Here is a 288358-nt window from a genome sequence, read left to right as displayed (position 1 = left end):
AAAGTTAAAGCACAAAAAATAGCTAACACACAGATGGCTCTGCAAAATCTGCATGACCAAAGGGTCAGTATAAAAACTAAGGGAATTTTCTTCCTTTTTCTTCAATTCCATGTCCTGCATACAAGCAGGTGATTGTTTCTCCACCCTTCACTCCGTGGTTCCAATTCGTGCGGCCAGAATGAACCCCGCAATATATACAAGAATTCATGCTAATTGTACACTGAAAAAACGTGAAATAAAAAACAGCAATTAAAAACAAGAACAAAAAAAAAAAAACTGGACACTCCGCACACTTATCTCCTTCATGGGTAAGCTTGGTGGCTAACTATTTTTTCTTCCATACTTTTTTGCACACAGCATTTTATGGAAGCTTTTGTACGAATTACCTATGCCCTTTGGCAGTAACCTTAATAGATGGCCAATAGTGAGACTTTGCAGCATGGGCATGGGTTTCCATGTAGGTTTGGGATTATCTATCCTTTTACCATTGTACTCACCATATATGTGCGGCGATTCCATTCCTCTATGTCATCTCTGTTCCCTGATCATATTGATTGTACTTTTTAATGTACTTGTTTTGCACCTGTACTAATAAAGAGCAAATAATTTTGATACTATAATAAAATTTGTTGAATTTTTTGGCGTTATACTCCATTTCTATATAGGTTCATATACTTCTAAAGGAGTTGCCTCCCTATTTAGCCATTTTGAACGTTCTTTTTTCTAGATAGAAAAAGCACTATGTTCATTGATATGTTGGATTATGTAAAATTGTGTATTTTTCTGTGTGTATTCACAGCTTCCTCCAGCAGCATGGATCATAAGGCACGTGAAAAGACGTGGCTTTCTAAGCTTGATCAGGTTTTTGGTGATGACACTAGAGTGGTTTTAAATACAAGAGAAACGGACGAATCAGTATCCAGACTCAAATACCTATGTAATAAGAAATTACGTCTGTGGTGGAATAAGGCATTCCTAGAAAGATATTTAGAAAAGGGCCTGATTCCAAGAGGCCTCCGTGTACAGGTTTTCCCTTCCTTTTCTATTGAAGATGAAGCATTGAAAAAACAGTGGGAGGATGTGTCCTCGACTTGTTCATGGGGATACATGGGGTTACTCATAAAATCCAATACATCATCTCTCCAAGATGTTGAATTGGAGATTAATAATCTTCAGGAATCCCTTAATAGCAAACTATCTTCAGAAGAATCCTCACAATTACAAAAACAACTTGAAAATGATTTTTCAAAGTGGGAAAAGGAGATAGTGGCTTCAAAAACTAAAAAGTATCAGCGGGATCAACTGGATTATAAGAATAACCAGGTATATCGGTGGCGAAAGAAACTAATGAAAACCCAATCCACGCCAAGAACCCATCATAACTCTTTTTCGTCAGCCTCGTCTATTGACGAGGAGCCACAGAGTAGTGGCCATCGTAATAATGTTCATCAGGAGAGATTTGGTATGGGAAGACAAGGGCACTTCAGGGGTAAATCATCTAATTAACGGAAAATGACCCCACCTCAATCAATGGAGAAAAAAAACAAAACTAGGAATGCCTTAGAGGTAATTAACCTTTCCACCCATCTTTTGACTAAAAATCAACTTGAGGTTTTGAGTCTGGGCCTGAATTTTGTTCCTACTAATGATTTTAACTTTTTTTCAGCCATGAAGGACATACAATTGTTCCTAAGAAAAATCTTACTACGTAAACTTCACACGAAACCGGTTGACAGGACTACTTTGTGTTCCTCGGCGGAACAGGAAGCTTTGGGCATATTGGAGGAACTAGAACGGGAGGGATCATCTAATCCTCCAGGTATTTTTCCTACTTCTGTTGTGCCGAGGTCTACCACATTTCCCCCTTTCTCTTTATGTCCATCGATTGAGATATTCAATAAACTTGTGGTGAAAGATATAAAAACATTAACAAGGACACACAAGGGGGATAATTTGACAAGGGCACATAGAATTGCCTTGAAGGAACTAAAATCTTTAAAGGATATCGTGATAAAATCAGCAGACAAAGGGGGGAATGTGGTTATTTGGCCAACATCAAAGTATGAAAAAGAAGCCTTTCGGCAGTTAAGAGATCGTGAATCTTATGCTATCCTCCCACATAATCCAACTAGTTCCTTTGGTGAAGTCATTTATGAAATTTTGGATGTTGCTTTTAACCAAGGCATTATCCCTAAAAAGATTTTCGACGGATTTTTAGTTAAAAGCCCTGTGGTTCCTACCTTCTATCTTCTGCCGAAGATACATAAAGACCCAGTGGATCCTCCCGGACGTCCGATTGTCTCTGGCATAGGAGGGCTTTGCGATCCCATCTGTAAGTTCATTGAACATTATTTGCATCCCTTAGTGGAGACGCTGCCCTCCTATGTCAGGGACACTACGGACGTCCTGAGAAAACTCGATGGTCTCCATCTTGAACCTGGCATGTTGTTTGCTACGATTGATGTAGAGTCCCTATATACATGCATTGGACATAGTGATGGATTGGAAGCAGCGGAGTTTTTTCTTGGCATGAGTAATCTAGATATGGCCTTACGGTCCCTGATCGTGGAATTGCTTGAGTTTATTTTAACTCATAACTATTTTACTTTTAAGGACAAATTCTATCTGCAGCGACGCGGCACTGCAATGGGCGCGGCCTGTGCGCCATCTTACGCAAACCTCTTCCTGGGTTACTGGGAGAGGGAGGTTTTCAGGGATGGTGCATGCGCCGCGTCCCATGTGCAGTGCTGGTATCGCTATATCGACGATGTCTTTATGATTTGGCAGGGTACCGAGCCTGACCTCATCGACTTCATTTGTGGTTTAAATCAAAATTGCCGTAATATCAAACTGACCCACAGGGTGGCGGCGAGTGAGACTGATTTTTTAGACATTAAGATCACGTTATGTGGGGATGGTGCAATTCAAACTGACGTGTTCCGGAAGGAAACGTCTGTCAATTCTTTACTGCATGCATCATCTGCCCACAATGCATCAACCATTCGGGCCATTCCTGTGGGTCAGTTTTTGAGAATGAAGCGAATATGTTCCACCAATGAGGTCTTTGAGGATAGGGCTCGGGATCTTGCCCAGCGGTTCCGTGATCGTGGATACAGTATGAGAAATATTAAATCGGGCTATTCTCGTGCCAGGAGGACTCCTCGCCAACAACTTCTTGACTCTAAACAACATGCCGGTTCTATGAGGGAACAACCACTGAGGTGTATTATGACCTACAATAATCAGTGGAATAAGATAAGAGAGATCATGGGAAAACACTGGTCTGTTTTACAAACAGATATTACATTAAAGGGAATCCTGCCCGATAGACCCCTTCTGACCGCTAGAAGGGGAAGAAATTTGAAAGACTATCTCGTAAGAAGTCACTATGTGGCTAAATCCACTAACCCTTTTTGTGCCAGGCCCCAGAGGTGGGGATGTTACCCATGTGGCACATGTTTGGCCTGCCAAAATATTGTTAGGGCAACCACTTTTAAGGCGGCCGATGGTGGTATGGAATACCATATCACAAATTATATCTCTTGTAGCACCACATATGTGGTATATTACGCCACATGTGCATGTAACTTGATCTATGTGGGACTCACCTCTAGGGAGCTTCGCACTAGGGTTAGGGAACATGTAAGGGACATAAGGGTGGCAAAGGAGATCTCAGATGTCACAATATTAAAGACTATCCCTCGGCACTTTAAGCAAGTCCATAATTGCGATCCACGGACATTTAAAGTTAAAGGGATTGACAAGGTACATCTTGGGACTAGGGGTGGAGATTATAAGAAGGTCTTAGCCCAGCTAGAGTGTCGGTGGATAGTCACTCTAGGGTCCATGACACCTTATGGACTCAATGAGAAGCTATCCTTTGCCCCCTTTTTGTAATGTTAACATGTCCTTCTGGCTTTTTATATGTGTATGTATATATAAGGAAAAAATTTTTGTTCTTGTTTTTAATTGCTGTTTTTTATTTCACGTTTTTTCAGTGTACAATTAGCATGAATTCTTGTATATATTGCGGGGTTCATTCTGGCCGCACGAATTGGAACCGCGGAGTGAAGGGTGGAGAAACAATCACCTGCTTGTATGCAGGACATGGAATTGAAGAAAAAGGAAGAAAATTCCCTTAGTTTTTATACTGACCCTTTGGTCATGCAGATTTTGCAGAGCCATCTGTGTGTTAGCTATTTTTTGTGCTTTAACTTTAATGTTTGGATATATAGCACATTAAATGATACTTTGTATCTTAATTAGATGAGATGACATATTGCACTCTCTTGATATAATGATCAATAATGAAATTGACTATGATTATTTTCTGCGGGGCTATGTCCTGACTGAATGATGTCATATTATATATGAGAAAATGAGTGCTTTGATTATCATCATACTATTTCAATATTTTATATACAATTGAGATATCTGGATATCATTGTATGGTGCCTTTTACATAAATAGTTACAATTGTATATATCTAGACTTTTTTCTTGTTATATGTACATTACTGCTTTTTCTTCTGTAAATCACAATGGCTGTTAAACATACTTTGTGTGGGTTTTGAGAATTACGCTAATTTTGTTTGTGGAAGATTGCGGTTTTATATGGCCATTGGTATCAGTGTTGAACTTCTCTTCCCCCCCTCTTCACTCATTTCGCTTCCTTTTCCTTCCTATTCGTGCCTCTCTGTAGGCCGTGTTATTCCATCGTAACTTGCCCTTCCCTTTGCCAATACCAGAAATGGTCGCTGCGGGGTTGCGCATGCGCGGCTGGTCCCGTCGTGAGCGGGCGTCCTGGAAGGTGTCAGCACTACCTGGGGTGGGACAATGACGTCAGGAGAGTGGCATCTCTCCTTGTCCCTCCCACAGGTTATGACGGCCGGAAGTGACGTTCCGCGACTGGGGCCCACCTCTCATGCGCTCACATCCTCCCGCGGCGATGCTAATTTCAGACACCTGTGTTATACATATTTTATCCCCCGCACATTTAACAGCACCACATACGCCCCCCGATGAAGCCCAGCGCGAAACGTGCGTAGGGGCTCTGGGGACTGGACACTCCGCACACTTATCTCCTTCATGGGTAAGCTTGGTGGCTAACTATTTTTTCTTCCATACTTTTTTTGCACACAGCATTTTATGGAAGCTTTTGTACGAATTCCCTATGCCCTTTGGCAGTAACCTTAATAGATGGCCATATGTGAGACTTTGGAGCATGGGCATGGGTTTCCATGTAGATTTGGGATTATCTATCCTTTTACCATTGTACTCACCATATATGTGCGGCGATTCCATTCCTCTATGTCATCTCTGTTCCCTGATCATATTGATTGTACTTTTTAATGTACTTGTTTTGCACCTGTACTAATAAAGAGCAAATAATTTTGATACTATAATATAATTTGTTGAATTTTTTGGCGTTATACTCCATTTCTATATAGGTTCATATACTTCTAAAGGAGTTGCCTCCCTATTTAGCCATTTTGAACGTTCTTTTTTCTAAATAGAAAAAGTACTATGTTCATTGATATGTTGGATTATGTAAAATTGTGTATTTATCTGTGTGTATTCACAGCTTCCTCCAGCAGCATGGATCATAAGGCACGTGAAAAGACGTGGCTTTCTAAGCTTGATCAGGTTTTTGGTGATGACACTAGTGTGGTTTTAAATACAAGAGAAACGGACGAATCAGTATCCAGACTCAAATACCTATGTAATAAGAAATTACGTCTGTGGTGGAATAAGGCATTCCTAGAAAGATATTTGGAAAAGTGCCTGATTCCAAGAGGCCTCCGTGTACAGGTTTTCCCTTCCTTTTCTATTGAAGATGAAGCATTGAAAAAACAGTGGGAGGATGTGTCCTCGACTTGTTCATGGGGATATATGGGGTTACTCATAAAATCCAATACATCATCTCTCCAAGATGTTGAATTGGAGATTAATAATCTTCAGGAATCCCTTAATAGCAAACTATCTTCAGAAGAATCCTCACAATTACAAAAACAACTTGAAAATGATTTTTCAAAGTGGGAAAAGGAGATAGTGGCTTCAAAAACTAAAAAGTATCAGCGGGATCAACTGGATTATAAGAATAACCAGGTATATCGGTGGCGAAAGAAACTAATGAAAACCCAATCCACGCCAAGAACCCATCATAACTCTTTTTCGTCAGCCTCGTCTATTGACGAGGAGCCACAGAGTAGTGGCCATCGTAATAATGTTCATCAGGAGAGATTTGGTATGGGAAGACAAGGGCACTTCAGGGGTAAATCATCTAATTAATGGAAAATGACCCCACCTCAATCAATGGAGAAAAAAAACAAAACTAGGAATGCCTTAGAGGTAATTAACCTTTCCACCCATCTTTTGACTAAAAATCAACTTGAGGTTTTGAGTCTGGGCCTGAATTTTGTTCCTACTAATGATTTTAACTTTTTTTCAGCCATGAAGGACATACAATTGTTCCTAAGAAAAATCTTACTACGTAAACTTCACACGAAACCGGTTGACAGGACTACTTTGTGTTCCTCGGCGGAACAGGAAGCTTTGGGCATATTGGAGGAACTAGAACGGGAGGGATCATCTAATCCTCCAGGTATTTTTCCTACTTCTGTTGTGCCGAGGTCTACCACATTTCCCCCTTTCTCTTTATGTCCATCGATTGAGATATTCAATAAACTTGTGGTGAAAGATATAAAAACATTAACAAGGACACACAAGGGGGATAATTTGACAAGGGCACATAGAATTGCCTTGAAGGAACTAAAATCTTTAAAGGATATCGTGATAAAATCAGCAGACAAAGGGGGGAATGTGGTTATTTGGCCAACATCAAAGTATGAAAAAGAAGCCTTTCGGCAGTTAAGAGATCGTGAATCTTATGCTATCCTCCCACATAATCCAACTAGTTCCTTTGGTGAAGTCATTTATGAAATTTTGGATGTTGCTTTTAACCAAGGCATTATCCCTAAAAAGATTTTCGACGGATTTTTAGTTAAAAGCCCTGTGGTTCCTACCTTCTATCTTCTGCCGAAGATACATAAAGACCCAGTGGATCCTCCCGGACGTCCGATTGTCTCTGGCATAGGAGGGCTTTGCGATCCCATCTGTAAGTTCATTGAACATTATTTGCATCCCTTAGTGGAGACGCTGCCCTCCTATGTCAGGGACACTACGGACGTCCTGAGAAAACTCGATGGTCTCCATCTTGAACCTGGCATGTTGTTTGCTACGATTGATGTAGAGTCCCTATATACATGCATTGGACATAGTGATGGATTGGAAGCAGCGGAGTTTTTTCTTGGCATGAGTAATCTAGATATGGCCTTACGGTCCCTGATCGTGGAATTGCTTGAGTTTATTTTAACTCATAACTATTTTACTTTTAAGGACAAATTCTATCTGCAGCGACGCGGCACTGCAATGGGCGCGGCCTGTGCGCCATCTTACGCAAACCTCTTCCTGAGTTACTGGGAGAGGGAGGTTTTCAGGGATGGTGCATGCGCCGCGTCCCATGTGCAGTGCTGGTATCGCTATATCGACGATGTCTTTATGATTTGGCAGGGTACCGAGCCTGACCTCATCGACTTCATTTGTGGTTTAAATCAAAATTGCCGTAATATCAAACTGACCCACAGGGTGGCGGCGAGTGAGATTGATTTTTTAGACATTAAGATCATGTTATGTGGGGATGGTGCAATTCAAACTGACGTGTTCCGGAAGGAAACGTCTGTCAATTCTTTACTGCATGCATCATCTGCCCACAATGCATCAACCATTCGGGCCATTCCTGTGGGTCAGTTTTTGAGAATGAAGCGAATATGTTCCACCAATGAGGTCTTTGAGGATAGGGCTCGGGATCTTGCCCAGCGGTTCCGTGATCGTGGATACAGTATGAGAAATATTAAATCGGGCTATTCTCGTGCCAGGAGGGCTCCTCGCCAACAACTTCTTGACTCTAAACAACATGCCGGTTCTGTGAGGGAACAACCACTGAGGTGTATTATGACCTACAATAATCAGTGGAATAAGATAAGAGAGATCATGGGAAAACACTGGTCTGTTTTACAAACAGATATTACATTAAAGGGAATCCTGCCCGATAGACCCCTTCTGACCACTAGAAGGGGAAGAAATTTGAAAGACTATCTCGTAAGAAGTCACTATGTGGCTAAATCCACTAACCCTTTTTGTGCCAGGCCCCAGAGGTGGGGATGTTACCCATGTGGCACATGTTTGGCCTGCCAAAATATTGTTAGGGCAACCACTTTTAAGGCGGCCGATGGTGGTATGGAATACCATATCACAAATTATATCTCTTGTAGCACCACATATGTGGTATATTACGCCACATGTGCATGTAACTTGATCTATGTGGGACTCACCTCTAGGGAGCTTCGCACTAGGGTTAGGGAACATGTAAGGGACATAAGGGTGGCAAAGGAGATCTCAGATGTCACAATATTAAAGACTATCCCTCGGCACTTTAAGCAAGTCCATAATTGCGATCCACGGACATTTAAAGTTAAAGGGATTGACAAGGTACATCTTGGGACTAGGGGTGGAGATTATAAGAAGGTCTTAGCCCAGCTAGAGTGTCGGTGGATAGTCACTCTAGGGTCCATGACACCTTTTGGACTCAATGAGAAGCTATCCTTTGCCCCCTTTTTGTAATGTTAACATGTCCTTCTGGCTTTTTATATGTGTATGTATATATAAGGAAAAATTTTTTGTTCTTGTTTTTAATTGCTGTTTTTTATTTCACGTTTTTTCAGTGTACAATTAGCATGAATTCTTGTATATATTGCGGGGTTCATTCTGGCCGCACGAATTGGAACCGCGGAGTGAAGGGTGGAGAAACAATCACCTGCTTGTATGCAGGACATGGAATTGAAGAAAAAGGAAGAAAATTCCCTTAGTTTTTATACTGACCCTTTGGTCATGCAGATTTTGCAGAGCCATCTGTGTGTTAGCTATTTTTTGTGCTTTAACTTTAATGTTTGGATATATAGCACATTAAATGATAATTTGTATCTTAATTAGATGAGATGACATATTGCACTCTCTTGATATAATGATCAATAATGAAATTGACTATGATTATTTTCTGCGGGGCTATGTCCTGACTGAATGATGTCATATTATATATGAGAAAATGAGTGCTTTGATTATCATCATACTATTTCAATATTTTATATACAATTGAGATATCTGGATATCATTGTATGGTGCCTTTTACATTATTAGTTACAATTGTATATATCTAGACTTTTTTCTTGTTATATGTACATTACTGCTTTTTCTTCTGTAAATCACAATGGCTGTTAAACATACTTTGTGTGGGTTTTGAGAATTACGCTAATTTTGTTTGTGGAAGATTGCGGTTTTATATGGCCATTGGTATCAGTGTTGAACTTCTCTTCCCCCCCTCTTCACTCATTTCGCTTCCTTTTCCTTCCTATTCGTGCCTCTCTGAAGGCCGTGTTATTCCATCGTAACTTGCCCTTCCCTTTGCCAATACCAGAAATGGCCGCCGCGGGGTTGCGCATGCGCGGCTGGTCCCGTCGTGAGCGGGCGTCCCGGAAGGCGTCAGCACTACCTGGGGCGGGACAATGACGTCAGGAGAGTGGCATCTCTCCTTGTCCCTCCCACAGGTTATGACGGCCGGAAGTGACGTTCCGCGACTGGGGCCCACCTCTCATGCGCTCACATCCTCCCGCGGCGATGCTAATTTCAGACACCTGTGTTATACATATTTTATCCCCCGCACATTTAACAGCACCACATATGCCCCCCGATGAAGCCCAGCGCGAAACGTGCGTAGGGGCTCTGGGGACTGGACACTCCGCACACTTATCTCCTTCATCGGTAAGCTTGGTGGCTAACTATTTTTTCTTCCATACTTTTTTGCACACAGCATTTTATGGAAGCTTTTGTACGAATTCCCTATGCCCTTTGGCAGTAACCTTAATAGATGGCCATATGTGAGACTTTGCAGCATGGGCATGGGTTTCCATGTAGATTTGGGATTATCTATCCTTTTACCATTGTACTCACCATATATGTGCGGCGATTCCATTCCTCTATGTCATCTCTGTTCCCTGATCATATTGATTGTACTTTTTAATGTACTTGTTTTGCACCTGTACTAATAAAGAGCAAATAATTTTGATACTATAATATAATTTGTTGAATTTTTTGGCGTTATACTCCATTTCTATATAGGTTCATATACTTCTAAAGGAGTTGCCTCCCTATTTAGCCATTTTGAACGTTCTTTTTTCTAGATAGAAAAAGTACTATGTTCATTGATATGTTGGATTATGTAAAAAAATAACACAGTAATTGCAACCTATCTATACCCTTCCTTTGTACTACACTCTTGACTTCGGTTTCAGTACCCCAGTGCTTGTCACATAACAGGTTTCGGGGATATGCATGTTTATGGCTTCCTCAGAATGCATAGAAAATCCATTGACAAACCAATGTGTTTATGAAGATTTTATAGGATATGATCACATGCTAGATGTAGACGTCAATACATTCTTTGTATTTCATATAAAGAAGCCATTGTGTTGCAATAATATACATGTATCATACATTCATAACAATGTTTTCACTGTGTTATTTGTATGCATTCATAATGGATTTTAACCCAATTCCACAATGATTTCCTGAAGACCCAGTGAATACAATGACAAATGGAGAACATATTTGCTTTACATTCAAAATGTGAATTTAAAGAAATTGCACATGCTATTTGCTAAATGTGTCCGCTTTATGTTTCATCTATATGGACACTCAATCGGGCATAGAGTTGCTGTAGGTTACAAACATTGGGGTATAAGGTCTCTTTCACACATCAGTTTTTTCCAATCAGTTGCAATCCGTCAAAGTGTGATAAAACAGATCCATCCAAATTGGAAAAAACTGATGGATCAGTTTTTTTGACGGATCCGTCGCAGCAGATGTAGCTTGAGGTAACGTTGGTACCTGGTGTTTCTGGAGTTAGAGAGAGAGATTTTATGTGCCAGAATGGAAAACTCAGCTGCAGGGGTTAAATTAAAGGAAGAGAAATTCTCCAGGCACGCTCAGTATTAAAAATCGGAATCCATCGGCGGATTCCATCTTTTGACGCACAGCGACGGATCCTGCGCCCATAGGCTTCCATTATAGCCAATGATGGATCCGTCGCTGTCCAACTTTTTGACGTAGACAAAAAACGTTCCTATGTCCGTTGTCTCCGTCCGACGGACATAGAATTTCCAACAGATCCGTCGAATGACGGATGAAATGTGCGGCCATCCATCGCAATCCGTCGCTAATACAAGTCTATGAGAAAAAAACGAATCCAGCACGAACAAACGCTGGATCCGTTTTTTTCAAAAAAACGACGGATTGTGACTGATGGCAAAAAACTGATGTGTGAAAGAGGCCAAACAGGGTACAAGGAGTTTGTATGTTTTCTCCGTGTTTGCGTGAGTTTCCTCTCACACTCCAAAGACATACTGATGAGGAATTTAGATTGTGAGCCCAATGGGGACAGTGATGATAATGTATGTAAAGTCTGTGGAATTAATGGCACTATATAGGCAAGCAGGATAAATAAATGTTCTCTATGCCAGTGATTCAACCATCAGGAAAACAGAAACAGTAATATTTTACATACTGATTGCTGAGTGGGCAAGAAGAAACCAGTGAAGGCCTGCCTCCTGGACTAGTCATCTCGTCCCCGTCTGCGCTATCAACGATATTTTTCATTATAATGACGGAGAGTAAAAAAATATTTGCATTGCAGGAACTAGTCCCAGATTCACACTGTCCATGGTTCAGGCAGCACAAATCATTTGACAGGGATGACGTGACTAGCCCAATAGGAAGGCCCCTACCAGCGTCTCCTTTTGTCTATGTAAGCATAGGAAAAGACTTGTCAGCCTAGCTAGATAGGCAGAGAGAAGCTGGCATGGACCTGTCTTTTAGACTAGAGTAAGGCTTGTATGTTTGCATGGCAGGAGCCAGTCTCTGATTTGTGATGTCTGTAGGGTTATGCAGGAATGCGGGATGCAGTGACAAAAAGGAGGCAGATCAAGAGTTAACAGGGATTTATTACAGGGTATACTCCTCGCAGGGAGAGAATCAGGGGGAAAATGAGGATTGAGGCTCAGGAAGAGAATAAATGTTCAACAAAAGGGTAAACTTATCAGTCTGATGTTTCCAGAAGATGGAGGTTTGGAGATCCCACGGGGGTGCCGTAGGTGACGCGTGAGGTCTCTGGCTTGATCCTGGAGGAACGTGAGGCACTGTCTCCTGACAGCTGCAATGTATCCTGGTTTTCCTAGGCGTAGCGGTGAAGTCCAGGAACGAGGTCTTTGTAGCGGAGGCGTCTGCGGCGCCGCTGTGGGAGGCACAAGCACAGTGGCGAAGACCGGGGAAGTACTGGACAGCTCGGTGTGATTTCCCTGGTGAGGCGGCAGTGAGCACCGCCTGAAGTCAGCGGAATGGTACGGGATGTCTCCACTGTGTGAGAGGTGATCGGGAGTACAGCCTCGAGCTGCTCCCCGTCCGTCTGTGCGTTGGGTAAACGTAGGCCGTGCAGTCTGGTCTGATGTCGTAGTGCTGCAAAGAATGAGTCAACATTCTACTGATGCGCACTCTGCCTTCCCGCCAAAAAGACACTGTTTTCACGTGCTCCGTCCTTTTTATTCCCGATATGCCCCCTTCAGTCAGGTGTGCAGGCCTGTCCAGGTCAGAAAGTGTTCTCCCTGGTAACGATGGTGACAGTCCCAATAGTTCCTGCCCTGACACAAGAGAGGCTTGTCTGGGTACAGTATAGATTTGTATACATGAGTATGTTGTGTCCTAAAGGCGGGCGTTCAAATTAGATGGAAACTGGCCAAACCTGCAAACTGTGGCAGGAATGGCCAACCATCTAATCTATAGGTACTGTCACACTTAGCGATGTACCAGCGATCCCGACCAGCGATATGACGCGGTCAGGATCGCTGGTACATCGCTAAGTGGTCGCTAGTGAGCTGCCACATAGGCAGATCTCACTAGCGACATCGCTGGGGACGGGGATCGCTACTTACCTGTCACACCAGGCGATCCTGCGTCCTCCCACCCGGCTCCACGCGTCGCTCGTCCTCACAGCAGGAAGCGCCGCAGGAAGCTGACGACGAGAAACAGTCCTGAACGTTCTCGCGCGATCAGCGATAACCAGCGGGGGAGGCGGTCGTAGGTAAGTATCAGACACAGAGATATCGCTAGCAATATCGCTATAACGTCACTAGTTATAGCGATATTGCTAGCAATATCTCTTAGTGTGACAGGCCCTTATGGGGTAATGTATGATGCTATTCTAACACAGATGAGGAGGCTCACAAACACAACACCCAAAACAGCAGAGAATAAAATTGCATGTAGGATAAAATAATGGAAATCTCCATGGAAAACTAAACAACAAAACTATTAACATCTCTTGAAGCAATTGTAAAAGCTGAATAGACATCAGTAAGTTTTCTATATTTACGACTTCCTTTTTTTTTTTTTCTTTTTTTTTTTACTAGAAGACACACAGTGCCTCTAAGCATTGGAAAATTCTCTAAAGGTGTAGTCAAAGGTCTACAGTGCAAATAATAGGGATTTACAGTACAAGAAAACTGTGAATCCTTTGTTGAAATTCTCAAGGTTCCTAAAATACAATATTCTGTCAGTATATATTATGTACTGGAATAACCCCCAGAAAGATGTACCAGTAAGCTTGGGGTATCACTTCTTATTTTTTCATTATGGTATAAGAATTTTTCCCTAATAGTTTCCTGCAGTCTTCGGCAAACAGAAGTTGGATGTTCATAAAAAACAAAGCTATAAAAACTCGCGCTGTAGTGCATAACTAAGGGTTAAATTCCACCAAACCAGTTTTTATATGCCAAGACTAATGTCTCAAACTAGACTGAGATAAAGGATGTGTTACCTTTCAGGCAGGTAACACATCCTTTATCTCAGTCTAGTTTGAGACATTAAGGTACTGTCACACTTAGCGAAGTACCAGCGATCCCGACCAGCAATATGACGCGGTCAGGATCGCTGGTACATCGCTAAGTGGTCGCTAGTGAGCTGCCACATAGGCAGATCTCACTAGCGACATCGCTGGGGACGGGGATCGCTACTTACCTGTCACACCAGGCGATCCTGCGTCCTCCCGCCCGGCTCCACGCGTCGCTCGTCCTCACAGCAGGAAGCCCCACAGGAAGCTGACGACGAGAAACAGTCCTGAACGTTCTCGCGCGATCAGCGATAAGCAGCGGGGGAGCCGGTCGCTGGTAAGTATCAGACACAGAGATATCGCTAGCAATATCGCTATAACGTCACTAGTTATAGCGATATTGCTAGCGATATCTCTTAGTGTGACATGCCCTTTAGTCTTGGCATATAAAAACTGGTTTGGTGGAATTTAACTCTTAGTTATATACTACAGCGCGAGTTTTTATAGCTTTGTTTTTTATGGTTTCTTATATTGGACAAATCGAGTGGTTTTGTTCTTAAAACTTGCTGCTTGTGTGTGATATATGTAAAGTGTAGCGCCGATTGTTTTTACTATTGAGAAGTTAGATGTTCATCTTGAATCATTTTCTAGAAATACATAGCCCAAAGATAATGCTGAGTAAGGAGATCATAGTGGTAATGTGAATACATTCAGAACAATAGTACAAAAGACTCAGAGTAAGCATATTATTAATGACTCATGGAGAAGGATGGATAGATGTAAAATCAGACAACTCTGGTGTTAGACCAACAGGCACATCTGATCATGAATTTATGAACATACTAATTGGTTACATCTTACAGAGTAAAGCCCTGTAACCTAGAGGCCATCATGAGCTGTAGAAAAAAATACCATATCAAAATTTTCACGTAGGTGACTTGAAAATTATTTCAGATGTTTCATGATGTGTGACCCATTATCTTCTGACTGCAGTGTCATGCTTTATTGAACACTAGGGGATCCTCAAGAACCAGATTTTTACAAGTAAAAAAGAACCTGACCTGGGATTCATGTGACCTTACCCTATGTTGGGGGTTTATTAATCAGTGCACACTGCAATTCGAACTCTTAGCTCATCAGTTTGTCTTAGACTGGGCCAAACTTTCATTAAGTCCCATCTCACTGGTGAAGCTCTTGCGTGGCTCAATCCCCTATGGGAGAGAGGAGATCCTCTTGTGTCAAACCTTCCGTAAGGTCTTCGATGAGCCCGGCCGTGTCTCCTCCGCAACATCTTCTCTCCTCAGACTGGGCCAGCAAAACCTCACAGTGGGCCAATACGCTGTTAGTTTCCGTACACTATCGTCCGAACTCGCCTGGAATAATGAGGCTCTGGTGGCTACCTTCTGGGAGGGCCTTTCTGTTCGAATCAAGGACGAGCTGGCCAGTTGTAATATAGCCACCTCACTGGATGACCTGGTATCTCTGGCAACTCAGATCGACATCAGATTTCAAGAGCGATCCAATGACGTGACCTGCATGCCTTGCTCCTACCTTTCAAAGGCCTATGTTACAGCAAGTATCAGCTTCGGCATCCTCCCCAGAGTCCATGCAAATTGACCAGGTGAAGATAGCCAAGCATCGTCAGGAGACACATCGTGCAGAGGGAAGGTGTTTCTATTGTGGCAGTCCTGAGCATGTAATCTGCTTCTGTCCAAAGAAACCAGAAAAAAAACAGTGCCTAAGGTCTGTTGGAGAGGCCATTCTTGGCGAGAGTCACTATTCTCCATTGCTGACTCTAACGGTATCCGTTTCCTGTGACAACATCTGTTTTGTCAAGTCGGCCTACCTGGACTCTGGTTCCACAGATAATCTCATCCAACAGGCCATTTTTGTGCAATGTAAAATTCCGATCCAACGTCTACAGGATCCTTTGGTGGTTTCATCAGTGGATGGAAAACCTCTTTCCGAGACCATGGCTTGAGGAGAGACACATGGAATGAATTGGTAATCTGTAAAGAGGCCATCTTAGAGAACCGATCTACCACAACCCAGATGGTGTTGTAACCCTCGGAGAGAGGCAGGTCCGTGATGAAGTCCATAGCAATATATTGCCAAGGAGCAGAAAAAAATAACAGAGGCTGAAAGAGGCAAGCAGGCTTGTTCCCGGAAGACCTGTTTTTTGTGCACTGTGAACAGGTGATTAAGAAGTCCCGGACATCCTTGACCAGTGAGGACCACCATAAGCGAAGAGTACTCAGCTCAGTGGACTTTGAATGCCCAAATGATCAGCCAACCTGAAGTTATGTCCTCAGGACAGAATTCTCTTCCTTCTAGCAGATGGATCTATCTTTATAAAGGACAGGAGCTGCTTCAATAATCCTTGCCAGGTTAATAACAGGTTAATAACATGCTGAGGCTCCTCCACAGAATCATTCACATTGAAACAGGGCATTTGCTTTGAGATTGTATTTTGCAGGACGGAATTGTAACTTGAAGGTAAAACGATCAAAAAAGAGTGCTCAACTGGATTCATAAGGGTTTAACCACTGGGTGGACTGCCAGAAGGTCAGATTTTTATGGTCTGTGTATATTATTACTGTAGATGTTGCCATTCCTCGAGCACCATCTTGATAGTCAGGAGCTCACAAATCCCAATGGTATAATTATGCTTAACTGGCAAAAGCAGTTTGGAGGAAAGACCGCAAGAAACAGACTTTTCCAAAGAAGTTAGTTACAGGAGCAATGCCCCAGCACCAATAGAAGAGGTCCCTAACTCCAAGAGAAACTGCTTGTTTGGATTGGGGTGATGCAACACCAGAGCACTCATGAAGGCCTCTTTCAGATGCTGGAAGGCTGACACAGCCAATTTAGGCCAGATTCTGCAACCCAGGCTCCCTGTTTACACCTACGGAGTCGGGATTCCACCAGGGCGGCGCCATCAGGATCCACATACACTAGCGCCAAAGCCGCAAAAAACTCGTCCATGGACTCTATTGATGGTGAATCATCCGGTAGGGAGAAGGCCCAGGATTGGGGATCCCTCTTAAGAAGGGACATAATGATTCCTACCCGTTGCTCTTCACTCCCTGATGAACGAGGGCGTAGCCTGAAATATAATTTGCAGGCTTGCTGAAATACCAAGAATTGATCTCTCCCTCCAGAAAACCTGTCAGGGAGGGATATCTTGGGTTCTGGCTGAGCCTGTGTCTGAACCAGACCCCCAAAGCCCACCAACAGCTGAAGCTGCTGCACCAACTCACCGCGCAGCCCCCTAATCTCATCCGTAAAGATTTGCAGCATTTGGGCAAAGGTCTGCCTTGGGTCAATGGCTCAGCAGAAAAAAAATGTTAGTGTTGGTGATAATGTGATGGTAAACATGTGACTGGACACACCGCCTCCAGCAGGGCGAATTTCTATGGCACACGTGACCCTGGATACATCGCCTCCAGCAGGGCGAATTTAAATAATATAACATGCAGCCGGATACACCGCCTCCAGCAGGCGAATTTCAGAATTACACGTGTAACTGGATACACCGCCTCCAGCAGGGCGAATTTAAATAATTAAGGGAAACACCAGGGAAACTGATACAATGGAGGGCCCTGCGATAGGGAACGGGGACGTGGAGACCTCCTGCACTCCCCTGAGTCAGTGTCTCTACACTCCTAATGATCCCTAGGTCGGTTCCGCACCGGGCGCCGATCAGGAACAAAAAAACCCTAGCTTGCCCTGCACCTAGCCCTTTCTAGTGAAATGGACGGTGCAGAAACTAATCCCACCACTGCACTGAAACACACAAAAGGAAAGTTACAAAACAGGGGTAACACCACTTAGCTTTGCTCTGTTGCTCTTGCTCACAGCAACAGAGTCCACCACCGGAATTCAGCTTCCACCTGAAGCTACTACACCAGAGCTCTGCCTGAGCTGCCACGAACTCCTCTCTGTAGTTCCTTCCTCCACCAGACTTGGTTGGAAATGAGCAATATCACCAACAGTGAGTGAGAGAACAAGACACACCTATATAGTTAAACCAGAGCAATCACACCTGTTAGTGATGATCACGTGCACTAAACTAAAGAAACCAGAGTGCAATGACCCTACCGGCCACCGGGGGCAAAACTAGAACTGAAATCACCACAGTGCAATGACCCTAATGGCCACCGGGGGCAAAACTATCTTAAAGCCAAAGGCTTGAAGGAAAAAAAAAGGTTACTAGTGCATTTATCTGTCATAATCCAACCTGGATCATGACACTGCCTTCTTTTCATATAAGATGTCTGCAAAGGCACCATACTGGATGCACAGAGAACCAAGGTTCAAAGGTACAGGACATGGAGTATTGGGCGTGACCTTGGCTAGGCAGTTGGAAGCATGAAGTACATGACTGGAGGAATAGTCAATAACCGGCGCAGGTAGACGCAGTCATGAAAGTCTCAGGAAAACAGAATTCACAGATTTGGGTAGTGTGGCGCCCCTGAGGCTCAGTCGCCAGAGAGGTACTGCACCTTCTCCTAAGGTGTGGTGCCCCACCATCCAGGTGAGTTGGAGGCTCCTGACCACGCTCCGACACTCGCACCCCACACAATAGAGTAGTTCAGCAAAACCACATTGCGGCTCCTTGCTTAGAGAGAAGCAGAGCATCTTTGGTGGTTCCCAGCTTGGAACACTAAACATGCTGGGAGGTGGGTGGAGTTGAGAATACACATAAAAGAGCGGGAAGGTTTTAGGATTAGGAGTCAGTCAGATGGGGAGTCGGAGAGAGGAAGCCACTCGGAGAGGAGTGGGGATCCCTGGAAGAGGGATGGAGGAAGGAGTGCTGCAGCTGCCTCAGTGATCTGAGCCAGCTGGCACGGGAAAGGAAAGGAGAAAGACATTGAACCGAAGCCTGAGCTTCCATAGGAGGGAAAGACAAGTACGGAACATAGGAGTGAAAGGGAACACAGAGGACGTGGGTTAGAGGAAGAACCCTGCCTAGAAGTTCTAAGCGCAAGTCTGGGGCCCGGTCCCCAAGGTTGTATGGACACTAATGGTTCTGCAGCAGACACCGGTGGAGTAGTGGGCTGTAAATGCACTACTCCCATCTAAGGCTTGGGGGCACAACAGCAATTTGAATAGAGAGCCGGGACTCAGAAGTAGAGAGTCCCCGAAGCAGGCTACAGCTGTCTGCCGTACAAGTAGAGTTCTTGGGAACATCTGTCAGGAGGATCTCCAGTGTAACTCAGTACTAGGAGATCTTCACACTTAAAGGCGCTATAGAGGAGACGTTCAGAAAAGGCACATAAGTTGGCGGAGTGTTAGAAGGGAGCATTCCATCTTGCCTGGAGGTTGACTGAGTCCCTGACCCGGAGGACACGGCACAGAAGCGGGCACTACAGACTGTGAGTAAAGCTTTGGAACTACATGCCCTGGTGTCCTCCATTCCTTCCTGCGTCTGTCCGCCTGGCACTGCTACATCCCCTGCGCCAAACACTACACCATCTAAGTGTCTCTTCACCTATCCTGCCCTGGGACAACAGCCCTGCCTGTGGAGGGCTATAACATCATTGCTGCACCACACATCTGTCCCGGAGGATCTCTCTGCAGCGTCGACTTAGCACCTCCCTTGCCGAACCCCACAGGTGGCGTCACAAACTATTCCATTAACTACATTCCATCATTTCTGTTCCCCGCCAATGCTTGGGCGCCAGGGGCCACGGACCGGTTCACCGCTGCTGTGACACATCCCGCTGACACCGGCCCGATACCGAGTACCCCACAGCCCTGGGAGGGCGACCCAGGTAGCACTTAGAAGGAAATTGTTTCAGTGTGCAGGACTCCAATCCACAGCGTGACTGGCAGCATGATTAATTGAATAGGTTCTGCTAGGAGTCATCCGTCAATGGAGGCAATAGTCAGGGGATGATCCAGCTGTTGAGTAGGGAACTGAAGCTGATGTACGAGATCCAGATGATTGAAGTTGCCCGTGGAGCCGGAATTCACCAGGCAGCAGCGGAGAGGGACCATTCCTGCCAGATCACTCAGTTACTTTGGAGAGCAATTACTCTCACCTAGGGTCGTCTCTCAAACCTAGATGCTGGAGTTTCTCACTATCACAAGGCACTGACGAACAAAATGTCCCTTGCCTCCACAGTACATACAAAGGTTCTCCCTGTACCTCTTCTGTCATTCCTGTATAGAAAGTGCTTTGCCTTGGAGGCAACAGAGATGGAGCAGCTGAGGAGAACTGGCCTGGAACCTTGAATACTGCACAAAACATCTCCAGGAACCTCCAAACATTGTGGGTCTAGGGACCTCTACGCTAACAAATGGGGTTTGCCCAGACAGCAGAGAGCCCATAAACACTATCTTGGTCTGGTCCAAAGGAAAGTGGTGAGAGTGGAGTGTGAAATGGATCTGACATTGAATAATGAAGCTGAGGATCTCCTTGGGGTAACCATCATAGAGGGATGTAAGTGGAAGCTGCAGCTTAGCAGTTCCACCAGAAACTGTAGCATAAGGCGGTTCCCTCAGAGAGGCTGACTGTCCAGAGAGGGCTGGTCAGACATGATAGAAGCGGAAGAGAAGGAGGAAATTGCGGTGGACAAATCCTGCAGCTGACTTGCTACCACATCGATGGTCTTACTCAACTAGCCCTGAAGCTCATGCTGAGAGCAGTCCTCCTTGTACAGTACTTGTACACTAGACTTGGAGTCCTTGGATCCCAATTTGGCAGCAGGGTAAGTGGTTTCTGTGGGTGGGAATAGGTTGTGCCTTTGGTAAACCCCAGGTACCACAACAGGACAATCCTCAGGACTGCAGCAGCTGACTGGAGGGTCAGAGATGCGAGTACAAGGTACAGGAGGGTAAGACAGAAGCATAGTCAGACAGTCTAAGGTTGGGGCAGGCAGCACATGTTCACTATTCAAACCCATAGTCAGAAATGGAGATATCAAAATGAAAATCAACTCCTAAAATACTGCCAGTTTTTAGAAGAAACTTTCTTCAAGCAGTAATAGAGGAAAAACTATGCATTTTCAAGAAAATCATGATTTTTATGAATGAAAATCCTCCATCAATCACATGCTTTATTGTACGCCACTTCTTAGCTGGCAAGTAAAGGCCTTAAAGATGAAAAGAATAATGACATAGCCCCCTTCCTCACCTGACCTAAACCCTATTGAGAACTTGCTGGCCCTTATTGAATGGGAGATTTACAGTGAAGGAAAACAGTACATCTCTCTGAACAGTGTCTGTGAGTCTGTGGTTGGTGCTACCCAAAAAGTTGATCATCAACAGATTAAGAAACTGACAGACTCTATGGAGGTAAGGCTTATGATTGCTATTGAAAAGAAGGGAGGCTATATTGGGCATTTATTTTTTTTTATGTCAGAAATGTATTTTGGGCCCTGATTCAAAGCAATTTTTCCAGAATTTTGGTGTAACTTACTTTGAAAAATTGAAAAATGTTATGGCTTTTGCTGTTTTCACACCAATTTTTCCCAGCTACATCAAAATGGTCAAGCTGGGGAGTGACATCACAGTTTGTCTAATTCATCAAGAGCTGTGGAGTTACTTATGGTACTTATAGTACTGATGTAAAATTTCTGTAATTTCTGTCGTGGAGCACAAAGGCACCAGCTGCTCACCAGGTGGTTAAGAAAAGGCCAGTCAACAATTTGGGGGAGATTAAGAAGGAGTGGACAGCTGCTGGAGTCAAGCATCTTTCCTGAGCCAAGGAGAAAAAGAACTGGACTGTTGATCAGTGGTCCAAGGTGTTGTTTTCACATGAAAGTAAATTTTGCATTTCATTTGGAAAAAAGGTCCCAGAGTCTGGAGGAAGAGTGGAGAGGCACACAATTCAAGATGCTTGAGGTCTAATGTGAAGTTTCCACTAGCAATGATGGTTTGAGGAGCCATGTTATCTGCTGATCTAGGTCCACTTTGTTTTATCAAGACCAAAGCCAGCGCAGCTGTCTACCAGGACATTTTAGAGCACTTCATGCTTCCATCTGCCGACAATCTTTTATGGAGACGGAAATTTCATTCTCCAGCAGGACTTGGCACCTGTCCACACTGCCGAAAGTACCAATATCTGGTTTAAAAACAACAGTATCACTGTGCTTGATTGGACAGCAAACTCACCTGACCCTAACCCCATAGTTATATTGTCAAGAGGAAGATGAGACACCAGGCCCAACAATGTATGCTAGCTGAAGGCTGCAACCTATAATTCCATAACCTGGAATACGGTGTCCAGTTTTGGGCACCACATTTTAAAAAAGATATCAACAAACTGGAGAAAGTTCAGAGAAGAGCGACCAGAATGGTGACCGCGGGTGTGCAAACCATGTCCTATGAGGAACGGTTACAGGATTTGGGAATGTTTAGCTTGCAAAAAAGAAGACTGAGAGGAGACTTAATAGCTGTCTACAAATATCTCAAGGGCTGTCACATTGTAGAAGGATCCTCTTTATTGGGCGGCATGGTGACTCAGTGGTTAGCACTGCAGCCTTGCAGCGCTGGGGTCCTGGATTCAAATCCCACCAAGGACAACATCTGCAAGGAGTTTGTATGTTCTCCCCGTGTTTGCGTGGGTTTCCTCCGGGCACTCCGGTTTCCTCCCACATTCCAAAGACATACTGATAGGGATTTAGATTGTGAGCCCCATTGGGGACAGTGATGATAATGTGTGCAAACTGTAAAGCGCTGCGGAATTTGTTAGCGCTATATAAAAATAAAGATTATTATTATTCTCATTTGCACAAGGAAAAACAAGAAGCAATGGGATGAAACTGAATGGTAGGAGACACAGATTAGACATTAGAAAAAACTTTTTGACAGGGTGATCAATGAATGGAACAGGCTGCCACGAGAGGTGGTGAGTTTTCCTTCCATGGACGTCTTCAAACAAAGGCTGGACAGACATCTGTCTGGGATGATTTAGTGAATCCTGCTTTAAGCAGGGGGTTGGACCAGATGACCCAGGAGGTCCCTTCCAACTCTACCATTCTATGATTCTATGAACACGTCACCTCAGCAGTGCCACAGGCTGATCGCCTCTATGCCATGCTGTATTGATGCAAAAGGAGCCAAGACCAAGTATTGAGTGCATTTACTGAACATGCATTTCAGTAGGCCAACATTTTGGATTTTAAAATTTTTCAAGCTGGTGTTATAAAGTATTCTAATTTACTGAGATAATGACTTTTGGGTTGTCATTGGCTGTAAGCCATAATCATCAACATTAAGGCTGGATTCACACTGCCGTATTTCTCGTGCGAGAATCGCATCGCACTGTACAGACTGGCCAGCACCTCTCCTGACCTGAGCATGACCGCGTGATGGATTACTATGCAGCTGTCAAGCTCAGGTCAGAAGAGCTGACAGCCAGTGCGATTCTCGCATGAGAAATACGGCAGTGTGTCTCTGCCCTTACAGAAATAAACACTTGAAATAGACCACTTTGTTTGTAATGACTCTATATATGAATTTCACTTTTTGCATTGAAGAACTGAAATAAATTAACTTTTTACTGATATTCTAATTTTGTGAGAAGCACCTGTATATACAAACAATGTGATGGCAGCATCTTCTCTTTCAATTTAGAACAGTACATCTGTAAATCCATGGTACCCTCAATAAAACATAGCTTCCTGACATAAGCACTCATGCAGCCCCACTAACGGACACTGCCACCTCTTTTCCCTATAGGTGAAACGGAGGCTAAGGGGTAGTCGTGGTTGAGTGTGGCAGCACGGCACACCCTGGCCCTCCGCTTTATTAACACACGATAGTTAACTCACTTGCATGTCAGGGTCTATTTCTTTAACACCACACAATGACAGTCAGAGTCCAGGTACATCTTCAACAAAACAATTTTACTCAGTTCATTCAGTTTAGTCACAGAAAGAGCACAAGATTCTTCGCAGAATATCACCATTCTTTTCCCTGTACTGTCCCTCACTCCTCCAGAAATATCCACCGGATCCGCCCATTCCGCTGCTTCCTCACTGGTCAGACTAACCCACTTCAAGAGTTCCCCGCCCGCTTCCCTTTCCGAAGGTAAAGTCGAGAAATGGCTCTTTCATTCCTTACCACACCGTAAGCCCCGGACGTTTAGGGTTGTTCCCACAAAGTTAGCTGCTACCATTCTTATGCTGCCAAGATATTCCTCCACACTGTGTAACTGGCAGCTCTAAAGGTACTGTCACACTTAGCGATGCACCAGCGATCCCGACCAGCGATATGACGCGGTCAGGATCGCTGGTGCATCGCTAAGTGGTCGCTAGTGAGCTGCCACACAGGCAGATCTCACCAGCGACATCGCTGGGAACGGGGGTCACTACTTACCTGTCAGACGAGGCGATCCTGACGTCCTCCCGCCCGGCAGTCCAGCCTGTTCTCGCGCGATCAGCGATAACCAGCGGGGGAGCGGGTTGTGGGTAAGTATCACACATAGCGATATCGCTAGCAATATCGCTATAACGTCACAAGTTATAGCGATATTGCTAGCGATATCTCTTAGTGTGACATGCCCTTAAGGCCCTGGACTGCTGGGCTCCACTCAGAGGCGAAGCTAGGGTTTTGGTTCAGGGGGGGAGAAACTTCTCAGTGGGCCCCTAACCAGAGAACCTCAGCAGATGACCGCGCTGTTGCCAAAAATAATCCATATATAAAAAGACCAATATTGATATTACCGCCATATGGTCAGTGGTAAATAATACCAGTCCTACAGAACATATAAGAAATTACAGCAAGTTACAGATAATGACTTACCGCTGATGTTCTTTCTGATGGAATCGTTCACTTTTCCCGTCTTTTCCATCTGACCCAGACCAACATGACAACTCCTCCAGCCAGGACTCAGCTGCAGAGAATACAACAAAGACATGTTTCACTTCTCATATTTTCAGCACTGTCACCATTTGGAATATTCTCAACCTGCACAAACTCCTCATCCTGCTGATACCCCAATACTGAGCCGCTGCTACCGTATGTGTCCCTATTACTGCACCTATTGTGTGGTTCTGTGTGACCTCTAAATTCTAAAGCAACCCTCTAGGAAATAGTAATGCCGGGTGCAAGTGCCTTAGAAAGCAGTGCCCACATTCAGGGTCGGACTGGGCCTCCGGTTCTCCGTTGGGCCCAGGCACTGACACCTGCTGGCATATAGGACAAGCTGTCTAGGGCCCCTGCTGCACCAGGGGCCCACAGCCAGTGGTGTGTCACTAATAGCGGCACACCAGCAGCTGCTATGTGGGCCCCCGATGCCAGCAGAGCAACAGCAGTTGACAGGGAGCCAAAGCCTGTTCCCGCTGCTAAAGTGAAATGAATATTCACGCTTCCCCACGCCCCCATGGGCGTGGAGAGGAGTGAATATTTAGCGGGCAGTGTTTGCCGCAGGCTGCAGCTAACACTGCCCACTATAAGGGCCCGCAGACCAGGGCCCCCGCACCCCCCAGCACATGGGGCCGAAAGACAGGGGGACGCGAGAGAAATAAAGAGGGGAAAGAAAGAACAGAGCAAAAGAAAGAACAGAGCGAGAGAAAGGAAGAGGGGAAAGAAAGAAAGAACAGAGAGAAAGAAAGAATGAAGAGAGACAGAAAGAACAGAGAGAAAAAGAAAAAACTTAGAGAAAGAACAGAGAGAGAGAGAAAGAAAGAACAGAGAGAGAAAGAAAGAACAGAGAGAGAGAAAGAAACAGAGAGATAAAGAAAGATTCTATAAAGATACTATAGCTGCCCGGCTCCCATTGTAATGCCCACCTGAGCCTCATGGTGCAGGACATATCATTATCCACTCACATGGCCGACAACCCCGGGTCCAAGGCGACCCCGCTGTCTGCGCTGTCGGAGAACACAGTGATGGATCTGAAGCATTCCCTGAAGCACCTCCATGGTTCCGTCACAATCTCCTCCCGAAATTACCTAATTTCCGGTCAGCTTCTAGCACGTCACTTCCGGTGGAATGTCACGTGCGAATTTTAAAGTGCTCCTCGGGGCTTCACTGTGTACTTCTGAATCCGCGGGGAAAATAAGCTGCCGACCGGGGCATTGGGGAAGACTCTCTCAAAATCGGGACGTTGGGAGGTAGGAGTGCTCCCCACTATACACCTTGTGCACACATGGCTCCGCACACACCTCCGCACACCTCATACACATGGTTCCGCTTTCTATGCCTTGTACACACACGGCTGTTGTGAATTCTTTCTCTGGCTTCCCTCTGGTGATTACTGAAGATAGTGGAGCTGGTCAGATTGAGAGTTCATTTTCTGGGCTCCCTCTGGTGGTTACTGGAGATAGTGGAGCTGATCTGATTGACAGAGGCTTGCCACCTGATAATGAGGAAGACGATTGGAGATCTGGGGTTTCTGACTGGGATTTAAGACAGCTGACTCCCTCTATCCCTGCTGGTGATTTTTTTCCTGTCCCTCCTGAGGTCTGATGTCTCCTGCTCTTTCCCTGCATGTTCAGCTAAGTGGTTCATTTGCTATTGTTTGCATTTGATTTGGCTTTGTTTATCTCTGCTTTGTGCGGGTCAGCTAGCTCCGGCTGGGGCTGTGCTGAATCACCGCCCATATGTTACTGCATATGCCAGTTTGTTTTGTCCCCTTTTATATTGGTCTCTTTTTGCTTTGCTTTCAGAATATACCAGAGTGCTGATATAGTGTGGGGCGAAGTCATGTGACTTCAGTGTTTTTTGCATCAGACGTGTTGGACTTTTGCAGGGTTTTTTGCGTGATTGCAGACAGTGTCTTTCCTTTCCTGTCCTGTCTAGTCAGTATGGGCCCCATCGTTTGCTCAGTCTATTTTTCTGCCTGCGTTTGTATTTTCCTCTTGTCTCACCGACAATATATGTTTGGGGGCTATCTATTCCTTTGGGGTCTGCTCCGGGGCAGTTTAGATTTTCCCTTTCTTGCTTTAGGCTTAGTTAGCTCTCTGGCTGTGTCGAGGCGTCTAGGATCATCGTAGGTATGCTCACGACTACTGCTAGTTGTGTGGACAGGATCAGGGGTCTGCATCCGCTTAATTACCAACCTCTCTGGTTTTCTGTGTCTTAGCCTGGGCCTGCTAACCTCCTCAGTGCGCATTCATAACACACGGCTATGCTCCATAAACCTCTCACACACACATGGCTCCACTCAGTAGACACATGGCTTCACTCTGTAAACCTCATACACATGCGGCTCTGCTCCGTACACCTTTTACATAGGCAGCCACGCTCTGTACTCCTTGTACACATAAGCAAAAGAGAACATTTCAGCTCACTCCTGAGATGTAATTCCAAGCACAAGAAGGAGCACGGCTTCCTCACTGCTGCACAGCATCCAAGGCAATAGGAAAAGTAGAAGTGTGATCCAGCTCACTCACAGGGCTTATTTAAAAATTAGAAAACTTTTATTGGATGATCCTTAAAAAATTCAAAATGACAAAACAGACATCTCAGATGACACAGCAATGACAGGGGGTGGTGTGTAATAAGACCATACGTGTTTCAAGCAACACGTGAATGTACACACGGCTCCGCTCTGTACACCTCGATCATACACACACGGCTTCGCTCCGTAGACCTCGAACACACGCGGCTCCGCTCCGTACACTTCATACACACACGGCTCCACCCCGTACACCTCGCTCTTAAACACATCTCCGCTCCATACACCTCGTACACACACGGCTCCGCTCCGCACACCTAGTACACACACGGCTCCGCTCCGTACACATCTCCGCTCTGGACACCTTGTACACACACACATCTCTGCTCCGTACACACACATCTCCGCTCTGTACACCTCGTACGCACACATCTCAGCTTTGTACACCTCGTACACACACATCTCCACTCTGTACACCTTGTACACCCAGCTCTGCTACATGTACCCTGTAAACCCTTCCTGACCCCACACATAAACTTCCCCTCATCCAGCACCATGACAACCAGTGCAGCAGAGTCCTACATACACCAGGCCCCTGATCATGACCCCTGACTCCTCCCCTCCTGTGATCTCACCACAGGTCCTGTGCACACAGAAGAGAACATAGCGGCAGAGCAGGGAGATGATCGATTCTCCCTGCTCTGCCGCAGATACAGTTACAGTAGCGTAGCTCCGGGTGGGCCCCCTCAGAGCACGGGGCACGGGGTCACCGCCCCCTCTGCCTCCCGGTAGCTACGCTACTGGCTCCACTACTTAAACGTTCCTCCCTGGACACGACTGACCTGTCATTGCTCGCGGCTCACACTCCTTCTGCCTCATTCCAGGAAGCTCCCCGAACTACCATATCTTAGCCCCTCCTAACTATCCTAATTCTATTGGTCTAACTTAACCCTTATCCTATTCTATTGTGCCCCCCTTACTGGTCTAAGGCTCACACTTTCCATATATCTCCTCATCACATTAACATATGTACATTGCATTACACAGTATAAGAGCATGTAGACATGACATATGGAATATACCAGGGACAGATGCAATGAGTGCAGGGCATTTAACTAGCCCCTGCACACCTTACATAGGCAGCAGGCATTTTTCGATGTACTTCTCACCTTTGTGATGACATACAGTTTCGAAGCCATCGGTTCCAAAAACATTTATCTTGGTCTCATCACTCCACAGTCCTAGCAGTCCCATATTTTTCAGCATGGGCCTTGGCAAATTGTAGGTGGGCTTTTTTGTGCATGGGATTAGGAGAGGCTTCTTTTGTGGATGACACCCATGAATGCCATTCCACTGCAGTTAGCGCTGCATTGGGTCACAGGTAACACTTGTCCCAGTTTGGCTTTCCAGTTTTTTAGCAACTGCAATAAATTTGCATGTCAATTTTCTTCTACCCTTCTTATCAGAAAATTAGGTTTAGGTGTTAACTTCTGAGGTTGCCATGCATGTCTCTACGAGATGGTCACAGTTCCATCTTTCTAAAAAAAAAAGTTCCATCACTTTTGCTGCAATATTTGATAGGCTTTGTAGAATTCACCTTTCTTCTGAAAAAGTTTTTCAAAGCAAAATTTATATATATTAGGCTTCATTAAAGGTTGTTTTTATGCACATCTGTATCTAGAAGTTGTTGTAAGGGTCCTTGGTTTACTTTCTTCTGAAAAAGAAATTATTTTATGTCCCAGATCTTGTGACATTTCTTTTCCATGTGGTGCAATTGCCGACACCATGAGATGGGAAGGAGTTTCCTTTGTTAAAAAATGCCCATTTTTATCCAACTGTCAGCTGGACATGTGGCTAATGAATAATTAAACTTACTTGTAATGAATTTTTAGTAATTAAAATTTTGTAGTTTAAACTATAGCTTTGCTTCAAAGGCTGTGTTCGCATGGAGCATTGTTTTTTTCTGCAGCCAATACCTGATCTCCTGGTAATAAAAACACTGCATTCAAAACAGTAGTATTCCAGTGTTGGCTTTTTTGGGGGTCCGGTTAAAAATATGAGCTTTATCTACAGTACACTTTTATTAAAGTTACGCCTCATTCACCAAAACCACTTAAAATGCTGCAAAAAACAACAATGTTGACCTTTTTTTCTGTTTTTTACTTATTGTTACTATGGATGAAAAATGCTGCAAAAACACAGAAAGAATTCATATGCTGCAGATTTAAAACATTCTGCATTGTCCAGTTTAGTCAAGAGAAAAACAAATGTGCACAAAATTTTGAAATCTCATAGCTTTTTCTGGTACTGTAAAAAGCCCGTGTTGTATTTGTCTTCCATGACCATTCTTCAACCCTGTACAATAAAACAAATTACTGTTCCCTGTTAGTATATAGCTGCATCCCTGGGCTCTTTATTGCCTGGACTGCTGCGACCAGAAGAAAGAGAAGGTAATTCTGGGGAAGAGACTGAATCCATCCCAGATTACATGTACAAGGGACCGGGGTGTATACAGACTGTTTAGTGGGTGAGCTCGGTCAGGACTACTACCCCGGTGCCCCTTGTCTTAAATAGGCACTGTGTGCCAACTATTGCATATAATGCCCTGACACTGTGCCACCACCTGTGTATAAAGTCATCGTATAGGGTGCCACCTCCTGTGCACAATTACCTTACCTTGCCACCCCCTGGGTGTAATACCCCTGCTCTTTGTGTCACCTCCTACATTACCCTGTAATTTGTGCTTCCACCCATGCACTGTGTGCCACCACCTGTGTATAATGCCACTGCCCTTTGTGCCACATCCTGTGAATAATGCCCCTGTACAGTCTGCCACCTTCTGTGTATAATGCAACTGTACAGTGTGCCACACCCTGTATGTAATGCACCCACACTATGTGCCATCTCCTACATTACCCTGCAATGTGTGCCTCCACCAGTGAATAATGCCCATGCACAGTGTGCCCCCTCCTTTGTACAGTCTGCCACCTTCTGGGTATATGCACTTGCACTATGTGCCTCATCCTAGACGCAATGCCTCTCCACTGAGCGTGTGTCCCTCGTGTGTAATGCTCTTGCACTGTGTGTGCCAAATTCTATGTGGAATGCCCCTAAACTGTGTGTGCCTCCTCCTGTGTATATAATGTCCACGCACTGTGAGCCAACTCCTATGTATAATGCCCCTGTACAGTGCCACCTCCTGTGTATAATCCCCTGCACTGTGTGCCGCCTCCTGTGTATATTGCCCTGCACAGTGTGCTATCTTCTACTTATAATGCCCCTGCACTGTATACCACCTCCTGTGTGTAATTCCCCCGCATGCGTCGTTTTGACAATGTGGAGACCGCATCCAAATTACAGCATGCTGCATTCGACGCGGGTCGCCACATCGTCAAAACGACGCACGCAGAGGCATCCGCATACATCCACATGGCCTGCGTAGCCAATGTTAGGCTGTGTGCCCACGTAGCGTTTTTTAAGCGTTTCTGCAGCGCTTTTAGACAAGCGATTCTGCTGCAGAAACGCTTAAGAAAAGCATCCAATTGATTTTTAATGAAAAATGCACATGTTGTGCGCAGCATGATCATTAATTTTGCGGAATCGCACGTGATTCCGCATACCATCAATTATATGGGCAAAAACGCTTAGAAAACACATGCAAAAACGCTTGACAAACGCTTACAAAAGCGCATCAAAAGCCGCATGCGTTTTCCCGGGAGCAGGGTGTGCGATTCTGCTCAGGTTTATTCTGCTTCAGAATCGCTACGTGGGCACATAGCCTTAAAGTTAAGTACGCAGGCCGTATGCAGACGTAGGTGGAGTTGACCGGAGGAGGTGCGGCAGTGGGTGGAACTTCACGGAGGAAGTCCGCAGCCCTCCGCAGCTCGGCAATCCGCAAATGTGAACCTAACCTTAAAGGACAGGAGGCAGAGTCCAACGCAACTTTAAACATAACGGATTTATTCTCTTCAGGACACAGCACATCCATAACACTTCCAGCACACTTGTCACAGTACCAGCAATGCATTATTCTTCGTCTTTCCCTAACCTCTTCTACTTCACTGGAATAGGCCACAAAGTTACAATGGGATGATGAGCCCGGTGAAAGCGGCACTTCCATATATCTCCCTGGAACAGACTTCAGACCATACTCGGTGGCCCACTCTACTATTTCACACGTCTTTTGTAGCTTCTTCACTACATTGTTGCGGATACCATGCACTGCATTCTTCTCTTCTTCCTTAATACTTCCACTTCTTTCTGTGGATGGCTGGGTTTCTCTACTTGGGAACGTTGTGCGATAGCTAAGCAGCTCAGGCCCCATGCCACCTGAGCACACCAGGGGGTCTACCCCCATCTGACTATAATCAGGAAAAATGTCTAGCTTAGGCTGGTTTCACATTAGCGCTTTTGTGCGCAGCGCATCGTGCGCACCCATGCGCATGCGCACTGCACACCTATGTTTAACATGGCGTGCGCAGGGTCTTGCGCACGTTTGCGTTTTCGTGTGCATGCTTTTTTTGTCTTTCGCGCCAGGCGCAACATGTTGCATTTTTTGGTCCGCCCTGTCTCGTCAAAAAAACGCATGCGCACGCTTGCGCATGGAATGCGCAAAAACACCACATTGAAGTCTATGGGAACGCATGTGTGAGCATGGTCTTGCGCACGCTTGCGTTTTTGTGGTAAACAAGTCTGGAATGTGGTCTAGACAATGGAAAACCACTCCCAAAAACCAAGGTGATAAAAGATTGTATGGGCACTGGAATTCCCCAATACTCTACAGACTGCTGCAAGACTGAAAACAGCAAAAAACCCAAGCTGTACCAATGTAAATCTCCTTAAATAATTATTTGGAGCGCAAAATTGATCCTAGAGGATTACGTGTCCATTTATTTCCAACCTTTGATATGGATAATGAGGTTTTGACCCAAAGATGGATAGATGCAACCACAACTTGCTCTTTGACGTTTATACAAATAATTGTTGAACATAATGCACATTGTCTCAAGACATTAGACGATGAAATTGATAAAACTTTGGGTCTAATCCAAAAAGAAATTCAGAAAGAGGTTATGGAGAAATGTTTGAAGGATTTAGAAAAGGATCTAGAGAAATGTGAACAAAACATCAGTGATGGAAAAAGGAAAAAATTCTTGAGGGATTTGTCGGATTATGAATCTAAAAAGATTTTTCGGTGGCAAAGTGCTGGGAAAAATAAAACTCCTTCCATCCGTAGTGAATCTTTAAATTCTCTCTCTTCATCTGTGGATGCACATGGATCTGAAAGTGATAGAGAATCTATATATAGATCTGGACCAGTGACAAGATATGCGCAACATAAAAAAACATCGCAATCTTTCAAAAACCAGAGGAGAGAGAGAAATTTTGAATCCGATAAATCCAAGGTAATTAACCTTTCAGCACATATACTTACAGTTTCTCAAATTGAGGTTTTAGAAAAGGGTCTAACTTTTTCACCATCGCGTTCCCTAGATCCGTTTCTAACTATCAAGGATATACCGTACATTTGTTTGCTCGAAAAATCCTCCTGAAAAAATTCCATTATAAAACTTCTGAGGGTCTTGATACTAAAGAGGAGCAGGAAGCTCTTAATATATTGGAGTCCCTGTCAGAGGAAAATACTAATAGTGTTGAGGTAAGCAATTCTCCTAAAAAATTGTTTAATAAGTCAAAGAAGTTCCCTGCATTAAGTGTGTGTCCTGCAGTGGATTTTTTTTACTAAAACTGTTTCCAATGACATTGAAAAACTGGCCTTGACTAAGCACAAAAAATGTAATCTTACCTTTGATCAACAGAAGGCTTTGCAAGAGATGCAAGGTTGGAAAGATGTGATCTTTAAGGCCGCGGACAAAGGGGGCAATCTAGTGATATGGCCTAATGAACTTTATGAACAACAGGCACAAAAATTGTTAAATGATCATAATTGTTATGGTAGATTGCCCTCTAATCCATTACCATCTTATCAGGAGGAATTAATTTCTATTCTTGAAGATGCAGTAACTACAGGCATTATTCCTAAATTAGTGTTGGAGACTGTACAAAAACTGAATCCAAGGCTTCCTACGTTTTATCTGATCCCAAAGATTCACAAAGATCCTCTTAATCCCCCAGGAAGACCTATTGTGGCAGGGAATGAGGGTTTGTGTGAGATTATTTGTGATTTTTTGGATCATTATCTTAGACATTTTGTTGCCAGTCTGCCATCCTATATTAGGGATACCACATCTGCCCTGCAAAGACTTGACAACATGTATCTTACAGATAACATGGTGATGGTCACGGCAGACGTGGAATCCCTTTATACATCCATTAGACATAAAGATGGTTTGGAGTCGGTTTCCTGGTATCTTAGAACTCGCAATTTGGATGTACATTTGGTCGATCTCCTTTTGGTTTTACTAGAATTCATCCTGACCCACAACTGTTTTATTTTTAATAAAAAAGCTTTTTTTACAAAAACAGGGGACTGCGATGGGTGCTTCTTGCGCACCTTCTTACGCAAACTTATTTTTGGGTGCGTGAGAAAGGGAGATCTTTATCAGCAATCCGATCCCCGGCATGGAGAACACACACCATTGGATGAGATGTATCGATGATGTGTGGTTCCTATGGGAGGGATCGAGATCTGAATTGGATTGTCTGATGGCTAAATTAAACCATAATGATAAGAATATTAAGCTAACCTACAATGTAGGTAGAGAACTTGATTTTTTGGACATAAAGATTAAAACGTCTGAGAATGGTATTCTCATGACTGAAGTGTACAGAAAGCCGACTGCGACAAATAGTCTTTTGCATGCTACATCATCTCATCCTTTATCCACGCTCAGGGGAATACCAACTGGGCAATTTTTAAGAATAAGGAGAATTTCCTCTGATGACAATTCCTTTGAACAACAGTCTCGAATTTTAAAAAAAAGGTTTAACGAGAGAGGATACAGTAAAAAAATGATAACAAAGGGTTACCACCGTGCTAGACACACTCCTAGAAATGAATTGCTGTATAAAAATTCGGTTAAAAAGGATGCTGATAATCAAGTTCGCCTTATATCAACATATAGTAGCCAGTGGATTGAGTTTAAAAAGATAGTACAGAATCACTGGCCGATTTTGATGTCGGACCCCATTTTGAAAAAATGTTTGCCTGAATCGCCCCTCATAACTGCACGTAGATCTAAAAATCTAAAGGACCTATTGGTCCATAGCCATTATGAATTATCATCAGTTGTCAAGAATACCTGGCTTGATATGAAGGGATTTTACCCGTGCGGTCATTGTAAGGGGTTTGACAACATGGTTAAAACTAAGGAATTTTCCAATGTATCTGGAACTCGCAAATTTACAATCAGACATTTTATTACCTGCTCCACCAAAGGAGTGGTGTATAGTGCTGAATGTCCGTGTGGGAAACTATACATTGGTTTAACAACTCGGGAATTACGGGTTCGCATCAGAGAGCATGTCAGGGATATTGATAAGGGTCGTACTGTGACTGATTTGGCACTTTTGAAAACTGTACCGAGACATTTTTATCAATATCACAACAGTGATTCTAGTCTGTTTGTGGCTAGAGGCATTGATGTGTTGCAACTTGGTCCTAGAGGTGGGGATTTGGCTAAAAATCTAGCTAAACTGGAATGCAAGTGGATATATAGGTTAGGCTCTTTAGTTCCTGATGGCCTAAATGAGAGTTTTGGTTTCGGTGCGTTCTTACAAAAAATTTAAAATTTTCAGTTTTGCCTTGTATTGCTACATGATTGTTTTATGGGATTGGGCATTGTTTGGGTTTTTAATTATTTTATGTTTTATTTTATTTAGTTAGAAGTTTATTCTCGTGAATTGTGCTTCTCATTCGGGGATGTTCTGAAAACTAATTTTTCTTCAGATTCAACGTTATGATGAAGACTTCCATTAATAAGAAGAAAAACTGTTTTACTGTATACGTTCTTGTGCAAGATTTTGAAATTATTGGGTATATTGATTGGTGTTATGATATATGTCTTTTTCAATGCTTAATTATTGTAAATGAATGTTTTTTGGTTATATATCACATTATTGGATATTAAATTTGTATTTTTGTAAAGTATATTCAAAAAATTTTTATGAAATATAGAGCAATTTATTTGCATCATATTTATATGAATTATTTGTGAAGTAGATTATATATCTGCACAATGTTTGTAGCTTAATTGATTTAGCATTATTGAATTTTTAATAGTGTAATATTATTAGTGTTTTTCACTTTTGTTAGACATTTTTTCATATGATTGAGCACAGTTCACTTTATACAGTTTGTTGCACGGGAACGTCTTTTGTCAGCATTGATTGATTTTCCAAGGAGCGCGCCCGTCCTTTTGTCTGCTGCATGACTCTGAATTCTCCGGCAAGATGGTGAGTGCTGGCATACACGTGTCTATTACTATGGCCACCTGTATGCTTGCGTTTCACAGACCGGGGTTGAAGAGTATTTTGTGTAGGCAGCGGCTTTATGACATTGTGCGCCACAATATGGAGAATCACTCTTGATTGACTTGGGCTGTGTAGCTTAATACCTATTGGTGCTGCACTGTTTAAAAGACCCGATTTTTCCTATCTTTGTTACACGCCCCCTGAGGAAGAGGACGAAACGCGCGTCGGGGAGTGGGACACGCTGCTACTTACATCCATGTAAGCAAGTTGTGCTTTAATTGTTGCTGATCGCGGGTGTAGCATTATCTGCAAACACGGATTTTTATATAGCAGTGCTATTAAGCTATAAATTTAGTTGGGGCACTTATAATTAATTGTGTTGCAAGAATCGCTACCTAGCGGTATCGGACATTTGAAGGGAGAGTGAGTTGTGCTATTTTTGGTATGGTGTCCATGAGGAGCCTTTTCTAATTCAAGAATAACTATGATTGCTATTTTTAGCTGCAGGTTTGGTTTACAATTATTTATTTGGCTTACCTCTTGGTAATATTTTTTCCATAGTATTTTTATCCATTGTTTAGCATTAATGATCTCTCCATTGTCCAATATTATCGATCTTTTGGATTTATACAGCTATTCACGTGTCATATAACAGAGGTTTTCCATGTTTGTTTGTTTTTTAATATTATTCAATAAATAAATGTTTTTATTATGTTTGTGCATAGTGCTGTTTCTGTCTTGGGGTAATTCTTACTACCTATGGGACGGACGGGATTTGGTATTGTTTAAAGGCACTTGATAACTATTGGTTGGATTTCATGTTGATCCAATGTAAGTATAAAACCTAATGTCTGGCTGAATTTTCAATACATTTCTATGTACTTATGTCTCTTTTTTTATTGCAGCATGTCTTCTTCATCTGGTGAAGAATATGTCCCCGGGACAGGGCAAGAGGCACAAGAAGTGAGTACCATGCATCCCTATGGATTGGTAAAAATATACACATGTGGCTAATTTTTTTTGTTTAATTTTCAGACCTCATCCTCCACCACACCACCACCACCGGAGGAACGGCAGGAGCAGCAAGGCCAAGTGCGGGTGGGAAGACGGAATGTAAGTACAGACGGACTGAATTTTTTTTTTTGTTTTCATTCCTTTCTTCTGCCTTTTTTTCATCTTCATTTTTTTTTATTTGTTTCATCTTCTTCTGTATTTTTTTCAAATTTTTTTGGGGTTTTTTTTTTTAGTTGATTTCTATGCTGGTTTATTTATTTATTTTTTTTGGAACTGTATTGAAATAATTTTTTCTGGTGTTTATTTTTTTTATGTTTTTTGGTAATTTTTTATTAGTATTTTTTGGTAATTTTCCTGCTGGTTTTTTTTTGGTTCTTTTTTTGGTTATTATCTTTTTTTATGTTAATTTATGCAAGTTTATTTTCTGTGTTTTTTGCTAATGATTATGTCAAGGTTTTTTTGGTAATTTTCCTGGTTGTTTTTTTGGTTCTTTTTTTGGTACAGATTTTTTTTTAAGTTAATTTCTATGCTGGTTTATTTTCTGTGTTTTTTGGTAATCATTTTTTAATGTATTTTTTTAAAATTTTCATGCTGGTTTTTTTTCTGTTTTTTATTCATGCTTTTATTTTCATTTAAAAAAAAAAATTTCATGGCTTGTTTATTTTCTATATTTTTCATTTTAAAATCTTTCAAAGATTAATGTTTGTCTTTCTTTTCTAGGCTCCACAACGGGAGGAGGACCTCGCCCTGGACAACGACGAGCTCATCCGTCTAGTCCAGGAGCGAGTCCCGTCGTGGGACACCCGTCACCAACTGCACTCGGACAACGTGGTGATCCGGCGGCTCTGGAACGAGGTGGCCGAATCGCTGATGGATGGCTGGGACAACGCCTATCCCCGGGTCCGCAAGGATTTTCGTAAGTATTTAAATGCAGTGTGATGCAGCAGTGATCTTGGCCGGGATCACCCAACTGTGTGTGATGCTAGTAACTCACAGTTTGGTGATCACGGCCTCCAGTGCATAGACGTATTTTTTTTTTTCCCCACAGTGAACAAAGTCAGAACAAGTTGGCGCTCGATGAAGGACCGCTTCAACAGGGATATCCGTCAGGAGAACAAGGTTCGCAGTGGTGCTGTGGCAAGGACCGGCACTAAATACAGATATCATCGTGCCTTGGCATTTTTAAGACCGGTCCTTGCCACCCGAATGTAAGTATATTCTAGTTGTATTGTGTCTTATTCTGTGCTTTTCTATTCCACAGGAGTTGGCGATTGTTAATTTATGGTAGTAATTTCTTTCTTTTCTTTTCACAGCACCTGGAGCAGCTCCCTGCAACCTGGGCCTGAAGCGGTCCTTCATCAAGCTGCCCCGGACCCGTCCCAGCCATCCATCAGCGAGGAAGCACCTTGCAGGTCTGCACCACAGTCATCTGGAGACCAGGAAGCTGGTCGCTCAGGTGTTCCCCTGTCCCAGGGCTCTGCCACTGGTTTTGCGGGCACTTCCCGCCAGCAGCGGCAGAGGACCTCGGACAGGCCTGTCAAGCCCGAGTTCGTTCAATTGAGCTTGGTCTTTCAGAGTAGCCTCAAGGCACTCGCCGATAGACTTGAGAGCGGTTTCCTCCTTTTGGACAAACGCTACAAGTCTATCGAGGGTCGCCTTGAGCGCCTGGAAGTCGACCTCGCCAGACCAGCGCATCATTTCTATACCCAAATAGCTCGGGACACGGCGGAACACCTTACCCCTGACCTCCAGTTGACTGTCAGGCAGGCCTGCAACAATGCTTTTATGCAGGCTATGCAGCAGAGTAGGTATATGCAGCAGTCAGCGGTGGCATTTCCACCGGTGCCACTGCTGACTCGATTCACAGCATTACCTACTTCTGCTGCATATCACTGCACAGCCACCACACTTCCAAGCCACGCCGGACACCAATATACCGCCTCAAGTCTGAGTGCAGCTGGACACTTCCCTGCCAACACCATGCCAAAGCGCTGCTCCTGCCTGGTCCACTACTGCTGCCGCCACCACCACCACCACTGGATGGCCCGTCGTCACCACCCCTGCCTGGAGCGCCACCACCACCATCACCACCCCTGACTGGGGCAACACCGCCACCACCACCAGCTGGAGGACCACCCCGGTATGGACCGCCACCATGCCTGCATGGACCGCCACTACCACCAGCACCACCACCTCGGAGCAGCCTGGGGGACCCGCATTCACTCTTTACGACCCCTGCCAGGACATCAACCACCACCACCAGCATGCCACAGCAGCTACAGGATCTTGGCAGGCGGTCCACAAGCTCCAGGCGGTCCCCCAGCTCCAGACGATACACGGCCTCCAGGCGGTCCACAGGCTCAAGGCGGTCCCCGGGGTCGAGCCAGTCCTCAGGCTCCAGGCGCTCCAGACAGGACAGCAGCACGCCGACGGGCCACCATCATAGAAAAAAAAGAGGAGGACTCTAACCCTCCCTTCTCCCTCACCTCCCACTTCCCAACTTTCCTTGCCTCCGCTCCCTTCCCCCACTTCTTTGGTTCCTCCTTCCCCTAGAATCCCTTCCTCCACCCTCCACACCCCCCAGTTTCCACCATCTGACCCCAACTAAATTTATTTATTTTAAAAAAAATCTTAATTTCTTTTCTGTAAATAAATGTTAAAGTTTGATTTGAAAATAATGTTTGGTTATTGTGTCTTTCGCCGCCTGCACACACTGCGCCGTACACTTTGTGTTTTTGACACCTCATAGCTCCAGTACTGACACGTTTCTTGTGTCAGTCCTGGAGCTATGTGATGTCAAAAACACAAATATATGACTTGTATTTTCATCCACCAGTCTCTTCAGTCTGCTAATATTGGTCAGACTGATGGTGGAGGGTGCAAGGCATATCTATTCTCACCTTGCCAGGTGTCATAAAGAGTGAATTGAGGATGGTGTGTTTTGCCCATCCTCATTTCACTCTTTGTGACACAAGGCCAGGGGATTCTAGATACCTTGTCATGAACCACATCATCTATTCAATCTGTGGCAAATAGACTGAATAGATGATGGAGAAAATACAGGCCATATCTACAAATACCCTGGCCTGGTGTCATAACTATTTAGCACACCTGGCCAGGTGAGTATACCTATGAGTTGTAATCTGCAGCGTCGCTTCAGTCTGCATTATCTATTTCACGCAGACTGGAGAGATGCTGGAGGTTAACTCCTATGTGTATTCACCTGGCCAGGTGTCCAAAATTTCTGAAGTCAGGATGCGTTTTTTTGGGGCATCATCACTTCATCATGACACTAGGCCAGGGGATTGTAGAAGTTGTATAAACCTTTATCATCTCTTCAGTCTGCGTGCAACAGTGGAGATATTACAACTAATATTTTTAATCACATGGTCAGTTATCAGACAGAGTGAAGGATGCTACTGCATCCCAAAATCAATATATTCAGGCCAGGTGATATAAATATTAGTTGTATTATCTCCACCTTCTCTGCAATATGCCTTATGATCACGGACTGGAGAAATGAGGAAGGTCATACTACTTTTATATGTAGGGTCACCTGGTCAGGAGTCCTAGTAAAGTCAGGAAGCACAGCATCCTGATTTCACTGGACACCTGGGCAGGTGAGTAGTGGAGTGTATTAAGACACAGTACACTGGGTACAGGTATAAAAAAACAGGTATTTTATTATTAACAAACAACAAAACTATTACACCATTTGATCCTGCCATGCTACACGACCCACATCGGATAAAAAGAAGTCCGCAAATTGGTCCCTCATTTGGGCAACTTCGACTGATGACCGAAGAGGGTGCTGAGTAAAATCTGGCAAAGGGTTGGCAGCAGGTTTATCCATGTCAAAGTTTGGCCGCTCCTTTGCCATAACAAAATTGTGCAGAACCACGCATGCCTTCACCACCTCATCCACTGTTTCCAGTTTGAGATTGATGGCGGTGCTGAGAATTCGCCATCTGGACACTAGAATGCCAAAGGCGCACTCTACAGTCCTGCGTGCCCTCGTAAGCCTGTAGTTGAATACTTTCTTGGAGTGGTCCGTCACGGCTGGAGTACGGCTTGAGCAGGTTTTGGCACATCTGAAATGCCTCATCCCCAACCACTACAAATGGCAGTGGTGGAGCTTGGGTTTGGGGAAGAGGCCGTGCCAGTGGAAAATTGAAATGGTTGCCATACAAACTCCGGCCCATATCAGAGTTATTAAAAGTCTGGGAATCGTTGCCCCGTCCGAATGCCCCTATGTCCACCGCCACAAACCGGCAGTCTGCATCCGCAATGGCCATGAGTACTGTAGAAAAGTACTTCTTGTAGTTGTAGTACTCAGAGCCACTTCTTGCGGGTTTTGTGATGCGGATGTGCTTCCCGTCCACCGCTCCTAGGCAGTTCAGGAAATTGCAGACTGCCCAGAATTTGTCCGATATTTGAAGCCACTTTTCGGCGGTGGGCAAGGGCAGAAGCTCCGGACACAGAACATCCCACAGAGCCCTGCAGGTGTCGGCAACAATCCCGGAAAAAGTGGAGATTCCCAGCCGGTACTGGAAATGCAGGGATGAAAGACTCTCTCCAGTTGCCAGGAACCTGCAAAACATAAAAAGAAAAACAATTTATATTTCTGTTTAGGGTATTAATAAAAACACTGAAAATAAAAAGTACATGGCATAACTATTTTGCATGTTTTTTTTAATACAACATAGCAGAAAAACATTTTATAAAGGCTTGGGATTAGTACATGACAGAAGAAAAACCATTATGCAAAAAAGCATTTTCCCAAAAATAATGCTAAAATTCATTACCAAAAAACACAGAAATTTTTAAAAAAAGAAATTGAAAAAAAAAATAAAAATTATGCAAACATAAAAACATTACATACCGTAAGGTGACGAGGAGTCTTTCTTCGGGAGGAATGGCACGCCGGAGCTGAGTGTCCCGTCTCCGGATGATAACTTCAACCATACCCAGCAAGTCCAGGAAGCTTTACTGGGACATCCGGGTATAGTCTGCAAATTTCTCCGAGTTTTCCTGGAGCTCGCTGTACAGCGTGTGATACTCTCCACGGCTTTCCCGGAGTTCGATTATTGGATGCCTCCAAAACCAACGCCGCTGCCGTCTCTGCTGTCTCTCCCTTTCTTGCTGGCAACAAAAGGCATACGCCTGAGACAGCGCGATGTCAAGATCCAACTGGAATAGGAAATTATCCAGACGCAGGTCCATCTTGACACCAGAAACAGCAGCAAAATCTGAGGAATTCAGCTGTAACAGGGTCTATATAAAACATTCCAATGACACACGACCACTGGTGTCCTATTGGTGTACTCTGTTTCTATTGCTTTTCAAAGATTTTTCTATTGTGAAATGTCACACCTAAAAACGCATGCGCATAAAAACGCAAACGCATGCAAAAACGCTTGTAAAACTCAAGCAAAGCTGTGTTTTTTGACGCATCAGCGTACGCATGACGCTAAAAAAACGGGGGTTTGTTTTGCGCTTGCATGCGTTTTTCTTTACGCTTTTTATGCGCACGATGCGCTGCGCAAAAAAAACGCTAATGTGAAACTAGCCTTCTTCCCCAGCTACCACTCCTACAATTAACCTCTAAGTGTCCTACGGCAAAACCTATCTATGCAGTGTACTCATTACCCCCATCTAGTGGCCTATTCCCTAACTGCACTGTCCCTAGCTTACATATAATACAAAGAAACATAAATACGGCATAATTAAATATATAGCAATTATATACGTGACTCATAAAAATATGGCAATTATGTACATGTAAACAGTAGCATCAACATTCAAAGGGGCTAAGCCCTGACCCTCTTACATGTAATGCCTCTGCACCGTATACCACCTCCTGTGTGTAATGCCCCTGCATCGTATATCACCTCCTGTGTGTAATGCCCCTGCACTGTATACCACCTCCTGTGTGTAATGCCCCTGAACCATATACCACCTCCTGTGCGTAATGCCCCTGCACTGTATACCACCTCCTGTATGTAATGCTCCTGCCCTGTATACCACCTCCTGTGTGTAATGCTCCTGCCCTGTATACCACCTCCAGGGTGTAATGCTCCTGCCCTGTATACCACCTCCTGGGTGTAATGCTCCTGCCCTGTATACCACCTCCTGTGTGTAATGCTCCTGCCCTGTATACCACCCCGTGTGTAATGTCACTGCACCGTATACCACCTCCTGTGTGTAATGTCCCTGCACCATATACCACCTCCTGTGTGTAATGTACCTGCACCGTATACCACCTCCTGTGTATAATGTCCCTGCACCGTATACCACCTCCTGTGTGTAATGTCCCTGCACCGTTTACCACCTTCTGTGTGTAATGGCCCTGCACCGTATACCACCTCCTGTGTGTAATGCCCCTGCACCGTATACCACCTCCTGTGTGTAATGCCCCTGCACTGTATACCACCTCCTGTGTGTAATGTCCCTGCACTGTATACCACCTCCTGTGTGTAATGGCCACAGCACTGTATACCACCTCCTGTCTGTAATGCCCCTGCCCTGTATACCACCTCCTGTGTGTAATGCCCCTACACCGTATACCACCTCCTGTGTGTAATGCCCCTGCACTGTATACCACCTCCTGTGTGTAATGTCCCTGCACCATTTACCACCTTCTGTGTGTAATGGCCCTGCACCGTATACCACCTCCTGTGTGTAATGCCCCTGCACCGTATACCACCTCCTGTGTGTAATGCCCCTGCACTGTATACCACCTCCTGTGTGTAATGTCCCTGCACTGTATACCACCTCCTGTGTGTAATGGCCACTGCCCTGTATACCACCTCCTGTGTGTAATGCACCTGCACCGTATACCACCTCCTGTGTGTAATGCCACTGCACCGTATACCACCTGCTATGTGTAATGTCCCAGCCCTGTATACCACCTACTGTGTGTAATGTCCCTGCCCTGTATACCACCTCCTGTGTGTAATGTCCCTGCACTGTATACCACCTCCTGTGTGTAATGCCCCTGCACCGTATACCACCTCCTGTATGTAATGCCACTGTACTGTATGCCACCTCCTGTGTGTAATGCACCTGCACCGTATACCACCTCCTGTGTGTAATTCTCCGGCACCGTACACCACCTCCTGTGTGTAATGCCACTGCACTGTATGCCACCTCCTGTGTGTAATGCCCCTGCACCGTACACCATCTCCTGTGTGTAATGCCACTGTACTGTATGCCACCTCCTGTGTGTAATGCCCCTGCACCGTATACCACCTCCTGTGTGTAATGCCCCTGCACCGGATACCACGTCCCATGTGTAATGCCCCTGCCCTGTATACCATCTCCTGTGTGTAATGCCCCTGCACCGTATACCACCTCCTGTGTGTAATGCCCCTGCACTGTATACCACCTCCTGTGTGTAATGCCCCTGCACCGTATACCACCTCCTGTGTGCAATGGCCCTGCACCGTATACCACCTCCTGTGTGTAATACCTCTGCACCGTATACCACCTCCTGTGTGTAATGCCCCTGCCCTGTATACCAACTCTTGTGTGTAATGCCCCTGCCCTGTATACCACCTCCTGTGTGTAATGCCCCTGCACTGTATACCACCTCCTGTGTGTAATGCCCCTGCCCTGTGTACCACCTCCTGTGTGTAATGCCCCTGCACCGTATACCACCTCCTGTGTGTAATGTCCCTGCCCTGTATACCACTTCCTGTGTGTAATGCCCCTGCCCTGTATACCACCTCCTGTGTGTAATGCCCCTGCACTGTATACCACCTCCTGTGTGTAATGTCCCTTCCCTGTATACCACCTCCTGTGTGTAATGCCCCTGCCCTGTATACCACCTCCTGTGTGTAATGCCCCTGCTCTGTATACCAACTCCTGTGTGTAATGCCCCTGCACTGTATACCACCTCCTGTGTGTAATGCCCCTGCCCTGTATACCACCTCCTGCGTGTAATGCCCCTGCCCTGTATACCACCTCCTGTGTGTAATGCCCCTGCTCTGTATACCACCTCCTGTGTGTAATGCCCCTGCACCGTATACCACCTCCTGTGTGTAATGTCCCTGCACCGTATACCACCTCCTGTGTGTAATGCCCCTGCACCGTATACCACCTCCTGTATGTAATGCCACTGTACCGTATGCCACCTCCTGTGTGTAATGCCCCTGCACCGTATACCACCTCCTGTGTGTAATGCCCCTGCACCGTACACCACCTCCTGTGTGTAAAGCCCCTGCACCGTATACCATCTCCTGTGTGCAATGCCCCTGCCCTGTACACAACCACCTGTGTGTAATGCCCCTGCCCTGTACACCACCTCCTGTGTGTAATGCCCCTGCCCTGTATACCACCTCCTGTGTGTAATGCCCCTGCACTGTATACCACCTCCTGTGTGTAATGCCCCTGCCCTGTATACCACCTCCTGTGTGTAATGCCCCTGCACCGTATACCACCTCCTGTGTGTAATGTCCCTGCCCTGTATACCACCTCCTGTGTGTAATGCCCATGCCCTGAATACCACCTCCTGTGTGCAATGCCCCTGCACCATGTACCACCTCCTGTGTGTAATGCCCCTGCACTGTATACCACATCCTGTGTGTAATGCCCCTGCACCGTATACCACCTCCTGTGTGTAATGCTCCTGCACCGTATACCACCTCCTGTGTGTAATGCCCCTGCACTGTATACCACCTCCTGTGTGTAATGTCCCTGCACTGTATACCACCTCCTGTGTGTAATGGCCACAGCACTGTATACCACCTCCTGTCTGTAATGCCCCTGCCCTGTATACCACCTCCTGTGTGTAATGCCCCTACACCGTATACCACCTCCTGTGTGTAATGCCCCTGCACTGTATACCACCTCCTGTGTGTAATGTCCCTGCACCGTTTACCACCTTCTGTGTGTAATGGCCCTGCACCGTATACCACCTCCTGTGTGTAATGCCCCTGCACTGTATACCACCTCCTGTGTGTAATGCCCCTGCACCGTATACCACCTCCTGTATGTAATGCCACTGTACTGTATGCCACCTCCTGTGTGTAATGCACCTGCACCGTATACCACCTCCTGTGTGTAATTGTCCGGCACCGTATACCACCTCCTGTATGTAATGCCACTGTACTGTATGCCACCTCCTGTGTGTAATGTCCCTGCACCGTTTACCACCTCCTGTGTGTAATGCCCCTGCACCGTATACCACCTCCTGTGTGTAATGCCCCTGCACTGTATACCACCTCCTGTGTGTAATGTCCCTGCACTGTATACCACCTCCTGTGTGTAATGGCCACTGCCCTGTATACCACCTCCTGTGTGTAATGCACCTGCACCGTATACCACCTCCTGTGTGTAATGCCCCTGCACCGTATACCACCTGCTATGTGTAATGTCCCAGCCCTGTATACCACCTACTGTGTGTAATGTCCCTGCCCTGTATACCACCTCCTGTGTGTAATGTCCCTGCACTGTATACCACCTCCTGTGTGTAATGCCCCTGCACCGTATACCACCTCCTGTATGTAATGCCACTGTACTGTATGCCACCTCCTGTGTGTAATGCCCCTGCACCGTATACCACCTCCTGTGTGTAATTCTCCGGCACCGTACACCACCTCCTGTGTGTAATGCCACTGCACTGTATGCCACCTCCTGTGTGTAATGCCCCTGCACCGTACACCATCTCCTGTGTGTAATGCCACTGTACTGTATGCCACCTCCTGTGTGTAATGCCACTGCACCGTATACCACCTCCTGTGTGTAATGCCCCTGCACCGGATACCACGTCCCATGTGTAATGCCCCTGCCCTGTATACCACCTCCTGTGTGTAATGCCCCTGCACCGTATACCACCTCCTGTGTGTAATGCCCCTGCACCGTATACCACCTCCTGTGTGTAATGCCCCTGCACAGTATACCACCTCCTGTGTGCAATGGCCCTGCACCGTATACCACCTCCTGTGTGTAATACCTCTGCACCGTATACCACCTCCTGTGTGTAGTGCCCCTGCCCTGTATACCACCTCCTGTGTGTAATGCCCCTGCACTGTATACCACCTCCTGTGTGTAATGCCCCTGCCCTGTGTACCACCTCCTGTGTGTAATGCCCCTGCACCGTATACCACCTCCTGTGTGTAATGTCCCTGCTCTGTATACCACTTCCTGTGTGTAATGCCCCTGCCCTGTATACCACCTCATGTGTGTAATGCCCCTGCACTGTATACCACCTCCTGTGTGTAATGTCCCTTCCCTGTATACCACCTCCTGTGTGTAATGCCCCTGCCCTGTATACCACCTCCTGTGTGTAATGCCCCTGCTCTGTATACCAACTCCTGTGTGTAATGCCCCTGCACTGTATACCACCTCCTGTGTGTAATGCCCCTGCCCTGTATACCACCTCCTGTGTGTAATGCCCCTGCACCGTATACCACCTCCTGTGTGTAATGCCCCTGCCCTGTATACCACCTCCTGTGTGTAATGCCCCCGCCCTGTATACCACCTCTTGTGTGTAATGCCCCTGCCCTGTATACCACCTCCTGTGTGTAATGCCCCTGCACCGTATACCACCTCCTGTGTGTAATGCCTCTGCCCTGTATACCACCTCCTGTGTGTAATGCCCCTGCCCTGTATACCACCTCCTGTGTGTAATGCCCCTGCACCGTATACCACCTCCTGTGTGTAATGCCCCTGCCCTGTATACCACCTCCTGTGTGTAATGCCCCTGCCCTGTATACCACCTCCTGTGTTAAATGCCCCTGCACTGTATACCACCTCCTGTGTGTAATGCCCCTGTACCGTATACCACCTCGTGCGTGTAATGCTCCTGCCCTGTATACCACCTCCTGTGTGTAATGCCCCTGCCCTGTATACCACCTCCTGTGTAATGCCCCTGCACCGTATACCACCTCCTGTGTGTAATGCCCCTGCCCTGTATACCACCTCCTGTGTGTAATGCCCCTGCACTGTATACCACCTCCTGTGTGTAATGCCCCTGCACCGTATACCACCTCCTGTGTGTAATGGCCCTGCGCTGTATACCACCTCCTGTGTGTAATGCCCCTGCCCTGTATACCACCTCCTGTGTGTAATGCCCCTGCACTGTATACCACCTCCTGTGTGTAATGCCCCTGCACCGTATACCACCTCCTGTGTGTAATGCCCCTGCACCGTATACCACCTCCTGTGTGTAATGCCTCTGCCCTGTATACCACCTCCTGTGTGTAATGCCCCCGCCCTGTATACCACCTCCTGTGTGTAATGCCCCCGCCCTGTATACCACCTCCTGTGTGTAATGCACCTGCCCTGTATACCACCTCCTGTGTAATGCCCCTGCACCGTATACCACCTTCTGTGTGTAATGCCCCTGCCCTGTATACCACCTCCTGTGTGTAATGCCCCTGCCCTGTATACCACCTCCTGTGTGTAATGCCCCTGCACCGTATACCACCTCCTGTGTGTAATGCCCCTGCCCTGTATACCACCTCCTGTGTGTAATGCCCCTGCACTGTATACCACCTCCTGTGTGTAATGCCCCTGCCCTGTATACCACCTCCTGTGTGTAATGCCCCTGCCCTGTACACCACCTCCTGTGTGTAATGCCCCTGCCCTGTATACCATGTTCTGTCTTCAAACAGAGGCTGGACAGACATCTGACTGGGTTGATTTAGCGAATCCTGCTTTGAGCAGGGGGTTGGACCAGATGGCCCAGGAGGTCCCTTCCAACTCTACGATTCTATGATTCTACCTCCTGTGTGTAATGCCCCTGCACTGTATACCACCTCCTGTGTGTAATGCCCCTGCACTGTATACCACCTCCTGTGTGTAATGCCCCTGCACTGTATACCACCTCCTTTGTGTAATGCCCCTGCACGGTATACCACCTCCTGTGTGTAATGCCCCTGCCCTGTATACCACCTCCTGTGTGTAATGCCCCTGCCCTGTATACCACCTCCTGTGTGTAATGCCCCTGCACCGTATACCACCTCCTGCGTGTAATGCCCCTGCCCTGTATACCACCTCCTGTGTGTAATGCCCCTGCCCTGTATACCACCTCCTGTGTGTAATGCCCCTGCACCGTATACCACCTCCTGTGTGTAATGCCCCTGCCCTGTATACCACCTCCTGTGTGTAATGCCCCTGCCCTGTATACCACCTCCTGTGTGTAATGCCCCTGCACTGTATACCTCCTCCTGTGTGTAATGCCCCTGCACCATATACCACCTCCTGCGTATAATGCCCCTGCCCTGTATACCACCTCCTGTGTGTAATGCCCCTGCCCTGTATACCACCTCTTGTGTGTAATGCCCCTGCACCGTAGACCACCTCCTGTGTGTAATGCCCCTGCCCTGTATACCACCTCCTGTGTGTAATGCCCCTGCCCTGTATACCAACTCCTGTGTGTAATGTCCCTGCCCTGTATACCACCTCCTGTGTGTAATGGCCCCTGCCCTGTATACCACCTCCTGTGTGTAATGCCCCTGCCCTGTATACCACCTCCTGCGTGTAATGCCCCTGCCCTGTATACCACCTCCTGCGTGTAATGCCCCTGCCCTGTATACCACCTCCTGTGTTTAAAGCCCCTGCCCTGTATACCACCTCCTGTGTGTAATGCCCCTGCACCGTATACCACCTCCTGCGTGTAATGCCCCTGCCCTGTATACCACCTCCTGTGTGAAATGCCCCTGCACCGTATACCACCTCCTGTGTGTAATGCCCCTGCCCTGTATACCACCTCCTGTGTGTAATGCCCCTGCCCTGTATACCAACTCCTGTGTGTAATGTCCCTGCCCTGTATACCACCTCCTGTGTGTAATGGCCCCTGCCCTGTATACCACCTCCTGTGTGTAATTCCCCTGCACCGTATACCACCTCCTGTGTGTAATGCCCCTGCCCTGTATACCACCTCCTGTGTGTAATGCCCCTGCACTGTATACCACCTCCTGTGTGTAATGCCCCTGCACCGTACACCACCTCCTGTGTGTAATGCCCCTGCCTTGTATACCACCTCCTGTGTGTAATGCCCCTGCACCGTATACCACCTCCTGTGTGTAATGCCCCTGCCCTGTATACCACCTCCTGTGTGTAATGCCCCCGCCCTGTATACCACCTCTTGTGTGTAATGCCCCTGCCCTGTATACCACCTCCTGTGTGTAATGCCCCTGCACCGTATACCACCTCCTGTGTGTAATGCCCCTGCCCTGTATACCACCTCCTGTGTGTAATGCCCCTGCCCTGTATACCACCTCCTGTGTGTAATGCCCCTGCACCGTATACCACCTCCTGTGTGTAATGCCCCTGCCCTGTATACCACCTCCTGTGTGTAATGCCCCTGCCCTGTATACCACCTCCTGTGTGTAATGCCCCTGCACTGTATACCACCTCCTGTGTGTAATGCCCCTGTACCGTATACCACCTCCTGCGTGTAATGCTCCTGCCCTGTATACCACCTCCTGTGTGTAATGCCCCTGCCCTGTATACCACCTCCTGTGTAATGCCCCTGCACCGTATACCACCTCCTGTGTGTAATGCCCCTGCCCTGTATACCACCTCCTGTGTGTAATGCCCCTGCACTGTATACCACCTCCTGTGTGTAATGCCCCTGCACCGTATACCACCTCCTGCGTATAATGCCCCTCCCCTGTATACCACCTCCTGTGTGTAATGGCCCTGCACTGTATACCACCTCCTGTGTGTAATACCCCTGCACCGTATACCACCTCCTGTGTGTAATGACCCTGCACTATATACCACCTCCTGTGTGTAATGCCCCTGCACTGTATACCACCTCCTGTGTGTAATGGCCCTGCACTGTATACCACCTCCTGTGTGTAATGCCCCTGCACTGTATACCATCTCCTGTGTGTAATGCCCCTGCACCGTATACCACCTCCTGTGTGTAATGCCCCTGCACCGTATACCACCTCCTGCGTATAATGCCCCTGCCCTGTATACCACCTCCTGTGTGTAATGGCCCTGCACTGTATACCACCTCCTGTGTGTAATACCCCTGCACCGTATACCACCTCCTGTGTGTAATGACCCTGCACTGTATACCACCTCCTGTGTGTAATGTCCCTGCACTGTATACCACCTCCTGTGTGTAATGGCCACTGCACTATATACCACCTCCTGTGTGTAATGCCCCTGCCCTGTATACAACCTCCAGTGTGTAATGCCCCTGCACCGTATACCACCTCCTGTGTGTAATGCCCCTGCACCGTATACCACCTCCTGTGTGTAATGCCCCTGCACCGTATACCACCTGCTATGTGTAATGCCCCTGCCCTGTATACCACCTCCTGTGTGTAATGCCCCTGCCCTGTATACCACCTCCTGTGTGTAATGTCCCTGCTCTATATACACCTCCTGTGTGTAATGCCCCTGCACCGTATACCACCTCCTGTGTGTAATGCCCCTTCCCCGTATACCACCTCCTGTGTGTAATGCCTCTGCACCGTATACCACCTCCTGTATGTAATGCCACTGTACTGTATGCCACCTCCTGTGTGTAATGCCCCTGCACCGTATACCACCTCCTGTGTGTAATGCCCCTGCACCGTACACCACCTCCTGTGTGCAATACTGCACTGTACGCCACCTCCCGTGTGCAATGGCCCCTGCCCTGTATACCAACTCTTGTGTGTAATGCCCCTGCCCTGTATACCACCTCCTGTGTGTAATGCCCCTGCACTGTATACCACCTTCTGTGTGTAATGCCCCTGCCCTGTGTACCACCTCCTGTGTGTAATGCCCCTGCACCGTATACCACCTCCTGTGTGTAATGTCCCTGCCCTGTATACCACCTCCTGTGTGTAATGCCCCTGCCCTGTATACCACCTCCTGTGTGTAATGCCCCTGCACTGTATACCACCTCCTGTGTGTAATGTCCCTTCCCTGTATACCACCTCCTGTGTGTAATGCCCCTGCACCGTATACCACCTCCTGTGTGTAATGCCCCTGCCCTGTATACCACCTCCTGTGTGTAATGCCCCTGCCCTGTATACCACCTCCTGTGTGTAATGCCCCTGCACTGTATACCACCTCCTGTGTGTAATGCCCCTGTACCGTATACCACCTCCTGCGTGTAATGCTCCTGCCCTGTATACCACCTCCTGTGTGTAATGCCCCTGCCCTGTATACCACCTCCTGTGTAATGCCCCTGCACCGTATACCACCTCCTGTGTGTAATGCCCCTGCCCTGTATACCACCTCCTGTGTGTAATGCCCCTGCACTGTATACCACCTCCTGTGTGTAATGCCCCTGCACCGTATACCACCTCCTGCGTATAATGCCCCTCCCCTGTATACCACCTCCTGTGTGTAATGGCCCTGCACTGTATACCACCTCCTGTGTGTAATACCCCTGCACCGTATACCACCTCCTGTGTGTAATGACCCTGCACTGTATACCACCTCCTGTGTGTAATGCCCCTGCACTGTATACCACCTCCTGTGTGTAATGGCCCTGCACTGTATACCACCTCCTGTGTGTAATGCCCCTGCACTGTATACCATCTCCTGTGTGTAATGCCCCTGCACCGTATACCACCTCCTGTGTGTAATGCCCCTGCACCGTATACCACCTCCTGCGTATAATGCCCCTGCCCTGTATACCACCTCCTGTGTGTAATGGCCCTGCACTGTATACCACCTCCTGTGTGTAATACCCCTGCACCGTATACCACCTCCTGTGTGTAATGACCCTGCACTGTATACCACCTCCTGTGTGTAATGTCCCTGCACTGTATACCACCTCCTGTGTGTAATGGCCACTGCACTATATACCACCTCCTGTGTGTAATGCCCCTGCCCTGTATACAACCTCCAGTGTGTAATGCCCCTGCACCGTATACCACCTCCTGTGTGTAATGCCCCTGCACCGTATACCACCTCCTGTGTGTAATGCCCCTGCACCGTATACCACCTGCTATGTGTAATGCCCCTGCCCTGTATACCACCTCCTGTGTGTAATGCCCCTGCCCTGTATACCACCTCCTGTGTGTAATGTCCCTGCTCTATATACACCTCCTGTGTGTAATGCCCCTGCACCGTATACCACCTCCTGTGTGTAATGCCCCTTCCCCGTATACCACCTCCTGTGTGTAATGCCTCTGCACCGTATACCACCTCCTGTATGTAATGCCACTGTACTGTATGCCACCTCCTGTGTGTAATGCCCCTGCACCGTATACCACCTCCTGTGTGTAATGCCCCTGCACCGTACACCACCTCCTGTGTGCAATACTGCACTGTACGCCACCTCCTGTGTGCAATGGCCCCTGCCCTGTATACCAACTCTTGTGTGTAATGCCCCTGCCCTGTATACCACCTCCTGTGTGTAATGCCCCTGCACTGTATACCACCTTCTGTGTGTAATGCCCCTGCCCTGTGTACCACCTCCTGTGTGTAATGCCCCTGCACCGTATACCACCTCCTGTGTGTAATGCCTCTGCCCTGTATACCACCTCCTGTGTGTAATGCCCCTGCCCTGTATACCACCTCCTGTGTGTAATGCCCCTGCACCGTATACCACCTCCTGTGTGTAATGCCCCTGCCCTGTATACAACCTCCTGTGTGTAATGCCCCTGCCCTGTATACCACCTCCTGTGTTAAATGCCCCTGCACTGTATACCACCTCCTGTGTGTAATGCCCCTGTACCGTATACCACCTCCTGCGTGTAATGCTCCTGCCCTGTATACCACCTCCTGTGTGTAATGCCCCTGCCCTGTATACCACCTCCTGTGTAATGCCCCTGCACCGTATACCACCTCCTGTGTGTAATGCCCCTGCCCTGTATACCACCTCCTGTGTGTAATGCACCTGCACTGTATACCACCTCCTGTGTGTAATGCCCCTGCACCGTATACCACCTCCTGCGTATAATGCCCCTGCCCTGTATACCACCTCCTGTGTGTAATGGCCCTGCACTGTATACCACCTCCTGTGTGTAATACCCCTGCACCGTATACCACCTCCTGTGTGTAATGACCCTGCACTGTATACCACCTCCTGTGTGTAATGACCCTGCACTGTATACCACCTCCTGTGTGTAATGGCCCTGCACTGTATACCACCTCCTGTGTGTAATGCCCCTGCACCGTATACCACCTCCTGTGTGTAATGGCCCTGCACCGTATACCACCTCCTGTGTGTAATGGCCCTGCACTGTATACCACCTCCAGTGTGTAATGCCCCTGCACTGTATACCACCTCCTGTGTGTAATGTCCCTGCACCGTATACCACCTCCTGTGTGTAATGCCCCTGCACCGTATACCACCTCCTGTGTGTAATACCCCTGCACCGTATACCACCTCCTGTGTGTAATGGCCCTGCGCTGTATACCACCTCCTGTGTGTAATGCCCCTGCAATGTATACCACCTCCTGTGTGTAATGCCCCTGCACTGTATACCACCTCCTGTGTGTAATGCCCCTGCCCTGTATACCACCTCCTGTGTGTAATGCCCCTGCACTGTATACCACCTCCTGTGTGTAATGTCCCTGCCCTGTATACCACCTCCTGTGTGTAATGCCCCTGCACTGTATACCACCTCCTGTGTGTAATGTCCCTGCCCTGTATACGACCTCCTGTGTGTAATGTCCCTGCACTGTATACCACCTCCTGTGTGTAATGCCCCTGCTCTGTATACCACCTCCTGTGTGTAATGCCCCTGCACCGTATACCACCTCCTGTGTGTAATGTCCCTGCCCTGTATACCACCTCCTGTGTGTAATGTCCCTGCCCTGTACACCACCTCCTGTGTGTAATGCCCCTGCCCTGAATACCACCTCCTTTGTGTAATGCCCCTGCACTGTATACCACCTCCTGTGTGTAATGCCCCTGCCCTGTATACCACCTCTTGTGTGTAATGCCCCTGCACCGTATACCACCTCCTGTGTGTAATGTCACTGCCCTGTACACCACCTCCTGTGTGTAATGCCCCTGCCCTGTATACCACCTCCTGTGTGTAATGCCCCTGCACTGTATACCACCTCCTGTGTGTAATGCCCCTGCACCGTATACCACCTCCTGTGTGTAATGCCCCTGCACCGTATACCACCTCCTGTGTGTAATGCCCCTGCCCTGTATACCACCTCCTGTGTGTAATGCCCCTGCCCTGTATACCAACTCCTGTGTGTAATGTCCCTGCCCTGTATACCACCTCCTGTGTGTAATGCCCCTGCCCTGTATACCACCTCCTGTGTGTAATGGCCCCTGCCCTGTATACCACCTCCTGTGTGTAATGCCCCTGCACCGTATACCACCTCCTGTGTGTAATGTCACTGCCCTGTACACCACCTCCTGTGTGTAATGCCCCTGCCCTGTATACCACCTCCTGTGTGTAATGCCCCTGCACCGTATACCACCTCCTGTGTGTAATGCCCCTGCACCGTATACCACCTCCTGTGTGTAATGCCCCTGCACTGTATACCACCTCCTGTGTGTAATGCCCCTGCACTGTATACCACCTCGTGTGTGTAATGCCCCTGCCCTGTATACCACCTCCTGTGTGTAATGCCCCTGTCCTGTATACCACCTCCTGGGTGTAATGCCCCTGCACTGTATACCACCTCCTGGGTGTAATGCCCCTGCACCGTATACCACCTCCTGCGTGTAATGCCCCTGCCCTGTATACCACCTCCTGTGTGTAATGCCCCTGCCCTGAATACCACCTCCTGTGTGTAATGCCCCTGCACCGTATACCATCTCCTGTGTGTAATGCCCCTGCCCTGTATACCACCTCCTGTGTGTAATGCCCCTGCCCTGTATACCAACTCCTGTGTGTAATGTCCCTGCCCTGTATACCACCTCCTGTGTGTAATGGCACCTGCCCTGTATACCACCTCCTGTGTGTAATGCCCCTGCACCGTATTCCACCTCCTGTAATGCCCCTGCCCTGTATACCACCTCCTGTGTGTAATGCCCCTGCCCTGTATACCACCTCCTGTGTGTAATGCCCCTGCACCGTACACCACCTCCTGTGTGTAATGCCCCTGCCCTGTATACCACCTCCTGTGTGTAATGCCCCTGCACCGTATACCACCTCCTGTGTGTATTGCCCCTGCCCTGTATACCACCTCCTGTGTGTAATGCCCCCGCCCTGTATACCACCTCCTGTGTGTAATGCCCCTGCCCTGTATACCACCTCCTGTGTGTAATGCCCCTGCTATGTATACCACCTCCTGTGTGTAATGCCCCTGCCCTGTATACCACCTCCTGTGTGTAATGCCCCTGCCCTGTATACCACCTCCTGTGTGTAATGCCCCTGCCCTGTATACCACCTCCTGTGTGTAATGCCCCTGCCCTGTATACCACCTCCTGTGTGTAATGCCCCTGAACTGTATACCACCTCCTGTGTGTAATGCCCCTGAACTGTATACCACCTCCTGTGTGTAATGCCCCTGCCCTGTATACCACCTCCTGTGTGTAATGCCCCTGCACTGTATACCACCTCCTGTGTGTAATGTCCCTGCCCTGTACACCACCTCCTGTGTGTAATGCCCCTGCCCTGTATACCATGTTCTGTCTTCAAACAGAGGCTGGACAGACATCTGACTGGGATGATTTAGCGAATCCTGCTTTGAGCAGGGGGTTGGACCAGATGGCCCAGGAGGTCCCTTCCAACTCTACGATTCTATGATTCTACCTCCTGTGTGTAATGCCCCTGCACTGTATACCACCTCCTGTGTGTAATGCCCCTGCACTGTATACCACCTCCTGTGTGTAATGCCCCTGCACGGTATACCACCTCCTGTGTGTAATGCCCCTGCCCTGTATACCACCTCCTGTGTGTAATGCCCCTGCACCGTATACCACCTCCTGCGTGTAATGCCCCTGCCCTGTATACCACCTCCTGTGTGTAATGCCCCTTCCCTGTATACCACCTCCTGTGTGTAATGCCCCTGCACCGTATACCACCTCCTGTGTGTAATGCCCCTGCCCTGTATACCACCTCCTGTGTGTAATGCCCCTGCCCTGTATACCACCACCTGTGTGTAATGCCCCTGCACTGTATACCTCCTCCTGTGTGTAATGCCCCTGCCCTGTATACCACCTCCTGTGTGTAATGCCCCTGCCCTGCATACCACCTCCTGTGTGTAATGCCCCTGCACTGTATACCACCTCCTGTGTGTAATGCCCCTGCACCGTATACCACCTCCTGTGTGTAATGCCCCTGCACCGTATACCACCTCCTGTGTGTAATGCCCCTGCACCGTATACCACCTCCTGTGTGTAATGCCCCTGCACCGTATACCACCTCCTGTATGTAATGCCACTGTACCGTATGCCACCTCATGTGTGTAATGCCCCTGCCCTGTATACCACCTCCTGTGTGTAATGCCCCTGCCCTGTATACCACCTCCTGTGTGTAATGCCCCTGCACCGTATACCACCTCCTGTGTGTAATGCCCATGCACCGTATACCACCTCCTGTGTGTAATGCCCCTGCCCTGTATACCACCTCCTGTGTGTAATGCCCCTGCCCTGCATACCACCTCCTGTGTGTAATGCCCCTGCCCTGTATACCACCTCCTGTGTGTAATGCCCCTGCCCTGTATACCACCTCCTGTGTGTAATGCCCCTGCCCTGCATACCACCTCCTGTGTGTAATGCCCCTTCCCTGTATACCACCTCCTGTGTGTAATGCCCCTGCCCTGTATACCACCTCCTGTGTGTAATGCCCCTGCCCTGTATACCACCTCCTGTGTGTAATGCCCCTGCACCGTATACCACCTCCTGTGTGTAATGCCCCTGCACCGTATACCACCTCCTGTGTGTAATGCCCCTGCACCGTATACCACCTCCTGTGTGTAATGCCCCTGCCCTGTATACCACCTCCTGTGTGTAATGCCCCTGCACTGTATACCACCTCCTGTGTGTAATGCCCCTGCACTGTATACCACCTCCTGTGTGTAATGCCCCTGCACTGTATACCACCTCCTGTGTGTAATGCCCCTGCCCTGCATACCACCTCCTGTGTGTAATGCCCCTTCCTTGTATGCCACCTCCTGTGTGTAATGCCCCTGCCCTGTATACCACCTCCTGTGTGTAATGCCCCTGCCCTGTATACCACCTCCTGTGTGTAATGCCCCTGCACTGTATACCACCTCCTGTGTGTAATGCCCCTGCACCGTATACCACCTCCTGTGTGTAATGCCCCTGCACCGTATACCACCTCCTGTGTGTAATGCCCCTGCCCTGTATACCACCTCCTGTGTGTAATGCCCCTGCACTGTATACCACCTCCTGTGTGTAATGCCCCTGCACCGTATACCACTTCCTGTGTGTAATGCCCCTGCACCGTATACCACCTCCTGTGTGCAATGGCCCTGCACCGTATACCACCTCCTGTGTGTAATGCCCCTGCCCTGTATACCACCTCCTGTGTGTAATGCCCCTGCCCTGTATACCACCTCCTGTGTGTAATGCCCCTGCACTGTATACCACCTCCTGTGTGTAATGCCCCTGCACTGTATACCACCTCCTGTGTGTAATGCCCCTGCACTGTATACCACCTCCTGTGTGTAATGCCCCTGCACTGTATACCACCTCCTGTGTGTAATGTCCCTGCCCTGTATACCACCTCCTGTGTGTAATGCCCCTGCACTGTATACCACCTCCTGTGTGTAATGCCCCTGCCCTGTATACCACCTCCTGTGTGTAATGTCCCTGCCCTGTATACCACCTCCTGTGTGTAATGCCCCTGCACTGTATACCACCTCCTGTGTGTAATGCCCCTGCCCTGTATACCACCTCCTGTGTGTAATGCCCCTGCACTGTATACCACCTCCTGTGTGTAATGCCCCTGCACCGTATACCACCTCCTGTGTGTAATGCCCCTGCCCTGTATACCACCTCCTGTGTGTAATGCCCCTGCACTGTATACCACCTCCTGTGTGTAATGCCCCTGCACCGTATACCACCTCCTGTGTGTAATGTCCCTGCCCTGTATACCACCTCCTGTGTGTAATGCCCCTGCACTGTATACCACCTCCTGTGTGTAATGGCCCTGCACTGTATACCACCTCCTGTGATAGCGCTGGTGCGGAGTCAGTGTGGCGGCTGCCCCCTCCTCCCGGCTGTCATTCAGGGGCGGAGCTCGGCACTTGTCTCCTCCCCTCCGAGTGTCCGTGGCCGGTCGGATGGCTGTCCTACTCCAGGCCGGGGCTTTGGCCGGGTCTCAGCGGCTCGTGTATTCCTCCTCAGCGGCGGCCGGTAAGAGCGGTGTGTGTGGGTGTATGAGGCTGCGGCTCAGCAGGCCCGTAACAGGCCCGGCGGCACAGACATAGCTGTGTGTGCAGGGTGTGACAGTGTGCCCGCAGTGTGTGCCTAGGTGTCAGCCCTGTGTGCCCCCACGGGTCTGTGACGGGTGTGTGGGAATATTCCGGAGTGAGGTGGCCCGGACCCCATTGTACCCTCCGCTATGGTAAGCGGACCCGGGACATAGTGGCCATTGTGGCAGAGGGTGGTAAATTGTCGGATAGTGCCAGGGCTAGAGGTCCAGTGGTGGCACCTGCTCACCTGGCGGGAAAAATGTCTTACAGTATCTGAATACCCAGTACCGGAGCATGTAACACACATCCAACTTTCCCAGGGCCCGGAGTGGAGACTTAGGATTAAAGACAGGAGATTTGTCAGCTGATAGGTAGTCGTGGAGTCAGAGAAAGGTGGGGTCCTGTCCGGGTAACAGATCACTGATAGTGAGTAACCATAGTAATAGTAGATCACTGATAGTAGGTAACCATAGTAACAGTAGATCACTGATAGAGGGGTGACCGTAGTAATAGTAGCTCACTGATAGAGGGGTGACCGTAGTAATAGTAGCTCACTGATAGAGGGGTGACCGTAGTAATAGTAGATCACTGATAGTAGGTAACCATAGTAACAGTAGATCACTGATAGTGGGTGACCGTAGTAATAGTAGATCACTGATAGTAGGTAACCATAGTAACAGTAGATCACTGATAGTGGGTGACCGTAGTAACAGTAGATCACTGAGAGTGAGTGACTGTAGTAATAGATCACTAACAGTGGGTGACCGTAGTAATAGTAGATCACTGATAGTGGGTGACCGTAGTAACAGTAGATCACTGATCGTAGGTAATTATAGTAATAGTAAATCAGTGATAGTGGGTGACTGTAGTAATAGTAGATCACTGATAGTAGGTAACCGTAGCAATAGTAGGTCACTGATGGTGGGTAACTGTAGTATCAGTAGATCACTGACTGTGGGTGACTGTATTGATAGTAGATCACTGATAGTTGGTGATCGTAGCAATAGTAGATCACTGATAGTGGGTGACTGTAGTAATAGTAGATCACTGATAGGTAACCGTAGTAATAATAGATTACTGATAGTGTGTAACCGTAGTAATAGTAGATCACTGGTAGTGGGTGACCGTAGTAATAGTAGATCACTGATAAAAGGGTGACCGTAGTAATAGTAGATCACTGACAGTGGGTGACTGTAGTAATAGTAGATCACTGATAGAAGGGTGACCGTAGTAATAGTAGATCACTGACAGTGGGTGACAGTAGTAATAGTAGATCACTGACAGTGGGTGACCGTAGTAATAGTAGATCACTGACACTGGGTGACCGTAGTAATAGATCACTGACAGTGGGTGACAGTAGTAATAGTAGATCACTGACACTGGGTGACCGTAGTAATAGTAGATCACTGACAGTGGGTGACAGTAGTAATAGTAGATCACTGACAGTGGGTGACAGTAGTAATAGTAGATCACTGACAGTGGGTGACAGTAGTAATAGTAGATCACTGACAGTGGGTGACAGTAGTAATAGTAGATCACTGACAGTGGGTGACAGTAGTAATAGTAGATCACTGACAGTGGGTGACAGTAGTAATAGTAGATCACTGACAGTGGGTGACAGTAGTAATAGTAGATCACTGACAGTGGGTGACAGTAGTAATAGTAGATCACTGATAGAAGGGTGACTGTAGTAATAATATAGGATTACTAATAATAGGTAACTCTAATAGTGGTAGTAATAATTATAATTACAGATTAATAATAGGTCACTAATAATGGTGTTGCAGCTGTTTTGCTCTGACCCAAAGTCAGACTGCCGGCTCACCAGTGATGAGATTAGACCCTCCAAATAACGAGTGCTCAGAGTAAAGAATAAGAATAGATTAATAACAGATAATAATCACAGATCACTAGTATGAGGTATTACCGAGGAGAAGTGGTGCCATAGGGGCTCATGTGCTGAGTGGCCCTCTGGAAACAGCATGCACTATAGCTCCATTGACACGGGGACTCAGATATCCCCTTTTTCTGGACCCCCAATGATCACACATACTGTGGACAGATGATAAATGTTGTTTCTGAGAAAACTTTAATAATGAGCGTCCCGTAAACTGTGCAGGTCCTATAGGATGGGCTCCGGATTGATTGTCATGGCTGACAAAGGTATTTGTTATTTGAAGGGACTCTGTCTCCTGGTTTTATTCCGCTTTCTCCGAGGGAAGTGACAGTATTTGGAGTGATTTTTTTTTCCAGTCGATTTTGGAGCAGAACCTGTTCACGTTAAAAACGATGTGTTATCTTACCCTAAATAAAACCATAGATCACTAGCTGCAATAATGGAGTCCTCCCATGCACACGCTGGGGAGACATGGATGTTTTGGATCTTTAGTTCTGCCCACTATTGGACTTCCTCCCTTAGCACTGTGTAGTTCCCACTCATGAATATAGAGGACTCTGCAGCGTACAACCCAAGTCCGGTAGAAGAAAGACGCGCACTCTTGCTGTGGAGATAGGTGCTGACTGTACGTGGAGGGTCCACAAACAATAGTCAGTAGATAAACAGTCGCACTCAAGTGTGGATTAATCTTGCCAAAAAATCTTGAAGATTTTGTGAAATTTTTGGATTTTTATTTTATTTCAAATACATCAAATAGTGTAACACCGCAGACAAAAGAAGTATCCAAAATGTGGGTATAATATCGTAATCCACGATATGAGTATACTATGGTTACGTTTCGACCTACTAAGAGGCCTTTCTCAAACCATACTGAAGTAGTGTCAAGGAAAAGATTAATTAGAGCATTTTCAGAAGTCCCAAACAGGGGCTGATGGCATGGGAGCATCCTGGACCTGCGGTGACACGTTCCCCCTAGTCCTGGTACAGACAGCCGTCTTTCAGGGTCCATATACTGACCACAATGCCCGGACTGACTGCAGGTCTCCTGATCTGGAGTCACAACGTCTCTATATTCCCACGAGGCTATACGTTTGGGTCAGGAGACCCGTGGTCGGGGTATTGAGGTCCATATAAGGACCAAGACATACAACTGTGTGAACATGGCCTTAATGGTGCTAACAGACCTGCAGAGCTCAGGACTTTCTCTTGTTAACTTTCAAAATCATTGAGAGCAGAGATCAGTGTGATCGGCAAGCCTGCAGTCCTGGTCATGTGGGTATTCCAGCCTATGGCTTGGTGCACATCTGCTTCTTACTTTATATGAGTAGTGATCCTCCTCCTTCAGCATTTTTCATCAGTATTTGAAAGCCAAAACCAGGGGTGGATCAAGAGCCAACCATTGCCCAAATGTCTTGTGGACAAGGCCTTAGGCTATGTTCGCAGATTACTTTTTTTCTTGCAGCGTTTTTGGCGCGGTTCCGGATCCCAAAGTTTAACTTTGCTTTCTCCATACAAGCATGAACAATACAAGGTGTTAGGCCACAAATGCAAGACATATGTGAAATCCTAAAATATTTTTGGAGAAAAAAGGGCAAATTTATCAAATTATTCAGTTGAAAAAGATTTTTATGTCTGAAAGAAAATAGTGACTATTCTGAACAAAAAAGTTCATGAAAAAAATACATAATTACAAATATAACAACAGCAGGGGAGTTGAATTGGTCTGGAATAGAGTAACTGACATTGGCAGGGTGGACAATGTTCAGTTTCACACATTGGTCAGGACCATTGAATTGGTCAGGCATTGTTCAGTTTCACACATTGGTCAGGACCATTGAATTGGTCAGGCATCGTTCAGTTTCACACATTGGTCAGGCAATATTTAGTTTTACACATTGGTGGGCCATTGAATTGTTCTGGTTTTGTGTACTTTAACACATCACTAATGTAATTAAAGGGACAAGGATGGGGTGGAGGAAAGGAGACGAAACACCGCCCATCGGACCGAACACAAGGCATTTAAATAGCCCGCCAAATTGAGGTGACAGATTTACTTTAAATTGTGCTAATCCTGACTGCCATTCTCAGGTGACCAGACCAAAACATTTTGGTTTAAACTCGAGAAAATCACAAAAATAAATGGGTTTCACATCCTGTTGTACATCTTGCGCACATGCCCCTGTGAATCATAAAAATGATGGACTGTCTTCAAGAGCGGAAGAGGAAAGGAATTAAAATGGGTTATGCTATCTAATATGTTAATATTTTATAAGGCCACATGAAAAGACCTATGGGTCGGCCTCATCAAAGACAAATAATTGAGTATTGTTGGTGATAGCCTGCAAGGACCTCTCCTCTCAGAAAAGGAGTAGCTCCGCTTTCTGCCGGCTCATAGACAAGATCCTGAGTAGAGGACCCCTTTATGATGTCAATATCCCCCGACAGACTGGGATTGTATTCATCAAATAATTCTTGTGGCGTGTTACAGATAAAGAGATCATTAGGATAAAAATACCCGTATGAGTGTGTTTAATACATGTGCATATATTTATATAGCGCTGTGCAAAAGTCGAAGGCAGGGGTGGTAAAAATGCACTTTTGCTTGCATCAGTGTTTTATATGCTGCAGATGTAGCAGTTCTCTGAATGCTGAACTCTGCCCTGCCCACACCACTGATTGGCAGCTTTCTGTGTGTACTGTGTGAAGGCAGAGAGCTGGCAATCAGTGGTGGGGTCAGGGTTATAGAGAGCTCATGAATATGGAGGACTACATGGTAGCAGGTGTAATAGTCCTCTAATGATCGGCTAATTTTATCAGTACTACGGTAAACTGCCTGGAAAGTGACACATCATTGGAATTGGTTTATCTACCCCTACATTATACTGCTCTCAGATTATGTGGAAAACAGCTGGTGACTGGTTCCCTTTAAGAACTATCTTCATTGTAAGTCACAATGAGTCTTGGAGGTGATGATATGGCCCCCAGGGAGCATCAGCATAATCAAGCCCCTCTGGAATTACATGAAGTGAAAAAAGAATTTGCAAAAGCCTACATCCATAGAACATCTGTGGTTAGCTCTCCAAGATGTTTGGTACAACCTCCCTTGCCAAGCTGTGGTTGATCACGGGCACTGGCACCCCATTCATTCGTAATGGGACCTCCAGAGTTAGCAGAACGCTGCACTGGACTAGTCATCAGCACTCCCATAAGAATGAATGGAGTAGTAGTGCACATGATCAACATCCACTTCATTTACACAGGGATCTGAAGAGCCCCAGTTTTCAGGATTGGGGCTTCCTTCAACAACTGTGTGCACATGGGCGGTCACACCAAATAGTGATTTGATTTAGATTCCTCTTTTTCTTTGAATTTTCTTAATTGATGAATATAAACTGTTAACACTTCTATTTAGGAAAGCATTCTTTGCAGCATTTTTCCACTCCTGCCTAAAACTTTTGCACAGTACTATATGTATATATTTGTATACCCACACACAAACTTTTGACGCCGCTGATCCATCCTCCAGAGCGAGCACAATACCGTCACTCAGCACCGCCGCGGAGTTGGTTGGAAGTAGTGAAACTGGCTTTGTGGCTTCTAGCCCTCAGACGTGAGACCGTCTCGTAAACCTGTCTCCCATGTGATGTCACTTGTGCACAGTCATCCTTTCAGCATTCTGAGCCTGTTCTTGAGCATGTTAGCTGGCCGATGGGCCGGATCCCAGGAAGGTGCAGTAGGATTTGGATGGACCTTTGTCATGTATGATGCACTGCGGACGGTATTCTGCCACCAGTCATGTCGTTCTTGCGGTCTTCATGGTTAAATACTGTTTATTTTGCTTGCACATATCTTATTACCCAGTGTGTGCACCTTCCTCTGTTGTCTGGTGAAATAATAGGTGTCTGGGGGCTTAAAATGGGTAATTCTAGCTCCAAGCCTGCAGTTATTGTGACACTGGAGAATTCGCAGAGGTTTATGTCTGAGCAGAGCATGGCTTCCTCTAACGTTGGGCTTTGTATGCTGAATCGTAGCATAATGCCCTGTTTACACTCTTGGCATGGCTTCCATATGGAAAATTCTAGAAGGAGATGACTGATCCATTAGGGTATGTGCACACGTTGCGGATTACCCTGCGGATTTGGCTAAATCTGCAGATCAAATGACCTGCGTTTTACCTGCAGACTTTGTGCGGATTTCTCCTGTGTTTTGACACCTGTGGATTCCTATAATGGAGCAGGTGTCAATGCTGTGAATCCGCACAAAGAATTGACATGCTGCGGATTTAAATCCGCGGAAAAATCCGCAGCATGTGCACAGTGTTTTCCATTTCTCATAGACTTTATTGGTACCGTACAACGCAACAGAATCTACTGTGGAGCCGCAGGGCCAAATCCGCAACATGTGCACACACCCTTGGGATCTGCTTTAGCGCACAAGTGTATAGTGGGTCCGTATAGTATGGGGAAAGGTACGCAACCTGTGCCATAAATTAGCCTTCATTTTAGCCCTATAATCCGGGCTGGCGTAGGTTTGCTTTTCTGGCATGCTGATGGGCAAATACATGGTATGGGGGGCACTCTCTATGAATACGCTATGTTAGATGACTTTTTAATGGCTCTGATGTCTAACTTGTTTTTTTCTGGATAAAACATTCCAGCATAGTATATGATATTCTAATAGGTAGCAATGGCCACCTAACAGGAAAGAACGCCCATAAGGGTGAGGCCATGTTCTCACCTGCATCTTTTTCTCTACACCTTCTACTCTGATTTTGGGGCAGATTTGATGCAGCATTTTAGTATAGGAACACTTAGATTTTGCACGTAAAAAATAAATGCGTTTTTCCATGCACCTTTTTGGGCTCCCCATGAAAGTCTATAAGGGCACAATGATCTTAGCGTCCACAGTGTCCTTGAATGCACACAGGGAGCAAGCTTTTATGAAATCATCCACTTTGCTTGAACTTTTTAAATGGCAAGAAAATGGGTACTGTGAAGTTTTACAATGATCACTTATCTGCCTGCTCGGGGTCCTAATTCTGGGACGCGAAGTGTGAAGAACCCCTTGTGTATAGAGCAATGGTCCATCATGCTGCTCCATTCATAGCGGACACAGCGTCTATCTCTGGCGGGCGCACTAAGAATGGAGTGGCAGTGCGCATTTCGACCACGGGGCTCTTCGGATAGAGAATACCTCAAAAACTATGTTCTAATATATGCTAAATGAGAAATCTCTTATTTGTGGCTCTTAGATTGTATTCACACAATACATTTGTGCAGTTTTTTTGCAGTGATTTTCCATAAGCTCATCAGGAACACGTCCTTAATGCTGGATTGACACATCACATTTTGTTACTTCTTCCATTGGCATTTTACCTATGGATAGATGGTAAAATGTATAGGGATGTATTGATACAGGAAAGATGTATATCTTTGTACCGTATTAGCCAGTAGATAGAAAAACATTCAGAATTGAGAGTCCTCAGTGGTTGACACCTTTTAATGGCTAACTGAAAAGATGGTAACACATTGCAAGCTTTCGAGACTACTCAGGTCTCTTCATCAGGCTAGACTAATACAAAAGCCTAATACCAATGAGTATGGTGGAAGATGATACTGACAGAGTGCCAAGTGGAAATAATATATACAGCAACACGTGAAGATAAATAAAAACACCTTTATTGATATATAAATGGGTGTACACTTAAATAAAATAAAAAATAATAAAAAGGCATCCCAAATGAATGCGTAATATTGGATTATAATATCCTACAACATAGGGTAAAATATATACCCATGAGGCACAAGTTCAAAAGGAATATGAAAAAAGAAAATTAAAATAAATATTAATGGAACCTTAATAAAGCCCCCAAAAGGAATTGTGTATACAGTGCACCATATAATGATGAATATCCAAAAATTGTGTAAACACAGTATACAAAAAGTAATAAAGAATAATAATAACAACAACAGCTGTGCAGACAATATGTAAAATAAAAGGTGCAATGAAAAAATTGGTGCAGTGAACAAAAAAGAGACACTACAGGAGTGTCACACAATGTGAGAGGGGAAAGAAATAATGGGAGCTGGAGATAAAATAATACCTAATGAGCCGGAGGATGATGCCTGGGGATGCCTGTGAACGCGCGGGGATGCCTGTGAACGCGCCCCGACGCGCGTTTCGGTATAAAACTTCCCTACCCCCTGACGAAGGAAGTTTTATTCCGAAACGCGCGTCGGGGCGCGTTCACAGGCATCCCCAGGCATCATTCTCCGGCTCATTAGGTATTATTTTATCTCCAGCTCCCATTATTTCTTTCCCCTCTCACATTGTGTGACACTCCTGTAGTGTCTCTGTTTTGTTCACTGCACCAATTTTTTCATTGCACCTTTTATTTTACAGATTGTCTGCACAGCTGTTGTTGTTATTATTATTCTTTATTACTTTTTGTATACTGTGTTTACACAATTTTTGGATATTCATCATTATATTGTGCACTGTATACACAATTCCTTTTGGGGGCTTTATTAAGGTTCCATTAATATTTATTTTAATTTTCTTTTTTTCATATTCCTTTTGAGCTTGTGCCTCATGGGTATATATTTTACCCTATGTTGTAGGATATTATAATCCAATATTACGCATTCATTTGGGATGCCTTTTTATTATTTTTTATTTTATTTAAGTGTACACCCATTTATATATCAATAAAGGTGTTTTTATTTATCTTCACGTGTTGCTGTATATATTATTTCCACTTGGCACTCTGTCAGTATCATCTTCCACCATACTCATTGGTATTGGGTTCTTTCACCGGATGGTTTGCCATCCACATTTCTAGAGGGGTTGTGGATTTTTCATTTTATTATTTTTATTAGTACATTACCCTCATTGTTCTAAGTAATACAAAAGCCTGAAGAAGAGACCTGAGTAGTCTCGAAAGCTTGCAATTTGTTACCATCTTTTCAGTTAGCCATTAAAAGGTGTCAACCACTGAGGACTCTCAATTCTGAATGTTTTTCTAGGGATATATTGGTGTTTTCATGGCATGTAGCCTGCGGGTGGACAGACTTATTGTTGATGCTCAGTTTGCCCATTGTTTGTCAGGGAGAGCCAAGAGGCGCCATCAGCTTGAGATGGTCTGTCTGTCCTGGATGTAGACTAGCTGGCCAGTTCCCCGGTCAGATAATGGAGAAGTAAATGTTAGCACTGGGGGGTGTTTGGAGAGGGGGGTCTGTTCTACATTTGAGCTGTTTAAGGAAGAAGGTAAGGAGGGGTCATATCCCGTCTATGCAGTGCCCCCCGGTCAATGCACTCATACGCTTCCCCTTCCTATTACCGCCATCCTGTGCTCAGTGTCATAGTAATATACCAGCAGCTGACTTAGCATGAATATTTCATTGCCAGATGTGTGACTTCCGGATCTGCAAGAAGCCTGTAGTTTGTGTTTAGTGTAACCAAATCCTCAGTTATTTGTGATTTTAATTATATTTACTTTAGCTTGTACAGCAAAAAGTATATAAAAAAAAAAGTCAGCTGGCTATGTGGATCCAGGAGACAATCTGTAATGCACTAACAAGCTTGAATTGTGCTGAAAATGACCTGCAGATTGGCCTCTGGTTTATCACCTCTACAATGGAGGAGATGGTAAACTGCAGCAGAATCCGCAGAAAAGAAGTGACATGTCATTTCTTTCTGCGGATTCAAAACCGCAGCTTTTCCTCAGTTAAAAATCCGCAGCATGTGCACAGAAAATTGTTAATCCCATAGGATAACATGCTACTGTACACTGTCTGCAGAACTGCTGCAGATCCGCAGTGGCCAAAACCGCAGCGGAACTGCAGCAAAAACCGCAGCGGAACTGCAGCAAAAACTGCAGCGTGTGCACATAGCCTAAGGGAAGCTGTATGCCATAACATTACAAGATTTTTGTTGAAACAAAAACTTTTAAAAACAATTGTAAAAATGATATAATGTAGGGCCAATATAAGCAAAATGAGCCACTCATTTATGGTATTGTGCCAATAGTGATTTACATGGACGTGTCAAACTCGTTTCTGCGTATAACCCTGCTCACCTGTTACATTTGCCAAGCTATTAGGACAAATACCGAGTTACTGCCATCACATATACACGTTGGAAGTGCTACGTAGATTGATTTTCCTCAGTGGATTGAATTCTATTTGTATTCTTTTTGCCAATTACATTTATTATAGGAGGTTTACTTTTAACTCCTTTTATACATTTACCTTTAATTCAGGCCTATTTACAGCTCTTTTTGAGATTGACACTTGCATGTATTTCACTATCGGCACATTACCATAAGTGGCTCCTTTTGCATATATTATATTGTCCCTACAGTAGATTATTTTTTTAATTGTTTTTAATAATTTTTGTTTCAAAAAAATCTTGCAATTTTCTGGCATATAGCTTCTCTTTCTTTTTTTTTATTTGTTTCAGTATTTGTAAGTTGCCACTTACCTAGGCAGTACTATATTTGGATATGTTACCTAAATTCAAGTTTTCTTCACGTCAACACATACGGTTTTCTTGCCGCCAATACATGCAGTTTTTTTACATCAGCACATGCAGTTTCCCTCATGCTAATAAACGCTGATATCTATAGTGCTACACATGTGGTTTTCTTCCTGCTAATACACACTGATTTCTATAGTGCTAGCACGTGAGGTTTCCTTCGTGCTAATACACACTGATATCTATAGTGCTACACGTGCGGTTTTCTTTGTGCGAATACACACTGATATCTATAGTGCTACACGTGCAGTTTTCTTCGTGCTAATACACACTGATATCTATAGTGCTACACGTGCGGTTTTCTTCGTGCTAATACACACTGATATCTATAGTGCTACACATGTGGTTTTCTTCCTGCTAATACACACTGATTTCTATAGTGCTAGCACGTGAGGTTTCCTTCGTGCTAATACACACTGATATCTATAGTGCTACACGTGCGGTTTTCTTTGTGCGAATACACACTGATATCTATAGTGCTACACGTGCGGTTTTCTTCGTGCTAATACACACTGATTTCTATAGTGCTAGCACGTGCGGTTTTCTTTGTGGTAATAGACGCTGATTTCTATAGTGCTAACATGTGCATTTTTCTTCGTGCTAATACACGCTGTTATCTATAGTGCCAGCACGTGCGTTTTTCTTTGTGCTAATACTGATATCTATAGTGCTACACATGGGGTTTTCTTCGTACTAATACACACTGATTTCTATAGTGCTAAGATGTGCTGTTTTCTTTGTGCGGTTTTCTTTGTGCTAATACACACTGATATCTATAGTGCTAGCACGTGCGGTTTTCTTCATGCTAATACACACTGATATCTATAGTGCTAGCACGTGCGGTTTTCTTCGTGGTAATACACACTGATATCTATAGTGCTAAGATGTGCTGTTTTCTTTGTGCTAATACACACTGATATCTATAGTGCCAGCACGTGCGTTTTTCTTTGTGCTAATACTGATATCTATAGTGCTACACATGGGGTTTTCTTCGTACTAATACACACTGATTTCTATAGTGCTAAGATGTGCTGTTTTCTTTGTGCGGTTTTCTTTGTGCTAATACACACTGATATCTATAGTGCTAGCACGTGCGGTTTTCTTCGTGCTAATACACACTGATATCTATAGTGCTAGCACGTGCGGTTTTCTTCGTGGTAATACACGCTGATATCTATAGTGCTAAGATGTGCTGTTTTCTTTGTGCTAATACACACTGATATCTATAGTGCTAGCACGTGCGGTTTTCTTCGTGGTAATACACGCTGATATCTATAGTGCTAAGATGTGCTGTTTTCTTTGTGCTAATACACACTGATATCTATAGTGCTAGCACGTGCCATTTTCTTTGTGGTAATACATGCTGATTTCTATAGTGCTAGCACGTTTGGTTTTCTTCGTGCTAATACACACTGATATCTATAGTGCTAGCACGTGCGGTTTTCTTCGTGCTAATACACACTGATTTCTATAGTGCTAGCACGTGCCATTTTCTTTGTGGTAATACACGCTGATTTCTATAGTGCTAGCACGTGTGGTTTTCTTCTTACTAATACACACTGATTTCTATAGTGCTAAGATGTGCTGTTTTCTTTGTGCTAATACACACTGATATCTATAGTGCTAGCACGTGCGGTTTTCTTCGTGGTAATACACACTGATATCTATAGTGCTAGCACGTGCGGTTTTCTTCGTGCTAATACACACTGATTTCTATAGTGCTAGCACGTGCCATTTTCTTTGTGGTAATACACGCTGATTTCTATAGTGCTAGCACGTGTGGTTTTCTTCTTACTAATACACACTGATTTCTATAGTGCTAAGATGTGCTGTTTTCTTTGTGCTAATACACACTGATATCTATAGTGCTAGCACGTGCGGTTTTCTTCGTGGTAATACACACTGATATCTATAGTGCTAAGATGTGCTGTTTTCTTTGTGCTAATACACACTGATATCTATAGAGCTAGCACGTGCGGTTTTCTTCGTGGTAATACACGCTGATATCTATAGTGCTAAGATGTGCTGTTTTCTTTGTGCTAGTACACACTGATATCTATAGTGCTAGCACGTGCGGTTTTCTTCGTGCTAATACACACTGATATCTATAGAGCTAGCACGTGCGGTTTTCTTCGTGGTAATACACGCTGATATCTATAGTGCTAAGATGTGCTGTTTTCTTTGTGCTAGTACACACTGATATCTATAGTGCTAGCACGTGCGGTTTTCTTCGTGCTAATACACACTGATATCTATAGTGCTAGCACGTGCGGTTTTCTTCGTGCTAATACACACTGATATCTATAGTGCTAGCACGTGCGGTTTTCTTCGTGCTAATACACACTGATATCTATAGTGCTAAGATGTGCTGTTTTCTTTGTGCTAATACACACTGATATCTATAGTGCTAGCACGTGCGGTTTTCTTCGTGGTAATACACGCTGATATCTATAGTGCTAAGATGTGCTGTTTTCTTTGTGCTAATACACACTGATATCTATAGTGCTAGCATGTGCCATTTTCTTTGTGGTAATACACACTGATATCTATAGTGCTAGCATGTGCGGTTTTCTTCATGCTAATACACACTGATATCTATAGTGCTAGCACGTGTGGTTTTCTTCGTGCTAATACACACTGATTTCTATCAGGGCTGTGGAGTCGGTAAGCCAAACCTGCGACTCCGACTCCTCAATTTCCCTTACACCGACTCCAACTCCGACTCCGACTCCCACATATATTGCTTATATTGAAGTGAAAAATTTATTGTAGTACAATGTGAACCTCAGACATTTAATCATTTTTATGATCCAATAATCAAGATATTTAGATAGAACAGAATATATATTGGTGTACTACCCGGTTTTCATTCTTTTTGATACAGATACGATATGGATAGACAGATATGGATAAATGGATAGATAGAGCAGATTTCTAATCTGCTTTTGCTATTGAAAACATTATCTATGAGTTCAAAAACCTTTCAGGTGATGCAGTTTTTTAAAAAGATGATCAGCTTTTGCAGCTGAAAAACGTATCCTCAAAAAACACAGGAAAAACGCTGTGTGTGAATGTAGCCTTAGATCAGGAATATAACAGCCATTTATAGGACATTTCATAACTTTCCCAAACTCCTATGAAAAAATATTCAGCACATCCTGCATTGAATTACTGTACCCAATTTATTATATATTTTAGGAGTCGGAGTCGGTCCATTTTATACCGACTCCAACTCCGACTCCGACTCCACCAAAATGAGCACCGACTCCGACTCCACAGCCCTGATTTCTATAGTGCTAACACATAGTGTTTTCTTTGCGCCAATACACACTGATATTTTTGGGCTAATACATACTGTTCTGCTGCAATGATAGTTGCAGTTTCTACTAAATTAGAATGTAGTTGTAGGAAGTGATCCAAGAACTGTTTCTTTGAAGAAACCGCATGATCATGCTTTTAATAAAAATTCAATTAAAATTGTGGTGTCCCCATTGATGGAAGACCACCACACATAGAATATGCCACTGGTTGTAAAAACTTCAGCGTGTCCTGAAGAATTGTCTGTTTTCAGGGGCCCTCCTAGAATGAAAATTCCCCAAAATCCGTTTTTGCACACGTTGAGTACATGCAGCAGAATTTTCTGATTCATAAACCAGTGTGGGGAGGAGAAACGCTGCGTCAGGCTCAGTTTTGATGCTTTTTTACTTGCCTTCTTTTTTCATTCATTTGCAGGGATGAAAAGTGCTGCAATAACCCTGAACGAATTAAAAGGCTACAGTTTTAAAAAATGCTTTAAAGGTTCAAAGCTGCAAAGAAAAAAATACTGTCCATAAGATTTCATAAATCTCATTCGCTTTGCTGGTGCTGCTTGTTCAGGTTCATGTTCCAATAACTGGGGGGTTAGTGTGAATATTGTTTTTTGCGATTGTTTCCCTTCCGACCGTAAACCCTACAATATTATGTACAGCAAAGGATGAGCTGCCCCCCATCCCAGGGCTGTGGAGTCGGTAAGCCACAGTTGCGACTCCGACTCCTGGATTTTATCCGACTCCGGCTCCGACTCCGACTCCTTCATAAATGGCCAATTCATAACAACAAATTTACTGTTGTAAAATATTAAACATCGTGCTTATTCAGTTTCTCACCATCATATAAGTAATCAGACCACTTAGAGCAAAAACTACATTTATTAGAATACAATTAGAATATAGCAAATAACTTTTATAAACTTTTCTAAACTGTAAGTAAATATGCAATAAACACTTTTATGCAGTTAATAAGAAGAAATCTATAAATTTGTCCTCAGAAAAAGTATTGCCTCTGTCAGATCCTCCTTCATGGATGCCCTCAAATCTGATCTAATTATTTTGAGAGCAGAGAACAACCTCTCTACACTAACTTGTGTTGGTGGCAAAGCAGTAACCACTCGGGCAACATCTCTGACAATGTCAGGATACAGAGGATTCGCTTGTTGCACTGTTATTTTTGATGAACGGTCAAATTTCTCAATTTCTTTTAGTGCACATGAAAAATTCTGCTGAAATGTACTGGCTGTGTTCCTTAATGGGGATGACTCTTCTTCTATGCGGGAACGCTTTGCACGGTCCTTGTGATCCAAATATTTTTCGAAATTAAATTCTTCATCAGTTGATGATGAGGGTGAAGATGTGGCAGGACGACCAAATTCTTCTTGTTCCTCCCGACTGTTCTGAAACCCTTTCATCCTTACTGCTATTTCAAACAGAGCTTCTTTTCCTTTACTTAGCTGTTGATCATCTAGAAGAATCCGATGCATTGGGTCTACATAAACAGCTGCCAAAAGAATGTTATTTTGTAATAGTAGCTCCTCTCTCCCTTTCATTGATGTAGCAATGCCACTTGCAATTAACCCTCCTCTTTGGGACAGGCGAAACATCAGGTTCTTCCACTCCTTTAAGAAAATACCTGGAGTTAAGTCCTCTGCTTGTAATTTTTTAGTCACTGTAAATGGGTGCTCTAGCAATTTTTCCAGCTCAGTCACCTGATTCCACTGACTTTCATTTAGCGTCAGTTGAGGGTTAGCCATGTCTACAAGAAAGGTTTTCAGTTCAACCAAGCGCTGAATCATTAAGTAAGTACTGCCCCATCGTTTGGCTTGATCAATAATTGCCCCTTTTCCAGCACGTCTCTTCAAAATTGAGTCAACTTTAGGGGTTCTGGCAACAGTAGCCAATTTTCTCACCTTGCCAATCAGTGCAGCAGCATGTCCTTCTTGCAGACTGACTCTTATAGCCAGCTGTAGCGTATGCACAACACAGCGCATGTGATGAATGAAAGAACATTGACACAGTTTCAACAAGATCATCTAAACTATCATGTTGCTGTTCATCTGAAGCAACTTCAGTTTGCTCCTCAGTTACAATACTGTGTTCCTCTATTTCAAACATTTCTGTGGACCCAGAATGTTCTTCTAGCTGCTGGTCACCATCATTACTCTCATTCATTAGCTTAATAGTACTTATCATATTTGAAGCATTGTCAGTTACGACAGAAAGAACTTGCTCTTTTTTAAGTTCATAGTCTTGCAGAACCTTTTCCACCAAGACCTGGAGAAACTCACTGGTGTGATGAGCTTTGGCGTCTTTTACTGCCAATGTCTTGGTAACTATTTCATTTTTGTCACAAACAAATCGGACATTGATGGCAAAATAGTTCACTCTGTGACGTGTGCAGGCATCCATTTTAAGAAACAGAAAGCGTCCCTTGAGAGTTTTTTTAAGTTCTTCCTTTTGTTTAAAAGCTTCTTCGATTACTAATTTTCTAATACTCTCTCTCTCCAGAGAAACACCAAGCTTGCGGGCCATTTCCCCATTCAGACACATAAAAGCTGGTCGTGAAAATAATGAAATAGGCACACTATCCTTTACAACAAGTTCTATGATCTGTTTTTTAAATGTATCTACTGTCATTGTCACAGTAACTTTGTCACTGACAAAATATCTTGCAACTGATGGCTGCAAAGTTCTCTGCTCCTTTGTTTGGCTGGAAGAGCTGGGCACTGGTTCATTGGTTTGGATGCAGTCTTTCTCATCCACTGCTTTCAGTACTTCTGGATGAAAGCGCTGTAAATGTCTCTTTAGATTAGAAGCTCTGGTAGGAGCATTTTTATCTTTACCTGAATATGCACTCATCTTGGCTTCACAGCATTTGTTTTCGTCTGGATCAGTTGTCATACACTGACAGACATAATGTTTTCTATCCTGAGTGATGGTGAAATGTTCAAATACAGCTGATTTAATGTGATGCTTCTTTGACATTCTCAGGTTTTTAATTCTGCATTCACAATCCAAATGACAATTGTTTTTCCTAAAAACAATTGTACAAAATTATTGCCAGGTCGTACAACTGATATAGTGGTCAGTAATACTGTTATTATTCCTCATGTACTCACAGTTAACTGATGCAAAGTTTGTTGAAAGGATAATACTTCTTACAGTCTTCCTCTTCTGAGTAGCAGGCAGCTGTGAGATGCTTGGAAGACGCACACCTAGTATGATCTAGTCTAGAGAAGGAGCTTTACTACTAAGAATTTGCAACACATTTTCACTTTCAGTTTCATACATTGTAAGTAGGGGGGTTGGGGCAGCATGAGGTTAACCAAGTATAAGATTAGATAAGGGCAGTGGAGAACAGTGACGCACAAGAAGTAAGAAATGTCTCTATCTCCAGCAGAACTGCTTATCACTGTTGTTCATAGTTTGATAGAACATATATATTTGAGTAACATTTATAAAATTCATATGAAAGTTCAATTATGAAATATTAATACATTTTTTTTAAAGCTGGAGTCGGTAGAAATCTCCACCGACTCCACGACTCCGACTCCACAGCCCTGCGCATCAACGCCCCCATAGATGATGTGTGTTTCACAGCTAGGAATTCATCTGACTTGTCGGTGGCTAATATGTATGGCCGGCCGCAGATGCTGACTGTTCCAGGAGCTGGCGGCCTCTTAGGAGACGTATTCGGTGCGCAGAGGGTTAAGCCGATTGTCACACAGGAGAGTATGTAGCAGAATGGGGCTATTGTACGAGCGGCAATCACATGGAGAACATGATCATTTTCTAGATGGCGTCATAAACAGCGTATGCTCATTTTCCTTTCCCTGCCATCACATGCATGAATTGTCCATTGCTTCTCACATTAAGGGAACGTGCAGACAACCGTATTATCGGCCTGAGTGCGATCCAACAAAACATCAGATCACACTCGGATCAATGTTATGTTATGGGGCCGGGCACATGTCAGATACGGTATTTCCCTCAAACAGAGCCAGTCCGGGAAAAAGAATCGCAACATGCCCGAGTTTGATCTGAACTTCGGATCACCCTCAGCCATGCAAGTGAATGAGTTCGTGGAAAACACTGGACTGCACTCAGATTACTTCTGAGTGCAAGTATAATTTCCACAGACTGACAAAATGGAGAAATGACACTTGCTCGGCTCTTCCCATCAGTCACATAAACCTCTGTATTGTTGACCTTCATTCAAACTCCTACCTCATTGCAGTTCTGAATGAGCAACAGTGGGGTCAGGACCCCGGCCTAGTAATTATAACAGGAGAGGGTCCTCCCCCAAATAACAGACATTTATCATCTCTTCTGTTGATAGGTGATAAATGTCATTCCAACGATGTGTCACTTACTGGGCTACTTGCTGCAGTTTTCCTAAAATCACTGTTTTATCTGCTTCAAATCTAGCAGTTCTCGGAATGCTGAGCTCTGTATAACCACACCCCCACCACTGATTGCCAGCTTTCTCTAAACACTGTGCATAGGCAGAAAACTGCCAATCAGTGGTGGGGGTGGGGTAATACAGAGCTCATAAATATGGAGGATTACATGGCAGCAGATTTACTAGTCCTCTAGTGATAATCTCCTGATGATAAGACAGTGATTTTATCAAAACTACAGCAAGCAGCCCATTAAGTGACAGTTGGAATTGGGGTCTCGATCTCGACATTATGCTGCCCTTAGATTAGGTGGCAAAAACCTGGTGACAGATTCCCTTTAACCGCTTTCCGACATCGGGCGTAGTGATGCGCCGATGTCGGACACCCTCCGGCGGTGAGCCCACATCTTTCCCTGCACATGTCAGCTGTTTTGAACAGCTGACATGTGCCCGGAACAGCCGTGGGTGGAATCGCGATCTACCTGCAGCTATTAACCCGTTAAATGCTGCTGTCAAACTCTTGATGGCGGCATTTAACACGCGCATCCGATAACCGTGACCCATCTGTAACGCCCTTCACGTGATCGCGGGTCACCAATGGGTTGGCTTGACAACCAGAGATCTCCTGCAGACCTCTATGCTTGTCACTGCCGGATTGCTATGATCGCCACCTGCTGGTCGGCGCTCATAGCAAGTCAGCAATTCTGCTACATACAGGCGATCTGATCATCGCCTGTATGTAGCAGAGCCGATTGGGTTATGGCACCTTCTAGTCTCCCATGGAGGCTATTGAAGCATGCCAAAAGTTTAAAAAAAAAAAAAAAAATTCAAATCACCCCTCTTTTGTCCCATTCAAAATAAAACAATTTAAAAAAATCAAATATACACATATTTGGTATCGCCATGTTCAGATTTGCCACATCTATCAATATATAAAAACTGACCCGATCTCTAAACAGCGTAGCGCGAAAAAGTCAAAACTCCAGCATTCCGTTTTTTTGGTCTCCACAACATTGCATTAAAATGCAATAACGGGCGATCAAAAGACCTTATCTGCACCAAAATGGTATTATCAAAAACGTCAGCTCACAGCGCAAAAAATAAGCCCTCACCCAACCCGAGATCAAATGGAGACGCTACGAGCGTCGGAAAATGGCGCAATTTTTTTTTTGTAACAAAGTTTGGAATTTTTCTTCACCACTTAGATTAAAAAGAACCTAGACATGTTTGGTGTCTATGAACTTGTAATGACCTGGAGAATCATAATGGCAGGTCAGTTTCAGCATTTAGTGAACATAGCAAAAAAGCCAAACAAAAAAACAAGTGTGGGTATGCACTTTTTTGCAATTTCACTACACTTTAATTTTTTTTCCCACTTTCTAGTACACTACATGTTAAAACTTATGATGTTGTTCAAAGGTACTACTTGTCCCGCAAAAAACAAGCCTTGAGATGGCCAAAAATGAAAACGTTATGACGGAAAAATATAAAGGTTATGGCTCTGGGAAGAAGGGGAGCAAAAAACACAAAACCAAAATGCCTCCGGTCCTGAAGGGGTTAAGGGTTCAGTAGAGCACCTAGGCAGGACTTGTTAGTAGATATTTGCAGTTATTATAAAATACCAATCTTTTTCCATGACTGAGTTGTACGGCTCCTCTGTTACCCTTCCTGGAAATGTGTGACTACGATGAGGAGCAGTTTTCCTTGCTAATCGGTTCTGTAAACACTTATTGAATAGCGTGAGAACGTGCAGGGTCACACCCCAACTGGTAGCACACAGCGATGCATGTTTCCATGGATTTCCAGGAGGAATAACAGAGGAGTGGTGCGATGCAGAGTTATTTCTGGTAGAATACAAGAATAGGCAGGTCAGGAGAGCTGACAGGTCCTCTTTCATCTAAAATCTGTTTATGTGAGGAGTTGTACACTCGCCCGATTCCACCTGTCAGTTTGTAATTAGATCTCGGTGAAGTAAAAAGTCCATGTGCATGGTACAGAACACCGTGTCCTGCCGAATTCCGTCCTGATAAGTAGAAGGTCACAGTGGACAAAATGCCTGCTAAGTGTCAGCAGTAACTGTTCAGTAAGGCCTTATTCAGACAGATCCAGATATCAGTGTTTGGGGTCCGAGTTTCATCATAGTTTGGTCAGTGTCAGTTTTACATCAGCATCAGAAGAATGCATTAAAAATAAATAAATGACACATCTTCTATTATAATGTTAGAGGCAATCCGGCACCAGGTTTTTGCTCCCTCATCTGAGAGCAGCTTAATGTAGGGGCAGAGACCCTGATTCCATTGATGTGTCACTTAGAGGTACGTTCCCACATTCAGGAACTGCTACAGGTTTGACTCTGCGTATTTACGCCAGATGTTGCAGCACAGTGGATGGGATCTGTAGAAATCTCATGTCCACTATGCGTGCACAGATGCCTGCGGATCACCCGCGGAAACTGACACGTGGCGCGTCTTCCAGGACCGCAACTTGTCCATTTCTCTTGTGGCAACACTTAACTCCGCAACAGAAATGTAATCAATAGAATGTATTGGATTCTGTGAACACATGCAGAGTTACCTGCGCTCAATAGAACGCAGCAAAATACGTTGCATCCAAAGCGCTGCTCATTCTGGATCGTGGGCACATGGCCTTACTGGACTTCTTGCTACCAGTCTGTATAACCACGCCGCCACCATTGATTAACAGCTCTTTGTGTACACTGTGCATAGCCAGAAAGCTGCCAATCAATTGTGTGGATGGAGTTATACAGAGTTCATGAATATGGAGGACTATATCATGAATATGGAGGACTATAAATCACTGTTTTATCAGGAGATTATCAAAACTACAGCAAGTAGCCCAGTAACTGTCAAATCACTGGATTCAGGGTCTCTGCCTCTGCATCATGTTGACTCAGATTTGGAGGCAAAGACCTGGTGACAGATTCCCTGTAATCACAGACACCATTCGGACTGTACACTGGCGTCAGTGTGCTGTCTGCGATTTCACAGTCCCATAGACGTGTATGGGTAAATATGATCCATTACTATAGGTATGTCAGTGATGTTTTTTTTTACAGTCACAGCTCACAAAGCACCACAGACATGTGAATAGCACTATATAGTATAATGGGTACATGTGTTATCAGTGAAAACTGCAAGTCTGAATGAGGCCTAGAACAGAGCTATATGGCATAGGCAGGAGAAAGGTAATACAAGGTTTTCTGGTTTCGGAAATGTGTAAAAGAAAGAAAACAGACCCTCGTTCTTCACTCATCTGGGGCTCTGTTTGCAGCACCGAGGTCAGCTCTGCGCCCAATGCCTGAGTTTGGCTGTTCATGTCGTCTACTCCGAACTCGGTAATTGGCTGCAGCGTTGTTGCTGCACCTAAAGCAATGCAGACAAACCAGAGTCAAGGCAGCGAACGAGATCTTGCGCTGGACCTGATGAGGGTGACTAAACCAAAGTTTTCATTATTGTGTTGTGTCTGGGGACACAACTGTTCTAAAACTGGACAATCCCTTTAAAACAATCTTTCCCAGCCTTCTGTAAGTCTGTGGGGCTTTACATATTTCTTCCATGGTATAAAACAAGCCCTCCATGGACGGAAAAGAAAATGGTTATGGGTCTCTGAAAATGACCACACACACTTTTTTTTAACTCTAAAATATACATGAAAAAACTATACAAGTTTGGAATTGCCACAATTGTACTTACTTGAAGAATCAGGAAACCCCAAAAATGACAGCTGAATTCATTTTCACCCCAATTTTTTTTTTTTTTTCCCGTTTCTCAGTACATTATATGGTAAAGTCAATAGCGACATCTCCTCCCACAAAAAGCACGTCATTGGAAAATGTAAAAAAGTTATTGACTCTTGGAAGAGGAGGAGGCAAAAAGCAAATGCACAAAAATAAGAATTGGCCCCGTCAGGAAATTTAACCCTTTGACGCCAAAGGCCTACTGCGGCTCCCTGAACTTGATGCCGGTTCATAATGCAAGCCCACACCTTTCCCTGCAGACTATGGCTGTGGTATTCAGCCATCAACTGCCGTTATCAGCCGCAGGTGGCAGTTAGCAGGATTGATTGTTAACCTGTTAAATGCCATTGTCAATCTCTAACAGTGCACCGACAGGGTGCGTGCTGTTCTAATATCTCATCGGCGCCCCGGTGACGTGGTTGAGGGGCACCAATAGGTTGCCATGACATCCAGAATTCTGCTGAAGAAGCCCCTGCCTGTCATGACAGTACTCCTATAAGGAGGGTGACGGACACCCTCCTATGCGTCCCGTTCTTTTTCGTTTACTAATTGTGTGTGGTTCCCTAATGTTCATTAATGTGAATGTATTTGATATGTGTCATGTGCTGTAATGTAAATGTACTATGTGTTGTGCATAGGATTAGGGCTAGGATAGGATATAAGGTAGTATAGAATAATAGTGGGGCATAATAAAGATAGGGAATAGGAGTGTTACTTTAGATACAGGCAGCGTAAGGGTTCTCCCAGTGGGAAGGAGTTAGAGCAGTGCAGCGCAGAGCAACTGAGTATAGGAGAGATACTTCCTGGTTAGGCAGCAGAGACTGGTCAGCCTTTCCCAGGGGAAGGAATACGGAGCAGCAGTAAAAGAGACAGTCTGCCAGCCGTGGGGATTAAGCTGCTATGGCAGGAAGGGGCCCCAGGCTGGCAGTCGTGTAGTCAGTCACCAGCAAGGACAGGACCGTTCCAAGGGTTCCAAGGATCCAGGGTCTACGATCGGGGCAGCTGAAGCTGAGATGGTGAACCTGGCACCTTTTCCTATTGAAACTGAACCAGGGGATGGTAGGAAGCTGGTGGGACTGAAGACAAGGATGGGACAGGGACTGTCTAGAAGGGAGGCAGGAATTTCCAGAAGAGAGAGAGTTATCAGGAAGAATAGAAGCTGCCCGGAAGGCAGGGAAAGCTGGAGAGATGCTGTTCTGCGTACAATGTGCTGCATGTGTGAAGAATACCCTACTGCTCAGTAAAATTAAACTGTTGGAAAAGAGTAATGTCTCTGATGGTTTGTGAAGCTTGGGAATGGGTAGCCCGAATGACAGAATCCAAGGGGGAACTCTGACAGTAAGGCTGTGTGCACACACAGTGTTTTTTTAGCGGTTTTCACTATAAAACCGCTATAAAACCGCTCAAAATAAGCTTCCCAGTCATTTCTATTCATCTTGCACTTTTTGCGCACATTGATGCGTTTTCTATCGCGAAAAAAACGCATCGCGGTAAAAAATGCAGCATGCTCATTAGTTTTGCGGATTTTTCCGCGTTTCTGGCTTGTTCAATGCGTTTTGAAAACGCTCCGGAAAAAAACGTGCAAAAAACGCAAAGACAAAAAAGATGGGAAGGGAGTCAGGTTTTTGAGCAGAAATTTTCTGCTACGTGTGCACTTAGCCTAACCGTGAGTGCACTGCTGTGCACGCTGCACATGCAGCAGAAGGGACATTATATGTCATCTGTGGGGCGCCAGGGTGTGGGAACCATACAGCCACTGCTGCCCCCCGGCTGCCTTACACTCCCATGAATGGCAGCTTCAGTCTGGTGTTCATAGGCGACCATGATTTTTACTGTATAGCGCAATAGTGTTATTTTGCTGTTTATTGTACAAGTGATCGAATGATCGCAGTTTGACGTCCCCTAGAGGTACTAACGAATACAGTGAAAGGTAGAAAAAAATGTTTTTAAAAATTAATGTGTGTGTTCAACTAGGGCTGTGGAGTCGGTAAGCCAAACCTGCGACTCCGACTCCCACATATATTGCTTATATTTAAGTGAAAAATTTATTGTAGTACAATGTGAACATCAGACATTTAATCATTTTTATGATACAATAATCAAGATATTTAAATAGAACATAATATATATTTATTGGAATACAACTTTAGAACACAAAAAACTGTAATAAATTGTAAATATGTAATACACTATGTAATATCGATTACATATATACAGTACAGACCAAAAGTTTGGACACACCTTCTCATTCAAAGAGTTTTCTTTATTTTCATGACTATGAAAATTGTAGATTCACTCTGAAGGCATCAAAACTATGAATTACCACATGTGAAATTATATAATTAACAAAAAAGTGTGAAACAACTGAAAATATGTCTTATATTCTAGGTTCTTCAAAGTAGCCACCTTTTGCTTTGATTACTGCTTTGCACACTCTTGGCATTCTCTTGATGAGCTTCAAGAGGTAGTCACCGGAAATGGTCTTCCAACAGTCTTGAAGGAGTTCCCAGAGATGCTTAGCACTTGTTGGCCCTTTTGCCTTCACTCTGCGGTCCAGCTCACCCCAAACCATCTCGATTGGGTTCAGGTCTGGTCCCTGTGGAGGCCAGGTCATCTGGCATAGCACCCCATCACTCTCCTCCTAGGTCAAATAGCCCTTACACAGCCTGGAGGTGTGTTTGGGGTCATTGTCCTGTTGAAAAATAAATGATGGTCCAACTAAACGCAAACCGGATGGAATAGCATGCCGCTGCATGATGTTGTGGTAGCCATGCTGGTTCAGTATGCCTTCAATTTTGAATAAATCCCCAACAGTGTCACCAGCAAAGCACCCCCACACCATCACACCTCCTCCTCCATGCTTCACAGTGGGAACCAGGCATGTAGAGTCCATCCGTTCACCTTTTCTGCGTCGCACAAAGACACGGTGGTTGGAACCAAAGATCTCATTTGGACTCATCAGACCAAAGCACAGATTTCCACTGGTCTAATGTCCATTCCTTGTGTTCTTTAGCCCAAACAAGTCTCTTCTGCTTGTTGCCTGTCCTTAGCAGTGGTTTCCTAGCAGCTATTTTACCATGAAGGCCTGCTGCACAAAGTCTCCTCTTAACAGTTGTGGTAGAGATGTGTCTGCTGCTAGAACACTGTGTGGCATTGACCTGGTCTCTAATCTGAGCTGCGATTTCTGAGGCTGGTGACTCGGATGAACTTACCCTCCGCAGCAGAGGTGACTCTTGGTCTTCCTTTCCTGGGGCGGTCCTCATGTGAGCCAGTTTCTTTATAGCGCTTGATGGTTTTTGCCACTACACTTGGGGACACTTTCAAAGTTTTCCCAATTTTTCGGACTGAATGACCTTCATTTCTTAAAGTAATGATGGCCACTTGTTTTTCTTTACTCAGCTGCTTTTTTCCTGCCATAATACAAATTCTAACAGTTTATTCAGTAGGACTATCAGCTGTGTATCCACCAGACTTCTGCACAACACAACTGATGGTCCCAACCCCATTTATAAAGCAAGAAATCCCACTTTTTAAACCTGACAGGGCACACCTGTGAAGTGAAAACCATTTCCGGTGACTACCTCTTGAAGCTCATCAAGAGAATGCCAAGAGTGTGCAAAACAGTAATCAAAGCAAAAGGTGGCTACTTTGAAGAACTTTTGTTAATTATATAATTCCACATGTGTTAATTCATAGTTTTGATGCCTTCAGAGTGAATCTACAATTTTCATAGTCATGAAAATAAAGAAAACGCTTTGAATGAGAAGGTGTGTCCAAACTTTTGGTCTGTACCGTGTGTGTGTGTGTGTGTGTGTATGTATATATATATATATATATATATATATATATATATATATATATATATATATATATATATATATATATATATATATATATACACATATATATATATATACATATACACACACACACACATAAAACACTATGACTCATCTCAGCTAAGACAAAGCCCAGATCCTCACGCTACATTCACACCATTGGCGTAACCAGGCTCAAACCTAGGGGGAGGGGCAGAACCTCATACTGCATACCTCAGCTGCTGCAGAACCCCATACTGCACACCCCTACACTTGAAAATACAGCCTGCACCTTAAGAAGATGTGGTGATGAATGCAGTCTATTTATTCCAACTATCAATTGATGTTGATGTGTTACTGAAGACGAGCAATGCCTGTCCTTGGCGTCCTTTTGGGGCAACTATGAGGTGTACCTGACTGGTGCTAAAAAAAAAAAAAAAAAAAGTAGTGTTAGTCTGTGTGCTACCCGGCTTTCATTCTTTTTGGTACAGATACGATATGGATAAATGGATAGAGCTTAAAAAAAAAATCGCTAAATAAATTAGTAAAAAAAAATAAAAAAAATTCCCCAATAAATCCATTTTTTCAAAATAAAAAAAACAAAAACAATAAAAGTACACATATTTGGTATCGCCGCGTCCGTAGCGACCCGCCCTATAAAACTGTCCCATTAGTTAACCCCTTTAGCGAACCCCTTAAAAAATAAAAATAAAAAACGAAGCAAAAAATAATGATTTATTATCATACCACCGAACAAAAAGTGCAATAACGCGCGATCAAAAAGACGCATATAAATATCCATGGTACCGCTGAAAACGTCATCTTGTCCCGCAAAAAACGAGCCGCCATACAGCGTCATCCGCAAAAAAATAAAAAAGTTATAGCTCGCAGAATAAAGCGATACAAAAATAATTATTTTTTATATAAAATTGTTTTCATTGCAAAAAACCGACAAAACATAAAAAAACGACCTAAATGAGGTATCGCTGTAACCGTACTGACCCGAAGAATAAAAACGCTTTATCAATTTTACCGCACGCGGAACGGTGTAAACGCACCCCCCAAAAGAAATTCATGAAACGCTGGCTTTTGTTCATTCTGCGTCCCAAAAATCGGAATAAAAAGCGATCAAAAAAGGTCACGTGCCCGAAAATGGTACCAATAAAAACGTCAACTTGTCCCGCAAAAAATAAGACCTCACATGACTCGGTGGGTCAAAATACGGAAAAATTATAGCTCTCAATATGTGGTGATGCAAAAACTATTTTTACAATAAAAAGCGTCTTTTAGCGTCTGACAGCTGCCAAATATAAAAACCCGCCATAAATAGTAAATCAAACCCCCCGTTATCACCCCCTTAGTTAGGGAAAAATAATAAAACTAAAAGAAAATGTATTTATTTCCATTTTCCCGCTAGGGTTAGGGTAGGGCTAGGGTTAGGGCTAGGGCTCAGATTAGGGTTAGGGGTGTGTTGGGGTTAGGGTTGGAGTTATAATTGGGGGGTTTCCACTGTTTGGGCACATCAGGTGCTCTCCAAAGGCAACATGGCATCTGATCTCAATTCCAGCCAATTCTGCGTTGAAAAAGTCAAATGGTGCTCCTTCACTTCCAAGCTCTGCCATGCGCCCAAACAGTGTTTTACCCCCACATGTAGGGTATCAGCCTACTCAGGACAAATTACAAAACAACTTTTGGGGTCCAATTTCTCCTGTTACCCTTAGGAAAATAAAAAATTGGGGGCAAAAATATAATTTTGCGGAAAAAAATGTTTTTTTTATTTTCACGCCCAGGCGTTATAAACTTCTGTGAAGCACTTGGGGGTTCAAAGTGCTCTCCACACATCTAGATAAGTTCCGTGGGGGGTCTAGTTTCCAAAATGGGATCACTTGTGGGGAGTTTCAATAGTTTAGGTACATCAGGGGCTCTCCAAACGCACATGACACCCGCAGACCATTCCATCAAAGTCTGCATTCCAAAACGTCACTACTTCCCTTCCAAACCCCGACGTGTGCCCATACAGTAGTTTTCTCCCACATATGAGGTATCAGCGTACTCAGGACAAATTGGACAACAACTTTTGGGGTCCAATTTCTCCTGTTACCCTTGGGAAAATAAAAAAAATGGGGACTAAAAGATGATGTTTGTTGAAAAAATACAATATTTTTATTTTCACGCCCGGTCGTTATAAACTTCTGTGAAGCACTGGGGGGTTCAAAGTGCTCACCACACATCTAGATAAGTTCATTAGGGGGTCTAGTTTCCAAAATGGGGTCACTTGTGGGGGGTTTCCACTGTTTAGGTACATCAGGGGCTCTCCAAAAGCAACATGACACCCGCAGACCATGCCATCAAAGTCTGCATTCCAAAACGTCACTACTTCCCTTCCGAGCCCCGACGTGTCCCCATACAGTAGTTTTCTCCCACATATGAGGTATCAGCGTACTCAGGACAAATTGGACAACAACTTTTGGGGTCCAATTTCTCCTGTTACCCTTGGGAGAATAAAAAAATTGGAGACTAATTGATCATGTTTGTGGAAAAAATACGATTTTTTTATTTTCACGCCCGGACGTTATAAACTTCAGTGAAGCACTGGGGGGTTCAAAGTGCTCACCACACATCTAGATAAGTTCCTTGGGGGGTCTAGTTTCCAAAATGGTGTCATTTGTGGGGGGTTTCTACTGTTTTGGTACATCAGGGGCTTTCTAACGCGACATGGTGCCCGATCTCAATTCCAGCCAAAAACGTCAAATGGCGCTGCTTCCCTTCCGAGCTCTGCCATGCGCCCAAATAGTGGTTTACACCCACATGTGGGGTATCAGCGCACTCAGGATAAATTGCACAATATCTTTTAGGGTCCTGTTACTTTTGGAAAAATAAGAATTGAGGGTGAAAAGATCATTTTTGTGGAAAAAATATGATTTTTTAATTGTACCGCTGTACGTTATAAACTTCTGTGAAGCCCTTGGGGTTCAAAGTTCTCACCACACATCTAGATAAGTTCCTTGGGGGGGTCTAGATTCCAAAATGGTGTCATTTGTGGGGGGTTTCCACTGTTTTGGTACATCAGGGGTTTTCCAATCGCGACATGGTGTCCGATCTCAATTCTAGTCAAAAACGTCAAATGGCGCTGCTTCCCTTCCGAGCTCTGCTATGCGTCCAAATAGTCATTTACACCCACATATGGGGTATCAGCGTACTCAGGACAAATTGCACAATAACTTTTAGGGTCCTGTTACCCTTGGAAAAATAAAAATTGGGGGTGAAAAGATCATTTTTGTGGAAAAAATATGATTTTTTAATTGTACCGCTGTACGTTATAAACTTCTGTGAAGCCCTTGTGGGTTCAAAGTTCTCACCACATATCTAGATAAGTTCCTTGGGGGGTCTAGTTTCCAAAATGGGGTCACTTGGGGGGGTTTCCACTGTTTAGGTACATCAGGGGCTTTCCAAACGCGACATGGCGTCCGATCTGAATTCCAGCCAATTTTGCATTGAAAAAGTCAAACGGCGCTCCTTCCCTACTGAGGTCTGCCATGCGCCGAAACAGTGGTTCCCCCCCACATGTCAGGTATCGGCGTACTCAGGACAAATTGCACAATAACTTTTGCAGTCCAATTTCTCCTGTTACCCTTGGTAAAATAAAGAAAATTGAACCTGAAGTATTTTTTTTGTGAAAAAAAGTTAAATGTTCATTTTTTTTTTTAATATTCAAAAAATTCCTGTGACGCACCTAAAGGGTTAATAAACTTCTTGAATGTGGTTTTAAGCACCTTAAGGGGTGCAGTTTTTAGAATGGTGTCACTTTTGGGTATTTTCTAATTTCTATCATACAGTCATGGCCAAAAGTATTGACACCCCTGCAATTCTGTCAGATAATACTCAGTTTCTTTCTGAAAATGATTGCAAACACAAATTCTTTGCTATTATTATCTTCATTTAATTTGTCTTAAATGAAAAAACACAAAAATAATTGTCCTAAAGCCAAATTGGATATAATTCCACACCAAACATAACAAAGAGGGTGGACAAAAGTATTGGCACGGTTCGAAAAATCATGTGATGCTTCTCTAATTTGTGTAATTAACAGCACCTATAACTTACCTGTGGCACCTAACAGGTGTTGGCAATCACTAAATCACACTTGCAGCCATTTGACATGGATTAAAGTTGACTCAACCTCTGTGCTGTGTCCTTGTGTGTACCACATTGAGCACGGAGAAAAGAAAGAAGACCAAAGAACTGTCTGAGGACTTGAGAAACCAAATTGTGAGGAAGCATGAGCAATCTCAAGGCTACAAGTCCATCTCCAAAGATCTGAATGTTCCTGTGTCTACCGTGCGCAGTGTCATCAAGAAGTTTAAAGCCCATGGCACTGTGGCTAACCTCCCTAGATGTGGCCGGAAAAAAAAATTGACAAAGAGATTTCAACGCAAGATTGTGCGGATGTTGGATAAAGAACCTCCACTAACATCCAAACAAGTTCAAGCTGCCCTGCAGTCCGAGGGTACAACGGTGTCAATCCGTACTATCCATCGGCATCTGAATGAAAAGGGACTGTATGGTAGGAGACCCAGGAAGACTCCACTTCTTACCCCAAGACATAAAAAAGCCAGGCTGGAGTTTGCCAAAACTTACCTGAAAAAGCCTAAAACATTTTGGAAGAATGTTCTCTAGTCAGATGAGACAAAAGTAGAGCTTTTAGGGCAAAAGCATCAACATAGAGTTTACTGGAGAAAAAAGAGGCATTCAAAGAAAAGTACACGGTCCCTACAGTCAAATATGGCGGAGGTTCCCTGATGTTTTGGGGTTGCTTTGCTGCCTCTGGCACTGGACTGCTTGACCGTGTGCATGGCATTATGAAGTCAGAAGACTACCAACAAATTTTGCAGCATAATTTAGGGCCCAGTGTGAGAAAGCTGGGTCTACCTCAGAGGTCATGGGTCTTCCAGCAGGACAATAACCCAAAACACACTTCAAAAAGCACTAGAAAATGGTTTGAGAGAAAGCAATGGAGACTTCTAAGGTGGCCAGCAATGAGTCCAGACCTGAATCCCATAGAACATCTGTGGAGAGATCTAAAAATTGCAGTTTGGAGAAGGCACCCTTCAAATATCAGGGACCTGGAGGAGTTTGCCAAAGAAAAATGGTCTAAAATTCCAGCAGAGCATTGTAAGAAACTCATTGATGGTTACCGGAAGCGGTTGGTCGCAGATATTTTGGCTAAAGGTTGTGCAACCAAGTATTAGGCTGAGGGTGCCAATACTTTTGTCCGGCCCATTTTTGGAGTTTTGTGTGAAATGATCAATGTTTTGCTTTTTTGCTTCATTCTCTTTTGTGTTTTTTCATTTAAGACAAATTAAATGAAAATAATAATACCAAAGAATTTGTGTTTGCAATCATTTTCAGGAAGAAACTGAATATTATCTGACAGAATTGCAGGGGTGTCAATACTTTTGGCCATGACTGTATAGACCCCTCAAAGTGGCTTCAAATGTGATGTGGTCCCTAAAAATAAAATGGTGTTGCAAAAATGAGAAATCGCTGGTCAATTTTTAACCCTTATAACTTCCTAACAAAAAAAAATTTTGGTTCCAAAATTGTGCCGATGTAAAGTAAACATGTGGGAAATGTTATGTATTAAGTTTTTTGTGTGCCGTATCGCTGTGATTTAAGGGCATAAAAATTCAAAGTTGGGAAATTGCGAAATTTTCAAACTTTTCGCCAAATTTCCGTTTTTTTCACAAATAAACGCAAGTTATATGAATGAAATTTTACCACTAACATGAAGTACAATATGTCACGAGAAAACATTGTCAGAATCACCGGGATCCATGGAAGCGTTCCAGAGTTATGACCTCATAAAGGTACAGTGGTCAGAATTGTAAAAATTGGCCCGGGAGTTAACGTGCAAACCACCCTTGGTAGTGAAGGGGTTAAGGACTATTTCGGATCATGGAGTTTACTGTTGGATTGTTATTTTATTTTTTCTCGGGAGATCGAGGGCTTCGCTTGGATTTGGGCGTACAATAAAAATATGGAAAACTATGTAGTGTTTTACTTCGTTAAAATACTTTTTTCTGGGTGTGTCTTTTTTAACCCTTTAACTATTGGATTAATAATGGATAGGTGTCTTATTGACACCTCTCCATTATTAACCGGGCTTAATGTCACCTTACAATCAAAGGTGACATTAACCCCTTATCCCATATGCCACCGCTACACGGCAGTGGGAAGAGAGAGGCTAAGCGCCGGAATTGGCGCATCTTACAGACGCGCCTTATCTGGGGCGGCTGCAGGCTGGTGTTTGTAGCCGGTGGGGGGGGGAAATATCCATGGGCCCTCTCTAGGCCAGAAATATCAGCCCGCAGCTGTCTGCATAGCCTTTCTGGCTATTAATTATAGGGGGACCCCATGTCATTTTTTTGGGGGGTCCCCCTATTTTAATAGCCAGTAAAGGCTATGCAGACAGCTGCGGGCTGATATTCATAGCCTGGGAAGCTCCATGGGCATTACCCCCTTCCCAGGCTACAAATATTGGCCCCCGGCTGTTGGCTTTCCCTCTCTGGCGCAGAAAATTGAGCGGGAGCCCACGCAATTTTTTTTTCCATTTTTTTTTTTTAATTAAACAGATAATGCGCTTAAAGCCGTGGTCACACCTGCGAGAAACTCGCATGAGTCTCACATGTCAAAACTTGGCACTGCTGCGGGCACTCGGACATGAACGTGCAGCTGCATGTATTTCTATGCAGCGAGTGTGGGTTGGACAAATGTAAAAGAGGAGGTTGGACCAGAAATGACTTCACATATCTTTTTTTTTGTGTGTTAAATAATATATCTTTATTTAACTTCCGAAAGATGCATGTAAAAGTGCATCAAAAACGCAGGTGACCTGCCAGTGACCTCAGGTGTAGATTTGATGCAGATTTTACCTGTGTCAAATCCTGAGCAAATCCTGATGCCATCCTGACCGTGGAAACATATCCTAATGGCAAAGTGTTCTGTGCAGGAAGAACACAAATGGCACACGTCCGTGACATCCGGAGGTCAGGAGAGGCCTTGGTTGTCCTCCGCTGGGAGCAGATTGTGTGCGGTACACTGGAATTACCCCTGTTTCAGAGGAGTCATTTCCAGTCATACAACACACAATTTATCCGGAACAGTTACCACTTGTAGCCTTGTTTCACAGTCTGCTTTGCCTTGACAGCTGCATAGATTATAATAATTGTGTTGGCAAATTGAGTGCGCCTGGCTTCATCAGAGGAGCTTTAAATACTTCTCCATTCTTCCATTTGTCACATATTCCAGGCTGAAATGCCGGCGTTGTATTTTCGGTGAAGCGAGCATGTGTTTGTAGCTCCTGTAAATAAGGAGGGACCTTTCCGCATTACAGTAGTGTGCAGACCGCTCAGCTGTCGCGCGCTCCACCTTCTGCACGAACACTGACCACACAACGCGTTTCACTGCCGCAGCGCTGACTATAAAATGAAAGAGCCGCCAGATGTCCCAGGTAAAGCCCTGGGGAATATCCCTTACTTGCCATGTAGCGGTGCGCTATGCCATTTTGAGACCTTGTGGTATTGCGTTGACTTTGTGCAGATGTGCATTTTATACGCTAGAAAGAATTATTTTCTTTTTTTTTTATAATAGTTTTTGGACACAACATATTTTCAGCAAAATAACCCTGAGAAATGATAGAAAAAATGTAAAGGTGGTAATTTCATACTGATTCTTTCTCATTTTCTATGTCAGATAGCTGGAGGGTTTGTGCTGTAGTGATTCACTGGAGTTGTAAAATCTCAAATATGGTTTGTTGGTTAGGCCACGTTCACACATCAGTACTTGGTTAGTATTTTACAAGTCTGGAGTGGAACAATCAAGAGATAAAGTATAATAGGAGCGTGCACCACTTCTGCATTCTTTCCCCACTTCAGCTGCCTGCCTCAGCTCAGCGTAGACAGCTGAAAATCATGTGCGACACATGCATCTGCATCATTATCATCAATGGGACCCGTGAGCGCATACGCCCGAGATCCGCTACGTAAGCCCTGATGGAGCCACCGAACATAGCGGCAAACATGATGGAAAACCTACCGCACTTTACAGTTAGTGTATATTGATGAACCCTACATTTCTAATTCATTCCATAGAGTAACCACTAAATGGGTGTACATATATCTCTCTCTCTCTATCTATATATATATATATATATATATATATATATATATATATATATATACAGTGCCTACAAGTAGTATTCAACCCCCTGCAGATTTAGCAGGTTTGATAAGATGCAAATAATTTAGAGCCTTCAAACTTCACACAAGAGCAGGATTTATTAACAGATGCATAAATCTTACAAACCAAAAAGTTATGTTGCTCAGTTAAATTTTAAGAAATTTTAAACATACAAGTGTGGGTCAATTATTATTCAACCCCTAGGTTTAATATTTTGTGGAATAACCCTTGTTTGCAATTACAGCTAATAATCGTCTTTTATAAGACCTGATCAGGCCGGCACAGGTCTCTGGAGTTATCTTGGCCCACTCCTCCATGCAGATCTTCTCCAAGTTATCTAGGTTCTTTGGGTGTCTCATGTGGACTTTAATCTTGAGCTCCTTCCACAAGTTTTCAATTGGGTTAAGGTCAGGAGACTGACTAGGCCACTCCAACACCTTGCCTTGATTTTTTGCCTCTTGAACCAGGCCTTGGTTTTCTTGGCTGTGTGCTTTGGGTCGTTGTCTTGTTGGAAGATGAAATGACGACCCATCTTAAGATCCTTGATGGAGGAGCAGAGGTTCTTGGCCAAAATCTCCAGGTAGGCCGTGCTATCCATCTTCCCATGGATGCGGACCAGATGGCCAGGCCCCTTGGCTGAGAAACAGCCCCACAGCATGATGCTGCCACCACCATGCTTGACTGTAGGGATGGTATTCTTGGGGTCGTATGCAGTGCCATCCAGTCTCCAAACGTCACGTGTGTGGTTGGCACCAAAGATCTCGATCTTGGTCTCATCAGACCAGAGAACCTTGAACCAGTCTGTCTCAGAGTCCTCCAAGTGATCATGAGCAAACTGTAGACGAGCCTTGACATGACGCTTTGAAAGTAAAGGTACCTTACGGGCTCGTCTGGAACGGAGACCATTGCGGTGGAGTACGTTACTTATGGTATTGACTGAAACCAATGTCCCCACTGCCATGAGATCTTCCCGGAGCTCCTTCCTTGTTGTCCTTGGGTTAGCCTTGACTCTTCGGACAAGCCTGGCCTCTGCACGGGAGGAAACTTTCAAAGGCTGTCCAGGCCGTGGAAGGCTAACAGTAGTTCCATAAGCCTTCCACTTCCGGATGATGCTCCCAACAGTGGAGACAGGTAGGCCCAACTCCTTGGAAAGGGTTTTGTAAACCCTTGCCAGCCTTGTGACCCTCCACGATCTTGTCTCTGATGGCCTTGGAATGCTCCTTTGTCTTTCACATGTTGACCATGTATGAGTGCTGTTCACAAGTTTGGGGAGGGTATTAAATAGTCAGAAAAGGCTGGAAAAAGAGATAATTAATCCAAACATGTGAAGCTCATTGTTCTTTGTGCCTGAAATACTTCTTAATACTTTAGGGGAACCAAACAGAATTCTGGTGGTTTGAGGGGTTGAATAATAAATGACCCTCTGAATAAACTTTTCACAATTTAAAAAAAAAATAAACAAAGAAATAACATTCTTTTTTGCTGCAGTGCATTTCACACTTCCAGGCTGATCTACAGTCCAAATGTCACAATGCCAAGTTAATTCCGAATGTGTAAACCTGCTAAATCTGCAGGGGGTTGAATACTACTTGTAGGCACTGTGTGTATATATATATATATATATATATATATATATATATATATATATATATATATATATATATATAATCTGAATATAAATAAACACACTTGTATTCACATTTAAACCGTCCGCCTAGTATTGTTAGTAAGCACTTACACATTGCACGTTCATTGGTCATGTGCTTACCAAACCCATAGGTGTGTATATACCGTATGTGCGTGTATGACTAATTCTGATGAAATGCATGGGTGTTACTACTGAGCAGCTCCTTGGTTTTTACCTTTTTAGCTGACCTTCATAGGAAAACCAACTGGTCAGTGCTATAGCTGTACTTACAGCATGCATAGAAGATAATTTTCTATAAAGTCTGATGTGAGTAGTTCTTCATCAGCTACTGCATGTATTTTCGCTAGGTTCTGTAAGGTGAACATTTAATCTTAATGAAGCCAGCCTCCTCCCATCAACATTTCATCCTCTTAATATATTGCAATCATCATATTATATAGCACTTTGTACTTACAATTGCTCATTTTTCCATTCTGCCCAGTTAATTCTTCTCTTTTCTCTGCTCGGTGTAGACACAGGAAATCTCTTTCCCCTGGAGTACTTCTTTAACTTGTGTGTGAGATGTTTTTGCTTTTCTCGTAACGTTCTTTGAATGTGGATAGGATTGGTAATTTGATCTGTCATCAAAATGCAACTATAGGTGCAATGTGGTCCGCAGGATAAGTGAAACATATCTGATCCCCAGCAGTCCTACCTCTGGGACCCACACCGAGCACTGCACAAAGGGGTCCGATCCTCAGTTCATCTTCACTGCAGCCAGAATTGAGTAGAGCCTCTTGATCATATACAGTGCCTTGCGAAAGTATTCGGCCCCCTGGAACTTTTCAACCTTTTCCCACATATCATGCTTCAAACATAAAGATACCAAATGTAAATTTTTGGTGAAGAATCAACAACAAGTGGGACACAGTTGTGAAGTTGAACGAAATGTATTGGTTATTTTAAATTTTTGTGGAAATTCAAAAACTGAAAAGTGGGGCGTGCAATATTATTCAGCTCCTTTAAACCTAATACTTTGTTGCACCACAATTTGCTGCGATTACAGCTGCAAGTTGCTTGGGGTATGTCTCTCAGTATTGTACATCGAGAGACTGAAATTCTTGCCCATTCTTCCTTGGCAAACAGCTCGAGCTCAGTGAGATTTGATGGAGATCGTTTGTCAACAGGAGTTTTCAGCTCTTTCCACAGATTCTTGATTGGATTCAGGTCTGGACTTTGACTTGGCCATTCTAACACCTGGATACATTTATTTGTGAACCTTTACATTGTAGATTTTGCTTTATGTTTGGGATCATGGTCTTGTTGAAAGACGAATCTCCGTCCCAGTCTCAGGTCTTTTGCAGACTCCAAAAGGTTTTCTTTAAGAATGGTCCTGTATTTGGCTCCATCCATCTTCCCATCAATTTGAACCATCTTCCCTGTCCCTGCTGAAGAAAAGCAGGCCTAAACCATGATGCTGCCACCACCATGTTTGACAGTGGGGATGGTGTGTTCAGGGTGATAAGCTGTGTTGCCTTTACGCCAAACATATCGTTTGGCATTGTTGCCAAAAAGTTCGATTTTGGTTTCATCTGACCAGAGCACCTTTCTTACACATGTTTGGTGTGTCTCACAGGTGGCTTGTTGCAAACTTTAAACAACACTTTTTTATGGATATCTTTGAGAAATGGCTTTCTTCTTGCCACTCTTCCATAAAGGCCAGATTTGTGCAGTGTATGACTGATTGTTGTCCTATGGACAGACTGTCTCACCTCAGCTGTAGATCTCTGCAGTTTCTCCAGAGTGATCATGGGCCTCTTGGCTGCATCTCTGATCAGTCTTCTCCTTGTTTGAGGTGAAAGTTTAGAGGGACGGCCGGGTCTTGGTAGATTTGCAGTGGTATGACACTCCTTTCATTTCAATATGATCGCATTAGCAGTTTTTCCTCTGCAGGAGGAGACAAGCATCGGTACATGAAGATGTCCGGCTTCGGCCAGATTCAGACCTGTGATTGCCAGCTCTGTGGCAAAGAGCTTACAAGCGTTGCGCTCCTTGCCCAGGAAATTGACCACCGCTGATAGACTGCAGAGTAGGCCGTTAACCTAGGCAGCGAGCAATAAACTAGTATTAAGGGAACAGAATTTTTGACAAAAAGTACATTGTAAAGTTTCTTGTTTTTACAAGTAGTTTGTAATTTTGGTCTTTTATCGTTGTGACACAATCCGTTTAATTCCTAGCTATTGGCATACTATATCTGAGAGTTTTGTGCAGAAAAGTGCGCATTTTCCTTAAAACTATTATTAGCAATAAATCTTTCATGGTCTCGGGGGTTTCGGTCATTTGGGGGTGTTTGGAGCTCAGATTATAGACACAGATCACTTAGAGAACCTCGAGTGACCGGGTGGGAATGGCAGGAAGCAAAAGCTTTTAGTGTTCATTGATTAGTGTGTGTGCATGCGTCCTTACAGGAGCACAAAGGGAATGAAATATTAATAGTAAGGAATTCCTGTTTTTCTCTTGGAGGTGCAGACCATGTGCTTATGACAGCGAGCATGGATAATTGGAAATGAGCTCCAATGGAAACTCCTTCGTCAGAGGTAAGGCCTGCTTAATAATGTAGATCTGTATGTGCGGGAACATTTCGATGTTAACCTAACACAGCTTCTGTCACACTGGGTCACTTTGCATTGTGTCTTAAGGTAGGTACTCAGCTTCTGCAATGACACAGACTAGCCGTAGATATCCATTCAATAAATAGCATGTGTAGAATGTTAATTTTATAAAAATGTATCGCAGGCAATACTATGAAAATAATATATTCTACATGTCTTAATTAGTGATGAGCGAACATGCCCAGGTAAGGTGATGTCCGAGCATGCTCGTGTGCTAAGAGTGTCTTCGGCATGCTCATATAATATGTTCGAGTCCCTGCGGCTGTTAGACAGCCAGAACACATGCATGAGTTGTCTGTCTATTAGGCAGTCCCTGCATGCGTTGTTGCTGTTGAACAGCCGCGAGACATGCATCCGCGGGGCCGTGGACTCAAACATATTTTTCGAGCACACGGGCATACTCCGATAACACCATACCCGAGCACGTTCGCTCATCACTAGTCTTAATACATTTTATATTTTTTTTTGTTCTTTATTATTTTCATCATTGAAATGGACTGCAATCTTACAAAGATTCTTTCTCGGAAATGACTGCAGTCCCACAAATCCTTTAGGGTAGACTATTAGTAAAAAGTGACCTTTGGTATCACTGCAAAATTACAAAGGTGCAGTGGTTTGTCTGTGCATGTAGCTGTGCCTGGTACCGTAACCCAGCCCAATTTATCTGCTGATAAGTGATGAGAAAGTATTGTTGGTTTACATGATGAAGTGCACAGCTTTTTATGTGTAATGCAGCTGCGGAGCAGTTGCGCGCAGCCACCACCTGGGGTTGCTGTTGCGGGAAAAATTGTTGCACTAACTGTGTAGCACCTCAGTGCAGAAGTGCAGGCCGCCACCAGGAGGCGGCAGAGTAGTCAGACAGGCTGGAGTGGGCAACAAACAGGAAGACAAAGTACCAGAGGTCACATCAATGCACGAGGTCAGGGACGAGCCAACAGTCAGAGCCATACAGGAGAGCGGTAGCCAAAAACGTGAGACGGAAAGGGGAGTTGAGGTACAAGCCAGTGGGTCAAAAGCCAATAGAGGAAGTAGTACCAGAGACAAAGAAACTGGTAACAGAGTTCAAGCCGAGTCACTCACTGTAGGGAAATCACCGCACATACACAGATTCAGGGATTGGGAACGGGTCAGACGCACACACGGGAAGTCAGAGGCAAAAGGATCACTAGGGTATGCGGATCAGCTGCTCAAGCCAAGGACCAGAACTATCACTGATAAAGGCTACCATAAACAATACCAATAAATAGCCACCCAAGAACCAAAGAGAGACAGAAAAATTTAACCTCTCTCTCCATGACCAGGCTGGGGAAAGAAAAGCAAGAAGCAAACCCCGACCTGGATCATGACATTATGCTTTATGAAGGCCATCAATTATCACATTTCCGTCCTGCTGATGAAAATGAAATTAATCTGCCTCCTACACCAGTCTATACAGCAAAGCTAAAACATGAGCTGCATCAAAATAGGAAATGTAAGCTTATTTTGTATGCTTCAGTACAGTGTGATTTTTTTTTTTTTTCATAAGTCATCATTACAAAGATATAAAATGTTCTAATGTATTTTTTTGGAGAAATATCATTTTTTTCCCCTCTTATCAGTTACTTTTTTCTTTCCCTGCACTGATCATTCTCACTCAAAAACTGAACAAATGTGTCAAGGGATCTGTCTTCAGTGATGGATCAAATTACACCCTCTGTTTAAAGTCTATGGAGAAAGGAGAGAGATGAAGCTGAAGGGCAAAAGAGGCACATACCCAAAGAGAAACTGCTGAGGCTTCTAGTGCCCAGAAGCTGCAGACACAAAAAGAAAAACTGCTAAAGAAAAATGTACATAACGTATAATTCCTAGAAACAGTGTAATTCCTCATTTACACACCCTAAGGCCACGTTCACACGTTTAGTATTTGGTCAATATTTGTAAGCTAAAGCCAGAAATCGAGCAATCAGAGGAAAAGTATAATAGAAACACGTCACCACTTCTGTATTTATCTCACCCACTCCTGGTTTTGGCTTACGAATACTAATGTAAAATCCTGACCATATAGTTAATGTGTGAGCGTGACCTTATTTTGAAAAGTTACTTGATATGGGAATTATACTTTAACCCCTTAACAACCGCCGATATGCCTTTTAACTGCGTCAGTTAAGGGTACTTATTCCATAGCGCCGCTTTTTAACGGCGCTGAGAAATAAGGCTATAGCGCCCTCCAGTGTCGGAAATTCTCCAGGACCTCGGCTACCGGGGGTGGCTGAGACCCCAGAGAACATGATTCGGGTCAATCACCCTTCATGTAATAACGGCGACCGCCAAAAAAAAGTCAGATTTACCGTAATGTCTCTCTCCTCTGATGTGATGTAGCACATCAGAGGAGAGAGAAATGGGGTCCCCGGAACTTCCGGTGTCTCTGGACCTTCCTGCATCCCCCGGTGATGGCCTTCGGCATCTTTATCTGGAAAGAAATTGGCAGGCGCATAAGCAGTGCGCCCGCCGAGATCTGCAGTGTGGCACCTGGCAGCAATTGGAGATTTTTCCTATTGGTTCATTTTGATCACTGTAATAGACCCTATCACAGTGATCAAAATAAAAGAATAGTAAATCAACCCCCCCCCCCTCTTTATCGCCTCATTAGTTAGGTAAAAAGAATAAAATTAAAAAAAATATATTACAATTTTCCATTAGGGTTGGGGTTAGAACTAGGGTTAGGGTTGGGGTTATAGCTAGGGTTAAGGTTGGGGATAGGGTTGTTGTTGGGATTATAGTTGGGGTTATAGCTAGGGTTAAGGTTGGGCTAGAGTTAGGGTTATGTTAGGGTTAGGGTTGGGGCTAGGGTTAGAGTTAGGGTTGTGTTGGGGTTAGGATTGGGGTTAAGGTTGTGGCTAGGGTTGTGTTAGGGTTGAAGTCAGAATTGGGGGGGGTTTCCACTGTTTAGGTTCATCAAGGGGTCTCCAAACTCGATATGGTGCCCGCCATTGATTCCAGCCAATTTTGCGTTGAAAAAGTCAAATGGTGCTCCCTCCCTTCTGAGCCCTGCCATGTGCCCAAACAGTGCTTTCCCCCACATACGTGGTATCGGTGTACTCAGGAGAAATTGCACATTTTATCCTGATACCGTTGTAAAAATAAAAAGTTTGGTATGAAAGTAAATTTTTGTGAAAAAAGTAAAATGTTCATTTTTCATTCCACATTGCTTTAGTTTTTGTGAAGCACCTGAAGGGGTAATAAACTTCTTGAATGTGGTTTTGCGCATCTTGAGGGTTGCGGTTTTTAGAATGGTGTCATTTTTGGGTATTTTATGTCATATTGACCTCTCAAACTCACTTCAAATTTGAGGTGGTATCTAAATGAATGGTTTTGTAAATTTTGGAAAAATGAGAAATCGCTGGTCAACTTTTAACCCTTATAACAAAAAAAAAAAAAAAAAAAAATCTTTCCAAAATTGTGCTCATGTAAAGTTGACATGTGGGAAATGTTATTTATTAACTAGTTTTGTGACACCACTCTCTGATTTAAGGGCACAAAATTAAAAGTTTTAAAATTGCAACATTTTTTAATTTTTTTCCAAATTTCCGTTTTTTTTTTTCATGAATAAATGCAAGTCATATCGAAGAAATTTTGCCACTAACATGAAGTACAATATGTCACGAAAAAACATTCTCATAATCAGTGGGATGCGTTGAAGTGTTCCATAGCTATAACCTCATAAAGTGACAGTGGTCAGAATTGTAAAAATTGGCCTGGTCATTAAGTAACCAAATTGGCTCTGTCACTAAAGGGTTAAGTAATGTATTATTTTTGAGGACACACTACTATTAACCTAGCATAACATTAAGGCTATGTGCGCATGTCGCGTATTTGCTTGCAGATATTTCTGCAAGGTTTCTGCATCTCTTGGCAGAAAAACGCAGCAGAAAATACACACGTTTTTGCATGCGTTTTTGTAAATTCATAGAGTTAAATAAAGATATATTATTTAAAAAAAACAAAAGAAAGAATTGTGATGTCATTTCCTTGTCCAACCTCTTCTTTTTCATTCTCCATTGAAGACCATAATGTCATTGCATACCATGTTCAAATTTATAATGTTTACACACACACAAAACAAATATAAGTGAATGTATATAGAGAGTTGGTGACTCTAGGTTAAGCACCTGTTCACATTTAGTTTATGTTTGGATGTGACGGTCATTTTTTTTGAAATTTGTATTCATTAGCCTTCTGACTGAGCACTCCACCTTTTAGCTGCAGGTGTTTTTAATCACAGCAGGGCCACCATCCCTTCACAGAGATATAGATTTCAGTCTAAGGAGAAGATTCACAGTTTGCCATACACATGAAGACTTTAGTCTAAGTGAGGTTTGGCAGTGTTAGGTGCTGGAAAACGAGAATCACTTTAACATGGCTTCCAGGTACACATGAATTGGCCAATTATGCGCTAAATATTCTCAATTTTTCATATTTCTAATGCAGTAATGCAGTTCAACTTTCATATTTCATGTTTGCAAGCTGTGGCGCTACAGATTGCTACCTTATTTATTTGATTATTCACTTAATACCGAGTGTCCCAGGGCGAGCTCACGTGTAGAACAGTGACATGGTGAGATGTGACTGCTCTACCCGGCCTCCGACGATACACTGACAGCAGGTGATCGCTACAGTGTATCACTTGGCTGCCGTGAGAGTTCACCGGAGTTCTTATGCTCCAGTGCTATTACTTACGGCACTACCGCTGTGTGACAACTTTCCCACGCAGTGGTGGCGTAAGCAAGATCACTGGCGCAGATCAGCTGATGAACTTCAGTAAACTCTCTCATGGCGGCTCAGTGATACACTGCGGGAGCGATTACTTCCTGTCATTGTATTGCCGGCGGCCGAGTGACATCGCCGTGGGACACTTGATATTAAATGGACTACGGCGGAAAGGTGAGTATATGTTGGTTTATCACTTTTGATTGCTTGCAGGAGATGCGGGCATCGGGGGGGATTATGTGTTCGGTGAGTATGTATATTGTATGTAATTGTGTAAATGTTTTGATTTTTTTTTTACTATTGAACACAGGCGCCAGATGATGAGACTACTCTCCCATCATCGGCTCATTCTGTCTCTGTTATATGTGACAGCAGACATAGCTGGATGGGAGAAGTCGTCCCATCGGACGATACCTCAGTACAATCAGTATGGGCTGTTTGTCGCATGGGTACAGGCGCCCGCAGTCAGACGCACATATTCTCCGCTTACACACTCTTCCTCCTCCTGACATAATTTCCTTTGACAATTCTGCATCGTTTTTGGCAGCAAATCCGCAAACCTTTTTGCACCTGTGTTTTTGCTGCAGACTTGACTGACTCAAATGAAGTCAGAGTCAAAAACGCTGCAGAAACGCAAGAAGAATTGACATGCTGCAGAGAATTAAACGCTGCAAACACAGACAGAAATTTACTGATCATGTGCACAACACTTCAGGATTGTCATTGTATTACCTTACATAAGTAATCCATTGCGTTTTTGGACCATTTACGTGCGTAAACATAAACGCCGCGAAAACGAATCGTGTTCACATAGCCTCAGTGTTATAGAATTGTCGTTTCTGTGAGGGCTTTTTCTAAATTTCAAATAATAAATACAACTTCTATACTCCTTCATGAAGTATAAAATACATTTAGACTATACTGACATGAGAGAGGGATGTTAAAAAGAAAAAAAACCCTTTCCTTCCTGGCAGATGCATACCTTCATGAAGGAAAGATGTGATCAGCGCTTAGGTTACATAATGGCGAGCAGAGTGTGTACTTTGTGATTGTGGTTTAGCTTCTGCTTGGACTTGTATGTGTAATACTTGTGTTTGGTAACCAGAAGGGTGTAAATTAGGTTCTTTGATCCTGGGGAGGATTCCAGATTCATATTTTAATCACAGTGGTTTATTAATTAAAGTCGACAGTAAAAATAATATACATGCACAGTGTGTTTCTGCGTGTGGTTGGAGCATAATTAGGATTTCATTGGCAGAAAACATGGTTAAAAGCCACAATGCCTCAGGTTAAGTACAAATATGCAGTAAGGAATTTGTGTGAAGTTATGTGATGGATTTTGGTGGATAAAATCCAGAACTAAAATACAATACAGGCAAAAGAATGAATTATTAGAAATGTCATTCACAAAATGTGAACTTTTACCAAGTGAGCAAAACAGCATATTTGGGATCTTTTAAATCCTGTTCATGCTGAGATGAACGCCACAGCAAAATCTGCTTGTAACCCATTTGGGAGAATCACAGTATTGGAACAGGAAAGATGTATATCTTTGTTCCGTGTTAGCCAGTAGATAGAAAAATATTCAGGATTGAGAGTCCTCAGTGGTTGATACCTTTTAATGGCTAACTGAAAAGATGGTAACACATTGCAAGCTTTCGAAACTACTCAGGTCTCTTCATCAGGCTAGACTAATACAAAATCTGAAGTCACATATTTATGCACAATACAGCCGTGTGGGGGCATCACAACACAGAACTAGACCCCAGTCAGAGGACCATAAAACATCCGGACTCCTTATCTATGAACTGGTCCAATGTTTATATTTATGTTTCTCCCTCTCCCATATTAATAGTTCTTCTTCACGTCACTTGTCTTATCTATTGCATTTTTTCTAGGCTGTATTGTGCATAAATATGTGACTTCAGATTTTGTATTAGTCTAGCCTGATGAAGAGACCTGAGTAGTCTCGAAAGCTTGCAATGTGTTACCATCTTTTCAGTTAGCCATTAAAAGGTATCAACTACTGAGGACTCTCAATCCAGTCTTGGAACAGAGGTTAATCACAGGACAATTAGGGTATGTGCACACGTTGCGGATTTGCCTGTGGAATTTTCTGCACAGATTCTGCATCTCTTGTCAGAAAATGCAGTTAAAAATCCGTGCCTTTTTGATGCGGATTTTCATGCATTTATTTCATGCGGATTTGTATGCTTTCTTCAAAGCTAAATAAAGATATATTATTTAACAAAAAAATAAGAATTGTGATGTCATTTCCTTGTCCAACCTCTTCTTTTACATACTCTATTGAAGAATAATGTTTACACACAGAGATAGATCAATAGATAATACCAAGCCCGATGCTTAGTAATAAACATAATAAAATGGTACATAAAGAGTTAAATAAAGACACACACAAAATCTGCGTTAGGCTGGGGTCACACTTGCGAGAAACTCACAAGAGTCTTGCACTTCAGTACCCGAAACTGCCGCCGGAACTCGGACCGGAGCGTTCAGCTGCATAGAAATGCATGCGTCTGCATACTCTGGTCCCGAGTGCCGGCGGCAGTGCCGGGTATTGATGTGCGAGACTCGCGTGAGTTTCTTGCAAGTGTGACCCCGGCCTTAAAGCAATATCTGTTTAATTTTAAAAAAAATTGAAAAAATAACATGGGCTCCCGTGCAATTTTCTGCGCCAGAGAGGGAAAGCCAACGACTGGGGACCGATGCTTATAGCATAGGAAGGGGGTTAATATCCATGGATCTTCCCAGGCTTTGAATATCAGCCCTCAGCTGTATATTTAGCCTTTACTGGCTTTTAAAATAGGGGGACCCCCCCCAAAAAAAAACAACAACGTGGGGTTCCCACATAATTAATAGCCAGAAAAGGCTAAGCAGACAGCTGAGGGCTGATGTTAATAGCCTAGGAAGGGGCCATGGATATCCCCCCCCCCCACCCCGGCTACAAACAACAGCTCACAGCCGCCCCAGAAATAGCGCATCTCTAAGATGCACCAATTCCAGCACTTAGCCTCTCTCTTCCCACTGCCCTGTAGAGGTGGCATATGGGGTAATATGTGTGGGGTTCATGTCACCTATGTATTGTAAGGTGACATCAAGCCCGGCTCAGTAATGGAGAGGCTTCAATAAGATACCTATCCATTACTAATTCTATAGTTGTGAAAGGGTTAAATAAACACACAGCCAGAATAAAGTATTTTAATGAATTAAAAATAAAACACTAAACACAGTTTTCCATCTTTATTGTACTCCTAATTCCTGCAACGCCCTCGATCACCTGTAAAAAAAATAAAATAAAAATAAACCAACAGTATACTCCCTGTTCCGACGTAATTCATTTAATAACGAGTGTCCCACGACGATCTCCCGTGGAAAGCTGTCAGGGCCTCCAGTGACACACTGACAGGAGATAATGGCTCCTGCAGTGTTATCACTAAAGGTTCTCTGGAGTTCATGCTCTCACTTTACGGCACTGCTGCGTGAGAATTTTCCCACACAGTGATGCTGCAAGTGACAGCATGAACTCTAGTGACCTCTGACGGCAGAGTGATCCACTGCAGGAGGATACCTGCCGTCATTGTATCACCGGAGGCCCCTGGAGAGCAGTCACATCTGCCGATGTGACAGCTCTCCGTGGGACATCGTCTTGAGACAATTGTTTTTACATGGATTACGTCGGAACAGGGAGTATACTGTTTATTTTTTTCTTACAGGTGATCGAGGGCGTCGGGATTAGCTGTATGGCGAGTATGTACTGTTTATGTGTGTAAGTTTTTTTTTTTTTGTGTTTTTTTTAGACACTTGAACACAGTAGCCAGATAATGGGACTACTACTGTCCCATCATTGGCTAGCTGTCACTGTAGCAGGCATAGCCGAATGGGACTTGTAGTCCCATCGGACGATGCCTTCCTACATACACACACACAGCCCCGCAGACACCCGAATACACATACGCACAGACACCCGCACACAGACACGCACATCTTCTCTGCACTCACACAGTCTCAGCCCACACACTCTTCCTCCTCCCGTTCTGCAGCGTTTCTCGCACGCAACTCCGCAGCAAAACCACAGATATTTTTAAACCTGCGGATTTGCCTGACTCAATGGAAGTCAGTGGGTGGAGAAATGCTGCAGATCTGGAAAAAGAATTGACATAGTGCGGAAAATAAAACGCTGCAAATCCATGCGTATTTTTCGGCAGCATGTGCACAACAATTCTCAATTTCCCAATGACTAACATTGGCTGTGCACTACACTGCGGATTTGATGCAATTCCGTGCGTCCAAAAACGCTGCAAAAACGCATCAAAATCCGCAACATGTGCACACAGCCTTAAACTTTCACACTCCTTATCTATGAACTGTTCCAATATTTACAGCCACAACGGTTTTCTCCCTGTCCCACATTGATAGTTCTGCTTCAAGTCCCTTTTTTTTTCTCTCTCAGTATGATGTGCTTTACCAAACAGCTCTATCTTGGTCCACAAGGCACTTTCCCAGAATTTTTTCGGCTTACTCATTTACATATTGTCAAAATGCAGTATAGATTTTTTTAATGTCTCTGTCTCAGCAGTGGGGACCTCCTTGGTCTCCTGCCATAGTGTTTCATTTAATTCAAATGTGGATGGATAGTTCGCACTGACGCTGATGCACACTGAGCCTGCCGGACGACTTGAATTTCTTTGGAACTTGATTGAGCCTGCTTATCCACATTCTGAACTCTCCTCCCTTGCAACCTTTCATCAGTTTTTCTCTGCTGTCCACATCCAGGGTTATTGACTACAGTGCCATGGCTTGTAAACTTCTTGATTATGTTGCCCACTGTGGACATAATGTCCAATTTGCCTTTTTTCTCTCAATTTTTTGTGTTCCATGTGAATAACAAAACATGTAATTGCAATAATTTTTTGGGAGAAATACTTCATTTTCTGGAACAAGGGTGACCACACTTTCGGCCATGACTGTATGTAAAAAAAAAAAAGTATGTAGACTTCTATATTTCTTATAAAGCTTCCTCTATAGGTAGCGGATGACAGTTTATGGTCTCTTCTGGAGGCATCTATGTACATCAGACAGCTTTTGCGGAGTAAATATCACATAAATGTCATGTGAACATAGGCTTAGCTTTTCATGCTATTCTAGTCTTATTCATTTCTGTTTTCTCGCTTTCCTTCCTGTTTAGTAAATAGTGAATCTTCATCTGGAATCAAAATGAGTGATGTTCAGGCAACTGTGGAATTTTCAGTGGAGCTCCAGAAGTTTTACAATGTGGATCTATTCCAGAGAGGGTGAGTGTCACATTCTGGACTATGGTATTTCCTTCCAGTGATTCTTTGTGTTGCTTTAGTTGTCCGGTTGACCTAGAGGTAGACAGCGGCCTCCCACCGGCGTGTCATGATGCTTATAGTAATGTTGTATAAGGTTAAGTTCCCACAATGACTTTCTGGTGAGTTTTTGACGCTGTTGTGCAAAACAAAAACTGCTGTGATTGACAGCTCCAATAAAAGTGGATGGGATTTATAGAAATATCATGCCCACTGTGCTTTTTTTTTTTTTTATTACACTGATTGAACTGACTCACGGTGCATTTCTAAACCCCTTCACCATGCGATTTTGATTTTTTTGCATTTTCGTGTTTTGCTCCCCTTCTTCACAAAGCCACTTCTTTGTTATTTCCATATAGCTATATGATATATGGCTTATTTTTTGCGGGCCGAAAAAATTCCAAGTGACGTGAAATTGCAAAAAAAAAGTACAATTCGACAATTGTTTTTGGGATTTTTTTATTTACCATGTTCACTAAATGCTGAAATGACCTTCCAGTATAATTCTCCAGGTCAGTACGAGTTCTTAGATACCAAACGTGCATAGGTTCTTTTTAATGGTGAAAAAAAAATCCGAAGGTTGTAAGAAAAAATGGCGCAATTTTCCGAGACTTGTAGTGTCTCCATTTTCAGGATCTGGGGATGGGTGAGGGCTTATTTTTTGCAAACCAAGCTGACATTTTTATTGATACCATTTTGGGGTAGATATAATGTTTTGATCGCCTGTTACTGCATTTTATTGCAATGTTGCAGCGACCAAAAAATTTAATTATGGCGTCTTAATTTTTTTTTTTTTAATTATGCAGTTTAGTGATTGGATTAATTTAGTTAATATTTTGATAAGAAAGAGGGTGATTTGATCTTTTATTTGTTTATTTATAAACATTTTTTTTTACAATCTTCCATAGTTCTACGCCCAAGGTTGTAAAGGAGTTAAATCTGCAACATGTCCATTTCTCTTGAGGGTTCTCTGATTGTTATGTATGGATTTTCCCAATAGAGTTTCATTAAATGCAGAAATTGCACAGGTAAAAAAACGCACATAACCTGCAAATAACTGCATCAAAGCCAAATAACAAAAAGGATCAAAAACTAAGTAGCTTTATTTAAAACATGACATATCAAAAAGAAACAAAAACGCAATGAACATGCATGTAAAAAATTGCAATGATAAAAATGCAAGTAACATAATTTAGGCCTTGGGTGCAGAGAATCTGTAGCCTCGAATAGTTATGGTGGTAACGTAGCCTACGACTGAACTGGGAAGAGTGTGGCCCAGCACATCTGTACTACTGATGTCACCACTCACTGATGGCAGGTGTGGTACCACTAGGGCATCGTAGGACTGTTTCCGCCACTGATTGGTTTCAGTAGTCATATGGACCCTACTAGAGCACCCGTGCTGGATCACCGGGGAATAAAATAAATGAGTACGTCTTCGGTTGTTTTATAACATCTACTGGATTAAAAAAAATTGTCACGGATGCATATCCCCTTTATTTGGCTAGTGAGAAATGATTGCCTATATTAGTGACATATCATTATATCGTGATATGTAGAGCAAATGCTGAGCTCCATATCTGTCATACTATGTATATATTCTATTGGATCATGGCTGTAGTATATTTCTTATTACCCTAACTGAACTTTATCAGCACAGATATGGCTTTATGTATTGGACTGTCCTTTAGTGATGTGATTGGGATCGATGCCAGCAATATCATTGGTTTGGGCAGTATTCATAATATACAATATTACCTAACCTTTAATGCTAGATTTCAGTGTGTATATGTTATAATGTGGGTTTGTAAGCATTGATTTCAACTTTTGTGTAGGAACTAAAATTCTCTTAAAAGGGTTTTCACAAAGTACATTTTAATCAATTGATCTGGAAATAAAATATCCCTGTGCTGAGATAATCTTATAAATGTTCCCCTGCTGTGTACTGTGCAATGGCACTGTCTGACTGCACAGAGACATGGTCTGATCATACCACATCTCCTGCGCAGGGGAGGAAGGAAAAGAGAGTATACAGACAGGACAGTATGGGATCACAGCTGGTTTCTATAAGGAAAAACACTTCCCTACCTATTTAAAAACTTTCTTTACATCACAGAAATAATCGGTTGCGATCTCCTGCTGTCCTGTCTGTATCCTCTCTTTTGCTTCCTCCCCTGCCCAGGAGATGTGGTATGATTAGACCATGTTCCTGCACAGTCAGACACAGACATTACACAGTACACATCAGGGGCACAATTATAAGATTATCTCAGCACAGGAACATTTTATTTACACGTCCAATTGTGGAACTTTGTTTCTGGGACAACCCCTTTAAGGCATTTTCTGTGATTTTCTAAAATGTTCAAGAAGTATTATTTCTCCCTGCGGACAATGACATGCTAAGCATGTGGAGATGAGGAGACTTAAAGCCGCAATGCTCTTCAGGGAAATATGCTAATTGTGTCTTCAGAAAGCAAGAGGATTAGTGCCACCTATTGGAAGTAGCAATCCTAAAAGTCAGTGTCGACCCTTTAACGAGCCTTGTTACATGACTTAGGATAAAAGCCAAAACCAGAATCTCAATTTGCAGTCACTGTGTTTCGGGGTACTGCCCCTCGTCAGTGCAAAGTGTGAGATCTGGTTTGGCTGTGTGAGAGGCGTCTTTAAAGGGCTCGTTAAAGGGTCGACATTGACTTTTAGGATTGCTACTTCCAATAGGTGGCACTAGAGTTCTTGTCCTCTACCTCTATGAAGAGACAATTTGCATATTTCCCAGAGGAGCATTTTGGCTTTAAGTCTCCTCATCTTGGCATGCTTAGCATGTCATTCTCCGCAAGGAAAAACGATACTTCTTGGATATCGGTCAGACGCCTCTCACATTTTCTAAAATGTGGCACAGAATAGGGCATGTTCCAACTCATATGTATAGCTATTACTTACCAACTAGATGTTGGCCCGATTCTAAAGCATCGGGTACTCTAGAATATGGTCAGCGGGAGATATAAATAAAGTGATATACTCACCTTCCGACGGCCCCCGGACTCTTTCCCTCCTCTCACCACGCTCCCGGCATCTTCCGGTCCCAGTAATGCTTCGCGCCAATATAATCTCCCACCACATTAGCTCGCTACTATGGCTGTTTCCTGCCTCTGTAATGATGACATTTGGTCCATCCTTTATCACCTTTCCGACATGTGGTGTAATAGTAAGCACATGTCGGACTCCCCCCTGTTTGGTGCGGCTGATCTATACAGCTGACATGTGCACGCAACAGCCACGAGTGGAATCGCGATCCACCCGCAGCTGCTTACTAGTTAAATGCTGCTGTCAATCTCTGACAGCGGCATTTAATTCGCACTTACAGGAAGCTCGTCACTAATTCCGCCCATTGGTGATCTGCAAGCAGAACTCTATGGTTGTCATTGCCAGATTGTAATGTGTGCCACTTCGTTGTCGGTGGTCTGTTACACACTTAACATTATGGTTGGTCCGAACAATGAAGGCAACTGTTCCCACCCACCTTTCGTGTCTCCCTTTTTTCCTCATAGATTGTAAGCTTGCGAGCAGGGCCCTCATTCCTCTTGGTATCTGTTATGATCTATGTGATTATTGTTATGCTGTAATGTCTATTGTCTGTACAAGTCCCCTCTGAAATGTAAAGTGCTGCGGAATATGTCAGCGCTATAGAAATTAAATTATTATTATAGCAAGTGATCACTTCTACTACACACAGGCGATCTAATCATCGCCTGTATGTAGCAGAGGTGATCAAAGTACTACAGCTTCTAGTCTCCCATGGAGACTATTGAAGCATGCAAAAAGTTAAAAAAAAAAATGTTTGTTTTTTTTTTAAAATATAAAAGTTCAAATCACCCCCTTTCACCCCATTCAAAATAAAACAATAAAAAAAATCAAACATACACATATTTGGTATCACCACAGAATCGCCCGATCTATCAATATAAAAAAGAATTAATTAGATCGCTAAGGCCGGTTTCACACTAGCGCATTTTCAGCGCGCGCACGGCCGGGGGTAGCTCCGCCCCCGATCCGGCTCTCTGCCCGGCGTGCCCGCCCCTTCCTTGTAGCGCCGCCTCCTAGCGGACAGCGGCGCCTGCGATCGGCGCACCCTATCTTTAGCATAGGGTGCGCCGATCGTGCGCAGGCCGTGCGCTAGTTGCGCTTTGACCTGCGCTGCGCACTTTTGACGGTGCGCCGTGCGCGCCAAAATCCGAAAAGTTTGATTTTGGCGCGCACGGCGCACCGTCAAAAGTGCGCAGCGCAGGTCAAAGCGCAACTAGCGCACGGCCTGCGCACGATCGGCGCACCCTATGCTAAAGATAGGGTGCGCCGATCGCAGGCGCCGCTGTCCGCTAGGAGGCGGCGCTACAAGGAAGGGGCGGGCACGCCGGGCAGAGAGCCGGATCGGGGGCGGAGCTACCCCCGGCCGTGCGCGCGCTGAAAATGCGCTAGTGTGAAACCGGCCTAAATGGTGTAATGAGTAAAAAAATTCAAAACTCCAGAATTACGTTTTTTTGGTCGTCGCTACATTGCAATAAAATCCAATAACGGGCAATCAAAAGGTTGTATCTGCAACAAAATCGTATCAATAAAAATTTCAGCTCGGCTCATAAAAAACAAGCCCTTGGATAAGCCCAGATCATGAAAAATGGAGACGCTACGGGTATCAGAAAATGGCGCAATTATTTAGTTATTTATTTTTTTTTAATACAAATTTTGGATTTTTTTTACCACTTAAATAAAAAAAGAACCTAGACATGTCTGGTGTCTATGAACTCATAATCACCTGGAGAATCATAATGGCAGGTCAGTTTTAGCATTTAGTGAACATAGTAAACAAAAAAAGAAGACATTTTTGCAATTTCACCGCACTTCGAGTTTTTTCCCCCCATTTTCAAGTACACGATATGTTAAAACCAATGGTGTTGTTCAAAAGTACAACTTGACCCGCAAAAAACAAGAGCTCACGTTGCCATATTGGCGGAAAAAAAAAAAAGTTATGGCTCTGGGAAGAAGGAGAGAAAAAAAACCAAAAAGGTAATTTCAGAGCAGCATGATATAAGGACAGAGACCCTGATTACAGGGTGTCACTTATTGGGCTGCTTGCTACTGTTTTTCTACAATATTTTCTCTGCTGTAGATATAGCTGTGGTCACATTGTTAAACTGTGTATAATCCAGCCCACACCCCTGAATGGCAGCTTCCTGTGAACACTGTATATTGTCATCAAGCTGCTAATCAGTGGTGGGGTCTGGGTTACAGAAATAAAACCTGACTGACCCGCTTGTCAGACCGAGTCCAGTAATAATAATCTGCTGATCAAACACTGATTGTATTGAAACTACAGCACAAACCCTAATAAGTGACACATCCCTGGAATCACGGTCTCTGTGCTCACCTCATGCTGTTCTCAGATTAAATAGCAAAAACTTGCAGACAGATTCCCTTTAAGTGACTGATACGACATTTGTCTGCACAATGTGTGACTGCTGCAGCCAGTGATTGACTGCAGTGGTCTTCTGAATGATACATCATCACTTGCTTGGACTACTGGGGAGGGGACACTGGAGCACAAGGGAATTTAACATGTAAGTAATGTTTTTTCTTAACTTTATGACATTTTCTATCCTAAGACACTGTGTAAAATCTCATGTGCTCTTAAAAAATAGAAACCCCAAATGGACCGGATGTGCCTTGTTCCTTTATTTCCAAATCAGTACAAGTTCCTCATACAAGTGAAAATGAAATCTGTGAAAATCTGTGCGGTACAGCAGAAGGCCCAATGCAGTTTCCCATTGCGCTGTAATCCTTTCCCGGACTTGTCCCGCAGTCCCTGATGTATACATTGGTTTAATTCCTCCTTTGTAATATATTGGCTTTCTTTAGTAATTGGGAAACATAATGAGCCGTATATAGTACAATTTGAATGGGGAAACCTCCCGCTGCCCCTGCACCGCTGTGCTTGTTTCTGTGCTTCCCTTTTTTCCTTTTATATACATATTTTATATTCGGTAATTCTATAAAACATCCTGGATATTACCAATTACCAATGTTAACAATACTCCAGATAATTGTCTCGGAATACACTGCAGGATTGCAGAAGATAACACTGGTCAACAGCATTTTTGGTGCCAAAGATATTTCATCGAATTTAGGGTATTTTTGGGGTGCTGATTCTGAATATGTCATCAGTTTTGCCAGATTGGCTCAAGTTTTTGAGATTTTTGGTATCTTATTTATAGCACTTGTTGGTAAATGCGACGCATCATCTCATTAATTTCTTTGGATTAGTACTTGAACTGAGCAGTTCTCAATATAGTTTTGTGTTAATTAGTGTTCTAAAAGTTTGTTCATAGCTTGATTTTTGCACTAACTTTATGTTGTTGTCTGTTTTCCAGTGAAAAGCATGAACTCATCAAGAAGAAGTTGTCTTAACGATCCAGACTCATTCTGTTACATTTGTGGTGAATACACACTGCCAAAACATAGAAGAAACATAACAGACTTCGTAAAAAAAGTGTATTTTGCCTATTTTGGGGTTATGCTTGGGGACCAAGACAAGTTTTGGGCACCACACATAGTGTGCAAAGCATGTATCGAATTATTACGAAAATGGAGCAAAGGACAAAGAAAAAGCTTCAAATTTGGTGTTCCAATGGTGTGGAGAGAGCCAAAAAATCATCATGATGACTGTTATTTATGGTAAACACAGGTACAGGCACATCTTCACAATGAGGGACAGGCCTTCTTGCAGATTCCATGTTACTCCCATTTTCGTTTCTTATGCTTATTGAATCCTTGCACTTGCACTGCACAGAAATAACAGTCATCATGATGATTTTTTGGCTCTCTCCACACCATTGGAACACCAAATTTGAAGCTTTTTCTTTGTCCTTTGCTCCATTTTCGTAATAATTCGATACATGCTTTGCACACTATGTGTGGTGCCCAAAACTTGTCTTGGTCCCCAAGCATAACCCCAAAATAGGCAAAATACACTTTTTTTACGAAGTGTGTTATGTTTCTTCTATGTTTTGGCAGTGTATATTCACCACAAATGTAACAGAATGAGTCTGGATTGTTAAGACAACTTCTTCATGATGAGTTCATGCTTTTCACTGGAAAACAGACAACAACATAAAGTTAGTGCAAAAATCAAGCTATGAACAAACTTTTAGAACACTAATTAACACAAAACTATATTGAGAACTGCTCAGTTCAAGTACTAATCCAAAGAAATTAATGAGATGATGCGTCGCATTTACCAACAAGTGCTATAAATAAGATACCAAAAATCTCAAAAACTTGAGCCAATCTGGCAAAACTGATGACATATTCAGAATCAGCACCCCAAAAATACCCCAAATTCATTAAAATATTTTGGACACCAGAAAAAAAAATTTTTTTCGTTGACCTGTGTAATTATTGCAGTATTTTTTTTTTTGGCTGACTTTTTCCTGATATTTATTTTTTCCTTGAAGTATTAGAATGAAGCAAGCAGCGTTACTACTGTGTCTCACTACGGATGTTCCCAGAGCAAACTGGCACAGAAAAGCAGCAGCCTTTCCATCCCGTGTGAACCTACCCTTAGGGCTTAGGCCAGGTTCCCACGTGCAAAAATGTTTTATCTATGCACTTTTCTGCAGATGTTTGCCGCCATCAATGTAATAGAACTCTGCTTTGATTATTGCATTTTTCTCATACAATATTCCCTTTTTATGATTTTTTTTTTGTACATACAGTGGGGCAAAAAAGTATTTAGTCAGTCAGCAATAGTGCAAGTTCCACCACTTAAAAAGATGAGAGGCGTCTGTAATTTACATCATAGGTAGACCTCAACTATGGGAGACAAACTGAGAAAAAAAAATCCAGAAAATCACATTGTCTGTTTTTTTTTCATTTTATTTGCATATTATGGTGGAAAATAAGTATTTGGTCAGAAACAAAATTTCATCTCAATACTTTGTGATATATCCTTTGTTGGCAATGACAGAGGTCAAACGTTTTCTGTAAGTCTTCACAAGGTTGCCACACACTGTTGTTGGTATGTTGGCCCATTCCTCCATGCAGATCTCCTCTAGAGCAGTGATGTTTTTGGCTTTTCGCTTGGCAACACAGACTTTCAACTCCCTCCAAAGGTTTTCTATAGGGTTGAGATCTGGAGACTGGCTAGGCCACTCCAGGACCTTGAAATGCTTCTTACGAAGCCACTCCTTCGTTGCCCTGGCGGTGTGCTTTGGATCATTGTCATGTTGAAAGACCCAGCCACGTTTCATCTTCAATGCCCTTGCTGATGGAAGGAGGTTTGCACTCAAAATCTCATGATACATGGCCCCATTCATTCTTTCATGTACCTGGATCAGTCGTCCTGGCCCCTTTGCAGAGAAACAGCCCCAAAGCATGATGTTTCCACCACCATGCTTTACAGTAGGTATGGTGTTTGATGGATGCAACTCAGTATTCTTTTTCCTCCAAACACGACAAGTTGTGTTTCTACCAAACAGTTCCAGTTTGGTTTCATCAGACCATAGGACATTCTCCCAAAACTCCTCTGGATCATCCAAATGCTCTCTAGCAAACTTCAGACGGGCCCGGACATGTACAGGCTTAAGCAGTGGGACACGTCTGGCACTGCAGGATCTGAGTCCATGGTGGCGTAGTGTGTTACTTATGGTAGGCCTTGTTACATTGGTCCCAGCTCTCTGCAGTTCATTCACTAGGTCCCCCCGCGTGGTTCTGGGATTTTTGCTCACCGTTCTTGTGATCATTCTGACCCCACGGGGTGGGATTTTGCGTGGAGCACCAGATCGAGGGAGATTATCAGTGGTCTTGTATGTCTTCCATTTTCTAATTATTGCTCCCACAGTTGATTTCTTCACTCCAAGCTGGTTGGCTATTGCAGATTCAGTCTTCCCAGCCTGGTGCAGGGCTACAATTTTGTTTCTGGTGTCCTTTGACAGCTCTTTGGTCTTCACCATAGTGGAGTTTGGAGTCAGACTGTTTGAGGGTGTGCACAGGTGTCTTTTTATACTGATAACAAGTTTAAACAGGTGCCATTACTACAGGTAATGAGTGGAGGAAAGAGGAGACTCTTAAAGAAGAAGTTACAGGTCTGTGAGAGCCAGAAATCTTGATTGCTTGTTTCTGACCAAATACTTATTTTCCACCATAATATGCAAATAAAATGAAAAAAAAACCAGACAATGTGATTTTCTGGATTTTTTTTTTCTCAGTTTGTCTCCCATAGTTGAGGTCTACCTATGATGTAAATTACAGACGCCTCTCATCTTTTTAAGTGGTGGAACTTGCACTATTGCTGACTGACTAAATACTTTTTTGCCCCACTGTATGTTATACAGTGGGTTTTTTTTTTATGCACAAACTATGGAATTCTACACTTAAATACGCCATTGTATTTTTTGCGTGCATTTTTTCCATGCTCCCCATAAAAAAATGCACCAAAAACGTCAGTTCTTAAAAATAGACATGATTTTTCAAGAATCCACTTTATTTAAACTGTTAAGACAGCAGATAATGTCTGTATAAATGAATAGAATAAATAAAAATGTCTGCAGAAAATGAATGCAGGGCTTCCATGATCGGAGGATCAGATGGATCTAGTGCGTACCTTGCTTGTGCTCTCATGGTTTCCTGCAATCTGGTCTTGTCTTCTTTCATTTACCGGGAATAGAACAAGCAATTTTAGTTCAGTTCTGCTAATTCAGAAATTGTATTTTTACTATGTAAGTACCACTGTGTGTTCCCAAGCCAACAATCTGTATCCTTTAGCAAACAGTGTGCTAGAAAGCATCTGAGATACATCCTGAGTGCACAAAAGCTTCATTTAGATTTGATTTATTTTACATGGCCGGTTCGCTCCCCAGTTACTGAGAAATCAGCGTTTGAATTGATACACAAACGAGGCTGAAGAGCTATGGTATTTCTGAAGGCTCTTGACCCTCCAGCCGTATTCCTCGCCAAGAGATGCTTTTCTCTTTTTTGCCTGAAGTCGCCCAACATAGGGGCTGTCAGTCAAGCAGGAGGAGGCGGTGTTGTGTGTTAAATAGAGCTGGAGTGACAGAGGCTTCAAATCTACCATAGCTTTTTATCCACATGTTATGTAAAAATCTGCTTGGAATCTGCATAAATTGACTTGTGGCGCAGATTTTCGACACCAATTTCACTTTTTGCAATTTGCAAAACAAAATCTGCAGCCAAATCTGTCACAAAGCTGCATATAACTAATGCATTTTTACTACAGATTCACAAGATGAAGATCTGCTGGTTTTTTTTTTTTTTTTTTTTTTTTACAGATAATTTAAGTTATGGACTGTACCTAGCTTTAGACCGTAATTCTAGAAAAGTAGTAATTGGTATGAAAACCCCCAAAATGTTATATGAAAAACCGAAAATGAAGCCGATTGCTCCCGCAGATGAAGCAGTCCCTACATGTAAAGCTTGGATGTATTTGCTTTGTGACCGAGCCCCAAGAGTTGTCCGCAGAGTGATTCTCAGCAGATTGCTTTCTGCTGTCACTTGTTGTAAATGGTGAAACAGCTGTTAAATATCAGGAAAGGTGTAATATTACCGAGCAGCACCACTCCATTCTGAATATCATGTGGGATGCTGAAGTGCCAGCTGGAAAGACTCTTGGCAATGCTCGCTATGTGCCCTCTTGTATCCGCTTTCATCTATACCGGCTGCTCGCTATGTTGTGTGCTGTTATTTAGTCTGGTAGGAAAAGATAGGATTACAGATACATTTTAGAATCCAGTCATTGAACACTTGTCGTGGACGTAAATGAAAAATCATCTGATCAGTTATTAAGCTTGCAGGATTTCTATATACGGTCGGCAAATATCTAATTCTTTCCTTTGTAAACTATGATCATGGCCTTCACTAGGCCCGCTCTTTCTTACTGTCTTACTCTCTGCCTTTTCTTACGTGCGATGATCTCTCCTGGCTCAGAGCGGTCGCAGACCCTTCCTGGCGGCGATTCTCCTGCTTCCTGTGATGTTACGTCAGCTAAGCAGTTCCTTACTTAATGAACGGGACGTCACTGCTAAGGTCATGTTGATGGACAGCCGGCCCCCGCTGTGTTGGGCTGAGCCAGCTGGCCATCAACATGATGTCGGCAGTGACATCAGACAAATGACATTTGGAAATTGAGAATATTTAAAAAAGGAAAAAAGCCTGCTCTGGTTATGTTTCTTGCCCCCTGATTAGCCCTGGCTCACCCAATGTCATGCCAGTAGTCACACATGCTCAGTAGTTCTGGGTCCTCCTGTACACGTATGGCCGAGTCCTTTCTACAATCTGTGCCCTAGAAGTGGAGCATTAGGTAGACTCTTTAGGGTGGAGTGACAAGAACTCAAGTGGGTGCCACACAGCAGTGTCTAGTCACAGAAGCATTTTTTTTATATCAGTTTCACCCCCTCCCTTCCAGAAGTGATGCGGATCCCTGCTTTAATTTGGATACCGAGGCAGCTGTTGGGGTAAAAGCACATTTAGTAAGTATTGTAAATTTACATTTTAACTGCCTTTTTATTTGGCTGGGCAACCCCCCAATAATGAGTGGGACTCTTCCTCTGGAACATGTCACTGTCGTATTCTCCTACGATTATACGTGGCTTTCTAACTTTCTTTGCCTGTAGACAAATACAATAATATAAATATACACAATAATCTTGCATATGTGATAATAACAATGAATAATAAAAATAAATGCAATAACAAATAAATACATATAAAATGACACACATATTATATATATCTTTCTATCTGTGTGTGTGTGTGTGTGTGTGTGTGTGTGTGTGTGTGTGTATATATATATATATATATATATATATATATATATATATATATATATATATATATATAATATACACACAAAGACGATCTGTCAAATAGCCCTTGGGGCCTTGAGAAAACCTGCGTGCACAAGAAGCTGCCGTAGGTCAGTGTGGAGCTCCACTCCTGTCAATCTGCTGGGTTTTATGAACTAAAAAGGACTTGAATTGATTGTGAGTACTGCAGATCATTTCTTCCTTACACTTGATCTGCTATCTTTGTCGCAGATCATTTCTTCCTTACACATGATCTGCTATCTTTATGCTGCGGATCATTTCTTCCTTACACATGATCTGCTATCTTTATGCTGCGGATCATTTCTTCTTTACACATGATCTGCTATCTTTATGCTGTGGATCATTTCTTCCTTACACATGATCTGCTATCTTTATGCTGCAGATGATTTCTTCCTTACACTTGATCTGCTAACTTTATGCCGCAGATCATTTCTTCCTTACACTTGATCTGCTATCTTTGTCGCAGATAATTTCTTCCTTACACTTGATCTGCTATCTTTGTCGCAGATAATTTCTTCCTTACACATGATCTGCTATTTTTATGCTGCGGATCATTTCTTCCTTACACATGATCTGCTATCTTTATGCTGCGGATCATTTCTTCCTTACACATGATCTGCTATCTTTATGCTGCGGATCATTTCTTCCTTACACATGATCTGCTATCTTTATGCTGCAGATGATTTCTTCCTTACACTTGATCTGCTATCTTTATGCCGCAGATCATTTCTTCCTTACACATGATCTGCTATCTTTATGCTGCGGATCATTTCTTCCTTACACATGATCTGCTATCTTTATGCTGCAGATGATTTCTTCCTTACACTTGATCTGCTATCTTTATGCCACAGATCATTTCTTCCTTACACTTGATCTGCTATCTTTATGCGGCAAATAATTTCTTCCTTACACATGATCTGCTATCTTTATGCCACAGATCATTTCTTCCTTACACATGATCTGCTATCTTTAGGCCACAGATCATTTCTTCCTTACACATGATCTGCTATCTTTAGGCCACAGATCATTTCTTCCTTACACATGATCTGCTATCTTTATGTCGCAGATCATTTCTTCCTTACACAGGATCTGCTATCTTTATGCCGCAAATAATTTCTTCCTTACATCTTCCTTACACAGGATCTGCTATCTTTATGCCACATATCATTTCTTCCTTACACTTGATCTGCTATCTTTATGCTGCAGATCACTTCTTCCTTACACTTGATCTGCTATCTTTATGCCACAGATCATTTGTTCCTTACACTTGATCTGCTATCTTTATGCCACAGATCATTTCTTCGTTACATCTTCCTTACACTTGCTCTGCTATCTTTGTCGCAGATCATTTCTTCCTTACACATGATCTGCTATCTTTATGCCGCAGATAATTTCTTCCTTACACATGATCTGCTATCTTTATGCTGCGGATCATTTCTTCCTTACACATGATCTGCTATCTTTATGCTGCGGATCATTTCTTCCTTACACAGAGATCTGCTATCTTTATGCTGCGGATCATTTCTTCCTTACACATGATCTGCTATCTTTATGCTGCAGATGATTTCTTCCTTACACTTGATCTGCTATCTTTATGCCACAGATCATTTCTTCCTTACACTTGATCTGCTATCTTTATGCCGCAAATAATTTCTTCCTTACACATGATCTGCTATCTTTATGCCACAGATCATTTCTTCCTTACACATGATCTGCTATCTTTAGGCCACAGATCATTTCTTCCTTACACTTGATCTGCTATCTTTATGCCGCAAATAATTTCTTCCTTACATCTTCCTTACACAGGATCTGCTATCTTTATGCCGCAAATAATTTCTTCCTTACATCTTCCTTACACAGGATCTGCTATCTTTATGCCACATATCATTTCTTCCTTACACTTGATCTGCTATCTTTATGCTGCAGATCACTTCTTCCTTACACTTGATCTGCTATCTTTATGCCACAGATCATTTCTTCCTTACACTTGATCTGCTATCTTTATGCCACAGATCATTTCTTCGTTACATCTTCCTTACACTTGCTCTGCTATCTTTGTCGCAGATCATTTCTTCCTTACACATGATCTGCTATCTTTATGCCGCAGATAATTTCTTCCTTACACATGATCTGCTATCTTTATGCTGCGGATCATTTCTTCCTTACACAGGATCTGCTATCTTTATGCCGCAAATAATTTCTTCCTTACATCTTCCTTACACAGGATCTGCTATCTTTATGCCACATATCATTTCTTCCTTACACTTGATCTGCTATCTTTATGCTGCAGATCACTTCTTCCTTACACTTGATCTGCTATCTTTATGCCACAGATCATTTGTTCCTTACACTTGATCTGCTATCTTTATGCCACAGATCATTTCTTCGTTACATCTTCCTTACACTTGCTCTGCTATCTTTGTCGCAGATCATTTCTTCCTTACACATGATCTGCTATCTTTATGTCGCAGATCATTTCTTCCTTACACAGGATCTGCTATCTTTATGCCGCAAATAATTTCTTCCTTACATCTTCCTTACACAGGATCTGCTATCTTTATGCCACATATCATTTCTTCCTTACACTTGATCTGCTATCTTTATGCTGCAGATCACTTCTTCCTTACACTTGATCTGCTATCTTTATGCCACAGATCATTTCTTCCTTACACTTGATCTGCTATCTTTATGCCACAGATCATTTCTTCGTTACATCTTCCTTACACTTGCTCTGCTATCTTTGTCGCAGATCATTTCTTCCTTACACATGATCTGCTATCTTTATGTCGCAGATCATTTCTTCCTTACACTTGGTCTGCTATCTTTATGTCGCAGATCATTTCCTTACATCTTCCTTACACTTTTGCTGCTTTTCTATGTAGTCAATGCTGCTTTCAAAACACCTGTTTTCGCAGCATATTTTTGCAGCGTTTTTTGGCTACGGATTACAGTTGCTTTATCTACAGTATACGCTTTAATAAAATTAGCTTTACTCCCCAAAAGTTCTGCAAAAATGCAGCAAAAGCATTCGCTGCATTTTTTTTTTTTCAATGTTTTTTCACTTTATCCTTTTTTCTGTGAGTTCACAAACGCTGCCAAAACGCTGACAGAATTGATATGCAGTTTTTAAATTCGGGTACATGAGATTTCTGTAATCTCATAGGTTTGCTGGTACTGTATAAAGCAACTTTTAAATTGGAGAAAAATACCCTGTAAAAAAATGCATCATGTGAACATGGCCTTGCAATATACTCATAACTCATGTATTCATGGTTCTAATATTTCTCTATTACCGTGGTTTGGTAATAAAATTGTACATAATAATAGAAACTGCATTGTACTGGTTCTACTTTCTAGTCTGTATAATTTGCATCCCATATATTGGCTGTATATGGGACTAGTCATCTCCCCACAGCGGCACCTTCCCCGCCTGTAGGCTCTTGTGCGGAAACCTCTTCAATAAGCAAAAATCAGTTTGGTGAATGATGTATGCTGTTTATGTTCTATTTTCTAGTAACATGATGTATTAAAAGATGATTATTGTAGAGGCAGTAGAGATGTCATTTACGGGACCCACTGATCTCTTCGATTTCCAATGTAGTTTTCAGAGCTTACATTTCTACATTTTGTGACACAGCTAATGTGTGCCACGTGTTGGTGCCGTACGTGTTCATTGCTATGGGCGTGACGTGTATCGGTCACATTAGTTGTCACTTGTATGTTAGAGAATTTGTCTCCAGTTCTATGGTAAGTACCAGGGCTGTGGAGTCGGTAAGCCAATCCACCGCCTCTGACTCCTGAATTTCCCTGACTCCCACCCCACAGCATGTACATTAAAGTGCAGCACAGATTCATTTCAGCTAACAGCCGAGATCCTTAGATCAGGAACAGAACAGACATTTATAGGACATTTCATAACACCGGCTCAGACTCTGACCCCACAGCACTGCCTCACTACTGAGCATGTGCATAAAGTGCAGCACAGATTCATCTCATCTAACAACCGAGATCCTTAGATCAGGAACAGAACAGACATTTATAGGACATTTCATAACACGGCTCAGACTCTGACCCCACAGCATTGCCTCACTACTGGGCATGTGCATAAAGTGCAGCACAGATTCATCTCACCAACAACTCCACAGCACTGCCTCACTACTGAGCATGTGCATAAAGTGCAGCACAGATTCATCTCTACAACTCCACAGCACTGCCTCACTACTGAGCATGTACATAAAGTGCAGCACAGATTCATCTCATCTAACAGCCGAGATCCTTAGGTCAGGAACAGAACAAACATTTATAGGACATTTCATAACACCGGCTCAGACTCTGACCCCATAGCCCTGCCTCACTACTGAGCATGTACATAAAGTGCAGCACAGATTCATCTCAGCTAACAGCTGAGATCCTTAGATCAGGAACAGAACAGACATTTATAGGACATGTCATGATCCAGGACGGGGTTTCGCTTTGGCCCGTCCTGGTCAGACAGGGGGTTGTTTCTGCCTCTCTCTGGCAGAGGGTGGCTATTTAATGCTCACTGGACCTAGGTCCGGTGTCAATTATACTCCTGCCCTCGGCTGAGTTAGTTGACCTCTTGTGTACGTGTGCCTTGTGCCTGATAACTTGTTGCTTGTTTGGTTTTGATCTGGTTCTGTCCCTGTTACGAGTTCTGCCTGTCCCTCTTGTACCGCACAGCCCTCTCGTGTATGACTCTCTGCTTATGACTTGACTATTCTCTCTGCTCATCCCTTTTGTACCGCACCGCCCTCTCGTGTATGACCTCTGCTTGTCTGACCTGCGTTTTCCTCTCCTGTACTACAGTATTCCTGCAGTAGGTACATTACATCATCTGCAGTAGTAGGACGCTAAGCCCCGCCCCCTTCAGTCACATGATCGTAGGTCCTGGTATTCCTCACTATTTTCCGTGCCTCGGGTCCTGTCTGCTTAAACCTTCACTACCGTATTGGGCCCCGTGCTCTCCCGCAGTGTGGGTAAGTCACCCTGCTCAGCCGTGGCAGTTGCCGACGCTGACAGGATCCTGACAGGACATTTCATAACACCGGCTCAGTCTCTGACCCCACAGCACTGCCTCACTACTGAGCATGTGCATAAAATGCAGCACAGATTCATCTCATCTAACAGCCGAGATCCTTAGATCAGCGACAGAACAGACATTTATAGGACATTTCATAACACCGGCTAAGTCTCTGACCCCACAGCACTGCCTCACTACTGAGCATGTGCATAAAGTGCAGCACAGATTCATCTCATCTAACAGCTGAGATCCTTAGATCAGGAACAGAACAGGCATTTATAGGACATTTCATAACACCGGCTCAGTCTCTGACCCCACAGCCCTGCCTCACTATTGAGCATGTGCATAAAGTGCAGCACAGATTCATCTCACCTACAGCTCCACAGCCCTGCCTCACTACTGAGCATGTGCATAAAGTGCAGCACAGATTCACCCCAACTACAACCCCACAGCACTGCCTCACTACTGAGCATGTGCATAAAGTGCAGCATAGATTCACCCCAACTACAACCCCACAGCACTGCCTCACTACTGAGTATGTGCATAAAGTGCAGCACAGATTCACCCCAACTACAACCCCACAGCACTGCCTCACTACTGAGCATGTGCATAAAGTGGAGCACAGATTCATCTCATCTAAGAGCTGAGATCCTTAGATCAGGAACAGAACAGGCATTTATAGGACATTTCATAACACTGCTCAGACTCTGACCCCACAGCACGGCCTCACTACTGAGCATGTGCATAAAGTGCAGCACAGATTCATCTCATCTAAGAGCTGAGATCCTTAGATCAGGAACAGAACAGGCATTTATAGGACATTTCATAAAACCGGCTCAGACTCTGACCCCACAGCACTGCCTCACTACTGAGCATGTGCATAAAGTGGAGCACAGATTCATCTCATCTAAGAGCTGAGATCCTTAGATCAGGAACAGAACAGGCATTTATAGGACATTTCATAACACTGCTCAGACTCTGACCCCACAGCACGGCCTCACTACTGAGCATGTGCATAAAGTGCAGCACAGATTCATCTCATCTAAGAGCCGAGATCCTTAGATCAGGAACAGAACAGACATTTATAGGACATTTCATAACACGGCTCAGACTCTGACCCCACAGCACGGCCTCACTACTGAGCATGTGCATAAAGTGGAGCACAGATTCATCTCATCTTACAGCCGAGATCCTTTAATCAGGAACAGAACAGACATTTATAGGACATTTTATAACTTTCCCAAATTGTTATGAAGACATTTACAGCACATCCTGCATTAAACTGCTGCTGAACCCAATTTGATATATTTTAGGAGTCTGAGTCGATCCATATTTTACCAACTCCAACTCTGACTCCACCAAAATGGACACTGACTCCGACTCCACAGTCCTCCTAAGTACTCAGGACTAGTTTGTGAATGCAGCCGTGGTACAGATATTGTCTTATTCACGTCTATAAGACTGACGGCAGTCTACCATCTGCTGAGTGTGTATGGGTTCTTATAGGAAGAAGGGAATAAATGTAAATAATGCCTCCTTCAGACATGCATTTTTCACATACATGTTCCATCTCTGTTTTCCACGGATAGAGCATGTACCATAATAGTGTATGGGGCTGTTCCTATGTATGTGTGTTCTTGTGTACAGTGTGTCTTCCAAAAAATCACGCATGTCCATTTTTGATCCAAGTCACAGATCAAGATCATCCAAGACCCATAAAAATCCCAGTAATCACACTGCTGGCATATGGGAAAATCACTGATGGTAAAAACAGACACGCTGAACAAACACTGATGAAGTCTGATCCAGCACACTGATGAAAATCGTTCTGTGTTTTTCACATAAGTGTAAAAAATGGATGACTGAATGAGGCCGTATCTCGGAGACAGAGTCGGAGTTCAGGTGGTTATGTTGGGTAGTCTATCACTGGGCTCAGTGATTGGCTGCAGCAGTCACAGTGCTATAGTCGCAATGTCACTATTACAGTCTGTCAACAAAAAAGCATTGCTGCAGAGGATAAGTAACTCTCTGATTTTATTTGCCTCTAGCTCAAGTTAATGAGCGTAAAATATGTAAACTTTATACCCCTTCTAATTTTCTTGTCTTCTTATAGATTTTACCAGCTCCGAGCATCTATGAAAATTCCACCACGAATTCCACACAAAATCGAAGCAAGTCTTCTGCGTGCCACAGGTTTGTACATGTTACACTAGGTAGTGATTCTTCAGGCTTTCTGCTATTTACCTGTGTCCATGACAAACATACTCATTGCTTATAGCATTCCTGATGATCAGAGTCTAGCCTGTTATCTACCTTACTGCTGTATGCACTAATATGAGCTAATGTAGATAGCACTGAGCTTTTTTAGGGTATGTGCACACTTTGCGGTTTCTGCTGCGTTTCCGCAGCGGTTTTGGCTCTGCAGAAACGCAGCAGATTCTGCTGCGTTTTACAGTACCTTTATTTCCTATGGAAATAAAAAAAAGCTGTGCACATGCTGCGTTTTTTTCCGCGCGGTTTTGCTGCGGTTTTCAAAACGCAGCATGTCAATTGTTTGGTGCAGAAACGCTGCAGTTTTACACCTCATCCATTATGAGGTGTAAAACCGCAGGGCAAGACCGCAGGCAAAACCGCAGATAAACCGCAGGACTTTGTCCTGCGGATTTACCTGCGGTTTTCTCTACAAAATCCGCAGAGCCAAAAAACTACATGTGTACCCTTAAAGACCAATTTCTGTCTAGTCAGAACAACATCTATTTAAATTGATGTGAAAGTAGCTACTTGATCTGATTAAAATATGTCTAATCTGCCAACAAAAAATAACCCCATCTGACGTGCTTTAGGGTGTGGCCAAAGGGTTGTGGCGTTAGTGCAGCTGATGTGTTTGTGCACATGGCCGTTTGCACCGTCTTGCCGTACCCTTAAAAGTCTGTCTAATAATTAGCACTATTGTGTGAAAACTGCATCTGACAAAAGTCTGAAAGACAACTTCAATATAAGGAACAGGTCATTTCAATTTTAGGTCTTAGGCTATGTGTGCATGTTGAGTATTTGCTTGCAGAAATTTCTGCTAGGTTTCTGCATCTCTTGGCAGGAAAAACGCTGCGGAAAAAACGTGCCTTTTTGCATGCGTTTTTGTATAGCAATGAAGGCTTTTTTGAGCTAAATAAAGATATTTAAAAAAGGTTTTGGGATGTATTATCTTGGTTTAACACCACCTTTTTTATGCTGATGTAGTAGGGCTTGGTGTCAGCAGCTTTCATTGACACCTAGCTCTAGGCTTAGTAATGAAAAGGTGTCTGTCCCACACCCTCATTACTAAGCCGATAAGTAAATACACACATACAAACACACACAAACCTACACTCACCTTGTCTCCAGCCAATGTAGGGGCATTAATAGAACAAACCTACCTAGGCTGTAACCAGACAGCAACTGTTAATTTAACAAAAAAAAAAAATTGCATGGGCTCCCGTGTAATTTTAGTAAGCAGCAGAGGGAAAGCCAACAGCTGGGGGCTGATGTTAATATTCTGAGAAGGAGCCAATAGCTATAAAAGTTCCCAGGCTATTAATATCAGCTCACAGCTGTTTGCTTAGCCTTTACTAGCTAGTTTACAGGGGCACCCCAGAAAAAAATATACATAGGGTCCCACTATAAAATCTAACTAGCAAAGGCTAGACAGACTTCTGCGGACTGATATTAATAGCCTAGGAAGGGACCATGAATATTGGCCCCTCCCTGGCTAAAAACATCAACTCTCAGCCGCCCCAGAAAAGGCGCATCCATAAGATGCCCCAAATCTGGCACTTAGCCTCTCCCCACTTGCCCTGTAGCGGTGGCAAGTATGGTTCATATTTGTGGGGTTGGAGAACAGGTGAGTATATGTTGGTTTATTATTTTACATTTTTTCTAGGAGATGAGGGCATCGGGGATTTGGTGTTCGGTGAGTATAATGGTTTTTTATTTTTATTTGAATGTGTATGAAATTATTTTCCTTTTTTTTTTTTTTCAACTGTGAGCACAGGTGCTGGCAGATGAGACTACGCCTCCCATCAGCAACACCTGCTGTCACTGTTATCAGTGACAGCAGACGTAGCCCAATGGGAGCAGTAGTCTCATCAGCCCATGCCTGCTGACCTGCGGTAAGCTTTTTACCCCAGGTCACCGATGCGGTTTTATAGTCACAGCTGTGGGTCACGCTGACATCTGAAAGCATAATCACGCAGCGCTCTGACCAACACTCTGCGGTAGCGTTACCGCAGGTCACAGTCACAGCTGCGGGATCACGCTGACAGCTAACAGCATGATCCCGCAGCGCTCTGACCTACAGTCTTACCGGCTGTAGCGTTACCGCCGATAAGAATCACCGCGCCGTTGTTTCCCACGCTGTCCGCTGAAACACCATAGGAAGCTGATAAAAATGCAAAACAAAAACTCAGAAAATCTGCAACCATATTTATACCTGCGTTTTTGCTGCGGATTTTACTGACTCTATTGAAGTCAATGGGTGAAAAATGCTCCAGAAACGCACAAGAATTGACATGCTGCAGAAAAAAACGCACTGCAAATACTTAAGGAAATGTACTGATCATGTGCACAGCGCTTCAGGATTGTCATTGAATTAGCTTGTATAAGAATTCCATAGTGTTTTTGGCCCATTTCCGCTTGGAAAAAATGCATCAAAAACGCACTGTGCGCATATAGCTTTAGGGTCTTTGCACACATTGCTTTTTCCTGCATTTTTTCAGTGCACGTTTGTCACAAAAACCTCAAAGGTTTCCTGATGCCAGCAAAGTGAATGAGAATTCTGAAGTGTCATGTTAGACGGTGCTTATTTGTGACTTGAAGATTTTGGAGCAGATTTAATTCTGCAGTCTGTCAATTCTTTCACCATTTTTGCTGCAAAATATGCAGCAAAACTGCAAGTAAAAACGTGGCAAAGCGCACCTATTTTAAGCAGCGTTTTTCCTGCAAGAGATGCAGAAATTACCGTATGTAGAAATTTCCGCCTAAAATATTTAATGTGTGCACATACCCATACATCATGAAAAGGGCTCGATAAACTCCCTGTAATGGGCTACAATCAACAATGTAATGATGTCAATCAACACTCTTTTAATTCACTTTATAGCAAACATTGATGTGAGAAGATTCATGTAAACGATTGTTGGTCCCCATCACTTCAATTACGGACGTCACGTGACACTTCCGCCACATGTTGATACCAGGAGACCTGTGAGGAAGACATCACTAAATATTTTTTCACCTCCACGGGCCCATTAAAATGTTGGTTGGACTGGCACTTCAATAACAGAGTTAAATCTACATTAATAAGATATCTATTGCTGGAAATGAGTCAGCTCAGACAATTCCCCCTTCAGTTTACGCCTCTTATTTCTGCATGATCTGTCACAGGAGGTACAGATAAGCTTCAGAAAGTCCAATTGTTCCGTGCATTTTTAAATTCTGAATTTATGTAAAAACATTGGCAGCTTTGTCGTGGATTAAGGAGTAACTAAGTGGAGTTGTTTGCGCACGAAGGATCATTATATAATACAAGAGGCGTTTTTTTTCTACAGTGGGTACATGTAATGGCACAGTTTGTGTGCGGCATACAATCGCCTTACATTTAGCTAGTCTATTATGAAACCCATTTTTTCATAGATTTTTCAGTAAAATTGGATAATAGCTATTTGTTCTATTTGTCTCCTGCTGCTTAGAATAGGTTTATAATACCTTTATACAGTACACCGACCTAGTAAACGATTACATATACAATGCCCCAGTGCTGCAGGATTGTTAGTCACGTCTAGCATTAACCAACCTTATCTCCCCGGAAGCGTGGAGCTTTTTGCTTGCCATTGTGAGTGCAAAGATTTTTTTCCAGAGGAGATTTATTTTGTTAAGTGCATGTGTCCCATGGCATTTTGGCTATATACAAATTCAGAACCCATATGTTTACTGTAAGGTATACAGCAAAAAATATTGGATCTCTTATTATCCCTGTGTACCTAAAGGGAACATAAATCTCTCCCTCCAATGAACACACTTACAGTGGGTACGGAAAGTATTCAGGCCCCATTAATTTTTTCACTCTTTGTTTCATTGCAGCCATTTGGTAAATTCAAAAAATTTTTTTTTTCCTCCCTAATGTACACTCTGCACCCCATCTTGACTGAAAAAAACCAGAAATGTAGACATTTTTGCAAATTTATTAAAAAAGAAAACCTGAAATATCACATGGTCATAAGTATTCAGACCCTTTGCTCAGTATTGAGTAGAAGCACCCTTTTGAGCTAGTACAGCCATGAGTCTTCTTGGGAATGATGCAACAAGTTTTCACACCTGGATTTGGGGATCCTTTGCCATTCTTCCTTGTAGATCCTCTCCAGTTTCGTCAGGTTGGATGGTGAATAGCCATTTTCAGGTCTCTCCAGAGATGCTCAATTGGGTTTAGGTCAGGGCTCTGGCTGAAGCCACTCCTTTGTTATTTTACCTGTGTGCTTAGGGTCATTGTCTTGTTGGAAGGTGAACCTTTGGACAAGTCTGAGGTCCAGAGCACTCTGGAAGAGGTTTTCATCCAGGATATCTCTATTCTTGGTCGCATTGATGTTTTCCTCAATTTCAACCAGTCGTCCTGTCCCTGAAGCTGAAAAAGACCCCCATTGCATGATGCTTCCACAACCATGTTTCACTGTTGGGATTGTATTGGGCAGGTGATGAGCAGTTCCTGGTTTTCTCCACACATACCACTTAGAATTAGTTCCATCTTCGTCTCATCAGACCAGAGAATCGTATTTCTCATAGTCTGGGAGTCATTCATGTGTTTTTTTGCAAACTTTATGCAGGCTTTCATATGTTTGGCACAGTGGAGACTCTTCCGTCGTGTCACTCTGCCTTAAAAACCCGACTGGTGGAGAGCTGCAGTGATAATTGACTTTGTGGAACTTTCTCCCATCTCCCTACTGCATCTGTGGAGCTCAGCCACAGTGATCTTGGGGTTCTTCTTTACCTCTCTCACCAAGGCTCTTCTCCCACGATTGCTTAGTTTGGCTGGACGGCCAGGTCTAGGAAGACTTCTGGTGGTCCCAAACTTCTTCCATTTAAGGATTATGGAGGCCACTGTGCTCTTGGGAACCTTGGGTACTGCAGAAATTCTTTTGTAACCTTGGCCAGATCTGTGCCTTGCCACAGTTCTGTCTCTGAGCTCCTTGGCCAGTTGATTTGATCTCATGATTCTCATTTGGTCTGACATGCACTGTGAGCTGTGAGGTCTTATATAGACAGGTGTGTGCTTTTGCAAATCAAGTCCTATTAGTTTAGTTAAACACGGCTGGACTCCAATAAAGGAGTAGAACCATCTCAAGGAGGATCACAAGGAAATGGACAGCATGTGACAAATATGAGTGTCTGAATACTTATGACCATGTGATATTTCAGTTTTTCTTTTTTAATGGATTTGCAAAAATTTCTACATTTCAGGTTTTTTTTTCAGTCAAGATGGGGTGCAGAATGTAGATTAATGAGAAAAAAATGAACTTTTTTGCATTTACCAAATGACTGCAATGAAACAAAGAGTGAAAAATGTACAGGGGTCTGAGTACTTACCGTGACCACTGTATATGTACACAGTATATGTTGTTAGTAAGTTGCTGTTTTACCGCACATGAATATCACTGGTCCCATGGCGTACACTAATGATCCTGCTGACATAACGCCTTTCTGAATAGATTACAGAAGTTGTCCACTACTAGGAGAACTCCTCATATGCCTCTGCTAAAAGAAAGACACAGATCCTTTGATAGGGTTAATCGGAGTCTCTTCCTACATAGTATACCGGTCCCTCATAGAGAAGGTTGTAGAGTTTCCCTCTGCTGCTTCTCTTCGTCTTCTGGATCCATGGCTTCTTCTATAATACATCCAGCATGTGGAGACTCTGCTGTGTTTCCATGCTGCCCACTGACATTTCCCCTACTTAGTAGTAGCTTCCAGCTCCTAAGCATCTTATTTAAGCTGATGGTGTATTTGAGGGTCCACATGATGCCCCAAACGCCTAAAAATCATTGCAGCTAAGCTCTAGGGAGGAAATCCTAATTATATAGAGCTGCTATATAACCTCAGTGATATTGGACCCAACATGTTTTCTTATGCATGGTCTTTAAATCTTTCTGCCAGAGGTGGGCCGCATTTGGCAGTTATGTTGGGGTTTTCCGCACTGAATAACATAAGCCTGTAGCAAGTGCATCCTCTGTTCCTTGACAAGGCTGTGCTAATATTATATTTAATTGGGGATCTATTACAAGTTTGACATGGAAGTACATTTATATTTCCCCATACTAGTCCATGCTTCTGTTTCGGCTATGTATGAGCGGTAATGTGTAGCTTGGGATCACCCAGGAGCACTCAGCACACAAACGTCAAATATAAGCGGGTTTGCCTAGATTTGATGATTATTAATGCTGAATGATTCTGGCCTGGTTCACTGCTTTGTCAGAACCCAAGGCTTTTCTATTCTAAATACTAATAATAATCACATGAGGGAATATAGACAGTACATGCCTTGCAGCAGCAGGAGCTGTACGCTTTGAAATGCGGCCTCCCAGCCAACCAAGCATAAAAAATATATATTCTGTGCAAGCAATACATTCTTATATCCTGCATTTTGCCATCAAATATGCAGCCCTATGGTCCAGCTTAGGAGACAACTAACTTTCTAAGTACGGGGTCTTGCATCTTGCGATTAAAGCCATAGGATAATATTTCATTGTGAATTTTTACATATTTGCTGCTTGCTACATGTGGACATGAAATAATGGTTGAGGACACGTAGTGATGAGCGAGCGTGCTCGGATTAATAAGGTGTTATACCAGCATGCTTGTGTACTACTGGAGTGTCTACGGCACGCTCGAAAAATATATTCGAGGCCCCATATCTCGTGGCTGTTCGACAGTCACAACACATGCGGGGATTGCCTGTTGAATAGCTGCGAGACATGCGGCTGCGGGGACTCGAACATATTTTTTGAGCATGCCAAAATCAGTAGGATAGCGCCCAGGCATACTCGGATAATGCCTTATTTATCCTGGCATGGTCGCTCATCACTGAGGACAAGTTCAGATTGTTAGCATTATGTGAATAGCGTCCTAGCATTTGCTGATTATATAAAGTACAGGCACAGAGACTTTTAATATTAGATTGGAATATATCTTGCTGATGGATTCATGCTAGAATTTGGCATCATTCATAAATTTATTTATTTTTTTTCTTATTCAGCTAACATGTTATAGTCTATTTGCCTTTTCATATGTTTTCGAGTTCGGTTCAATTTCTGGCAGAAACTTGTCAAATCTACCGATGGGGTTCATGTTTCTCATTGGCAGCACTCTGATGCCACGTGTGCCGCGCGCTGTATGTGGTCACATGAGTTCTCTGTGGCTTCTTGTCCTGCCATATGATTCCCTGTATAGCCTTATTACCTCTGGAACAAGATGCTTTCATGTTTTTTTTTCTCCTTGCCACATTTTCAAGCAGTCCATCCATAAAATGTATGCTACTGATTTCGGTAGACTGGGCCTCATAGAAATGATGGGTGCCCTTATCCACATAGTAATTTGGACTGGGCAAGTGTTATGGCCATGTGCAGGGAATATTTCTAAAAAAAACCCAAACATTTTGTCCAGGGCTGTGACTCTGTTAGTCCTTGCTGTTCCCTTGTTGCTTTTCTACAGCTGCTTAGGTGCCTTCTATCCATGTGACTGCTGCGGTCAATCACTTGCCGCACACAGAGCTCATGCTGTACACATAGCCATCGTTTCTGAGCCCCATTAGTGGCAGCAGCGGTCATATAAGTAGAGTAGATTGCCTGTGATCCGCTGTAGGGAAGTAAAAGGAGACCGAGGAGGATCTGCACCAGTCTTTTATGATATTTGTGACGGTCATAAAAGTCATTAATTAAATTCCTTAGGGATATGCCATATAAAGCCTACACCTTCTCGTAAAGCTGTTCCTCGATAATCTCCTAGACGCGTGGACTCGCCACTCAAACTCATCTTTTTCTTCCATCTAAACCTGGAACTACACAGATCAATCAAGAAGAACTCTGTTTCTGATTAGAGACTTGGTGTGTCAGAGTAGAGTCGGGATTGTCCTTCTGTACTGCTTTCATTAAAGCCATAACATTTAAATATTTTGGATTACCTTTAAAAACCCCTTCACGACTTTGGATTTTTCCGTTAGTTATGGCTCGTGAGGTCTTGTTTTTTTGCGGGACGAGTTGTACTTTGGGATGACAGCACTGACTTAACCATATAATGTACTGGAAAATGGGAAAAAAAATTCAAATGCGGTAAAATTCCAAAAAAATTTCAACTTTTTTTTTTTTTTTTACCATGTTCACTGAATGCTGAAAATGACCTGCCATTATCGTTCTCCAGGTCATTACGATTTTTTAGATACCAAATATGTATACCGTAGTTTCTTTTTGTATTTATGTAGTGAAAAGAAAATTTTAAATGGAAAAAAAGTGCACCATTTTTGTGAGGGCTTAATATTTGCGCACCGAGCTGACATTTGTATTGATACCATTTTTGTGATGTTCTGTTTGCCATTTTATTGCAAAAAAATTGTAATTTGTATTTTTTAAAAACTTTTTTTAACCTTTTACTTGCTTCAGTAGTCTCTTTAGAACAGGGGTCCCCAACTGCCGGTCCGCGGCCCAGCACCGGGCCGCTGCAGTGCCCTTGCCGGTCCGCGGACACAAGGGGAGCTGGCAGCAGTGCAGCTGCTGACTCTCACCTAGCCGTGGTCCCTGTCGGCGGCGGCTTCATCCAGCGCTGAGCGGACACGTGCTACCGCTCATTTAAGGTCATGAATATTGTGGTGTAGTAACCACTATGTCCACTAGGGGGCGCTGTGTGGAGGTTCCAAGGGAGAGGATGAGTGGCAGAATCCTGACGGATGGTTGTGTATCTCAAAGGGGGTGGCTTTGAGATGGAGACTTAGTTATGCGTATTGATTAGCAATGGTATTGCTGAGGTGTTATTTCAAGGTATAAGGGAGAAGTCTCTAGGTAACTTGGGAGTTGGGTGGGCCACTTACCTACAAACCCACCCAGGGGTGTGTCTGAAAACGCCTGTTGTAAAAGGCTATGTGAATGCCTGAAGGACCTGTGATGAGGTCATAGTCACGTGACCCGGTGGGCGTGGCTATGGACCATATAATGTGGCCAGGGTAGGTCACATGAGAGGAATGCTGGGACCTGGTTGGTCCAGCGTGGAAGGTCCTGCAGAGATGGAACTTCCTGCCTGACAGCACGTGTGAAGTGGCTGGGAGCAATGGGGATGTGTACCTGAGAGTTCCCTGGAGGGAGCGAACTTGTGCGGAATGCTGCAGCCGCATGAGGAACCCTGACGTGGGTGAGATCATTGTGAGGCTAAGAGAGCCTGCATACTGGACATTGATAACCAGAGTGAAGCATTATAATGGACACTATGCTGGTAATGCTATTAAGTGAACTTTCTGTTGCTGCTGTGGTTTATGAGGCGTGAATAAACTGCAAGGACTGTATGATTTGATGGAAAATCTGTGCCGGAACTGGTTTTTGTTCGCTGCAAGCGAGAATCCCCTAAGTAAATGACAGTGCTACCTCACAATATGGACACCACTCCTCTACCATAGGGGTGGCTTCCATATTCATTGACCTTAATGAGCGGTAGCACGTGACCGCTCCGTACAGGAAGAAGCTGAAGCGCCGCGAGATGCAGGGAGAAAGTTCATCGATGGGAAGGAAGTTCAGCGACGTGAGGGTAAGTATGATGGGGGATGATGGGGAGCCGAGCGGAGCCATAAATACATGGGAGGGAGAGTGGGAGCGGAGCCATACATACATGGGAGGGAGAGTGGGAGCGGAGTCATAAATAAGGGAGGGAGAATGGGAGCGGAGCCATAAATACATGGGAGGGAGAGTGGGAGCGGAGCCATAAATACATGGGAGGGAGAGTGGGAGCGGAGCCATAAATACATGGGAGGGAGAGTGGGAGCGGAGCCATAAATACATGGGAGGGAGAGTGGGAGCGGAGTCATAAATAAGGGAGGGAGAATGGGAGCGGAGCCATAAATACATGGGAGGGAGAGTGGGAGCGGAGCCATAAATACATGGGAGGGAGAGTGGGAGCGGAGCCATAAATACATGGGAGGGAGAGTGGGAGCGGAGTCATAAATAAGGGAGGGAGAATGGGAGCGGAGCCATAAATACATGGGAGGGAGAGTGGGAGCGGAGCCATAAATACATGGGAGGGAGAGTGGAGCCATGTATACAGGATGGGAGAGTGGAGCCATGTATACAGGATGGGAGAGTGGAGCCATGTATACAGGATGGGAGAGTGGAGCCATGTATACAGGATGGGAGAGTGGAAGCAGAGCCATGTATACAGGATGGGAGAGTGGAAGCAGAGCCACGTATACAGGATGGGAGAGTGGAAGCAGAGCCATGTATACAGGATGGGAGAGTGGAAGCAGAGCCATGTATACAGGATGGGAGAGTGGAAGCAGAGCCATGTATACAGGATGGGAGAGTGGAAGCAGAGCCATGTATACAGGATGGGAGAGTGGAAGCAGAGCCATGTATACAGGATGGGAGAGTGGAAGCAGAGCCATGTATACAGGATGGGAGAGTGGAAGCAGAGCCATGTATACAGGATGGGAGAGTGGAAGCAGAGCCACGTATACAGGATGGGAGAGTGGAAGCAGAGCCACGTATACAGGATGGGAGAGTGGAAGCAGAGCCATGTATACAGGATGGGAGAGTGGAGCCATGTATACAGGATGGGAGAGTGGAAGCAGAGCCATGTATACAGGATGGGAGAGTGGAAGCAGAGCCATGTATACAGGATGGGAGAGGGGAGCTATGTATACAGGATGGGAGAGTGGAAGCAGAGCCATGTATACAGGATGGGAGAGTAGAGCCATGTATACAGGATGGGAGAGTGGAAGCAGAGCCATGTTTACAGGATGGGAGAGTGGAAGCAGAGCCATGTATACAGGATGGGAGAGTGGAAGCAGAGCCATGTATACAGGATGGGAGAGTGGAGCTATGTATACAGGATGGGAGAGTGGAAGCAGAGCCATGTATACAGGATGGGAGAGTAGAGCCATGTATACAGGATGGGAGAGTGGAGCCATGCATACAGGATGGGAGAGTGGAGCCATGCATACAGGATGGGAGAGTGGAAGCAGAGCCATGTATACAGGATGGGAGAGTGGAAGCAGAGCCACGTATACAAGGGTGGGAGTGGAGCCATGTATGCAGGATGGGAGAGTGGAGCCATGTATACAGGATGGGAGAGTGGAAGCAGAGCCACGTATACAAGGGTGGGAGCGGAGCCATGTATACAGGATGGGAGAGTGGAAGCAGAGCCTTGTATACAATATGGGAGAGTGGAAGCAGAGCCTTGTATACAGTATGGGAGAGTGGAAGCAGAGCCTTGTATACAGTATGGGAGAGTGGAAGCAGAGACTTGTATACATTATGGGAGAGTGGAAGCAGAGCCTTATATACAGTATGGGAGAGTGGAAGCAGAGCCTTGTATACAGGATGGGAGAGTGGAAGCAGAGCCATGTATACAGGATAGGAGAGTGGAAGCAGAGCCATGTATACAGGATGGGAGCGGAGCCATGTATACAAGGGTGGGAGCAGAGTCATGTATGCAAGGGTGTGAGCGAAGCCATGTATGCAAGGGTGTGAGCAAAGCCATGTATGCAAGGGTGGGAGCAGAGCCATGCATACACCATGATTAAAAAATAATCAGCATGTATACAGTACTCCAGTACAATTTTTTCTAAGTGCTCAATGCTCCATTTCCTTGTAGGTTCCAATCATAATTAGCAGTGACGGTCATCAGTAGCAGTAGCCATCTTTCAGCGTTAGGGGCCCACTACGCCTCCGCCTCAAACTCTTGTAAAATGAGTAAAAAACAAACCTTGCTAGAGAGCTTCTTTGAAAAGGTAGAAAGACCTAATGATGAGACAGATGAAGACTCCATGACTGCTAAAAAAAAGAAAGCTGCATTTAAAAGAAAATACAATGAATCCTACTTAAATTATGGGTTCATCGCAACAGGCGATTCAAACGCCCCAAGCCCACTCTGTGTGATATGTGGCGACCAGCTAGCCAATGAGGCCATGAAGCCTTCAAAATTGGCTCGCCACTTACAGACCAAACACCCTGCATCAAAAGACAAGCTTTTGGAGTTTTTTGAAAGAAAAAAAGCGTGAACATGAAGGACAGAAGAAATTATTGAAGGCCACCACATCAACAAATGTGTCTGCACTGAGAGCATCATTTTTGGTGGCTAACCGCATTGCTAAGGCTAAGAAACCCTTCACTATTGGTGAAGCGTTGATCCTGCCTGCTGCTAAGGACATTTGCCATGAACTTTTTGGAGAGGCTGCAGTTAAAAATGTGGCACAGGTTCCTCTTTCAGCGACCACTGTCACTAGACGAATTAATGAATTAGCAGAAGACGTCGAGGGACAATTGTTAGAGAGGATTAATACGTCACCATGGTATGCAATCCAGGTTGATGAGTCTACTGATGTTGACAACAAAGCAATGATGCTTGTTTATGTGCGATATATTTTCCAGGAGGATGTGCATGAGGATATGTTATGTACATTATTGTTGGCAGCCAACACCACAGGTGCAGAACTATTCAAGTCTTTGGATGATTACATATCAGGAAAATTAAACTGGTCATTTTGTGTAGGTATATGCACGGATGGAGCAGCTGCCATGACTTGACGGTGTTCTGGTTTAACTACTCGGGTCAAACAGGTTGCATCTGAATGCGAGTCTACGCACTGTGTCATCCATAGAGAAATGTTGGCAAGCCGAAAAATGTCACCTGAACTTAACACTGTTTTGCAAGATGTGATTAAAGTTATTAATCACATGAAAGCATACGCCCTTAACTCACGTCTGTTTGAGCATCTCTGTGAGGAGATGGATGCGGAGCACAAGCGTCTCTCTTAAACACTGAAGTCAGATAGCTTTCTAAAGGTAGAGCACTGGCCAGAGTTTTTGAATTACGAGAACCACTTCATAGATTTCTTTTAGAAAAGGAATCACCACTTGCAGCACATTTCAGTAGTAAGGAATGGGTCACAAAACTTGCTTACTTATGTGATGTATTCAACTTGTTGAACAAACTTAATCTGTCACTTCAGGGGAGAATGACCACTGCCTTCAAGTTGGCAGATAAAGTTGCTGCATTTAAAGCCAAACTAGAAGTGTGGGGACGGCGAGTGAGAACAGGAATATTTGATATGTTTCAAATATTAGCAGGGATTTTGGAAGAGACCGAGCCTGAACCTTCATTCTCCCAGCTGGTGCATGATCATCTATCTCAGCTTTCAGTACAGTTTGCACACTACTTTCCAACCACAAAAGACCCACGAACTAGGAAGGAATGGATTCGCAACCCATTTGTGAACAAGCCAGGTGAATCGACCTTGTCCGTGCTTGAAGAAGACCAACTGCTTGAGATTTCAAATGATGGTAGCCTTAAAAGTATGTTTGAGATGTCAAATCTCCCAACGTTCTGGATTAAAGTCAAGGCAGAATATTCTGAGATCGCCACAAAAGCACTGAAAACTCTGCTTCCATTTCCAACATCCTATCTGTGTGAAACTGGATTTTTTGCAATGACAGCAGCAAAAATGAGATTACGGAGAAGACTGGACATAAGGAACACACTTCGGGTGTCGCTGTCTCCCATCATCCCTAGATGGGACTGTCTTGTTGGAGGAAAACAAGCCCAGTACTCCCACTGATACAGGGAAACAAGCCCGGTGCTCCCACTTCAAAACCTATGGTGAGTTGAGTCACATTCACATTATAAATGATATATTATGACAAGTATGCACTGACTACTAAACTACAACCCTGTCCATAGCCCCGCCTCCTTATGACCAAAGCCCCGCCCGTGACAAACGTCCATCCTCGCCCTGCCGGGCCATGGAAGAATGGTCTTGCTTGAAGCCGGTCCCTGGTGCAGAAAAGGTTGGGGACCCCTACTTTAGAAGACTTGAGACTGTGATCATCCGATCGCTTGTGCTTCAACTCTGCAACATGTTGCAAAAATCATCATCTGTTATAACAAGGACGGGGGTCTGTTGCACACCCCGGTTATCATGCCAATCCATCTGTGCACCGCATTCATGTGACAGGTGCCACTGGACGGAATTAGTGACGTGCTTCCCGTAGACACTAGTTAAATGCCACTGCCAGAGATTGACAGCGACATTTAACCTATCAATAGTCGTGGATGGATCGGGATTCCACCCACAGCTGTTAGGGGCACATGACCTCTGATCAGATCAGCTGTCATGTGCCAGAAAAGATGCGGGCTCAGCGCCGGACCCTGCATCAAATGGCGATACAAAACCTATGATGTACATATACGTTGTATACGTGCATGATGTAAGAAATGTATCTGCTCAGCTCATGCAGAGGAACCAGGAGTAGAATCATAGGCACAGGGATTTCATGGTTGTAATTTACCGTTTGCTCTAAAATAAACATACCACTTAAATGTAAAAATGCCCTTCAAAAACTTCAGGCGTTTATCTTTTAAAGCAGCTCTTGTATACCCGTCTATACAGCACATTTATCTATATCCCAATTAATCCATTTAAAATATAAGCCCAAAGCTAACCCTTCTGTATGTGCTGTCCTATGACCTCTAACGTGCCATTGCACACCCCTTTATTCCCCACTACTACTTTTGTAGTTATGTAATGTACAGTATATTTCACAACGATGTCTGATAGACCTCACTGGGATATCAGCAGTATACATTACATTAAATCAAATACATTTATTTATAGATCTTTTAGACCTGATGAGGCTGGTGTTCTTACTTTGTAAATCTACGACAGTATGACAGTACACTGCATAATGAATGTTCCCTTTTGAAAGCTCTAGGTGGACTAAATAAATGCGTGTTTTAGTATTAGGAATATACACTCATTCTGACATAAATTTACCAAGTAAGTATATTAGTCTCAACTCCAACAGAACCTCCAACAGCAAACTTAGCCTTTGAGGCATTTTGATACAGAATCCTAAAGTTACTGGTACAGTGTTTATTTCTTTTTGTGTATTACAAATTTATATGCCTTTTATATTTCCTTTGTCGTAATGTCCTTGAATTATATTTCAAATAGGCTATCTGACCAGCCAGAAATGGCCCTGAATCCTACAAGACCCATCCTGATGAGATAGTATCTGTTAACATGTAAAAACAGACATGTTATGATTCTTTTGCACATTTCTGTTGCTTTTTGAATATTTTAACTCAAAATGTATTACTGTTACTTTTAAGGCGATGACTTGGCCTTTCCAGCATCTGTGCAAGATACTGTCATCTGCAGTAAAATTTTCCAAATTCTGTACAAAAATGAGGAGGTAGCAGTCAATGATGTGATGAATTTCAAGGTAAAGATGCTTCTGGATGAAAGGAAGGTAAGTCCCGTTTTATGAGAAGAACATTGAAAATGGATATTTCTGTGTGACTCCATTCTTCTAATGCAACATACCTGTCCACAGATTGAGGAGACGTTGAATGAGCTGGTGTTTCAAATTTCCATTGATCTGTATTTCACAGACACAGACTATTCGTAAGTACAAGCCTGAATGTTACAAGAACCAGGAGTTGTTGTTTTTTACAATGTTCTGAATTTTTTTTAACCACTAAAATATATATACAGCTCTGTCAAAAATTAAGAGACCACTTCCAAATGTTCAGTTTGTCTGATTTTTCTCTTTATAGGTATATTTTTGAGCAAAATGTAAATTGTTCTTTCAGTCTATAAACTTCTGACAACATATCTCCGAATTTCCAAACAATAATTTTTTTTTCTGAAAAAAAAAAAAGAGTGCTTTTGGACCTTAAATAATGCAAAAAGAACAAGTTCATAATCATTTATAAACAACAATACTATTGTTTTAACTCGGGAAGAGTTCAGAAATCAATATTTTGTGGAATAGCCATGATTTTTAAGCAGAGCTTTCATGCGTCTTGGCATGCTTTCCATCAGTGTGTCACACTGCTTCTGGCGCAAAAATGTAAGCAGTTCTTCTTTGTTTGATGGCTTGTGACTATCCATCAACCTCTTGATTACATTCCAGAGGTTTTAAATGGGGTCCAGGTCTGGAGAATGGGCTGCCCATGACAGGGTTTTGATGTGGTCTTCTCTTAACTTTTGCCAGAGCTGTATATAAAAAAATGTAAGTTTAGCATCACTGTACTAATACTAACCTTAAAGGGAACCTATCACCAAGCATAATGCTGTTAACCTGCAGATATGGGGTTAATCTGCAGATCAACAGCATTATGAAGCTCTCCGGCGCCTGCACACAGAGGAAAGAAGCGGGGAGAAAATGATCTTTATTTTACCCACCAGTATTCGGTGTCATAGAATGGTAGCGTTGTGAAGGGACCTCTTGGGTCATCGTGTCCAACCCCCTGCTCAAAGCACGATTCTCTAAATCATCCCAGACAGATGCCTGTCCAGCCTCTGTTTGAAGACTTCCATTGAAGGAGAACTCACCACCTCTAGAGGCAGCCTGTTCCACTCATTGATCGCCCTAACTGTCAAAAAGTTTCTTCTAATATGTGTCTCCTCCCATTCAGTTTCATCCCATTGCTTCTAGTCTTTCCTTGCGCAAATGAGAATAAAGATGATCCTTCTACAATATGACAGCCATTGAGATATTTGTAGACAGCTATTAAGTCTCCTCTCAGTCTTCTTTTTTGCAAGCTAAACATTCCCAAATCCTGTAACCGTTCCTCTTAGGACATGGTTTGCAGACCGATCACAATTCTGGTCGCTCTTCTCTGAACTTGCTCCAGTTTGTTGATGTCTTTTTTAAAATGTGGTTGTCAAAACTGGACACAGTATTCCAGATGAGGCCTGACCAAAAAGGAGTAGAGGGCAATAATGACTCCACATGATCTAGACTGTATGCTTCTGTTAATACATCCCAGAATTGTATTTGCCTTTTTGCTGCTGCATCACACTGTTGACTCATGTGCAGTCTGTGATCTATTAGTATACCCAAGTTTTTTTCACATGTGCTGTTGCCTAGCCCTATTCCTCCCATTCTGTATGTTTTTATCATTTTTATTGCCCAGATGTAGTACTTTGCATTTTTCCCTGTTCCAAACCATTCTGTTAGTTGCTGCTCACTGTATTTATATCTTTTTGAATCCTCTCTCACTCTTCTCTAGTATTATCTATCCCTCCTAGTGTCATCAGCAAATTTAATCAGTTTACCCTCAATTCCTTCATCTGAATAATTGATAAAGATGTTGAACAATACAGGGCCCAGGACAGAGCCCTGTGGTACCCCACTTGAGACGTTCTTCCAACTGGATGTGCAGCCATTTACAACTACTCTTTGGGTCCAATCACTAAGCCAGCTATGAATCCATCTAACAGTTGCCTTGTCCATTCCATACTTAGTCATTTTTTCAATAAGGATGGTGTGAGATGCTTTGTCAAAGGCTTTGCTGAAGTCAAGACATACTATGTCTACAGCATTTCCCTGATTCACCCAGTCAGTGATTCTGTCATAGAAGGAAATTAAGTTACTCTGACTTTACTTTTTAGTTACAAACCCATGCTGACTCTGGTTAATCATTTCATTCTTATCCAGGTACTTGCATACATGTTGTTTAATAATTTGTTCAAAGATCCTTCCTGGTATAGAAGTCAGACTCACCGAACTATAGTTCCCTGGGTCCACCTTATTCCCCTTTTTGAAGATAGGAATGACATTTGCTCTTCTCCAGTCTTCTGGGACTTCTTCTGTTCTCCAGGAGTTTTCAAAGATTACGGAGAGTGGTTCAAAAGTTTTTTTTGCTATCTTATTGAGTACTCTGGGGTGTAATTCATCTGGAACTGGAGACTTGAGTTCATTTATGTTAGCTAAGTGTTTCCTCACTATCTTTCTGTTTATAGATATCCTGGATTATTCTGTTCCTTTAATAGGACAGTGAAGATCAGTTGATGTTACATTTCCTTTCTGAGAGAAAACAGATGCAAAATAGGAATTTAAAAGTTCGGCCTTTTCAACATCCTGTCTTACCATTTCATCATTTTCATCCTGTAAAACTCCAATAGTATGTTTGACTTTTCTTTTACTTTTGACATATCCCCAAAATCCTTTTTTATTGCGTTTGACATCTCTTGCAAGCTTTCATTTATTGTCAGCTTTAGCTAATCTGATTCTTGTCCTGCAGGTTCTGCAGACAGCATTATATTCTTCTTTAGATATGCCTCCCTCTTTCCATTTTATAAACATTTCTTTCTTCCGTTTTAGCATGTGTTTATGTTCTGTGTTCATCCATCCTGGGTTCCTTAAATGCTTCCAACTCTTCCCTCTTTTTGGAATTGTTAACGATTGTGCTTCAAGAATCTCGTTTTTCAAAATTTTCCATCCTTCCTGGATATTTTTGTCCTTAAGGATATCCAGCCATTGGATCCCTCTGATTCTCTTACGGAGTCCCTTAAAATCTGCCTTTCTGAAATCTAGCCTTGAAGTCTAAGTCTTCACAGATCGTTCTCTTCTAGTTAGCCAAAATTCTAAAATAGCATGGTCGCTACCTCCTAGGGTCCCAGCCACTTTTACCTCCTCAACCATTTCCTCCCTGTTTATAAGGATTAGATCCAAGGTAGCAGTTCCCCTTGTTTTCTCCCTTACCTTTTGAAAGATAAAGTTGTCAGCAAGAGAGGATAAGAATTTCCTTGACCTGTTAGTCTTGCCTGAGAGAGATTCCCAACAAATATCTGGATAGTTAAATTCTTCCATGACCACTGTGTCATATTTTTTGGAGAACTTGGCCATTTGATGCATAAAGTGTTCATCCACAGGCGGCCTGTAGTAAATGCCTGCAGTGGTGTCCTTTTCCGTTATTCTCTCCTTTTATTCAGTCATGGGGCGGTGTCGGTTCAGTCACCTCTCTGAGTATACAGAGCGGCCGCTATAACTGCGTCCCCAGCCCTGTTTGACTCTGGCTCTACATTGCGGCTGGCTGTCATTCAGGGCAGTGACTGAACCCACAGCAGTTGTCATAACAGCCAGGGGTCATCTGATTACCCCTCTGTGCCTGCCATTATGGAGCTCCTTTGAAACCCTGCCTGTGGCCAGACTTCAAAGGAGAGCATGAGTTGTGCTATATTCAGCAATGCTGCAGCATCGGTACATACAGCACAAGCGGTTTTAAAAAACATGAGAAAATAAAAAAAACTAAAAGTTCAAATCACCCACCTATCACCACATTGAAAATAAAGATATTTAAAAAAATACACATATGTGGTATTGCCAAATTCAGAAAAGTTCAATCTGTCAAAATTTGTAAACAACCTATTGTTAAACACTGTAAACATAAAAAATTAAAGAGCGTCAAAATAACGTGTTTTTTTATTGCCACAATTTCACAAAAAATGCTGTAACAAGCGATCAAATAATCACATCTATCCCATCTTGGTACTAACAAAAACATTGTCCTACCCCACAAAATTGTGTTTTTTTTTCTTCACAATTTCACTACACTTTGAATTTTTTTGCCAATTTTACGTACAATATGCGGTAAAATGAAGGTGTCCTTTAAAAGTACAACTCATCCCTCAAAAAACTAGCCCTCATGCATATGTGGACAGAAAAATAAGTGTTATGGCTCTGAAAAGAAGGGAAGGAAAAAACGGAAACACAACATAGGAAATTGGCTGCGCCGTTAAGGGGTTAATGCACTAGGGTAGAATAGGAAAGTAATCTATTATTAATGTCTCTCTGTAGTGTGTATTATACACACAGAGCTCTGCTACATGCAAATATTTGCACACACCGCTCTGCTACATGTGCATTTACACAAATTTAGCTCTTGCACATACATACAGTTAGGTCCATATATATTTGGACAGAGACAACATTTTTCTAATTTTGGTTCTAGACATTACCACAATGAATTTCAGACAAAACAATTCAGATGCAATTGAAGTTCAGACTTTCAGCTTTCATTTGAGGGTATCCACATTAAAATTGGATGAAGGGTTTAGGAGTTTCAGCTCCTTAACATGTGCCACCCTGTTTTTAAAGGGACCAAAAGTAATTGGACAGATCAAATAATTGTAAATAAAATGCTCATTTCTAGTACTTGGTTGAAAACCCTTTGTTGGCAATGACTGCCTGAAGTCTTGAACTCATGGACATCACCAGACGCTGTGTTTCCTCCTTTTTGATGCTCTGCCAGGCCTTCACTGCGGTGGTTTTCAGTTGCTGTTTGTTTGTGGGCCTTTCTGTCTGAAGTTTAGTCTTTAACAAGTGAAATGCATGCTCAGTTGGGTTGAGATCAGGTGACTGACTTGGCCATTCAAGATTATTCCACTTCTTTGCTTTAATAAACTCTTGGGTTGCTTTGGCTTTATGTTTTGGGTCATTGTCCATCTGTAGTGTGAAACGACTACCAATCAGTTTGGCTGCATTTGGCTGGATCTGAGCACACAGTATGGCTCTGAATATCTCAGAATTCATTCGGCTGCTTCTGTCCTGTGTCACATCATCAATAAACACTAGTGACCCAGTGCCACTGGCAGCCATGCATGCCCAAGCCATCACACTGCCTCAGCCGTGTTTTACAGATGATGTGGTATGCTTTGGATCATGAGCTGTACCACGCCTTCACCATACTTTTCTCTTTCCATCATTCTGGTAGAGGTTAATCTTGGTTTTATCTGTCCAAAGAATGTTCTTCCAGAACTGTGCTGGCTTTTTTAGATGTTTTTTTAGCAAAGTCCAGTCTAGCCTTTTGATTCTTGATGCTTATGAGTGGCTTGCACCATGCAGTGAAACCTCTGTATTTACGTTCATGCAGTCTTCTCTTTATGGTAGATTTGGATATTGATATGCCTATCTCCTGGAGAGTGTTGTTCACTTGGTTGGCTGTTGTGAAGGGGTTTCTCTTCACCATGGAGATTATTCTGCGATCATCCACCACTGTTGTCTTCCGTGGGCGCCCTGGTCTTTTTTCATTGAGGAGTTCACCAGTGCTTTCTTTCTTGCCACTCCTAATGTTGTAGCAATTTCTCGGATGTGTTTTTTCTGTTTTTGCAGCTTTGCTCCTTCATCTTACAGCGGCCACTATGGTAGATTCAAAGGTGGTTTAATACGTGGATAGTCAGGATGTGTGGTCTTTTTTATGTATCACCCACCAGTACTCAGTATTACATATTGGGCAGTGTCCTTTGTTTATAGCGGCCATTATGGCAATTGTAGTGGTGGATGCAAAGCAGGAATAGTCATCTAAAATATGGTCTCTAGATACCATGTGTTACTATACTGTATGTACAACCTCAGGGGTTAATTCTTGTGTAATTATTCGTATGACATGGCAATATGATTATTATTTCTTGCCACCTGAGGATTGTTTATTTCTGATAGTTTGCCACCATTTTTGGGATGGTTATGTAATTAATAGACACACAGTGTGAATTACATTCTATGTGCCGGATGTGTGCGTCATTTTCTTGTGTGTAATCACACTATACATATGTGTATATCTATTTCCCCTTGTCCCTTCATTTTGTGATATGTAATGGTTTTAACAAATATGTTTTTCGAACAATAAAAATTTTTCTACAGTATAATATTGATAAAAGTTGCCTTTTGATCATCTTTTTTGCTGTCGATATCTTATGTAGTTGATGATAGGCATTATAAATCCGTGTGGATACATGGCGAGTATATTTACAGGTAATAATTGATACCATGTGTCCCAGTCATACTTGGTGGATTTGTTTATTAGATGAGTATTAGAAGACAAAGGAAAAAGACTTGAGGTAGTAGATGGCTTTTAGACACAGAAATCTTAGCAATTTGATTAAGTAATAACATTATTTCTTTTCTATTTTTCAGACCAAATGACCCTAACGCCTTGCAACTAATTAGCAGTCGAAATTTAAAGTTGCACTTTAACCTACACAGAGGCCTTCATCACCACATCAATGTAATGTTCGATTACTTTCACCTCTCAGTCATATCTATCGTAGTCCATGGGTCCTTGGTTGCGTTGCATCAGCCGCTCATCAGGTGAATGGGATGACTCTTTTTATATGTATAAAAACATAAAAGGACATTCAGGTGGGGGGCTAAGGAGATGTTGAGGCTTTTATAAGAATATAAGCAATGTTATTTGACGTGTTGAAGAAATGATCATGTGAGCCTTTTTTTGCAGTTCCTACTCAAACTAAGGAAAATTATTCCCTTCTCTATACAATACAGTCATGGCCTTAAGTGTTGGCACCCTTGATACTGGTCCAGAAAATGAAGTACTTCTCCCAGAAAATTATTGCAATTTCCTTTGTGTGTATTGCAACAACACAAAAAAAACAGAGGGGAAAAAAAGCAAATTGGACATACAGTCGTATGTTAAAGTTTGGGCACCCCTATTAATGTTAACCTTTTTTCTTTATAACAATTTTGGTTTTTGCAACAGCTATTTGTTTCATATATCTAATAACTGATGGACTCGGTTATATTTCTGGATTCAAATGAGGTTTATTGTACTAACAGAAAATGTGCAATCTGCATTTTAACAAAATTTGACCGGTGCAAAAGTATGGGCACCTCAACATAAAAGTGACATTAATATTTCGTAGATCCTCCTTTTGCAAAAATAACAGCCTCTAGTCGCTTCCTGTAGCTATTAATGAGTTCCTGGATCCTGGATGAAGGTATTTGTGACCATCCCTGTTTACAAAACAATTCCAGTTCAGTTAAGTTTGATGGTCGCCGAGCATGGACAGCCCGCTTCAAATCATCCCACAAATGTTCAATGATATTCAGGTCTGGGGACTGGGATGGCCATTCCAGAACATTGTAATTGTTCCTCTGCATGAATGCCTGAGTAGATTTGGAGCGGTGTTTTGGATCATTGTCTTGCTGAAATATCCATCCCCTGCGTAACTTCAACTTCGTCACTGATTCTTGCACATTATTGTCAAGAATCTGCTGATACTTAGTTGAATCCATGCGACCCTCAACTTTAACAAGATTCCCGGTGCCGGCATTGGCCACACAACCCCAAAGCATGATGGAACCTCCACCAAATTTTACTGTGGGTAGCAAGTGTTTTTCTTGGAATGCTGTGTTTTTTAGCCTCTATGCATAACGCCTTTTTGTATGACCAAACAACTCAATCTTTGTTTCATCAGTCCACAGGACCTTCTTCCAAAATGTAACTGGCTTGTCCAAATGTGCTTTTGCATACCTCAGGCGACTCTGTTTGTGGCGTGCTTGCAGAAATGGCTTCTTTCGCATCACTGTCCCATACAGCTTCTCCTTGTGCAAAGTGCGCTGTATTGTTGACCGATGCATAGTGACACCATCTGCAGCAAGATGATGCTGCAGGTCTTAGGTGGTGGTCTGTGGATTGTCCTTGACTGTTCTCACCATTCTTCTCTGCCTTTCTGATATTTTTCTTGGCCTGCCACTTCTGGGCTTAACAAGAACTGTACCTGTGTTCTTCCATTTCCTTACTATGTTCCTCACAGTGGAAACTGACAGGTTAAATCTCTGAGACAACTTTTTGTATCCTTCCCCTGAAAAGCTATGTTGAATAATCTTTGTTTTCAGATCATTTGAGAGTTGTTTTGAGGAGCCCATGATGCCCCTCTTCATAGGAGAATCAAATAGGAGAACTACTTGCAAGTGGCCACCTTAAATACCTTTTCTCATGATTTGATACACCTGGCTATGAAGTTCAAAGCTCAATGAGGTTACAAAACCAATTTAGTGCTTCAGGAAGTCAGTAAAAAGTAGTTAGGAGTGTTCAAATCAAGAAAATGGTAAGGGTGCCCATACATTTGCACCGGTCAAATTTTGTTTAAATGCAGATTGCACATTTTCTCTTAGTACAATAAACCTCATTTGAATCCAGAAATATAACCATCAGTCCATCAGTCATTAGATATATGAAACTGAAATAGCTGTTGCAAAAAACAAAATTGTTATAAAAAAAAAAAAGGTTAACATTAATAGGGGTGCCCAAACTTTAACATATGACTGTAATTTCTCAACACAAAAAATGGTCTGGATAAAATTGTTGGCACCCTCAACTTAACCCCTTAACGACCGCCGATACGCCTTTTAACGGCGGTAATTAAGGGTACTTAAACCACAGCGCCGTTAATTCACGGCGCTGTGATTTAAGTGAATAGCGCCCCCCAGTGTCGGATTTTCTCCGGGGTCTCGGCTGCCAGGGGTAGCCGAGACCCCAGAGAACATGAATCGGTCGGTTTTTACCGACCCCCGCTTTTGCGATCGCCGTTATTAACCCTATAACGGCGACCGCAAAAAAAGCCGCAATTTTACATTTAATTTCTCTTTCCTCTGATGTGATCGCACATCAGAGGATAGAGAAATAGGGTCCCCGATCCCCCCGGTCCCCTCCCGGTACCTCTCCCTTGTCCTCCGTCCCCTCCCGGTGGTCCCGCGCCCGCCGGGGTCATCCGATGGGCGCCGCCATCTTGAAAATGGCGGGCGCATGCGCAGTGCGCCCGCCGGGAATCTGCTGGCTCCGGCTTGCAGATTCCATTCATTATTTTGATCACTATGATAAACGATCATAGTGATCAAAATAATAAAAATAGTACATAACCCCCCCGTTTATCACCCCCTTACATAGGCACACATAATGAAATAAAAAAAATATTTTTTTTTTCAGTTTTCCGTTAGGCTAGGGTTAGGGTTAGGCTAGAGTTAGGGTTAGGCTAGGGTTAGGCTAGGGCTAGGGTTAGGGTTAGGCTAGGGTTAGGTTAGGGTTAGGGTTAGGCTAGGGTTAGGCTAGGGTTAGGGTTAGGCTAGGGTTAGGGTTAGGCTAGGGTTAGGGCTAGGCTAGGGTTAGGGCTAGGGCTAGGGTTAGGGTTCGGCTAGGGTTAAGGGTTAGGGTTGGGCTAGGGTTAGGGTTGGGCAAGGGTTAGGGTTGGGCAAGGGTTAGGGTTGGGCTAGGGTTAAGGGTTAGGGTTGGGCTAGGGTTAAGGGTTAGGGTTGGGCTAGGGTTAAGGGTTAGGGTTGGGCTAGGGTTAAGGGTTAGGGTTGGGCTAGGGTTAGGGCGAACTAGGATTAGAGTTAGGATTAGGGTTGGGATTAGGGTTAGGGGTGTGTTGGGGTTAGGGTTGGAGCAAGAATTGAGGGGTTTCCACTATTTACCAACTTTGGGGGTCCAAAAATTGGGGTCTAAAAAAATCACTTTTGTGGAAATAAAAGACTTTTTATTTTCACGGCTCTGCGTTTATAAACTTCTGTGGCGCGCTTGGGGGTTCAAAGTGCTCACCACACATCTAGATAAGTTCCTTAGGGGGTCTAATTTCCAAAATGGGGTCACTTGTGGGGGGTTTCCACTGTTTAGGTCCATCAGGGGCTCTGCAAACGCAACATGATGCCCGCAGACCATTCCATCAAAGTCTGCATTCCAAAATGGCACTCCGTCCCTTCCGAGCTCTCCCATGCGCCCAAACAGTGGTTCCCCCCCACATATGGGGTATCAGTGTACTCAGGACAAATCGCATAATAACTGTGGGGGTATGATTTCTCCTGTTACCCTTGTAAAAATAAAAATTTGGGCGCGAAAAGATCATTTTTGTGGAAAAAAAATGGATTTCTTATTTTCACGGCTCTACGTTATAAACTTCTGTGAAGCACTTGAAGGTTCAAAGTGCTCACCACACATCTAGGTAAGTTCCTTCATGGGTCTAGTTTCCAAAATGAAGTCACTTGTTGGGGGTTTCCACTGTTTAGGCCCATCAGGGGCTCTGCAAACGCAACATGATGCCCGCAGACCATTCCATCAAAGTCTGCATTCCAAAATGGCACTCCTTCCCTTCCGAGCTCTCCCATGCGCCCAAACAGTGGTTCCTCCCCACAAATGGGGTATCAGCGTACTCAGGACAAATCGCATAATAACTGTGGGGGTATGATTTATCCTGTTACCCTTGTAAAAATAAAAATTTGGGGGTGAAAAGATCATTTTTGTGGAAAAAAAAATGGATTTCTTATTTTCACGGCTCTACGTTATAAACTTCTGTGAAGCACTTGAAGGTTCAAAGTGCTCACCACACATCTAGATAAGTTCCTTCATGGGTCTAGTTTCCAAAATGGAGTCACTTGTTGGGGGTTTCCACTGTTTAGGCCCATCAGGGGCTCTGCAAACGCAACATGATGCCCGCAGACCATTCCATCAAAGTCTGCATTCCAAAATGGCACTCCTTCCCTTCCAAGCTCTCCCATGCACCCAAACAGTGGTTCCTCCCCACATATGGGGTATCAGCGTACTCAGGACAAATCGCATCCACTGTTTAGGCACATTAAGGGCTCTCCGAACGCAACATGGCATCCGATCTTAATTCCAGCCAATTCTGCGTTGAAAAAGTCAAACGGTGCTCCATCCCTTGCGAGCTCTGCCGTGTGCTGAAAAAGGGGTTTACCCCCACATATGGGGTATCGGCGTATTCAGGAGAAATTGTACAACAAATTTTGTGGTTGATTTTCTCTTTTAACACTTGTGAAAATAAAAAAAATTGGTTCTGAAGTAATTTTTTTCCCAAAAAAAAGTTAAATGTTAATTTTTTCCATCCACATTGCTTTCGTTCCTGTGAAGCACTTAAAGGGTTAATAAACTTCTTGAATGTGGTTTTGAGCACCTTGAGGGGTCTAGTTTTTAGAATGGTGCCACTTTTGGGTATTTTCTGTCATGTACACCCCTCAAAATGACTTTAAATATGATGTGGTCCCTAAAAAAAATGGCTTTGTAAATTTTGTTGTAAAAATGAGAAATCGCTGGTCAACTTTTAACCCTTATAACTTCCTAACAAAAAAAAATTTTGCATCCAAAATTGTGCTGATGTAAAGTAGACATGTGTGAAATGTTATTTATTAAGAAATTTATGTGACACACCTCTCTGATTTAAGGGCATAAAAATTTAAAGTTTTAAAATTGCAAAATTTTAAAATTTTTTGCCATATTTCTGTTTTTTTCATAAATAAACACAAGACTTATCGAAGAAATTTTACCACTAACATGAAGTACAATATGTCACGAAAAAACAATCTCAGAATCAGCAGGATCCATTAAAGCGTTCCAGAGTTATAACCTCATAAAGGGACAGTGGTCAGAATTGTAAAAATTGGCCTGGTCATTAAGCTGCAAACTGGCTCTGTCGCTAAGGGGTTAATATTTGTTTGCACACCCTTTGAAATAAATAACAACAATCAATTGTTTCTTAGAACAATCTAAAAGCTTCTTCCACCTCTCAACTGGAATTTTGGATCACTCTTTAATTGAAGGGTGCCTTCTTCCAACAGCAGTTTTAAGATCTCACCACAGGTGTTCAATGGGATTTAGATTCGGACTCATTGTTGGCCACTTGAGAACTCTCCAGTGCTTTGTTTCCATCCATTTCTGGGTGCTTATTGGAGTATTTTTGGGGTCATTATCCTGCTGGAGGACCCATTACCAAGGACGCAAACACAGCTTTCTGACACTGGGCACTACATTGCAACCCAAAATCCTTTGGTAATCTTCAGCTTTCATGATGCCTTGCACACAGCCAAGGCACCCAGGGCCAGAAGCATGAAAACAACCCTCCTGGGTCTTCTGCCATAGCGTTTCATTTCATTCAAATGTTGACAGTTTGTGCTGACACTGATGCACCCTGAGTTTGCAGGACAGCTTAAATTTCTTTGGAACTTGATTGAGGCTGCTTATCCACCATCCGTACTATCTTCCGTTGCAACCTTTCATCAATTTTTCTTTGCCGTCCACGTCCAGGGAGATTAGCAATAGTGCCATGAGTTGTAAACTTCTTGATTATGTCGCGTATAGTGATGAGGGAGTATACTCGTTGCTCGGGTTTTCCCGAGCATGCTCAGGTGATCTCCGAGTATTTGGATGTGCTCGGAGATTTAGTTTCTGTCACCGTAGCTGCGTGATTTGCGGCTGCTAGACAGCCTGAAAATGTGGGGATTTCCTAACAAACAGGCAATCCCCACATGTATTCAGGCTGGCTAGCAGCCGCAAATCTTGCAGCTACAGTGACAGAAATTAAATCTCTGAGCACATCCAAATACTCGGAGGACACCCAAGCATGCTTGGGAAATCTCGAGTAACGAGTATACTCGCTCATCACTAGTTGCATACCGTGGACAAAGGAACATCAAGATCTCTGGAGATGGACTTGTAACCTTTAGATTGTTGATGTTTTTCAACAATTTTGGTTTTCAAGTCCTAAGACGGTTCTCTTCTCTTTCTGTTCTCCATCATTAGTGTGGCGGCACACAAAGACACACAATGCAAAGATTCAGTCAACTTCTCCCCTTTTTATCTGGTTTCAGCTGTGGTTTTCATATTAACCACACATGTTACTTGCTACAGGTGAGTTTGAATGAGCATCACATGCTTGAAACAAAGTTGTTTGCCCTCAATTTTGGAAAGGTGCTAACAGTATTATTGGACTAATGTTTGAGGTTTGTGTGATATTATGTCCAATTTGCCTTTTTCGCTCTTTTTTTTGTGTTGTTCCAATGCACACAAAGGAAATAAACGTGTATAGCAAAATGTGTAATTGCAATTTTCTGGGAGAAATGCTTCATTTTCTGGAACAATTTTAAGGGCGCCAACACTTTTGGTCATGACTGCATATAAATTACTGCTAGACTGCATTTTGCTAGATTCATATTTGTCCCCTCCTTTCCGGGAAGTCAAAGGTTTAAAGGTAATTCGTCACCAGATTTTGCTTGCCTAATCTGAGAGCTGCTTACAGAGACTTTAATTGCAGCAATGTGTTACTGAGCTGTTTGCTGTAATTTTCGCAAAATTACTGCTTTTTCCGAAGGAGAGTATCAATAGAGAACGAGTAAACTTGCTTCCAGGTAGTCCAACCATGCTCTCACCACTGAATGTCAGTTTTCTGCCTATGCACAGTGTACACAGAAACCTGCCCATCAGTGGTGGGGGCGGGTTATACAGAGCTCAGCATTCCAAGAACTGTTTGCTCTGCAGCAGAGAGAACCATTTTTAACCTCTTCACCCTTGAGCCTGTTTTCACCTTCATGACCAGGCCAAATTTTGCAATTCTGACCACTGTCAATTTATGAGGTAATAAATCTAGGAATGTATCAACAAATCCCACTGATTTTGAGACTGTTTTTTCATAGCATAGTGTACTTCATGATAGCGGTAAAACAGAACAGCGATTTCTCATTTTTGTAACAAAATTTACAAAACAATTTTTTTTTTTTACGGACCACATCACATTTGAAGTGGTTTTATGACAGAAAATACCCAAAAGTGACACCATTCTAAAAACTGCCCCCCTCAAGGTGCTCAAAACCACAATCAAGAAGTTTATTATCCCTTCAGGTGCTACACAGGAACTAATGAAATGTGAAAGGAAAAAAATGAATATTTAACTTTTCTATCACAAAAATCTTACTGTAGACCCAAATTTTTCTCTTTTGCAAGGTAACAGGAGAAAATGGCCAAAATATGCTGGATTCATTAGTGGATGCCATGCCACGTTTGAAGATCTCTGATGTGCTTAAACAGTGGAAACCCCCCACAAGTGACGCCATTTTAGAAACTAGACCTTTCAAGGAATTTATTTAGAAGTTTATAACGTAGAACCATGAAAATAAAAAAAATCAAATTTTTCCCTCAAAAATGTTTTAATGCCAATTTTTTCGTTTTCACAAGGTTAACCTGAGAAAATGCACTGTACAATTTGTTGTGCAATTTCTCCTTTGTAGGCTGATACGCAATATGTGGAAGAAAACTACTCTTTGGGCCCACGGCAGGGCTCGGAAGGGAAGGCATGCCATTTGACTTTTGGAGCGCAAACTTGTATGGAATCATTAGCGGACACCCTGTAGCTTTTGGAGAGCCCCTGATGTGCCTAAACAGTGGAAACCCCCAACAAATAACTCCATTTTGGAAACTAGACCTTTTAAAGAATGTATCTAGATGTGTGGTGAGCATTTTCAACCCCCAAGTGCTCCTCAGAAGTTTATAATGGAGAGCTGTAAAAATTTTTTTTTAAAAAATCAAATTTTTTCCCGCAAAAATGTTCTTTTAATCCTAATTTTTTTATTTTCACAAAGGTTATAGAAAAAATGGACCTTTAATTTTTTTGTGCAATTTCTCCTGAGTACGTTGATACCCCATATGTGAAGGAAAACTATTGTTTAGGCACAAGGCAAGGCTCTGAAAGGTAGGAGTGACGTTTTGGAACACAGACTTTGTTGGAATGGTCTGCAGGTGTCTAAACAGTGGAAACCCCGCTACAAGTGACCTCATTTTGGAAACTAGACCCCTCAAGGAATTTATCTAGATGTGTGTTGAGCACCTTGAATCCCCGGATGCTTCACTGAATATTACAACATTTATCTGTGAAAATGGGAAAAAAATATTTTTCCTACAAAACTGTTTTGGCCCCGATTTTTTTTTCATAAGGAGAAAATGGGCCTCAAAATGTGTTCAATTTTTCCTTAGCACACCGATACCCCATATGTGGTCGAAAGCTACTTTTAAGGGAGTGTGCAAAGCTCAGAAGGGAAGAAGTAGCATATTGGAAAAATACCCCTGTATGTGACCTCATTTTACAAACTACACCCCCCAATAAATTCATCTAGGGGTGCATTTATCATATTGACAACACAAGTGGGTCGCAGAATTTTATACCATTGGGCAGTGAGGAAAAAATTACATTGTTACCACCAAAAATGTTGTTTTAGCCCCAGATTTTACATTTTCACACTGGGAAATGAGTAAAAATGGCATCAAAATGTGTCCAACAATTTCTGCTGAATGTAGACATACCCCATATGTGACTGTATAATAATAATCTTTATTTTTATATAGCGCTAACATATTCCACAGCGCTTTACAGTTTGCACACATTTTCATCACTGTCCCCGATGGGGCTCACAATCTAAATTCCCTATCAGTATAGTATGTCTTTGGAATGTGGGAGGAAACCCATGCAAACAGGGGGAAAGCATACAAACTCCTTGCAGATGTTGTCCTTGGTGGGATTCGAACCCAGAACTCCAGTGCTGCAAGGCTGTGGTGCTATCCACTGAGCCAACGTCCTGCTTAGCCATGTGACGAGACTCTGGAGAGCTATTTGCCTCCTGGAGTGCAGATTTTCCTGGAATAGTTTGCGGATTCCATATACAGAGCCCCTCAGTGCTAGAAGAGCAAAATCTTGAAAAAATTATAACCCTTTGGGAATTTATCTACAGGTGTAGTAACAATTTTGACTCCATGAGTTTTTTCCAGAAACAAGCAGCAGTGGATGTTGCAGAGTGAAAAAATTACAAACTGCCATTGTAGTGCCCAACTCATGCTTCTGGAGACAACGCACCCGTAAATTAAGCAGGCTCTCATCGCTACAGAAATGCCAAACGTGGATGCTAAATGTGGTTTAAGTACACTGTGGGGCTCAGAAGGGGGGGCGGCATTTGGATTTGGGAGCATAGAATTTGCTGAATTTCTTTTAGGGGACAAGAAGTCGTGGTGCTTTTCCAGAGTTTTTGTACCACCAGTAACGTGGCAGTCCCTTATGTTTCCATTGACAGATGATGGACCTGAGAAGGGCCTTGCTTTTTTGTGGATTGATTGGAAACTTTTGTTAGGAATTTTTTACATAACATTTGGGATCACATTTATCCTGTTCTTAAGCACCTACAACATCTAATAACGTGATTCAGATCAAACCCCCGAGGGATCCATTCACTATAATGAGGCAGCAGCATTACTCTGGACTCTTGTCTTGCCTCTGTTCAGCGTTATCTGTCTTTTCAGAAGTGCACAAAACTGTGGCAGACCACACTTTTATGCACGCCTAAAAAGACAGACACCGCCGGATCAAAGGCCAGACAGCCTCCATCTGTCTCATTATAGGGAAACGTCCACTGGAGGTTCCGTATGAATCACGTATTTCAGAGATATACATGGAAACCTCGGTGTAAGCGAAGAGCACAGAATAAATGTAAGCTGAGCCTTACTGTGATAATTGGGAGGCAGAATGAACAAATCAACAGCAGGTGAAGAATTGGGTTCTATTTATTTTTTTACGTTGTTCATCGTGCAGTATAAGTGATTAGACAACTTCTTGATTCTTCAGGTCTGTGCAATTACAGCGATAACAGATTTATGTAGTTTTTTTGTTTGATTGCTGTCACACACTAAAAGATGCTTTTTATTACATCATCATATTTTGATAGCTATAATTTTTCCATATTGCGTCCAACAGAGTCATGCGACGGCTTGTTTTTTGCAGGGCGAGTTGACATTTTCATTGGTACCATTTTCAGGCAAATTACATATTTCCAGGACGTCCACCTGACAGCACTATGGAGGACGTCCTCCTCCTCCTTACAGGGACAGGAAAGCACACGAGAGGTTAAAAGGCCATGTCCCACCCCCTTTCCCTCAGTGTTTTTCCTGTCCCTGCACGGAGGGACACGCGAGAGCTTACCGGAGGGGCCCAGGGGATCGTGTGGCCGGTCCAATCCTTCCCCTGTCAAGAGGTCCCGGGGCCGAAACTTCCCGGTGGGGAGTCCCTCGGCTCCAAAGGCCAGGAGCAGGACGACGCTCCTGGAGGGAGCCGTTCCTCCCGGTGGGGGGGCTCTCTGCTCCAGGACGGGTCGGCTCCCCGCAGGCAGCTGGCCATGCGGGCACCGACAGAAGTGGGCGCAATCGGCCGCGGCGGGCCGAGTACCCGCAGGACGACGCCGACGGCTGGGCAGTGGAGGCCGGAGCGCCATAGCAGGAATGGAGGCGGCTCCCTGCACGCGCCGAGCGCGGTCGCGCGCAGATGCCCGGCAGGAAGTGGAGGCGCGGCTTACCAGCGTCACATCCGGTGACGTCAGACGCCGGTTTCAAATCCAGGGCGCGCGCGCTCCTGGACCAAAGCGTTCTCCAGAGTCGTCACAGGTCGTTCCAGGCTGTGTGACTGCATCGGACGCCAGGGGATGGAAGGCAACACTGCATCTGGTGGAGGGGTAAGTGCGCATAGCGCAGACCACCCTCCCCACCCGTCCCCACAGCCCAGATCTGATGAGGTGCCCCTTATGTTATCAGGAAAAGGGAACCCCGGCTGAGTCCCCCTCGGGGAAGGACCCGGCGAAAGCCACCTCCAAATCAGTCAGATGTCCGGTGTGCAGAGTAAAGCTGCCAGACACCTATAGCAAGACCCTATGCGGTCCCTGTACCTCCAGGGTCATAGGCGAGGAACAGCCATCTCTACTTTCCGAAATGAGGTCGCTGATAAGGGAAGAGATTCAGGCCTCTACAACCCGGCGTCGATCCCCCAGCCCTGGGCCAGGTCGCAAGCGTCCGAGGTGGGAACCAGTCCCAGTATCAGAGGCGAGCCCTAGCGAGGAATCCGATTTCCGGGACTCAGATCAGGAGGAAGAAGGCGAGATCCCGGGGGATAGTCAGGAGCAGAACAGAAAGTACCTATTGGAGGATACGGACGAGCTGGTACACACGGTCAGAAATACCATGCAGATGGAAGAAGTCCCTAAGCCACAGTCCAGACAGGACTTAATGTTTGGAGGACTGGTGTCCCGCAAACAGGTGGTGTTCCCTGTGAGCGAGCACATCAAAGCAATGATCCTGGAGGAGTGGAAAGAAGCAGAGCGTCGGTTGACACTCTCCCGAAACTTTAAAAATAGACTGCCCTTCGATCCCGAGGAAACTCGGGCGTGGGAAGAAGTCCCTAAGATCGACGTCCCGGTCGCCAAGGTTACTAAGAAGTCGGCTATCCCAGCCGAGGACTCATCCGGTCTTCGAGACCCGATGGATAGAAAGGCGGACGTCTTGTTAAAAAGAGCATGGGAGACGTCGGCGGCCCTGATTAGAGCCAACATAGCAGCCACCTCGGTGGCTAGGTCTATGTTCCTGTGGTTGGGGCAGTTGGAAGAACACCTAACCAACAAGACCCCGAGGTCAGAGATACTAGCATCTCTTCCTCTCTTGAAATCAGCCACGGCGTTCCTGTCGGATACGTCGGCGGAATCAGTTAGGTTTGCGGCCAGAAACAGCTCCCTCTCTAATGCGGCCCGGAGAGCAGTCTGGCTTAGATCCTGGTCGGGGGATAACCCTTCTAAGGCAAAGTTATGTGCCATCCCTTTCTCGGGTCTGAGGGTGTTTGGTCCAGCCCTGGATAATATCCTTGAGCTGGTGTCCGATAAGAATAAGGGATTCCCGGAAGAAAAGCCCAGGCGGTCCCAGTCCTTTCGGAGAGGCTCCTTCTTCAGAGGACAATCAGAGTTTAGGGGCCGGGCGAGGTCTAATAGAAGCTCCTACAAAGGCTCCTTCAGCCAAAGTGGGAGGAACAGAGGTCCCCCATTTGCATCGACATCTAGATCGAGGAGACAATGACGCCATAGGCATTGGGGGGAGACTTCGCCACTTTGCAGCAAACTGGTCACGAGTCACCAACAATCAGTGGGTCCTCAGAACCATCAGAGAAGGTTACAGGATAGAGCTCTATTCTCCTCCCCCCGACAGATATATTGCCCCCACTGTCGTCCAGGAGGACTCCGCAATGTGGTCGGATCTTCAGGACATGTTAGACTCAGGGGTCATAATACCAGTTTCACCGTCAGAAAGAGGGAAAGGGCACTACTCTTCCCTGTTTGCAATCACAAAGAAATCCGGCGAGGCCCGCACCATCATAAACCTGAAGCCACTAAATGCTTGGGTCAGATACAGGAGGTTCCGGATGGAATCAATCCGATCCGCAATTCCTCTGATAGACAGGGACGCAGTTATGTGCACCCTAGACCTAAAAAAGGCATACTATCAGGTTCCTATTCATCCCTCATCCCAAGGCCTACTAAGGTTCGCGATCAGTTCACCAGCCCGGACCTGCCATTTCCAGTTCCAGGGTCTTCCATTCGGGCTGGCCTCAGCTCCCAGGATCTTTACAAAGCTAGTGGTAGAGGTGGTGGCCTACCTGAGAGATCAGGGTATTGTGATTGTGCCATACCTGGACGACTTCTTACTGGTGGCAAGATCCAAAGAAGCGCTCATCCGAGACAGGATCCGAACAACTACTGTGATGGAGTTCCTGGGCTGGGTGATCAACTGGGAGAAGTCGGACCTCACACCAGACACCAGAAAGGTATTCCTGGGAGTCCTCCTAGACTCAGCCGACAGAATATCCTGGCTACCCGAGCAGAAGCAGAAGTCCATTCAGGCCAGAACCAGAGGCCTGTTGAAGCGTCAATGCTCCATAAGGGAAGCAATGGAGGTCCTGGGCCTCATGACGGCCTGCATCCAGTGTGTCCGTTGGGCCCAATTCCACTCGCGGTTGTTACAAAGAGGGATTCTCGCGAGGTGGGACAGGAGTCAGGCGTCGCTAGACAAACCCCTAAGGCTCTCAGGACGAGTAAAGGAGTCCCTTCGCTGGTGGTTACAGGCCAGGAACCTTCAGGTGGGCGTGCATTGGACAACCTCTCCATACGTGGTAGTCACCACAGACGCAAGTGCGTGGGGATGGGGAGCCCACATAGAAGGGAAGATCTTCCAGGGGAAGTGGCCAGCAAGCATCAAGGCCAGATCCTCCAATTTCAAGGAACTCTTCGCGGTCTGGGAAGCGTTGCGGAGAAACCGGTCGGTACTAAAGAGTCGTCATGTTCGCATTTTATCCGACAATACAACGACAGTGGCATTCCTGAAACACCAAGGAGGAACCAGACATCAACCACTACAGGCACTGGCGGAAAAGATATTCACGTGGGCAGAACGGACAGTTCGATCCGTGACCGCGGTACATCTAGAGGGTTCCCAAAACGAAGTGGCAGACTACCTGAGCAGACAACAGATCCACCCGACAGAGTGGGAATTGAACGTAGAGATCTTCGACCAGCTTTGTCAGCGCTGGGGGAACCCCAGTATAGATCTCTTCGCAAGCCGGAAGAACTCGAAGGTTCCCAGATTCTACTCCCTAAATCCGATGGACCATCCAGAGGGCGTAGACGCCCTGAGTCAGACTCGGGGAGAATCCCTCTCTTATGCGTTCCCACCACTGGCCCTCATACCGGCAGTGCTCCGAAAGATACGCGAGGACCACGCAAGAGTGATATTGATAGTGCCATACTGGCCGAGGAGAAGCTGGTTTTCCCTTCTGGGAGCCATGGCAGTAGAAGATCCAGTCGAGCTGCCCTTGTGGGAGAACATCATCCACCAGGGCCCGATCCACCACCCGGACCCAGCAAGACTCCATTTATCGGCTTGGATCCTGAGAGGGACATCCTGAAGGCAAAAGGATTGTCGGAGCAGGTCATATCCACCCTACAGGCCAGCAGGAAGCCGGTGACGTCGGCAATTTATCGGAAGATATGGAAGAGATTCTGTCTGGAGGGTGGCAGGTCCGAGCTCGTGGCAGGTACCCCTGATCTCCCTAACATACTAGGGTTCCTGCAGGCAGGTTTTAATAAAGGCCTCAAGCCCAGCACTCTAAAAGTCCAGGTTTCAGCTTTGAGCGCCTTCTTCGATTATCAGTTAGCTGCACATCCCTGGGTGATAAGGTTTATAAAAGCCACACAGCGCCTGCGCCCCACGATTAGGCAGCTCACCCCGCCATGGGACCTGGGCCTGGTACTTCGGTTCCTCTGCTCAGACACTTTCGCCCTTAGTGAGAAGATAGCCATCCCTGCTCTCACTCGTAAAACGGCCTTTCTAGTAGCCATTACCACGGCCAAAAGAATAGGGGAGATCCAGGCCCTATCCACTAAGGATCCATACCTCCAGATAAGAGAGGATAGTATAATCCTAAGGTTAGACCCGGCATTTACCCCGAAGGTAGCCTCTACAAGAAATCTGAACCAGGAGGTAGTGTTACCCTCTTTCTGCGATAATCCCCGAAATGAGAAGGAGCGGCGGCTCCACTCGCTAGACGTGAGGCGCGCAGTTATAGAATACCTAGAGGCCACCAATAGTTGGCGTGTCGACCCAAACCTGTTCGTTCTCTTTGGAGGTAGGAATAAAGGGAAGAAGGCCTCTAAGGCGTCCATCGCGCGTTGGATTACCTCAGTAATCTCGGATGCCTACCAGGCTGAAGGCGCCAGCCCGCCTGATTCCTTGAAAGCCCACTCTACGAGGGCGGTATCGGCCTCATGGGCCGAGCGGGCGGGGGCGTCAGTTGATCAAATTTGTCGAGCGGCAACCTGGGCTAGTCTTAATACATTCTGCAAACACTACAAACTAGATGTGTTAGCTGGCCAACAAACCGCATTTGGGAGAAAAGTTCTCCAAGCAGTAATCCCACCCTGAGGAGGTGCTTTGGTACTCTCCATAGTGCCGTCAGGTGGACGTCCTGGAAAATAGGTATTAGACCTACCGGTAATGATGTTTCCAGGAGTCCATCCTGACAGCACGGGTAGTTCCCTCCCTGTTATGTTATACTATGTTGTATTATGTTATGTCATATGCTGTAATATGATTGTTTCATTAAACCGTTACTAGCATCATCCACCTTGTGGTACTTGTCAAATCACTGAGGGAAAGGGGGTGGGACATGGCCTTTTAACCTCTCGTGTGCTTTCCTGTCCCTGTAAGGAGGAGGAGGACGTCCTCCATAGTGCTGTCAGGATGGACTCCTGGAAACATCATTACCGGTAGGTCTAATACCTATTTTTTATCTTTGATCGCTTTCTGTTCCGATTTTTGGGAGGCAGAATGAACAAAGAAAAGCAATTCAGGAATTGTTTTGTTTTTATGCCGTTTTGCTTGTGGTAAAATGTATAAGGCAGCTTTATTCTTTGAGTCAGTACAATTACAGCAATACCACACTTATATTTTTTTTTTGTTTTTGACACTTTTACACAATTAAAACTTTTATAGAAAAATAATTATTTTTGCATCGTTTTATTCTGAGAGCTATAATTTTTCTATTTTTCCGCTGACTTAGCTGCATGGCGGCTTGTTTTTTCCGGAACAAGATTACATTTTCAGCTATACCATTTTTATTTATATTCTTCTTTTAAATCACGTTTTATTCTGCTTTTTGTTTGGCAGTATGATGATAAAGCATAGTTTCTTGCCTCGTGTTTTTATTTTTATTTTTTCTTACGGTGTTCACTTGAGAAGTTAACTAGTGGGACAGTTCTATGATTGGGTTGTTCCGAACACGGCGATAACAAATTTATTTAATTTTTTTTATTTTTGTTTTTTCATAAATAAATGTATTTATTGGATATTTTTTTTTACATTTTTTTTTTTTTTTTACAATTTTTGAACTTTTTTACCAGTATGGGACATTAGCTTTCTCTGCCCTGATTGCTAATCTAGTACTCTTCAATGCTTTTGCATTACAGGGCATTAGTTCAGCATCTCATAGGCAGGGAAGAGGCGTGTCAGCTAAGCAGAAGTTTTCAGGCCACCGTCCCTGGATTACCCTGCGGTCATCTTCTGGCCCAGGGCAGAGAGGGAACTCCCTTCCTCTGTGATGCTCATCTATGTCATTTTCACTATTGATAGCGTCATCAGAGGGGTTAAACGCCCATGATCGGTGCCAGTGCCGATCGTGTGCATTGTTGCAGGGTGTCACCCACATTTGATCGCCGCAGCGAGGAGCGTGAGCCCACGCGATCATCAGGAAGTATATGTACGGGTGTTTGCTGGAACGCATCTCCCACAGTGCTGTACATATACTGTAGGAATGGGTTAATCAAAGCTGCAGGACCCCGCAAAGTAAGTAATACATCGCTGATATCAGTGTCTCTGTGTCTACATCATATTGCTCTCAAATGGGGTAGAGGAAAAACTCGGGTGACAGATTCTCTTTAAATCATGCTGCTTCTCTGTAACTATAGACAGATCAGTGGACAGCAAGATGCTCAGATGGGATATGCCCAGTGATCCTAACTTGAATATCTAATGTGTATGGTAGCCTCCCAATTCCCCCCGATATTGTTGACTAGGAATTTAAAGGGAATCTGTCACCAGATTTTTGCCAGCTAATCTGAGAGCCCTAATTCCTGCGATGTGTCACTTACTGGGCTGCTCGCTGTAGTTTTGATAGAATCACTGTTGTATCTGCAGGAGATTATCATTAGAGGACTAATAAACCTGCTGCCATGTAGTCCTCCATATTCATGAGCTATGTATAACCCCTCCCCTAATGCTGATCTGCAGATTTTTGCCTATGCACAGTGTACACAAAGCTGCCAACCATTGGTGTGGGGAGGGAGGTTATACCAAGCTCAGCAATCAGAGAGCTAATATATCTGCAGCAGAGAAAAACATTTTTAATCAAAACTTCTGCGACCAGCAAAGTAAGTGACACATTGCTGCAGTCAGGGTCTCTGTCTCTAAATCATGCTGCTCTCAGAAGGAGTAGCGAAAACCTCGGGACATATTCTCTTCAAATGCCTGTACCTCTTGTTCTCCCTGGGGATAAGCTGGCTCCAGAGGTGTCTCAGTGTTTAATTGACTCTTCCAATACAGAACACAAGTCGATAGGTCAGGACAAATCTAACTTCAGTCTATGTGTAAATGGCCACCTTTAGAAGGCTGGCATGAAGATAAAATTTCACTGAATAGATTTTAGTAAATGGGAACACTCTTACTTCCAGAAACTGACATCAAATCTAGCCATTAAAAGTGGTGAATAGTAGTAATTAAAGAAATCACAGCTTTTGTCCCCTATACAATAGTTACTGTATTTCCATAAAACTAGCAAACCCGCTTCGAAATCCACAAGCAGTAGCTGTTCCTTGGCATTTCCAGATAACACCCTTCATGAAAAAGATTGAAAACACCAAATAGTATATTAATGCTAGCCTGGCGAATTAGGATTATATTTAGCGGTTTGTGTTTCTTCTTCAGATTCTGAGCAGAAGACTTCCTTCTAGTCTTTCTACTGTATTATATAACTCTTATGTGCAGTATAGAAGCGCTAATACATTATTTATGGCTTGTGCTCCAGCTTTCACCGTGCAATGAAGAACACTTGGCTAAACAGGAACGCTCCAGCCCAGAGCAAGGAGTCGGCGGTCCCAACCCTGGAAAGTGTGGTGTTCGGCAGTAACTTCACAAAGCAGCTCTCTGCAGATGTAAGAGAGGCAATTGCTTCATCTCCCATGATTAGTATGTGCACGTTCCAGCAGTAGGGCACAGGATATACTAGTGACTTATTTTTTAACGATGGTGTCACATTATGAATAAAAACACTAACAGCTGAATAATGATGCAGGTACTGAGTATAACAGTCAGATACGTCTTATTTCTAATGTATGTTAAATTTAAAGGGAATCTGTCAGCAGGTACAACCCTCCTATGCCGTCTATATGGACATGTAGGTCATAGGAAGCTGAATAAATGACACCTTGATATCTGTGTGATCCAATGTCTTATTTCAGAGAAATCCATGTTTTTCTTAATATGTAAATGAGCTGTTAAGATCTATGGGCTGGACATAGATCTCCCTGAGAATCTGCCTCCCGAGTTTAGGGGGTGTTACTGACTTCCCAATAAGATGGAAACAAATTGGTAACCCATTACCTTGTCTGCATGTAACTTTTTTTTTTTTTTTTTTTTTTTTAACTCTTTTCAGAGTATTTTTTTGGGTATATTTCAGGGTAACAGCTTTGTGGTCCAAGATTGTTTCCTCCAGCATGCCTACACCTTTCACTACACACTCTGTGCCTGTTTGCTGTCGTCATTTAAGGGTCTATACAGTTACTTCATGACTGTAACCAAGGAGCTGCCCTCCTCTCTGAAGCTGGAGTTGGGTAAGTATGATGATGACCTCCTTTTTGCAATTTCTGTCCTCTTTATTTATCTGCTTTTGCTTTGATTTCTTGCATCAATCATTATCTCTCTACACCAAATTATAAGCCAACTTTTCTCCTTGTTTCACTCACTCGTGCGATAGTATGATTGTTAGTAGATCTAATCAGCTACTACATGGATTGCATTGAATTTGGGCTGTTTTTGGGTTGTGTAACTGATAAACATATAGTGTGGTGGAAGAAAGTTTGTGAACCTTTTAGGACTTTCTGAATATCTGTATACATTTTGGCTTAAATGTAATTAAGTGTTATGGGTTGTTTTTCCATAACATAAATAACCGTTAGGGGATTGGTCGCTTCTGGGCTTTGACCATTGCAGTTAATGGAAGTACGGCTGGCCATTTACATTAGTTACTACTTGGCAGAATGCTCATGTAACCAAAACCCTTCCCCTTACACATGCATACTTTGCTCATAAAGGATTGGACATGTGGATATCCATCCGCCCAATCCTTGTTTCTTGTAATACCTGTACACTGAAATTTAGCAAAATTGGTGTCTGATATCATGATCTTCACTCGAAAGATAAAAATTACAGGAGAATCACTAAAGTATAAGATGCATGGTAAAGTCCTGATGCTGATGATCACCGATCCCCACCATTACCAGTAATGGGGCTACGGAATCCCTCATTCCAATGAAGTCACAGCTAACGGTCACAAAGTCTCAATGCGAGTCTGTGCGACTCCTGTTCTGGCTCTCATAGAGTTCTATTGAGAAGTGACTTCCTGTCCACTAAGCAAACACTGGAGCGAAGCAGCAGCACAGGACTGGAGCAGTGTGGAGAACAGCAGAAGGCAGCAGCCGGTAAGTATTCTGCTACATGCAGGGAACATAAAAGGATATCATACCTTAAGGCTGAGTTCACACGTGGCGTTTTTTTTGCGTTTTTGCGGCGGTTTTAACCGCGCGATTTTGCCGCGAAAAATAAGCATGCCATGCATTCCTATGAGATTCCGCAATGCTGTGCTAATGCTGCGGTTTTTACCGCGGTGGAATCGCTTTGCGGTAAAAAACGCAGCATGCTCATTAATTTTGCGGAATCGCGGCGATCCCGCACCCATAGGAATGCATTGTTCTGCTTACTTTCCGCATGTGGCTGTGTCCACCATGCGAAAAGTAAGCAGAACAATTGCGGATGGTACCCACGGTCCGGAGGAGAGGAGACTGTCCTCCGGGCTTTGGGTACCATATCCCTGTAAAAAATAGAATTTAAAATAAAAAATATTGTTATTCTTACCTTCCGACGTCCTGCGCAGCCTTCCCGCCTCTCTCCACGCTCACGTTCCCAGTAATCCTTTGCAAAAATGCCCGCGATGACTACTATTCTCGTGGGATCGCGAAGTCTCGCTGTGATTCGCGCGACGTCATCGCGAATTACCGCGCGACGTCATCGCGAATTACCGCGAGACGTCGCGATCCGGCGAGAACGTACGTCATCGCAGTAATTGTCGCAAAGGATTACTGGGAACAGGAGCGTGGAGAGAGGCGGGAAGGCTGCGCGGGACATCGGAAGGTAAGAATAACACCATTTTTTATTTTTTTAATTATTTTTTTTACATTTTATCTTTTACTACTAATGCTGCATAGGCGGCCTCAGTAGTAAAAAGTTGGTCACACTGGTCAAACACTGTTTGACCAGTGTGACCAACCTGTCAATCAGTTCTCCAAGCGATTCTACAGATTGCTCGGAAAACGCTAGCATTTTGCAAGCTAATTACGCTTGCAAAATGATAGTTTTTCCGTGGGAAAATAGCGGGAATTTAAAATGCGATTTTCCCGCTGAATGGAATTCCGGAACTCTCGCGGTAATTTCCGCGAGAGTTCCGCTACGTGTGAACCCAGCCTTAAGGATCACTTCATAATAAACACTTTTTTGGGGGCAACTCAAATATGAATATAACCTATTAACAGAACATGGAGTTGATAGCCCGAATCAATAATATAAACCATAAATCACTCAACACAATTTGAGTGAGAAAAATAGTATTCTTTATTAATAGAGCAAGTACATAAGAGGTGGGTACATAAAAATGAGTATATATGGTAGAGACTACAACCAAGTCTCACCTAGAACAGTTACAGAAAAGGTGTGAAAGACAGCATAACCTATTCAGATACAGCTAAGCAGGCCCATAAATAGTGAACAAATATCATAATAATGAGCATTTGCATATAGCCACTGTGACCCATTGAAGTTTTAAGAAAATAATGACTGAGTAAAGTGCATATAATAGTGCCATATGTTAGTGCAACAAAACAGGTTCACAGGAGCATATGCCAAATGCAGCAATTCATCAGTAAAATAATCACTGCCCCATAGCACTGAGCAGTAATGTTGCCGTAACGTTAAGCCATATGTATAGCTACACCTAAACTGTAATGAATCTCCTTACCCATGTGGGAACCGACGCCCGATGCGTTTCGCCACTGCGGCTTCTTTCCAGGGCTGTATGGCTAGTACCATGGCAGGAGTGTTTTTATAAGGAAATCGCAGGTGAGGGGACACACAAATCTCAAATCGGCGCCTGCGCAATGGCGTCAGGCTCATGGCGCAGCGTCACTTCCGTTTCTGTGGGAGAAAGGGACTGAATGTGCGCAGGTGCCCGTTGTTAAGGCGGCGCATGCGCAGTGGGTACAATGAATCATAGCGATGTCACGCTGTCCAGGGTGTAAAGAAAAGTGCGCAAGCGCGCACATTGTAAGCGGCACATGTGCGCAATGCATGGTCACCAAAATATGTTTTAAACCCCGGACTGAGAGGAGAATGCGCAGGCGCCCACATGTATATGGCGCATGCACAGCGAGTGCGATAGTTCCCCGCAGTATCATGTCCGGCAATCCGGAGAGCGGCACACACAAAAGTGTGGAGGTGTGTGTCCGCGCTGCTGGGATGCCATCCACGGTACCACGAGAGCACAGACGTCATGCATGCGCACCATGAGGGAACCTTTGCATGCACCAAACCATGAACACAATATAGACATCAGTATATAAAAATAATACCCTCCAAAAATGAGAACATATGTATAACAAGGACAGTGCTTAGAAAGTAATAAAACAGATATACTACGAAGAGGCACAAGTTCACGCATACATAATGTTCATAGTCCCATCAGCTACAGCAGGGAACATACATTAGTAATAGCACTCTGGTAGTGGCACCGTTGTGCTACACAGAAGTCAGACCGGCTCACCAAGAAAAGTGGCCAGAATTATGCCCATCCCCTATACCCAACGAAAAAAATATATAGATGCCCCAGGCATAAAGTGCAATTATGCATATAGTAAGCCAATATTCCAAAACCTGGATTAAAACAAAATACAATATCAAACAGTAAAGAGTGTTAGTGCAAAAAATAATCGCAGAGACTAAGGAAAGTAGGGGGCTGTGTGTCACTATACGTATCGCCACGTCACATGGGGCGTCCTCTGCTTTGCGCCCCCCCCTGCAATCAGCCACTTACCACCTGTCCCATGGGTAGCTGCAATGTAGGTAAAAGTCCCTTTAGTCAAATAACAGTGAGTTATTACATTTAGTTCTGTATTATTTCATCAGTGAATGTATGATTGAGTTTGGTCATTGCTCCAGATCATTTATGCAGAATTTCAGACAGTTCTCAAAGGTTCACCACTTTTCCAGCACCCGTATAGATCTATAGAATTCCATTATTGCATTGTATTCGCTTGATAGTAGACATTTGCTTATCTCATAATGTTGCTTGGATATTTTTTAGGATAGAGCTGAGAATAACCTCTGGTTTGGGAACATTGGTGCCTTCATTTACACTAATTACTAACAGTGCTGTGAATTAAACACCGGTGGTTGGGTGTCCTCTTACAGAAGCCCGTAGAGAGAACACTGCTGAGCTTTTACGGTCACTTTTTAGGAAATGTGCATGTTCTCAGCCAGTGTAGCGCAGGGTATACTTCTCACAGTTCTGTCTTTTTTCCTGTAGTGTTAGTTGATCGGTATCTTTTTTTTTCCTTCTTTCCCTTGCTTAATTATGATGTACATTTGTCTTTCCATGTCGTGTAACCCTCTCACAAAACAACATGAAAAGATATAACTAATCTGTGTAGCTGTGCATTTTTTGTACATGGTCCTGCATTAACAGTCTAAAATGATATTGCATTGTGTGTTCACCCCTTACTACACGGTCTGGTTGGAGTGTACTAAATATAGCAGCCCTTCAATGTACATCATAGAAAAGCGGCTAAACCTACTAGCTCTCTGTGCTTTACTTGACCACTTTCCTTCACTTCTCACTAACACAAAGCTAAGTCATAAAGCACAGATATGACAGGAATGTAATTAGTACATATGTGTGCCATCCTTACAATCAGCCAAGCCCCGCATGCAGGTCCTATACGAACGTCTTCTCAGAAGAAAATATCCGTGGCCCCCAAGGGACGACGCTCTGGGTATGTTGAAAAGGACAGAGATGTATGATGGATCTGTAACACTTTGCAATTGTATAGACATGTCTTTTTTTCTGGATACTGAGCACTCGTTTTGCCATGTAATCATTGCAACATTTTACGTAACCATACAACAGCGAATTGTAATAGGGTTTACACTTCAATACTTGGCCGTTTGCCTTTCTTATGGATTGTATCAATATTAAGATGTATAATTTATTTTGTTACACTTTCCCTGTTCTTCCACTCATGGCGTTCATGTGTTCCGTCTTTTCCCCATCTTTTGCTGTCAGCATCAACAGTTGCCTCCTTTTTCATTTAGAAATTCCCCTAATCATTTTAAAAAATGCTTACAATGCATGGTTTTCCCATATCGAACACAGGTGGCATCAGCATTGGATAATAAATGATAGATGATGGTGCCACCACGAGGCTCCCCCGCTAAATGGAGAACAGGGTCATGCTGCTGTCAGTGGAGAGATATTCCTGGATGCGTTGGTTTTCCAATCATATAAGATTGCAGAAAATGTTCAAGGAAGCTTGATCACCAATATCTGGAGCGCCCATACAAGTGAATGGATGCCACGCATGAATGCCCACCTCTGCACTGGCAGTGAGACACATTAGGCCCTGTTCTCAAGGTAGATGCGGGTCTTGCTATCTTGTACACATGAGCCACGCATCTATTATACATTTATGGAGCATTCTGTGGATATTCCAGAGGAAAAAAGGGAGCTACATAATGAAAAAAGCATGTATACGTTTACATTGCAGTATCAGGGTCTGTTTATTTAGAAGTATTTTGTAGAACGCTTCCATACACAACCACGTTAGATCCTACAGCATGATTAAGAAATGTGCTTTCTCTTTTTCCTGGGACCTTTTTTTTTTATCGTTGGCCACTTTCTAGTAGAATGACTTGTTGGTCTAGTTTTGAAGGTGATGTCTCCTTCGGTTCTAATATAAAGGTGAAATATTGCAAATCTTATTTATGAAATCTAGTGTTTTTGAGAGGAAATGAGTTACCCACAGCCAAAAATTGGGCTCTGTGCTGTAACTTAATAACAGTTGTAACTTGACTGGGTACTTTGGCAGACACATTGAGACCAATTCATGAAATTGTTTTTTCCAGAATTTTGGCATAAAACTGTTTCAAATGTCAAAAATCTTTTCATACTTTTGGCATTTTTTACTCCTGTTCCAGCCAATTTTACCAACATTGGGTCAGCTTAGCTGATAGGATGCCTCACCTTCCTCAGCTGGCTTCTACCTTCCCTCCTCAGGGTAGTGAGAAGCCACCCAGAACTTGCCTTGGATTAGTCAGCAAGCAAAGTCCCCGACCAGGATAAAGTCTGTTTTCTTAGAGGCACCACAGAATTTCAAAGTAAACCACTCTCCGTTGCAATAATGCAGCCCTTAAGAGATTATCAGATAGTGATGATGAACACAAACTGGGGTCTGCATGAGGTGCATCAGTGAGCCCGCTCCCACAATCCCATAACATTCATTTGTGTTTCTGTATATATTGAAACATTTGTGGCATTTACTAGCTCCTCCAGGTAGTAAACCTTATACAGGACTTCGTTATCTGCTACCAGTCATGTTCCTTATATTGCTCGTGTGACCACACATAGTGGTTTTGAAATGCACAAAAGGTTAAGAATAATAATGTTAATCCAATCTACTGTAGTTGTGATACCAAATACGTGCCCAAACCAAAAAAGGACATAAAATTACTTACCTCTGACATGTGAGTGATATTACTTATTGTAAAGTTACAGAACACACAGTGTGGGGGAAATATGTATTAAACACGTAACCAGTTTTCTAACTAAAGGTGCTATTGATATGAAATCCTTGCCAGATGTCCGTAACAACCCATCTAATCCACACGAGCAAAGGAACCAAACCATAGATGTCCATAAAATAAGTTATGTGTAATAATTAGAAATTACACAGGGGAGAAGTATTGAACACATGAAGAAGCAGAGGTGCAAAAAGCCAACTTATGACACCAGCTGAAATTTATCAGTAATTGGAAAGCAATCCTGCCACTTAGTGAAAAATAATATCAGCTGGTTCAACTGATGGCTTATAAAAAGGGGTCTCTTTACCAAGGTGCCACACAAGAAACATCTTATGATGGGCAGAAACAGTGAGCTGTCTCCAGACCTTCACAACCTTATTGTTTCAAAATATACTAATGGCATTGGTTACAGAAGAATTTCTAAACAATTAAAGGTTCCAGCGAGCACTATTGGGGCCATAATCCAGAAGTGGAAAGAACTTAATTTTACCATAAACCGGTCAAGACAAGGTGCTGCCTGCAAGATTTCAGACAGAGGAGTGAAAAGAATTATCAGTAGAGTTGTCCAAGAGCCATGTATCACCTGTGGACAGCTACGGAAAGACTTGAAATCAGCAAGTACAATTTTTTCAAAGAAAACAATACGTATTGCACTTCCATGGCCTGAATGCATGGTCACCACGCAAGACTCCATTGCTGAACAAAAAGCAACGTTCAGACAAGCCTGAGAAATACTGGGAGAATATAGTCTGGTCAGATGAGACCAAACTCTTGAACTCTTTGGGTGCCATAATATACACCATGTCTGGAGGCCAAAAGGCACTGCATGACATCCCAAAAACACCATACTAACAATGAAGTTTGGAGGTTGAAACATCCTGGTGTGGGGCTGTTTTTCAGTGTATGGCACTGGCAAACTTCATATAATTGAAGAAAGAATGAATGGACAAAGGTATTCTTCATAAGTATCTGGTGCCATCTACCAGGATAATGAAGCCGAAGCGAGGGTGGACATTTCAGCAAGCCAAGGAAAAACTCAATTGGTTTCAGAGAAAATAAAGCTGCTTGAATGGCCCAGCCAATCACCTGACCTAAATCCAATAGAAAATGTATGGAAGGGACTAAAGCTCAGAGTTCATTGTAAGAACCCACAGAACATTCAGGATTTGCAGAATATTTGTATGGAAAAATGGGCCAAAATCACACCTGAGCAGTGCATGCAACTAGTTGTCATCACCAGCAAATACTTTTGTGCAAAATATTAATTAAATTTCAACAATCATGTTCAGTGCTTTTTCCTTTTGTCATTTGTCATCACTTCACATACTTTATGGACATCTATGGTTTGATTTCTTTGCCTGTGTGGATTGGATGGGTTGTTACCAAAATCTGTTGAGAATTTCATGTCAATAGCACCTTTTGAAATATATTTACTTAGAAAATTGGTGACATGTTCAATACTTATTTCACCTGCTGCAGGTAGTGATGAGAATTAGGGTTGTACAGTAATTGACAGAAGTCCTGAACGTCACACAACCAACGAAAGAAAACTGACTGACAAGACAAATGTACAGTAACCCGTAATTTCTGTGTCAAGCATCTTTATTTCCTCTCTTAAGCATCAGTTATATGATGGCCTCCAATGGGTATTTTGTTTCTTTTATATATAACAAGCGAATCTATATAAGGTTGGCTTACTTTAAAGAAATCTCCTGGCCTACATGATTTAGTAAAAGTTTGTAACGCCTCTAATTACCAATTCTGTATTATGGTGTTCCTCTGCTATTCATCCTTTATTACATTGACAGCTGAGTGTTATCGTTCTCTCTTTCAATAAGGGAGTCCCTGTAAATACTGACTCCTCGGTCACATACGACAGCTGTAACGCCCAGTATCATGGAGCTGCTGACGTCAATTATTAACAAGGAATTGGCATCCTTGGCCAAATGGAAGAAAAGCGACCCATTGATTTATACAGGGGCTGCCTGCTTTTCGTTTCCTGCTTATTTTTTTTTTTTAGAACAGAAGTAAAAGTTCTCCATTCGGGACTAGGAATAAAAAACAAAATTCTACAAATAAGAAACGGAAAGCAGACGGATCTCCTATAAATCATTGTTCCGCTCTGCTTCTGGTTGACCCAGTAATGCACAGGAAACGAAATAGCCAATCAGACAAGATGAATTGACTTGTGAATTGGATGGCGCGTTTAGAGGAATGGCGTGTGACTTGTAAAAAATGGGGCTTTGCTTAAAATTCACGATGCAGATCAGGAGCAAAAATGGTGTAAAACAAGTCAAATACTAGGTGGTGTAAAGTTAGACAGTAGTGAGGAATCACTCAATTTATCAGTTAACCAATATAGTTCTAAGCTTTCTAAATGTAAGACTGTATTAGGAAGTCATGGCCACTGTATTTTATTTCCTCAGAAAAAATCGATGTGGACGCCCGTCTCGCAGAACTGTGTGAAGATGTCAAGGTATATACCTATATGATAGTGAGCCGACAGCAGTAGCATCGTCTAGTCCTGCTTCCATCGCTGCATCTCGCATGAGAACTGTTGTAGTCTGTCCATACATACTTGGTGGTGGTAATAATAATGTATCCTGTCTATTATTAGAAGATCGATAATCCTGACGAACTGGCAGAACTCATCAACATGAACCTTGCACAGCTCTGTTCCCTGCTGATGGCGCTGTGGGGACAGTTTCTGGAAGTTATCGTCCTGCAGGATGAAATCACAGGAATAGTGGCCCAGGAACATCACACTCTGAGAGTGAGCAGCCGTCCTACAGACCCTTCCTTTCCACCGACAGCGCGCTGTGCAATAATATGTTTTATCCCTTAGTTAAATGTTCCTACTTTCTTCTGTTGCTACGGTTCCTAAAGCCACTCCTTGTAATGTATGACCATGGTATTGGAGAAGCAAGTTCTATCACCCAGAAAGTAGTCGTTTTTTCAGTGCGGCAGTGTAGTAATCATAGTAACAGGTAGCTCCTTTCCTACAAACTCACCCTAGAGTCGGGCGTCATCAGGTGAGCCTCCAATGATTTCCCCTTCCAGTCTCCTGGCCTCAGTGGTCAGGTGGCTGAAGATTAGGATGTCTTCGCTTCCCGTCCCCAAGCAGACCTTTCTAGGTGGCAGTGCTAGATTCACAGAGGTTAGAATAATTGAAGTTGCCACATTTTATTATTTGAAATCATCCATGATGCTTTGGAGAAACAAAATGTTAGAGGTTGGATAACACCTTTTAAAGGGAATTTTTTGTGTGAAAAAATTCTATTAATAGGCAGATATGGGGTTAATCTGCAGGTTAATAGTGTTCTGAACCTGCCGGCACTTAGAGCCACGCTACCTGGAGGAAATGAACTTGATTCCTCCCAGCAGCATTCAGGTTTCAGTCACGGGGGTGGCATCAGCGCACTTTGTCACAGCTCTGTGTATAGAGAACAGCCACTGTAACAATGCATCCCCCGACACTGGCTGACATCGGGACCCTAATGCTGAGTGAGCTGTCAGTATGATTGTGCTTGTATAGTTTTTTGTTTATTTTTATTCTGTACTTTTAAACTGGGAAAAGGTGGGGGTGACTTTTTTTTTTTCACTTTCTGTTTAAGTACCCTTAGAGACTACAGTATGGAAGTACCGTATATAGAAAAATAATGATGTTCTCCTATGAAGCCATGCCACAGGCTGAATTTCATAGGAGGACCAAGATGGCATGCCATGACTACCCATTGGCACCTTACGATCACTTGGGCATGGGAACTAACTGATGTACACTTGTATCGGCAAACCGTTCAATTCTGTGCCACTGTCAGACAGGGCTGTAGAATCGGAGTCTGTGTCCATTTTGGTGGAGTCAGGATAAAATGAAGACTCCTAAAATGTATAATAAATTGGTACAGTAGTACAATGCAGGAAGTTATAAAATGTCCTATAAATGTCTGTTCTGTTCCTGATCTAAGGATCTCGGCTGTTAGATGAGATGAATCTGTGCTGCACTTTATGCACATGCTCAGTAGTGAGCAGTGCTGTGGGGTCAGAGTCTGAGCTGGTGTTATGAAATGACCTATAAATGTCTGTTCTGTTCCTGATCTAAGGATCTCGGCTGTTAGTTGAGATGAATCTGTGCTGCACTTTACAGTGCCTTGCGAAAGTATTCTGCCCCCTGGAATGTTTCAACCTTTTCCCACATATCATACTTCAAACATAAAGATACCAAATGTAAATTTTTGGTGAAGAATCAACAAGTGGGACACAGTTGTGAAGTTGAACTAAATTTATTGGTTATTTTACATTTTTGTGGAAATTCAAAAACTGATAAAGTGGGGCGTGCAATATTATTAGGCCCCTTTAACTTAATACTTTCTTGCGCCACCTTTTGCTGCGATTACAGCTGCAAGTCGCTTGGGGTATGTCTCTATCAGTTTTGTACATCGAGAGACTGAAATTCTTGTCCATTCTTCCTTGGCAAACAGCTCGAGCTCAGTGAGATTTGATGGAGATCGTTTGTGAACAGCAGTTTTCAGCTCTTTCCACAGATTCTCGATTGGATTCAGGTCTGGACTTTGACTTGGCCATTCTAACACCTGGATACGTTTGTTTCTGAACCATTCCTTTGTAGATTTTGCTATATGTTAGGGATCATTGTCTTGTTGGAAGACAAATTTCAGTCCAAGTCCCAGGTCTTTTGCAGACTCCAACTGCTTTTCTTCAAGAATGGTCCTGTATTTGGCTCCATCCATCTTCCCATCAATTTTAACCATCTTCCCTGTCCCTGCTGAAGAAAAGCAGGCCCAAACCATGATGCTGCCACCACCATGTTTGACAGTGGGGATGGTGTCTTCAGGGTGATGAGCTGTGTTGCCTTTACGCCAAACATATCGTTTGGCATTGTTGCCAAAAAGTTTGATTTTGGTTTCATCTGACCAGAGCACCTTCTTCCACATGTTTGGTGTGTCTCCTAGGTGGCTTGTTGCAAACTTTAAACAACACTTTTTATGGATATCTTTGAGAAATGTCTTTCTTCTTGCCACCCTTCCATAACGGCCAGATTTGTGCAGTGTACAGACTGTCCCACCTCAGCAGTAGATCTCTGCAGTTCATCCAGAGTGATCATGGGCCTCTTGGCTGCATCTCTGATCAGTCTTCTCCTTGTTTGAGATGAAAGTTTAGAGGGACAGCCGGGTCTTGGTAGATTTGCAGTGGTATGATACTCCTTCCGTTTCAATATGATCGCTTGCACAGTGCTCCTTGGGATGTTTAAAGTTTTGGAAATCATTTTGTATCCAAATCCAGCTTTAAACTTCTCCACAACAGTATCACAGACCTGCCTGTTGTGTTCCTTGGTCTTCATGATGCTCTCTGTGCTTTAAACAGAACCCTGAGACTATCACAGAGGAGGTGAATTTATACGGAGACTTGATTACAGACAGGTGGATTATAGTTATCATCATTAGTCATTTAGGACAACATTGGATCATTCAGAGATCCACAATGAACTTCTGGAGTGAGTTTTCTGCACTGAAAGTAAAGGGGCAGAATAATATTGCACACCCCACTTTTCAATTTTTGAATATCCACAAAAATTTTAATAACCAATAAATTTCGTTCAACTTCACAATTTTGTCCCACTTGTTGATTCTTCACCAAAAATTTACATTTGGTATCATTATGTTTGAAGCATGATATGTGGGAAAAGGTTTAAAAGTTCCAGGGGGCCGAATACTTTCGCAAGGCACTGTATGTACATGCTCAGTAGTGAGGCAGTGCTGTGGAGTTGTAGTTGAGATGAATCTGTGCTGCGCTTTATGCACATGCTCAGTAGTGAGGCAGTGCTGTGGGGTCAGAGTCTGAGCCGTGTTATGAAATGTCCTATAAATGTCTGTTCTGTTCCTGATCTAAGGATCTCGGCTGTTAGATGAGATGAATCTGGGCTGCACTTTATGCACATGCTCAGTAGTGAGGCAGTGTTGTGGAGTTGTAGGTGAGATGAATCTGTGCTGCACTTTATGTACATGCTCAGTAGTGAGTCAATGCTGTGGGGTCAGAGTCTGAGCCGTGTTATGAAATGTCCTATAAATGTCTGTTCTGTTCCTGATCTAAGGATCTCAGCTGTTAGATGAGATGAATCTGTGCTGCACTTTATGTACATGCTCAGTAGTGACCAGTGCTGTGGGGTCAAAGTCTGACTGGGGAGTCAGGGAAATTGAGGTGTCAGGGATTTGGCTTACCGACTCCACAGCCTTTGCTACCAGAGATTAACTGTGGCATTTAAATAAACAGCAGCGATTGGCTCTATTTCCAGGCGCTGCTGTTGCAGGCAGATGTCAGCTGTGTGTAGGCTCAGCTCCTGAACCTGCTCAGTACATGCAAATCCCCATCATTGAACATACTATGTCAGGAAGGGGGTTGATACATGAAAATAGTGGAAAAGTTAACAAAATAGATTATTACATGCTATCTCTAGTCAGATGTTTCCCTATCTTGTATCATAGCATGGAAAGAATTATTTAAAAAATTCCCAAAATAAAGAGAGAAAATCCTCCACATTTGTGGTATTTTTGAATGCTAAACCACCTATGGTATAAAGGTTAGAGGTTATTTATCTTGCAAGTTGAGTGCTGTAAAACCAAACCGTAAAAATGGAAGAATTGTTTCCCCTCTCCCCCTCCCTCCTTAAATAAAAGAATATCAGATATTCCACAGATGATGTCTGACCCAAAATAAAGCCATTACAAATACTCATTCCGTTATATGAGCTTATACAGTGATGAGGATGAGAAAAGGTTATGACTTTTATAATGTTGAATTGATAAAAGTGCTCAGTTCCTTAAAGAGGTTGTCCACTAATTTAACATTGATGACCTAGCCTTGTGACACCCGGCACCCCCGGCGATCAACTATTCTTGGTGCCGGCCACAGCCGGCTGTGCGCAGTTATGGAGCTTCTCTGTCTACTGGCTGTGACCAGGTACTGCACATCTGCCCCTAATCAAATCAGTATGGGAGGGACGTGCATTTCGCGGCCACTATCAGGAGACGGCGCAACTCTGTAACTGAGCACTTGCGGTTTGCACCAAAAACACGTGATCAGTGGGGGGGGTAGGGGTGACAGGTGTCGCACCCCCACCGATCACACATTAATTACCTATCCTAATTTACTGGAGACCCCCAGCTATATAACATTATAAGTTAGTTGTGGAGCAGCTTATTTAAGGCCAAAACTTTGCCTCGTTCTCCAGGGTTTAAGGTAGCTGGAGGTAAACATGAACTACCTGTGTGGTTTTCAATACTTGTCTCCTTGTCTGATTTTAGGTGCGTAGATTTGCTGAAGCTTTCTTTTGCCTTGAGCATCCTAGACAAGCAGCCCTGGCGTACCAAGAACTGCAGTGAGTATGCAAATTATGCATGTAATAACTCGCCATTTCTATTATACGTGATTAAGTTGGAAGCCAAGCAGTTGTCAATATATAACACCTGAGGATGGTTATGTAAAAATGATTAATCACATTTAATGAATCTGATTCTATATAAATGGATGGCAGCATGCCTAGAATGCAGTGTCAGATTTCCAAAATCTCTGAGCAATGTTAACCCCTTTCCTACATTGGACGTACTGTTCCGTCCATGTGAACTGGGACCTAAGTCCCAAGGACAGAATAGTACGTCTAATGCGATCAGCGGCGCTCACGGGGGGAGCGCAGCTGATCGCGGCCGGGTGTCAGCTGATTATCACAGCTGACACCCGGCACAATGTTTCAGGGGTGGTCACGGAACGCCCCTGACACGTTAACCCCTGGCACACCGCGATCAAACATCATCGCGGTGTACCGGGGATTAAAGGAAGCATCGGCAGGGAGGGGGCTCCCTCCGTGCTTCCCTGCAACCCCCACAGCAGCGCGATGTGCAGCGCCGCTGCGGCGGTCGCCTTCCCCGCAGGTCCCCGGATCCAATATGGCGACGGGGACCTTCGGGGGGCCTGCAGGGAGCTGGCTTCCTCACTGCCCACAGAGCGCAGGCATGAGGAAGCCTGCAGCAGTGCCTGTGACAGATCGCTGTGATGTCCCACCTGGGACATTATAATAAAGTAAAAAAAAAAAATATTCCCTAATAAATTCATTTTTTTAAAATAAAAAAAAACAAAAAAAAAACAACAATAAAAGTACACACATTTGGTATCGCCGCGTCCGTAATGACCCAACCTATAAAACTGTCCCATTAGTTAACCCCTTTAGCGAATCCCTTAAAAAATAAAAATAAAAAACGAGGCAAAAAATAATGATTTATTATCATACTGCCGAACAAAAAGTGCAATAACTCACGATCAAAAAGACACATAAATATCCATGGTACCGCTGAAAACGTCATCTTATCCCGCAAAAAACGAGCCGCCACACAGCATCATCAGCAAAAAAATAAAAGTTGTAGCTCGCAGAATAAAGCGATCCAAAAATAATAATTTTTTTATATAGAAATTGTTTTCATTGTATAAAACCGCCACAACATAAAAAACGACATAAATGAGGTATCGCTGTAACCGTACTGACCCGAAGAATAAACCGCTTAATCAATTTTACTGCACGCAGAACGGTGTAAACGCACCCTCCAAAAGTAATTCATGAAACGCTGGTTTTTGTTCATTCTGCATCCCATAAATCGGAATAAAAAGCGATCAAAAAATGTCACGTGCCCGAAAATGGTACCAATAAAAACGTCAACTCGTCCCGCAAAAAATAAGACCTCACATGACTCGGTGGGTCAAAATATGGAAAAATTATTGCTCTCAAAATGTAGTGATGCATAAACTATTTTTACAATAAAAAGCGTCTTTTAGCGTATGACAGCAGCCAAAAATAAAAACCGCCATAAATAGTAAATCAAACCCCCCGTTATCACTCCCTTAGTTAGGCAAAAATAATAAAATAATTTTTTTTTTTATTTATTTCCATTTTCCCATTAGGACTAGGGTTAGGTTTGGAGTTAAGGTACTGTCACACTTAGCGATGCACCAGCGATCCCGACCAGCGATATGACCAGGACGTTCTCGCGCGATCAGCGATAACCAGCGGGGGAGCGGTCGGAGGTAAGTATCACACACAGCGATATCGCTAGCAATATCGCTATAACGTCACAAAAACCAGTGACGTTATAGCGATATTGCTAGCGATATCGCTTAGTGTGACAGGCCCTTTATAATTGGGGGATTTCCACTGTTTTGGCATTCCAAACGCGACATGGCGTCCTATCTCAATTCCAGCCAAAAAAGTTAAATGGCGCTGCTTCCCTTCCGAACTCTGCCATGTGCCCAAATAGAGGTTTACCCCCATATATGGGGTATCGGCGTACTCAGGCCAAATTGCACAATAACTTTTGGGGGCCTGTTACTCTTGGGAAAATAAAAATTGGGGGTGAAAAGATCATTTTTGTGGAAAAAATATGATTTTTTTAATTGTACGGCTGTACGTTATAAACTTCTGTGAAGCCCTTGGGGGTTCAAAGTGCCCACTACATATCTAGATGAGTTCCTTGGGGGGTCTAGTTTCCAAAATGGGGTCACTTGTGGGGGGTTTCCACTGTTTAGGCACATCAGGGGCTCTCCAAACGTGACATGGCGTCCAATCTGAATTCCAGCCAATTTTGCAGTGAAAAAGTCAAACGACCCTTCTTCCCTTCCGAGCTCTGCCATGCGCCCAAACAGTGGTTCCCCCCCACATATCAGGTATCAGCGTATTCAGGACAAATTGCACAATAACATTTGCAGTCCAATTTCTCCTGTTACCCTTGGTAAAATGAAAAAATTGAACCTGAAGTAATTTTTTTTTTGTGAAAAAAAGTAAAATGTTCATTTTTTTTTTAAACATTCAAAAAATTCCTGTGACGCACCTGAAGGGTTAATAAACTTCTTGAATGTGGTTTTGAGCACCTTGAGGGGTGCAGTTTTTAGAATGGTGTCACTTTTGGGTATTTTCTATCATATAGACCCCTCAAAGTTACTTCAAATGTGATGTGGTCCGTAAAAATAAAATGGTGTTGTAAAAATGAGAAATCGCTGGTCAATTTTTAACCCTTATAACTTCCTAACAAAAAATAATTTTGGTTCCCAAATTGTGCTGATGTAAAGTAAACATTTGGGAAATGTTATCTATTAAGTTTTTTGTGTGCCATATCTCTGTGATTTAAGAGCATAAAAATTCAAAGTTGGAAAATTACGAAATTTTCAAAATTTTCGCCAAATTTCCATTTTTTCCACAAATAAACGCAAGTCTTATCAAAGAAATTTTACCACTAGCATGAAGTACAATATGTCATGAGAAAAATAAAAAGCCAGAATCACCGGGATCCATGGAAGCGTTCCAGAGTTATTACCTAATAAAGGGACAGTGGTCAGAATTGTAAAAATTGGCCCGGGAGTTAACGAGCAAACCACCCTTGGTAGTGAAGGGGTTAAAGGGCTTTGTGCTCTCTGCCACAGTCTTCGACTTCCAATTTTTTTTACATTTCAAAGAAAGATATAAAGTTAATGAAAATTGACTAAGCTTATGTGATTCCTTCTGTCTTTCTTATAATGTGCTAATCGCGTTCTGGTTGATACTTCTCTCCACAGTGCCCAAAGTCATCTCCAAATGTCAACGGCTATAAAGAATTCCACCTACTTCAGTTCCCTGCCACCTCTGCCCATAGAGTGCTGTGAGCTGGATGGAGACTTTAACTCCTTGCCTATTATTTTTGAAGATCGGTATTTAGATTACATTACAGAAGGTATGTATGAGTAATACAGGCTTGCAGAAATATACTTTACGCCTTGGTCTGACTGTTGGGCAGGCTGTCCTGATCTACATGTTCCTAGTCAAAGTGTGCGACATGCAGAAAAATATCCTTCAGGCTGCTTGTAATGAGGACAAGTGTGTTCAGTAGATGTTACATTCTTAACCTTCACACTGAAGATGATAGACCTATACAGCCAGAGGCAGGCAGCAGAAGAGTTTACTAAACATGCAGACTTTAAGATATATACTGATCCCATTCAACTGTATATTACAGAAGTATTATTGTGTAGATTTGGCTACTCGTAGTTGCAGTAAAGCTCATTGGCAATTTAGATGGCATGGTTACATTTACAGGCCATATTTGTGAACACATACTGTATTTTTTTTTATTTATACCAAGCACTTTTTAGCAAGAAAGAAAAGCTTGCTTAATATCGTGTGTCTTATAGTCCAGTGCCAGCTCTTTCTGATCCATCCCGATCACTGAGAGAACTACTCTCTGGCCTCCTGCCTCACACTGATGTATCTCATCAGTGCAGGACAAGAGAGGAAGCTACAATGACCTGCACATCACTAAAGCTGCACAGATGCTGCAGATCCTGCGTAGCCAAAGGACCTTTCAGGTCATGTCTCATGCTGTAATGTATATTTTGTGTGTGTTTTGATGATGTAGTTTAGCTGTGTGTTTTGTAGCTGAGCTGTGTGTCTTTTGTTATTGTAGCTGAGCTGTATGTGTGTTTTCTTTTTGTAGCTGAGCTGTTTGTGGTTTTTTATATAATCAAGAAACTTTTATTTAAACCACAAATCAGAGTTCACATTTGTTTGTAAAAAGAAAACTAAAGCATTGTCACATTATATCATACAAACAAGTTGTTATATTTTCCATACCCCAGAAATCCTTATATTAAGATCCTATATCTCCCCTCCCTGTCCCAACAACCAACAGACCCCCCACCCCTTTCTGATGTGCAGACCTTCCCTGTCAATTAAAGGGGACATCTTCCCTCTTCTCTATCTAAAAGCTTCTCTCATCTTTATCCCATCTATCTTTACCTGGGGCCATGGGATCTCCCAAATTTTCATCAACAGAGAAGTATATGTTAAGGAAATCAATCTCTTGGTAGCTTTAGTACATTCCACATAATCAATTATCTCATTAAATGAGATGGTGTTATCTGAGATATTTTCTGCCTCAGTTATTCTCAATTATTCAGATACTCTTGTTTCAAATATTCAAATGAACAAAAACGCCCTTCTGCATGTAGTTGGTAGCAGGGCTGTGGAGTCGGTAAGCCAAACCTGTGACTCCGACTCCGACTCCTCAATTTCCCTTACACCGACTCCAACTCCGACTCCGACTCCCACACATATTGCTTATATTTAAGTGAAAAATTTATTGTAGTACAATGTGAACCTCAGACATTTAATCATTTTTATGATCCAATAATCAAGATATTTAGATAGAACAGAATATATATTGGTGTACTACCCGGTTTTCATTCTTTTTGGTACAGATACGATATGGATAGACAGATATGGATAAATGGATAGATAGAGCAGATTTCTAATCTGCTTTTGCTATTGAAAACATTATCTATGAGCTCAAAAACCTTTCAGGTGATGCAGTTTTTTAAAAAGATGATCGGCTTTTGCAGCTGAAAAACGTATCCTCAAAAAACACAGGAAAAACGCTGTGTGTGAATGTAGCCTTAGATCAGGAATATAACAGCCATTTATAGGACATTTCATAACTTTCCCAAACTCCTATGAAAAAATATTCAGCACATCCTGCATTGAATTACTGTACCCAATTTATTATATATTTTAGGAGTCGGAGTCGGTCCATTTTATACCGACTCCGACTCCACGACTCCGACTCCACAGCCCTGGTTGGTAGACTTATTACAACCTTTGTTGCTTCCAATTCCCAAACCCTTCAGAATGCATAAGTTCCCTCAAACGGGTTTTTCCATATCGGGAATATTTCGAGCAGGCTTTCATTCCCAGCAAACTCTTGTAGGTCCACCACATTTTGTGTATAAGGAAATAGAGTAGCAAACCACCTTGAGTTACCTTTGAACTCATAGTGAAAAGAAACTGGAGAGACAAAAAAGCGCAATAGGGTCTTACCGGTTAACGAAAGGTGAGGAAAAAGCAGTGTGTGCTCACCTGGTTGTGTTGTGACAGGTATAACCCCTTTTGAAAGCTCATAAAACTGCTGCAGAACCACCAAGTAGATAGTATACAAATATTAGGGCACCCGCACCCCATCTCCAGCACAGGCCGCAAGCCGCGGTCTTTCCTGCCTGCTGTGACTGCACGGAGGTGGGTGGGCAGACAGCTGCGGGATGTGGCGTCCGGCGGGTGTTGCAAAGAACCAAGTCAATTCTTGAGACTGATTGAAATATCACAGAAGCACACCAGAAGGTCTTTGACGATGGGGACTTTTCCCTCCATATATCTATCAGACCCAATTCACTAGTAAACTGGCCATAGGGAGGCAACGTGTCGGCACCCCAAGGGAACCTATCCTTTCCTGGGTTACAAGTATTAATGAAGTCGCCCATAAGTAATATAGGGAAGTCCAGCCAGTACGAAGGCGGAATATAAATTACTACAATAATACATTCAAAATGAGATATTGTACAACGCACTCCAACAAACCTCCCCTATTCATTGTTAAAGTAGTCAATGTGTTTAAAAAGAATATTCTTAAGTGCTAAAACACTGATCCTTCTTGAATAGCTAGAGTATACAGAATGCAAGCTACATCCAGTCCAAGATCTGTGTAGCATATTAATGGATTCATTTGACATAATTGTGCCTATGATTGCGTGATTATCTTTCCTAATATACACACACCCCCACCCCCCAAAACCATTACAGTTGCCCAGAAAATGTACCATAATCCTGCTCTTACACATAAGGAATGGCGCACAAAACACAATCTTAAAAAAAAACTGTCAGGGTCCCCTCACCACCACCTTTTCCAGAACGCCAACTAGCCTGATATTATTGCATCTCAGGCGATTCTCCAGGTCATCTGCCTTAGCAAATCGTGCTGCCATAGCTTGAGTATGGTTCTGTACATCTCTGTGGACAAGGGGAAGAGTATCTTTCCAACTCACTAACTCTACCTTCAGCTGCCACTGTTCGTTTCGTTCCTTCCTGAACATCATGTCGGATTATGGATATGGTTTCCTGTATAAATCCCACCTGGCCTTCCAGTGTAATGAGGGTGGCATATTGCATTTATTAACCGAAGTGAGGACATCCATTAATGAAGGTGACCCATCTGTGGATACGTTTTCAAGAGTCCCTTTGTTCCTCATAGTGGAGACTAGGGATAGGGGAGACCATTACAGGAGATCTCTGATCATCCTCCTCTTGTATTAAAGCTGAATATCTGGAGCCCGTTGTGAACATTCTCAGAGACCTCTTCAGATTTGTTCCTGACTTCTGGCTGCTGGAAGTTATAGTATGTGCTTTATGGGCATACTGCTCCAGTGTGGCTGCTACATGATCACCAATGTCTCTGCCTCTTCCCACAAGAAGTGTGGGCGCCATCTTGGGAACCCACCTACTGTCATCTTCCATCCCCAGTTTTTACTACCCTGTTTCCCCGTAAATAGGGCTCCCCCTGAAAGTAAGGCATGCAAGAGGGAGCACTGTGCCTGCTAATATAAGGCACCCCCCCTGAAAATAAGGCATACCTTGTCGTGTGCATGGGGCATGCAGTTGTGTCTCGCTCCCGCTGTCTGGTGCCCTCCGGTGCCCGCCACTGCAGCCGCGCTGTTCGCAGGAGTTAATCACAGCCTCAGAGCTGTGTGCCGATCTCCGCCCATGAGCCCTGCGCCAATCACAGCGCAGGAACCATGAGCCAGCTGACGTCATCCATAGCCTCTGATTGTTCCTGGGCTGTGATTGGCCCAGGGTTCCTGCGCTCTGATTGGCCCAGGGCTCCTGCACCACCAAAGCACTGAAAGCAGCACCATGGAGGAAACCAGTAAGAAAGTGTGTATGGGTGTGTGTGTGTGTCTGTGTGTGTGTGTACGGTACACACATGGGAGGCTGCAGTTGGGATACTGTGATAATGGGAGGCTGCAGTGGGATACCGGGATGATGGGAGGCTGCAGTGGAATGATGTGGGATGATGGGAGGCTGCAATACTGTACTGTAGAATGATGGGGGCTGTAATGGAATGATGGGGGTGCTGTATAGAGGACTTAAAGGGATGATGAGGGCTGCAATGGGATGATGGGAATATATGGGGCTGCAAAGGTAAAGGAACTGCTGTGGGTGATTGTTACGGTAGTGGTACAGTGTCCAGAAAGTGTGTGGGAGCCATTTTAGAGCCCTTATGTTTTGTGGCCCTGTGTGGGAGTCAGGCAATTACAGTACCGTACCGTAGTGTGTTACTTTGATTTGTTGGCTGCTTTTCTGCTGAACAGTCTATATGTCTGACTACTGGTTTTACGCTACAAAACGTTCCTTGTGTAAGGGTAGAGCGCGCTGGAATGTTTCTCATGAAAATAAGACCCCCCCCCCCCCCCCGAAAATAAGACATGGTGCAACTTTCGGAGCAAAAATTAATATAAGACCGTGTCTTATTTTCGGGGAAACAGGGTATGTGTCATTACACCTCCATAATAATAATAATACATTTTATTTCTATAGCGCCGACATATTCCGCAGCATTTTACATTTCAGAGGGGATTTGTACAGACGATAGACATTACAGCATAACAATAATCACATAGATCATAACAGATACCAAGAGGAATGAGGGCCCTGCTCGCAAGCTTACAATCTATGAGGAAAAAAAGGGAGACACGAAAGGTGGGTGGTAACAGTTGCCCTGATTGTACGGACCAGCCATAATGTTAAGTGTGTAACAGTACAGACACAGAGGGCTAATGGATGCATAAAGCATGTGGGAACATGATGCAGGGAACCTGGTTATGGTAAAAACTTTTGGCTGTGCCACACAGGGATAGATTAGGTTAATGTGTTGAGGCGGTAGGCCAGTCTGAATAACTGAGTTTTCAGGGCACGCTTAAAATTGTGGGGATTGGGGACTAATCGTATTGACCTGGGAAGTGCATTCCAAAGAATTGGCGCAGCACGTGTATAGTCTTGGAGACGGGAGTGGGAGGTTCTGATTATTGTGGATGCTAACCTCAGGTCATCAGCAGAACGGAGGGCGCGGGTAGGAAGGTATACTGAAACAAGGGAGGAGATATAGGGTGGTGCTGAGCCATGGAGAGCTTTGTGGGTGAGGGTAATAAGTTTGTACTGAATTCTGGAGTGGATGGGTAGCAAGTGTAATGACTGGCACAAGGTAGAGGCATTGGTGTAACGATTGGTGAGGAATATGATCCTGGCTGCAGCATTCAAGACAGATTGGAGGGGGGGAGAGTTTGGTAAGAGGGAGACCGATTAGAAGAGAGTTACAATAGTCGAGACGAGAATGAATAAGAGAAACAGTAAGAGTTTTTGCGGAGTCAAAAGTAAGAAAAGGTCGAATTCTAGAAATGTTTTGAGGTGCAGATAACAAGAGTGAGCCAGTGATCGTATGTGGGGACAAAGGAAAGCTCGGAGTCAAGTATGACCCCAAGACAGCGGGCATGTTGCTGGGGAGTAATAGTGGAACCACACACAGAAATGGCAATGTCGGGTATAGGTACATTAGTAGCGGGAGGAAACACAAGGAGTTCAGTCTTTGACAGGTTCAGTTTCATATATAGTGAGGACATGATGTTAGACACAGCGTTTAGACAATCGCTGGTGTTTTCTAGAAAGGCTGGCGTGATGTCAGGAGAAGAAGCGTATAATTGGGTGTCATCAGCATAGAGATGTTACTGGAAACCAAATCTACTGATTGTTTGACCAATAGGGGCAGTGTACAAAGAGAAGAGAGGGGGCCTGGGACTGATCCTTGAGGAACCCCAACAGTAAGGGGAAGATGAGAGGAGGAGGAGCCAGCAAAAGATACAGTAAAGGACCCTGATACCAGGCACCAGGAGACCTCCAGAGGCTTCCAGCATTGCTGACGTATTCTTATATGTTCACTGGCGCTGACCCCAGGCATGAGCACTCAGTGGTGCTACCATCCAGGGGTGACCGCACGCTTTTTCCTCCTGCCAGTCGATGGGACCCAAGACTCCCTGTCACAATCGGACAGCCGGCAGAAGACCACTCTGCTCCAACAGTACCCCGGGACTGGGAGTAGGTTTAACTGCCGCCTAGCTCACTCCTGCTCATCTTCAGCCTGCCACACGACACATCGGCACTGCTTTAAAATGGCCGCCGGAACCTCCACCACAAACCTCAGTCCAGGAGGCCCAAGATCTCACCAGGGCCTTTACCAGGAGACCACAGAGCTTTTCCACAGCGCCAGCACAGACCCAGACTGAGTCCTTTAGGATGGGCTTTAGGACCACAAATCCCTGGATCTCTCACAGAATATTCTAAAGGATATTAAAATCTCTGTTCACACACGTCCATTCAGTCCAAGAGCATAACCATACCCTGAACTGTTCGTGTTTTAATGTACCCGAACTGTGTATGTGTGTATGCGTGCTTCGAGTTCGAATGTAGCAGAGGTGTGTGTAGCAAAGCTGAGTGTGTAATGTATATGCAGTAATGCTGTGTATATGTATATGCTGTGTATATGTATATACACACAGTGTACATAATTTGTATGTCGTAAAGCTGTAGGCATATAATGCACTTGCTGCAGTGATACATGAACAATATATCTATTACCTCCCTATTCTACCCTAGTGCATGTAAATTAGTGATATTGGCCCCTGCACTTATATACACTGTTTTAACTAGTAGGAAATATGTTATTCCTATTTTCTGCTGTCAAAAACTGAAATGCATATGTAATAAAGCCAGCGAACTGTGAATGGAGCAGTAGAAAGCGGTGCTGGGTGCGGAATAGAGCCAATTAAGCGAGGAGCGGGAAGTGCTCCAAACACAGCCAGAGTATTTGAGTCTCATTGGTATATGTATAAAAATGTACATTTTTCACTTATGGAATGGCAGCTTTTATAAACAAAGGTATGGACTGGCTTATCTTTCATAGAGCTATATGACAATATAAGCAAGTTACCTATAAAGAGGTGATCATTTAGACTTCACTACTAGATTGAGATTAGACAATCCTTGAAGTGGATCTATCACCATTTTTAAAAATAACTCCATATGTTATTAAGAAGAGCAGTTATATCTGCTGAGGCTGGTGTACTAACCTTGAAAATCCATGTCATGATAGCGATATGCGGTAATCCTTTTCAAAGTTTTCCTGCTTAAAATTAAAATGATGCAACTAATGAATCATTCTATAGCTGGATTAATAAAACGCACATTTTAATATCATGATTAGACATACATTTGGACGTGGATGTTCAAAGTAAGCCCAGGAGTCCCATCAGGACTAAGAGATCTATTTAATAATACATTTTGTTTTTATTGTGAAATCTGGTGACAGATTCTCTTTAAGGCTATGTGCCCACGCTAGCGTTTTTAAACGCGCAGGAAAAGGATCCCCTTTCCCAGAAAACGCGCGGAAAAAGACTTGCGTTTCTTGCGCGTTTTTTGACGCGTTTTTTGACACGCGATTTCTGGGAACATTGGAGAAGGCTAAAAACGCTCAGCTATGCGGAAAATAATGTGCATGCTGCATTTTTAGCCGCTAAGCGATTCCTGAGCAGTTAAAAACGCATGCATTGGCACAAAAAGCCAAAAACGTATGCAAATGAATTAGAAGCATCTTGTATGCATTTCTGCAGCGTCTGAGCCGGCACAAACGCTGCGGAAACGCTTACAAAAACGCAACGTGGGCACACAGCCTAAATGATATGTCTTTGAAAACGCTTAATAATTGAGTGAAATTTAAATTGAATTATCTAACAGTGGTGAAGTTATACTTAATGAATATTTAAAGGGAACCTGTCACCGTTTTTTTTTATATATATAACCTACGGCCTCCACCTTTCAGCCCCATGTCACTGCATTTATAATGCTACACATATGACTCCAATTCACCTTGCAAGGCAAAAAAATACTTTTCTTATACTCGCCTATGGGGCGGTCCGGTCTGGTCCAAAGTGCATCTGTGGCCTTGGTCCGGTGCCTCCTCTCTTCTTGCGATGCCGTCCTCCTTCTGTGCTTTGTGTGGGTGACGCGTCCTACGTCATCCACACAGTGTCCCCTTCTGCAATGGTACTCTTCTCTCTGCCCTGCTGAGGGCAGAGCAAAGCACTGCAGTGCACATGCGCAGGGAAAGGTCAAAGAGCGCCGACGCATGTAAACTGCAGTACTTTGCTCTTCCCTTGGTAGGGCTGGGATAAATGCCCAAAAGAGAGGGGGGGGGGGACACTGTGTGGGTGATGGAGGATGTGTAACCCACACGAAGCACTAAAGGAGCAAGAAGAATTGAGGCACCGGACCAAGACCAAAGATACCCTTCGGACCGGACCACCCTGTAGATGAGTATAATAAAAGCTTCTTTTTTTATTCAACTTGCTGGGCGATTTGGAGTCATATGTGTAACATTATAGAATGCTGTCACATGGGGCTGAAAGGTCGAGTGTGTAGGTTATATTGGAAAAAATTGGTGACCGGTTCCCTTTAATAAACTTAGCGTGTGTAGTAGCTCTAATATAGTGGCGGATGAACAAAGTATTCATGGGATATACATTACATAAAAAGACCTACCATCGTCATGTGTCTGCCCATTGTTAGTCTCCCGATGTGCCTTGCTCGTAAACAATGTGGTGAATAGGTAACGACTTTGTAATAGCAAAATTGAATCCAATTATGTTGTTGATTAAAGGCAAGATGGATAGATACAATTAGGGAAAGGCTATTTCTTCTTGTTACTAGATCCTTTTAATTGCTCAGATGTTAAGGGATTTATAAATTGGTTGTGTAGGATTGCTTATTGTTCACAACAGTGCTACGCATGCTCTGGGTCATTGTATTGATTACCATAATTTCTACTCAATATTTTTTGTGGAAAGATGCTGGAAAAATGTCATTGTTCTTTTATTTCACACTGTAGATTTGGATGGGCCTTGGTTGGGCGTGAATACCCTGCAAAAATCTGATTCTAATAAAATGGAGAAGGCTGACAATGAAGATGGATATGTTTATGGTCCTATCAGCCCAGAGCTAAAAGTCGCAGCTGAAGGTATCTCTGCTCCACATTGGTGTCTTGAAGGTGAAAAGCAGCAAACTAAAATGTTAAAATCTAAAAATGAAGATGATAATAAGTCAAAATCTAAAAATAAACTGATGCGAACAATGAAACCTGAGAATCCAAAAAAGATAGTAAAGCAGAACTCTAAAGACTCTGTGGTTTTAGTAAGCTACAAATGTCTAAAAGCTGCTACAGCCGAGGCTATGTCTAAACCTTTTGAAGGCAGGCCTTCACATTGCCCCAAGGATGGACTTTATTCTACTCAAGGGTTTCCAACAGGTGACGCCAAATCATCTGGGTTACACACATGGCAAAAGGGACATCACTCTCTGGCTTTAAACCCTGTCGCAAACAAACCACTTTCTGTAAGTGGCGAGAGCTCCAAGGGAAGCCAGAGTGTCACCTTGGATTCTGGTAATCTAATCCCTTTCTCCACTGTTTCAGGTGCTGCCAACAAACAACAGTCAGGTACTGTGCTTACGCAAATGGACAGTGTGCCTCAACCTGGAGAAAGGCGTCATGTCGGTCAGTACACAGGACCTTCTGGAGTGAGGACAATAGAGGTCAAGCCAAGTACAAAGAACTCCTATGAAGGTGAAAAAGTAACCGTTATATTTGCCTCCAAGCCAGAGGTATCTAGAGATGTGACTACTAAGGATGGAATACAGGGACAAGGGTTGTCTATCGTGCCTGGTGGAGTAACGCCATTACTGGAGACTGATTCAGTGTTTGAAAAAGATGTTGCGGTGGATACTAATGTAAAATTACCTGGGATTGGAGACTCGCTCCTCAAGTTAAAAAATCCACCTCTTACCTCGAAGGAGGTCCACATTGTAGTGAGTGGGGATACAATAAAGTTACCTGATCTTAGCATTACCTGTGCATCTTCCAGGTTTTCTGATTCTGGTGTAGAAAGTGAACCCAGCTCTTTTGCAACTCACCCAAATCCAGAATGTTCTTTGGAAAATGTGATCGAGCCTGACACTGTTTCCAATGAGAAAGGATATTCACAGTTACTGCTAAAACCAGACTCCACTCTGAAAACTGCTGTTGAGAGCCACTGCACAGAAAGCACCAGCGCCCTGAGTGAAATCCAGTCGTCGTTGACATCAATTAATTCTCTGCCTTCTGATGACGATGAACTTTCACCAGATGAAAGTTCAAAGATTTCAGTAGTACCTGAAAGTCAGGTTAAAGATAGTAAAACTGTCCTAGACTTGGGAACAGTTCTTGTGCCAAAGTTTGATCCCAAACTATCCCACATCCTCGCACAGCCTCAATGCGTTGTGTTTTCAGAAAGAGACAGTGTCCCAGTGCATTCTTCCCTTTCGAGCATCAGAGACCTTTTCCAGTTTGCTATTTCTGATGAGGAAACTCCGAATGAAGTGAAGAGTATTCCTGTTCCACCACCAGGCTCTGTAACCACTTTTAGAGAGCCTCCGATTCCCGAAACTGTTTTTCATAGCCCCCATGTTGCACTCGATCCAGAAGTTATTGCAGTGGGAGAACAATCTATAGTTTCTGGTTCAGTTGTTCTGGATGATGAGGTGACGCTACAAAAGGAAGAAAATACTGGCAGGGAACCCAAAGAAACCAACCTGGACTTATGCAAAGCTGTGAGTAGTCCTACTGCTGCTATACTTACGTCTACAAACAGCACCGACATTGTAAAACAAGGTTTGGTTGAAAACTACTTCGGCTCTCAAAGTAGTACTGATATTTCAGACATCAGCCCTGCAGATGACTTCAGCTATGTTACTCCTGAAAGAGAACTTTCAAAGCTTCAGGTAACAGGCCCGCTTCTGCAGGAAGAGGAGGAGGAGGAGCAGGACGAAGAAATGATTGAAAATGGCTATTATGAGGAAACCGACGGCCCGATATACAAGTCCGAAGATCCTGAATGTGAAGTTATCCATGATTCAGCAAATGACAAGTACTTACGATCTGAACACATTGGTTCTGAATATTTTAAAGATGCCATAACAATGCCAGGCGTCTGCACGACTAGCTGTCTATCTTTTTCCTATACCTTAAAAGACTCCCCCTGTGGCACTGCATTTACTCCAAGGAACGCATCTGACACTATTACAAGGCAACCAGGTGGGGCCATGTTTGAATCCTCAACATCTCTTGCCTGGTACGAAAGTTCTCCAAAACCATTAATGATAGCGTGAGTATTATCACCACCTGCTTTCATGTTTTGACATGTGTCTGGCATGATATTTCTGTCTTTTCCTTCTGTCTTTTCAGTCCTCAATATGTCAAAATACTTCAGTGTTTCAGAGAGAAGCCTTCTGCTCGCCTACTACTCTATATTGGCAGGTGTCCCCTCACGTACACATATAGTAAGAGCTCTGACACTCTGGGGCAGTGGGTGGGGAGAAGCCACCAGGATCTTACCTTTATGACTAGTTATAAACAGCCACGGTCTGGTACAGCATGTAACGTGCATCATGTATCAGCGGTCACTTTAAGGTCAATATATATTGGCTTATCTAATAAAGGGAGAGCAGTAGGAACTATTAATGCAATTGTCCATTGGATAAAAAGTATTTTGAAAGGGCTCACACTATTATAAAGAAATACAAGAAGCGATGCTTACCCTCACTGATTGCCCACGGCTACCGCATTAGCACTTACCCACTGGTCTTTACGTACTGGTCCTGTAGGCAGGTCCTGCAGGCAGGTCCTGTCATTTCCTTTATATTGTGGTGGCAGGACCAGGAAATAGAGACCAGCGAGAGCCGAGTACATGTCTGAAAAGGGGCTGCGGGCATCAGGGAAGATGAGTATCTTTCTTTCTTTTTTTTTTTTTAAATGCCAATATGAACCCTTGTAAAAAATAATCATTCACAAGACTACACCTTTAAATGGAATCAGAGTCTGGATGCACAATTGCACCCAGGTATATTTTTCTTTGAAATGTTTCCGTGTTTCAGAGAAGATTTAGTTTAAAGATCTGGGCGTGGACTGTAGGCAGAGACAAGACTATTCCTTCGCTGTCCCCAGCCGGTTTCTCACCGCACCGTTCTAGGTGACTGACAGATCTCTCACTACGGAAGAGACTTGTCTATCACATGCTGCAGTACTGGGAAAAGCGGGGGTTACCCGGACTAGTCTCTTCTATGCCAATAGACCTCGGCGGGATCTTCCAATTGTATTATGCTCCATCGTTTCAGAGGAAAATATACCTGGCTGCAGTCTTGCTGACTGTGATTAATGCCGCCCACTTTGGATATCAGGGGAAAGGTTACATTTATCCACAGTTGGCAAAATGATACAGAGAGATCTCGAACAAAATTGTGTGGTACCATGGCAGTGGTTGAACAATCAGAGCTATTGGCACAGTTAAAGCGTGTTTTTATTTCATAAATCAATAGTAAATCCAAAAATTAGAAACTTCGTAAAATATCGTATCAGAAAAATATCTTCCTTCTCTACTTGGTTTGATTTTTCATTTCACGGATAAAATCTGTCTTCAGTGAACACAGAATTTTCCATTACTGAGAGAGAAAATGACAGATAATAATGTATTTGCAATATATAGCGCCAGCATATTCCGCAGCACTTTACAATTACATATACAGGCAATAAAAACATTGCAAAGTAACACATAATTCAACAACAGTTACAGTTATAAGGAAATAGGGGGGCACAATAGATAAAAACTGCTTCTCATTTATGGTCCAGCCGTCATTATAATAAAGAGAGCATTTCAAATAAGCTGCAGTTGGTGCTCATAAGTCCTATGGAGATAGGAGGGTGAAGGAAAAGGGAAGAGCTAGAGGCAGACACAGATATTCTACTGCAAGTTTATCTGCAATGATAGTTACACTTTAAAGAGTAACAGGTTTTTTTTGTCATAAAACACATGAAAATAAGACACACAATATATCTTATCAGAGAAATCTGCTTCTTTCTCTGCCAGGACTCATTGTTCATTCTCAAAATTCCCAATTCATGGGTATATTCTATATTCTTTGAAAACAGATTTTACCATTCCTGAGATAGTAGATGATGGTTGGTGCTTATAAAGCTCTATGGAGAACTGTAACTGTTGTTCCAGGAATACTTGCTGCAAAATGTAAGTGTCTGACTCTGCCTCCTCCTGCTTTCCCCTTCCATAGAATGTTAAACTCACGAACTGTCATCTATTTCAGTAACTGAGAAATCTATCTTCACTGAATACAGATTTTAGCCAAGAAATGAAAGTGAAATATCAGACCCAGATTTTCCTGATGAGATATAGTACAAAGTGTCTTATTTTTCATGTGTAAAAATTAAAATGACGGTTATTCTAAACTTTGGAATTTTTTATTGTGATTAAAGCACAATTTGCTTTAAATGTATGTTTTGTATTATTTTTTGAAATGTATCCTTTTATATTATATTATGTTATTTGAGTTACTCCTAGAAAAGTATGTAGCAATTTAAGTTATTAAAACTACGGTAAATGACAACATATGACCTCTACTGGAACACCTTTCTTATTTTCTGCAGCACCACTCCTCTCTTCTGCAGCACTTTTCCTCTCTTCTGCAGAAGCTATTTTTCTGCAGTCTCCTTCCTCTCTTCTTGCAGCACCCTTCCTTTCTTCTGCACCCTTCCTCTCTTCTGCAGCACCCTTCCTCTCTTCTGCAGCACCCTTCCTCTCTTCTGCAGCACCCTTCCTCTCTTCTGCAGCACCCTTCCTCTCTTCTGCAGCACCCTTCCTTTCTTCTGCAGCACCCTTCCTCTCTTCTGCAGCACCCTCCCTCTCTTCTGCAGCACCCTCCCTTCTGCAGCTCCTCTCCTCTCTTCTGCAGCACCTCTCCTCTCTTCTGCAGCACCACTCCTCTCTTCTGCAGCACTTTTCCTCTCTTCTGCAGAAGCTATTTTTCTGCAGTCTCCCTCCTCTTTTCTGCAGCACCCTTCCTCTCTTCTTCAGCACCCTTCTGCAGCACCCTCCCTTTCTTCTGCAGCACCCTCCCTTAAGCAGCTCCTCTCTTCTGCAGCACCCTTCCTCTCTTCTGCAGCACCCTTCCTCTCTTCTGCAGCACCTTTCCTCTCTTCTGCAGCACCTTTCCTCTCTTCTGCAGCACCTTTCCTCTCTTCTGCAGCACCTTTCCTCTCTTCTGCAGCATCTTTCCTCTCTTCTGCAGCATCCTTCACTTCTGTAGCACCCTTCCTCTCTTCTGCAGCACCCTTCCTCTCTTCTGCAGCACCCTTCCTCTCTTCTGCAGCACCCTTCCTCTCTTCTTCGGCACCTCTCCTCTCTTCTGCGGCACCTCTCCTCTCTTCTGCGGCACCCTTCCTCTCTTCTGCAGCACCCTTCCTTTCTTCTGCAGCACCCTTCCTTTCTTCTGCAGCACCCTTCCTCTCTTCTGCAGCACCCTTCCTCTCTTCTGCAGCACCCTCCCTCTCTTCTGCAGCACCCTCCCTTCTGCAGCTCCTCTCCTCTCTTCTGCAGCACCTCTCCTCTCTTCTGCAGCACCACTCCTCTCTTCTGCAGCACTTTTCCTCTCTTCTGCAGAAGCTATTTTTCTGCAGTCTCCCTCCTCTTTTCTGCAGCACCCTTCCTCTCTTCTTCAGCACCCTTCTGCAGCACCCTTCCTTTCTTCTGCATTACCCTTCCTCTCTTCTACAGCACCCTCCCTCTCTTCTGCAGCACCCTCCCTTCTGCAGCTCCTCTCTTCTGCAGCACCCTTCCTCTCTTCTGCAGCACCCTTCCTCTCTTCTGCAGCACCTTTCCTCTCTTCTGCAGCACCTTTCCTCTCTTCTGCAGCACCTTTCCTCTCTTCTGCAGCACCTTTCCTCTCTTCTGCAGCATCTTTCCTCTCTTCTGCAGCATCCTTCACTTCTGTAGCACCCTTCCTCTCTTCTGCAGCACCCTTCCTCTCTTCTGCAGCACCCTTCCTCTCTTCTGCAGCACCCTTCCTCTCTTCTTCGGCACCTCTCCTCTCTTCTGCGGCACCTCTCCTCTCTTCTGCGGCACCCTTCCTCTCTTCTGCGGCACCCTTCCTCTCTTCTGCGGCACCCTTCCTCTCTTCTGCGGCACCCTTCCTCTCTTCTGCGGCACCCTTCCTCTCTTCTGCGGCACCCTTCCTCTCTTCTGCGGCACCCTTCCTCTCTTCTGCGGCACCCTTCCTCTCTTCTGCGGCACCCTTCCTCTCTTCTGCGGCACCCTTCCTCTCTTCTGCAGCACCCTTCCTCTCTTCTGCAGCACCCTTCCTTTCTTCTGCAGCACCCTTCCTCTCTTCTGCAGCACCCTCCCTCTCTTCTGCAGCACCCTCCCTTCTGCAGCTCCTCTCCTCTCTTCTGCAGCACCTCTCCTCTCTTCTGCAGCACCACTCCTCTCTTCTGCAGCACTTTTCCTCTCTTCTGCAGAAGCTATTTTTCTGCAGTCTCCCTCCTCTTTTCTGCAGCACCCTTCCTCTCTTCTTCAGCACCCTTCTGCAGCACCCTTCCTTTCTTCTGCATTACCCTTCCTCTCTTCTACAGCACCCTCCCTCTCTTCTGCAGCACCCTCCCTTCTGCAGCTCCTCTCTTCTGCAGCACCCTTCCTCTCTTCTGCAGCACCCTTCCTCTCTTCTGCAGCACCTTTCCTCTCTTCTGCAGCACCTTTCCTCTCTTCTGCAGCATCTTTCCTCTCTTCTGCAGCATCTTTCACTTCTGTAGCACCCTTCCTCTCTTCTGCAGCACCCTTCCTCTCTTCTGCAGCACCCTTCCTCTCTTCTGCAGCACCCTTCCTCTCTTCTGCAGCACCCTTCCTCTCTTCTTCGGCACCTCTCCTCTCTTCTGCGGCACCTCTCCTCTCTTCTGCGGCACCTCTCCTCTCTTCTGCGGCACCTCTCCTCTCTTCTGCGGCACCCTTCCTCTCTTCTGCGGCACCCTTCCTCTCTTCGGCGGCACCCTTTCTCTCTTCTGCAGCACCCTTCCTCTCTTCTGCAGCACCCTTCTTCACTTCAGTAGCACCCTTCCTCTCTTCAGCACCCTTCCTCTCTTCTGCAGCACCCTCCCTCTCTTCTGCAGCACCACTCTTCTCTTCTGCAGCACCCTTCCTCACTTCTGCAGCACCCTTCCTCTCTTCTTCGGAACCTCTCCCCTCTTCTTCGGAACCTCTCCTCTCTTCTTCGGCACCTCTACTCTGTTCTGAAGCACCTCTCCTCTCTTCTGCACCACATTTTTCTTCTGCAGCAACCCTCCAGCTCTCGTTTTTTCTATTGCAAGCATTACATGCCAATAAGTGGTGATTGCTACAATACTACTTCCTAAAGTACCGTATATTGTGCCAAATATGAATCCCACAATACAAGCCCATATTTTGCACCAACTAAAATTAACATTCTAAAATTTCCAAATGCAAACTACTTTTATAAGTGAGTGACTCGAAGCTCTCTCCCTGTTCTGAAAGGGGTCCCATAGCAACAATACATGTTTTTTAGTAGAACGGTGGGCTGGCTTTGCATTTATTCCATTGTATGTGCAGGCTGAAAGATGAACCGAGCCCCTTGTCTTATTCTTTCATTCTTCTGTATTACCCTTTTCTAATGCCTTGATATAATATAGATAATATCCCTCTGTACTTTCATATTTTGGCTTTTATTTTCTAAAGGTGTGTGTGTATATATTTATACGTATGATGAATGTTTGCTTGTGTGTGTAATATGTTGTGTATTTGTAGATTCCTTCAGGCCAAAGAAGAGCTGAAGCAGTTGAGGCTCCCAGGTTTTCTGTACAGCGATGTGCCTCACTTGGCTTCCACGGTTCCATACTTTAGCATGGAGGAGGATGAAGTGTCCGATGAGGGAATCCATCTGATTGTTTGTGTTCATGGACTAGATGGTAAATACTATTTATTAGTCTGTTTTATATTATAAATAGTGTTTTTAGAAAAAAAAAAGTCACATGCTTGAGGATAAAGGAGAATGTTATTGGCTAGAGGAAATAATGTTCCTCAGCCCCAGTACTGTATGTTCACTCCTGGCGTGCTATTATCTGGAAGTAGGCCAGCAAAAAGGGTGAATAGAACAGGATGGGGCCCAAAACTGATTCTCTAATTTTGTGAACTAAATAGGCTTTGTGGTGTTAGGAAAGAACACTTGCAAATTACCTTGTTTGCCTCCTCTGATGCATGATGTGCAGAGCCATTCAGGTGGAACAAAACGTACCAGAAAATTGATTTTGCTCTTTCTGTTGCAATCTATTTCTATTGCAGGTAATAGCGCTGACCTTCGGCTAGTACGAACATACATAGAGCTTGGGCTTCCCGGTGGGCGAAAAGATTTCCTTATGTCAGAGAGGAACCAGGTGCAGTGCGAAACATTCATCTTGTTTATGGCTAATTTATATAAGACTCCTCAAACTGCTGAATGTTTTTCTGTTTTTCTTTACCACCTCCACTTCTGTTTGGCCAAATCTAGATAAAGTAGCTACAGGTATAAGAGTAAATGTGTCACCGTGCTAGGAACTAGTAGTGATATACAATAAAATGTAACTACGCTGATCACTCGCACCATAGACCAGTCGCTCGGCGGACGGAGCCACTGATTTCCTATCGAGCCATTACACCACTGTGCATATGTTCCTGATGGAGCCTGGCACTTCAACCCTAGGGTTTTGAGTGATTGGCAGACATTTTTTGGCATTGGACTCCCACTGATATGATATGCAGGTGTTATAAAGGGTTTAAATATATTAAAAGATTACAAAAAATGTAGCTACACTTTTAAAGGGAATCTGTCACTAGGTTTTTGCTACCCGATCTGAGTTCACATGGTGTGAGGGCGAAGACCCTGATTTTCATCTATATGTCACTTACTTGGCTGCGTTATGTAATTTTGATAAGATAACTGTTTTATCAGTTCCTGCTGAGCTCTGTATAACCGCGACTATAACACTGATCGTTAGCCTTCTGTATACACTGTGCATTAGGCAGACGGACAATTTGTGGAGGGGTTATACAGAACTCATGAATATGGAGGACTACCTGGCAGCAGGGTTACTAGTCCTCTAAAGATAATCTCCTGATGATAAAACAGTGATTATTATCAAAATTACTGCAAGCAGCCCTGTAAGTGACACATCACTGAAGCCAGGGTCTCTATCACTACATTATGCTGCCCTCAGATTAGGTGGAAAAAATAGTGACATATTCCTTTTAAAGTAGCTATCCACAATTGTTTGTTTTATGAAAATGAGCCCAAAAATGCTTACTAACTTACTGCTACTATGTTATTCCTCCAGTACTGTTACACAAGTTCTGCACTGGTTTCCTGGCTTCTTCCTGCATGTGACCACTGCAGCCAATCAGTAGTCACTGTGGCCAATGACTGGCTGTAGTTGTCACATGCTATGTAGCCCTTTAAGTCATTTTTTTATAGACTAGCATTTATACGTAAAATATGTATGACAGCCGTACAAATATGTCCATAATCATGATATATAGTAAAAGTTCCAATAAATTGATTTCTCTTCACATCGACGTCAAGATTCCCTTCTGTTGAGAAGAACAGTGCATCTGCTATTCTGCCCAGTGAAAATTCATACAGTTCAGTTGCGATACATTATAAAATATCATAGATATTGTTATTATTATGTCATAGATCCTGTAAAAATGGACACCGTAGTGGCAGTGTGAACAGAGCTCAAACCTTTGGGTAAAAATATATCCAAGCATGATTGTAAGACCCAGAGAAACATCAGTGGAAGGTTCACCCCAAGCTGAAAAGAGAAAATGTACATGAATCTTCTGTTTTCTCTACAGAATGATACATTTGCTGACTTTGATTCAATGACAGATCGTCTCCTAGATGAAATTATACAGTATATCCAGATCTACAATCTAGCCATTTCCAGGATCAGGTAAGAAGCACGTTGTAGTCACGATTATTTGGCAATAATTATGCAACTACAGTTGTGGCCAAAAGTATTGACACCCCTGCAATTCTGTCAGATAATACTCAGTTTCTTCCTGAAAATGATTGCAAACACAAATTCTTTGGTATTATTATCTTCATTTAATTTGTCTTAATTGAAAAAACACAAAAAAGAATGAAGCAAAACATTGATCATTTCACACAAAACTCCAAAAATGGGCCAGACAAAAGTATTGGCACCCTCAGCCTAATACTTGGTTGTACAACCTTTAGCCAAAATAACTGCGACCAACCGCTTCCAGTAACCATCAATGAGTTTCTTACAATGCTCTGCTGGAATTTTAGACCATTCTTCTTTGGCAAACTGCTCCAGGTCCCTGATATTAGAAGGGTGCCTTCTCCAAACTGCCATTTTTAGATCTCTCCACAGGTGTTCTATGGGATTCAGGTCTGGACTCATTGCTGGCCACCTTAGAAGTCTCCAGTGCTTTCTCTCAAACCATGTTATAGTGCTTTTTGAAGTGTGTTTTGGGTCATTGTCCTGCTGGAAGACCCATGACCTCTGAGGGAGACCCAGCTTTCTCACACTGGGCCCTACATTATGCTGCAAAATTTGTTGGTACTCCTCAGACTTCATAATGCCATGCACACAGTCACGCAGTCCAGTGCCAGAGGCAGCAAAGCAACCCCAAAACATCAGGGAACCTCTGCCATGTTTGACTGTAGGGACCGTGTTTTTTTCTTTGAATGCCTCTTTTTTACTCCTGTAAACTCTGTGTTGATGCCTTTGCCCAAAAAGCTCTACTTTTGTCTCGTCTGACCAGAGAACATTCTTCCAAAACGTTTTAGGCTTTTTCAGGTAAGTTTTGGCAAACTCCAGCCAGGCTTTTTTATGTCTCGGGGTAAGAAGTGGGGTCTTCCTGGGTCTCCTACCATACAGTCCCTTTTCATTCAGACGCCGACGGATAGTACGGGTTGACACTGTTGTACCCTCAGACTGCAGGGCAGCTTGAACTTGTTTGGATGTCAGTCGAGGTTCTTTATCCAACATCCACACAATCTTGCTTTGAAATCTCTTGTCAATTTTTCTTTTCCGTCCAAATCTTGGGAGGTTAGCCACAGTGCCATAGGCTTTAAACTTCTTGATGACACTGCGCACGGTAGACACAGGAACATTCAGGTCTTTGGAGATGGACTTGTAGCCTTGAGATTGCTCATGCTTCCTTACAATTTGGTTTCTCAAGTCCTCAGGCAGTTCTTTGGTCTTCTTTCTTTTCTCCATGCTCAATGTGGTACACACAAGGACACAGGACAGAGGTTGAGTCAACTTTAATCCATGTCAACTGGCTGCAAGTGTGATTTAGTTATTGCCAACACCTGTTAGGTGCCACAGGTAAGTTACAGGTGCTGTTATTTACACAAATTAGAGAAGCATCACATGATTTTTTGAACAGTGCCAATACTTTTGTCCACCCTCTTTTTTATGTTTGGTGTGGAATTATATCCAATTTGGCTTTAGGATAATTCTTTTTGTGTTTTTTCATTTAAGACAAATTAAATGAAGATAATAATACCAAAGAATTTGTGTCTGCAATCATTTTCAGGAAGAAACTGATTATTATCTGACAGAATTGCAGGGGTGTCAATACTTTTGGCCACAACTGTATGTTGGATTGCTTGACTTACAGGAAACAGTGGCCATGTGCTGCCAGGCTCACTGACTACAAAGGCTTAGAGGGAACAGTGGCCAAGTACTGCCAGGCTCACTGGCTACAAAGGCTTAGAGGGAACAGTGGCCAGGTACTGCCAGGCTCACTGGCTACAAGAGCTTAGAGGGAACAGTGGCCAGGTACTGCCAGGCTCACTCGCTACAAGAGCTTAGAGGGAACAGTGGCCAAGTACTGCCAGGCTCACAGGCTACAAAGGCTTAGAGGGAACAGTGGCCAGATACTGCCAGGCTCACTGGCTACAAAGGCTTAGAGGGAACAGTGGCCAGGTACTGCCAGGCTCACTGGCTACAAAGGCTTAGAGGGAACAGTGGCCAGGTACTGCCAGGCTCACTGGCTACAAGAGCTTAGAGGGAACAGTGGCCAGGTACTGCCAGGCTCACTGGCTACAAGAGCTTAGAGGGAACAGTGGCCAGGTACTGCCAGGCTCACTGGCTACAAGAGCTTAGAGGGAACAGTGGCCAAGTACTGCCAGGCTCACTGGCTACAAGAGCTTAGAGGGAACAGTGGCCAGGTACTGCCAGGCTCACTGGCTACAAGAGCTTAGAGGGAACAGTGGCCAGGTACTGCCAGGCTCACTGGCTACAAGAGCTTAGAGGGAACAGTGGCCAGGTACTGCCAGGCTCACTGACTACACAGGCATAGAAGGAGCAGTGGCCAGGTACTGCCAGGCTCACTGGCTACAAGAGCTTAGAGGGAACAGTGGCCAGGCTCACTGGCTACACAGGCATAGAGGGAACAGTGGCCAGGTACTGCCAGGCTCACTGGCTACACAGGCATAGAGGGAGCAGTGGCCATGTGCTGCCAGGCTCACTGTCTACAAGAGCTTAGAGGGAACAGTGGCCAGGTACTGCCAGGCTCACTGGCTACAAGAGCTTAGAGGGAGCAGTGGCCATGTGCTGCCAGGCTCACTGGCTACAAAGGCTTAGAGGGAACAGTGGCCATGTGCTGCCAGGCTCACTGGCTAAAAGAGCTTAGAGGGAACAGTGGCCAGGTACTGCCAGGCTCACTGACTACAAAGGCTTAGAGGGAACAGTGGCCAGGTACTGCCAGGCTCACTGACTACACAGGCATAGAAGGAGCAGTGGCCATGTGCTGCCAGGCTCACTGGCTACAAAGGCTTAGAGGGAGCAGTGGCCATGTGCTGCCAGGCTCACTGGATAGAAAGGAATAGAGGGGACAGTGGCCATGTACTGCCAGGCTCACTGGATGGAAAGGCTTAGATGGAAAAATGGACAGGTACCAAGTTCACTTGTATAAAAGCATAGAGGAAACAGTGGCCAGGTGCCATCATGGTCTCTAGCTACAAAGGCTAAGGTTCACATTGCGTTAGGGGCATCCGTTTAACGGATCCGTTAAAGAGATGCGCTAACGCAGATGTCATTTTTGACATCTTTTGTGCACCTAGCGCTAACACATGTTAACATATTGTTACCATGCATTAGTCGTACAGGTCTATGCACAGCGAACGCGTCCGTTCGCTGTGCGTTAGACCCGACGCACCCGAAAATGCTGTGGACCGCGTTCTCGGGTGCGTCACAAAGTAACGCATCATGCATAATTTGGCATGCGTTACTAACATTGCGGCCAATAGGTGCGTTAACGCATCCGTTACATAGCATTAGTGCCGCTGCATAACGGATGCGTTAAATGCAGGGCACATATCTCCGTTTATGATTGGTGGGATTCTGATTTCTATGATCTGAAGCCCCTTTACTGTTTTCCCCTACATTAAGGAACTTGCTGAGGTGCCACTTGCAGGGAAATTGTAAAAGAGGACACAGGTTGTGACATACTTATGATGACATTTAAAAAAAAAAAAATAACTGGACAAGTATGGTTTCTGTGTGTGTAATGATGTTTCCTTTTGTCTAGTTTTATAGGTCACTCCTTAGGAAACCTAATCATCCGGTCGGTTCTTTCAAGACCGAGATTCAAATGCTACCTTGGCAAGCTGCACACTTTCCTCTCGTTATCTGGTCCACATTTAGGTACCTTGTACAACAGCAGTGCCCTTGTTAATACAGGTGAGACTAGACTAGACGAATTATGAAATTTGATAGTATTGAGTTGAGAATTGTACAATTTAGTGATTTTTTTCAAAGAATGTTATGGTGAGACGGCAAGGTGCTGTCCCTCTTGTCCCATTAGCTTACTGTCGCTGATGTATCTTTTTCTGTGCCTGTGAGAAACTCTGTAGTTGCACTGCAACTGCAGTGACTCTGACCACTACTGTTAACTGCTTAAATGCTGTTCTCATTCTCGGACAGCTCTATTTTAGTAGCATGAGCATGGTGGGACACCTATTGCCCTTCACTGCGATGAAATCTTGACGTGCCGATGAGTTGCCATTGCCCTTGGGCCTGTAGAAGGCCAACTTGGTGCCATCTTAATACTACTGTGAACTCCAGATTACTGAAAATATCGTTGACCTATCCCCAAGTTTAGATTGCGCACTGACAAAGGCATAAAACTTAAGTTTTATCTCTTTGGCTACTGTAAACTCCAGTCATATGATGAGCTTCATTAACCCCTCTCTGCCATCTGACGTACTATGCCGTCCATGTGACCCGGCACAATTTCGCCATGCATGGTATAGTACGTCATAGCAATCAGCCGCGCAATTGCTGCTATGGTAACCCGATGTCGTCATGACGACATCCAGGTTACAAGAGCCAAGAAACTTCCTGTCATGCACAGTGCATGTCAGGAAGACTCTCAGGTCAGTGCACTAAGTGCAGTGCTTACAGCTTCTATGGCATGCAGATGTTGCTTCATCTGCATGCTATAGAAGCGATCAGCCTGCAAAAAATGAATGTCCCATAATGGGACAAAGTGTAAAAGTTATAATAAAGTAAAAAAAAAGACTTCTAAATAATATAAATATTTTCAAAAAAATAATAAAAAAAATCAATATTCTATCACTAAATAAGTATTTGAATGAAAAAAATCTAAACAATAAAAGTGTACATATTTGGTATTGCTGTGTCCGTAATGACCCGACCTACTAGTCCCACTAGTTAACCCCTTTAGTAAACACCATAAAAAAAGGCAAATAAACAATTTTACCCTTTAGTAAACATCATAAAAAAGGCAAAGAAACAATGCCTTATCATCATACCGTCGAACAAAAAGTGGAATAACATGTGATGAAAAAGACGGCTATAAATAAACATGGTACCACTGAAAACGTCATCTTATCCCACAAAAAAAACAGCCCCATACAGCTCCATCACCAGAAAAATAAAGTTATGGCTCTCAGAATAAAGCGCTGCAAAAATAATTTTTTTTTATAAAAAATAGTTTTTATTGCATAAAAGCGCCAAAACATAAAAAAATTATATAAATGAGGTATCGCTGTCATCGTACTGACCCAAAGAATAAAACTGCTTTATCAATTTTGCCGCACGCGGAACGGTATAAACTCAGGAGAAATTGCACAACAACTTTTTGTTCATTCTGTCTCCCAAAAATCGGAATAAAAAGTGATAAAAAAAGACAAGTCCCCGAAAATGGTACCAATAAAATCATCAACTCGTCCTGCAAAAAATAAGACCTCACATGACTCTGTGGGTCAAAATTCGGAAAAATTATAGCTCAAAATGTGGTGATGCAAAAACTATTTTTTTCATTAAAAAGCGTCTTTTAGTGTGTGACAGCTGCCAAACATAAAAACCCGCTATAACTCCCCGGCACAAGTAGGGGAGAATGATGAGAGCAGTGTTCAGCACCCGGCGTCGGGGAACAGCGCTTACTGTAACGCTTCTTCCCCGGTGCCAATGTGTGTAACATGGATGACATCCATGTGTATTATGCGTATGCACGTGTGCTGGGTGTTTTGTGGCCCATGCTGACATTAAAAAACGGACATGTCAGTGTGTTTTGCCCACGGACACACGGTCCGTGGAAACGCACTAACATGAGCACAGACCCATTCACTTGAATAGGCAAATAGCGCTCCATTCCTCCCGAATATCTCTGCATGGCTAAGTAGTACTGTACAGCCACATATGGGGTATTGCCACGTTCAGTAGAAATTGTGGGACAAATTGTGTTGCCATCTTTACCCACTTCTTGTGTGAAAATGTAAAATATTTAGTTAAAACAAAATTTTGGTGGTAAAAATGTAGTTATTTTGTCCTCGCTGCCCAATGGTATAAAATTCTGTGGCAATAGCTGAATTCATTGAGAGGTATAGTTTGTAAAATGGGGTCACTTATGGGGGTTCGGCTGTTTTGGCACCTCATGGGCTCTCCCAGTGGGTCATGGCACCTGCAAACCATAACAGTAAAATCTGGTGCTCCTTCCCTTCTGAGCTCTGCCATGTGCCCAAACAGTGGTTTACCCCCCACAAGTGGGGTGTCAGCATACTCAGGACAAATTGCACAATAACTCTTGGGGTCCAAATTCTCCCGTTACGCTTGGGAAAATAAAAAATTGGGGGCCAAAAGATCATTTTTGTGGAAAAAATGTTTTTTATTTTTACGGCTTTATGCTATAACCTTCTGTGAAGCACTTGGGGGTTCAATGTGCTCACCACACATCTAGACATGTTTCTTAGGAGGTCTAGTTTCCAAAATGGGGTCACTTGTGTGGGGTTTCCACTGTTTAGTCACGTCAGGGGCTCTTCAAATGCAACATGGTGTCCGATCTTTATTTCAGCCATTTTTGCGTTGAAAAAATAAAACGGCCCTCCTTCCCTTCTGAGCTCTGCCATTCGCCCAAACAGTGGTTTACTTGCATATATGGGGTATCGGCGTACTCAGGAGAAATTGCACAACAAGTTTTGGGTCCAATTTCTCCTGTTACCCTTCGTAAAATAAAAAAAAATTGGATCTGAATTAAATTTTTGTGAAAAAAAGTTAAATGTTCATTTTTTTTAAACATTCCAAAAAATTCCTGTGAAGCACCTGAAGGGTTAATAAACTTCTTGAATGTGGTTTTGAGCACCTTGAGGGGTGCAGTTTTTAGAATGGTGTCACTTTTGGGTATTTACTATCACATAGACCCCTCAAAGTGACTTCAAATGTGATGTGGTCATTAAAAAAAAAAATGGTGTTGTAAAAATGAGAAATCGCTGGTAAACAATCCCTTATAACTTCCTAACAAAAAAAAATTTGGGTTCCAAAATTGTGCTGATGTAAAGTAAACATGTGGGAAATGTTACTTATTAAGGCTGGTTTCACATTCGCGCTTTTTAAGCGCACGTACGGCCGGGGGTAGCTCCGCCCCCGAGCCGGCTCTCTGCCCGGCGTGCCCGCCCCTTCCTTGTAGCGCCGCCTCCTAGCGCACAGCGGCGCCTGCGATCGGCGCACCCTATCTTTAGCATAGGGTGCGCAGATCGTGCGCAGGCCGTGCGCTAGTTGCGCTTTGACCTGCGCTGCGCACTTTTGACGGTGCGCCGTGCGCGCCAAAATCCGAAAAGTTTGATTTTGGCGCGCACGGCGCACCGTCAAAAGTGCGCAGCGCAGGTCAAAGCGCAACTAGCGCACGGCCTGCGCACGATCTGCGCTCCCTATGCTAAAGATAGGGTGCGCCGATCGCAGGCGCCGCTGTGCGCTAGGAGGCGGCGCTACAAGGAAGGGGCGGGCACGCCGGGCAGAGAGCCGGCTCGGGGGCGGAGCTACCCCCGGCCGTGCGTGCGCTTAAAAAGCGCGAATGTGAAACCAGCCTAAGTGTTTTGTGTGCCATATCTCTGTGGTTTAAGGGCATGAAAATTCAAAGTTGGAAAATTGCAAAATTTTCAAAAATGTCACCAAATTTCCATTTTTTGCACAAATAAACGCAAGTCTTATCAAATAAATTTTACCACTAACATGAAGTACAATATGTCACAAGAAAACTGTCAGAATCACTGGGATTCATGGAAGCGTTCCACAGTTATTACCTTATAAAGGGACAGTGGTCAGAATTGTAAAAATTGGCCCGGTCATTAACATGCAAAGCACTCTTGTGGGTAAATGGGTTAAAGACCTTATTTATCACTATATACTACAATACTAAAGTTTTTCATTATATAGAACAAGTGATCAAATAAAATTATGTAACCCATAGGGTAGACGCAGTGAGGAAAAAAAAAATAGATGAACTTCAACATTTCCATTTTTTAGTTTCCACACTTTCCCCAAAAATCCAATAAAAATGCCTTATGCAACCCTAAAATTTTGCCCTCAATGTCAGTTTGTTACTCAAAAAACAAGTCTTGAACAGATAAATAAAAAAAGTTATGGGTTATCGAAAATGGTGACTCAGACCCAATTTTTTTTTTATAATTTTTTTCCCCTTTAAAGTTCAGAATTTTTTTCACCGCTTAAATAATAAAATGAGTGTATAAGTTTAGTATTGCCATAGTCATACTAACTTGAAGAATCATGATGCCAAGTTATTTTTACCACATTGGTAACACAGTAAAAACCAAACCCAAAACCCTGGCGGAGTCTTTTTTAACCCATGTTTCAGTATATTGTATGGTAAAATGAATGGTGTCCTTCAAAACTACAATTTTGTCTCTCAAAAAACAGGCGCTCATACAGCTGTCAGTGGAAGAATAAAAAATTATAATAAAGAATGGAGAGAAAAATATGAAATCACAAAAACCAATGTTTGGTAGACATTAATGTGGTATACAGCGGGTGAAATCAGTGTTGAACACGTCACAAACTTTCTTAGTAAATATTTCTAAAGGTGCTATTGACATGAATGAAATTCTCACCAGATGTCAGTAACAACCCATTCAACCAACACAGGCAAAGAAATCAAACCATAGATATCCATATATTATGTGCAATGAGAAATTAAACAGTGAAAAAGTATTGAACATATGAAGAGAGGTACAAAAAGCCATGGAAAGTCGTGACACTAGCTGAAATCTATCAGTATTTAGAAGACAATCCTGTCACTTAGTGAAAAATATCAGCTGGTTCAACTGATAGCTTGTAAAAAGGTATCTCATTATTACCAAGATGCCACACAAGAAACATCTCATGATGGGTAAAACCAGTGAGGTGTCTCAAGACTTTTGCAACCTTATTGTTGTAACATACTGAAGGCCAAGGACCAGCTGGGGAGAGCCACAGAAAAACCTGGAATCAGCAGGTCAAAGATGAAAGAAAACAATACGTAATTCACTCAACTTTCAATGGCCTGTATGCACGCTGACAACACAAGACTCGATTTCTGAACAAAAAGCATGTTCAATCCCGTTTCCAGTTTATTCAACACAAACCTGTGAAATACTAGTAGAATATAGTCTTGTTTTATGAGACCAAAATTGAACTATTTGGATGCTATAATACTCGCCACGTTAAAACACCATACCAACTGAAGTTTGGAGGTGGGAATATCATGGTGTGAGGCTGTTTTTCAACACACGGCACATGTAAAATTCATTTAATTGATGGAAGGATTAATGTACAAATGCACCGAGACATTCTTGATAAAAATTTGCTGCCATGGATAATGAAGATGAAATGAGGGTGGACATTTCAGCAAGACAATGATCCCAAACACACAGCCAAGAAACTGCCAATTGGTTTTAGAGAAAGAAAATAAAGCTGCTTCAGCCAATCACCTGACCTGAATCCAATAGAAAATTTATGGAAGGAACTAAAACGCATAGAATGATTCTACAAAACCTTCAGGATTTGAAGAGTGTGTGGAAGAATGGGCCAAAATCACACCTGAGCAATGCTTGCGACTAGTTTCTCCATACAGGAGGCATCTTGAAGCAGTCCTCACCAACAAAGTCTTTTGTATGAAGTATTAAATAAATTTCACTAAGCATGATTCAATACTTTTGCCCTGTGTCATTTCTCATTATTACGCATAATTTAATTTATCAACATTTATGGTTTGATTTCTTTATCTGTGTGGATGGAATGGGTTGTTACCGACATCTGGTGATAGTTTCATGTCAATGGTACCTTTAGAAATATATTTACTTAGGAAATTGGTGATGTTTTCTATACTTATTTCACCTGCTGTATATGAGGGTCTTAAAATCCATCTGTCTATACATTTTATCTATGGATTCAATTTAATATTGTTACTAAAAACTATTACGCCAAGATGAGACACTTTCTTATTTATTTTGTTTCCAGGATTATGGTTCATGCAGAAGTGGAAAAAGTCAGGATCACTTTTACAACTAACTTGTAGAGACCACTCTGATCCTCGTCAGACCTTTCTGTACAAGCTTAGCAAGAAACCAGGTACAAAGTGTGCAGAAAATGTTCCTGTTTCCTGATCGTCTTGGGTGCTATGGTTATAAAATGAAATATATATCAATCCAACTTCAGAAAGAATATCAAGAATGCAGATTATTATTAGGCTCAAGTGGTGATATATGAAGCTGGTGACATAAGGGCCCAAAAGAAGAACTGAAGAGTTTCTCTGTTCTGAAGTCCTATATATGGACAGCATGATAAATGATGGATCTGTCATATAATAGCGCCAGACACCCAGTTTTTAATGTGACATCCAGCGTTTCAACTCCCTGCAGTGAGCCAATAGGGAAGATACACATCTTTCCTAATAATTAATTGGCTATAGAACATGGTGCCACGTATGGAATGGACTCCTTATAATACATTACAAACAGTGGGGAAAATAAGTATTTGATACACTGCCCATTTTGCAAGTTTTCCTACCTACAAAGAATGAAGAGGTCTGTAATTTTTATCGTATATACAATTCAACTGTGAGAGACAGAATCTCATGTGGAGTTGGTGCTGTTACACTTGATGGCACTGCTTTAGGCAAAGGATCAGCTGTGTAATTTCCCATTTTAGTGCAGCAGTGTTGCAGATATCCATCTTCCTCCTCTATAGGAATTCTGATGCATATTCTACATATTAGTTTGAGTTTTAAGCAATGATTAATATGCTATCTTTTACAGTAGTTCTCTTTTTCAATCATTGATGCTTTTGCTTACCTCTTTGATTTTTCGATTTTGTGTTGTCTTTTTTTAGGGCTGGAATACTTCAGAAATGTGGTTCTAGTCAGTTCTTTACAGGATCGATATGTACCTTACCACTCGGCTCGTATTGAAATGTGCAAAACGGCCCTTAAGGACAAACAGTCAGGTGTGTAATTCTCAAGAAAGCTTAAAATTCATTGTGGCTACCAAAGGCTAGGTGCTCAATGGACAGTGGCGGCACGAAACTTAAAAATGTAGGTAGGTCACTAAAGAGTCGCTGACCTGTCATAGAAACATAACAGGTAGATGGACGGGCTGGGGGAGAAAGAGAAGACACTACCCCAAGACGAAAATTAAAAATCCTGATTAACCACTTCACAATCGATGACATATAGGTGCATCATCGGTCGTATTACTGCCTTCAATGTGAGTTTCGGCGCTGATCTTTTCCGTGCACATGACAGCTGATCTGGTCTGCTGTCATGTGCATCTAAGAACCACAGGGGGATTCATGATCCACCCGTGGCTGTTAACAAGTTAAATGCCGCTGTCAATCTCGGACTTAAAGGGGTTGTCCACTACTTTAAAATAACCCCCCAATGTATCCCCCCAGGGCCCCTAATGATTTTCTAAATACCTCATGTTGCCTATACTGCCTGTGAGTGGTGCTATCCGTGGCCGCTCACAGGCAGCACATGACCCAGCACTGACGTCACGACAAGTGAGGCATGACTCAGCGCAGGGTCCCCGCCGTGGCTGCTGGGTTGTGGGCAGGGTTACCCCCCCCCCCCCCCGCATCACACCCAGCATCCATCGTGCGCTTTCTCAATGAATGGGCACACGGTGGATACCAGGTGTGATGCAGGGGTATATCCCCGCCCACAGCCTGGCAGCCAGTGTGGAAGGAGGAAGAGGGACCCCCGGCTGCTGCCAGCACTTGACGGGACGTCAGCGGAAGCAAGAGCCGGCTGCAGCCGGGGGTCACTGTGATATGGGCATGAGATTCGCCCTATACCCTTCTTCTGTGCAACTTTTTCACAATTATAAGTAGAGAGGTAAATGCATCCCATGAGAACATAGCTTTACGTGTGCTTTATTCCTGCTCCATCTGACTTTTTTTTTTTACTTTCTGACTAGTCCTGTTTGTGTCTTCCAGGACCAGTGTATGCTGAAATGATCCAAAACATCCTTTTACCTGTTCTGCAGAATAAGGACTGCAATCTAGTGCGATACGATGTGATTCACGCGTTACCTAACACGGCAAACTCTCTCATCGGACGAGCAGCCCACATTGCGGTTCTGGATTCTGAGGTCTTTCTGGAGAAGTTCTTTCTGGTTGCTGGCCTCAGATATTTCCAGTAGAGAGAGGACATTGCCCGACATATATATAATACCTCATTGACAAGAAATCTCAAATGATGTGGTAATTAAGTGTTAGCTGCCATTGTATTGTGAGCTGTATTTATGTTTTTGGTTTTCATTTTTTTTCTTCTAGGTTTTTTCCCCCCTTTTACTGGAAAATAATTTATATCATCCAATTTGTGAATAAAGATACTGTGTAGATTTGTTATTTATATTTATGGAAAAACTTGCCACCTTCTCGGATTCCTGGGGTTTAATTCCTTTTTTCCCAACTTGGATTATAATGAAATTTGTAAATCTTCTTATTCCCTGTTTTTTATGGATCCTTCATGCTGTTTTGTCCACACCATTATCTCGGTCTGCTGTTTCTAGCAGTATAGTTAGAATGTTGCTTAGTTGAAGACCCTGACAAGTTTGCTAACAAGATGGTTGAGGTCAGCTGGACTGACCTTGTCATAACATATAATGTTGTACATCATTTTCTCCTGCAGTCATGGAATACTGGTTCAAAAGTTTATGGTCTTAAATGATTTCTTTTCTTGTGGTCTACACATTGATTTTCTGTAGGTAAAGTTTCTGGTTGCTTTGAGTACATGATACAGATCTGGTTGATGAAGACCACTGACTGAGCCACCGTCAATACTGTTCCGCTTCTACCAGTGTGATAGTGTAGAGTGACCCTTTATGTACCAAAGTACTTGCTTGCTCTGTAAATAAGGCTTTAAAGACTAGTAATGTTGACCCTTGCATGATTCATGATACCATTTACCTGAGGACATGCTCTACTGAAGACCCTCTTCAGTGATGACATTGAAAATGATAGCTTTTTTTAAAAGGATCATCCCAACTCTTGACTTGCAGTTTCCAAAAATATTTTTACCCTGCTTAAAATACCAGTTTGAGTGCACTTTTCCTCATATGCCGCTCCTCTGTTATTCCACTTAGAACATTTTAATAAGTTGGCAAATGGGTGTCATCATTCCCCGTCACAGGGTGTATCGCTAATATGATTGGACAGTATCAAACTTGGCACGGACACATCCACCAACTGCTTACACCCCATACATTTCTAGTAGAAATAACATGATCTAGAATTCCTTAGTCCTGAAGAATACATGGATTTACTTAAAAAGACATAGGATGAGAGGTGGCACTAATTCAGTGATTATTTTACATCTGTTAGACTTGCTTATATAATTTTTCCACCTGTAAAGAATATAGTACAAAACTTGTCAGCTTCTAATTTAGCTTGTATAATGATGCTACCATTGTAGTGAACAGGAAATAAAGGGGTGTGCTCATCTTCTTTCTTCTGGAGCGCCCTGGTCCTCTGCCTCCCAGTTTCCTGCCTTCTGTGGGCGGTGCACTCCTGAAGATTGACGGTTAAGACGAGAGTCACAGTCGTGCCACTGGTCTGAACTGTGCACTCGGTCTGTAGCATGAGAGTAGTGGTGGAACGCTGAAGCGGGCCAGATCTGTAGATTTAGCAGTGAGTGAAGGGGGGGGGGGCTGTCTGCTGCTTATTTCTATAGCTAAGCCATGCTCCTTCTACATAACGATGATGATGATGTAAGAAAGAGACTGGTTTAGCTATTGAAGAAGTCTGCCAGACCCCTGACTCACAGCCACACTATCAAGTATCAAGCACAGGAAGCCAACCTGCTGGGAATGGGGGGCGCCTCGCCCAGTATAACTATATTAGTTATATAAATTAGCTTTTAAGGCATGTATGGGCACAGAAAATTGGGATTCGCTCTAGTGTTTCCGTGAAGACTGAGCTGAGAAATAATTGCTACAGTGTGTATTTTGAAGTGATATCACATAAGTAGGATTATCCCACACCTCCAATTTATGCCATCATTACTTCTGGTGGAAATTGACATTCTCTGTGCATTTCTTATTAGTGGTTTGAGATGTTGCATCAGCTGAGTACAGTAATAATATAGTTGGAATTGTCCTTCCTGACTGTAGTGTGGTACTGGCAGGCGCCTCTATATCATTCCCCGAAATGTTGTGGACATTTCCATTCTTTAGAGCTAGTGAATATTTCCTTTTTACCCACTACAGTTCATTATGTGTCTTATTTTCATGCATTTGGCGTTTTTGGTACATTTATTTTTGCTATACAATCTATTTCTAGGCCGAGCACTGGTCCTGATATTAAAGAAGTCCTCTGACCGATGCCTTTTATAGTGTTTTTTTCAAGTAAAATTAAATAAATTGTTTTTGAACCTAAAACTAGAAACGCTGGTTGCTGCATTCTCGTGACATGCAGAAGTGATCACTGTCATATCCTTGTCTTGTAAGACATGTTTCTCCTTTGTGTGTTTTTATAATTGGGGTAAATGTTGGCTCTTTAGGATGCACTATGCTTCCACATCGGTTTTTGGTGTTATAGGACAGCCGGAAACACTCAATAACTGCCTCCTTTGAAGACTGTGTAGACAGCACTTACACTTTCAGTACTGGAACTTTAGACATTTTTGTTTTCCTTCTGATTTCTGCCTTTGTTGACCATCAGACGGCCAATTCCTCATCTTTACCATCCAGAAGATGAACGTTACCGCAATACTCTTATGGGCCCGTCCGGCACCAGTTGTATGACTCCTGTGGCATTGTAAATACTAAGAATCTGCAGAACAATAATGTTGGGTGACTTGGATAAAATGTCTTTTTTTCATATTGAAGAATGTTATCGGTCTGTTGACTTACTATTGGTGCTTAATAGCATTGGAGAACAATATTTTCATGCTAGTGTTTTGGGAATTAATGCACTGAGGATGGGAACTGTGTACTTAGGAATTGTAATTATGGGACTTTTTGTCTAAATATGAATATGTGTACTAAAATTCATGCATGTGTAGGAGTATTGTTCTGTTCCCCAGCATCGTTTTAATGGATACACCCATTACTAAAACTGTTGCTTTTTGTCCATTTTTTTTTTTTTAAAGTATTTTTACATTCTTCTTTCTAAAGAAAACTGAAACGTGCACACACCAAATCACCATGATATGATTTGATCAAATCCAGCACGGATCCGAAGGAACAAGGAAGATTCCATCTGCAGACTAACCTTACAACCATTTGCCAAAGGCTTTAACAATAAGGAATAGGAACAATAGAAAGTTGCTGCAATTACAAATGTTTAACAATGCGTGTTCGAACCCTTTACCTTTTCTGTATGCAGGTCTCACGAAGGGGAGACTTAGTATATGATCTAGAAGCTGCAGATTTTAGCACATTTCTCATGTGGGAGCGGTGGACATTTCTGCCATTGTCTAATTTGTGTTTAACATTGTTTTGTAATTTAATTGCATTTGTATGTTTTTGGGGTTTTTTTTTTTTTTTTTTTCAATTTTGTAGCTGATTTTTTGAAATTGAGCATAGCGGTATAATCCTTTTATGGTTTACTGTGATCAAAAAAGTGAAATTATTTGTTTTAACATCCTACTAGAGATTTGATCATCCCAATAAAATACTTCACTCTTTTTTATCTACGTTATTGTTTTTATTACCGCGTCTGACATTTGTGTAAAAATACAATCTGAATACAAATTTGACGGACTAAGTTGTTCAGATGAAGTTCCACTGAAATAGGGGTTGTCCAATACTAAACATCCCTTTTTAGAATGCCTCCAATTAGCTGAATAAATTAACAAAAATGACTGCACCAGTCCCGGGTGGTAAGTATACTTTTTTTTTTCTTATTTTATAAAACACACTGGGTCATTCAAAATGGATTGGTTGTTGATTTTATTTTTAAATTTATCATATCATTATTAGATCTATACTTAAAAACATCCTAGAATCTTGCACTTTAATATTAAGGTAAACTCATGTAGAGATCACTTTTCAGCAGTGATCTTATTATCCTCACAGACATAATAATAAATGGTATCAATTATATGTAGATATCAAAGCTGATAATCACAATAGATGATATTCATAGCTCGCTTTCACTTGGCACAATGCCTTATGTACAGGTCACAGAGCTCGTCTAGAAAACTTTTGCATACAAGTCAATAAACCTCTCCAATCTATTCTATTCTCTGATCCATGTGGCTGTAAAGCATATGTCTAAATGCTGTTAACTGCAGTAAAGGAATGATGCCTGCACCATAATCATGCACAGAAGATAAAAAATACAATAAAATAAGCATAGTTTTTCTGTACAAACTTCATTCACATTGTATGGAGCTATACAATTCCGATGTACTGCTGCTCCTTATGGTTTATTAGCTGAATGTAAGTGCTGGTATTAAATATTTTTTTCATCTCCTTTAAGGTGTAAGGGAATTCTACTGTAGGACAACATACATAGGCAAGTGTTGTCAGTTAAGTCTATGATCATGGCCATTGATATCACAGAAGAATATGTTTCTTTACTTTATCTTGAAATTACATTAATTTATAAGGTGAAGAAAGGGCTAATGATAAAGGTTTGAAAGCACTCAGACATTTCTCTATAAATTCCACCACAGTGACTTCTTTTTTTTTTTTGTTCCAATTTTTATTTAAATTTCCAAATTTCCAGAAGAAAAACAAAAGTAGACATACAGTATACAAATGACAAAGAACAATTGTTGGATTATGGCCAAAATATTGTGCAAATATGGTATAAATGATCTGTAAACTTAAATACGTTCACTTTAAATATAATAATCTGCCAGACCAGAATTCTAACTTAGACAGCAGTAAATTCCATACTGAAAAGAAATTACTATATAGTAGGCATAAACGAAGGGAAGAGGGTGGGGGGAGACGAAGGTCAGGGAAGGGCTTCTGGCTGGTATTAGAGCAGGAACCTTGTAGGAATGATCCTACACGGAAGGATCCTAGTAATGAACTACCCTCCAAAAGACTGCAATAATACCTGAGTGAGGATGGACACTTAATAACTATTTGAAATAGGAGTACCAAATTTAGAGGAGGCCCACACCTCCCATGACTTACTGACTGTAGATCGGGAGGAGGAATTCAAGTCTAGATAATATTCGTGGTGAAAATGAATATTTATTTTGTTGTGTAGTAAATTTAAAGAGGGTGACTTCCACAAAGCTGCAATACTTTGTCTGTCAGCAGTATACAAGGATACAATTCACACCTTCACGAGATGGACTCCAGATGACTATGAACATCATTCCCACTGCCTCTCCATTTGTAAGAAAATGCTAATTTGATTTCCTTGACTTATCTTTAGGAGGCATCACACATTCCACCTCATGAATAGAGTTGAGCGATACCGTCCGCTACTTCAAAGTATCGGATCGGAATGGATCGGCCGATCTTAAAAAAAAGTATCGGTATCGCCGATTCCGATACCGGAAGTCCCATTCAAGTCTATGGGACTTCCGGTATCGGAATAAGAAAAATCCTGTTTTTCCCTTGTACAGCCTCTCTGGGGTCTGTACGGGCCTTTCGGGGGGCTGTGCCGGCCTGCCAGGGGGTCTGTGCAGGCTCCGGTGGTCTGTGCCGGCCTGCCGGGGGGCTGTGCCGGCCTGCCAGGGGGGCTGTGCCGGCCTGCCAGGGGGGCTGTGCAGGCTCCGGTGGGCTGTGCCGGCCTGCCGGGGGGCTGTGCCGGCCTGCCAGGGGGGCTGTGCAGGCTCCGGTGGGCTGTGCCGGCCTGCCGGGGGGCTGTGCAGGCTTCGGGGGTCTGTGCAGGCATCGTCCGATGGGACTACAAGTCCCATCGGGCGATGCCTGCTACCATGACAGTGATTGACACATTAGCCAATGATGGGACAGTAGTAGTCCCATCATCCGGCTAATGTGTTGAATGTAAAAAAAAAAAAAAAAAAATTACATGCTACATACATACAACATGCATACTACATACATGCTACATTCATACTACATACATGCTACATTCATACTACATATATACTACATGCAACATACATACTACATACATACTACATGCAACATACATACTACATATATACTACATGCATGCAACATGCATACTACATATATACTACATGCTACATACAAACTACATATATGCTACATACATACTACATATATACTACATGCATGCTACATACATACTACATACATACTACATGCTACATACATACTACATATATACTACATGCATGCTACATACATACTACATGCTACATACATACTACATATATACTACATACATACCACATACATACTACATACATACTACATGCTACATACATACTACATATATACTACATACATGCATGCTACATACATACTACATATATACTACATACATACTACATACATACTACATGCATGCTACATACATACTACATGCTACATACATACTACATATATACTACATGCATGCTACATACATACTACATATATACTACATGCATGCTACATACATACTACATGCTACATACATACTACATATATACTACATACATACTACATGCATGCTACATACATACTACATGCTACATACATACTACATATATACTACATGCATGCTACATACATACTACATGCTACATACATACTACATACATACTACATACATACTACATGCATGCTACATACATACTACATGCTACATACATACTACATATATACTACATGCATGCTACATACATGCTACATACATACATATATACTACATGCATGCTACATACATACTGCATGCTACATGCATGCTACATACATACTACATACATACTACATGCTACATACATACCACATATATACTACATACATACTACATACAATACATTCATACAATACATACATAGACATACAGTACATATAACATAGAGTAACATACTTACCAATACTTGTCACATTGTTCCCCGAAGCCATTGTCTTTTACGGAATAAATATTAACATAACAAACCACAAAAATACTCACCCACGATCCGAAGCAGTCCACGAGTGTGTCCCACGACGATCTTGGGTAGAGAACTGCAGCATCAGCTGTTGCTGCCGTTCTCTACGGGCTGCAGGAATCCAATGACGGAAGGTAGGTATCCTTCCGCACTGTATTCCTCCGCCACTTAAAAAAAAAAAAAAAAGTCCCTAGTCTCACTTTATGCCATTGCTGTGTGGGAAATTCCCAAGCAGCAATGGCATAAAGTGAGACTAGGGACTTTTTTTTTTTTTAAGTGGCGGAGGAATACAGTGCGGAAGGATACCTACCTTCCGTCATTGGATTCCTGCAGCCCGTAGAGAACGGCAGCAACAGCTGATGCTGCAGTTCTCTACCCAAGATCGTCGTGGGACACACTCGTGGACTGCTTCGGATCGTGGGTGAGTATTTTTGTGGTTTGTTATGTTAATATTTATTCCGTAAAAGACAATGGCTTCGGGGAACAATGTGACAAGTATTGGTAAGTATGTTACTCTGTTATATGTACTGTATGTAGTATATATGTGGTATGTATGTAGCATGTAGTATGTATGTAGCATGCGTGTAGCATGCAGTATGTATGTAGCATGCATGTAGTATATATGTAGCATGCATGTAGTATATATGTAGTATGTATGTAGTATGTATGTAGCATGCATGTAGTATGTATGTAGTATATATGTAGTATGTATGTAGCATGTAGTATGTATGTAGCATGCATGTAGTATATATGTAGTATGTATGTAGCATGTAGTATGTATGTAGTATGTAGCATGTAGTATGTATGTAGCATGCATGTAGTATATACACTCACTGGCCACTTTATTAGGTACACCATGCTAGTAAGGGGTTGGACCCCCTTTTGCCTTCAGAACTGCCTCAATTCTTCGTGGCAGAGATTCAACAAGGTGCTGGAAGCATTCCTCAGAGATTTTGGACCATATTGACATGATGGCATCACACAGTTGGCGCAGATTTGTCGGCTGCACATCCCTGATGCGAATCTCCCGTTCCACCACATCCCAAAGATGCTCTATTGGATTGAGATCTGGTGACTGAGGAGGCCATTTGAGTACAGTAAACTCATTGTCATGTTCAAGAAACCAATCTGAGATGATTCGAGCTTTATGACATGGCGCATTATCCTGCTGAAAGTAGCCATCAGATGTTGGGTACATTGTGGTCATAAAGGGATGGACATGGTCAGCAACAATACTCAGGTAGGCTGTGGCGTTGCAACGATGCTCAATTGGTACCAAGGGGCCCAAAGAGTGCCCAGAAAAAATTCCCCACACCATGACACCACCACCACCAGCCTGAACCGTTGCTACAAGGCAGGATGGATCCATGCTTTCATGTTGTTTACACCAAATTCTGACCCTACCATCCGAATGTCGCAGCAGAAATCGAGACTCATCAGACCAGGCAACGTTTTTCCAATCTTCTACTGTCCAATTTCGATGAGCTTGTGCAAATTTTAGCCTCAGTTTCCTGTTCTTAGCTGAGAGGAGTGGTACCCAGTGTGGTCTTCTGCTGCTGTAGCCCATCTGCCTCAAAGTTCGACGCACTGTGCGTTCAGAGATGCTCTTCTGCCTACCTTGGTTGTAACGGGTGGCAATTTGAGTCACTGTTGCCTTTCTATCAGCTCGAACCAGTCTGCCCATTCTCCTCTGACCTCTGGCATCAACATGGCATTTCCGGCCACAGAACTGCCGCTCACTGGATTTTATTTCTTTTTCGGACCATTCTCTGTAAACCCTAGAGATGGTTGTGCGTGAAAATCCCAGTAGATCAGCAGTTTCTGAAATTCTCAGACCAGCCCTTCTGGCACCAACAATCATGCCACGTTCAAAGGCACTCAAATCACCTTTCTTCCCCATACTGATGCTCGGTTTGAACTGCAGGAGATTGTCTTGACCATGTCTACATGCCTAAATGCACTGAGTTGCCGCCATGTGATTGGCTGATTAGAAATTAAGTCTTAACACACAGTTGGACAGGTGTACCTAATAAAGTGGCCAGTGAGTGTATGTAGTATGTATGTAGCATGCATGTAGTATGTATGTAGTATATATGTAGTATGTATGTAGTATATATGTAGTATGTATGTAGCATGTAGTATGTATGTAGCATGTAGTATGTATGTAGCATGTAGTATGTATGTAGCATGTAGTATGTATGTAGCATGTAGTATGTATGTAGCATGCATGTAGTATGTATGTAGTATGTATGTAGCATGTAGTATGTATGTAGCATGCATGTAGTATGTATGTAGTATGTATGTAGTATGTATGTAGTATATATGTGTTATGTATGTAGTATGTATGTAGTATATATGTGGTATGTATGTAGTATGTATGTAGTATGTATGTAGTATTTTTTTTTTTTTTTTTTAACAACACATTAGCCGGATGATGGGACTACTACTGTCCCATCATTGGCTAATGTGTCAATCACTGTCATGGTAGCAGGCATCGCCAGATGGGACTTGTAGTCCCATCGGACGATGCTTGCACAGACCCCCGGACATCAGCACAGCCCCCCGGCAGGCCGGCACAGCCCCCCGGCAGGCCGGTACAGACCCCCACAGGGTGCACAGACCACCGGCAGGCCGGCACAGCCCCCCGGCAGGCCGGTACAGACCCCCACAGGGTGCACAGACCACCGGCAGGCCGGTACAGACCCCCGGCAGGCCGGCACAGCCCCCCGGCAGGCCGGCAGAGACCCCCGGAAGGCCCGAAATGACGGCGCATCATGATGCGCACACACCGCGCATCATGATGACGTCAGGCTGTCAATCAACTTTGAACTTCCGATTCCGATGCCGACTTCCGATATTGAAAAAATATCGGAAGTCGGTATCGGAATTCCGATACAGCAAGTATCGGCCGATACCCGATACTTGCGGTATCGGAATGCTCAACACTACTCATGAACAAATGTCCTACTGAAGTATCCCTTAAATGTTGTGCTATTTTCTTATTAATCTATTTGTAATCTTGCATGAAGAATGAGCCTCTGTTGTAGGGCTGAGGAGAACCAGAAGTGAACCCGCAGAACCACGATGACGAACCTCCTCGGGGCGAGCTGGCCAAGTGGACCACCCCCTATACAGGGAGCATCTGGGGCAAGCCCAGGGGAGACTATCGCCGCGGAAGCTGATACCCAGGGACAGATAGCAGGAGCAAGACAAGCGGAGACCACAGGGGCAGCGGCAGGTCCAGCAGGAACGGACAAGACTGGTGGCGGTAGATACTGCAGGCGAAGACTTGAGGGCAGGAACGGACGAGGCAGGCACTAGGAAGGAACACAGGGAGGTTACAAGGAGGTACAGGAGCACAGAACGCAGGAAAAAGTGCAAGGCTGGGAACATGGAGGGATGCGTGGACCTGAATCAGAGGTGCTAGGCACAAATGATGGGTACTGGGCAGGAGGCGAGGCTACCTGATATAGGGCAGTTGGCAGGATCACCGGTGAGTAGTGCGCAGGCGCGCCTGACGAGCACGGAAGGCCGGCTGCAGGGGCGGAAGTGAAGGAGCTGGGTGGCGCGCGCCCACCTCGGCAGCGCGCCAGGAGAGGTGAGTGCGCCGGGATTCGGGAGGAGGAGCAGTGGGAGCAGAGGGCGCAGCAGCAGGCGGCGTGACAGGAGCAGTGGGAGCGCGGCAGCAGGCGGCGTGACAGTACCCCCTCCTTATGCCCCCTCTTCTTGAGACTGGCAAGGAACCTAGCTAGAATTAGAGGAGCCTGGATGTTCTGCCGGGGTTCCCAAGATCTTTCTTCGGGACCAAAACCCTTCCAATCAATTAAGAAGTGGGTCTTTCCTCTAGATTTTTTCATGGCAAGAATGTCTTTAACATCAAAGACATCCCGGACGGAAACTGGCTGAGGAGAGCGACCCACAGACACGTGGAACTGGTTGAGTATGACAGGTTTCAGGAGGGAAACGTGAAAAGAATTGGGAATTCGTAGCGAGGTGGGGAGTTTTAACTTACAGGCAACATCATTAATGCGAGCTAAGACCTCAAAAGGACCGGTATACCGAGGACCTAGCTTATATGAGGGAACTTTAAGATGAACAAACTTGGAGGACAGCCACACTTTATTCCCAGGATGGTACAACGGGGAATCCAGGCGCCTTTTGTCAGCGTGTTTCTTTATTCTGTCCCATGCTCGTACAAGCGTGGACTTGGTCTCCTGCCAGACCCTGGAGAACTCCTCAGTCAGAAGGTCGGCCGCTGGCACACCCGAGACAGGGGGTACCGGCAGAGGTACACTAGGATGTTGCCCATAGACGATGAAAAAAGGTGATTTAGAGAAGGATTCGGTGTGGTTGTAGGCAAATTCGGCCTACGGGAGCAGGTGGGACCAGTCGTTGTGGTGAACGTTGGAGAAGTGACGAAGATAGGTTACCAATTTGGAACCAATTTGGTTCGTGCGTTCAGCCTGCCCATTAGTTTGGGGGTGGTAGGCCGAGGAGAAGTCCAAAGTCACATCCATCAGTTTGCACAGAGCCCGCCAAAACCGTGACGTAAACTGGACTCCTCTATCCGAAACAATATGCTGAGGAAAGCCGTGAATCCGGAAAACACGGGTAATGAAAATTCTTGCCAATTCGGGGGCAGAGGGTAGTCCAGGCAGGGAGATGAAATGGATCATCTTGGAAAATCGATCTACGACCACGAGGATGACTGAGACCCAAAGACCGAGGCAAATCGGTTATAAAGTCCATAGCAATATGTTGCCAAAGGGCTGAAGGAACTGGAAGCGGGTGAAGAAGGCCAGCGGGTAGGTGTCGGGGAACTTTATTCTTGGCACAAGATGGACAAGAGGCGACAAAACTTTGAACATCTTGAGCAAGCGAGGGCCACCAATAGTAATGAGATGAAGGAGAGGGTTTTCTTGAGACTGACATGACCTGCTAGCTTGGAGGCATGGCCCCAATGTAAGACTCGTTTCCTATTGTTCCCTTGAACAGACGTCTTACCCGGGGGCAAGGAAGTCAGGTTTACAGGAGCAACTACAATGACGTTGTTAGGATCCATGATGTGTGAAGGCTCCTCCTCACAGTCGGTGACCAAAAAGGATCTGGATAGAACATCCGCTTTGAGGTTCTTATCGCCGGGACGGAAATGGAGTTCGAAATCGAACCGGGCAAAGAACAGTGATCACCTGGCTTGTCGAGGATTAAGTCTTTGCGCTGTCCGGATGTATGCCAGGTTCTTGTGGTCCGTGTAGATCCTGACGGGATGCACCGCTCCCTCTAGGAGGTACCGCCATTCCTCCAAAGCCAACTTGATAGCGAGCAGCTCTCTGTCACCAATGGCATAGTTCCTCTCCGAGGTGGAGAACGTCTTCGAGAAGAAGCCACAGGTGACCAGTCGTCCAGAGGGAGACCTCTGAGAAAGTACCGCATCGGCTCCGGAGGCAGAGGTGTCTACCTCCAGAATAAAGGGTTTATTGGTCTCAGGGCGATGGAGTACGGGAGCCGCAGCAAAGGCTTGTCTCGGAGCGGAATGCGTTTTCGGCCTCAGGGGACCAGAGGTGAGGATTGGCCCCCTTACGGATCAGAGCGGAAATAGGGCCAGTCAGGGTGGAAAAGTGTGGGATAAACTGCCGGTAGTAATTGGCGAACCCCAGGAATCGTTGGATAGCTTTCACACCCTGGGGGCGCGGCCAGTTGAGTACGGCGGACAGCTTTCCCGGGTCCATACATAGACCAGTGTCAGAAATGATGTAGCCCAAAAACGGTAGAGAAGACTGTTCAAAGGCGCATTTACGGAGTTTGGCATAGAGACGATGCTCTGTCAGGCGCAACAACACTTGACGGACGTCTTTTCTGTGGGTAGACAGGTCCGGGTAAACACCAGAATATTGTCCAGGTACACCACCACGCAAGAATAGAGAAGATCTCGGAATACATTATTGAGAAATTCCTGGAACACAGCGGGTGCATTGCACAAGCCAAAGGGCATGACCAGATATTCATAGTGGCCATCGCAGGTGTTGAAAGCAGTCTTCCACTCATCTCCGGGGCGAATGCGGATCAGATTGTAGGCTCCACGCAGATCCAATTTGGTAAAGATTCGCACCCCTCGGAGACGGTCGAATAACTCCGGGATGAGAGGAAGCGGATATTTGTTTTTAATTGTAATATTGTTGAGGCCTCGATAGTCAATGCAGGGACAAAGGGACCCGTTCTTCTTGACGAAAAAGAAACCCGCACCTGCGGGTGAGGAAGACTTGTGGATAAAGCCTTTGGCCAAGTTTTCTTGAATATATTCGGTCATGGCTTGGGTTTCGGATGGGGACAGTGGATAAATCCGGCCTCGGGGTGGAGTGGAGCCAGGAACGAGATCAATTGGGCAATCGTATGGGCGGTACGGAGGCAGACTCTCTGCTTCTTTCTTGCTGAAGTCATCCGCATAGGCCCAATAGGCCGAAGGTAAATCTGGAGATACCGTCGTTGGTCGGGGAAAGTTTCTTGGCTGGACGGAAAGCAAACACTTACTCTGACAGAACTGTCCCCACCGCAAGATGTCACCGGACCGCCAGTCTAAAGTAAGTTCGTGTTTTCTTAACCAAGGAAGGCCCAACAGGATAGTGTGTGATAATGATGGCAGCACATAGAAGGCTATCCTCTCCCGATGCAAGGATCCAATCTGAAGTTCCAACTCTTCGGTGACCTGAGTAACGGACACCCGCAGGGGTTGGCCGTCGACCGACGCAATCTGCTGAGGAGTCTCCAGGGACCTGACAGGAATACGAAGCCTCCTGACTGCCTCAAGCTGAATGAAGTTTCCAGCCGCACCTGAATCTATGTACGCCCACTCGGAGGAACGCTTGGAACCCAGATGCAAAAGAACAGAAAGAGTCAAGGGTAGAGAGGAGTCATAGGTACCTAGGGAAGCCTCTCTTACCTGTCCTAGGCGGAGGTGTTTCCTGGACGCTCAGGGCAGGAATGCAGGAAGTGTGATGCACTCCCACAATAGAGACAAAGACCCTGAGTGAGCCTCTCTTTTCGGCGTTGCTCCACCGGCTTGAGACTGTCTACTTGCATGGGCTCAGGTGCGGAAGGTGCCGAAGCCAGGGCAGGGCGCGGCCGAGGTGGGCTGTGGGTAGCTGGTGTGAAGCGAGGACATCTATCCCTGGCAGCCTCTCGAGAACGCTCCTGGAAGTGCAAGTCGATGCGGGTAGCCAGGGAAATTAGATCCTCCAATGAGGTTGGAGTATCCCGTCCCGCCAGTTTGTCCTTAATTCGGCCCGAGAGTCCCCGCCAAAAAACTCCTACCAAGGCCTCATTGTTCCATCCTAGCTCGGTGACCAGGGTACGGAAGCGAATGGCGTACTGGCCTACGGAGAGCGTGCCCTGATGCAGGTTAAAAAGTGATTCGGTGGCAGAGGCTAGGCGACCTGGCTCGTCAAACACTTTACGGAAAGAGTCAAGAAAGATGGAGAGTTGGGAGACCAAGGGGTCATCATGCTCCCAGAGAGGGTTTACCCAGGCCAAAGCCTCACCTTCCAAATGGGAAACGACAAAGGCCACATTGGCTCGGTTGGTGGGGTACTGATGTGGCAGCAGCTCAAAATGGAGCTGGCATTGATTTAAAAAACCCCTGCACCACTTAGGATCGCCACCATAACGCGGGGGTTTTGCCAAACGGGGCGGCGGGTGAGAGACCGCAGCCTGGGCCGGGGTGGAGGCTGCGGATTGCAGGGCAAGGAGACGGTTATCTATGGATGCCATGTAGTTCAATATATGGGCCTGAGTATCTCGCTGCTGAGCCAGCTCCTGTTGGAGGCTGCCCAGCTGGGAGGCAGTCCCAGGATCAGAGGCCTGTAGGGTCGACAAGCGAGATTCCATGGACTTGAGGAAGGACATTATCCTTGCTTGATTCTCCCATAGGAATAGGAGCTCCTTTTGGGTTGGAGTCGGGGTACCAGCGGGGTCCATGGCCTGACTATACTGTAGGGCTGAGGAGAACCAGAAAACCCGCAGAACCGCGACGACGAACCTCATCGGGGCGAGATGGCCAAGTGGACCACCCCCTATACAGGGAGCATCTGGGGCAATCCCAGGGGAGACTATCGCCGCAGAAGCTGATACCCGGGGACAGATAGCAGGAGCAAGACAAGCGGAGACCACAGAGGCAGCGGCAGGTCCAGCAGGAACGGACAAGACTGGTGGTGGTAGATACTGCAGGAGAAGACTTGAGGGCAGGAACGGATGAGGCAGGCACTAGGAAGGAACACGGAGGTTACAAGGAGGTACAGGAGCACAGAGCGCAGGACAGAGTGCAAGGCTGGGAGGACGCAGGGATGCGTGGAGCTGAATCAGAGGTGCTGGGCACAAATGATAGTCAGGCACTGGGCAGGAGGCGAGGCTACCTGATATAGGGCAGCTGGCAGGATCACTGGCGCACCCGACGAGCACGGAAGGCCGGCTGCAGGGGCGGAAGTGAAGGAGCTGGGTGGCGCACGCCCACCTCGGGAGCGCCCCGGGAGAGGTGAGTGCGCTGGGATTCGGGAGGAGGAGCAGTGGGAGCGGAGGGCGCAGCAGCAGGCGGCGTGACAGGAGCAGTGGGAGTGCGGCAGCAGGCGGCGTGACATCTGTGCTCTGAAAGCTTGCAAACATATTTTCTGGTTAGCCAATAAAGGTATCACTCCGAGAATACTTTTATCATCATTGAGCAGAAAAGTATTCACATCGATTTTTCTGGCTAACACGGTACCACAATATAATTTATCGTACATCTGTCAGCATTAAGAATGTGAACCACTGCACATCTTAAATCCCAAGGGAATGTTCTCAATACCAATATTAAGGACTGCTAAAGCAGGGTTGGGAGGAATTTTAACATTAGTGACTTCAGATATCAGATCAAATACACACTCCCAGAAGGCCCAGATTACAGGACAAAACTACCAATTATGTGCCATTGATCCTATAGAGCAGAGGTCTCAAACAGGTGGCCCGCGGGCCGCATCTGCAGCCCACGGTGCACCACATGTCTCACTCCCTGAGGCAGGGGGAAGGCGCGCATTCAGGAGCACGCGATGGCTGTTCTGTGTGCACACACTGCACAGGACCTGGAATGAGGTCACAGGAGGGGGAGGAGTCAGGGGTCACATGATCAGGGGTCTCAGTGTATGCAGGACGCTGCTGTCTGTGCTGGTTGTGATGGTGCTGGATGAAGGCAAGTTTATGTCTGGGGTCAGGAGGGGTTTACAGGGTGGATGTAGCAGAGCCATGTGTGTGTGTACGGAGCGGAGCTGTGTGTGTGTACACAGCGTATGGAGCACAGCCGTGTGTGTACGAGGTGTGCGGAGCAGAGCCGTGTATGTATGAAGTGTATGGAGCCGGGTGTACGGAGCAGAGCCGCGTGTGTACGAGGTGTACGGAGCAGAGCCGCGTGTGTACGAGGTGTATTAAATTTGAAAGGAATGCGGCCCGCCAGCTCAATTTTTTTTTTATGTGTGGCACATTTACTCTGCTGAGTTTGAGACGCCTGCTATAGAGCAACGGGGTGTACGGAGCAGAGCCGCGTGTGTACGAGGTTTACGGAGCGGAGCCGCATGTGTACAAGGTTTATGGAGCGGAGCCGTGTGTGTGCGGAGCCGTGCATGTACGAGGTGTATTAAGTTTGAAAGGAATGTGGCCCGCCAGCTCAATTTTTTTTTTTTATGTGCGGCTCATTTAGGGGCCCGTCACACATAAGGATATCGCTGATTTTGTGACGCATCAGCGATCTCGCTGTGAGTGGCATGCATCAGCAATCGACTCCCCCCGCCGGGTATCGCTGATCGTGCAGGGATGTCCTGGGCCATTTTTTGATCGTTGGTCTCCCGCTGGCCAGCACGCTGCGTGTGGCAGCGGGAGACCAACGATCCGCAATCTCCCAGCGCTGTAAGCAGACGCTGGGAGCTGGTATCCAAGGTAAATATCAGGTAACTAAGCACATGCGGTGCTTAGTTACCCGCTGTGTACTTTGAATACCAGAGTGCTCACGCTGGGAGCTGGTATCCAAGGTAAACAGCGGGTATCTAAGTGCCATTGGTCCTGATCGCTGGTGTGTCTGCCTGTTTGGCAGCTCACCAGCGATCATGTAGCAAGCACCAGCGATCCTGACCAGGTCTTATCGTAGTCGGGATCGCTGGTGTATCGTTTGGTGTGACGGGACCCTTACCGAGTTTGAGACCCCTGCTATAGAGCAACAACTCTTCCAGCATAAAGGAGACATGTCTTTAACCCCATGTGCCAATCTGTCAGGAGTCAAGTACCATCCCATATGAATCTTTTTTAATTGTTCCAAGTGAGTTATGCAGCGCGTCGACTTAAGCAACCAACTAGAAGCTTCTTGCTATTGCGTTATGGAAAAGGAGCGACCAAAATCCATCTCGCCATATACGGCCGTTGCTTCACTTGATTAGCATCAGCTATTATTTTATAAATGACGGAGAGGCCTTTAGAGGACCCGCCAACCCCAACAAGGTATTTTTTAAAAGGTGACATAACAGGCCTCTTAGTAAATAAGTGGAGAGGACCAAGGAAATGCCTGTTCTGAACGTATTGATAAAAAGAAACCCACTTCAATGAATACAATTTAATCAAGGACTCAAAGGATTTAAGGTTCTTATTCTGAAATAACTTTGCTAGAAAAGTAATACCAAGATCCACCCACTTGGAAAGATTGAGAAAAGGAATGTGGGACTCTAGTGCTCTAATGGAGATTTCTGAGATAGATGGAACATTTCCCATCCTCACCCACTTCCTCCAGTAAGATAAGGTTGCCATCATAATCGGGAGATCCGAGGTGAATTGAGTAGAGGAGTGTAACTCCAAAAGGCCTCTAGTAGATCCTCGGCATGAAAACAATTTTCAATTTCAAGTCCCCTATGGGGGTATTTTGAGGCCACCAATCCTTACTACTCTTCAATATTGCCGTCTTGTAATATGCTAGAACATTAGGAGTTCCAATTCCTCCTTGTTTATATGAAACAAAGGGTTATGTGCAATTCTAGCCTTTTTTTTGCCCATATAAATTTCCCTATGGGAGATTGAAGTTTATGAATGAAAGACCTTGAGAGTAATAGAGGAACACATCTAAAGAAATATAAAATTTTTGGCAGAAAGATCATCTTAACCCCTTTACCCCCAAGGGTGGTTTGCATGTTAATGACCAGGCCAATTTTTACAATTCTGACCACTGTTCCTTTATGAGGTAAAAACTCTGGAACGCTTCCATGGATCCCCGTGATTCTGACATTGTTTTCTCGTGACATATTGTTCTTCATGATAGTTGTAAAATGTATTTGATATGACTGGCGTTTATTTGTGAAAAAAACAGATATTTGGCAAAAATTGTGAAAATTTTGCAATTTTCCAACTTTGAATTTTCATGCTCTTAAATCACAGAGATATATCACGTAAAATTGTTAATAAGTAACATTTCCCACATGTTTACGTTACATCAGCACAATTTTGGAACCAAAATTTTTTTTTGTTAGGAAGTTAAAAGGCTTAAAAGTAAAACAGTGATTTCTTATTTTTACAACACCTTTTTTTTAGGGACCACATCACATTTGAAGTCACTTTGAGAGTCTATAGATCATATGGGGCTATATGATAGAAAATACCGAAAAGTGACACCATTCTAAAAACTTTACCCCTCAAGGTGCTCAAAACCACATTGAAGAAGTTTATTAACCCTTCAGGTGCTTCACAGGAATATTTGGAATGTTTTAAAAAAAATGAACATTTAACTTTTTTCCACAAAAAATTTACTTCAGGTCCAATTGTTTTTATTGTACCAAGGGTAACAGGAGAAATTGGACTCAAAAAGTTGTTGTGCAATTTCTCCTGAGTACGTTGATACCCCATATGTGGGGGTAATCCACTGTTTGGGCGCATGGCAGAGCTCGGAAGGGAAGGAGCGCCATTTTACTTTTTCAATGTAAAATTGGCTGGAATAAAGATTGGACGCCATGTTGCATTTGGAGAGCCCCTGATGTGCCTAAATAGTGTAAACCCCCCACAATTGACCCCATTTTGGAAACTAGACCCCCTAAGGAACTTAGCTAGATGAGTGATGGCACTTTGAATCCCCAAGTGCTTCACACAAGTTTATAACGTAGAGCCGTAAAAATAAAACATTATTTTTTTTTCTCAAAATTGATATTTTTGCCCCCAATTTTTTATTTTCCCAAGGGTAACAGAAGAAATTGGACCCCAAAAGTTAGTGTGCAAATTATCCTGAGTACGCTGATACCCCATATGTGGGGGTAAACCACTGTTTGGGCGCATGGCAGCGCTCAGAAGGGAAGGAGCGCCAGATTTCACTGTTATGGTTTGCAGGTGCCATGACCCACTGGGAGAACCCATGAGGTGCCAAACCAGCAGAACCCCCCCATAAGTCACCCCATTTTACAATCTACACCTCTCATTGAATTCATCTAGGGGTGCAGTGATCATATTGACACCATTAGGCAGTGAACACAAAATAACCATTTTTACCACCAAAGTTTTGTTTTTGCCAAATATTTTACATTTTCACACAAGAAGTGGGTAAAAATGGCAACAAAATTTGTCCCACAATTTCTACTGTCTACTGAACGTGGCAATACCCCATATGTGGCTGTACAGTACTACTTAGCCATGCGGAGAGACTCGGGAGGAACGGAGCGCTATTTGCCTATTCAAGTGAATGGGTCTGTGCACATGTCAGTGTGTTTCCACGGACCGTGTTCGTAGGCAAAACACACGTCCGTTTTTAATGCACATGCATACACATAACACACATTGATGTCATCCATGTGACACGCATAGGTGCCGGGGAAGAAGCGCTACAGTAAGCGCTGTTCCCCGGCGCCGAGTGCTGAACACGGCTCTCATCATTCTCCCCTGCTCTGCCGGCAATTGGCGCGATCAGGGGAGAATGATGAGAGTTACATTTAAGTAATAAAAGACAGCAGGTGGCGGCTGATGTGGGACTATTACTCTCATCAGCCTATCCCCACTGCTGCCAATAACAGAGCAGGAGCCACGGATGGGAGTATTTTTCTGCCAATCATGTGCTGTAAATAAATACGTAATTAAAACAAACGCATGGGTTCCCCCCCTATTTTTGATAACCAGCCAGACAAAACTCACAGCTGGGGGCTGCAACCCTCAGCTGTCAGCTTCAGCAAGGCTGGTTATCAAGAATAGAGTGGTCCCCATGCTGTTTTTTTAATTATTTATAGTATTTTAAAAAACGGCGTGGGGTTCCCCCCATTTTTGACAACCAGCCTTGATAAAACTCACAGCTGGGGACTAGTATTCTCAGGCTGGTAAGGGGCCATGGATATTGACCCCCAGCCTAAAAATAGCAGCCCGCAGCTGCCCAGAAAAGGCACATCTATTAGATGCGCCAATTTTGGCACTTTGTCCTGCTTTTCCCACTTGCCCTGTAACAGTGGCAAGTGGGGTAATTTGTGGTGTTGATGTCTCCTTTGTATTGTTAGGTGACATCAAACCCATGGCTTAGTAGTGGAGAGGTGTCTATAAGACACCTATCCATTACTAATCCTGTTGTTGTATGGTAAATAAAGTCACAGCCAGAATAAAGTCGTTTATTTGAAAAAAAAAATGACAAGACTCCTTTATTAATCTCAATTAAACCATACTTACAAACTCACCTAACCCAAGTGAATCCCTCAATCTCCTATAATAAAAATAAAATAAAAAAACAACAATATACCATACTTGTCCGTTGTTCTCTCCCACGCAGTAATCCATGTCTGGGGGATAATTAGTTTTCAATCTGGAGGGTGCCAAGTTGTGACCGTTCCAGTTAAAAACCACTGGTGAATGAGTTGCTGGGAACGCAGCGTCAGTAATCTGGGGGGTGACGTCATAGAGGTTATCTAACTCCAACCCTAACCCCAACACACCCCTAACCCTAATCCCAACCCTAGCCACAAACCTATCCCTATCACACCCCTAACCCTAATCCCAGCCCTAACCCTAATGAGAAAATGGAAATAAACTCCTTTTTTTAATTTCATTATTTTTCTTAAGGGGGTGATAAACGTGGGTTTGATTTACTATTTATATCGGGTTTTTATGTTTGGCAGCTGTCACACGCTAAAAGACGCTTTTTATTGCAAAAAAATAGTTTTTGCATCACCACTTTTTGAGAGCTATAATTTTTCCATACTTTGACCCACAGAGTCATGTGAGGTTTATTTTTTGCGGGACAAGTTGACGTTTTTACTCGTACCATTTTCGGGCATGTGACATTTTTTGATCGCTTTTTATCACAATTTTTGGGAGCCAGAATGAACAGAAACTAGCAATTCATTTTACCTGCTGATTTAGCAAAATCTGTGCATAAAATTCCACAGCAGAATCTGCAACGTGTGCACATACCCTAAGGGGCTCATAAAGGGGTTAACTAGTGGGACAGTTTTATAGGGCGGGTCTTTATGGACACGGCGATACTAAATGTGTACTTTATTTTTACATAAAGAAATGTATTTATTGGGGAATATTTTTTTCTTTATTTAGGATTTTTAAAAAAATATTTTTACACATGTATATTTTTTTCACTTTTATACTGTCCCAGGGTGGGACATCACTATATAGTGTTAGGGAGGAGGCTCTCAGAACGCAATCACATCGTGTTGTTCTGAGGGTCTCAGGGAAGCACGCAGGGAGCCCCCTCCCTGTCCGATGCTTCCTTATGCCACCGGAACACTATGATCATGTTTGATCGCAGTGTATCGGGGGGGCTAATGTGCCGGGAGCGGTCCATGACCGCTTCTGGCACTTAGTGCTGGGTGTTAGCTGTGTTAATCAGTTGACACCAGGCCGTGATCAGCTGCGCTTCCCCCATGACGTACTATCCTGTCCACGGTCATACGGGCCCAGGTCACCAGGATGGGATAGTATGTCAAATGTCAGCAAGGGGTTAAAGTAGTATATCGAATGTCAAAGTTTTTCTTTAGGACAAGGTCCGAAGGAGTCAACAGAATACTGAGATATGGAATGCCCTCTTCCATCCATTTAAAGGGAAATAACTTCCCCAAACTATTTTTCAATCGTAGGGGAACTAGAATTGGAACGTTTATCGACTTATTCAATTTGTATTAGGAAACTTTAGCAAATTCAAGTTCACTCATAATTGCAGTAAGGGACCGCTCAATATTTGTATACATTATAATTACATTTACATCATCTGCATATAGTGCAATCACATGGTTGACGGCTCCAACTTGAAAACCTAATATATTACTATTAATACAAATGGACTTTGCCATGAGGTCTATAACTAAAGCAAAAATAATTGGGGAGAGTGGGCAGCCCTGAAGGGTACCATTAGTGATAGAGAAGTTGTGAGATCTAAAGCCCGAAGCTACAACTGATGCATTAGGGTTGGGAAACAAGGACAGAATAGCAGACTTGATTGGGCCAATACAACCAAATCTGGACAAAATGTAATCTAAATAACCCCAGAGCACCCTGTCGAAGGCCTTTTCAGCATCCAAAGACTGGAGAACACTAGGGTCACCAGACAGCTCCGCGACTCTAATCAAATTAGTCTCCTTGTTCCGTCCTTAGCTTGTCTCCCTGCCACAAAGCCCACCTGCGGTGCAGAGCTGTGGTATAGCATGCGGTGCAGAGTTGTAGATATATACGGGGTTGAGGTCAGGGGAAGATGGTGGCCACACCATAAGTTTGTCCTCCCATAGCAGCCAGAGATGCAGATGTGTTATTTGCAGCATGAGACGATGCATTATCATGCATGAAAATGTTCTTCCTCTTGAACCATGGCAGGAAGTGCTGTTTTAGAAACTCCACATAGATTATGGAGTTCATCTGTACCCCTTCAGGGATCCTAAAGGGGCCGACAATCTCTCTCCCCATGATTCCAGCCCAAAACATTACTCCACCTCCTCCTTGTTGGCGCCTTAGCCGTGTTTTCATGGGGTGTCCTCAACCAGCCATCCTCCACTCCATCCATCTGGACCATCGAGCGTTGCATGGCACTCATCGGTGAACAAAACAGTTTGGAAGTCAGTCTTCATGTATCGTTTGGCCCACTGGAGCCGTTTCTGCTTGTGTGCAGTGGATAGAGGTGGTCGACAGGATGGCTTACGCACAGCTGCAAACCTCTGAAGGACCCTGCATCTTGTTGTTTGGGGGACGTTGGAGGCACCAGCAGCTTCAAAAACTTGTCTGCTGCTATGACAAGGCATTTTTGCAGCTGCTCTTTTGATGCAATTGCCTGTTGGAAAGAGTCCTTAATTTTTCCTTATCAGCACGCACACGAGTGTGCTGGGAATCAGCTACATACTTCTTGATTGTGCGATGATCACGATGAAGTGTCTTGGCAATGATGATTTGTAGTCATGCCTTGACCTAAATACTCCACAATTTGTTGCTTCTCAGCAGCCGACACATCCTTTTTCTTTCCCATTTTGGCAAAAAATGTAGGCTGCTTAATAATGTGGAACAGCCTTCTTAAGTAGTCTTGCCTTTATTTGGACACACCTGGCAAACTAATTTGCACAGGTATCTGCAATTGCTTTCAGTGATATAAAGAGCCCTGACACACATCACCATCGTGTGCAGAGCTGTGTGTATATAGCATGCGGTGCAGAGCTGTGTGTATATAGCATGCTGTGCAGAGCTGTGTGTATATAGCATGCGGTGCAGAGCTGTGTGTATAGCATGTGGTGCAGAGTTGTAGATATATAGCACATGGTGCAGAGCTGTAGATATATAGCATGCGGTGCAGAGTTGTAGATATAGCATGCGGTGCAGAGCTGTGTGTACATAGCATGCTGTGCAGAGCTGTGTGTATACAGCATGCTGTGCAGAGCTGTGTGTATAGCACGTGGTGCAGAGTTGTAGATATATAGCACACGGTGCAGAGCTGTAGATATATAGCATGCAGTGCAGTTGTAGATATATAGCATGCGGTGCAGAGCTGTGTGTATAGCATGCAGTGCAGAGCTGTGTATATAGCACGCGGTGCAGAGCTGTGTGTATATAGCATGTGGTGGAGAGCTTTGTATATAGCACGCGGTGCAGAGCTGTGTGTATATAGCATATGGTGCAGAGCTGTCTGTATAGCATGCAGTGCAGAGCTGTGTATATAGCATGCGGTGGAGAGCTTTGTATATAGCACGCGGTGCAGAGCTGTGTGTATATAGCATGTGGTGCAGAGCTGTGTGTATAGCGTGCAGAGCTGTGTATATATAGCATGCGGTGGAGAGCTTTGTATATAGCACGCGGTGGAGAGCTGTGTGTATATAGCACGCGGTGCACAGCTGTGTGTATATAGCATGTGATGCAGAGCTGTGTATATAGCATGCGGTGGAGAGCTTTGTATATAGCACGCGGTGCAGAGCTGTGTGTATATAGCATGCGGTGCAGAGTTGTGTATATATAGCATGTGGTGCAGAGCTGTGTGTATATAGCATGCGTTGCAGAGTTGTAGATATATAGCACACGGTGCAGAGCTGTGTAAATCCTATGCCGTGCAGAGTTGTAGATATACAGCACGCGGTGCAGAGCTGTGTGTATATAGCATGTGGTGCAGAGCTGTGTGTATAGCATGCAGTGCAGAGCTGTGTATATAGCACGCGGTGCAGAGCTGTGTGTATATAGCATGCGGTGGAGAGCTTTGTATATAGCACGCGGTGCAGAGCTGTGTGTATATTGCATGTGGTGCAGAGCTGTGTGTATAGCATGCAGTGCAGAGCTGTGTGTATATAGCATGCGGTTCAGAGCTGTGTGTATATAGCATGCGGTGGAGAGCTTTGTATATAGCACGCGGTGCAGAGCTGTGTGAATATAGCATGTGGTGCAGAGCTGTGTGTATAGCATGCAGTGCAGAGCTGTGTATATAGCACGCGGTGCAGAGCTGTGTGTATATAGCATGCGGTGCAGAGCTGTGTGTATATAGCACGTGGTGCAGAGCTGTGTATATAGCACGTGGTGCAGAGCTGTGTATATAGCATGCGGTGCAGAGCTGTGTATATAACATGCGGTGCAGAGCTGTGTATATAACATGCGGTGCAGAGCTGTGTATATAGCACGCGGTGCAGAGCTGTGTATATAGCACGCGGTGCAGAGCTGTGTGTGTATATAGCATGCGGTGCAGAGCTGTGTATATAGCATGCGTTGCAGAGTTGTAGATATATAGCAAACGGTGCAGAGCTGTGTATATCCTATGCAGTGCAGAGTTCTAGCTATACAGCACGCGGTGCAGAGCTGTGTGTATATAGCATGCAGAGCTGTGTGTATACAGCACACTGTGCAGAGCTGTGTGTATACAACATGCGGTGCAGAGCTGTGTGTATAGCATGCGGTGCAGAGCTGTGTGTATAGCATGCGGTGCAGAGGTGTGTGTATATAGCATGCGGTGCAGAGGTGTGTGTATATAGCATGCGGTGCAGAGGTGTGTGTACATAGCATGCGGTGCAGAGCTGTGTATATAGCACGCGGTGCAGAGCTGTGTGTATCTAGCATGCGGTGCAGAGCTGTGTGTGTATATAGCATGCGGTGCAGAGCTGTGTGTATATAGCATGCGGTGCAGAGCTGTGTGTGTATAGCATGCGTTGCAGAGCTGTGTGTGTAGAGAATGCAGAGCTGTGTATATAGCACGCGGTGCAGAGCTGTATGTATATAGCGCACGATGCAGAGCTGTGTATATAGCAGTTATTCAAAACTTTTAACTCCCTCCTCCGCCCACCACTGCCCCCTCCAACCTCCCTCATCTCTGCCGAGGACTTTGCCACACACTTCAAAAATAAGATTGACCAAACAAGGCAAGTCTTCATCGTTCAACCACCACAACCCCTTTGTATACCAGACCAATGTCCAAACCCCATAACCTCACTCTCCAACATCACTGAAGGGGAGCTTAATTGTCTCTTCTCCAAATCGCACCTCACAACCTGTGCACTTGACCCCATCCCATCCCACCTCCTCCCCAACCTCACCACCACACTTATCCCATCCCTGACCCACCTCTTCAACCTATCACTAACGTCCGGTACCTTCCCTTCTGCTTCCAAACATGCCACAATCACGCCTATCCTTAAAAAGCCAACCCTCGACCCAACCGCTATGTCCAGCTATCGCCCAATATCATTGCTTCCATTCGCTTCCAAACTCCTGGAGCAGCACGTCCACGCTGAACTTTCCTCCCACCTATCATCTTACTTGCTCTTTGACAATCTACAATCTGGTTTTCGCCCCCATCACTCCACTGAGACAGCCCTGACCAAAATTACTAACGACCTACTTACAGCCAAATCAAATGGACAATACTCTATACTCCTGCTTCTAGACCTGTCCTCTGCATTCGACACAGTTGACCACTGCCTTCTACTACAGATCCTCTCCTCCTTCGGCATCAAAGACCTCGCCCTATCCTGGATCTCCTCATACTTTTCCAACCGCACATTCAGCGTCTCCCACACCACCTCCTCATCCCACCCTCTCTCTGTTGGAGTCCCCCAAGACTCTGTTTTAGGTCCCCTACTCTTCTCAATCTATACACTTGGTCTGGGGCAACTCATAAAGTCCCACGGATTTCAGTACCATCTTTATGCTGACGACACTCAGATCTACCTCTCTGGCCCAGACGTCACCTCTCTGCGGTCCAGAATCCCAGAGTGTCTATCAGCCATATCCTCCTTCTCCTCTCGCTTCCTCAAGCTCAATGTGGACAAATCTGAACTCATCATCTTTCCTCCATCTCACAGATCTTCCTTACCCGACCTAGCTATAGCAATTAATGACATCACGCTTTCCCCAGTACCGGAAGTCCTCTGCCTCGGAGTAACCTTTGACTCTGCCCTGTCCATCAAACCACACATCCCAGCTCTTTCTACCTCCTGTCACCTCCAGCTCAAAAATATTTCCATAATCCGTCCTTCCCTCAACCCTCAATCTAATAAAATGCTTGTGCACGCCCTCATCATCTCCTGCCTCGACTACTGCAACATCCTTTTCTGTGGTCTCCCTGCTAACACCCTCATAGAATCATAGAATCATAGATCATAGAATCATAGAGTTGGAAGGGACCTCCTGGGCCATCTGGTCCAACCCCCTGCTCAAAGCAGGATTCGCTAAATCATCCCAGTCAGATGTCTGTCCAGCCTCTGTTTGAAGACTTCCATTGAAGGAGAACTCACCACTTCTCGTGGCAGCCTGTTCCACTCATTGATCACTCTAACTGTCAAAAAGTTTTTTCTAATATCTAATCTGTGTCTCCTCCCATTCAGTTTCATCCCATTGCTTCTAGTCTTTCCTTGTGCAAATGAGAATAAAGTTGATCCTTCTACAATGTGACAGCCCATTAGATATTTGTAGACAGCTATTAAGTCTCCTCTCAGTCTTCTCTTTTGCAAACTAAACATTCCCAAATCCTGCAACCTTTCCTCATAAGACAGGGTTTGCAGACCGGTCACCATTCTGGTCGCTCTTTTCTGAACTTGCTCCAGTTTGTTGATGTCGTACCTCTCCAGTCCATCCTTTACTCTGCTGCCTGACTAATTCATCTCTCTCCCCGCTACTCCTCCGCTTCTCCCCTCTGCAAATCTCTTCACTGGCTTCCATTCCCTCAGCGTATCCAGTTCAAATTACTAATACTGACCTACAAGGCCATCTATAACCTGTCTCCCTCATATGTCTCTGAACTAATCTCCCGATACCTTCCTTCATGTAATCTCCGGTCCTCCCAAGACCTCCTTCTCTCCTCCACACTTATTCGTTCCTCATCCAACCGCCTACAAGACTTCTCCCGAATTGCCCGTCCTCTGGAATTCTTTGCCCCAACAAGTCCGACTTTCAACCACATTTGGATCCTTCAGACGGAACCTGAAAACCCACCTCTTCAAGAAAGCCTACAGCCTGCAATGACCCCGCTACCTCCTTCTCTCTCACCACTACCGGAGATATCACCTCAACCAACACCGGAACTGCTGCAACCCACCAACCTACTGTCTCCTTCCCCACCATCCTGTAGCAGGTAAGTCCGAAAGGGCAGGGTCCTCTCTCCCCTCTGTATCAGTCTGTCATTGTTAGTTTGTTTACTGTAAGTGATATCTGTAATTTGTATGTAACCCCTTCTCATGTACAGCACCATGGAATCAATGGTGCTATATAAATAAATAATAATAATATAGCACGTGGTGCAGAGCTGTGTGTATATAGCATGCAGTGCAGAGCTGAGTATATAGCACACGGTGCAGAGCTGTGTATATAGCAAGCGGTGCAGAGCTGTGTATATAGCACGTGGTGCAGAGCTGTGTATATAGCACGTGGTGCAGAGCTGTGTATATAGCACGTGGTGCAGAGCTGTGTATATAGCACGTGGTGCAGAGCTGTGTATATAGCACGCGGTGCAGAGCTGTGTATATAACACGCGGTGCAAAGCTGTGTATATAGCAAGCGGTGCAGATCTGTGTATATAGCACGCGGTGCAGAGCTGTGTATATAGCACGCGGTGCAGAGCTGTGTATATAGCACGCGGTGCAGAGCTGTGTATATAGCACGCGGTGCAGAGCTGTGTATATAGCACGCGGTGCAGAGCTGTGTATATAGCACGTGGTGCAGAGCTGTGTGTATATAGCACGCGGTGCAGAGCTGTGTGTATATAGCACGTGGTGCAGAGCTGTGTGTATATAACACGTGGTGCAGAGCTGTATATATATATATAGCACGTGGTGCAGAGCTGTGTGTATAGCACGTGGTGCAGAGCTGTGTGTATAGCACGCGGTGCAGAGCTGTGTGTATATAGCACGTGGTGCAGAGCTGTGTGTATATAGCACGCGGTGCAGAGCTGTGTGTATATAGCACGTGGTGCAGAGCTGTGTGTATATAGCACGTGGTGCAGAGCTGTATATATATATATATATATATATAGCACGTGGTGCAGAGCTGTGTGTATAGCACGTGGTGCAGAGCTGTGTGTATAGCACGCGGTGCAGAGCTGTATATATATAGCACGTGGTGCAGAGCTGTGTGTATATAGCACGTGGTGCAGAGCTGTGTGTATATAGCACGTGGTGCAGAGCTGTATATATATATATATATATATATATATATATATACAGTGGGGCAAAAAAGTATTTAGTCAGTCAGCAATAGTGCAAGTTCCACCACTTAAAAAGATGAGAGGCGTCTGTAATTTACATCATAGGTAGACCTCAACTATGGGAGACAAACTGAGAAAAAAAAATCCAGAAAATCACATTGTCTGTTTTTTTTTTCATTTTATTTGCATATTATGGTGGAAAATAAGTATTTGGTAAGAAACACGCAATCAAGATTTCTGGCTCTCACAGACCTGTAACTTCTTCTTTAAGAGTCTCCTCTTTCCTCCACTCATTACCTGTAGTAATGGCACCTGTTTAAACTTGTTATCAGTATAAAAAGACACCTGTGCACACCCTCAAACAGTCTGACTCCAAACTCCACTATGGTGAAGACCAAAGAGCTGTCAAAGGACACCAGAAACAAAATTGTAGCCCTGCACCAGGCTGGGAAGACTGAATCTGCAATAGCCAACCAGCTTGGAGTGAAGAAATCAACTGTGGGAGCAATAATTAGAAAATGGAAGACATACAAGACCACTGATAATCTCCCTCGATCTGGTGCTCCACGCAAAATCCCACCCCGTGGGGTCAGAATGATCACAAGAACGGTGAGCAAAAATCCCAGAACCACGCGGGGGGACCTAGTGAATGAACTGCAGAGAGCTGGGACCAATGTAACAAGGCCTACCATAAGTAACACACTACGCCACCATGGACTCAGATCCTGCAGTGCCAGACGTGTCCCACTGCTTAAGCCTGTACATGTCCGGGCCCGTCTGAAGTTTGCTAGAGAGCATTTGGATGATCCAGAGGAGTTTTGGGAGAATGTCCTATGGTCTGATGAAACCAAACTGGAACTGTTTGGTAGAAACACAACTTGTCGTGTTTGGAGGAAAAAGAATACCGAGTTGCATCCATCAAACACCATACCTACTGTAAAGCATGGTGTTGGAAACATCATGCTTTGGGGCTATTTCTCTGCAAGGGGGCCAGGACGACTGATCCGGGTACATGAAAGAATGAATGGGGCCATGTATCGTGAGATTTTGAGTGCAAACCTCCTTCCATCAGCAAGGGCATTGAAGATGAAACGTGGCTGGGTCTTTCAACATGACAATGATCCAAAGCACACCGCCAGGGCAACGAAGGAGTGGCTTCGTAAGAAGAATTTCAAGGTCCTGGAGTGGCCTAGCCAGTCTCCAGATCTCAACCCTATAGAAAACCTTTGGAGAGAGTTGAAAGTCCGTGTTGCCAAGCGAAAAGCCAAAAACATCACTGCTCTAGAGGAGATCTGCATGGAGGAATGGGCCAACATACTAACAACAGTGTGTGGCAACCTTGTGAAGACTTACAGAAAACGTTTGACCTCTGTCATTGCCAACAAAGGATATATCACAAAGTATTGAGATGAAATTTTGTTTCTGACGAAATACTTATTTTCCACCATAATATGCAAATAAAGTGAAAAAAAAACAGACAATGTGATTTTCTGGATTTTTTTTTCTCAGTTTGTCTCCCATAGTTGAGGTCTACCTATGATGTAAATTACAGACGCCTCTCATCTTTTTAAGTGGTGAAACTTGCACTATTGCTGACTGACTAAATACTTTTTTGCCCCACTGTATATATATATATATATAGCACGTGGTGCAGAGGTGTGTATATAGCACGTGGTGCAGAGCTGTGTATATAGCACGTGGTGCAGAGCTGTGTGTATATAGCACGTGGTGCAGAGCTGTGTGTATATAGCACGTGGTGCAGAGCTGTGTATATAGCACGCGGTGCAGAGCTGTGTGTATATAGCACGTGGTGCAGAGCTGTATATATATATATAGCACGTGGTGCAGAGCTGTGTGTATATATCACGTGGTGCAGAGCTGTGTATATAGCACGTGGTGCAGAGCTGTATATATATATATATATATAGCACGTGGTGCAGAGCTGTGTGTATATAGCACGTGGTGCAGAGCTGTGTGTATATAGCACGTGGTGCAGAGCTGTGTGTTTATAGCACGCGGTGCAGAGCTGTGTGTATATAGCACGCGGTGCAGAGCTGTGTGTATATAGCACGTGGTGCAGAGCTGTGTGTATATAGCACGTGGTGCAGAGCTGTGTATATAGCACGTGGTGCAGAGCTGTGTGTATATAGCACGTGGTGCAGAGCTGTGTGTATAGCATGCAGTGCAGAGCTGTCTATATAGCACGCGGTGCAGAGCTGTGTGTATATAGCACGTGGTGCAGAGCTGTGTGTATAGCACGTGGTGCAGAGCTGTGTGTATATAGCACGTGGTGCAGAGCTGTGTGTATATAGCACGCGGTGCAGAGCTGTGTATATAGCACGCGGTGCAGAGCTGTGTATATAGCACGCGGTGCAGAGCTGTGTATATAGCACGCGGTGCAGAGCTGTGTGTATATAGCACGCGGTGCAGAGCTGTGTGTATATAGCACGCGGTGCAGAGCTGTGTGTATATAGCACGCGGTGCAGAGCTGTGTGTATAGCACGCGGTGCAGAGCTGTGTGTATATAGCACGTGGTGCAGAGCTGTGTGTATATAGCACGCGGTGCAGAGCTGTGTGTATATAGCACGCGGTGCAGAGCTGTGTGTATATAGCACGCGGTGCAGAGCTGTGTGTATATAGCACGCGGTGCAGAGCTGTGTGTATAGCACGCGGTGCAGAGCTGTGTGTATAGCACGCGGTGCAGAGCTGTGTGTATAGCACGCGGTGCAGAGCTGTGTGTATATAGCACGTGGTGCAGAGCTGTGTGTATATAGCACGTGGTGCAGAGCTGTGTGTATATAACACGTGGTGCAGAGCTGTGTGTATATAGCACGCGGTGCAGAGCTGTGTGTATATAGCACGTGGTGCAGAGCTGTGTGTATATAGCACGTGGTGCAGAGCTGTGTGTATATAACACGTGGTGCAGAGCTGTGTGTATAGCATGCAGTGCAGAGCTGTGTGTATATAACACGTGGTGCAGAGCTGTATATAGCACGTGGTGCAGAGCTGTGTGTATATAGCACGTGGTGCAGAGCTGTGTGTATAGCACGTGGTGCAGAGCTGTGTGTATATAGCACGTGGTGCAGAGCTGTGTGTATATAGCACGTGGTGCAGAGCTGTGTGTATATAGCACGTGGTGCAGAGCTGTGTATATAGCACGCGGTGCAGAGCTGTGTGTATATAGCACGCGGTGCAGAGCTGTGTATATAACACGCGGTGCAGAGCTGTGTGTATATAACACGTGGTGCAGAGCTGTGTGTATATAACACGTGGTGCAGAGCTGTGTGTATATAGCACGTGGTGCAGAGCTGTGTGTATAGCACGCGGTGCAGAGCTGTGTGTATATAGCACGTGGTGCAGAGCTGTGTATATAGCATGCGGTGCAGAGCTGTGTGTATATAGCACGTGGTGCAGAGCTGTGTGTATATAGCACATGGTGCAGAGCTGTGTGTATATAGCACGCGGTACAGAGCTGTGTGTATATAGCACGTGGTGCAGAGCTGTGTGTATATAGCACGTGGTGCAGAGCTGTGTGTATATAGCACGCGGTGCAGAGCTGTGTATATAGCACGCGGTGCAGAGGTGTGTATATAGCACGTGGTGCAGAGCTGTGTGTATATAGCACGTGGTGCAGAGCTGTGTGTATATAGCACGTGGTGCAGAGCTGTGTGTATATAACACGTGGTGCAGAGCTGTGTGTATAGCACGTGGTGCAGAGCTGTGTGTATATAGCACGTGGTACAGAGCTGTGTATATAACACGTGGTGCAGAGCTGTGTGTATATAGCACGTGGTACAGAGCTGTGTATATAGCACGTGGTGCAGAGCTGTGTGTATATAGCATGTGGTGCAGAGCTGTGTGTATATAGCATGTGGTGCAGAGCTGTGTGTATATAACACGTGGTGCAGAGCTGTGTGTATATAGCACGTGGTGCAGAGCTGTGTGTATATAGCACGTGGTGCAGAGCTGTGTGTATATAGCACGTGGTGCAGAGCTGTGTGTATAGCATGCATGCAGAGTTGTGTGTGTAGAGCAGGGTTCCCCAACCCCAGTCCTCAAGGCCACCAACAGATCATGTTTTCAGGATTCCCCTTGTATTGCACAGGTGAAGCAGTTAGCTGTTGGTGGGCCTTGAGGACTGGAGTTGGGGAACTCTGGTGTAGCGCATGCGGTGCAGGACAGGCACCTCAGTGTTCGGGGGTCTTGCACACAGTCCATATTATAACTAAGATCGAACAGACATGTTTTTGGCTTTGCAGCACAGGAGTCTGACTCCGCCCACACATGTGACTGATCACATGGTCATGACGTCATTAAAGGTCCTTTCACCTTGTAGGAGTCGCGGTCTGTCCTGTGTAGACCGGTGGGATGGCAGGCCTGCTTTATAGCTGGAGCGGGGTCACAAGGGTCCTGCTACGACCTCCCCCACGTGAGTTACTAATGCGCGAGACCTGCAGGGGTTAATGATGACGTCATCGGGTGCCCAGCCCTCCTGTGTATATGGAGCCAGTAGGAGATAATCCCCTGTGCCGGCATCAGGGGCCTTATAGCTAGCGCCCCCGCAGCTGTGCCCTCAGTCCCGTGCCAGTGTTAGCGCCCGCTCATCATTTGCCAGCTGCTCAATTCACCTTTTGTCTTTTTATTGTAGTTTCTGACATTTTTTGTGCTAAATACTTCAAAATGGCGCACACCGTCCGTGACTTGGGTGTGGGATCAGAGCAGGCATTGGGACAGATTCTTCAACAACTCCCCAGAATCTGCATCGAATTGAAATCCCCTCCAGAAACTTCAGGGCGTTATCGGAGCGCCATTTGGGTTACTTCACGTCAGAAATCTCATCTCAAACCTCCGGATACGCAGAGTTGTTGAGGGGAAAAGACTTGGAGAGAACTTAAAAAATGGTTAAAACCCAAAGAATAAGGTGGAAATATAAAGATAGTAAGGTGTTGGTAAATACCGAGAATGCCCTTTATAAATACTTAGCTTTAATTTTTAACCACTTTTGTAGTTTGCTTTATTATAAAATGATATAATAACTATTTACATTACTCACAAAAAGTTAGGGATAGTTGGCTTTCTGGCAAAATTTCCGAAGATGCCCTCTAAGGCTCTGTGCACACACTGCGGAATCACCTGCGGGTTTTTCCCCAGCGGAACCGCAGCAGAAACCGCAGCGTGTGCACAAAGCCTAACCGTTTCAGGTGACCGTCTCCACACTTCTGAAGGCACATGTCCGGCTGATCAAGGTTTCAGCGCTTTTTGCACAACTTCCTGTTCTCTAACAAGGAGCTTAATGGCAAAATTCACAACAGGTGTTACATCCATGAATCTCCCAAATCATTTCGGGGGGTTCAATGAGCAGGGTCGGTGTTACCACCCAGGCAAGTGCTGGGGCCCTTTATAAACTGGTGTGCCCAGTCGTCAGGGACACTAGCACACTATGGGGCCCGTGAGGCGGGGGAGCCTGGTGCCAGCGCTGGCAAAGGGGCCCTCTGTCAAATGCTCTCCTTTCCCCGTTCCATGCTTCTTCGGTCTCTTCAGCGTCTGCTGACTCTCTGCGACATCCCGGGGCAGAGGGCGCGATCGTGTCACTACAGTGCGCCCTCTGCCGAGCAGTGCAGAGTCAGAAAATGCTGAGGTGACCACATCAGCAGGGAATGAGGAGAGGTGAGTATTTGATTATTTTTTTTTAATGTATGCAGCAATATATATATAGTATAATACTGTATGGAGTACTATATGGGGCCATTATACTGTATGGAGGACTATGTGGGGCCATTATACTGTATGGAGGACTATGTGGGGCCATTATACTGTATGGAGGGCTATGTGGGGCCATTATACTGTATGGAGGACTATGTGGGGCCATTATACTGTATGGAGGACTATGTGGGGCCATTATGCTGTATGGAGGACTATGTGGGGCCATTATGCTGTATGGAGGACTATGTGGGGCCATTATGCTGTATGGAGGAGTATGTGGGGCCATTATGCTGTATGGAGGAGTATGTGGGGCCATTATGCTGTATGGAGGAGTATGTGGGGCCATTATGCTGTATGGAGGAGTATGTGGGGCCATTATGCTGTATGGAGGAGTATGTGGGGCCATTATGCTGTATGGAGGAGTATGTGGGGCCATTATGCTGTATGGAGGAGTATGTGGGGCCATTATGCTGTATGGAGGAGTATGTGGGGCCATTATGCTGTATGGAGGAGTATGTGGGGCCATTATGCTGTTAAGAGGAGTATGTGGGGCCATTATGCTGTTAAGAGGAGTATGTGGGGCCATTATGCTGTTAAGAGGAGTATGTGGGGCCATTATGCTGTATGGAGGAGTATGTGGGGCCATTATGCTGTATGGAGGAGTATGTGGGGCCATTATGCTGTATGGAGGAGTATGTGGGGCCATTATGCTGTATGGAGGAGTATGTGGGGCCATTATGCTGTATGGAGGAGTATGTGGGGCCATTATGCTGTGTGGAGGGCTCTGTGGGGTCCATTATAATGTATGGTGGACTGTGTGGGGATTAAAGTTGAGGAATAATACTGTAATGGGGTCACCATATTTTCAGCTTTGAAAAAGAACTACTATAGTTCGAAACGCATTGCCTCAGCATTGGTACTTTCTGTTTTTATGTCCAATACATTTTTCTAAAATTTGGAAGCTGAATTGGAATGTTTTTGTGTGACTTTGGGACACGAGACTACACGGAACTCGTGCTTCCACGCACCACTAAGCCAAGCCAGGTGAGCTGGTTCATTCATCCATTTGACCATATTTTTACAGGGGATGTTAAGGGAGGGACCATTGGGTCATTATACCATGCATGTGAAGCAATTCACTGTGGGGATATTACTGTGTTTGGTGGCACTTTTGTTTGCATTTTACTTTATTATATGTATTATTCCAGGTTTTTATCCTTTATTACATATTTAAATTGGACCATATGCTTTTTACTGCTCTTACATAACATTATTCCATTATTTTATTCTAAGATCTATTAATTGAAATGTACTTTGTTCTTGGGACAACCCCTTTAGGTTTGATTCCATTTGAAAAGGTTCATCATTCTATTTGATAAGTAAAAGCTTCCTCATTTGGAGGTTTTGTGATGCGCTTATTGCCTGCACAGATTTTAGAAGAGAAATGTTATAGGTTTGTCTTGAAAAAATTGTGCAGTCCCATGGGAAAACATTTTGTATTGTGACGCAGCATCCAACAGTGTGTGGCCTAAGCTCCAGTGCCATCTTCTATAGGTGAGCACAGCGTCTTATAGGCGGAATATCCCGTACTTACAATTAGCGAGGTGCAGCAGGAGTCGGGCGATTCTTTCTGTGGTCCGACACTGCAGGGCGATGAGCGGCAGGCTTGGCGGTGCTCGGGCTCCGGCGACATTTTGTGAAAGCCCGGAGCCCTCAAACTTCCATTGTCTCAATGCTGTGGCCTCTGGGAAAATGGGCGCTGGAGGCGGCGCACTCGCAGATTGAGACTTCAGCAACGAGTTCTCGTCCCTCAGGACTGCCGGACCAGCCTTGGGATGGAATTTCCCGGAGACCACCGCAATGGGTGTGCAGGAGGCTCCGAGCTTTCATAAAATGTCGCCGGTGCCACCGCACCACTGAGCACCGTCGAACCTGCTGCACCAGTCTGGGTCATATCATTGCTGGACCACCAAACAGCCCCTGTGACTCTGCTCCACCAGCGCTGCTGATTCCCCCCCACATGGTAAGATGAATTCAGGACTGCAAGACAGACCCACATTTGACGCATTATTTTTTTCCCCCCATTTCCCTTCTGAAAATCTGGGGTGCGTCTTATAGCTTGAAAAGTACGGTAATCATAGAACTATAGTAATAATGATTTCATTATCATGTGTATTGTCAATGAACCAACAAACAATAGAAAATTAATTTTAACTTCTTGTGTTCCTGTTGTAGAATGTGTTGGAAAATTAGGGTGGGTAAGAGCAGTTAGCAATAGCTCGACCCAAAGTAACAGCTCAACAAAGACCCCTCTAAAGAAGCCAAAGACTCCTCAAGGGCGATTCGATGAGTCCGAACAGACTGCAAAAGAAAAAGAACCGCTAGAAAGTGAGTGCGGCAATAATCGTTATACATTGTGCCACACAGCGTGTCAGGGCTGCCAACCTGACTTTTTTTGCACTGCTCATCAGAAAATCATGGAAAGCCAATATTTATTAGAGACACATTGGAAAACCATAATAAATCACTCCGATTCTCAGTGATCCGTGTCTGCAGCCTATAATTCTGATATGAAGTTAGCTGTGTTCTCTGTAACATGATGACAATTACAGTCAGAATAATCTTTATGGGCTTATTCAGCTTCAAAAATATCACGGACGCTTTAATTTTTTTTATGGACAGGGCACAAAAGTGCTCTATTTTTACGGACTTTTCTGGACGGTTGGCAACACTGGCCAGGGCCAAGGTAAGAATGCCGTGGGTGCCAATTACAGCAATTCAGAGGTCACATGTAGGGTCACCAAGGTGCTGTGGAGAACTGTTAAAGGGAGTCTGTCACCAGGGTTTTGCCACCTAGTCTGAGAGCAGCATAATGTAGGGGCAGAGACCCTAATTCCTGTGATTTGTCACTGGGCTTTTTAGTGTAGTTTTGATGAAACCACAGCTTTATCAGCAGAAGATTATCACTAGAGGACTAGTAAACCTGATGCCACGTAGTTCAGCATAAATAGGAGTTCTGTATAACCCCTCCCCCACTACTGATTGGCAGGCTTCCCTGTACACGGGGAGAAAACTGCCAATCAGTGGTGTGGGCGGGATCTTACAGAGCTCAACATTCAGAGAACTGCTAAATCTGCAGAAGATAAAATATCGATTTGATCAAAATGACAGCAAGAAGTCCAGTAAGTGATATATTGCTGGAATCGGGGTCAGTGCCCCTATTTTATGCCACTCTCAGATAGAATAGCAAAACCTGGTGACAGATTTACTTTAATTTTTGAAAACATCACTACAAGGCCATTGTAATGAACGACAAGTCCTCCAATGGCCTGCTCAGTGTATGTAAAATAGGAAAGAAATGCTTGTAGTCAGTAGGTGGAATACACATGACCTGATGCCCGGGCAAATAACACTACAGGACATGGCGTTACTAGCTGCTGCCTTACTCAGGACAGAAGCTCGGCCTCTTCTAAAAGCCAAACAGGAGTGCTATAATGTGGGGGTAGGTCATGGGGTCTCTCGTCTACGGGGTTTCTGCAATTCTTCACTATAAACTCCCAATCCCGTGTCTTCCAGTGGTTGACATGTACAGCTGAGAAGTGACGAAGCTCCGCGGGATATGAAGGAAAGCTAGCAGTCTGGCTCCATCTTCATGTGTTTCTTAGAGAGAAGCACAGCCGTACTCATCAGCTCGACCTTTCTTAATTATTCAGCATCCACTTCAAGGAGAACACATCATTCATCCGCTCGTTGGCAGGATGCCGGGCAGGTTTATTTCACACCACCGAGGCATTCATTTACTAACCTGCCATAGATTAATAATAAGGTGGAATAACTGGCTTCACTCTTAGCTAATTCTGTGTGCCATGTGGTCCCAGTGTTGGCATGTCGCTGGTCAGATATGCCAATACCCTACTAGTAAGCTTCGATGTCATCGGCTTATGAGGCTCCATGTAACACACAGGCAGCAAGGTTCAGCTATGAGAATGCTGGATAAAGATGAAATCAGCGTCTCCAAATATACGGGCATACTGCCATACAGCAGATGTAACATCTGCAATTCTCCCTGTGCAGAAATGACTACTTTACATTCAGTTAATGAAAATTATACTAGTATCCAAGCAGTAGAAATAACTTTGAAAAATCTTAGAACGGTTTAAAATAACAAGAAAAGACATTTACTTATCCTCACCCGCGCCGGCTCCATCTCCCCACCTGCGCAGGCTCCTCGAGCCGCTCCATCTCCCCACCTGCGCAGGCTCCTCGAGCCGCTCCATCTCCCCACCTGCGCCGGCTCCTTGCGCCACTCCATCTCCCCACCCGCGCTGGCTCCTCGCGCCGCTCCATCTCCCCACCTGCGCCGGCTCCTTGCGCCGCTCCATCTCCCCACCTGCGCCGGCTCCTTGCGCCACTCCATCTCCCCACCCGCGCTGGCTCCTCGCGCCGCTCCATCTCCCCACCTGCGCCAGATCCACGTGCTGCTCCATCTCCCGACCCGCGCCAGATCCACGTGCTGCTCCATCTCCCGACCCCGCGCCAGATCCACGTGCTGCTCCATCTCCCCACCTGCGCCGGATCCTCGCCCCACTCCATCTCCCCATCCGCGCCGGATCCTCGCCCCGCTCCATCTCCCCACCCTCGCCGGATCCTCGCCCTGCTCCATCTCTCCACCTGTGCTGGCTGTCCTCCATGCCTGCTCTAGTTCCTCGTCCTGATCGATCTTTAAGTATTAAATGGTTATGATGGGGTTGTCCAAGATGCTCGCCTACTGAACCATTGCCAATCCTCCATACTCAGCGCTGTGTTTCTTCCACTTGCATTACGCCACTGCATAGACGACTGACTGACACCCGCTCATGATATGCTATGTCCGTCATTGATCGTAAAGGGGTTAATACAAAATTGTACAGTAGTAGAAAACCCTTTTAATCTTGGTTTCTAAGATACAATGCTAGGAGCCTGCATCTGATGGTAATGTCACTGGCAGCACATTACTGGATCCACAATAATACTTCACCTGTACCTGGTTTGAACAGTCATGTGCTGACAGTCTCTTTAATGTCAGAATAAGCCCGCTTGGACCACCACTCATAGTACTATTGCTGTAGTATTCTGTGTGGGTAGACTCCCTTTATTCCTCTTTCTTTTTATGACATATTACAGCAATACACTACATAAACGTACCATGTCAGAAAGTACCGCAATACCCTATTTTTCGTATGTTATACTGCTTTTCTACAGTCCGTTCACTGAATGTTTTTTTCTTTTTTTGGTAGATTTATTTGATAATACAGATATTCTACTTGAGGTTCCGCATATTTCTCATATTCAGAGACCAAGAACACTAATTGTGTTTTGTTTTTTCTACTGTTTTAGGATTCCCAAACGATATCAACCCTATTACAAAGGAGAAAGGTGGCCCGAGGGGACCAGAACCCACCCGCTATGGAGACTGGGAGAGGAAGGGGAGATGTATAGACTTTTAGGAACACTGGGAAAGCCGTGAATGTTTCCTGCCTATTGTGACTAGATGAGTTCCTGCAGCACTAAGAAGAGAAGGAAAAATAACCTTGGGAGAAATGTATCAATTGTAATAAATTATAGTTAAATCTGAAATGTAACATTATGTCTCCAAAGGGGACTGTGAATGAAGCGTTACTGGCCAGTCAGCAACTATGCAAACCTTGTTTTGGAGCTGCTGACTGGGAGATGCATTATGTGAACTCCCAATAGCCCGTTTGGCAAAAAAAAAAGCTATTCTAGTGATCGGCTGATATCTTGGGCCTGACTTTTTAACGGAGTTGCCTGGTCTTCTGATAAAAAAGGCTGCAGTCATTCCCCTGTATTGCTGGTGAGTGGGTCATGTGATCGCAAGTATGCACTTTGTCACTTGCCGACTAGACATTCCGGACTTCTCTCCATTCCCTTGTAGTGATAGAAGCTGAGCACGTCTAGTCAGAATGTGACTGGAAGTGTGCAAATCGCATGCTTACAGCCGTGTGATTGCTCACTCTTAGGGCCAATACTTGTGAATTCTGACATCATGCGCACCACACTGTCCGGATTCTGAAGTTTGCCGTCATGTAGATTGACTGTAGACCAATATAAGACCAGACATCCCCTTTAAACCACCTGCAGAGTGGGGGAAAAAAGCAATGTCCAGTGCTAATTCATACAAAACAAATGCCTTGTAATATGTGAACTGGCCGGGTTTCTGGATTCTTGATGTCTACAGAAAATTGCAAGATACTGTAAATTGTCTCAAACACTTGTGTTAGAAGTCATTTGAAATTGTGCAAAGTTTTCATCCATGTAAAATATACTGCTCAAAAAAATAAAGGGAGCACTAAAATACCACATCCTATGTTATAGTGCTCCCTTTATTTTTTGAGCAGTATATTTTGTTTTACTGTTTTTCCGATTAGCATTGCATTTTTGTTTTCCGGATGAAGGGAGTTTGTTCCACAATGAGTCCCGTACATTAATAAAACTGCTTTTTATCCTACACCCTCTTCGCCATTGGATATCTTCTCGGCAGTAGAATTATTTGTATATTCCTTTGTTATATTACAGTGTATGAAGCAGCAGCAGCAGATGGTATCTGCACCAGGTATATACCGTTATTTCTGATCTACAAATATTACCAATGATCATTCATTTACGCAGGAGAGCGCCTGTATGGCGGCACACAGTATATGTGCTGCCATACAATGCGCTCAGTCAGTGCAATATGTATGGCACCATTATCGCATAGATACGACACTTCTATACCAATAAATAGCTTAATTTACAAAGAGGCACAGGAACTTCAAGTGGAGGCACAAAATGTGCCTGTCAGGCAGACGAGGTAGTGCCCCATGACCCCTACTCATCAAGATGAACCTTGTTCATACCAGTCTTGATGAGGGGACGTGCTGGAGTCAGAGGTGCCTGATTCATTAAGAGATGCACACCTCTTAACAAATCTAGCACGTCTGAAAAGTGGCATGCACCGTGCCACAAATTTACTTCTCCATCTAGCCAGAGACTGGAATAAGATTTCTGACTTAAGGCACGCTGCAGCTAGTCATGAATATGAAGAGTTGAGGAGTCGCACCCTCCATCACACCCCCAGCTCCACCCAGTTTGGCGGAGTTGAGCAGAACTGGAGTGAACATGGTAAAATTCACAAAAATTTAGTGCAACATCGAGTTGCACAAAAAAATGTGCAGCTTATTAGTGTTATTTTGCCCCATTTCTGGAGAAAACACTTTGGTGAATCGGGTCCAATTGCTTACAAGTCCTAAAAGGGACTTCATATGGAATGAGCTCCAAGTTCTTATATTTGGGATGTACTGCTGAATATTTCCTCCTGGCATTCCGCACTTCTTTACTAACCCTAAGTGTAGGGCCACATGACCAGAACAATGAACTGCAGTCTTTCTCGTACATAGGGAGATAAAAATTCTGCACCCTTTCCATTCTGTCAGTCCGTGAATATCGGACTGCACTTGGATGTGATTTTTTTTGTTTTCCATGGACCCATAAATTTGCATTGCCGATTTTGATCTGATCCCTTGGATCAAAACTGGACATCTCCAATTTTTTTTTAGCAGCACACGGTGTCAGGAAAAATAAATTGGCGACGTGCACAGCCCCATAGAATATCATGGGTACAAGTGCTATCCGTGAAAACCAGATGGCACTTGTCTGACAATCTGTCACGGGCATGAGGCCTAAGGCTAAGTTCACACACAGGTTTTTTTGAGAATTCAAAAACTGTATTTTTCAAGTAGAAACCATGTTGCGATGATTTTTATAGCAGTTTCTGGGAGTAAAAAAATAAACACCTCTGTGTGAACATACCCTTGGGGTTATGGTTTTTTAATGATGCTATATAACACACAATGATTAAATGAAATACACTTTAGGCAAGAAGATAAACTTCTAATCTACTCATCTTGTACATCTGGGGGAGTACTGCCTGCCTAGTCCCAGACAAACTGGACAGTAGACTTTCCATGTTGCAGTTGAACTCCACGCCTTCGTGTAACGTCTGTCACTTTTATACCCTTGATACGTTATGACCAGGGTTGGACTGGGGTGGCTGGGGCCCACAGGAGGAATGGACTCTAGGGCCCACCCTACAGCTATATGCAAATACTACCCGTTAGCTGTTACCCCGTTATAGTGGAGCATCAACTGTAAAACACAGGCGGCTCCTGCACATCTACTGTGTGCCACCATAACTGAGATGTACAATTACTGTAGTTTACATTAAAGGGGCTTCTTTGGTTAAAACACACCGATCCATGGGCTACACAGGATATGCAATAGTTATTGATCGTTTGGGTCCGATCATGATAAACCACACTAATCGAAATAATTGTGAACTTTTATCTCCGTTTTAAAATGCAGTGGTTGCAGCTCCATTTATTCCCTTTGGGGCTTCCAGAAAAAAAAACAAGCACAGCACCCACAGCCACTGAGGGAAAGAATGGATCAGTGATCAAGTTGCACACGCTGCTCCATTCTAATGACGATAAAAGTTCCACATTCTGCTGATTGATGCAGGTCCCAGCAGTCGTGCCCCCACCAATCAATAAGTTAGCACTTAACCTGTTGAAAGGTGATTACTTGTTTTCACCGGAGATCCCCTGTAAGTGCATCTTGTTCCAAGTATTTAATCACTAATGGAAATAAAGAATCTTCTCCTAATTAATATCAGAGAGAACAAATGACCGCCATACACCACACAATCCACTATTACAAGACTAATAATACCACATACAAGGGAGAAACACCGCCACACCGTGACTGAACTACATATTACCACCACATAGTGACCGAATAATACCACATAATGTACAAGGGAGAAATACCGCCACACATGACCAGACCAGTTATTACTAGCATATAGCGACCAAGTAATTCCACATACAAGGGAGAAATATCGCCACACTGTACCAGAACACATAATTACCCAATAATATCACATACAGGGATAAATACCACCACACCATGACCGGACCACATATTACGACAATATTGATCATTAATAACAACCACAAAACACTTATTACCAATGTTACATTATACACAGGAGCGCTGTATATAGTGCACAAGTAATACAGTGATCACCAGTTACATTATACACATGAGCGCTGAATAAAGTGCCAGTGTATAGGTAATACAGTGATCACCAGTGACATTATAAACAGGAGCTTTGCATATAGTGTACAAGTAATACAGTGATCACCAGATACATTATACACAGGAGCTCTGTATTTACTGTCAGTGTACAGGTAATACAGTGATCACCAGTGACATACACAGCAGCTCTGTATTTAGTGTCAGAGTGCAGGTAATACAGTGATAACCGTGACATTATACTCAGGGGCTCTGTATATAGTTTAAGTGTACAATACAGTGATCACCAGTGACATTATACACAGGCGCTCTGTATTTAGTGTCAATGTACAAGTACTGTAATATAGTGATCACCAGTGACATTATACACAGAAGCTCTGTATATAGTGTCAGTGTACAGGTAATACAGTGATCACCAGTGACATCATACACAGGAGCTCTGTATATTGGGTCAGTGTACAAGTAATACAGTGATCACCAGTGACATCATACACAGGAGCTCTGTATATAGTGTCAGTGTACAAGTAATACAGTGATCACCAGAGACAACATACACAGTAGCTCTGTATATAGTGTCAGTGTACAGGTAATACAGGGATCACCAGTGACATTATACACAGGAGCTCTGTGTATAGTGTACAGGTAATACAGTGATCACCAGTGACATTATACACAGGAGCTCTGTATATAGTGTCTGTACAAGTACTGTAATATAGTGATCACCAGTGACATTATACATAGGAGCTCTGTATATAGTGACAGTGTACAAGTAATACAGTGATCACCAGTGACATTATACACAGGAGCTCTGTATATAGTTTCAGTGTACAAGTAATACAGTGATCACCAGTGACATTATACACAGGCGCTCTGTATTTAGTGTCACTGTACAAGTACTGTAATATAGTGATCACCAGTGACATTATACACATGAGCTCCGTATATAGTGTCAGTGTACAAGTAATACAGTGATCACCAGTGACATCATACACAGGAGCTCTGTATACACTCACTGGCCACTTTATTAGGTACACCATGCTAGTAAGGGGTTGGACCCCCTTTTGCCTTCAGAACTGCCTCAATTCTTCGTGGCAGAGATTCAACAAGGTGCTGGAAGCATTCCTCAGAGATTTTGGACCATATTGACATGATGGCATCACACAGTTGGCGCAGATTTGTCGGCTGCACATCCCTGATGCGAATCTCCCGTTCCACCACATCCCAAAGATGCTCTATTGGATTGAGATCTGGTGACTGAGGAGGCCATTTGAGTACAGTGAACTCATTGTCATGTTCAAGAAACCAATCTGAGATGATTCGAGCTTTATGACATGGCGCATTATCCTGCTGAAAGTAGCCATCAGATGTTGGGTACATTGTGGTCATAAAGGGATGGACATGGTCAGCAACAATACTCAGGTAGGCTGTGGCGTTGCAACGATGCTCAATTGGTACCAAGGGGCCCAAAGAGTGCCAAGAAAAAATTCCCCACACCATGACACCACCACCACCAGCCTGAACCGTTGATACAAGGCAGGATGGATCCATGCTTTCATGTTGTTTACGCCAAATTCTGACCCTACCATCCGAATGTCGCAGCAGAAATCGAGACTCATCAGACCAGGCAACGTTTTTCCAATCTTCTACTGTCCAATTTCGATGAGCTTGTGCAAATTTTAGCCTCAGTTTCCTGTTCTTAGCTGAGAGGAGTGGTACCCAGTGTGGTCTTCTGCTGCTGTAGCCCATCTGCCTCAAAGTTCGACGCACTGTGCGTTCAGAGATGCTCTTCTGCCTACCTTGGTTGTAACGGGTGGCAATTTGAGTCACTGTTGCCTTTCTATCAGCTCGAACCAGTATGCCCATTCTCCTCTGACCTCTGGCATCAACAAGGCATTTCCGGCCACAGAACTGCCGCTCACTGGATTTTTTTTCTTTTTCGGACCATTCTCTGTAAACCCTAGAGATGGTTGTGCGTGAAAATCCCAGTAGATCAGCAGTTTCTGAAATACTCAGACCAGCCCTTCTGGCACCAACAATCATGCCACGTTCAAAGGCACTCAAATCACCTTTCTTCCCCATACTGATGCTCGGTTTGAACTGCAGGAGATTGTCTTGACCATGTCTACATGCCTAAATGCACTGAGTTGCCGCCATGTGATTGGCTGATTAGAAATTAAGTCTTAACACACAGTTGGACAGGTGTACCTAATAAAGTGGCCAGTGAGTGTATAGTGTCAGTGTACAAGTAATACAGTGATCACCAGAGACATCATACACAGTAGCTCTGTATATAGTGTCAGTGTACAGGTAATACAGTGATCACCAGAGACATTATACACAGGAGCTCTGTATTTAATGTCAGTGTACAAGTAATACAGTGATCACCGATGACATTATACACAGGAGCTCTGTATTTAGTGTCAGTGTACAGGTAATACAGTGATCACCAGTGTCATTATACACAGGAGTTCTGTATTTAATGTCAGTGTACAAGTAATACAGTGATCACCGATGACATTATACACAGGAGCTCTGTATTTAGTGTCAGTGTACATGTAATACAGTGATCACCAGTGTCATAATACACAGGAGCTCTGTATTTAATGTCAGTGTACAAGTAATACAGTGATCACCAATGACATTATACACAGGAGCTCTGTATATAGTGTCAGTGTACAGGTAATACAGTGATCACCAGAGACATTATACACAGGAGCTCTGTATTTAATGTCAGTGTACAAGTAATACAGTGATCACCAGTGACATCATACACAGGAGCTCTGTATATAGTGTCAGTGTACATGTAATACAGTGATCACCAGAGACATCATACACAGTAGCTCTGTATATAGTGTCACTGTACAGGTAATACAGTGATCACCAGAGACATTATACACAGGAGCTCTGTATTTAATGTCAGTGGACAAGTAATACAGTGATCACCGATGACATTATACACAGGAGCTCTGTATTTAGTATCAGTGTACAGGTAATACAGTGATCACCAGTGTCATACACAGGAGCTCTGTATTTAATGTCAGTGTACAAGTAATACAGTGATCACCGATGACATTATACACAGGAGCTCTGTATATAGTGTCAGTGTACAGGTAATACAGTGATCACCAGAGACATTATACACAGGAGCTCTGTATTTAATGTCAGTGTACAAGTAATACAGTGATCACCGATGACATTATACACAGGAGCTCTGTATTTAGTGTCAGTGTACAGGTAATACAGTGATCACCAGTGTCATTATACACAGGAGCTCTGTACTTAGTGTCAGTGTACAGGTAATAAAGGGATCACCAGTGACATTATACACAGGAGCTCTGTATATAGTGTCAGTGTACAGGTAATACAGGGATCACCAGTGACATTATGAAATGAAAAGACCAAACAATTAATGGTGTGCACATCCACAGAATAATAACTATAAAATGTAACCTTTATTTGACAACTTGGACATAAGACATTAAAAACACTTAAAAACATGTATGAAAACATGACAAATGAACCACACCCCTGAAATTTCGGCCATATGGGACATAATAAATGAAGCTCAACTGTAAAGTAGATAAGCCAGGCAATTGAAATTGCATACTGTATGCTAAGAATAGATGACAAGATATCCACAATACAGCATACAAGAATGGCACACGTTCACAAATCAGACAAACAAAAGAAAAAAGAATATGTACATAACAAACCTGCTGATAGTAGTATATAATGAACAAATTGGGACATCATATAGTCAATGCAATTGTGCCCAAACTAAGAGACCTCCACTATGCATGTACAGTTAGGTCCATATATATATTTGGACAGAGACAACAGTTTTCTAATTTTGGTTCTAGACATTACCACAATGAATTTCAAACAAAACAATTCAGATGCAGTTGAAGTTCAGACTCTCGACTTTCATTTGAGGGTATCCACATTAAAATTGGATGAAGGGTTTAGGAGTTTCAGCTCCTTAACATGTGCCACCCTGTTTTTAAAGGGACCAAAATTAATTGGACAATTGACTCCAAGGCTATTTCATGCACAGGTGTGGGCAATCGCTTTGTTATGTCATTCTCAATTAAGCAGATAAAAGGCCTGGAGATGATTTGAGGTGTGGTGCTTGCATTTGGAAGGTTTTGCTGTGAAGGAAACAAGCGGTCAAAGGAGCTCTCCATGCAGATGAAACAAGCCATCCTTAAGCTGCAAAAACAGAAAAAACCCATCCGAGGAATTGCTACAACATTAGGAGTGGCAAAATCTACAGTTTCGTACATCCTGAGAAAGAAAGCAAGCACTGGTGAACTCATCAATGCAAAATGACCTGGGCACCCATGGAAGACAACAGTGGTGGATGATCGCAGAATAATCTCCATGGTGAAGAGAAACCCCTTCACAACAGCCAACCAAGTGAACAACACACTCCAGGAGGTAGGCGTATCAATATCCAAATCTACCATAAAGAGAAGACTGCATGAAGGTAAATACAGAGGGTTCACTGCACGGTGCAAGCCACTCATAAGCATCAAGAATCAAAAGGCTAGACTGGACTTCGCTAAAAAACATCTAATAAAGCCAGCACAGTTCTGGAAGAACATTCTTTGGACGGATGAAACCAAGATAAACCTCTACCAGAATGATGGAAAGAGAAAAGTATGGTGAAGGCGTGGTACAGCTCATGATCCAAAGCATACCACATCATCTGTAAAACACGGCAGAGGCAGAGTGATGGCTTGGGCAGGCATGGCTGCCAGTGGCACTGGGTCACTAGTGTTTATTGATGATGTGACACAGGACAGATGCAGCCAAATGAATTCTGAGGTATTCAGAGCCATACTGATCCAGCTCAGATCCAGCCAAATGCAGCCAAACTGATTGGTCGTCGTTTCATACTACAGATGGATAATGACCCAAAACAAAGCCAAAGCAACCCTGGAGTTCATTAAAGCAAAGAAGTGGAATATTGTTGAATGGCCAAGTCAGTCACCTGATCTCAACCCAATTGAGCATGCATTTCACTTGTTAAGGACTAAACTTCAGACAGAAAGGCCCACAAACAAACAGCAACTGAAAACCACCGCAGTGAAGGCCTGGCAGAGCATCAAAAAGGAGGAAACACAGCGTCTGGTGATGTCCATGAGTTGACTTCAGGCAGTCGTTGCCAACAAAGGGTTTTCTACCAAGTACTAGAAATTAACATTTTATTTACAATTATTTAATCTGTCCAATTACTTTTGGTCTCTTTAAAAAGACGGTGGCACATGTTAAGGAGCTGAAACTCCTAAACCCTTCATCCAATTTTAATGTGGATACCTCAAATGAAAGCTGAAAGTCTGAACTTCAACTGCATCTGAATTGTTTTGTTTAAAATTCATTGTGGTAATGTCTAGAACCAAAATTAGAAAAATGTTGTCTCTGTCCAAATATATATGGACCTAACTGTATGTACTATAATACGGTCAATGCAATTGTATACAAGCTGAAGAACATCCACTAGGTATGTACATGAGGGACCAATGGAACCCCAAGTGTTAGAGTAAGCCTGGCTGAAAGGAGGGGGGACCAAAGATTAAGATGAGAAATCCCGTAGAATTAGAACAAATGATATAATATACTGTATACAACCTGATGATATGCAGCCTGAACGTGTAGCACGATGTGGAAGAGTATGACAGTTTGTTGGGTGATGATATCGCGGTCGCCTGGCCGGCTCAAAAAAGGCTCATATGGAAAGTCATAATAGGAATACAGTCCCAATAGGGAAGAGGTGTGAGGGAAACTTTGGACTCCAAATTGAATCAAAATAGGACGGGTCTCCGGGTTTTCTTGCAGAACATTCATCTACAGTATATAAAATGGGTTTGTGAGTAATAAGACAACTGAGGTTCATGGGGTGACGGAGCCCGCGGCCATCTACTGGGTTACTGTCATATGGCGGAGCATGCAGCTATCTACTGGGCTACTGACATGTGACGGAGCCTGCGGCCATTTACTGCGCTACTGACATGTTGCGGAACCCGCAGCTATCTACTGGAGTACTGATGTGACGGAGCTCGTGGCCATCTACTGGACTACTGACACGTGATGGAGCCCGCGGCCATCTACTGGGCTACTGACACGTGACGAAGCCCGTGGCCATCTACTGGGCTACTGACATGTGACGGAGCCTGCGGCGATCTACTGGGCTACTGACATGTGGCGGAGCCCGCAGCTATCTACTGGAGTACTGATGTGACGGAGCCCGCGGCCATCTACTGGGCTACTGACACGTGACGGAGCCCGCGGCCATCTACTGGGCTACTGACATGTGACGGAGCCCGTGGCCATCTACTGGGCTACTGACACGTGATGGAGCCCGCAGCCATCTAATGGGCTACTGACATATGGCGGAGCACGCAGCTATCTACTGGGCTACTGACATGTGACGGAGCCTGCGGCCATCTACTGGGCTACTGACATGTTGCGGAGCCCGCAGCTATCTACTGGAGTACTGATGTGACGGAGATGGTGGCCATCTACTGGGCTACTGACATGTGACGGAGCCCGTGGCCTTCTACTGGGCTACTGACGTGACGGAGCCCGTGGCCATCTACTGGGCTACTGACATGTGACGGAGCCTGCGGCCATCTACTGGGCTACTGACACGTGACGGAGCCCGCGGCCATCTGCTGGGCTACTGACATGTGACGGAGCATGTGGCCATCTACTGGGCTACTGACACGTGACGGAGCCTGCGGCCATCTATTGGGCTGCTGACATATGGCGGAGCCTGCGGTCATCTACTGGGCTACTGACATATGGCGGAGCCTGCGGTCATCTACTGGGTTACTGACACGTGACGGAGCCCGCGGCCATCTACTGGGCTACTGACACGTGATGGAGCCTGCGGCCATCTACTGGGCTGCTGACATATGGCGGAGCCTGCGGTCATCTACTGGGCTACTGACATATGGCGGAGCCTGCGGTCATCTACTGGGCTACTGACATGTGACGGAGTCCGCGGCCATCTACTGGGCTACTGACACGTGACGAAGCCCGTGGCCATCTACTGGGCTACTGACATGTGATGGAGCCTGCGGCCATCTACTGGGCTACTGACACGTGACGAAGCCCGTGGCCATCTACTGGGCTACTGACATGTGATGGAGCCTGCGGCCATCTACTGGGCTACTGACATGTGGCGGAACCCGCAGCTATCTACTGGAGTACTGATGTGACTGAGCCCGCGGCCATCTACTGGGCTACTGACACATGACGGAGCCCGCGGCCGGCTACTGACATGTGACGGAGCCCGTAGCCATCTACTGGGCTACTGACGTGACGGAGCCTGCTGCCATCTACTGGGCTACTGACATGTGACGGAGCCTGCGGCCATCTACTGGGCTACTGACATGTGACGGAGCCTGCGGCCATCTACTGGGCTGCTGACATATGGCGGAGCCTGCGGTCATCTACTGGGCTACTGACATATGGCGGAGCCTGCGGTCATCTACTGGGCTACTGACATGTGACGGAGTCCGCGGCCATCTACTGGGCTACTGACACGTGACGAAGCCCGTGGCCATCTACTGGGCTACTGACATGTGATGGAGCCTGCGGCCATCTACTGGGCTACTGACATGTGGCGGAACCCGCAGCTATCTACTGGAGTACTGATGTGACTGAGCCCGCGGCCATCTACTGGGCTACTGACACATGACGGAGCCCGCGGCCGGCTACTGACATGTGACGGAGCCCGTGGCCATCTACTGGGCTACTGACATGTGACGGAGCCTGCGGCCATCTACTGGGCTACTGACATGTGACGGAGCCTGCGGCCATCTACTGGGCTACTAACACGTGATGGAGCCCGTGGCCATCTACTGGGCTACTGACACGTGACGAAGCCCGTGGCCATCTACTGGGCTACTGACATGTGATGGAGCCTGCGGCCATCTACTGGGCTACTGACATGTGGCGGAACCCGCAGCTATCTACTGGAGTACTGATGTGACTGAGCCCGCGGCCATCTACTGGGCTACTGACACATGACGGAGCCCGCGGCCGGCTACTGACATGTGACGGAGCCCGTGGCCATCTACTGGGCTACTGACATGTGACGGAGCCTGCGGCCATCTACTGGGCTACTGACATATGGCGGAGCCTGCGGTCATCTACTGGGCTACTGACACGTGACGGAGCCTGCGGCCATCTACTGGGCTGCTGACATATGGCGGAGCCTGCGGTCATCTACTGGGCTACTGACATATGGCGGAGCCTGCGGTCATCTACTTGGCTACTGACACGTGACGGAGCCCGCGGCCATCTACTGGGCTGCTGACATATGACGGAGCCTGCGGTCATCTACTGGGCTACTGACCTGTGACGGAGTCCGCGGCCATCTACTGGGCTACTGACATGTGACGGAGTCCACGGCCATCTACTGGGCTACTGACACGGGACGGAGCACGCGGCCATCTACTGGGCTGCTGACACATGGCGGAGCCTGCGGCCATCTACTGGGCTACTGAACCGGGACGGAGCACGCAACTATCTACTGGGCTACTGACACGGGACGGAGCACGCGGCCATCTACTGGGCTGCTGACACATGGCGGAGCCTGCGGCCATCTACTGGGCTGCTGACATATGGCGGAGCCTGCGGTCATCTACTGGGCTACTGACATATGGCGGAGCCTGCGGCCATCTACTGGGCTACTGACACGGGACGGAGCATGCAACTATCTACTGGGCTACTGACACGGGACGGAGGGCTCAGACCTTGCAGTGTGGACTCAATAGTTCAAAATGGAAATCAAAATCCACAACAAAAACCCAAACATTGCGGATTGTGCTGCTGATTAACAATAGCTGCATATTTGTATATGATAGTAATCATGCATAGCTGACACATAATAATTGCTGAGTAATAAGAACACATATAGAAATGTCCTGAAACGTTGGCGATAAAACAAATCATAAACCATATGATGCAAATGTAGTGAAATCCTCCATGACGAGTGGCGGCTCTTTAGCTCCGCAGTCCCTAGTTGGGGTCCCACTTCTTCCAGGTATAGTAGGATGGGGGTTCCTTTACTGGTCACACTGATATATATATACACTCACTGGCCACTTTATTAGGTACACCATGCTAGTAAGGGGTTGGACCCCCTTTTGCCTTCAGAACTGCCTCAATTCTTCTTGGCAGAGATTCAACAAGGTGCTGGAAGCATTCCTCAGAGATTTTGGACCATATTAACATGATGGCATCACACAGTTGGCGCAGATTTGTCGGCTGCACATCCCTGATGCGAATCTCCCGTTCCACCACATCCCAAAGATGCTCTATTGGATTGAGATCTGGTGACTGAGGAGGCCATTTGAGTACAGTAAACTCATTGTCATGTTCAAGAAACCAATCTGAGATGATTCGAGCTTTATGACATGGCGCATTATCCTGCTGAAAGTAGCCATCAGATGTTGGGTACATTGTGGTCATAAAGGAATGGACATGGTCAGCAACAATACTCAGGTAGGCTGTGGCGTTGCAACGATGCTCAATTGGTACCAAGGGGCCCAAAGAGTGCCCAGAAAAAATTCCCCACACCATGACACCACCACCACCAGCCTGAACCGTTGATACAAGGCAGGATGGATCCATGCTTTCATGTTGTTTACGCCAAATTCTGACCCTACCATCCGAATGTCGCAGCAGAAATCGAGACTCATCAGACCAGGCAACGTTTTTCCAATCTTCTACTGTCCAATTTCGATGAGCTTGTGCAAATTGTAGCCTCAGTTTCCTGTTCTTAGCTGAGAGGAGTGGTACCCAGTGTGGTCTTCTGCTGCTGTAGCCCATCTGCCTCAAAGTTCGACGCACTGTGCGTTCAGAGATGCTCTTCTGCCTACCTTGGTTGTAACGGGTGGCAATTTGAGTCACTGTTGCCTTTCTATCAGCTCGAACCAGTCTGCCCATTCTCCTCTGACCTCTGGCATCAACATGGCATTTCCGGCCACAGAACTGCCGCTCACTGGATTTTTTTTCTTTTTCGGACCATTCTCTGTAAACCCTAGAGATGGTTGTGCGGGAAAATCCCAGTAGATCAGCAGTTTCTGAAATTCTCAGACCAGCCCTTCTGGCACCAACAATCATGCCACGTTCAAAGGCACTCAAATCACCTTTCTTCCCCATACTGATGCTCGGTTTGAACTGCAGGAGATTGTCTTGACCATGTCTACATGCCTAAATGCACTGAGTTGCCGCCATGTGATTGGCTGATTAGAAATTAAGTCTTAACACACAGTTGGACAGGTGTACCTAATAAAGTGGCCAGTGAGTGTATGTGTATACTGACACTGTGCACACTAGGGTGACCGGATCTCATATGGGGGGGAAAAAATGTCAGAATCTTGTTCGTCTGGACCCCACAAAACGATTCCCCTTTCCAGATATTGAGAGAGCCAAAATTTGAGCTCGATCAAACGACGTTAACCCGTGCCGCTCGTCACTCAAAGTTTGAAAAAATCCAAATTGAGGTATTTTAAGATTTAGGTATTTTGCATAGTCTGTTAGACTATAAAGAATGTGACAACAACATTGCAGAAATAGCCCTGACCAAATTTTCGAACCATTTGTGGTATTTGAATGCAGAGTTGGTGGGATTATCGTTTTTTGATCCCACCATTACAGACAATGAAAAGTTGGTAATGGCTAATAAATTGCTCAGTAGCACAGATGAACCATCAGAGCACGCTAGGGTTGTAAATCCAAAAGTTAGGAAAGAAAAATTAAAAGAGGTAGGAAGTAACCGACTTTAACGACCTTCTGACAAAAGATGAAGAACAAAAGCAATATGTCCTGCAAGTTGTAAGCAAATGCCGAGCATTATATTCTGACGTTTCAAAAACTACTTTAACAAAAGCTCTAGAATAGATTAGATAACTATGTAAAATTATCAACTCATGTAGGTTAGCGTGCTCTGATGGTTCATCTGTGCTACTGAGCAATTTATTAGCCATTAACAACTTTTCATTGTCTGTAATGGTGGGATCAAAAAACGATAATCCCACCAACTCTGCATTCAAATACCACAAATGGTTCGGAAATTTGGTCAGGGCTATTTCTGCAATGTTGTTGTCACATTCTTTATAGTCTAACAGACTGTGCAAAATACCTAAATCTTAAAATACCTCAATTTGGATTTTTTCAAACTTTGAGCGACGAGCGGCACGGGTTAACGTCGTTTGATCGAGCTCAAATTTTGGCTCTCTCAATATCTGGAAAGGGGAATCGTTTTGTGGGGTCCAGACGGACAAAATTCCGACATCGATTTTTTGCGGTCACCCTAGTGCACACACATCCCAGAGTGCAGCAGAGTAGCGTCCACCTCTTGTACATGACCTGGGGCATATGGGAACCATCCTCAGCCCACAGCGCCCCCTGCTGACCTGCTCCCTCACACGTCACACAGGTGATTCCCGGCCACGCCCTCACGCACCTGTAACTGCACCGCCGAGCCGACCTGTCACACTATGAATCAGCCGGCGGCAGGAGGGGCGTAGTCTTTTCCGGATGGGGAGGAGTTTGGCTGGAGTCGGATGACGTCACCAGGCCGGCCAAGGCTTGATTGGCTGAGTGACGCAGTTAGTGACGTCACTGTGTAAGGTTCCCGGAAGTGTCGTGTGTGACAGCGGGCGAGGAGTAAGCGGAGGCTGCGGTATCGCTGCCCCAGTCCGTAGCGCTGTGTACGGGGAATCTGCTCTGCACTGTGTGCCCCTGACGTCCGCAGCAGCCATAGTTGTCATCGGTGTCCACTGGCCGCAGACATGACCACACGATCTGAGAGGGAGAAGGCCCAGAAGCTGAACGAGCAGCACCAGGCTATTCTGTCCCGTATGCTCCGGGAGGATGACAACAAGTACTGCGCGGACTGCGAGGCTAAGGGTGAGAGCGCCCCCTGTGTGTGTGGTGGGAAGTGTCACCCGAGTCACGTGTGGGTGGTGGGATCACCCCCAGGACAGTGCCGCCTGACACTGTGTGCCCCCCCCGGACAGTGCCGCCTGACACTGTGTGCCCCCCCCAGGACAGTGCTGCCTTACACTGTGTGCCCCCCCCAGGACAGTGCTGCCTTACACTGTGTGCCCCCCCCCCCAGGACAGTGCCGCCTGACACTGTGTGCCCCCCCCCCCCAGGACAGTGCCGCCTGACACTGTGTGCCCCCCCCCCCAGGACAGTGCCGCCTGACACTGTGTGCCCCCCCCCAGGACAGTGCCGCCTGACACTGTGTGCCCCCCCCCCCAGGACAGTGCCGCCTGACACTGTGTGCCCCCCCCCAGGACAGTGCCGCCTGACACTGTGTGCCCCCCCCCCAGGACAGTGCCGCCTGACACTGTGTGCCCCCCCCCAGGACAGTGCCGCCTGACACTGTGTGCCCCCCCCCAGGACAGTGCCGCCTGACACTGTGTGCCCCCCCCCAGGACAGTGCCGCCTGACACTGTGTGCCCCCCCCCCAGGACAGTGCCGCCTGACACTGTGTGCCCCCCCCCAGGACAGTGCCGCCTGACACTGTGTGCCCCCCCCCAGGACAGTGCCGCCTGACACTGTGTGCCCCCCCCCAGGACAGTGCCGCCTGACACTGTGTGCCCCCCCCCAGGACAGTGCCGCCTGACACTGTGTGCCCCCCCCCAGGACAGTGCCGCCTGACACTGTGTGCCCCCCCCCAGGACAGTGCCGCCTGACACTGTGTGCCCCCCCCCAGGACAGTGCCGCCTGACACTGTGTGCCCCCCCCCAGGACAGTGCCGCCTGACACTGTGTGCCCCCCCCCAGGACAGTGCCGCCTGACACTGTGTGCCCCCCCCCAGGACAGTGCCGCCTGACACTGTGTGCCCCCCCCCAGGACAGTGCCGCCTGACACTGTGTGCCCCCCCCCAGGACAGTGCCGCCTGACACTGTGTGCCCCCCCCCAGGACAGTGCCGCCTGACACTGTGTGCCCCCCCCCAGGACAGTGCCGCCTGACACTGTGTGCCCCCCCCCAGGACAGTGCCGCCTGACACTGTGTGCCCCCCCCCAGGACAGTGCCGCCTGACACTGTGTGCCCCCCCCCAGGACAGTGCCGCCTGACACTGTGTGCCCCCCCCCCAGGACAGTGCCGCCTGACACTGTGTGCCCCCCCCCCAGGACAGTGCCGCCTGACACTGTGTGCCCCCCCCCAGGACAGTGCCGCCTGACACTGTGTGCCCCCCCCCAGGACAGTGCCGCCTGACACTGTGTGCCCCCCCCCAGGACAGTGCCGCCTGACACTGTGTGCCCCCCCCCAGGACAGTGCCGCCTGACACTGTGTGCCCCCCCCCAGGACAGTGCCGCCTGACACTGTGTGCCCCCCCCCAGGACAGTGCCGCCTGACACTGTGTGCCCCCCCCCAGGACAGTGCCGCCTGACACTGTGTGCCCCCCCCCAGGACAGTGCCGCCTGACACTGTGTGCCCCCCCCCAGGACAGTGCCGCCTGACACTGTGTGCCCCCCCCCAGGACAGTGCCGCCTGACACTGTGTGCCCCCCCCCAGGACAGTGCCGCCTGACACTGTGTGCCCCCCCCCAGGACAGTGCCGCCTGACACTGTGTGCCCCCCCCCAGGACAGTGCCGCCTGACACTGTGTGCCCCCCCCCCCCAGGACAGTGCCGCCTGACACTGTGTGCCCCCCCCCAGGACAGTGCCGCCTGACACTGTGTGCCCCCCCCCCAGGACAGTGCCGCCTGACACTGTGTGCCCCCCCCCAGGACAGTGCCGCCTGACACTGTGTGCCCCCCCCCAGGACAGTGCCGCCTGACACTGTGTGCCCCCCCCCAGGACAGTGCCGCCTGACACTGTGTGCCCCCCCCCAGGACAGTGCCGCCTGACACTGTGTGCCCCCCCCCAGGACAGTGCCGCCTGACACTGTGTGCCCCCCCCCAGGACAGTGCCGCCTGACACTGTGTGCCCCCCCCCAGGACAGTGCCGCCTGACACTGTGTGCCCCCCCCCAGGACAGTGCCGCCTGACACTGTGTGCCCCCCCCCAGGACAGTGCCGCCTGACACTGTGTGCCCCCCCCAGGACAGTGCCGCCTGACACTGTGTGCCCCCCCCCAGGACAGTGCCGCCTGACACTGTGTGCCCCCCCCCAGGACAGTGCCGCCTGACACTGTGTGCCCCCCCCCAGGACAGTGCCGCCTGACACTGTGTGCCCCCCCCCAGGACAGTGCCGCCTGACACTGTGTGCCCCCCCCCAGGACAGTGCCGCCTGACACTGTGTGCCCCCCCCCAGGACAGTGCCGCCTGACACTGTGTGCCCCCCCCCAGGACAGTGCCGCCTGACACTGTGTGCCCCCCCCCAGGACAGTGCCGCCTGACACTGTGTGCCCCCCCCCAGGACAGTGCCGCCTGACACTGTGTGCCCCCCCCCAGGACAGTGCCGCCTGACACTGTGTGCCCCCCCCCAGGACAGTGCCGCCTGACACTGTGTGCCCCCCCCCCCAGGACAGTGCCGCCTGACACTGTGTGCCCCCCCCCCCAGGACAGTGCCGCCTGACACTGTGTGCCCCCCCCCCAGGACAGTGCCGCCTGACACTGTGTGCCCCCCCCCCAGGACAGTGCCGCCTGACACTAGCATCCTCTTCGTTTTCTTCTTGTAGCGGTGCGTTGTCCGTAATTACCTGGTGGCTCTAATGGGTGTCAGCTGTGGGATCAGTGCTTCCAGGAGCCCTGATGTGTGATCAATGCCCCCTACATGGCCGCACTGCGGATCTAGTCAGAGCCCTGGCGTCTGCGATCATGGTGGTGTCAGCTGAGAAAACGTGCACGGAACAGCGTTAAGGCCGCATTCACACTTGGTGATACGTCTCAGTGCTGTGCGTTTCTTTCTCAGACATCTATAGAATCATAGAATGGTAGAGTTGGAAGGGTCCTCCTGGGCCATCTGGTCCAACCCCTTTCTCAAAGCAGGATTTGCGAAATCATCCCAGACAGATGTCTGTCCATTCTCTGTTTGAAGACTTCTATTGAAGGAGAACTCACCACCTCTCGTGGCAGCCTGTTCCACTCATTGATCATCCTCACTGTCAAAAAGTTTTTTCTACTATCTAGAGTGTCATTGGTCCATGTACACATCAGTTTTAAAACTGTGTCCATGTCTCCGATCCATGAGCCTCAGAGCAGCTCCTGTTCTCATCCATTGTGCAGATCAGACTCCGTCATTAGCGTCCATGGGATCCGTGTGAAACGCTGACCGTAGACTTTGTGCTTCTGCTTCCATCCAAGTCTGTTCTGTTTCTCACCCATCCACTGTTATGGATGAATGGAGATAAACGTTCAGAGAGTTTACCTGGTTCAGTGCGTCACAGTGAGAAACAGATGCGATGTGAGTGGAGCCTTAGTGGGATATTCTCACCGTAGACGTTTGTTACATTTTCGCACAGATCTGCACCCTTCAGGGTGACCTTATTCAGCCGTCAGAAATGCAGGTAAGATATGAAGCCAAAACCAGCAGTAGTCGATAACTCACCACTGATCTGAATCTTTCCATCTAGTTTCTGTCTCTGTAGTTCCCAGTCCTACAAATGATGATAAATAGGACGTGTGAAGAAGGCGCTACTAGTCATGTTTAGCGGCGGTCCTCTCTGGCTTATAACACTGCTCCTTTATGGCATCGATAGTCCCTCTCCTATTATCAGATAAGACCCTGGGAGACCATTATCGCCTAAAACCAAGACCTCCTTAGAAATGGTTCTTTGAGTTGTAAATTTTTCCAAGTGTACTCATGTTTTCTGACCTGGCTGTTACATCCCCGGTACAGGCTATTGCTCAGATTACCCGCCTTCTTGGGTGACAAGTCTGCATAGATTACTTAAATGGACCATGCCATGTCCCTGAATGCTGTTAGTCTCTAGGTTTATAGTGTTCCAATGCTGCCCGACTGCTTTACTGAAAGTGCGGCTACAGGGAGGAATGAACTTTATTCCACCTGGCAGCCGCTGGCTTTTACTCATGAAGGCATACAGATAGTGGCTGCAGTCAGCTAGGAGCATGCCTGGGCTGCACAGATGTGCTGCGGAGTCGGGGTTGTGGCCACAGCTGCTGCTTACAATGCTGTGAACGTGGACTGTAGCTGCTCTGTGCACCCCTCTTTGGGGACAGTTGGGGGTCCCAGGAGCAGTAAAGTTAATTTCCTTCCTGTAGCCCACTTTCAGTAAGGAGGTCTGCAGGTATGTAATGGGTATGACTTCTCTTAGCTGCGTTGTCCACTGCACTTTACTTTTTTGGTTGAACTTGTGGTGTAGAGCTGAGAAACTTTCTTGGTTTGTGATCTTCTGCTCCGTTGTTTTAATGAAGTTAGTGCTCCATGACTTACCTTGGTGTCATAGTAAGGTCCCCTTGGTAGATGCCGAGGGAAAGAGTGGCTCAGTTCTTTGGGCCAATGTCTGGGCTGAGGGGTATTATTACAAACCAGGCCCCCCTTTTTTAACTGAAAAAAAAGCAAAAGCACAAAATTGAGCAAAAATGTAACGTTTAATGAAGTTTGAACTGTAGCAATATTTTAGACATTATCTACATATTGGGAAGACTCTGCAGATTAGAAGGTTCATTTAGTGAAAAAAGCTGATCAGAGACCCCTGTTGGGATCCTGAGCGACCAGCTGTAGTCTCGGGCACAGTAAGGGTCCAGTCGCCCTGCAGTGCCTCCACAGGGAGAAAGCAGCATTACATGATGTGGGCAGTCTGTGGAGGAAAAGACCGTCCGTTCCTCTAGAGCCAGAGGCACTCTGTCTAAATTCATCTTTTTAGACTTGATCTGATGATGTATAAGTAATCGTCTGACTCTTGTGATTGACCTGTGGATAGTGCGATCTTCTCTGTGCGGTGTTTAGGGCACAGTGTGCAGTCTCGTGATGCACTGTTCGGCAGCTATCATTTCCTCTCTAATGACCACCTGCTTTCATCCCATGATCAATAGAAGCTTACACGTAAGATCCTGCTACTTGGGAGGAAGGGACGGAAGTTGGTGAACACTTCTGGTGCCTGTTGCTTAAGTGATGTTCCTCGCCATGTTTAATAGTGTCGTACTGCTCTTATTAAAAAATGGGTCGTCATAGCATGATAAAACTAAGTGATGCTCAACTCTCCGATGCCCCCCACACATAAGCAGAGACCCAGGAGGTTCTGTAGAGTCTGGCCACTCATCATGACACCTCTCCACCGATCAGTCAGAAGGTGGACAACTCCTTTAAGGGCTCATACCCATTTGCGATTAAAAAACGGTCTGATTTCTGGACTGTAAAAAAGGGAGGAGTGCTATGCGAGTGTCATGCGATTTTTAATCTTTCCATCCGTTTTACATCCATATGCAATCCGTTTTTTTTCTCAGCCACTAACTTTCTACAGTCATTTACGGGACCATTTACAGAGTTCTATGACACATAATGGTAATGTATCCGTTTAAAATGAATGGAAAACGGATGGTCCGTTTTTCGTCCTTTTTTTAATCGCACCCATTGACTTGCATTGGTGATTTTCAAGTGAAAATCGAAGCAAATCGCAGCATGCTGTGATTTTTTTTTTTTTTTTTTCCCAGTCAGATTTCGGATGGGAAGCAAATCGCAAGTGAGATGTCACCCATTGACTAAGATTGGTCAGAGTGCAATCCGATTTTCTGTCCAGTGAGTATGAGCCCTAATGGAGACTTTTCTATTTAGATCCAAAGGCAGAAGACCTCTACACACCTGAGATTTGTTGTGGCCGGGATGTGGATAGAGTCGTGTCCTCTCCACACAATGCTCTGTGAGCTGAATAAGCCTCCGGCTACGTAGTGACGCCACATATAGTCATTTCTGATGGCGTCACAGTTGCCGCCCGATGACTGCTACAGAGTTGTAAGGCTATGTGCACACGCTGTGGATTTGGCCTCTGCGGATCTGCAGTTCTGCAGACAGTGTACAGTACCATGTAAGTCTATGGGATTTACAGTCCGCAGTGCACATGCTGCGGTTTTTTCACTGCAGAAAAGCTGCGGTTTTAAATCCACAGAAAGAATTGACATGTCAATTCTTTCTGCGGATTCTGCTGCGGTTTGCCACCTATTCCATTGTCCAGGTGTCAAACCGCAGGGGGAAACCACTGGCCAATCCGCAGGAAAACTGCAGGTCATTTTTTAGCTGCGGTTTTACCTGCGGATCCGCAGATAAGAATCCGCGGGTGAATCCGCAGCGTGTGCACATAGCCTAAATGTTTCCTGACGTGCTTCATTTTCTGCCGCTGCTCACACGTCGCATATGACTCGTTTGCTGTACACTTTATTGCCAGACACGTGAATGCAACAGGATAAAATAGGAATGACCGTTTAGAGATCTCTGAAAATGGCAGAAAGTGTATTAGGAAATTGCAAACTCAGTACCTTATGATTAAAGAGTAATTAAATATGGTGTCCATCAGGAATACTTTACAAATCACTTTATTAAAGGGAATCTGTCACAGAAGCCCTGATTCCAGCAAATATACTGTCAGCAGTTCTGATAAAATCACTGCTTTAGCATCAGGAGATTATCTCTAGAGGACTAGTAAACCTGCTGCCTTGTAGTCCTCCATTTTCATTAGTACATTGGTAGTGATCAACAGCTTTCTGTGTACACTGTGCATAGGCAGAAAGCTGCCAATCAGTGGGTGGGGTTATAAAGGGCTCAACGTTCAGAGATATAGTGGATTTGCAGCAGGTAAATCGGTAACTGTGTAAAAATGACAGGGGGTAGCCCAGTATGTGATGTATCGGTGGAATCACAGTCTCTGCCCCTACATCATGCTGCTCTCAGTGTAATAAAAACCTGCTGACAGATTGTCTTTAGTGGCTTTGTCTTCATTCCTGTAAAAAAAAAAAAATTACATGTAAGTGGCTTCCAAACCCTTCTTTTCCCCAGTCTATTTTGCCTTCAGCTGCTTTGATATCAATACACACACGTTTTCTTACAGCTTGTTTCTAACTCAGGCCAGGTTCACACTAGGGTTATTTCCAGGTCCGTATACAGACCACAACGATCGGACTGACTGTGGGTCTCCCAACCCAAACTTCTAGTCTCATAGACACATGTGAGGCTGTTAAGTTCTGGGCCTGAGACCCACAGTCAGTCCGGCAGTGTAGTCTCTATATAGACTGTGAAATAACCTGGCCTTACTCTGGGGTTGAACACTATGGGTGGACACAGGATCTGACCATTTGACTGTCATCATCTGTACTCCGAATGCACAGAATCTGACCATGTGACTGACATCATCTGTACTCCGGATGCGTACACTCTGATATCAGTGCAGGTAACAATACTGGGAGAAGCAGGGGTTTGCATTGTTTTATAACCCTCCATGCTGGACCAAATTATATATAAGTTTTGTTTCTCTTTAAACACTTTGTACAAGAATCCATAAACCTTGAAATATCTCACAACTGAAGCACTTTCTGACTGTAATGTCAATTTTCTGTGGCAAAGGTTGAACATGAACGGCGTCTTCCATTTACTTGCTTTATGTAATGGGAGGACTAAGCAGGTTTCCTTGTATACAGCTTTATTATTCCGGTTATATCACAGCTTCACTTACTGGGTCATGGAAAAACATACTACTTGTAGGCTGTATCAGGCGCTGTGTGCAGGAAGCTGATAATGGTTCTTGTTGCCAGTTATTAATGTTCCGCTGTGGAAGTGGTTATGGAAGGTTAAAATAGTATTACATCTGATTATCTGAGCATTATGGACAGTGAGGAAATTGCATTACATACCAATGGCCATTCCGAGTTTGCGGTCTTCTATTTTTTCACATGGCAGTATGTTTTGAATTAATTATGTGATCAGTTGATTTTATTGCTCATTTGTAATAGAGGGTTCGATGATTTTATTAAAGATATCAAACACAATAGCTGAGTGGACCTCAACTTTTCAGAAGCTCTCCCATGAATTCCCCCCCCTCCACCCCCCCCCCCCAAATCTGTGTACAGCGTCGGACTGGAACACCTTGGGCCCACCAGAGAAAATCATTCTTGGGGCCCACTATGTAGCTGCATAGAGTTAAATACCGGACCACCAATTATGCGGTAAAACACGCTAATATCTGGGTATAATATAAGGTTGTACATGTCTTAATTATGTAGCAGGAGTTGGGGTAGCCCCCTCATAGAATATAAAGCCGCCCCCTCACATAGTATAATGCAGCCATCTCATAGAATATAATGCAGCCATCTCATAGAATATAATACTGCCCCCCTCATAGGGTATAATGCACCCCCTCATAGGGTATAATGCACCCCCTCATAGGGTATAATGCACCCCCTCATAGGGTATAATGCACCCCCTCATAGGGTATAATGCACCCCCTCATAGGGTATAATGCACCCCCTCATAGGGTATAATGCTGCCCCCCTCATAGGGTATAATGCTGCCCCCCTCATAGGGTATAATACTGCCCCCCTCATAGGGAATAATGCACCCCCCCTCATAGGGTATAATGCTGCCTCCTCATAGGGTATAATGCTGCCTCCTCATAGGGTATAATACTGCCCCCCTCATAGGGAATAATGCACCCCCTCATAGGGAATAATGCTGCCCCCTCATAGGGTATAATACTGCCCCCCTCATAGGGTATAATACTGCCCCCCTCATAGGGAATAATGCACCCCCTCATAGGGAATAATGCACCCCCTCATAGGGTATAATACTGCCCCCTCATAGGGTATAATGCTGCCCCCCTCATAGGGTATAATGCTGCCTCCTCATAGGGAATAATGCTGCCCTCCTCATAGGGTATAATGCTGCCCCCTCATAGGGTATAATACTGCCCCCCTCATAGGGAATAATGCACCCCCTCATAGGGTATAATGCTATATAGATATATAGATATAGAGTTAGATAGATATAGATAGAAAGATAGATGTAGAAATAGATAGATATAGAGATAGATAGTAGATAATGGATAGAAAGTAGATAATGGATAGATATAGATAGAAAGATTCATAGAGATAGATAGAGATAGATAGAGATAGATAGAGATAGATATAAAGATAGATATAGAAAGAAATATAGATAGATAGGTAGGTAGATAGATATAGAGATAGATAGAAAATAGATAATGGATAGATAGATAGATATAGAGATAGATATAGAGATAGATAGATATATATATAGATATAGATAATAGATAGAGATATACAGATATAATAATAATAATATAGACATATATAGGTAGATATAGAGATAAATATATATAGATAGATGGCTATAAATAAAAATAGATATAGAGATAGATAGATATAGAGATAGATATAGAGACAGATAGATATAGAAAGATAGATATAGAGATAGATATAGAGATAATAGCTAGATATAGAGATATGTATAGAGATAGATAGATAGATATAGAGATAGATAGAGATAGCTAGATAGCTAGATGGATAGATAGAGATAATAGATAGATATAATAGATAGATATAGAGATAGATATAGAGATAGATGGATAGATCAATAGATAGATAGATAAAGAGAGAGAGATAGAGATAGAGATTGATAGATAGAGATATAGAGATAGATATAGAGATATAGTGTTAGATAGAAAGATAGATATAGAGATAGATAGATATGGATATAGAGATAGATATGGATATAGAGATAACAGATAGATAGATAGATAGATATAGAGATAGATAGATATAGAGATAATATATAGATAGCTATAGAGAGAGATATAGAGATGGATATAGAGAGAAACAGATATATATATATATATAGAGATAGATATAGAGATAGATAGGTAGATAGATATAGAGATAATAGATATAGAGATAGATAGATATAGATATAAAGATAGATAGAGATAGAGAGAGCGGTAGATAGAGAGAGATAGATACAGAGATAGATAAATAGATAGAGATAGATATAGATAATAGATAGAGATAGATAAAGATAGATAATAAATATAGAGATAACAGATAGATATAGAGATAGGTAGATATAGATAATAGAGATAGCTAGATAGATATAGATAGATATAGAGATAGATGTAGAGATAGAAAGATAGATATAGAGAGAGAGCGATAGATAGAGATAGATATAGATAATAGATAGAGAAAGATAGATAGATATAGAGATAGAAAGATAGATAGATATACAGAGAGATAGATATAGAGATAGAGATAAATAGATAGATATAGAGAGAGATATAGAGAGATATAGATATAGAGATAATAGATATATATATAGAGATAGCTAGATATAGATATAGAGAGAGATGGATACAGAGAAAAGATATAGAGATAAATAGATAAAGATAGATAGATATATAGAGAGAGAGATAAATAGATAGATAGATATAGAGAGAGATATAGAGACTAGAGAGAAATAGATATAGATATAGACATATAGAGATAGATATAGAGAGAAATAGAGACAGATATAGAGATAGATAGAGATAGATATATAGATATAAAGATAGATATAGAGATAGAGCGATAGATAGCGATAGATATAGAGATAGATAGATACAGAGAAAAGATATAGAGAAAGATAACGGATAGATAAATAGATAGATAGGTATAGAGATAGATAGATATAGATATTAGATAGAGATATATATAGATAAAGATAGATAGATATAGATGGTAGCTAGATAGATAATAAATATAGAGATAATAGATATAGAGATAGATAGAGTAAGATAGGTAGATATAGAGATAGATAGACATAATAGATAGATATAGAGATATATATAGAAAGATATAGAGATAGATAGATATAGAGATAGATGTAGAGATAGAAAGATAGATATAAAGATAGAGCGATAGAGATAGATATAGATAATAGATAGAGATAGATATAGAGATAGATAGATATAGATAATAGATAGAGATAGAAAGATAGATAGATATAAGAGAGATAGAGAGAGAAATAGAGATAGATAGATAGATAGAGAGAGACATATAGAGAGAGCGAGAGATATAAAAAAAAAACAAAACACAATACTCACCTCTCCTCCTCGCTCCCACGCTGATCCCGGCTTCAGTGTCAGGAGCTGCCCCCTCTGCCAGACACACAGCGGGTGCGCGATGTAGTGACGTCATCCCGCACTGGCTGTGAGCCAGGAGCAGAGAGGACTGAGGGCGGCGCCGGCCCTGATGCAGAGCGGCTTACTGGGCTGGGGGCGGGGCCTCTGGGGGTGGAGACCTGAAATGAGATTCACTGCTTCGCAGTGAATATTCATTTCTCTTTAGCAGCGGGGACAGGGGCTCCTGCCTCCTGCTGCTGCTCCGCTGGCAGGGGCCCCCATAGCAGCTGCATGGTGTGCGACACACCACTGGCTGGGGGCCCCTGGAGCAGCGGGGCCCTAGGCAACTGCTGGCCCTGTATGCCAGCAGGTGCCAGGGCCCACCAGATGCCAGGGCCCACCGGAGAATCCTCCGGTTCCCCGGTGGGCCAGTCCGACGCTGTCTGTGTATATGTGCATGTAGAGGGTATAAATATTTTCGCCTACCTCTTCTCTCAATGTCCAGTGCCATTCCGCTCCTTTGGGATCCAGCGCCATTTCCCTCCTTTACTCACCGCTGCATTGTCTGGTGGCAAGCGCCGTTCTCTTCCTCTTCTCACTTACCACTGCCTTCTCTGATGTCCAGCACCATTTTGCTTCTTTTCTCACTTGCCGCTGCCTTCTCCAGTGTCCTGTGCCGTTCTGCTCCTCTTCTTACTTACCGCTGCCTTCTCCAGTGTCCTGTGCCGTTCTGCTCCTCTTCTTACTTACCGCTGCCTTCTCCAGTGTCCTGTGCCGCTTTGCTTCTCTTTTCACTTACTGCTGCCTTCTTCGGTGTCCAGCACCGCTCTGCTCCTCTTCTCACCGCTGCCTCCTATGGGATCCAGTGTCATTCTCCTCTTCTCACTCACCGCTGCCTTCTCTGGGATCCAGTGTCATTCTCCTCTTCTCACTCACCGCTGCCTTCTCTGGGATCCAGTGTCATTCTCCTCTTCTCACTCATTGCTGCCTTCTCTGGGATCCAGTGTCATTCTCCTCTTCTCACTCACCGCTGCCTTCTCTGGGATCCAGTGTCATTCTTCTCACTCACCGCTGCCTTCTCTGGGATCCAGTGTCATTCTCCTCTTCTCACTCATTGCTGCCTTCTCTGGGATCCAGTGTCATTCTCCTCTTCTCACTCACCGCTGCCTTCTCTGGGATCCAGTGTCATTCTTCTCACTCACCGCTGCCTTCTCTGGGATCCAGTGTCATTCTCCTCTTCTCACTCATTGCTGCCTTCTCTGGGATCCAGTGTCATTCTCCTCTTCTCACTCACCGCTGCCTTCTCTGGGATCCAGTGTCATTCTTCTCACTCACCGCTGCCTTCTCTGGGATCCAGTGTCATTCTCCTCTTCTCACTCACCGCTGCCTTCTCCGGGATCCAGTGTCATTCTCCTCTTCTCACTCACCGCTGCCTTCTCTGGGATCCAGTGTCATTCTCCTCTTCTCACTCACCGCTGCCTTCTCCGGGATCCAGTGTCATTCTCCTCTTCTCACTCACCGCTGCCTTCTCTGGGATCCAGTGTCATTCTTCTCACTCACCGCTGCCTTCTCTGGGATCCAGTGTCATTCTTCTCACTCACCGCTGCCTTCTCTGGGATCCAGTGTCATTCTCCTCTTCTCACTCACCGCTGCCTTCTCTGGGATCCAGTGTCATTCTCCTCTTCTCACTCACCGCTGCCTTCTCTGGGATCCAGTGTCATTCTTCTCACTCACCGCTGCCTTCTCTGGGATCCAGTGTCATTCTCCTCTTCTCACTCACTGCTGCCTTCTCTGGGATCCAGTGTCATTCTCCTCTTCTCACTCACTGCTGCCTTCTCTGGGATCCAGTGTCATTCTCCTCTTCTCACTCACCGCTGCCTTCTCCGGGATCCAGTGTCATTCTCCTCTTCTCACTCACCGCTGCCTTCTCTGGGATCCAGTGTCATTCTTCTCACTCACCGCTGCCTTCTCTGGGATCCAGTGTCATTCTCCTCTTCTCACTCATTGCTGCCTTCTCTGGGATCCAGTGTCATTCTCCTCTTCTCACTCATTGCTGCCTTCTCTGGGATCCAGTGTCATTCTCCTCTTCTCACTCACCGCTGCCTTCTCTGGCATCCAGTGTCATTCTTCTCACTCACCGCTGCCTTCTCTGGGATCCAGTGTCATTCTCCTCTTCTCACTCATTGCTGCCTTCTCTGGGATCCAGTGTCATTCTTCTCACTCACCGCTGCCTTCTCTGGGATCCAGTGTCATTCTTCTCACTCACCGCTGCCTTCTCTGGGATCCAGTGTCATTCTTCTCACTCACCGCTGCCTTCTCTGGGATCCAGTGTCATTCTCCTCTTCTCACTCACCGCTGCCTTCTCCGGGATCCAGTGTCATTCTCCTCTTCTCACTCACCGCTGCCTTCTCTGGGATCCAGTGTCATTCTCCTCTTCTCACTCACTGCTGCCTTCTCTGGGATCCAGTGTCATTCTCCTCTTCTCACTCACCGCTGCCTTCTCCGGGATCCAGTGTCATTCTCCTCTTCTCACTCACCGCTGCCTTCTCTGGGATCCAGTGTCATTCTTCTCACTCACCGCTGCCTTCTCTGGGATCCAGTGTCATTCTCCTCTTCTCACTCATTGCTGCCTTCTCTGGGATCCAGTGTCATTCTCCTCTTCTCACTCATTGCTGCCTTCTCTGGGATCCAGTGTCATTCTCCTCTTCTCACTCACCGCTGCCTTCTCTGGCATCCAGTGTCATTCTTCTCACTCACCGCTGCCTTCTCTGGGATCCAGTGTCATTCTCCTCTTCTCACTCATTGCTGCCTTCTCTGGGATCCAGTGTCATTCTCCTCTTCTCACTCACCGCTGCCTTCTCTGGGATCCAGTGTCATTCTTCTCACTCACCGCTGCCTTCTCTGGGATCCAGTGTCATTCTCCTCTTCTCACTCACCGCTGCCTTCTCTGGGATCCAGTGTCATTCTCCTCTTCTCACTCACCGCTGCCTTCTCTGGGATCCAGTGTCATTCTTCTCACTCACCGCTGCCTTCTCTGGGATCCAGTGTCATTCTTCTCACTCACCGCTGCCTTCTCTGGGATCCAGTGTCATTCTCCTCTTCTCACTCACCGCTGCCTTCTCTGGGATCCAGTGTCATTCTCCTCTTCTCACTCACCGCTGCCTTCTCTGGGATCCAGTGTCATTCTCCTCTTCTCACTCACCGCTGCCTTCTCTGGGATCCAGTGTCATTCTTCTCACTCACCGCTGCCTTCTCTGGGATCCAGTGTCATTCTCCTCTTCTCACTCACCGCTGCCTTCTCCGGGATCCAGTGTCATTCTCCTCTTCTCACTCACCGCTGCCTTCTCTGGGATCCAGTGTCATTCTCCTCTTCTCACTCACCGCTGCCTTCTCTGGGATCCAGTGTCATTCTTCTCACTCACCGCTGCCTTCTCTGGGATCCAGTGTCATTCTCCTCTTCTCACTCACCGCTGCCTTCTCCGGGATCCAGTGTCATTCTCCTCTTCTCACTCACCGCTGCCTTCTCTGGGATCCAGTGTCATTCTTCTCACTCACCGCTGCCTTCTCTGGGATCCAGTGTCATTCTTCTCACTCACCGCTGCCTTCTCTGGGATCCAGTGTCATTCTCCTCTTCTCACTCACCGCTGCCTTCTCCGGGATCCAGTGTCATTCTCCTCTTCTCACTCACCGCTGCCTTCTCTGGGATCCAGTGTCATTCTCCTCTTCTCACTCACCGCTGCCTTCTCTGGGATCCAGTGTCATTCTCCTCTTCTCACTCACCGCTGCCTTCTCCGGGATCCAGTGTCATTCTCCTCTTCTCACTCACCGCTGCCTTCTCTGGGATCCAGTGTCATTCTCCTCTTCTCACTCACCGCTGCCTTCTCTGGGATCCAGTGTCATTCTTCTCACTCACCGCTGCCTTCTCTGGGATCCAGTGTCATTCTCCTCTTCTCACTCACCGCTGCCTTCTCCGGGATCCAGTGTCATTCTCCTCTTCTCACTCACCGCTGCCTTCTCTGGGATCCAGTGTCATTCTTCTCACTCACCGCTGCCTTCTCTGGGATCCAGTGTCATTCTTCTCACTCACCGCTGCCTTCTCTGGGATCCAGTGTCATTCTCCTCTTCTCACTCACCGCTGCCTTCTCCGGGATCCAGTGTCATTCTCCTCTTCTCACTCACCGCTGCCTTCTCTGGGATCCAGTGTCATTCTCCTCTTCTCACTCACTGCTGCCTTCTCCAGTGTCCCGCGCCGTTCCGCTCCTCTTCAGTGACATCACAGCTCTTCAGGCTCCTCCTCACATTGTGCTCTGCATAACCCAGACATGGCTTTTATAGTATAAGAACAATTATGTATTTTAGAAAGAATAAATAAAAGTTTCTTTAATGAATTGTTACTTTTTAATACATACGTAATAGTAGTTCTTGGTGTATGTTTTTTTTTTTCTGTAGGCTTATAACTACCAATGTTCTGAATCTTCTCCATAAGAACTCAGTGTATATATTTCGGCACATTACTTTATATTTATTGGCATGACTTGTGTGTGCCGTGACTGGTTACTCCTTTTGCATGTGTACCTTTTACTATCTATGGAGCATAAGAATGAAGTACCGTAAACTTACATTGTAAAAGAGATGTCTGACTCCCACACAGAGCATAGAACACAGATGTAATGAAGAAAAAAACTTCATGGAAGAGCTTCTTTAATGTTGTTAAAAAAAATCAGTATATAGGCCATGTGCTTCAGCAACATTGTAACTAAGCACAAGCTACCCAGAAATAGGAAGTAACTAGTGTGCATGCACCTAGCCTGCTGCTGACAAATACATCATTCTTTTGGCCGGCCTCTGTCTGACAGGTATGTGTCTGTATACTGTGCTACACTTATTATAATCTATGGACCTGTTCATATGTCCGTGTCATATTTTTACAGACAGTCTACTAAAAAAAAGAAAAATATACATGTTATTTTTAGACTTACCCAAGCAAGCCTATGGGTCCTTAAAAGAACCACTAATCATTGGCATCCGTGTGCTGTTGGTGATTAACATTATAGCGGATTGGATAAGCGCTGTAATTTTATGAATGACGCCTTAGGTTGCGGTTCAGATATAGTACTAATTCTATCTAGTCCAGCCATTGTCAGTCTACTCTAATTTGGTCTGTGTAATTGGCTGCCAGAAAATTGATCAGATATGGTTAGTCTAGTCCAAGAACATACAACGGCATCCAGTATCAAGACTTTGTTGTTTTTGTGGATCGTACAAACCAGTATAAATAGGTTTTCTAGCTATTCAACTTCTAAAACCTGTCTGGGTCTTTGTTTAGGATCGCATTGGACATTGTCATCTATGACTGCTGGCAGCGCCGAATCTGTGAGTTGACACTGCTCACTGGTCTTTACAGAGACCTGCAGTGAGCAGTCCTATAATTGTGGTAATTACACAGTTCATCAGTCAGTATTAACACAAAGGAGTAGATACATGGCTGTGCTGACTGCATCATACATGATGATTGTATCACACATAAAATTAGATACAGTCCGCAGAGCCATGTATCACACTATAGGACTAGATACACGGCTCCGCGGACCACTGCTGTTATCTGAGTGGAGCATTCATGTACTTGGAGCACTCCGATCACATTACCAGTGAGCAGAGGTCAGGGGGCACCAGTGCTGTAGCGGGGATGTGTACTCACAGCTGGATGATGTCCTGCTGTCTCAACCCATGCTCACCAGTAATTACACTGATCTGAGCAGATATGTTGTTGTGACTGCTCCTCTCAGATTGCAGTAATGAGCGGCAAGCAATGTTCTGGGCACCAGGGCTGACTTCATCTAGCGGTGAGTACACCTCACTAGATGAAATCCCTGTAGCGTTGCTGCCTGGCACTGCTTTACCAGTACCTACAGTGATCTGAGCGGAGCAGTTGTTATAGCTGCTGCTGCATTCTGATCAGTATTACAGGTGGTAATGGGAAATTGCAGCTAGCCCATAGCGCTGGAGTAGAATAGAATGACGCTGGGCTTCACCTACAGCTGTGAAAAGTCCACACCAGAGGGCGTTCTCACTTCACAGCTGAGGCAGCCACAGTATAGGAGTTGGGTTGGCCACCGACCGCTCAGGTACTCCTCTCAAATTGAAAGATCTAGTTAAAGGTTGACTTTTCGCCTTTGCTGAATGCCTCTACATTACTACTTCCCGCTTTTATTCGTGATTTCT

At 44.4% G+C, this 288358-nt stretch overlaps 3 protein-coding genes across 11 annotated transcripts in view; all 3 read left to right on the top strand.

Moving 5' to 3' along the window:
- The first annotated feature begins 58874 nt into the window (after positions 1–58874).
- Positions 58875–218812, top strand: FAM135A (family with sequence similarity 135 member A). 5 transcript variants are annotated; one of them, XM_073569384.1, is made up of 23 exons: positions 58875–58991; positions 97156–97229; positions 107257–107362; positions 126441–126520; positions 141713–141852; positions 141937–142007; positions 148306–148479; positions 166389–166515; positions 167040–167193; positions 171601–171678; positions 175909–175958; positions 176100–176255; positions 180799–180872; positions 184088–184242; positions 193324–193452; positions 193906–195631; positions 201125–201285; positions 201659–201750; positions 203207–203304; positions 206921–207072; positions 213145–213255; positions 214015–214128; positions 215119–218812. In XM_073569384.1, exons 2-23 carry the CDS (start codon positions 97199–97201, stop codon positions 215322–215324), a joined length of 4185 nt encoding a protein of 1394 aa, XP_073425485.1. In that variant the 5' UTR covers positions 58875–58991; positions 97156–97198; the 3' UTR covers positions 215325–218812. The 5 variants fall into 5 exon arrangements, with proteins under 5 accessions (XP_073425485.1, XP_073425481.1, XP_073425484.1 ...); XM_073569380.1 differs by having other exon boundaries at positions 193324–195631; XM_073569381.1 differs by having other exon boundaries at positions 58916–58991; positions 97162–97229; positions 193324–195631.
- A 29755-nt stretch (positions 218813–248567) lies between these two features.
- SDHAF4 (succinate dehydrogenase complex assembly factor 4) lies at positions 248568–256485 on the top strand. Of its 3 annotated transcripts, none has more exons than XM_073569378.1 (3): positions 248568–248706; positions 252216–252368; positions 255357–256485. In XM_073569378.1, the coding sequence occupies exons 1-3, from the start codon at positions 248646–248648 to the stop codon at positions 255464–255466; spliced, it is 324 nt and encodes a 107-aa protein (XP_073425479.1). In that variant the 5' UTR covers positions 248568–248645; the 3' UTR covers positions 255467–256485. The 3 variants fall into 3 exon arrangements, with proteins under 3 accessions (XP_073425479.1, XP_073425478.1, XP_073425480.1); XM_073569377.1 differs by lacking the exon at positions 248568–248706 and adding an exon at positions 248749–249658; XM_073569379.1 differs by lacking the exon at positions 248568–248706 and adding an exon at positions 249676–249944.
- A 14230-nt stretch (positions 256486–270715) lies between these two features.
- Positions 270716–288358, top strand: part of SMAP1 (small ArfGAP 1) — a 341686-nt gene continuing 324043 nt past the window's right edge. Inside the window, exon 1 of one of the 3 annotated variants that reach the window (XM_073569371.1) lies at positions 270716–271037. In XM_073569371.1, coding sequence (XP_073425472.1) covers positions 270920–271037 — 118 coding nt within the window. In that variant the 5' untranslated portion in view covers positions 270716–270919. The remainder of the gene's footprint in view (positions 271038–288358) is intronic. The other 2 variants (XM_073569373.1, XM_073569372.1) reach the window with 2 other exon arrangements.

This window comes from Dendrobates tinctorius, unplaced genomic scaffold (assembly GCF_039654945.1).
Source record: "Dendrobates tinctorius isolate UK_male_01 unplaced genomic scaffold, ASM3965494v1 ptg000024l, whole genome shotgun sequence".
Classification (NCBI taxonomy): Eukaryota; Metazoa; Chordata; class Amphibia; order Anura; family Dendrobatidae; genus Dendrobates; species Dendrobates tinctorius.
The sequence above is the reverse complement of the archived record's forward strand: the minus strand, read 5'-3'. Positions and strand labels throughout refer to the sequence as shown.

Bases quoted from the DNA above. Each gene is read 5' to 3' on its own strand.
- FAM135A (XM_073569380.1), top strand. From the start codon at position 97,199: ATGAGCTCCAATGGAAACTCCTTCGTCAGAG. The intron at 97,230-107,256 runs GTAAGGCCTGCT...CTTCCTGTTTAG, and splicing joins TGGAAACTCCTTCGTCAGAG to TAAATAGTGAATCTTCATCT. The intron at 195,632-201,124 runs GTGAGTATTATC...GTGTATTTGTAG, and splicing joins CCAAAACCATTAATGATAGC to ATTCCTTCAGGCCAAAGAAG.
- SDHAF4 (XM_073569377.1), top strand. From the start codon at position 249,373: ATGCCCTCTAAGGCTCTGTGCACACACTGCGGAATCACCTGCGGGTTT. The intron at 249,659-252,215 runs GCAAGTGCTGGG...TTCCTGTTGTAG, and splicing joins GGGTCGGTGTTACCACCCAG to AATGTGTTGGAAAATTAGGG. The intron at 252,369-255,356 runs GTGAGTGCGGCA...CTACTGTTTTAG, and splicing joins AGAAAAAGAACCGCTAGAAA to GATTCCCAAACGATATCAAC.